Genomic DNA, 239,297 nt, shown 5'->3' with positions numbered 1-239,297 from the left:
GGGGTCGCCGTCCCTGGAGTCGTTTAAGGACAGACTGCACTCGGTGCCCTGGTCTGATCGACCTGGTGCTGCTCGGTCATAGGTTGGACTGGATGATCTCAGAGCTCTCCTCCAACCCAACTGATCCTCTGATTTTGGTGCGGACAGGCGGGGTTTGGGCACGTCCCCGCCGCTGTCCCCGGACAGCATCGCTGGGGGCTGTGCCTCAAGGTTGACTTTGCTGTTCGAGCTGCCCTGTGCCTGCGCATTCCCTGATTTTTAAATGGATAAAGTAACTGTTTAAGCGGTTCCTTTTAATGTCACAGGCATCCATCCCCTGGGAAATACACAGCGAAGTTAAGATTTAACTTAGTGTTCTAGAGTGCTCTCATCATATCACATCTGTTGATCTCTCCAGAACAGCCTCCCCTTTTCATGCTGCCGGCTCCGGGCACGCTCTGAGGTTGGATACCAGATTGCCAGGTTAACTGCTGGCACTGCTGTACTGGCTCCACACCTGGCCATGGGCTCCCACCTCTGTTCTGCTTCCCTGAGCGGTGCTGACAGCAGCACTAGCATAACCCTGCAGCTGAACACTGAACAGATAGAGCTGATAGATAGTGCACCCTCCTCTGCCCCACCCCACACCCAAACCCCACACAAACCAAAAAACAAACACAAAACCAAACCCAACAAAACAACAGAAAGTAAATTCTGTTCACCTGTTGGCATCACAAATCCATCTGCTGAGTCCTGAGGGTTGCACAGAGCTCAGCACATCTGCAGCACAAGTGCTACATGTTTAAGGCATAATCGTCACTGAAAATGTGTTGCTCAAGCTACACCCTCAGCCTGTATCAGAGAGGACAGAAAGGGATGTCTGTTTCCAAACTACAGCCTCATCTGGATCCCCCCTGTACTGTTCAACTCCTTCCTTGTCTCCCCACCTGTTCCATTAATTAGGACACTAGTGGCTAATGTGGTTTCCTCCTCACCGTCTCTCTAATGCAGAATAGGAAGAAAGGTAGCCATCTCGTTGCTGGTGGACTGAAAATTACCAACCTTTTTTCAGCTTTAAGTACTGGTGACAGTGCAGAGCACTGGCAGTACTCAGCATCCTACCTTTCTTCTGCTGCCCTGCAGGCTCCCTGAAGGCATGCATGCTGTGCCTTTACACAGACTGGGATGTATAAAAGAAGGGTTTTTCATATATAAGAACAAAATCTGCAAAATTCACTTTTGCAGTAATGAAATCCACCCATGAGTAGCCAGATAATGCTGGTTTTGATTGTCCCTAGGGATGAAGCAGTTCTTGCTAACACACTGGTAAAGGCAAGTCTATACAGGAACTTCTTGAGGAGTCATTTTTGGCATGCAAATTGTTGGAAGTTTGAATTTTTAAAGTCTGCTCTGCACTACTAAACAAATTTAAACAATATTCATGAAGCAATAAGAGCAACAACAGCAGCTGGCCTCTAAGAGAATAAAAAGCAAAGTGAACAGGTTGATCGGTTGCTTCAGAAGGCATTTTTCCTAGGGTATCTTTAGTCTATAGCACTTCACCACTAGGAAAGCAAGCATGGACTTTCTGCAGATGTTTTTCTGCAGGCAGGGAGTGGCTCTGCTGCTGGAGAAAACATTATCCCAAAGGTTTGTATAAGATTTTCACTAGGGCTTCCAAGGTGCTGAGACAGATTCAGAGGTCCCAGGCCACTTGTGAAGTGTAACCATCTCTGTCTGGGATTTTGCAACCTGCATTTTTATCAATCAGTCTGCACAGTCCTGGAGAGATTCCTGATGGATTCATGCACACACCAGTTACCTCAGTGACACTCACGGAACACAAATAAGAGTGTCCTCCTGCCCTACTCAGGTTTATAGCAAAGCAAAGTGGCACCTGGACTGGGATGACTTACTCTGAGGATTCTGAGGCTGTCAGAATTTCCTGCAATACATGGCAGAACAAGGATTCACCGCTTGTAATAGTTCTCACATTATAGAAATGAGGTTTCTTAAGAGAATGAAGCATACTGATATCTGTACATGAGACAGAAAGCTTCTGGCAAACTCACATGCTAACTTCACTGCAACATTGTGAAGTGAAGGTTTCAAAGATCTATTAACAATTGTTAACTGTGGACATGCTCCTCCTCAAAGGAAAAATTATTATTACTGTTATTTTCACAAAGGAATGCAGTTAAGTTTATTTCATGTTCAGTGTCCATTACCTGTTTCTTCTCCTAATGAAAGAAAAAAGCAGAGAAATTTGTGTAGTTACACAATTACAGACTGATATGTTATTACACTTCTAATAGTCATGGGAAATAGTTATTTTTGATGGGAAAGGACCCATTTTTTTCCTCTCTGGAAATACAGTAAAACATTGATTTATATTACCTCTGCCATTTTTTTTACTTTTCATGGCATTTCATTAATATTCATATGTTTTCTGTATTAAAAGCTCTTAAAATGTCCTGAAATTATTAAATTGTCCTACAGAAAATAATGCAGAAAGCTAATTCATTAATGATGTAAACAACGAAAAGGAAAACATAATAAAATCATAGGCAGAGAATAACACTAGAAAATAATTTAATGAAAGATGATTGTGTAATATTTCATAATGGAGTACCTTGCCATTAGTGACTCTAGTATTATGTCAAGGGTGTGTTGTGTGGCAGTTTGCCAAAATTCATTGTTTTCTATTGTTCTGGGTGTGATCCTAAAATGTTATCATTTTTGGGATTGCAGCTGCTGTTACAGATGTCTGCTGTTGGCAGAGGGGAGCGTCCAGCATTCAGGACTCACCCCAGCTCACTGTCTGCATCCAGGAGAAAGCAATCCCTGCCTCATTCCAGGATCCCGAAGATTGCTGCCTGATTTTTCTTCCCCCCCTGCCACTGCAGATCTCACTGACAGCAGGCAGCCAGGATGGCTGCCATGGAACAGTTTGTGACCACATCGCTCCAGCCTCACTTCCTCTGTGGGAGAATCCGCACTGGGGCATGCTTGCCCAGGTCTCCGGAGTAGCACCATATGGTGACGCCTTAAGCTGTAATATCTATTCTCCATGTTCACTTAATTCAAAATGCTTGAGGCAGCAGGAGGCCGTGTAGCAGCCCTTCTGAGTGGCATTTGAATGGCACTGTGCAGTGTGACTGTGCTCTGTGCTCGGTGGTGTGCGGATCTGTGTGGTCGCATGGTGAGCTGGCTCTGCTTTGGAGGACAGACTGGGAAGGATGATGGCATAATCTTATCTATGCTGGTCATGCAGCAGCCTCCAGAACCCCGCCCTGGCTTTTTCCTGGTGAGAAATGGTTAGTTAACTCCAAGTGAGAGCACACGAGTGGATGAGCATATTCAGATGTGAATGACAGGGAACCAGGTCCTGGGACTGAAGTGAAGAATTAAGTTATCAAACAGAACAGATGTAATCTTAGTTCCTTTTCCATGTTTAAAACCTGTATTACCAGCTTCACTCCAGATGCATCTTCCCATTATAAATATACTACACTCTGTTCCTGCTTAACAGGAACAATCCTTTTTCTCTCATTATTCTTTGAGTTTCCATTTGTTTTGTCTCCTCCCATTTTTCTTCCTGTCCTCCCCACTCTCATTTGATCTTCTTGCCCAAACATTTTTTTTATCAGTGTTCCTCTCTTCCTTTTCTCAGGTCCACATTGCTTCTCTACCCTTTTCACAGAAAATATCTCTGTTTTGCTGTTTTGTCTCCCATCCCTTCTGACTAATTCCCATTCTGTTCTACATTTCCTAGTAGTTCCTGCTTTAGACAGCAACATAGATGGGAGAATTATAACAATTAATTATACTGTCAAAATCTTTCAGATGATTTCTTTCCTTTGGAGTCATTGGACTTTGGAAGAGAAGCAGTTTTCTAGGATCTTCCAGATGTTTTGCTTCTAGAAGTGATAGAAAAATGGATTAAGGAAGTATAATTTTTGTTCATCATTCTGATTGCTTTTCTGCATTATTATTTGGAAAATACCAACATCTTGAAGGGGCAAGATGCCAACAAAATTATAATGTAATTTTTCATTCTTGAATTACTTATCCTTTTATGCTTCTGTGCTTCTCATTATGTTAACTTTCTTATTTTTTTTAGTCCCAGGAGCAATTAGTATTACAACATACAGAGAAACACTGCTGTATAAAACGTTCTACCATTTGCATAGTAAAGTCCTATAGGAAAAGAGATATTACTTTACTCTTCTGGGTAAGTCCAACTATGGTAGAGTTATGTGAATTGATCAGCTTGAAAACTGTGAAGAAAAGAAAACAGATGTATTTTCTGTTGTTGCTGTATCTCACTGGAAAATTATGGTTGGGGCTCAGTTCAGTCCTTCTACATTTTTAAATCATATATGTCTTTTAGGTATATACAAAGGAATAGTTTTATTCAAAATCAAGATCTTAGACTTTGTGTCTGTGAGGCTCAGGCAAATGCTCTAAACAAATATTTTGTGAAATGAATTCATGGAAAGCTTTGTAAAGAAACTATTTGTACTCCTTCTTCTTCTGTATTCTATTTCTCAGCACCTTACAGATAACATTCCTATTGACAAAGCTCTGTGTAACACCTACCTTTTTCACAGTGGTAGAATATTTTTGAACAACACTCACTTGTGAGCCACTACAACGCCAAATTCTTTCCTGCGGGATTGTTGCCAACCTCAGTGCTCCCTGCCTGCCTTTTCTTTGATGGCTCCTGCTCTCTGCTTCTAGGTGTAAACCACTGATTTACATCCTGACTTTCACACCACTCTTCCACTTTTACAAATAACTCTGAGTTCTGATCCTTTGCTCCTCTCCAGCTTATGGCTCTCCAGAACTAAACGGGAGATTCTGTTCTTCCTTATCCCTTCTAATAATGCAATTGAATTAGTATAGGCACAAGGAAAGACTTTTTCAGAATTGTGTTACCAGCAGAATCATAGATAACTATGCTTTGGTTATGGACTTTTTGGAATTTTAGAGGGAAAAAACGAGAGCTGTGCAGCAGAAGTGCCGTGAGGCGGCAGCGTAGCCCAGGGATAGAAGCGCCTCTGCACTTTCCCCTGTAGCCGGTAGTGAACTGTTTCGGCAGCGGGGCGCTAGAGGTTGCCTAGTTACTTGGGAAAGTCATGTTAGGATAACATTAAGAGAACAAACTGAAAATAAACTGGTTACACTAGAAAGGGTGTGACCACTTGGTATTGCTTGCCCAGTTGTGTCTGTAGTATTTATTTCCTTTCCCTGAGAACAAGAAGGGGATGTTTCAGTACCCAATCTGTTGCCATTGCCCCAGTCCCCCACCTCCCTCAGGGGAAGGAGTGCCTAGTCTAGGTCTGTCCTTCACTAATTTTGATGTTTATCTGGTTTGTATGAAGCTCGTACATTTGAGTGGAGTCAAATTCATACAGCCCTCCTCCCCACACCAGAGAAACAAAACTGTACTCATTCCGAAGTTTTTTGAACCTCTGCAAAGTCTAAGACAGTCCTATGGTATACAGAAGGGGTCATGTATCACAAAGAAAACAATCCTGAGGGATGTGTCATGACCATTTGATACCAAACTCTTATGATATGAAGCCATTTTGTACTAAGTCACATTGTTTCTGACAACCCTTAGTGGATTGTGATTCATCCCTTCCTTGCTCTGGTTTGGGATGATATGATGCCACTTGCTTTAGCATGTATGCATCTGGATCCATGTGCAGAAATTTTGCAAATAATTATAGGAGAGAAATTACAGAATTAAGGATGTTCTTTAATTTGGCTTCCTGAGCTTTGATACTTACCCCTTTGTGGAGGACTCTGGAATAAAACTTGCCTCTCTAATCTCATGCTTTCAGAAATACTTTTCTTCTGCCCATGATTAAGGGCATTAAAAATTGTCTTGAATTATGGCACTAAGACTGCTCTAAATGCATTCAAATAGAATGGGGAGTGGGAGTGAATTAAGAAAGAAAACAGACTTCAGAAAGGTGAAAAGTAGTTCCCTCAGCCTGACAACCTTCCACTGAAGTTTTTTCTTTTCTTGAGGATGGTTGAAAGACATTTAAATGCAAGGTTTTGTTAAGGGAACTTGGCTAACTTTCACCAAACTGTCAAATCTCTTCTGGCAATCTGCATGTGACTTCCTGCATGAGTAGAGTGAATCCTTTTTTATTGGTACTTTGTTCCTAGGTTTCAAAATTAAGTACAGCTTTGTAGGAGCTCAATTCACTGTCACATGGTCCTGAGCATTACAAGGCAATGGCTACACAGTTTTTTTCTAAATGTTATTTTCTTGGTAAAATTAAATAGGATTTTCCATACAGTTTTGTCCTAAAACCTCATAATATTTTGACTGTATTATTGCTTTACATTTGGATACTAGATTTTCTTGTTTTGCTATAGATCAGGCAAGTCCTGAACAAGTGGCCAAAGGCAGTGCTAGCCCAGGGCTGCTAAGCAGTTTAGGGGAGGCTGAGCTGGCTAAGCAAAATTTTGAGCTGAGTCCTGGGCCAGGGGCAGAAAGGAGTGAGGAGAGCTATAAAACTGTAAGGAGAGCTGTGTGGAGCGGGGTTCGTGCTTCCTGAGGCATGAGTGGAGGTGGGGAGCACAGACACCATGACCTGCCTGAGCAGTGCTGCTGTCCCGGGGACTTTTCTGCCAGCAGCAGCAGCCAGCATGACTGTCCAGGGCCCTGGCACAAGCAAAATAAACAACACTGCCATCATAATTTAGTTGCCTCAGTCAGCTGCTCTAGGCAAATCCCAGCTTTGCCCATGGTTCTAGTTGACCCTGCACAAAAATGTCCTTTTATTCTCAGCTGCAAACATAGACTTGATTGCAAAAATATTTGCTAAAGCCACAGGAAAGGGAGGAAGAGGAGAATGTCTCTTCAGAAGGTAGCTGGTGAAGGCTAGGAAGAGTTATCTGTGTATCTATCATCTTGATGAGAACAAGATTTATCATATTGGTTTTCAGATTATGTGTCTTCTCCAGACTCAATAAAAATCAGTGAGAAGCTTCCTATTGATTTCTGTATGTTTGGAGTTTGGAAGCACATGATTAACTTCAGCTGCACTTAATGAATGCGTAAACATGAGTAAGAGTTCACGTTTGGAACTATTTTTGTTTGTTAATTTTACAGTCTCTGCCAAATAAGGCACAATGTGTTCCTTTTTGTCTGACTAACTTCAACTGCTTTAAAGTCCCATAAACTTCATACAACAATTATGCCTTGGATCTTTTTGCTGTATGGTACCACATCCCTTTGCTCTATTTTTTCTTGGAGCATCTGTCTCCTATTTCATATGACAAGCAGTGTTCTCCCAGATCCTTTGCCAGCTAGACTCCAGTATTCTCTTTGTTGAAAGCAAATTTTCTTTTCCGTTTGAAACCTCAACAGTCACTCATTTGTTTTGAATTATGTTTGTTGGAATATTTTCCATTTTTTTTACAGGTGGCTATTTTTTTCCCCTGAAACAAAGCTGATATTTCAAGTGTTTTAACTTGAATTTTGAATTACATATTAGCCAAATAAAATAAACTTGTAAAATTCTGCTTGCTCATTTGCCTAAAGCCAAGTACATTGTGGTGAGGAAAGGAACTGTGTGAGTTAGATGGAGTTGGTACAGACAAAGAAAATTCATGTATTATATTTTTATACAGCACCCAGACAGTAATTTTCAGCAAGATTCATGGCAACTTGTTTTAGTCTCCTGTGAGATTAGTTAATATTTTTTTATTAATTTGTCATCAATTTTTCAGTGAGAGTAGACAAGCAGACTGAGTATTTGATTTCCACAAAGACTGGAAGAGATGTTTTTAAGATTGCAATGTGGCTGGATAGATACATCTTGCTTGTTTTTTATGTACACTTTATATAGGTTTTTTTCTTCTTCAGAATTTAACTCCTAAAAAGATTTTAAGCCATTCTAATTGCAACATATAGTCAGATATTTATATATTCAACTTGATCAATGCTTTAAAGAATCTGAAGATCTGTATTGGAAAAAAGAATTGGGTAAGCCCTTTTCAGAACCATTATGAGTGCACATCAATTTTCAGTATCAATGTTTGTCCAGAGAGAGTTCTAATAAGGAAAACTCAGTGATGGTAGTCATGTCTGTCTATAAGGAATTGGCAGCAATGAAAACAAGGGATGCACAATATTAGAACATTGGTTTTATCTGTTTTTCACTTGGACAGGAGAAAACAAGACTACTGAACAAGTTTGGTATATGAGGCCATGATAGCATGACAACCAACCACTTAAAAATCTAGTAAGGAAAGATGGAGAAACAGAACTTGTAAGAGAACATTTCTCAGCAGCTGGAAAAGTGTTTGAGGCAAGTGACCCAGCTGGCTGACCCAAGATGGTATGAATGTTGTAGATTTCCAGTGTGGATTTTTTTATAGCTCTTCTAGGAGAAGTTTAGCCGAAAGAGCACATCAGAAAACAGAAGCGAAGGAAATCTGAACCAGTGCGAATTTTCCAGCTATTTTTCCAAACTTTTCGAGTGCGTACATTCGGTCAGCTAAAGAGCTCCCTCATTTGTCCTGCATACTTCTTTCCACGTGTACAGCAGAAAAAAGGCCAGAGTCTGAAATATAAAATGGTGGTGCTTCAGGGTTCTGTGTTCAACTGGTTTTCTTTCTGGTTTGCCTTAATATGGTGCTGATTTTAGTAAACAGATTCTGCACTTGGTCTACCCATAACTGAAATATTTACAAAGATTTACGTAGTCTGAAGCTTCTTGTTAGGTATACATTAAAGAATGTTCAAGAGCATAAATTATTCCAGGAAGGGAATGGAAGAAAATACTTAACAAATTGCTTCTGGATTGACTTTTCTTGGACAGTAGAGAGGAATAACTTCTTCATTTCTCCCAGCACATGTAGTTTTGATTCAGCTGTGCCTCTGCTGCAGGTTGCCTGTGCCAGCAAAAGACATATCACTAGGAAGAACAAAACATTGCAGAAAACAGTATGCCTTGGATCAGATGAAATGTTTGACACTAAAGGTGCCGTCCTGCCCTCATAAGTGTAATTAATTTTCTTGTTAATAAATTAGAATTAATGTGAACCCCACAATGACACTGAAATGAGCAGTTAAGCTATTAGTGTGGCATTTTATATTAAAGGTCTGATTTTATTTTTTTTAAATAAAATATCAAACCCATGAATGTGAGAGTGAGACACTGGCTCTGAGACTCATTACTGCGTAGATTAGGACTAAACAGTTTAGTGAGATAGATGCCAATTTGGGGAATATGTGCTGTCCATTTTTGTACTGCTCTCTCAACTCACTTAGATGGAATTATTACTTATCAAGGAAAGGGCCCAAGCATTTGCAACCACAGTAGGAGAAGTCTGAACTGTTAGAGGCTGAGTAAAATCATCCCACCAGCTGTCAGCTGCTCTCTCTGATCTGGACTGTTACTCTCTGCTATTACTTCTTACCAGACCTCATTTTTGCAAGGCTATTCTTTCTTCCATAGCTGGAAGACTGCTGTAACTGAACAAATGAGGAGAGATTTCTGTTAACTGGACTCTTTCAGCATTAGGGAAGTTGCAGTTAATTGCAACTCTTCGTAATACCAGATCACCAGTCTTAGAATATAATGAGTCTCAAAGAACTCAGAATGAAAGTTTCTGACAGTACTTTTTTGCAAATCATTATTACAAGGACATTAATTCTGAAAACAAAGGCTTGCATCCTCTTTTTGCATGTACAAAACTCCATTGTTATCAGTGGGATGTTTACATGCAAGAAAACCTGTGGATCTGTCTGCCTGCCCTGAAGGCTTCTTGAATAATTTCTAGGCAGCCAATTGATTAGGTTCATAATGCATTTGAACATTTGATGTTGTCAAACTGAAATTTGACATCATCAAAAGAAATATATAAGTGGCCATGCATGTTTCAGAAAGCCATAATTGCGTAGTAATCTGAGTGCAAACAGCCCCTTTGCAATTAAGGTGATAATGATACTAATTTGACTATTTCTAGAAGAAAGGAGCACTTGGGTAAGTAAAAGAAGCATACCTGAAACCATGTATTTCAGAGAGTAGGGGGAAACTCAGATCTTAATGAAAATTGATTTTGAGATTACTGCCTTTTTTAAATGTTCTTTCTCTTAGCAGTTTCACATCTGTCAAATATTACTCATGTCAGAAAAATGCTTTTGGACTTTTTCTGGTGGGAATAAGTCTTATGAAATTGTATTCAGGTAATGCTGGCATGTCTTGATTTATATTGCTCCCTCAAATGGAAATCCATTAAGAATAATTCAGAAAAATCTATATTTTGGATAGATTTTTTTAGAAGATCAGTCATGGAAAAGCAGCCCATGTAGTGATAAAATGGTTCCCTATTTTGCCAACTTGAGCTAGCTCAAGTATTTTTGTGTATCAGCTGTACTTTATTTGTGTGTGCATGCATGCATACATAAAATGGTGTACAAACAGTATAGATCTCCCCCGAGAAATGAAGTTTGAAGGTGTCATTATGTTAGTAATTAAACAATGGGGTCTTTCCGCCTTCTGTGGGCCACCTTGCTCAAACAAGAATCTAATGCACACAAAAGGAGGCAAGAACAGGTCACCATCCACACAGAGCATAAAAGAGCAAAGGCACAGAGAGAATAGGTCTCCAATATGTGTCAGTCATGCAAAACAGAAAGAATGCCAGTATTAGAAACATATAAAATGTGCCTCAAAAAAAACAAGTGCATGAGATGCTACTGCATTGCCAGACAGTAGAGCACAGGGTGTACAGTGCATGGAACTGGAGAAGGCCTCAAAGAACAAAAGATAACAGTGATGATATGTTTTTTTCTTGACGGTCATTCTGTGACTATAGCAATCTTCTATGGACAATAAAAGCCTGTGATTTTATGCAAAAGTTCATACTAGAAATAAGATTTAAATGAGACTAAAATATAAAATAAATTCAAAATTACTTATGGACAATAATTTGAGATTAGAAACAAAAAGCATGCAAATGAGAAATCAGAGTCCTAAGGCCAAATGAAAGGATTCAGAAGTTTCCCTGAAAAACGGTAGGGTCATCTTACATTGTTTCATATATAGGAAGTGAGGCACTGAAGTGAGTCATGCTGTCTGAGCTCATTATTTAGACTTCATGGTCACTGAAGAGAGGTAAACAGTCCTGCAGAATTGTCATCCGTAAAATAAATGGATCTCTGGGAAAGACTCTCTCAGAATATGTACCTAATCTGGAATGGCCATATGTAGGTGAGAAGAACCACATGTAACATGATCATGATAGGAAAAAAAGGCAGGAGTTAAATGTTAGTTTCTACTAAGTAGAATAAACCACAAAATGTTAAAGGGACCTTCTTAACCAGGAAAACAAATATCTGTAGCGTCACAACTTCAAAACAATGCATGCCTGCTATGCATCTAGGATTAGATGCAAGTTCAGAGCAAAGAAAGGTTAGTAGGGGGAATTGCACAGTCACAAAATGGTTTGGATTAGAAGAGACCTTGGAGATCTTCTAGTTTCAACCTTCCTTGCCATGGGCAGGGAACCTTCCACTAGACCAGGTTGCTCAAAGCCCCATCCAACCCGGCCTTGAACACTTTCAGGGATGGGGCTTTCACAACTTCTCTGGACAATCTGTTCCTGTGCTTCACCACCCTCAGTTCATTGGTGCATTTGTACCCATTAAAATATCAGAAGATATTACACATTTTTTTCTGTAATTTTTTTTTTCATTTAAGGAGAAACAGAAGAACAAAACGAATCCAGAAATTCAGTGATATCCATCTTTTGCTTCCTCAAAAAGCTTCTGAAATCTCATTTTCATTTCCTTTTTCATAGTTCCTATTAAACAAGCAAAACCCACAATGACTTTTTAACTGCACTCCCAATGGATTTCTGAGATTTTTGTTCTTTGGTGTGGCCACTGCTGAAATAGTGCTGATACCTCTAGTGCATACTAAAAGGAAGGGGAATTTTGTGATCTCTTTCTGCTCTGACCCTGCCAAATGCTATATAGCCTGAACTTTGCACAGGAGTTATGTTTAGTTTTTAGACTTTTGGAAATCTTGTTCATCTTTATTATGATTAAAAATATCACTGCAATTATCCTCCATATCCAACCAGCAATGGAAAATAGATCTATGGGAAGGCTGAGCTAAGGTAATCTTGGTTCCTTGGGCTTAGGTGCCTTGCTTTTGAAACAGTCTCTTGCATCTATCCAAGGGCAACAGTCTATATTTATCTCTGACTTGTTGCTTTTATTTTGCACGTCGCAGTAGAGATATTCTTGAAGTACATTTTACGACATGCGGGTTTCCCTCTCCAAAATAAACACATGGAATCACTGTTATTGTAGTAACTCTCCTTTTTGGAATCTGGACTGGTTCCTTCGGCTGGTACTTCGTGAAATAAAGTCATTCCAGTTATGGAGGGCCAGTAAGCAAGAGAGAAGGATATGTCTGACTCATAGCTTTCCAATTTGATGATTCTATGTTACCAGCATTTTTTTACTGAGGATTACACCATTTCTAAAAATCTTTACCTTCCCAGCCTCTGGTAGATAATAAGTATAATGGAAATTGGAGTGAAGTTCTGTAGCTTGCCAGCCAAATTGGCCTCAATCCTGCAAATACTTTTGGAGTGGCTGAACTTTACACGTAGCAAAGCAGACCCCATCACAGGCCTGCTCATTTTAGTAAAACCAAGTGTATGTCCAGTGATTGCACAGTTTTGGGAAAGCAGAAAGGCAGGATGAAAGAAAATCCTAAATTGGTTCAGTCTTCTCCATTGTGTAATTTACAAATTGGCTTGGAGGGAGCTTTTCATGTGTCATATGGTCTAATTTGCAACAGGATTAATTTCTTCAACACCTATAAGGAGTCCTGTTTCTTCTACGTATGTGAATTGGCACAAGATAACATTCTATAAGAAACTCCTGATTTTTGGTGTTCTTATATGAAAAAAAAGTGATGTACAACCGGAGACCTCACAACTAGTTATGGTTTAGTGTTCTCTTTCAGGAGACAGCTGATACACAGAAGAGCCACCTGTCCTTTTGAACATGGAACATCCTGCCTTTTGTAAGAGAAAATGAAGAAATTAGTACAGAATGGACTTGAGAATCATCTTGGGTTGCTTTGAGCTGAACGGTGGGAATATCTAGTATTTTGTAGTTCATCAAAAAGTTTATGTCCAGATTTTGTAATCCCTTCCTAGAAGCAAAGAAGTGTGCAAAACTGATGTCAAACTTCAGAAGTACTGTTACCGTAATGAGAGAAATTTGTTACTCTTGCAAATTTTATACTTTAGGGCAGTGACCTTGAAGGCTTGAGATAGGTTTCTTTCATTAATGTGGAAATACATGTAAGTATTAAAAAATACTTATGATAATTCATGCCTGTATAAAATGGGAAGTGGTGTGAAGAATCAGGAAAATTATTTTATCTTTGTTTATAGTGTTGATACTGGAATACTATGTACTGTTCTGAAACCCTTTTACAGGAAGAGTAAAGTGAAAAAAACAAGTATCTCAAAATGGTTATAATGCTTTAAGTCATAAATTTAAAGAGTACAACCTGTTTATATACACAAAATAAGCTTTTCATACATAAAATATCACCATTGATACTTTCACCACAGGCAAGTTCGTAGGGAAAAACCTAACAAGAAACAATGACCAGAAAATCTGAGCTTCTAGAAAAAAACATCAGCTGTGTTTAATGTTGGTGATAATGGCACCCAAATAATTTGCCAAGACAAGTGTGGGGCTCTCCATCTTCAAACTGAAATTGTCTGAAATGATTTCCAGAGCTGAGGACAAGTTGTTAGACTCATTATATGAGTCGTTGGATGCCATTCCACACTATGCAGGAAATCAGTCTGGTGATGTAATAACTTTATTAATCTATGAATGTACAAGATTTTATTGGCCAAACTTTGCTGTTCCTGTGGACTTTATTGTAGATTTTGATATCATTATTAATATTTACCAAAGTGACAGAAATAAATTACAGATTATTTTCTACTCCTTAGCAATATAGTATTGTCTGTTGCAAGAGAGAAGGCAGTCACTACTGCATTTCATTTTCTGAGCAAGCATTCTACCTGAGAGTGCTGATGAATCACAGTTTGCCAGGGTGGCCCCTGCAAGCCTGTTTGAAAATATTAATGAGATTACTGTATTTGCAATTTGGCCATTAGTAGTAGGCTAAAAATAAGCTTCACAGCTATTAAGATTTATAGTTATATGTGAAAATATAATTTGGGGGAGTCAGAAAATGAGATCAGTTACTTTACACTGAGAACAAAAATAATATGTTTCCTGACCAATTTATTTCTAACTCTGATATCTCATGTAAGCCTTGAATAAGTTTGACTGTTAAAAGAACAAATGTATTTTGTCATCTGGATTTATTTTAAGGAAGCAACATGAAATCATATTACAAACAGGAATTCCAAGACAAAAAAAAATATTAAAATTCTGATTAATAATTTGTTGTAGTTAATAAGACAAACGTGACAGGTTACATTTGAGGTTACCAGCCTGTGGATGTCATAACACCTATGATGCAAAGTGAATTCTCATTTGCTACTCAAAAAGAAAAAATGTCCAAAGCAGCTTTGGTTGCACAGAGAATATGCCAGTGCAAAAATAATATAAGATTCCCTCTAGTTGCTGATTTATGAACTTAGAAAATGCAATGTTGCTTTAAAATAGAAATCTAAAATTCATGCAGCTCCTTTCACAGACTGGTAACCTCAAATGCATCTTATTAAATGCACTGTGTTAATAATTTACTAAATTTTAATCATTACAGTGACTTGCTGCTTGGGATATAATTTGATTTTACTTTTCATCAAATTTGCCCATGTAATTAATGATTTTGAAATGAACCATAACTCCCCCATGAAAATGATGACAAATTATACTTGATTCTTTACTAATCAATGTCTAATGTTTTTCATACAACATGAACCCAAGCAGTTTGTCCAGTGAAAAGTTTTGTCTTTCTGCATCTGCACGAGTATAATTTCCAGTGCAATCAGAATTTCTCCAGACTGATGCTGGTTTTATGAAGGCAGAATGAAGCTCACTTCACACAGTAGGTATTATTCCATTATGCATATCCATGAATTTCAACTTTTTATGAGCTCTTGACCTTTCATAATTTTCCAAGGAAATACAGATACTGGGATAGTGAATTTAAATTATAATGCCTGTAGTCTTATAGTCTCATGTTGAAGACCTTTCAGAAGCAGTCAACAAATCCCCAGGTGTCTGTGGGTCACAGTGTGAAAACCACTGAACCAAAGGAAATATTTGCCAGCCTACATTGTGACTGATAGAGATCTCTCTCTGTGTTCTGCAGGGCACAAAGCAACCTCAGCTTCAGCTCCCTCCCCTCCATTGCTGCAGTCACACTGGAAGACCAGAATTCCCTACTCAGCACAAAGCATAAATAAAGTACTTTTAATTAAAAATGCATGGAAGAGGGAGAAATCTGTTTTCCTATTTCCGGTCTGACGAGAACACACCATTTTAGAGCCCATTTCCAAAACAGTGTGCTTTCTCTTCTGTGCAGGCGTTGACTAACGCTAAGGAATGTATTCCATTACAGCCTTGCTGGCTTGCACTGTAACTTCATGTAGAACTAGTTCGTTGCTATGGTGACAGCAACCAACAAATAGAAAAAAATTATGCACTCTTTCAGGACTCTTTCAGAGCGGTTTAATGACAGCATCCACACTTAAAATTTCTTTCACACTCAAAGTTTCTTGTTTTGCTCTCTTTTAGAAGGAGACTCAAGGTGTAATATCATCCTAAGGCCATTTATATCTCCTCCCGAGATAGTGTTTCACATATCTTGTAAATTTTTGAAGCCACAGAGACTGTAATTTGTAGCTGTTATTTCAAGCAAATCTGGAGTTTATCTCCCTAATAACAAACTGAGCCACAGTTAAAACTTGGTGAAACCCCACTGTCTTTTGGAGAGGTAGGTGAAGACAGAGCTTGTGGGTGGGGATAATGTTCATCTAGTGCTAAAATCCGTGCAATACCTTTATAAACTGAAATCTACTATGATGTTCAATAGTAGTGTTTGAAAAATAAGGTAGAATAAATATAAAATTGCATTATTTTACAAAAGAGGTACAAACTCCCTGAAAACTCACAAAAAATAAAAGTCGTAACTATCTTCATTATTCCTTTAATATTCAGTCTTATTAACAATTTCAAGAAAGGCATAGTGTGGGATGCAGTCTATGAAGAGGTGGAGATTTCTCATTTTAAAGAGGATAAAATGTTTTAGAAGTCCATTATTCAGTTTTGAGCTTGGTAATGTTTAAGTCTGCAGATGCAATCCAGTGACAATGGGATGGGTGTGAAGTGTGGTTCAGGTTACTGCAAGGATGCTGAGTTATCTGCTCTGTGTTAAAGGAGATGGAGCATGGGGGAAAAGGTCATTAGGGTTCCTACAGAAAAGGTGGAGATTTGTGCATCAGGAGGACGTTATTGTGTTCTCTTCCCTCACATTTTTTTTGTTCAGTTTGATCAATAAAGAACCAAGAGAAAGATTTCACAACAGGCCTTTTTGTTCAATCCTTTCACCAATTTTAGTGACTGCTAAAATCTGTGATTGCAGTTTTGTCCATTGCACAGCTGTGAAAGAACTGAGTTTCTCTTCTTCTCCTAATGCATTCTGTTTTAGAAGAGTGTCATAGTTAAAGTTGTTCATAAAAAAACTCTTTCTGGCTGTGGAACTCCCAGACTTCCTGAAAGTGTCAGGAGAACTCAAGTAGATTTCCCATCGAATTACACAACCACAGCACAGCCCAGGCTGGAAGGGATCTTGAAAGATCATCTGGCCCAATCTTTCATAGGAGAAGGAGCCCAGATGATATTATCTAGCACCCTGTCCAATTGCATTTTAAAAGCATCCATTGATGGGTACTTCCCCATGTCCCTGTGGATGCTGTTACAGTGATTGATTGTTCTTACTGTAAAAAATTTCCTAATGGAAGATGGAACCTCTCCTGGAACAACTTGTGTGTCCCGTCCCATCCCCCAACCCCCATCTTCTCCAGGAAGCTCCCTGTGAAGTGAGAGAATCTGTCCCCTTTCTATCAGGAAAAATCTCAGTCTAAAATGATGCAATTCCCTCATTGCATCCACCTGGCACTGAAGGATTCAGAGAGAATCTTTGATTGCTGCCTGCTTGTGGGGGCACCTGTGGAGGGGGTTCTGGGTAACCCCACCAGAGCTGCCAGCATCCTGTGGTCACAGAATGCTCAGGGCCCCATCAGAATGTCCCACTGTGTCATTGGCAGCCCTGTAGAGAAGATGTCAAAGGGCTCTTCCTGTGTGGGCTCAGCATCTGGGATTAGTGAGGCACCTACTGACAGATGTCTGACAGAGGTCAGACAACATGCAAAAATATGGACATGAGGTACCACCACGCAAGTACCCACTGGGAATTAGGAGGTGCCTGGGCTCACTCACCTCAGAGTAGTGTAGCTGTGGCAGTGTGTGCAGGCACTTTTATGGATGTCCATAGATCTGGCACTATACATCAATGTTGTTATTCTCATACATAGGCATTTTAATGGCCACATCCATCTGCTGTGGAAAACTGTGCATGTAAAAATGAATATGGAAAAAACAGGCTTGCTGTGGTGTGATATGAGTTGGAGAATTTGGCTCAGAAGTAATACATCTGCATACATGTGCCTGTAAGGACATACATTTGTATGCATGTGTGTGTCTGTACCTGTCATTAATGTATGCTATATTATTGCTATAGTTAGGTAATTCTCAGCCTATTAGTTTTATTGCTAAATTTGTTAATTTACCATGTATCCTCAAGAGACTGTATTAACATTGGCAGGATAAGCCTAAGGACTGTTGTGATGTCTAGACAAAAGGAATTAAAAACACACAGAAATACTTACTCAATATTTCCCCTCTGTGGGAAGTTTCTGTCTCACTTACAAGCCTTTTAATGTAACTTTATTAACGGTTTAATGTAATAACAAGTGTGTGTTGTAATGGAATAAGTGTAAGCATTTTACATGTATTTACAGTTGGCTGGGCAGTCTCTCTGCCTAACATCAAAGCCAATTTAATATTGTGTGTTTGAAATTAAACTAGGAATGTTAAGTCTCTAGGACTGTCATTGTAAATGAAAAAAAATCACATCAGTTAGACTGGTACCATGGAAACCCTGTACTATTTTGAAGAGAAGTAAATCCACTCTTTGAACAGCAACAGACAAGAAAAGGACAATGCAAAAACTTGGGGTATCTCTGTGCAGGTAACATAATTCAGGGAAGATCCAAGGATGCTTAGATTCTAGGTCAGAGAGGACCATTATAATAAAAATCTTGTGTGAGTTCCTACGAAACCATCAGACAAAACATCCTGCTGCATCCTCCTATTATAATTGCTGCAACAAGAAAATTAATGAGAGGAGTGCAGACAGCTGTCTTTTCAAACTTGTGTCTTGATTTTTCTTCTCAAACAAATTATTTACATTAAGGTGTCTCTATGAAGAGGATCTTAGATTTATGAATGAAGGCTGGATAAGTCAGATTGTCATGAAAAAAAGTCAGGATAAAAGAGGAACAGAAGATTAAAGGGCAGTTCAGAGAGAAGAGGAGGGATATGATAGAGTGAAGCAGTCCAGAAGAGACTGAGATGGAAAAGGGATATGTCAGAATATAAAGAGGTTTTGAAAATTTTCTGTACTTGTGAAGATTGAGCTGAGTGGAGCTGGCCTGAGTAGCCAACAAATAACTTTGTCAAAATATTCACTGTTGGTTCAGACTAATTAGTCTGCCTTCTCTGGGACTGTGCAGGAAGTGTGTTGCAGAAAAGCTGACAGAAAAGTCCCCCAAATTTCCAGCAAGATCTGTTCCCTGCTACTGCGATCCCTTCCCTTCTTTCTGGAGTAAAGCCACATGCTTCATCTCCTTCCTTTCACTGTCCATCCCAGCTTGGAAGATCCCACATTGCATTGTGAGAGGCTTCAATCTCTGCTGTGTTACAGCCTGGCTCTGTGCCTACATGCTGACAGGTTTTATGGCATCATCCTGTTGTTTCCACTCCATACCTTCCTCTACTACCAAATGGGCAGATGGGCCTCACCTGTTATTCCAACTGCTACACCTTCCTCCATGACTGATTACATCTTAAAATGTAAGGACAATGAAGGAAAATAAATGTTTCTTGGCTTTGGAGATTTGCTCATCTCTATCTTTTCCAGCAGAGAAAAAAATGTAGACAAAACCGAAAGGAGGAGGAATTTAGAAGACTGAATACCATAGTTTTATTGCCCAGATCTTTTTATAACACTAATTAAAACATAAAATAATGGAGTGATATATAACTACTGAAAAGAAACACGGAAGAAAAGGATGTAACCAAAGTGGAGAGCTTGGAGAAAGATATCTGGTTTACATATGATATTCTTAGAAAGTTTAAAGATACATTTTGTTTTGGAAACTAGGAATACTTTTCCCAAAACCATAAAACTCCATCATGACCCAGATTATGAAAAGGCTTTTCCCTGGCCTTACTAGAAAGGAGAGTCCATAGTGTTTTGGAGGCTGTTTGACAGCCTGGAGCATGGGGCTTAAAATGATCTATTTTTTCTGGACTTGATTTTGAAGTTTGAGAATATACTGTCAGTCAACAAACCGCAGAACACATGTCATCCAAAACAAAGCTACTAACAAATTTACAAATGCAACTAGATACAGGATTTTTCATAATACCTATTCACATTGGGCTAAACTGTATCCAAAAGCTATCAAAGACACTAAGTTCTCCAAGATTTCAACACAAATTCTCAAAACACATGCACGTGTCGATATATATTTTTACACACACATTTTTAAATGCATTAAAAAAGGAAAAGATTACAAAAGTAAACAGAGATGACTGAATGGTTTCGTATCCAATTAATTTAAATTTAATTATTATATTTCCTGCCTGATTCTTGCACCAATGCTGACAACTGATGTAATGGAAATGTTGCTGTAAATTTTGAGAGCCTGATATAGTAACACAGATAAAAACTTCCACTGTTTCTCATGTGGTCATCTTAATTTTTCAGGCACATTTTTTCAGAGGAATTGTTTCAAGATGTCACAAACTCAAGCAGGCAAAATTTAATCTAGCTGATTAGAGGTATTATATTCATAATGGCAAACAATAACTACACCTACCATTGTAGAAGTGTCTACTTGGGTCCTTACAAGACCAACTACCTCCATGGAGCACTTTTTGTGTAATATCAACTGTGAAAATAAAGAGGGACTAGAAAGAAAAGTATTGATTCTTAAGATGAATTTTGAGTGAGTATTTTTATTCCTGACTTATGAAACAGCAGGTCTCTCCCTCTACCCTATGAAAAGGTTAAATTCAGCAAAAAATACATTACATTATTCATAACTAGAACAAGTTCACTGTGTTCTTATTCAGTATTTTCCTCTTCTGGTAAGTGCTCTAGAAAAGTAATATGGTCTTTGCATCATTCTTGTATGGTGCCCAAATGAAAAAAGGAGTAAACCTGAAAACTGAAAATAGCCATTGTAATCTTCAAAGACTGGCCAGAGGCAGCTGTGTACAGCTGTCATTTGCCCTGCTCTCTGAGAAAATCAATCCAACCTTCCCTAGCACCCGAACACTTCAGCTCTTGCCTCTTAACACAATTCTGCTTTACAGATTGTTTTTCTTCTTGGCTTTCTTAGCTAAAGTGAATTCTGGGATTTCCCGGGCTGCTCCAGTCCTGAAAAAGTGGTAATAAAAGATTTAATACAGTTAAGGGACAAGTGAGTTAGTGTTAAATACATAGTGAAGTCAGCTGAAACTCTGCTAACATTTCCTGCAGGTCTGAAGTAACATTTAAGAATCTCTACTTTTAAACTGAAGTTTCCAAGGCAACTCCCTGCTATAATACTGCAGGTATCCGAAAGATGAGTCTTCCAACAGTCTAGTTTACTAGAACTTCACAAGAAATAAGCTTGATATGAAAATTTCCAGGGGTATTCTGAAAAATCAGAAGTGTTCGTGTAGGATTGAAATAAATATTTCTATTTAGATTCTGCACAAAGCACTCTTAATACCTGAAACTTAAAGAGTTTTAAAAATACTGGATTTTATCGCCTGATTCAGTTTCTTGGTAGACGTGGGGATAGGTGGCATTTTGGAAAGCTGAAGGCAAGGACCCTCTCCAATGTTACACATAACTCTACCTGGCAGAGGTTCACTTCACTCATGTCTGAGCCAGAACTGATGACCACTGTTATCAGCACTGTTTCACACAACAGTGGCCTCCTAAGAAAGCTCATTTAGCCACTTCTTCCTCTTCCAAGCCAACAATAAAGAAATTAATTAGCAATGTTTAAGCAAAATTTCAAATTCAGGTAGTCAATTTACATTCAATTAGTCTTTGTTTGAACCAGTGCTTTTACCTGGGATTCCAACTAGCACTGACTGTTCCTTCTCTGTCTGACAGGGGTCTGTGAAGACACTGTGCCAGCTTCTTGTTCTGCCAATGTGCTGCTTTACCTGCTATTGTCTCTCATCCTCAGCAGTAGCACTGGCACTCACAGTCTACATCTTCCCAGGCAAGGTTTATTTTTCATTGCTGGCTTTTTAAAACTGATTTCCAGGTGTCATATACTCAAGCTCCAAAAAGCGCTTTGTTCTGTGCATCCTTGCTGAACGGTGTCTCTGTAAACTCCAGTTTTCTAACACCAATGCTGTGCTCAGTTTACAGACATTTCTAATTGAAAAAAAAATCTGTCACTATGGGATACAGAGACTGTTTATTTGTTGGGTGAGAAAGGTGCATAAGGTTGAAGTATTCAACTCTGTGGCATGCATTTTATGCACGTGATACCCACTCTGTCCATATATATATATATATATGTAATATATAAAACATTTTATATGCATGAATCATGTTTCAAGTTGTGTGTTCTTGTATAAACCAATGAAATTCATTTTTTACAGTTTCTCTCCTATCATCTAATAATTTCAGTGAGGCCCTCACTTTTATGTTATATGTATCCTTTATTTAGTAGTCATCATTGCATACTAGTTCTTCCAAGCTGCTTGTTGAGGTAGTTTAACTAGGCAAATATTTCCCTATAAACAGTAAATTCCATTATAAAGGTCATCTATTTATCTTCTCATCAAACTGTTTTCTGATTTTATTTTAGTCTAATAATTTAAAAAAGTTCAAATAGGAGGATACCAAATGCTGGGGATTTCACATACTAAATAATTATGACAGTTGGCAATACTCTGAAATAAAAAGTTTGCAGTACATCATGCTTCTGTATTCCCTAACCTGTGATTTCAGATGTTTCTGTTCTAGTCTTTACCAAATCCTTAATTCTGTAGGGAAGTAAAATATCCCTGACAAATTTTGTTTTTCTGAAAGCAAACTGTTGCTATAGCAAAATCTGATGTTTCAAATTTGACTACAATGGAGGCTAAAGAAGAGCAAGATATTTTAGAACATAAATCATCCCTGCAAACTCACTGAACATGCTGTTTAATAAACAAAAGAGGGTGGAATTATTATTTAATTGGAAACCGTCCTGTTACTGAAAATCCTCTTTTTTTTTAGTGGAATCTACCAGCTCATGTTTTCCATTTAAAAATATTTACATCTCTCTTCCAGGTACAAAGTACGTATATTTTCTTGAACTGTATTCTTACATAGGTGTAACTTATCAGATGAGGTTGGCCTTGGAGTACTCAAGGAAACCACTGCTCTGGGTTTGTCTTCTTCTGGATACTCTGGGACAGCTGCCACACACTGAAGAAATAAAGGAAGGAAAAGAAATGTCTTAATCTGAAGGCGATACTCAGTTCCCACCTGGTGGCTGGGCTCTCCTGCTCAGACAGCAGTTCCCATTGTCCCACAACCCTGACAGGAAGTCCCCTGATGTCGGTGCAATGCTGGGTCAGACAGAGTAATTGGCCAATACACCTGAGCTGCTTGACTCTCAACAAAGACATTTGACCAGATGAAAATAAAGCAATTTACAGGAAAAAAAAAGAAAATTATTTTGTGACTGGACATAGCATTGCAAATATTTGCCTTCATCTGGTATCCCAGCCCATAGCTGCCCCTGGCCTGATGGGAGCCTCCCAACTCCATCTCCCAATCACACTGGCTAAATCACACTGGCGCTGGATTTAAATACTCACAACATTTGAAAACATCCACACACAGGTCCATACAAACTATACAATGGAGCATGCCTGTTGGACATCCTCAGACTAGCAGCAATCCAGTCAGCATTAGGACCAAAGACAGTATTGAATCAATATGGACTCAGGTTAATTAACTGTGCTAAGAAGTAAGATTAATTTAGCTCAGGAACAGTGTTGCAAGCTCCAGAGCTTTATGATGCATGTGATGCCACACCCCTTCATTAGAAATGCTGGGAGCTAGTTTAGGGGCTTTTGCTCCATACTGTGTGGCACAGCATAGACATTACCCTTCAGTCCCAAAGAGTGTGTAGTGATGCTCAGTGACACGATGAAGTAACAGGCCAAATCATTTGTACACCTTGACCTCCCTCAATCTCAGAGCTGGATTTTGTAATGATTATATTAAATGCTGCTCCACAAAAAAGCACTGTCTGTGCCAGGAGCAAGATGTTACTCAGCACGGTGGCAGACTCTACTCAAGGGTAAAAAGTTTTTTTCCTCTCTTTTTGTTTTCATCGAAGATGTCAAGAAAAGTGCAAGTGCCTTCCAAAATTGTATTTTCAGTTTTTACTAATGTATGAATGACAACAAATAAAACATTTTTCTTCAACTGGTAGCCTAACTTAAGTACAGAGCACCATCAAAAATAAGTGACTACTTCCCACATTTGCATAGCACAGGACATAATCGAAGCTGCTATAAAGGTGCCACATAGAGTCATAAGGATGACATTGTGAGGTAAGTCTTTAATTACAACAACTCTAAGTATTTATCCAACTATGAAGGACAAAGAAATGCACATCTTGACTATTTGGGAATTAAAATTTTTCTTCTTTTAAAATACAGTACTGCAAATATGACCTCTTTCTCAACTGGTAGCTGAAAATGGCTTTTATGTCATCTAAGGAGTGCCTACTTTATGTATTTAAACAAAACAAGTTATGGATAGCCTGTCAGCAACATAAAGTCACTAACCAATCCAGGAATATATTTCGTGTAATTCTTTTAATGAAATCAGTAAACATTTTAATAGAGCAAACCACATTTGAATAGAGAAGTTTAAAGACCAAGTAGAAAAAAACATTTTTTATGAAGTATTCCACTCCTTTTGGTAAGGCCTATCAATGACTGAACTCTCCCTCACTTAAACCTTGTTCTTCTGTTAGGTTGTGTGCACCATAGAGCTACCACAGTGCCAAGAAGACACCACTGTGGTCCATCCTCCTCTCCCAGGAAAGGGTCAGCTATTCTTAAACTATTTCTAAGGGACTATTTTGAATATATTTGTTAATAATGGAAATTTTTACATGTCGTGTGTGAGCTTCCTATTAGTTTACCAAGCAATTTTTTCCACTAGTTCATACTGTTCTGTGTGTTTTCCACATAAATGGAGTTAAAATAATTGCCAAGGATGCAAGAAGCGACTACAGCCCAAAGTGCTTATTAATATTCAACTCAGGTGCTGGAATGGGCAACACCTTGTTTGGGAGAATTTTACTTGCCTGACTCCCAAACGGCATTGTTTAGATGCAGCTGTTCCCGTGGCATGCCAGAAATGGTGACTGTCCTTATAGAATCTCACACCAAATTGTGTAGATCCAGATGGATAATGATAAATAGAGCTCATATGGTTAAAAGAAGTAGATAGTGTTTTAATAAAACCTGCCATTGTGACTGGTGTGCTCAAGCACAATATTGGAAAAATTAATGAATTACTTGGAAATATCTGTGGTTTCTTACAAACAGGAAAATTGTAACACATACCAATATTTTTAAGATATCTGGCAAAATACTTTACGTGTCTTTAAATCTTATGCTAAGAATTAAATTTTTAATTAATTAGATAATATTACATCTTAATTTTTAATTTTTTCTTCTAAAACTATTCTAAGGAGTACAGACATTAGCAACAGCACAACACCATTCAAATGACTTTTTCAAAACACTGAAAGTGATTCAAAATGAAGAAAAACAGCTTACAAAGAGCCTTGAGCCTCAAGATGGGTGTGCCCAGACTTTGAGGCAGCCATATTCTTGTGCAAGGGGACCAGGACGAGTTCACAAGGAATCCTTTCTGAAGATGGAGTCCAAATATAATATCCATATAGTGAGGCTGAAGTCTTACTCCCTGGCCTTGGTTAGTCCCTTACCAGTGCCTTGGAGCTGCTGTTGTGCATCTCAGGTGGTGCCACCAAGTTGAAGTGAGTCTGAGCCTCAGCACTGGCTGGGAAACTGCCTTCTTCCTCTGCAGTCTGGGTACTCAGGAGCAAGATTTTGTACTGTTCCACCAGGCATGGGGTGATTCTTTCTCCATCAGAAGACTGGAAAAGGAGACCTGAATAAAGGAGCTGCTGCTGTTGGCTGCCACCAAACCTCAGACTTTTCTGTATGATTGCTCAAAGGGGACCTTCATTTTCTTTTATAGTTGTAGGGAGAGCAGCAGTCTGCTGCCACATTCTGTCCCCTTTGCTCCAAGACTCTGTCTAGTTTACCCTTTAATGTGTTTCTGAATATTCACAGTGTTTTCAGCTATTTTGTGCTAAACTGACCTTCCAAGGTAAGTTTATTCCCATTGCCAAGTAAAGGTGGTTTCCAGGGGCTTACTTTGCAGTTGCTGCTTATCCCAAGACTCGAGACATTTGTACTCGCTTAGAGGAAGAGCAGATTATTTTTCCCATGTCCTTCTGCATTGCCTCAGTCTGGCTAACAAGAGGTAGGTGCCTGCCAGAGGCAGGACTGCAGGATGGATGCCATGCTGGATGGATGCCCAACATTTGTGCTCTGTGCCATGTCCCCATCCCTGGCAGTCGTTCCCACTCATGGGATGGCAGGGGGTGACACCCTTCACTGTCCCACTGTCCAAAAGCCACCACACCGCTCTCTTGCAGGGTGCCTTTGCATCCAAGTGTAAAATTAACTACTGTCTCTGTGTGCTCAGGGCCCTCTTCAAAGCTCTTTGAAATTGATGGGGATTTTTCTACCCACTTCAAAGGGCCTCGGCTCATGAGCGTGCAGCATAGGGTGCACCAGTTAATTTTTAAACTCCCATTACCCGAAAACTTCTTGTAAAGTGTACTGGAGCATAAGGCTGGGGACAAGCTTGCTGAAACACTTGACAAGGCACAGATGAACAACTGGGATTGAGAATTTCTTTCTTTGCTATTTATCTTTTTATGCCATGCACATGCTGTTTAATCATTCCTTGTAATCATTTACCTGTGCTTTCTGCTGTCCTGCACATTTAGTGCTGGGTCATTCCCCTTGCGACACCTCACCCGGCGATGCGCGGGACCCAGCAGGGTTGTGAAGCAAGCAAGGCTTTCCTGAGCTAATCTTACATCTCTGAGCAACCCAGAAGTTTAAAAACCCCTGATGTGCATGAGTCAAATCCGTACCACCACACAGGCAGCTCTGCAGGAACCTGCCACCGCCAGGGAAATCCGTGGGCTGTGTGCTCACTTGTCAAGGTGCTGGGTGTCCATCCCTTCCTGCCTCCTTCTCTTTGCCAGGGCATGACCCCCAAACTACCTCCCCCACTTCTGCTTGGGATGCTTACTGTCACAGGATGGTTACTGGCAGGACAAGAAGTTATTCAATGGTGTGTAAAGGCTGCTGTTATATTTGGCTCTGCTTTGTGAGGTGTATAAATATATGATGTGAGATTAAAAAAAAAAAAAGGAAACAACAACAACCCACCAAAACCAAAGAAAGCACATTCCCTTTATTGACTTTTCCAGGAGAACTTCATGTCTTTGTTTCATACAGAGTCCTCTCCATCCGTCATTTTACATTCCAGCTCCAATAGTAATCAAATAAAGTTAAAAAAAAAAACAACAAAAAAGATAATTTGAAAACATGTTTTTGAAGTAGTGAGGGTGGGCAAAGAACATTTAATTTATAGAACAAGGAATAAATAAACATACCTCTGAATTGAATTGTAGAGTAGTCTCCCAGAGAAAACAGTGGAAATAAATCACTTGAATAATTTAAAACCTGACTGAACAAAGCACTCAATAATAAATGGCAGAAAAGAAGCCTGCCTTGGCAGGAAATAGAGTGGATGACTTAATCGGTCTTTTCCCTCTCTAGCCTGTATTATTTTATGGTTTGTTACTGTAGATGACTCAATGCTAACAATGCTTGGTTTATTTTCTTACTGTTTCAAGATGCAGGACAGTGTATATCCATGTCATACTTTATTAATTATCCCCAGTTACCAGAAAAGCACTGGAGGTGCTAAGCAGTGTGTTGTGGGAGTGTCTCTGTTTTAGGGCTGCATATGTAAGAAGAATGGCCAAGCCATCTGTCAGCTCCATATATTACCCTATAAAAGCACCATATATGTCACATATTGCTATCATGCTTTTTCCAGCATCACAAGTTACAGCAAAACTTTTTGTAGAGTGTTTTCAAAAACGTTGAAATTGGGTTTGTACCACTAAAGGTAAAACTCACTTTTCTTTAATTAACCCAGTGTAGTGTTACAGAGCTCCTGTGAGAGAGGGAAAAATATAGTGTGAATTGCTTCTGAAGTGGACCTTAAATAAAATAACATATTCACTACAGAAGTGTTTATAAACACTTTTAAACGTGACTGGCACCTGTTGTTCTATCTTATTTGGCCACAAAGCAGCTTCACACTTCCTTAGATAAAACACACAGCATGTGGGCAGACATACTCATTACAGGTTTAGGAAGTGTTTATTGGACATTGGGTAAGGCAGAAAGTACATAACGAAGGAAAGACTGGATATAAATCAAGAACTTCAAAACTATTATCACACTCACTATGAAATCTTTACTGTTAAGAGAATAGACAAACACTGATCAGATAAACACAAGCAACTTAAATATGGGAGAGCCTTACTTGGTTCAGGGACTGGAGTAGATGAACTCTAAGAGACTTACAGAAGAGAAGAGAAGACGACTAAAAAGACTCAGTTTAGAGAAAAGTAGATGGGGACAAAATATAAAAACATCTAAATAAAAAGAAAAAATATATAGAATCTTCTACACATTTTTCTGTGTAAGAGCAATGGACTTGCAGAGAGGGAAGTGTAAGTTATACACATTGAGAACCTTTCTAATAGAATACCGAAAAACGGAAATATTTTGCTTGGATAGTATGAAAATCTTCAAAAGGTGCCAGACGAATATCCATTTAGAGTGATTTAGGTCTATTTGATATTATTTTGTGGTCATTTCTTCATGTTCCTTTCATCCCTGCTGTTTATGAATTTATGAATCAAAGGAGAAAGCATGTGTGGAAAGAAAAATCCTGGGAAGATAATGACAACAGGGCTTACGAGACTGGTGTGGAAAAGACTTGCATGCAATTATTTATAATATTGCCTATTTTTTACATTTTTCATGCTACTAGAAGAGACAGAAATTGGCATTTTGGAACCATTACAAAATTTTTGCAGTTGTCATATTTGGCGCCAGAAAGGTGCATTTACCACAGACTGAGAAGTCTGTGGTAGTCCTAGTCTGAGGATCCAGATGGTCTTGGGCTGTGTAATTTATTTCCATGAAGGGGTTACAAATAGGGCTGTGCTTAGCAGAGGGAGGAAGATGCCAGGAAAGAAGAACCTTGCCAGTTCTCTGTGTTTTGAAAAGACTATCACAATATTTCAAAAGCTCTCTTCTTTGCAACACCAGCAAAAGTTTTTGTCATAGTTTTTTGGCCATATTAATGCATATTGGCCTTTGGCAGAGGGCACATTCCACATACAAATGATCTGAGCCATTTTAATATCTAGGTTACCACAGAAAAAAGTCCTCTTATCTTCTTGGTTATTTCTGCTCCATAAACCTTCAATACGGCTTTGGGCTATCAGAGTTTCACATCTACAAGTGCCTGAAACAGGCTGAAAAGAATTGGTACCAGATATGTTGTGGATCTCTACCTCATTCATCCAAATTTTCAGAAGACCCAAATGAATACCACCTGCGATGGAAAAGCAAAACACTAGCTTTATCTACAGATAATATATCTGATGATGTATATCTGATTTTGTCACTACTAAAAGCTGTCTGCAGTTTCTTTTTAAAGTTTTTAACTTTAAAAGTTTTTAACTTTTTAACTGTTTTGATAATAATCAACATAAACAGCTATCTGTTTATGATAGAATATGGGCTTTTTTTACTCCTTCTTTATGCACTGAAAAATCTGTGGATTTTTTTTTTCCTTGCATGAGATTTATGTCTTCCCTTGTTTTATTGCTCTCCTTTTAGTTCCCTGTGTTCTCTCACTGGAAGGCACGGTATAAATAACTGAATACAAGCTATTCCCTCATCAGAGCTGCTATCCTTTACCAATACTAACAAGCATAACTACCATAGTGATGAACTCATAAAGCAAAGCAGAAAACACCTCCCAGAATGCCATCCATTCTCCACTGTGCCAAAAGGCTCTGGTTCGTTGTTCTCCACAGCTCTGCTAATATTTTTTCAACAGCTGCGTTTACTAGTTAAGGCTGAGCTATTTGGAGAGTTCCTTGGGCAAAATAAAATAGTGGCACAAACAACTTGGAACAGTATCACTCTTATTTTCCAGATATCTTATTTTCCCCCTATACTCAGTAAAACCATTTCAATACTAACGTCTTAAAGCTACTTCATAAAATTATTTGGCTGTCGATGTTGCAGTCCCATGGGGTTCAAAGCTCATTGATAGAAGCAAATTTAACTGGGGTTTTCTGCAGTCACATGTTCACACCCACTCTTCTGGTTTATCTTCTTTTTTTTCTTTTTCTTTCATCTTCAGAGATGATTAGAGTGGCCTCTGATGTTGCAGAAGAGAGTAGGTGATGGAAGACGTGAAATTTATCAGAAGCAACTGACCCTTTTTAGCTGTGTGTCAGAAATCCTCAAGTGAGAAGAACTACGTGTACCACAGAAACTCGAGGGGAAAGGCTTTGATCATGAGTCATAAGCAGAAGTTGCCAGTGGCTCCTGGGAACGGCAGGGACCCAGTGTGGGTGAGTGCTGAGGGCAGCATTCCACAGGGGCATGGATGGAACACCCAGGACACCACACCACAGCCACTGATGGTTTTGTCCTGGTGTTGGGGATTTAGATAACTCGGTGCTAACACAATACCTAACCTGCGGTGTGCATCTGAGCTGCTTGCAACATTTGATTTACACTGTCACAAGCCTCTGATCTCCTCTTTTAGATCGAAAGTAATAGGAGGGACCCAAATTTGTTTGTGCTGTACTTTTTCACTTACAATTTTCAACAAGTCACTTTGGCTGCTCTGATGTTGATGAAAGTAAGAAACACCTGAATATAGCCTCTTCAAACCAAACCAAACCAAAACACAACAAAAACCCCAATCCATTCTTCTAAACAAATAAATCAGAACAGAGACAAGGCAGAATTTGGATAATTCTTAAATTTGGCAGACACATGCTACTAACTGAAAAGGGTGTGCATCACTCGGCTTCAGGATGAAACACATTCAGTAACATTTAAAGTTTTAAAGTACAAATTATAAGAGGTTGAAAAATTATTTCCAGGCTTGCTGCAGAGCATGTGCTAAGGTTTCCAGCAGAGCCTAATGGAACCACACCCCTCGTTATCACACATGGTGTGGTCTGGAAGAAACTTGGAGAGACGCTATTGCAATTATTGGCCTTTGCTGAAGCAGTTAGTATGAGAGAGATAGTAATTAGAAGCAACAACTAATTTCTTATAAAGCAAAAACCTCAACAAATAGAAGAGTCCCCAGTCCTCCCTGAAATATGATGGGAGAAGAGGTGAACGCTGAAGAGATAAAACAAGAACGAAGGATTGACATAGAAAGGAAGACTTAAAAAGTTCTTTAGGATTGCAAGCCTGAGAATTTAAATTCAAACCTCTGCCGGACAGTAGAAGTTTTTAGCTCAAGAGACATACTTGCTTTAAAATTGTAATTCTGCTACATTCTACTGCAGTTAAACTTCCCATTTTGACACACAGGAAGTACTTGTCTCCAGCTGTGTCAGTGATCACCCCTGTGTGCTGGCTCAGGAATATTTTTCAGTAGTTCGTTCTGAAGGTGTCCCAGATCCACACAGAAAGTCTATGCTGCTGTGAGCTTTGGAACTCCACCTGAGCTTCACTCTTGAGGCACCTTGATGTCCACACAGAGAAATTCCAGTATGTATATTAGAGGAGAGCAATTGTTCTGTGTATTCTTCAGTATGCATAATTTGAGTCATTCGAGTGTATTGCTGTTGCTAAGGACCAGATCATCCCCTTTTTTTTTTTGCTAAATTTTCACTCCAGCTCCATAGGTACCAGCCACCTTCTTAAACAATTTAAACTGGTATCAAACATTGGAGGTTACAGTCTCAGTGATCTCTTGGCTGGAGAAGTGATAGTATGGAAGTCAAACCAATGAGATGATTGCACAGGAACAAATGGAATAAACAGGACAGGGCTGAAGATGTGTCAAGCCTAACTCTCTACAGTCCTCTGCTCTGGAAACTGCTGACAGATACACTGGTCTCTTGTCTCTTCCCAGTGATATAATATAATTTTACTGTTGTCAACTATTTTGTGTTCTGGAAATAAAGGTCTCTTCTGTAGATCAGAAGGTATGAACCTTATCAATGATGCAGTTTGGTGGCCTGCATGGCTCCATATGATGACAAAACTTCCAATTCTTCATTTTTTTTTCTCCCCCACCTCTCCCCCCCACTTATACTTCCAAATTGTAAAACCAACTTGAAAATTTCAGTCATGTATTCCTGATGCTACCATATTTCACCTTTCTCTTCAGAACAATTGCTTAATGGGAGATCTCTCTCTAGTTGCTGTGGTGAGGATTTCATACAAAACTTAAAATGAGCAAGTGCTTTGTGCTAAAACAGTCATTGGTGCTGCCTGGAGGAAGACAATCATGTTTCACAGTAAGCTCTCAAAATGTGAGTTGGTTTTGTGCACCTGAAATAAAACTAAATCCTTTCAAAACAGCAGCATCAAAATATATGGCATATCTATTGGCATATTTATTTTGAAATCGTAGAATCATACAATCATTTAGGTTGGAAAAGACCTCTGAGATTATCGAGCACTCAGCACTGCCAACACCACCACTACACCATGTCCCTAAGTGCCACATCTACACATCCTTTAAATACCTCCAGGGATGGTGACTCAACCACCTCCCTGCGCATCCTGGTCTGATGCTTGACAACCCTTTCCATGAAGAAATTTTTCCTAATATCCAATCTAAAACTGCCGTGGTACAACTTGAGGACATTTCCTCTTGCCCTATTGAATTTTACCTGGGAAAAGAGACCAACCCCCACCTGGCTACAACCTCCTTTCAGGTAGTTGTAGAGAGCAGTAAGGTCTCCCCTCAGCCTCCTTTTCTCCATGCTAAACAACCCCAGCTCCTTCAGCTGCTCCTCATCAGACTTTTGCCTGTCTTCAGACTTCCAGTCTTTTCAGTTGTCTTCAGACCTGCTCATCAGACCCTTCACCAGCTCCGTTGCCCTTCTCTGGACACAGTCTAGCACCCCAATGTGTTTCTTGAAAGACTACAAAACTGAACACAGGATTTGAGGTGTGGCCTCACCAGCGCTGAGCACAGTGGGACAATCACTGCCCTCATCCTGCTGGCCAGACTATTTCTGATACAGGGCAGGATGCCACTGGCCTTCTTGGCCACCTGGGCACACTGCCTGCTCATGTTCAACCAGCTGTGGACCAACACCCTCAGGTCCTTTTCCACCAAGCAGCTTTCCAGTCACTCTCCCCCCAGCCTGTAGAACTGCATGGGTTTTTTGTGACCCAGATGCAGGATCCAGCACTTGGCCTTGTTGAGCCTCTTACAATTGCCCATTGATCCAGCCTGTCCATATCCTTCTGCAGAGTCTTCTGTCTTCTTGCAGATCAACACACACAGTCAATTTGGTGTCATCTGCAAACTGACCGATGGTGCCCTTGATCCCCTCATCAAGACTGTTGATAAAGATATTAAACAGGACTGAGCCCTGGGGAACACCACTTGTGACCGGCCACCACCTGGATGTAATTCCATTCATCACCACTCTCTGGGCCCAGCTGTCCAGCCACTCTTTTACCCAGCAAAAGGTACAGCTGTCCAAGCCATGAGCAGCCAGTTTCTCCAGAAAAATGCATCAGGAAATGGTGTCAAAGGCTTTACTAAAGTCCAGGTAGATGTTCACAGCCTTTCCCCTCTCCACTAAGCAGGTCCCCTTGTAATAAAAGGAGAGAGATCAGGTCAGGCAAGCAGGACTACAGTCCAGAATTTTCAGTGAATAAACAGTAAAAACTTTAACAATGTTCTCCCTCTTTAGCAAGCATTTACTAATGGATTTCACAATAACAATTCATGTTTTCAGAATAAAATCACATACAAACTAAACATGTTATACTCTGTATGGGAAAACCAACAGTTTTCCAGCTTCATTAAGGGTGGGTTGGACCCAAACTTTTTTTCTATAGTTATTAAATCATATTACATGTTTCTGTGTTGACAGGTCTGGATTTCTTCCAGAGTGCTATTGATACAGAAGGCTGCGTAATTTCTGACACTGGCTAATTTTTGAACAATGATGTTTATCTGTTTTTCAGAGACACAGCTGTGTGACTGATGGCTTTATCTTATGAACAGGATGTATTAGTTTTACTAGTTTGCATGTGCAACATTTCAGGGTACCAAAATGACTATCTGAATAACCATGACAAATGTGAAAGCTGAATTGTTTGATTATTCTAAACTCTGGGAACGGTTTAAAGATATTTCTCCTGGCTTGTCCCTCCCTGATTCCATTCACTGCCTTCTTTCCTTTTGTATGGACAGCAATGGTTTGACAGGCAGGAGTTATAAAATGGCCTAGAAGACTTTTTTGCTAATTGACATCTCTCAATAGCCTACATGCAGTGAAATGAGGTCTTGGGAGTGAGTGAGGAGTTTTCCTCCTAGTGCTTTGAATACACCTGCAGTTTAAAATAATAACAATTTTACACCACCTCTTTTTGCACTTCCTTTGTGCAAAAGAGTTTCCAGCTAAGTCCACTCATTAAAATTTAGTTTTAGGAGAAAGTTCTCATGAATCCCATGCTTGAAGCAAGACTCATCACAATGTTGCTCATTGTTAAGTTTTGATTAATGTTCCCACTCAATTGCTGACTCACTCTCTTTCCAGCATGAGCAAATATTTACTTTCTTTCTTTTTCTGGAGTATGTTCTGTAGAGCCCACTGCTGTAGTATCCAAGGAAATTTTCAACATTAACCAAAATATTACCAATAGAGTAGAGCTTTTGTGACATCCTTCTTTTAACGGTGTCAGACTGCTCAACTTAACCAACTCAGCATTCACACTAAACAGCTAAGTGCTATTCTATTGTTTGTCACAGAAAAGAGTAGCATATAGCACTGAGAAATATCTTACTGCGGGTCTGTGGCTGCAAGGTAAACCAGAAGTGATATAAAACATCTAGACATACTGAAGGCAGAGCTTATGTCTGCAATGCCTACAAAGATAGCTTCACAAAACCTATTTACAGTCAAATATTTGATGCTAACAAAAGTCAACCAGCTTGGGTAAGTTTTTTAATGTTTCTGTGGTCAATCTAATACAGGTTTTCCAGCAGTTCAACCACATCCATGAATAAATCAGTCTTCCTTTTCTTGCAAGTCCTTTTTTTTTTTAATAAAGCTTCTTTAGGCTGACTGAAATCTGAAGCTCATTCTTGATGAGCATGTTGAAAGTAGAGCATCATCCTCCAGCTTGATAGTAAAGCAGACATCTTATGCTCCTTTGCTACTTTATACTTTTCAATAAACTTTCAAAGACTACAAGATATGCCTTAACACAAACTGTCCTTGTAGAAAGTCTAGAGGCAGAATCTTTCAAAGTCAAATGACCCCCTGTGTCTCTGGGTCACTAAATTCTCGTGTCATGGCCATGAAGTCACTCTTCCATCAGTTCTTTGCAGCCCTTCAGGCTGATTTTTCTTTCTTCTAGCATCTTTCCCTTCTTCTTCTGCATCTTTCCCAATTGTCTCAGCAAAAAGTGTTTTTATTATGCTTCAGGAATACTCCTGATTTTCCCAGAACAGAGCTCATCTTCTGGGAATAGCTTTGCTCTACCTGTGGGATTTTCAGAATGCTGAATGAACATAGTCTTGCATTTCTTGAAGCTCTTCCTGGAAAATCTAAGCACCCGTGCATACATTGAACTTCAAATGCAAAAAGAAACGTGCCAAAAGCCTCTCACCAGAGAAGGACTTTTTTCCCCGCCTACAGTCAGTGGTTTCTACACTGACCTTTTTCCCAGGTCCAGCCTTCAAAAACAGTTTTGCTTGAAGTGTCCTGTCCCTCGTTCCCTAATTTGTAATACACAAATTATAAAAAACAACCAACAAACCAAAAACCACTTTTAAATCCCTACCTTCCATGAAACAAAATGTCATTATAACACTGTAACTTTTATAGGTGATGTCCAGGATAAATACTGGTATCTGCTATTTAGAAGCCGGCACCAATCCTGTCTCAGCAGTGCCTCTGAAAGAGATTTCTTGATTGCTCTTTGGAATCAGCCATGGCTTCCAGTACCTCACTGCCTGCCAAAGAGCCTTCCCTGTCACCCAATGATCACTAGGCATGTCTTCCTGCCCTGACCCCCGTGAAGAACGCCCTGTTATTCTCTGATGCACAGGAGGTGCATATTACAGTGCTGTTAAGGTGCTGTGGTTTATATTTTCACTGAGTATTTGGGTGGAGAATGCTTTGTTGTTATTCAGTCATCTTGAAATCACTCTTAACGCATGTCAAGTTAACCAAAGATGCAAATAAAAGCATTCATTCACCGAAACCAAGCAGACCATGCAGCCTAAAAGTCTTACGAAAGACAAAGGTGAAGAAAACAGAAGAAGAATGCACTTCATCTGTTTGAAGTATGGGATGGTTGAACCTGCCCAGGGGCTCCTGCCTGCTGAGGGAGAGCATTGGGTAGGCAATCAGACCACATTCAGTGGGAACATTTCTGGGTTGCCACCAGCCTGATTACTAAGGTACAGACCAGGTATTGCATGTCTATATTCTAGTTGCCAAAGATCCAGAAGGCTTCTCTGTCATCTTTTTCCTTCAGGATATTCTCAGTTTGACATAGACCCCAGGCAAGAAAATAATTGCTTCTGCATGATGCTACTGCCCTTGGAGTCAAACGTGTCTCCCCATTTAGTGTTTGGGCACTTCTCTTGGTCTGTAACTCTTGTATTTCTTGGGTTACAATAGCTGCAGCTGGTCAGGCACTACCCAGAGCCTTCCACCCATTTCCCAATGGAAGTGAAACAGATGAGTGGTGACATGAAGGAGAATATGCTTTGAGGCAGGGAATTGCAGGAGGAGAAAATATGTTTCATGATGAAGGTAGCTGCCATATGGCAGCTTCCATACGAGAGGAAATATTGATTCAGTCCATGGACCATGTGGCTCAGTTTTCTCTCTCTCTCAAAAGCCAGAATAGATCCCTTTGAAGAATGAGTCAAGGCAAACTCCCTTTTCTCTCCTGCAGCAGAGCTCTCCTTGCCTTCATTTGCATCTAAAATGATTTCCTGAGCCTTGAAATCACTTGAAATAAAAGTGGTTCCCTTTGTGGCTTATTTAGTAACTCCCAGGATCTCCCTTCCAGGTACTTGGTCTGTCCCTCCTGAACCTACATAAATTGCATGCAACTATATGGAGTTCCTGTGTGGTACTGAAAGGGACAGTGACTCAAGCCCTTCTAATTCTACAATGGGTAGAATGTATATGGGGATATTATATGCCTGCATATAGCAGTTGGCCTATGATGTCATTCTGATACCTAAAAAAGTGTATATCATCACTTTTCTGATATGACTGAAGGACAAATACATCGCATTTCAATATTATCAGTTATTACACCAGGAAGCATCAGCCCTTCAAAACTGCTATGCTATGAAGTACCAGGGCAGCTCAACTTCAATTACTCTTGAGGGTATACATGAACTGATTTTGAGTACTCATTTATATAAACCAAAAGTGTCTACAGTAGTACCTATTTACCACAAAGGGACACTTTAAAAACAAATTCATACATGTGAGGCACTCACAGTGATAAATGCTATAAAATTTTACATGTGGGAGACCTATTTTTAGAAAGCTGAGAACATCTAGTTAAATATCAGGCAAAGGCTGTACAGATTACCATAACCTGTTGCACTCAGGGCAACCTTAATACTTGCTTTTCCAGTGTTCCTCTGAGGACTTTATAAATAACAGAGATTGATTCAAGATACATGATTCTTATCTGGATTCAAATGTAGCTGCAATCTGAGGTAGCTCAGATGCATAGTTCCCTAATAAGAATTGTCAGAAATACTGTGCTCCTCTCCCCCGGCAAGTCTGGAATTAAAGACAACTTCTATAGAGTCAGCATAAAACTCCACTGGCACCATCAGAGGGGTGGGTGCTAGCGTTGAAATAGAAGAGCTAAAGATATAAAGTCGATTTTACTGCCATGTTGTAATTAAGAGCGTTAACATTTCTCTCCTTGGCCTCTTTCTTAGGACTGACCCATACTTGGAACGAGGCGTCCCAGGAGCACGAGGCGATTCCGTAATAGAAATAACATGTCCTTTCTGCTTCTCGCTGCGCCGTTTCTGGGAAATTGAGTTACGTTCTGAGAAGATGAACCCAACCGACCTGTGCTCTTCAGCAGCGCATGGAGAGGCTGAGTTGCCATTTGGATGCGTTAGCCTGGTTTCTGTGTGGTTCTTAGTTGGAGTTGTGGGAGTTGCTTTTGCTCCAGTCCCCTCACTATACAGGTGGCTTGCAGTGCTGTCTGACTGAGTGCTCAGCCCTGTCCCAGTCCCTTGTTCACATATAGTGTGGGATACAAGGGAATTGCTGTGCTTGTGCACTTCTAAAACTGCCTGATGTGGGTGTCTTGTGACAGTTTCTGAAGACACTGAGGCATGAGAAGCACATTTGCTGTGTTATTGGCATTCCTTCAGTGTGAATCTGATGCCACTCTCTGTAAAGGTTTGTGTATACAAAACTAATAAACGGCCTAAGTAGAGATTTATAACATGATAATGTTAAGTGTTCAACACATAATTGTGTTATTTTCATGGTATATAAAACTCTGATTTATATATCCTCCAGTGAAGTACTCGTAACAATCTAGAACATACGACTAATAAATCTATTACTTGTTTTGTCTTCATTATAAAATGAATGTTAATATAAAATAAAACCAAAATGTCTAATTATCTGAACATGGAAGTCCTAGATTAAAATCATCCATGAAAGGTGAATACCTCATTCCAGGACAGAATAATGTATATAATTCTAAGTATAGAGATGAATGTACCTATCTAAGTACAGCTCCAATTTTTCAGACTTGGCTCAGTGTCAGCTTTTTTGAGAATTGCTAAGCAATTGTAGCACCAGCAGCAAGTCTTACAAATACATTTGCTCCTTTATTCATTATTAGTGTGCCAATGGCCTGAAGAAATTGAGCCTTCAGCATACATTTTGCCCATTTCAACAGTAAATAAATTTAACCTTAAAACTCCTTGCACTTAACTGAGCCAAAGATCAGCCAATGTTTTCAAGGCTGAGTTATAATTTTTAAGACTTTATTTTGAGAATGAGACATCTGAACGAAGCCTGATGTCCAAGAAATGCTGAGCATACAATAATCAGGCCCTTCCTTTGCCTGCATTGGGAATTTGAGTCATAAAATAACCCCCTGACATTTCTTAGCATTTTTAATACAATGGTAGTGATGTTCCCTGCCAGATTGTGGTGGTACAGAGCATGATTCATGCTTCAAAAATATTGACTATTTTATTTGTTTAAGGTTAACTCACAGGATTTGTTAGACAGCACCTGTGGCGTATCATTGATTTTAAAGTGCATCTTTAAAATGGGCAAGTTTTTCAGAAATTCTTTTATAGCATAGGCTTCATAATGAAGGAAGTTCCTTTTTGCAGGAGGAGATAAAAATGTAGACTCTTGGGGGCACAAAAATAATCTTCTTGTTAAAGGACGGTTTTATACAATTTTTTTCCAGGTATTTTCTTGCATAAGTAACTTCAATAAAGCTATACTTGTTAGTGTTGATCAGTGTGAAAATGGGGTATGCATATTCCTGAAAAAGAAGCAAAAATGGAAGATAGAAATAAATGGCATTCAGTTTGCAGTAAGGATTCCTTAAAAGGTAATTTCAACATAATTTTGCTTAGGTCTACCACTCACCTTGTCACTTGTGGGAAGCCACTATTTTGCATTTAATTTTCACAATTGCCTACAGATAAAGAAAATATTTATCCATGTGTGGAAACAGATCTTGAGATCTCTGTGTGAAAGTGATGGTTCAGATGCATATAACATTTTTATTCTAGTATGTATGATGGCATTTGTCCCACAATTACTTCCTTGTAAAAAATTTTAGTAACTTTTGTGGGTGGCTTTGTCTTTGGTCTGTAAGAAGTGTTGCTAATGATGCTTCTTTATGTCTTTGGGCAATGAGTACACCTCTCCCAGTGGAGTCACATATGTAAGGCTGGCTGATAAAAACACAGGCTTGCAAGACAAAGTCATGACCTTGGTGTTCAAATTCCATGCTTGTCAGACGCCTTCTCGCAGAATATGTGCAGTTCTGCTCTAAGCAAACAGCACCTACATTTCCGTCTGCTTTGTTCAGTGTCTTGCTAAAGCACTGCATAACACTAGGAAATCTGCCAAGTTTGCCTCCAGCCAAGCCTGCTTTGAAAGACCCCTCTGGACTTCATTTGCACAGGTGCAGCCCTGAGCACAGAGGAAGATTAACAACACGGGTATCTGAGCTCTCAGCTCAGCTCCCTGTAGGGATCTGATCACCTTCAGAGAGAGACACACACTAAAGACCTGCAGGACTTAATGCAGACAGGAGAAATTACAGAAGGAGAGCATAACACTGGTTTTTAATACTATGCATGTATGTAAGAGAACAATTGCAGTTAGTGGAAAGATTAAATGACTTCAACAAGCTTTGGATTAGATTTTACTTTTTTTGGTAACTTTTAGTACAAAGCTTTTGCCAGTACAAAGTAAACTGGTTAAATATTTCCTGTGACTCATTGAAAAGTAAATGAGCTATTTCATACAACTGCTGTGTTCATTTCAATGGATATAATCTAACACCAGTCTAACTACACAGGCAGAATTATGTAAATCACTACTGAGCTAGTAGCAACTGATAAGATAATTGCTAAAATACCATTTACAGGAAAGTAATCTGTGTGAAAAAGCAGTGTTGGATTGATGCTTATTTAATTGCTGTGTGATTTCAGTTCTGGACCCTTGTTCCTTAACCTTACCTGTCTAATTTAAATAATGAGATTCTCACAGAGAGCATTATCATATGCTGTTCTCAATATACAAGGAAATGCTTGAGATGCAGTTAACGAAGCAGTAACTCTATTACTAAAAGTATGAATTTTTAAGCTTTAATACTTAAAAAGTATACATACTTTATACATACTTTAAGTATGTTCCCCATTTAATGAAACACAGAAAAACTTATCATTGAATCTGTATATCTTCCACCACAGCTACACAATAATCATGAAGTAAGAAAATATTCCAAATACCTTTTCAAGCAAACTGCAAACCTAAGCTGAGAACCCAAAGTGGCTTCTCTGGATTATTACAATGGAAGATTAAAATTACGTTTTGGTATCCTGCAGTCATAACACAAAAATAGATACATATATAAGAATTCATTTTGTTTCATTTTGGCTACTATATACAACAAAACAGAAAAGTCCAAAGCATTTTAATTTAGGCCTCATATTTCATACAAAAATTATAGAATTGCTTGCTGGTGAAATAAAAAAATGGAACCAAAGTTCTTAAAATGTAGGTGAATTGTAAATCAACCAAAGCTGTTCTTGTGCTTACTAATTTAAGTGAAACCTGAGCCACTAAAAACCTAGAAAAATGTCAAGGTCATTGACAATAGCTTTCATTAGCAATAGAAAAGGGACACAAAAACAGGTTGATGATATGAAGGCATCAAATATTAAAAAGGAGTTATTGATTTAAGTGTGCTATTGCTAAAACTAAGTGGCAGTAGCTATTGACCAAATGGTTGCAATAAAAAGCAGTAGCTTTTTATTGACCAAATGTACATTTCTTACATTGTATACCCCAAATCATTACTATTTATCAGATATCCCCAGTTTTCTTGTAAATGTTGCTTAATCTGTTTTGTTTGGTTTTTTTGTTGGTTTTTTTTTTAATCTAGATTTGAAAACTGAATAAAATATGAGAATGAGCATACCATCCTGTTCACAAATCATTGCACCCAGTAATTTATGTCTCTGCGTTCAGGAATATGTAGAAAACGGAGAAAATAATATACATAATTCTAGGGACACCTTTTTTATATTCAAGTTTCCAAGAAGAGGCATCTATGCGTAAATATATCCTAGGCTGCAAGGATGTGCATCTGTGAACTGCAAGCATACATACCTCTGCCAAACATTGGAGATTTCTCCAGGAAGACAAGCCACAGGAGATGGGAAGTCCTTCCAAGTCAATGAGACATTCCTTTCATTGTTCACAGGGCTTGGGCTGCAGAAACAGGGAATAAGTAAATTTTCCTTTGACAGTTTTTCTCCCTGGAATCTTACTAATGAAATGTGGTTACAAACTGAGTCATCTTTAAAGCCTAACATTTAAGTAGGTTCTAAGTAATTTATAAACTGTTTTAGGAATCATCCAATGCAAACATTAGAAACAACACATAGAGTGCATATCTTTATTCTTGGTAATTAAACTAGAAATGTCATGGAAGAATGTTACTGATCAGAGAAATTCAGTTTTTAGAGTTGGAGCTTACTAGTAAATTCATGGCAGCAATTTCATACTATGAAAATACAGATATTTCGCAGAGACTGACTGCTTTTAACCCTATTAGATTCACATACTGTCCGAATTTCCATTTAAAAGAGGGAGGAAAAAAAAAACAAAAAAAGAAAAAAAAAAGAAAACTAAACAAAGAAACAAAAAAAAAGGAAGAAAGGAAAAAAAGAGGAATGTCTGATTGGCAGAAGGGGGGATGTTTCATGTGATTTCAGAATCAAAGAAATAAATCAGTGTTTTAAACACCAACACTTTCTAGAACCAAGATGAGTATTCTCATTATATTCAGGTGGAATATTCACACACATAAAGTTATCAGGTGCCTTAATTCATTAACAACTGTGACTCAGTGAATCTCTCAGATAAGTATCTAGAATTGTCTGACATTTTGTGTCTTTATTTTGTAACCTCTAAACTTGGGACTATGAGGATTTTTTTGCATGCTTAGTTTATACCCTAATGATGATAGGGGTCTTTGTGGTGTGCTAAAATGCAAAAATCAATGTAATGTACTTCAGGAAAATAAGTATAAATAGAAAATACTAACACAGGAGTGGATTTAAACACTGGAGAAAGTAGTATAAGAAATAATTTCCCATTGACAGTGACACAAAAATGATGAGCTATCTTGTAAATCCATTAACTCTGTGACTCAGTGAATCTCTGACGTTAATATCAAGGGCTCTACATAACAGTCTTTGACTTCCTGCTTTCATCCTGTACCCTCTAAAATAATTTTTCTTTAACTCCAGGTGGTTGTAGCCCACTTTATCTCCTGGGAGTGATATGACAAATATATAATGTAAAAATCACTGAGGAAGCAAAATACTCACTTCAGATTCACCTTTGCCATTTCTAGGTGATTCAAAGTTGTGGCACAGAGACTGCTGTGATGAAAGCAGACATAGAGCAGATTAGACATGATTTAGTGTGCTATATTAAAATGTGTGTGCATGTACAGAAGTAGATGAAAGGTGTTTTATTTTCACACCATAAAAGTCTGCAAATATTCTCCTGCCACTGTATGTTTTGCCTTGACTTTTAAGTGGTGCCAAAATTAAGAAAATAAGGGGTTAGCTTGGTTACAGAAGAAATGTTCTGTGGTATTCACGGTACAGTATAGCATTATGAAGAGATATCCAGGCGTCAGTGAGTGAAGCATGCACACAGACCAGGAGATGAAGCAAATGGAAATTTCAGCTTTCCCGCAGATCACTCCATGAGAAAGATGATGATGATGATTTATTCCTAGATTCACCAAGGGAAAGTGGTCCACAAATCATGAAGTATGGCATGCTCAGGTAGGTGGGGGATTCACAGTGACAACTCTTTGGCCTGCCCATCCTTAAAGTCTAATGAAGTCCCTGAGAGGATGTGCTTCAGGGCAGGATGTGTCAAGCTTCTTGAGAAGGCCTGCATGGCTGATATTTTTTGGTGAGACTAAGTCTGTATATTCAGACACATGGTGTGATTTCTGGTGTCGTCCTGTGCAGAGCCAGGAGCTGGACTCGATGAACCTTATGGGTCTCTTCCAGCTCAGGATGTTCTATGATACCATTCTTTTCCCTTCTGGCTCAGCAGAGACCCTCTCCCTGCCTGATGATGCAGAGCACATTCAGTTTGCCCCCCAAACTGAGTGGCAGAGTGAAGCCAGCTGGCATATGATGCAGAGGACTAAATTCTGGCTCTGTTCTGCGCAACACTGTCACCTGCACTGCCTGTGCTGGACTCCCATTTCTCTCCAAGTTACTTTAAGACATGTTTCTGTCATTCCCCATTTGCCCTCACCCCCGCCATGCCTCCCAGTGACACAGTTTGTGGCGGAACAGTCCTTGCATGCAGAAACTCAATCCAGGTGACCACTGCCTGGCACACAGGAGTCCCTGCAAGGTGAGTCATGCTGCAGAGGCACACCTTTTTCTTTATCAGCTGTTCTTATCCTCTAGGGCATGAAATATGAATTAAAATTGTTGTTTGTTTGTTTGTTTATTTTCCATAGAAAATAGTACAGATGAGCAAAGTATCTTGTGGTAAACATTTGCCACCCTCAAGAAAATCAGAAATTTTTCAGGACACTGCAAGCCAAAACAATTAATTGTTTTGACTGAAAATACCTGGGGTTAATGATAAAGTATTTCTACTTTTTAGAAGATTTTCTGAATGTTTTTGATATTCTGACACACGGACTACCAATTTTCTTTTCCAGTATCTACTACATTCTGTAGAACGAAAAAAATATAGAAAAAAACCCAGTATGTTGGACACAGAATGAATTCACCTAAAAAAGAGGGCATAATCTTTGTGTGTGTACCTACCTCTAACAAACAGTAGCCTTTTTGTAGAAATAGGGTTGTCCAGGGAATTTGTTGTAACCTGTGGTTAATCATTGATCATCTTCCTATGTAAACCTGCAAGTCGCATGACTTGGTGAACAGCATATAGGAGGAGAATGTAATAAGTAAATATTTAGCCACTAGCTTATTATTTCCATTTGTATCATGTAGAGTAAACAGTACTGTGTACAAATAGCCACTTCCTTACTAAGAGAAAAAAAGGTAGTAATGCCAACAAAAAGTGATTTTTATTACAGAATAGATAAGAGGTTACATATTTTTCATGCTTTAGCTTCACTTATTATATAAAGACTCTTCTACTAGTGCATAGTTTAGGTATTGCCTTTGTTTGCAGTACAGTTTGTGTATTTTCTTTGAAAAGTGTTGGAAAAAATCTGTGAAGGACTTGCCTTAAAAAAAGAGGTGAAGACATTAAAACTACCTCCAAATATATAAAAATAAGTACCTCAGAAATGTTCAGGGCACTTTACCTTGGGATGTTTTCTGTTACATGCTTTTCCAGTATATAATGTGTGCTTTAAAATGTTACATGCTGTTATTATGAAAACAAAGAGATTTACCATGATCTCATTGCATGATTTACAATTATAAATGTAACCACAGATGCCTTATTTTCTGAAGATCCTCCTGAGAATCAAAACAGCAAGAAGTTGACCTTAGCACCTGCACCCAACCACAGCCTTGGAAATATGTGTCATTATATAATCAACATGAGCAAACCATTGAGTCGAAATTGGGAACACCCAAATAGGCTGTGCACACTCAGATGGAAAGACAAAGAGCACGGATGTTGGTGTGTTATAAAACATACACAGTCCAATTTTTATGTATAGTAAAATGCTGAAAATATTCATCTAAGTAACTTCAGCTGTAACTGAAACTTGTAACTTTACTTATATTCTGATTCACAATGTCCTGTTTTACAGAGTATCTGCTCTAATATATTCTGACATACAGGAACAAGAAACTCGAGAATGTACTTACGTTGATTATTCAGTATTTGATAATTATCCTTTTTTTTTCTCCTGTTTTAAAGCTGTCAGGCATCTGGGCAGTCGACTGGAAAATGTTGTTAGATGTATGTGACTAATCATTAATCACTACTAATAGTGAAGAGCCAATAGTTGAATGAGATACTCTTTGAAAAAAAACTCTGAAATTTATTTCCTGAGCTTTCTGGCACAAGCTTAAGGACAGCAAAATCTGTTCACAGCGATCATGGTGAACCTGTGAATTACACACAGGTAATTCCTACTTGAGTGAATTATTCACATGTAGAAAGAAGATCTTTTTGCAAGAAACCTGCCCTCATATGTGTCATAAGAACAAAAAACTCCCAGGTGGACCCAACAGTAGCAGCAATATCCTGGGTGTTCAGCAGTTATCTCAATTCACTTGAATTAGTTCACTGGGAGTGTGAGCCATCCCAGCTGAGGAGGGAGTTGCCTCCTGATCTGAGTTCCTTAAAATCTGCTGGACTAAGCATCATCCCAGTTCAAGCATCAGCTCAAGTATCAACTGATGACCACCTACCTTCAGTTTAAGTAGTACCTAATAAGAGTTAGAGGTGCTGTCTGGTGAATGAGAGCTGCACCAGGGAAACACTTCAGCTGTAACTTAAGAAAAGAAAGCATTAAAGGTAAGCAAAACTGGCAAAGAAAGACCACAAAGACATAGGTTAAGGCCATATGATAAGACCAATGGTAGCACAAAGCCAGTTATTGGGTGGCCTGACCAAGGTGAAAAGATTTCCCACCCCCTTTCCAGAGAGATGTTTAAAATAAATCTGCCAGTACTGAAGAGTACATAAGCCTGAATGATGTTTGGTTTCTCTTGGAACCAGACTGGTATTTAATTTCACATATCCCCAACTCCATTACAATGTATTAGCTTTTCATTCCCTTGTGTTGGCCTAAAAAAACATAGAGGTGATTATTTTCTTTCAAATTTTTAGCTGAATGCATGTCTTAATGGAATAGAGATATTGTAGGCTTGGGGTATTTTTAGGCTTGAGTATTGGGTTTCTTACGATATTTCTTCCTGAACTGTCACATTTATGTATGCTCTTGAAGAAACACTGTAAGAACTTGTTTATACAACATTTTTGAGGGCCATCCTGTTCCATTTTTGGTTGACTGGGAAAAGAGAAAAATTAAATCTGTAGAAAATACTGTCCCTCAGCTGTCTTGGTATGAACTGTTTATTTTTTAACAGTTTTCTCAATACTGATTTTCTGATCCATAATGCATTTGAAACTCCTTGGACCATGGTGAGTTTGGGCTCTATTAGTGACTTTTTTATTACACGTAATTTTTTATTACAGTAATCTACTGTTGCTGTCTACTTAGCTACAGGATATCTCATTGTTTATATGCTCATGCCAAGCTACTAACCATGCTATGTCACGTAATAATTTGGCATAACAATTTGAACAGTTTAAAAGCAAAAAATCTAGTCTTTGGATTTCTTCAACCAGAAAAATACTGCTGATGCTTTCTACATACTCATTTCAGTGGAATTTTTTCTGCAGTTAATGCAGACAAAAGTACACTGAATTTCTTTCCTGAGGCTGTCTAAGGCTAGGAAAGCTCAGATGAGAAAGCCCCTGGTTAAGTTTCCCCTTTCAGCCAGCTGCCCTGTGGCCACGCTGTGGATGATGGGGATGGGTCCTTCCTTCCTCTTTGTCCTGGCAATGGTTTCCTACCATAACACTGGTGTTGGCACTAGCAATCATGAAGCCCATGGTCGACTGGCCTCAAGCCATTCCTCTGACAGCTATATAGTGTTTTCTGGGCTCATTTTCAGCTCCGTTCATGAGCTGGTCCGTCTCGCGCTGGGGCTGGACACCGGATGGTGCATCTTTGCAAACTATCTCGGAGCAGAAGCCAAGCCCAGGCCCAGCAGTGAGTGCACGGGATTCTGGCTATAAGGCCACCAGGGAGGGCTCTGGCTGATGCTAAGTAGGTGTTGAAAAGGCCTCATTTGTTTGGAGGAGTGCATGGGCTGGCCACAGTTTCCAAGGTCTGGGACACCACACCCTTGGGTCTGCTTTTGCGAAGGCAGCAGCTGTGCAGTCCAAGGAAAATGGAATAAGATGCAGCTGCTGGGTCCAGAGGCAAGCTCTGCTCTGCCACTCCCTAATGCATCCCAGAGGCTGCTGCAGCTCCCGAGGCTTTGGAAAACATGTTCTTAACTCAGATGTGATACACTGACTCTCGACCCTTATCAGATGTTGATTCACTTTGAATCATGGATACATGTTGAAAAAATTAATTCATTTAATTAATTTAATACAGAAAATCACTGCTCATTACAAACACAAGTAACTGTTAGTCTTGTCGTTTATCCATTTTTGGTGTCTAAAGCTCTTAAATATCTTAGCCCACATTACAGGCTAGAGAGATTTATAACATATTCAAACCAGAGCTCTTTTTCAGGCAATCAGCTTGGGAGACAGAAACCACAGACTGATTTTACTGTGTCCTGTAACATAGAACAGTCATATTAGTTTTAGATTTATTTAGTAAACAACAAATCTTCCCAGCTCGAAAAGCTTCTCTACCAAATGTTACAGCATTCTAAAAAACATTTCAAAGTAAGGATTTAGAATGGAAAGACTGATACACTAACACTAAAATTTCCAGGGGCTCTGCTCTTCTACTACTTCTCTTTCCAAATAAAATGGACTTGTCAAGATTATTGAAGTTGAACTTCGACTATTTATTTAATTTCCAAAGTTCTGGAGTAAAATATCCGGTTTACCAGACCAGCTGAAATCTCACTCCCCTGAAATCCATGAAGGGTTGGAGTTTTGCAGCTGTGCTTGTGACGTAGAAATTTTAATAGCTTTGGAGAAACAAGAACTGAAGTTGACACATTCAAGTTGTAAATACAATTTGATAATTATAGTGTCTGTGATCTCATGTAATAGTTTCTCCTTCGTATTGCAACATTTCTGTATCAATATTTTTATGTTGTCTCACAGCTTTTATTTACATATTCTGATGTAACCAGAAAACACTACAAAATCTCTGAAAATATTTTCCTTTAGTAATTATGGGATGCTCTACTTTAACCTAATCAGATTGCAAACCCCTTAGTTTTAGAAACAGAAAGTTCTTTTTATAAGATTTTTATTGGACATAGTGGATGCTACTAATAACTTTTTAGGAAATAAATAGCATTTTAGCAGCTACAATTTTATTTAGGAGAAAGCTGCAGCCCTTAGAATTCCAGCATTCTGGCTTGCCAAGCTCTAGGTTAAATTACATAGGTTTTTAAATTTCCAAATATGATAATCACTTTCTTTATACTTCACTTATCCTTCACCAATGTGATCATAATAATCTGTGAAACACTTTTTCTCCTTCTATGTTCTTGGGAACCTTTGCAGAGATCAAGAAAGAAGCTGTGCATGTAATATTTCTAAAAGGAATCATACAATCTGCTTATTTTACCAAAATGTCAATAACAGAAAATGATGAATATTATCTCTAAATTAGAGAAAGCAAAGACATAATTTAAGCTCTGTAAAATAAGCCCCTGTTTTGTACCACCCCCATCCTTAGAAGCCCCTTCTACAGTTGGAACTGCTGGTGGCTCTCAGAAGGAAAACTACCACAAATCTTCTGTGATGTGTTTCTTCTGCTATTTTCATTAATGTTGAATTATGTCAAGGTGCATTTAGATAGGAATTGAAATACAACTAACATGTCTAAAATAAATTTCAAATATTATGATTATTGAGTGACTTTTTTTAAATAGTGAACCAAAGTAAGATTATAAAAATATTATTTGAATTTTAAGATGATTGGTTTCTTAAACAATGTGTATCTGTAGTTAGGTAACTGAAACACTTATTTCAGAGCACCACATCTTACAGAAACCTTAGGTCCAATCTTAACATCCTTTTTTATTGATTAAAGAGGAAAAAAAAGTTCCTTCTTTTTTTTCTAAAGCTTTTTTTATAATGCCCACATTAAATAGAGGCCTTTAAAAATATCTAATGGTTTCACCATTATTTATTGTTAGCTTTAAATAACATCCAGCTAGCTCACATGACTTGTTATCTCCCTTTTACGTGTACCTGATGAGCTGATGGAACTGAAATGTCTTTCTATTGGCTGGATAGTTTAAATCCTCTCAGTCCTAAAATCCCGAAAATCCTAAAATTAAAAAAAAAAAAATTTACAGAATTTTCAAGTCATATTCCTATAACAGAATAGACTTAAGCATTCACATCTGGATTTAGATGTCGAAGTCAAACAACCTCTTTTTTTTTTTTGCACAGGAGAAGGGCAATGGCGAGAGTGAGTATTTGCCATTTCGAAGATCCACCTTTGTTTAGACGCCTAATACCAGACACACATTGCTGAAAAGCCAGATCAGTGTTCAGCAGAGTATGTTGTCTGACCCTGCAAAAATTGCCATGGTGCTTACCTCGTGCATTTTATTTTAGAAGATAGAGTGTCTGGTCTACCAGGTGAAAATGCCAAAAGAACTTCACTCGTTTAACATCCTTGCAGCTCTTACACTGAAAATCAGTTCTGCTTCATCTTTGGATCAGGTTAATGGTGCTTTTCCTTGACTAATATGCATGAGTGATCATAGAAATACCCAGGGACCTATCATTGCTGGAGAAATGAGTTCTACTAAGGGAGGAAGTGGAACTTATCCTTTTTGTAACACAATTTCCCCAGTCTACTAAAACCTCCATAACTGATTCAGGATGGTGGGTTTTAGTTAGGTTTTGAATACAGTCTCTAAGCAGGCAACATACATTTCATCTACAGTTAGGTCATCATTCTGTCACTTGAAAACTCTTGGGCCATTGTCCAAGAAAAATCAGATGACTTTAGATACTACCGTGAAATCATCCAATTATTCAAAAAATGTTAGCAGTTACCTTGGCACCATTAGATATCACTAAGCCAAGAAGATGTCATTATTGGAATACACTGGAACTAAACTGACTCGTATTTTGTGCAGACCGCAGGTTAGTCTCACGACACCTCTTGGAATAGTCATCAGTTAGTGAGAAAAAAGCTGGTAAATTTCACTTCTTAAAAACACTAATTTAGAAGGCAAGGAAGTCATCAAAACATACAGATCCTGTTATTTAAGGAAAAAACAGCCTAGTTTATACTCCATTTAGATCTTCTGTGCAGGAATTCTAGGTATTTACACAGCCTTATGCTGAAGTTTGATTGGAGTTTTGTGAAATTTTGGCAACTGTTCCAGTCCCACAGTAAAGCTTCCCTGATTGGGTACTCGTTGGACTACTGTGTTCAGGCCTGACACCCTAGACTATGGTCTTAAGCTTTGTGAGCATGAGTAGGATGTTGTTGCTTTTGGAATTTGACATCAATCTGTATGCTGACAAACTCATCTGGGAAGCATACCTCTTCTCAGAGGGGACTGACTGGCTTCCCAGTGCTGTGTTTCTGCTTAAACAGCCAGCTAATGACTGTGGAAAAAACAGTAGGTTGCAGCAGCTTCTCTCCACTCACAACATTCAGTACTTTGTGGACTACAAACATGGGAGTAAAGGGGAAGTTTCTTCCAGAAACACCTTATCTCAGGTAGCCTCCTTGCCTCTGATTTTACCTAACCTGTTTTTCTTATCCCAGTGACTCCTTGTCTTTAATCCTTTCTGCTTTTGATTTCTTGTGTACATACTGCATGGGCAGGGCTCTGCATGAGAAAATACATTACTAACATTGCTCTTTACCTTCCCAGAAACATGTGATGATTCAGATATATAAAAATAGGCTTCACGGAAGTTTCCCAACGAATCACATCTCACTTTAGCAAGAAGTAGATCCACACAGAATTACAGTCTACCCAAATACAGTGGGGTAGAGTTCTGTCAGTACAGATCAGAATTACCAGGGTTTAGGTCATCATCACACACCATGAGTTCCTGGAAACAGTCTCTATCTGGTAAAGTATGAGAAATGCATTATGATGCTTAAAGAAGTGAGAAGCCTCGGACATGTATAGCCTATATACAGCGAAGTGATTTTACTGTGAATTAATTAAAACATTTTCAGTAGCTCCCTAAGCAACTATTGTCTGAAAGACAGGCTCGGATTATCTTCCCATGCTTTTATCACAAATATTTTAATGTAAAAATCTATCTGTTCTACCTATTAACCTAGCAATATATATTTTCCAGCCTCTTATTATGCCATGTTAAGTCTTCACTGATTTTTAACCTCATTCCGGGAACCACTGACTTAAGCAATCAAATAAAGACCCAGATGTCTTCAGACAGGAAGCCTGAATAAATGCATTTTTCTACTTCCACTTCTGTTTTACTGAAGTCAAACGAATGAAAACCCTCTCAAATGCCACCCTTTCACAGAAGAAAAAGTATGTTAACCAGAAAAAGATGTGGTAAAAACTCTGACATTGTAAGCACTTTTTTTTCGCTACCACCTGTGATCTAGACCACAATGCCTTACAGAAAAAAAATACGCTTTTGTTCTGTTTTTTTGGATGTCCAGATATTAGTAAACTTGTTCTTCTCAGGCATCAGGTCCTCCCCAACTTCTCCTCCAAAGTTTCTCAGTACCCAATAGTGTTGTACAGGGTTTGCAAGTGAGGCAGTTTCTTTGGGATGTATGTGCCATACAAATGAGACTGGGAATTTTGTCACCTTTTAATCACTCATGTACACAATGACTGAATTTTGGTTTTATATTTGTATATCTTTTGCTACGAGATGTCTTATGCCTTCTAAACTGAATCTGTACACAAAAAGTCCATATTCTAAATATTTGGACTTAAGCAGTAGGTCTCCTGAGAAAGACATAACACAGTTTCATCCCCAAAAGTGAAATGAAAATAAATGCCATTGGCTTGTTAAGAACACGTCTGCTTCTATGACTGAGCCCTCAACAAAATTTGAATATATTAACAACAAACATTTAACTGGACATTTGGTGTGCATTATTTCAAAAGGGAGGAATTTGCTAGCAGTTACCATACAGTGACATCTGGCATCACCGCTTCACTAAATTTAGAACAGGAAATGATTCCATTAACTGACACAGCAGACCCATGAGCACTTGAGGTCGGGGCTGCCACTGAAAAGAGTGGCCCTGCCTCACCCCCATCCCTGCTGCTCCCTGCTCCTACCCCAGAGCCATCCTCCATTCTCCATGCTGGAGCATCCTGCGTGGTCCCTCATCCCCTGGGCTGAGATACAAATGCAGGTGAAAGCTACCCTTGCACCCAACCCCAGTCCACTGGCTGGGCACATGAGTAGCTGTGCTGGTACAAAGCAGGACATGATGTGAAAAGGGAAGAAGGAACCACGGAAATGGGCAACTGGAGAAAAGTGGAGGATGTGGTACACTGGATTCAGCCTAAGGCGTCACATGAAGCTGCAGCAGCAAACATTGACTTCTGCTTCACACATGCACAGGGACTGAATTGCTTTATATTTGCCCTCTTGATAATCAGATATTTTTATTCCTTGCTGAGGAAGCTCAGGTATATTTGGCAATTTCACAGTTACTTATTATGGAGCAATAACATTAGTACAAATCAAAATACAACTTCTTATCTGAAAATACTGTAGTTTTTGGTTGGTATCCTTTCACAAAGGACTCTGCAGCAAGTATGATCAGCCTGAAAATCCATTAATACTGAGTGGCCATGTCTGGGGAATTTACACTTGCCCTTGCTAATGAATTGACCCCCAGAGACTTTCTATGCAGTCCTTAATGGTAAAGGTTTCTCATTGCTTATTTTTCCACTGTAGAAATCTTTTTGAGGAATTCCTCACCCTTTAGGCTTACCAACTATTCCTGTGGGAGACTGCAGTATCTAAGTTGGATATATGGAACAACTCATAATTATTTAATATCTCTGAAGCTAAATATCAAACATATTACTAAGGTAAACCTCGATTAATTTTCAGGTTTTGTAGTTAAAAACATTCATCTTTGAGCATCATTATTCAGAATGCTTATTACATTTTACTAGCACATTTTATGAGAGTTTTATACATCCATTTGAGATTCTAGATTATTTAATCCTCACAGTTATGTCTCTATTAATCCTCATTTATTCATTCATCTGTAAAAATGTCATTATCTCTCATTCTCAATCAAAGCAGTAGTTGAAAACAGCAGTATTAGCTCCCTGGTCTCTATTTCATTACTGTTTAAATGATTTGACAATGGGGAGAATATTCAGAGTGACATATCAGAGAGAGCTGCCAAGCTTCTGACTCAATATCTGACAAATTTTGGCATAGGATAGCAGCAGATTTTTAATCAACAAAAAGCAAATAAGTACTTTTTTTTGATTAAGAAAACAGTTTGTTCACTCAAAAACACATAAATGGAGAAGAATTCTCTTGCACCCAAACATAGGGCTGGGAGATAGGAGGGACAAATGATCCCTTTGTTTGTCTCACATATTTTCTATAAATCATTGTCTGCAGAGTGAGAATCATCCTTTCCCTGTTTGATCTGATGATTTGACATGAGAACGTATTTTACTTCCTTTTCTTCTCCCAGATGAAATAAGCTCACAGCAATCACACCTGTAGATACTGCATTGCCCCCATCTCTTCAGTGCATGTTCAGAGGGTAGCTTGGGTAGCTTCTCATTCAGCTTTTTGCTCTCTTGTGCTCTCTGTTATAAGATCTTGTCTGAACCTGCCAGAACCATAAAGAAATTTCCTCTCCTGCTCTTTGAATGATGCCAAGACACATTCATCTACCATTAGCAAGTCACTAGAAAGAAACCAGGTCATCTTTATTCCTATCCCAGCTCCACCCATTTGCTTGCAATTACACTGCTGTAATTCAATCTCCAACAAAATTTCTGACAACCATGTGCGTCAGAGATATTTATGCACCTCAGGAAACGCTCCCTCCTCTTCTCCAAACTGCAGTCAGTCAAAAAATGTGGGCCCTGACTAAAGTGCAGAGCAGATGAAACTCAAATAGCAGTTGGTTATTCATGTGTGTGCCAGCAGCAAAGGAAAACCTTTCATGTTCCAAGCAATAGAGTAAAATACCCTGGGGTTGGAAGTTTTAAGGAAACGTGAGCATCTTTCACATTAAAATTGTTTGAGCGGGATAGTTCCTGATGATGAGATAAAATCACTTACTGTACCTGTGCTGTAATCTGTACCTGTGCTGTAATCTGTGTTATGGACAACCTAGAGTAGCCTCTAGGTTGCCTCTTCCTGCAGGAAAACACTACCGGAAAATATCTAGACCCTGCAGGAAACCAGCCGTGAAAAAGTTTTCATTCAGTCAGGTCTGATAGCAAATTCCAAACCTTTAGCTTGTTTTTCAGCTGAAGAGTATGAAGAGGGGTGAGCATAACATCTAGCCAAGTGTCATGCCAGATTTGCCTCAATATTTGAAAAGAACCAGGCCCTGATTTGCTCAGCAAAGGGTTGAGTGTCATATACCTGTTTTACCTGCAAACAAAATGAACCATGAACAGTTAAATGTTTTTCTGAGATCCCTAAGACAAGCTTTAATTTTCACTTCCCTGCTCTGTCCCTTAATCCATCTGCAAATAGTCTACCTGATACTATCAACACATATAAGTATTTGGAAAGATAATCCAGTTTACACTGACAATGGACTCAGTGGAGATATGTGAGTTCAGTGGATCTAAGACAGCAAAGACTTGGGTGTTTAGCCCATGCAATGGTAACACACAGATGAACTTGCTCCCTCCTTTCACCAGCAATACTTAAGATTGCTGCAAGGGCAGTGGATTTGTCCAAACAAACTGAATACCATTACTCAACAATCAGACACTCTCTTTTTCTTCTTGTGAATCATAGTGACTTAACAATTGAAAATAATTCAAATGCAAATTAAAAAGTACTTTTCAGACAAAAGTAAATATTTTCAGATAAACTACTTGCTGAAAAGAGTCACTCAAGTGTACTTCTCAATTCAAGTTTGGTGAATACACATGGTTGCTATATATGTAATCAAATTCACTTCGTTTTTACATTTCAGAAAAAGTTGATGAATTTCTGCATTTATGCTGCTAAATAATTAAAGCCAAACCAGATTTTTTAAATTACATGGATGATTATAATTTATTATTCACGTATACACATGGCTGAAAGAGAAGCATATATTCACAAAGATACTAAATATTGTATATACCTCACACAAGGAGTGATACAGGTTTCATGGTTGCAGCTCAGGATAAATTTATGTTTTTACAAAAGCAAACTGAGAAGAGAATCAGGCATTAGGAGTGCATAGTGCAAGCTGAGAGAGACATATATTATCATATTGTCATACATTAATTATATATTATATCCTATATATTACATAAATTATACATTACACGTGGAGAGATATTTACAAATCAAGAGCTACAATGTCACAAAACAAGTCAGAAGAAGAATCCAGGTAGTAATTTCCATTATTCCCAGCCAATTACTTTTCTGTTCCTAGGTTTGTTGTGTTTTAAGACAAGCACTTTTGAGATTTTTGGTTTCCAGCTATTAACAGTGACAATAAATTCCAATCATACAGGACTGCTTGAAGTCTCCTTTTGTCCCCCTAGTCTCATCACAATAACTCGAAGACAGTGCTGAAACATCTGTTACCAGGATTAGATAAGTTACCAGGGCCTAAAGGATCTACATTTTCTGTATTCTTACATCTTTATATTTCAATAGCTGCATATTTTAAACCATAATTATGTTTTTAATGGAATGTTGGAGAACCAGTGCATGTAAAAGAAATCTGAAGGGTCAACAAATTTAAAGTAAATGGAATTAGAGATAGTCAACTAAATTGAGAGAAATACATTTTTATCAGCTTTGCAGCAAAATGGCCATTTTTTTCTGGCTTCATGTAAAACAGAGTCATTTTCTTTCATGCAAAAAGTAATGACTGGACTTTAACATGTTTTCTTGGCAAAACAATCAAGTGCAAATCATGCTTTTTAACTTAAGTAATTTGTGAAAATACTTTATGAGTCTATGATAGAACTTTATTGCCATTGTGGTGTGCAACTGCCACATGAACCATAATAAATCTGTTGTCTCAGCAACATCTTGTGGCATTAGGGCAACAGTTTGTACTCCAAAGTGTCAGTCTCTCATTAGAGGACTTCTGAGGGTCCATGCTCATCTCACTCAAAGCTGTTCTCAAACTGATGCAATTTAACTCCACTGAGCTCTGAAAACTGACTCAGATTTACTGCTGTCTGAAAAGCAATACTGAGCTTTAGCACAGTATCTTGGTGCTGGTGGTGAGGTTTTAGTGGCAAAAGGGGTGTGGCTGTCCCACATCAGACACAGACAGTTCCAGGTGGCTCCAACAGACCCACTGCAGGGCACGGCTGAGCCCGGCAGCCAACGAGGTGGCACCACTGGGAAAAAGCGTTTAAGAAAGGGTGAAATGCCACACAGCAGTGTGAGGAAAGAGGAGAACAGTCAGACAAACAGCAGACAGCAAGGCCAATGAAAAAGGAGGAGAGGAGGTGCTCCAGGGGCTGAAGCTGAGATTCCCCTGCAACCTGTGGTGAAGATCATGGTGAGGCAGGCCGTCCCCCTGCAGTCCAGGGAGAGGGTCATGGTAGAGCAGATATCCACACCGTTGCCTTTAGAGACAGGTATATCCTGAAGGCATGGCAGTCTATGGAAAGCCCACACTGGAGTGGGTCCTACTGACAGGAATTGCGTCCTGTGGTGTACCCATGTTGGAGTGTGTTTACCCTGAGAGACTGTAGCCCACAGAGAAGACCCATGTTGAAGCAAGGAATAGTGTGAGGAGAATGCAGCAGCAAAGAAGAACTATCCTGATTTGACTATGAGCCTCATGCCCCATCCCCCAGCACCACTTGGGGAGAGAATGGAAAGGAGCTGGGAATGAAGAAGTAAATTTGAGCCTGGGAAAAACAGGGGGCGGGAGGAAGGTGTTTCAGTTTTTTCCTTTGTTTCTCACCATCCAACTTTATGTTACTTGGCAATAAACTGAATTTTCCCAACTCGAGTTTTGTCTGTTTTGCCTGTGACAGTAATTGGTAACTGATGTCTTTGCCTTTATCTCAGCCACGAGCTTTTTCATGGTATTTTCTCCTCCTGTCCTGTTAAGGAGGGGGAATAAGAGAGCAGCTGGGTGGATGCTTGGCAATTGGAGAAGGTCAACCCACCACATGCTCTATGACAGTTTATCAGCAAACAAAGAAGCCACAGCTAGTGGGTGGCTAAATAAAAACTTAGTAGATAAAAAAGATGCGAGGTACCCAAGACTGTATTGTGAGAAGACTTTGCAAATACATTCTTCCTGAAGTTACCAGGAGGTATCAGGTTAGCCCTTATATAACTGGTGGAAAACTTCTACCAAAAACAGACCTCATGAAATGTCCTACATGGTCCCCAAAGTTCGTATATGAATCCCAGTATGCAATGAATTTAAGAATAATTGGGAATATAAGGCCAAACACAACTACTGAGAAAAAAATTAGATCCAACTGTGTCAGAACAGACATCCATATTCTTGCTTATTTTTTCATTATACTATCCTTTTATTCCACAGTATCTTTGGAGAACCAAAGACCGTTGTTACAGCCATCCTGCTCTCCTTCAAGCAACTCTCCTTATGCAAAGCTAAGCAAAATGTATCTTACTGAAGCAAGTTCCATGTTTCCACGTCCATTTCCATTTGAATGGACCTTTCTGAATAAAGAGGACTGAATAAAATTCCTCTTAAGACCTCAGTGATGCTTTGGCAAACCAAAGAGAGTAATACACAGTGGCATAAAGAAGTTTTTGCTCAATATTTGCTGGAGGTACAAGGGACCACCATTGGGCCTTTACTGAAATGCAGAAAAAAATTATGTCAAAAATTAGTGCTGGGTATTTTGCATCTTTGCAAAAATTAACCTATAAACAGTACAGTAACCAAAGAATGAGATAATTTAGAGAAAATAATTTATCACACAGAGAAGATCCTAAAAATAAAGTCATGTTCTTTCCAAAACACAGGAGTAGGTCCAATTCTATTTCCAAAAGATAAATACAAAGAATTAATTTCATCTATGTTCAGAAGATTTGTACGAGACCTATTAATCACTCAAATAAGTCCTCAAAACAAACATTTATCAAGGACCTTGATAAATTTTAATTTAATCTTGGAGGTAACATATTTCAGAAAATTATGTAACATCCAAACTTGTGGCAGAGCCAGCCTAAGTTTGAAGTTGATAAAAGATAATTCACAAGAAAAAAAATCACCATGGAAACATCCCACCCTCGGCCACAAAAAGCCTCCCAGACAAGTTTAGGGACTACAAAAAGGTAAGCCTGGCAAAACAAGATTATCCAACAACACAAAACGTAATGGATTCTATGATAAAAACTTGTTTAATTCAGTTGAGTAATTCCAGTTAGAAAACCTATTTTTAAAAAAAAATAAAATCAAGTTTTGTGAAAGACCTAAAACTTTTAAAAATACATTCCAAACTATTTGAGGAGACAGGAAGAGAAGGGTAAAAGAAACATAAATTTCCTGGCACTTGAGGCTTTATGCACTTCTTTTTTTATCTCAGCCATCCAGTATTATAGGTTGTTTAATATTTAATATTGAGAACTATTTGACCTAGGTAGAAACAAGAAGTTGATTTTCTGCACAGAGAATTCAGAATGTCAGTCAAATTACAAGTAATGGCAGTTCTGAGGTTTATTAAAACTCCTGTGGTTCACTTAGACAAAGAGGTTTCTGGCTCCACTGAGAATGACGTATTAGCGGTAAAGTGGGCAGAGTTCAACACTGCAGAACAGGGGAGTAAGTTATAGAATTAAACTGGGGAAGAAAATCTCCTTTGATACACCAAAAGCAGGTTGCTTTATTCAAAACATGATGGTATCTCATATTTTCCTCTGCCTTTACACCATCCATCTCTTATTTTGCAGCTGAGATGCACATACTTTCTTTAAAAGATACAGCAAAGCCAAGAACAGAGTTAAGAAAGGACAACTATGAACACAAGTTTTCCTCTCAGGAAAAGAAGAAAAAAAGTGTTGTTGGGGGTGAAAGGACTTGGCATAAAAGATAAAATCTTTTTAGCTTTCACAGTACGTACTTTTCCTAGTACGAGAGAGATACACATTGCAAACCATACACTGGAAAAGTGTTCCCTGATAAAAAAAGATTCTTGTCTGTTGCCTTACCAGTTACACAGACCTAGGAATCAACAGGGGTATAGTAACCTCCTTGGCTTATTTTAACAGTTCATGTTGTGCTAAAAGTCTTGCCACACATTTAATGGGGAACCACTAGAGTCAGTGTCAACTTTCAGAGGTTAACGCAGCTTTTTTTGCAAATTAAGTTTTAAAAAAAGAAAAGCAAAAATGTGAAATGTTCCCAGAATGAGAATTTGCCTGCCAAGATCCACACAGACTTAATTTTTTATGGACAAGTTACAACCCCTTTAAAATGTTTATTTAATGAAAATACAAATGTCATTAGAATTTAGAGACTGAGTGCCATAAATAGAGAATTGAAAGGTTTAATTGTCCTTTCCAGGTGTTCTCTTCAGATTGCTTTCCTTGGCAACACTTCCTTGTAGTTTCCTGTAATGTTGATTAGCACCTGGGTCTGGGCTTTTGGGTATGTGAGCCTTTCACCACTCTCAAGTTTTTTACAATTCAAGGATCATTGTCCTTTGCTCGGCCAAAAGAATGTTTTATTCTAAGGGAAAGCAGAGTGTTAGCAGCATTTACTTCTCACAGTGTCACAGTCAGGCTGAGGCTGGAGGACATCTCTGGAGATAGTCCAGTCCAAACTCCTGCTCAGAGCAGGGGCTGCTGCAGCAGGTTGCCCAGGACTGTATCCTGCCGTCTTCTGAACATCTTCAAGGGTAGAGACTCCACAAGCTCTCTGGGCAACCTGCTCAATGTTTGATGACTCTCACCATAAAAAAAAAAATCTTTTTCTTATGTTTCAATTGAATTTCTTGCATTTCAGTTTGTGCTCCATTCACTTTTTACTCCAACAGGTAATAATGAAGGCTCTTAACTCCACAGAATGGAGTGTTGCATGAACACATACGCAGAGGGTATTGATGGGCTGATCATCCAACAGAACAGAATGTTCATCCTGCTGCTACATATAATCATTCACTCTTCCTGTGAGAAACATGAAATTTCATTTAAGAAAACTGTATCAAAGATTTCTTATTTCTTTTGGCCTGAGTACTTAACAAATTGCCTTCCACCTTTATCCCACTGTGGAATGTAAATGCAATAGGGACATTGAGGTGGAACACAGTCTGACATGACATAGCTATGTGTTTGCAAGCAGGACCCCGCAACATTCAGCAGGGCCAAATAACATGGTGAACATAAATATCACTTGTCATCAGTAATGATACAAGAAGTGAAATGCATATTTCACTAGTGAGGTGAGGCTTAGAAGTTAACCACAGGAATACAGATTTTTTTTTTGTTATTACTATTTTAATATCCTTCCTGTAGGGAAGATTTTTCTTTTCTTTTCTTTTTCTTTTTTTTTTTTTTTTTTAATGAAGAAACTACTACAATCAAAAGGAAATCTTACCCTGGGTGTTGTACTTAGTATTTGACAACATGTGTAAAAATCACAGCTGGATAGACTAAACCTCCTTATTTAATGATTCCATATCTAAGAGATTTCTTTTACATATTAGTTCAGTCAACATTCAGCAAACACTGTGCTCATGGTACCCACACCTATATGCCACTTTCTGACAAGAGAATATTAATAAGTATTTATTCTATTAGAATGTTAGATAGATGTATCTACTCCAAGGACTCTTTGCAAGATACAGATTTATTGGTCAGGCACAAATTTTTAACAAGACAGCTTCTTTTTCACAAATTAAGCTCTCAACTTTGTGCCTAATATGTGCAGTTTTAAGATGAGACTTTGGATCCTCCTCCCTTGATATGTTCAAATCCTTTCAGCATCACAGCTAGTCCATATCATTTCCATGTCCTAAAACTGCTCACTCGTTTAGGTCTTTGTAATGCTGAAAGCAGAAGATAGGCTGAAGGACTCATTTAATCTTCAGTGTAATCATCAGTTAAAAACCACCTAATCTACTTTTTACCTAGTTATCTGTCATTTACACGACTCATAACTACTACATGATATTATAGAATAGAACATGAGTGATTTTTGGGAAGGACTATATTTATATATGAAGCAGAGAATTGTAACCATTTTAACTGCTTTTTGTACCTCCAATCAGTTTCTGGTGTTCATAGAAACCTGTAGCATGGCAATGAAGAAGACAGAACCCTACAAAATTCAGAGTCATGGAAATTATCATAAAGTCTTTTTTGCTTTGATTTTAGATCAATTAGGTTTGATATAAAAGGTGTTAAGTTAATGTGATTCATTGAAACAGCCATTCTCCTAACTATATGCTCCCTGGGCTTGACCATATACACATCATAGGGCAAAGCAACCTCCAATCCTGCCCACTAGAGATAGTGAAGGAATAGGGAGGAGCAAGAACAGGACAAGTCCGTCCTGACAAACATCTTTGTGAAACAACATCAAACCTTTACAGCATAAATGAAAAGGCAAACAGACCTTACTTCTCCCACTATCTCCCCTCTCCCCTTTCCCTTGGTGGTTACATATGTTTTTTTCCTACTGAGACATGAATTACATCATCAGAACAAATTCCATTTAGATACATAAATTATAAACATGAAATGAATACCGCAAAATGACACAGAAATGTCTAATCTCCCTAGGAAACACGTATACACATACACACAAAAATAAAGAGAGGAAGAGTTTAAATCAAAAATAATAATAAATTCCAAACCACTTAGAAAGCATAATATGAAATTCTGGTTAAGATGAAGTTAATGTGAATTTAGACCCTGACTTTGTTGGAGTCACTGGGGTTTCTATATTCAATCTGGTTGAACACAGGTGAAAATAAAATGCTTTAATTGTTAAAACCTTGAAATACAGTATTTCTCCACTAGGAGGATGCATGGCCAAACTTTATATCAACACCAGTTTATGGTATCCATGGTCCTATTTTCTGGAGAATTCCAGATCCAGAAACTATTAAACTATTAATTTTACTTAAGATGTTTTAATATGATCATTTTTTCTGGAGACAGAAGATTTGCCTCCTTCTCTTCAAGGAATGATCATTCTCTTAAACCTGCATTTATCACCTGCTATTCCTACTAAACCAGTGTTCAGTATTGCACGAGCACACAATAAAGGAGGCATTGAGCAACCTGAATTAGTACAACCCTTTTTCTCAAAAACATAACAAGCTAGTGGGATTGAAAAGTTCTCTATTATTCAGTTATTCATGCTTGTTCTTCAGACCTGCTCAATTCTGTGTTTTCTTGGTAAGTGCATACGAGTTTGCCTTTGGCTTCCATGGAACACTGCCCAGATCTTGTGTAGTCCTAGAACTGTATAGATGCCATACTTGTATCTGAGTGATTATACACAGATTTCAGGGACTTTTCCCGCTAAGCACAACTATACAGGTACACTGGGAATGAAGTTTTTAACTTAGTCTGGGTTTTTAGGTCATTGCAAATCAATTCTGTTTAGTTTCTCTGTATGTTATGGGACACTACCCAGTTGTATGTAATACACAGTTTAAATAAACAATTAGAGATATAAATTAGGTAGAGTGTTTTCCTTTTGTAAATTACACAGTATTTTCTCATAGTAAATGAATTTGGTCTAAGAGGAAAGAGAATAGGTATTTTGAGGTAACTCCTCTGCCCACGATTACATTTCAGTGCTTGAAAATTCAGCAACCAGCTGATTTTTATCCCAAAGAATATATCATTTGTCAGAGCTGTTGGGTAGACAAACTTCTGTACACTGGTAACTATTCACACAACAAACAACAGAGAAAGCTTCCTAACTCTGCACTACCGTCAGGTAAGGTGCCCATGGGTAAGTGGGACTTCAGTTTCCAACATCATTCAACTTTTTAGCCTTTCTGAGGAGACACCACTAAGCCACATTATTGACCTCCAGACATCCAGATCAAAAGTGAAGGAGAAGGAGATATAATTCTCACAGGTGGTATAAGCTAGGTCCTTAAACCTTTAGGGAAGTGAAATATATTCCACTAAGCAAGGCAGAGGAAGAAAAATACCTCCTGTTTTTTCTTATGTGAGGAATTACAAAAACACCGGCCTTGTGTTCCACTAGATGCCAGCTCCAAAGCATCCAAAGTCACCACTGATCTAAGCAAAATGAAACAAATCTCTTCATCTAGCTCCAGCTCTTCTTTACAAGTACTTCTCTAAAATTATGTTCATCATGTGGACTCATCACACTCTGCATCCTCAGGAAGACCTACTGACTCTGGAGTTTGTAGAATTTGCCCCGTCTTATCTTTTCAGTTAACACGGAGAAGAGTTGTTGCCTAAAGCTCCTAAAGCACATCCCTATGGATGTGCTTTCCCCAGCTATGCCCTGAAGCCAAGCTCTTCTCAACAGTGTCTAATGACCAAAGCTCCTCCTCACATGCAGGGAGTAGTTCCTAAAAATTTTGGTATTAAATAAGTCACTGAAAATGCTGCATTTTCAGAATATGTTTCATTCCAAGCAATTAAAAAGGGGAAGAGGAGGGCCACAGCTTCAGCTTACTGCTGACCTGGTAGCTAAGTCGATTTACAAAGTTCATTTACACTACCAACTGAAAGTATCAATCTTACTGAAATTAAATGAAGGCTGCTAATTCTGAAAAATTACGTTTACGTTAGGGCTTAAGGTGAACCATACAAGAAAAAAGGCTATTTTAACACCGAACAAGTTGCCCACCAAAGAATTTGAAACAGTTTATTCGGAGCGGTAGTTCCCTCCGCTGTGCCCGGGCATAGTGTCCCCACGCTTACTGCTCGCTGCCTCCAGCCTGCCGCGGGCCAGCCACTCTCCTCCTGCGCTGCCCACAGCTCCCGGGACACCGCCCGCACCCGCGGGGCCGCCGGGCGGGGCCGAGCCCGCCAGGCCGAGGGGGCGCGGGGGCCGCTCCCGGGCAGCTCCGCCGCCGCGCCGGGTTCCCTCGGCTTCCCGCAGCACCTCCCTCGCCTGCCTCCGCCCCCTGTCCAGCGGCTGCCACAGCTGCCGGGGCCGCCGCCGCCTCTGCTGTGCCCAGTGCTGAGCGAGCGGGGCGGGACGGGACGGGACACAGGGACAGCACAGACGGGACAGGTCAGGACGGGCGGCACGGACAGGACGGGCGGTCGCCCGGCGCCAGGTGAGCGGCTGCTCGGCTCGCGGGGCTCCCGAGGGCGAGGAGGGACCGGCAGCCCGGCGGGCTGCGGGGATGGGAGTCGCCCTGAGCCGGGCGGAGGTGAGCGGCTCTCCGGAGCCGGGCGCCAGAGGTTCCTCGGGGCTGGGCTTTCCCGCCGACCGTGCCCGGAGGGACGAGCGGGGTGATGGCGGAGGGGTCCCGCGGCGGTGGCGGGCGGAGGGAGGGAGGGAGACCGAGCAGGTCGGATGGCTCCGACCTCCGCAGCGCAGTCCCGCGGCTACCGCTTAGTCACAGATCCGTCTCCCGGAGTGGCACTTGCGGGTGTCGCCGGGCCGAGGGAAGCGCGGCCCGGGGGGGTCAGTGGAGGGAGGGCGGGGGCCGAGCGCTGCGGGGCCGTTGTGACTCGCGCGGGGCCGGTGCGGGGCCGAGAGAGCCCGTCCGGGGTCCGTGCTGAGGGCACCACGCAGGTAACATTTCTCCGTGCTGCCGGGGGGGAGGTTTCCATCATCTTTCCAGTCGTCTTTTAAGCGCTTAATCAACCGCGGGAAATTTTCAGTAGCGTGTTTAAATTGGCCTAGAAAGTAAATGATTTTGGCGGACGCGTCAGTAGGGTTTGAATGTGGTTTACGAAAGAACCGGGGCAGCGTCCCGTTGGGGACTGTTTTGCTCGGCTGGGTCGGGGTTTGCTCTCACACGCGTTGTCTGTGGGAACGAGTGCAGAGAATATACTCAGCTTAAAAGTTTTTTCTGCTTCTTTCACATGCTTTCTGCAAGGAAACCTACATCATTGAAAGTAAGATGTCTTCAGAGTCACCTTTTGTGCACAATAATTATTCCGAGGAGTTTATTTGTCTGGGGTTTTGTCACCTCTGCTGGCTAAGTGTATCAGAAGCATCCTTTTTCGACTGAGTTTATGTTTGCTTTGCAAGTGTATACATTTTGTCATTCGTGGGTAGTACTTATAACAGCACTGAACTCTTGCTTTTACTGTGTTACTGTCTTGCATTGATTTATGTGGAAATGTGGAAGAAATGCTTGTAAACTAGTTCAAGGTATGCTTATCCAGCAAATTAAACGTGTGATTGTACAGGCCCAGGCTGGGTTTGACTTGTATGAAATCACAGAATCAGTAAGGTTGGAAGGAACCATTGTGGGTCATCTGGTCCAATCCCCCTGCTTAAGTCAGTTATAGTAATGCTGAAAGTGTGATAGAATGAGCTTCAACATGAGCCAAAATAGAGTTTATAACCTCTAACATGCAGATCCAAGTGTTATTCAATCCCAAAGCAAATCAGTTGGGTCTTCAGCTCTGTCACATGTGCTGAAAAAGTAAAGCTGGTATTATGTGTCTCTACTCAGGACACGTTTTCCTTTTTGCTTGCATAGGCTAACAGTGAACACCATCACTAGATGAGAGCTGTGCAAGTTGCTATTCCTGCTCTTAAGCTTTAAAGTTTAAGGTTATGCCTGAGCTGGAAAGCATACTCCTGTAACTGTTTCCATGGGGGAAACAAGTGGGATTTGTTCCTCTGATGGGTGACCAGTGATGTGTTTGTGGGATTAAAGAACAGAAAACATGTCTTTACTTAGGAGGATCTGCAAGTACTTGTCTTCACCATGGAAGCACACTTACAACTTAATGATGAAAGCAACCTCCAAAGCTAAATGCTTTGAAAGAGGGTGCAGGAAAGAAAGTGCATGTAAACAAACTTGCTTAGATACAAATTGGAGCCACAAAATTTTCTACTTTACTCTGTAAGATAGTATTATGTTATGTCTGCTGTGGCAGTCAGACACCAAGTGAACTAATGTTATTGATATCTTTATTAATATTACTTTAGCAGCTTAAGGTAATTCTGTAGATCAAGTGGAAGTTGCGAGCATGTTTTTTTTCTTCAGTGCCTTCCAAATTTAATGTTAAACTCTCTTTCTAATCCATCAGAATAATACAGAAACTGGATCAAATTACGGCCAGCTGGAGAGAGATAAAGGACTAAATTCCCATTCTCAAGTTAATTACTCAATTTATATGGGTTTTGTGCTGTGAATGCTTTTAGTCAGGTGTTCCACTGATAACTGCAGAGAGTTGGCAGATTGTGAAAGTTTTGGACTTCGTGAGAGAATAACTCTTCTTACATTTGGACAATTTTTAGTTCTTATTACGTAACGTGATCAGTGGCCTTGGCAAACAGAGTATAGGTTTAAAACTGATCACTACACTTGAGAATTTTATGTTTTCAGTGGAACACTAGATTAGATTATTTGAAGGCCAAAATAAGGGTAGCTCATACAATTAATCTTGTAGACTTCAGCATGAATAAGGTATTTGGCCTGAACTGTTAGCTTTCTGATAAATGGCAAGTTTAGTAGTGCTTTTGTATCTAGGTTCAGTTAAAAGCTTTGCTCTTTTCCAGATGCATGGATTTAGAGAATATTCATTTATTGGTGGGTGCTACTCATCTTATGAACATAAAAAGAGTGAACCATTTCATTAGATAGGTTCTCAGAATTATGAGGATCTTATTCTTTCCAGTCATGAATTGCTGGAGTTACAATTTGGAAAGGATCTATAATTGTTCTATGAAAAGGATAGGCTTGTGTAACTATATGTTAATTAATAGGACTCAATTATTTGGGAGTCTTGCATTCCTTTTGTGTTCAAATTTCAAATACCTTTGAAATTTATTGTTGTTCAGGATGGAAAAACGATCCTTTGTAGCTGACATTATATCAAAGACAAAAAAAATGGATCTCAAGCTCCTCCCTGCGTGATTTATCTTCAGCTATGAGCTGAACATTTTGTATACCACAGGTGAGTGTTACTTACATCAGCTTCAGGACAGTTTTATTGCAGGTATTACATAGTGGAACTGATACAAGATTTTAGAAGTGTGTCTGGCAGTCCAAGTCCCAGACTCGGCATTTTCTGGTTTTATCTATTTTTATTCTCTGCACTTTTGTCAATGAGCACTGTATTGTTTGACACAACAGCTGCTTTTCAGCTAGTGCCTTATAAAAACAGTGACTTTTTTCTTCCCTTCTAGGTCTTCTTCTGCTGGCTTATCATCTCATAAGTGTTCTTATCATCTCATAGAAAAAACACAGTTTGTAACATGATTAACTTATTTTTGTTTAAAAGAAAACCGTACAATGTCAGTTATACTAGGTGGAACAGTATACAGAAAAGAAATAGTTTATAAGGTTCCCCAGTCTACTTAAAATACTTTTTCACTCTTTAGAATTTAGAGAAAATTACTAGAATTTATCACATTTTTGTTTTCTGAAATTTGCATGAGTACCTCAAGTGATGCCTTAGTTACCAAAAAAGAACAGCCACTCACAAATTAAACACTGAGTATGTTCTCATTTATACTGTTCCTTAAAGGAATCTTTGAGGAGTTAAGATCTCAGAGATCCATCAGTAGCTTTGCCAGAAGTTGTCATGTTTGACAAGATGTGACACATTTAGAAATGGTAGAAATAGTAAGACAATGAGTAATGTGAGTATGCTCATTATGGAGATGTTATTGTGCACACACAGCAAAACTCAACGTCTTTTTACTGATGCTTTTAGTGTTTTAATTCTTCTCATAGTAAGTCCCTTTCTTTAGAGAAAAAATTACTGTGTCCCTCTGCCTGGATTTATTAGATATCTGGGCATACTTGACTGTTAATGTTGCCAAATTCCACGTTTAATTTCCAAGTTCCCAACCAGACTTTGAGTATCTTTCTTTCTTTTGCACCAAATTAATTATGGACATAAGCTGATTGAATGGTTTTCTGATGGACTTCATGTTTTGAAGTGACTTTTTTCCATCATTACTTATTCATAGCATAGGCCAAGTATTCATATAACTTGAATTAAAAATGCTTTCCCTTTTTCATCCTTATCTGTGTTTCAGCAAGTCAGCATGTGGTTTATTTCTAAGAAGGCTAATCAGTTTTTTTTGTAGAGGTGGTGATGATGAAAAAAGCCATGTGGAGTGTAGTCGTACAAAGTAAATTTTTTGAGCTGATGTGATTGTGGGGGCTACACACAGAAATGGTTCTAGTTTAAATAAATTTTTCTGAAATTGGTTTGGAGTCATCTACTCACCTGTGTGTTGACTTTCAAGTGTTTGAGAATGTTTATTGACTAACTTGTTTCATTTGTAGTAGTCTAATGTGGGCTCCAGTCAGAAATCTGACCTCCTTTCTTTCCCTAACAATTGATTATGGGGTTTGTCCTGGCAGTGGTACCATCTCCTGTTCCCTTACATAGACTTAGATTGACCCTAAGAAGGAGGAGTGCTAAAGGAGGATCAGAATGCTGTTCTGGCACAACCCTGTTTACTAGAATGTCTTAATAGATATCCCCTAGATATTTACTCCATGTGAAGACTGAAGTGCCAAAGTGACTATATTTCCTTAGGCTGTGTAGGGTAGCAATGCCATATCCCAAAACAGAGTTGTTGCAGGACTTTGGAAGGTGCTTGCTTCAGTGCATACATCTTTCCAAACTGATGGGTTTTATTTCTTCAGTACAAACTATTTGTTTTGGTCAGTGGGCTGTTGTCTGAAAGAGTCTGTGAGGTTGTTTAAAAGAAAAAAAAAAACTAACCAGAAACCTCCACTAAATATTGTGCTTCTCAGCTTCAAGAGAAATTTTAACAGCTCCAAGTGCAAGATCCAAGAGATCTGTTAAGTCCATAAAGTGAGGCCTAGGATGAAATCACAATATAATTTCTTTTTTAGGGTGTTGCTGTTCAAGCCAAGGGAGCATGGAAAGGAGAGTGGAGATGAGTGAGCAGAAACCACTATTTACTTTTTCTTTTCCCCCACTTACAGTAAGATGAAACTTTCAGAATTCATTTTTGAAAAGTAGGAAAATTGAAAGCATGAGCTGGACAGTCTTCTTTCTGGCATGCCTGGCCCTGCTTGATTTTCACAACCTGCTTACATTACTCACCTATTTGAATATTTGAGCTTTAGGAAAGTCTTTGTCCTTCCCTCTTTATCTCTGCAGCAAATTCAAGTCCTGTAACTGAATATAAAGGCTTTCCAGAACTTTTTGTCTGCTTTTTTTTTTTATGCTTATACCTTTGTACACCCTTTCTCATGGCTTTACATGGCTCAAGGTGCATGTCTAGTGTTCCTTTAATCTTATTTGATGCACCTGTAATGTGGTCTTTGTTGTATTTGCAGTCTTCTACACTGCAGAACACGTTTTGTTGTTTCCTCCTCCATTAAACCAATATACCTTTAAACCCTAAGTATTATTAATGAAAATGTAAACAACCTGAAGTTGAAATAACCAGACGTGACAAACATAACTACTTTTATTACATCTCTGCTTCTCACACATCACCTTGTAAACTCTTTGAAGTGGAAACCTGCTGAGGTGTTGTCACTGAAGGGCTTTTTAGTTTGCTCTGGAAGATTTAATGGAGTGTGGGCTCTCGAGGGAATATACAGCACAGACAAGGATTTCCTGGATAGTGTAAAACTTTTGTAAGAGCTAGAGAGAGGCCTCTTGTTCATCTCCCAGGTGGCAATTGCATATGAAGAGGTGAGACGTTTCCAATGTGGATGAGAGGGAACAAAAACTTGCTTGTTATTGTCCCCTGTTCCATTTTTGCACTACATATGACACAAGTTGCTGTACAACAGAATTAAGTACCAAAAGTGCTTTGTTTTGGCACTGATGTCCATGATGGAGAGCCATCCAATAGCATACCACAGTCCTGAATTCACTTACGCAGTCCTTAGTGATTAAATTTGCACTTTTACGTGAATCTAAGGGGAGATCTATGAGTTGGACTGAAGGCAGACCTTGGCTTGCACAGCTTGATAGTTGCAAAATAAAATATATTAAAAGGTCTTTCTGATGCCACTATCCTGCAGCATTGAAAGACTAAACAAAAGAAAGGATTTCTCAGAGGATTCTTCCTCCTGTTTAGTTCTATTAAGAAATGGACCAGCGAGCCATGAGTTTTGCAGGTGACTGATATCTGTAGCTAAGTGGCTTGTTGCTCTCTGTAAGCCAACTTATTAAAAAGTAAAATATTTAATATCTTTGAAAACAGTAAAGATTTATGTCAGGAGGACATCTTTGGAAGGTCCTTGAGCACATTACCATTACAGTCTTAGAAAAAACTGATGTTCTACGTAAAGTGACTATATGTAGAACACATATGTATGCCTGCTTTTACAGCCGTGATTAACACTGGAGAAAATTAATGAAAATCAAGCTATTATCAGACAGTAATAATCCTAATAATACTGTCTTCTGGAAAAACACATAACCCCCCCTATGGAACAACATTTTAAAATCAATGGTGCTACTTCTGGTGTTAAGTCAGTGAATACTGTGTGTGCCAAGATTCACAGTGACATAAGACTTTCCAACATAAGCGTCCTCCCTATTACATCTCAGTTGCTTCAGCCAAAATTTAAAAATAACATACGAACTTTACTGCATTTTGGTTCCAGTCTGGAAAATATAAAGGGCTGATGGAAGAAGTCTACAGTCTTACATTTTTGAAAGTAATTAAAGACATCAAAAAGTTCTCATACATGGGCAGTATGATTTGTTTCTCTTACTCTTTTTAGCCTTCTGTCACCTGGTATAGGTTTGAATAAGGCAGACTGTTACAGAACAGTGGTCAGAAGCTTACCATTCATTATTACCCTCCTCCTCAGCAGTAGCTTCTATACATTTGGGAAATATTTTTATTAAAATCCAAAATTTTTATAGGGGATAACTACAGAAGACAGAATGAAGCACAGACACTATGATTGAAATAAGTGTGACCTGAACAAAAGAGTTTGAAGTGCAGCAGCAGACAGCACAATTAGAAGTAAATTAATGATTCCTTTGGGTCATAAGTTTCTGTAACCAACAATTTATGCATTGGCAGTGAGAACCTGCTCTGGCTAAAACTTGGCATAACAGCTTATTAAATGTTAAAGACTGCCAGTAATTAGATATTTTCAACAGGAATTGTGAAATTTACATGTATTTTTCAAAAAGTGGTTTAACAAAATACACTACGGAACACAACAGCTGTATTTATGTTTTGCACTTTCTTTGGCTTCAATCATATAGAAAATATATCTGATGTAATACAAGGCAAGCAGTTGCTGAAGGTAAGACCTATATGTCTTGATATGTCACCTATAGGTACACACTTGGAAAGCAGTAAAGTAAAATAGCATGGCATAAGCTAGTTAATATTAATAATAAGAATACAGACTCCTTCTTATACCATCTTCCTGTCTTTGCTTCCACTAAATTCTTTAATTTCTAGAGAATGTGATATTAATGGAGAACTGCATCATGTGTAACACAACATACAAAATAACCATCTAATTTTTAAAACTATATGTGTTCATTTGTTTTAAGAAAAGTTCTGTCAATTCTAGTTTGACTTTCAACTTAATAAGATGGTATGAAACGTTGTGAAACCCGGGTGCTAATACTATAAGATTGTGATTGGTCAAAATAGAGCACTCTTCATGGAGAACAAACAAGAGAGAGCAGATTTATGCTTGAGCCTTTATTTTCTCAATTTCCATCTTTTCTACTGCCCATAAAGAAATGTTTTATATTCTCGTCTACTTCGGACACTTAGCTCTTTGTAAATAAAAGTGACTTGTTGTAAGTGAGAAAGTAAAGACAGCCTGTTGCATCTTTACCTGTAGTCTGTGCATAGAATTCTTTCCCACTCTTGGGTGGCTCAGTAACTGTTGTACTCGATTAGATTTGCTTGATTTACAAGTGAAAATTTTTCATCCAACTGCAAAAACTATGCATATTCATGCTCTCTGAGTCATCTGTTATAAAGAACAATAAAAGTGTTCATTTGAACAAATGAGCAAAATGAATAACAAATGCAAAGAATCACTTATGCCCAATTCTCAACTATATATTTGCAGTTACATTACTGTTTAGGATCATCAAGAGTAAAGCTTTAGGATTCTAATACAGAGAAAGACTTAAGTTTAAGAGGAACATAGTGGCTATGGTGAAGTCATATTTTATATCTTGGTGTATTTTTCCTTTAAAAAAATCTATCAAAGCATCTTTTTCTTTAGTAATGGCTAAACAGCATTGTTGCAAAAAGAAAAGAATACCAATGTTTTTTTCCCAACTCTTTTAATTGTATATTTTATCCAGACTTGGAACAATCTTGAGCTAGTGTAAATGTACAAAGTCTTGCAAAAAGTCAATTGAGCTGTGACCATGTCAGTATTTCACTTTATACATTTACTCAGTTTCCTGCTATCTGGATTTTATTGCTTTCCCTGTGATATTAATCTTCATTCATAGCTTCAAATAGTTTCAAAGTTCTTAATGTGACTGTGTTCAGTCAACAAGAAGCTCGCATCTGTCCCCACTTGTCTTTGCTTGGGCCCATCTCAGGAAGTGAGAACAAAAAAAATGGTCAAAAAACCCAGATGAAATAAAACCCTAAATGTACAGAAAGTATTTATTACAGCCTTTCATTTAAACACTGGACAAATATTAGCAAAGCTCACTCCGGAAGAGTTAGAGTAAGGTCCATTCAAACTCCTAAGGGCTACATAGTGCTCAGGCAGAGCTGGAGTCAGAACAAGGAATTGCTTGGCTCCTGTCCTCAAATTTAGACTGCTGTAATGCAGTTGTTATTTCTGGTGGATGGGACACTAACATTATTGCCCAATGAGATCTACCAGACCAAATAGAAGGCATGCTTGGTGGTTCAGGAATAAACCTTTGTCTTGTCAGCTCATTTCATGTGTATGTGTTTGCAGAACTGAGGCTTAAGGAGAAAACTAAATGCAGGGAATATAGGAGCATTCCAAATCAGTATCATATGTGACACAAAGCAAGCAGTTCACCTCAGTACTTGCTGGCATCAGTGGCTAAACTCGTGGAACTCCATCCCATTCACATTTCAACTCTTGATGTCAACATAGTAGAGACAAGGTATGCTGGAATTTTTGTTTGTTTTCGTTTCTAAATACATTACTGTGGATAGATGGTTTAGTGTACAAAGGAAGAGATTTCCCCATAGCATGGAAGAATAGATGCGCAGCTTGGTTTTGCTTGGAAGTGACCTAATTTGAGACTAGAATGGGAAGCGTGAGTAAGCAGAGAAAGGAAACATGGCTTTTGGATGGGTATCTCTTTTAACCCTAGAAAATTATATTGTAGATGCACAATCCGTGAAGTTGACAGATGTATTTAAGCATGACAGTCATCATTATCAGGCTCTTAGAATAATTAATGTAATTGTGCTACTTCGTTTGCTGACCGATCAACTTTATTAATATATGATTCTTAGGCATTCAGAGAAACAAGCTGAAGACAGATTTGAACATGTTTCCTGTGGATCTTTAGAAAGCTAACCTGCCTTTGACATTTCATGCTTTTTTTTACTTGTTTTTGTTTCATTTTGATCTGTTCCTGCATGGGATTGTGTGTATTAGCTATGACCACTGTTTTAGCATACGACTTATTTTCTGTCAGTTTTAGTATGTTTGATTTTTGTGGAAGCAGTATTGTAATCATCCAGATCAGTGTTTTTTAATGCAATCTGTTTTACCTTTTTTTTTTGCTATGTAATACAATGTAATTATTTGAAACACTGGCAACAATGTTGTAGTGCTCTTAATTTTTGAGAAGCCTTTGCTTTATGCATCCTATGCTACGTTGTTACATGTGTATAATTTATTGCATGTACATTTAATCAGTTTCCAAAATATCTATCAACTAGCAACTTCACTGTTTTTCAGTTTATTCCTCTAGCAATTCTCTTGCAGACTTCAGCCCATAACAACCATTTTATATCAACAAATATTTAAATTTGTGTGAATACTTGCAAAAAAACCCCCAAAACATTTTAGCCCTAACCTTAACACAAATTTACAGCTCCTGAAAGAGTTCACCATTTACAGTGCCTGAACCTACTGCAGCCTGATACAACATGTACGGAAGCACAGTGCAGTTTGGGAGCAGGAGGATTGCTAACCAGTATATTCATACATGCACCAGACTTGTGATTGCAAAATTAAACTTCTGGTGTCGTGCAGAATGCTCTGTTCTACCATAAAGCTGATATATTAAAGATAGTCAATATGTAAAGGTTACTGCTGTGCCTTTGTTTCAAGAATCAATTACAGAGGCACTTGCAACTATGTATCTCTAAACCTTTTTATGTAAAAATTAATGCATGCAGAGAGCACCAGAATGTTTACTTAATGTTTCTTTCGGTGTGCAAAATATTCAGATATACCTTTTTTTGAAAAGATCTTTAAAAAATTGTGTCATTTCATAGAGCATTATCTCTCATAATAGGAGGCACATTCTTTTTCCAACGCCATGTCCTGTTGCTCCCATTAGACAACCATCACCAGGAAGAAATGTGGGTAAACCAGATGTTCATGGTACTCTCCATGATCTTGCTGCCCACAGTGACTTGTGGCATTTTTTTTTTTTCAGTAGCTTCTTGTCTTGAGAAAGACATGAGGATTGGGAATCAAAGTCTTGCTTCTTCCTTAGGAGTTCACAGTGCTTCTGTTAAAATGTCACATGGGAGTCCCCTACATGTGGGTAGGGGACTGAAGAGATGTTTTCTTACATTCTTGATGAGATTAACACAGCTTTTGGATAAGCTCTCCATGCTTGCTCTGCCGGGTTTTGGTTGGGTTTGTTTGTTCTGGGGTTTGTGTGTTTGTTTTGTTTGTGTGTATATCTTCCTTCTGCTGCACCTTTTGCAACCAGATGTGTCTATCTCATATTGGCCTTTTTAGCCACCAGTGCACTCGTAACAAATGTGGGTAGAGCCCTCCACAAATCTTCATTCACAAAGCCCAGCCATGATATCTTTTGGAGGTTTTGTTTGTTTGTTTTTCAAATGTTGAAAGTCTTATTTGTGCAAGGAATCACACTCTGATGTATTTGTGAGTCTTTGGAGAATTAGAGCTCAAATGAGGTTTTTTGGTTTTATTTTTGTTTTTCCTTTCAGCAAACAGCTCTTTCTTTCTTAGTGTCTTGGCAATATACAGAGTATTTGTGCATCTCTGTACAATATATGACCAATAGTATAACGGGGTTGAAAAGATTGGCCAGCAGGAGCAGGGAAGTGATCCTTCCCCTGTACTCTGCATTGGTGAGGCCACACCTTGAGTATTGTGTTCAGTTCTGGGCCCCTCAGTTCAGAAAGGGTATTGAGGTGCTGGAGCGGGTCCAGAGAAGAGCAACAAGGCTGGTGAAGGGACTGGAGCATAAGTCCTATGGGGAGAGGCTGAGGGAGCTGGGGTTGTTTAGCCTGGAGAAGAGGAGGCTCAGAGGTGACCTCATCACCGTCTATAACTACCTGAACGGAAGTTCTAGCCAGGTGGGGGTTGGTCTCTTCTCTCAGGCACTCAGCAATAGGACAAGGGGACATGGGCTTAAGCTCCGCCAGGGGAAATTTAAGTTGGATATCAGGACAAAATTCTTTACAGAGAGAGTGATCAGGCATTGGAATGGGCTGCCCAGAGAGGTGGTGGATTCACCATCCCTGGAGATTTTTAAACGCAGATTGGACGTGGCACTGAGTGCCATGATCTAGTAAATGGACTGGATTTGGACCAAGGGTTGGACTCGATGATCTTGGAGTTCTTTTCCAACCCAATCGATTCTATGATTCTATGATTCTATGATTATGTTGGAAACATAATTTTTCATAATGTCCACATACCTACACTTTTTCTAGTAATTTTGGTTTAATTATTTATTTATTTTCTTCTAGAATGGTTGTCTGGGGAAAACAGCACTGCTGTGTTGGCAGAATACAGGACATTTTCTTGAGATTCAGGATTTTTCAAGCAGTCCTTTTACTTCAGTTGTTCCTGGCTACAGCAGGCAAAGGTAAGAGAATTTTTTCCTGATTTGTCTAGTGTTGGTATTCCAAATAAATCACATTCATCTTGATGAATAGGACTTTTGAATGTATTTAGAACAGGAAAGTTTTTGCCCTCTTGAAATGATGAGGAAAACCCGTCACTAACAAGAAATGAACCAATTGATGCTTAGCATTTTGGATGCTTTTTGTGTTTTCATAAAAACTCATTGGTAGTAACTTCTTTTAGGTTATGGATGAGGAGATAACTAAAACACAATATGTCATAACAAGACAAATTATCTTCTTGCCATTTTTTTAAACTGCAAGTATTCCTATTTTCCGAACATATTGTTAAATCTTTTACATCGTTCTTACGAAAACACCACAAAATTCTTTGAGCTTCAGTCTATTTAGGGTGTGTATGAGCATAGAACATCTGCATTCTCTTGATCTGAATATGGCTAAGGAGAAGGCAGTAAGGTCCAAAACATGTAACAGAAATGACACATTTAAACTTGGCAATTTATGCTCTTTCTATAACAGTAAATGAAAAATAATTTTATAAGGTTCTTGTACAAATTGGATAACTTTTGTAATGCTTTTGTGTGAGGTAAAGTAATTTCTCATGGCTATTCTGTAAACTGATGGTTAGTGTGTCACTACTCTGGACCTCAACTGATAAAGATAACAGTGCTTGTCATTCATAAAGTTTCTGTATATCAATAGTGTGTAATACATTTATCATGTTAGTAATGTGCTTGAGGTATTAAAAAATTGGAAGTGTTTTTTGCTATGTACTTAATGCTAGTTTCAGAAGCTGCTTTCTGTGTCATGGCATGTTTTTACTTTAGAAGGTCAGAACTTCTTTCAGTTCAAATTTACTGCTATTTTTTTTTAATTTAGATGTGCCTGCTTAACAACATTGTACAAGCAATGAGATTTCATAGGTTTAGTGACTAGACAAATTCTGATTCTAATTCTCCAAATATAGTAATTTTCATAAAATGATTTTATTGAGAGAGAATCTGACATTCAGGTGATAAAACTGCTACTAAGATGTAGAGGTTTTAACATCCTGTGCTTCAAATAGTGAAAAGGACAGAGCTGCTCAGCAGGTGGACAGATGTCGTAGAAGAGTTCTGAGGAAGCAAGCAAAGAGGGACTTTGTTTTTCGCATCTGTATCACTTGCAAATGTCAGAAATCCTTCAAGAAAAGCTAGACAGACACAAGGGCATATTTATGGTTTCATCCTATTTTATTGGGGTTTTTCTGTTTTAGGCTGTTAGCACTGTCAGCAGCATCTCTACTCAGTTCTGACATCTGAGGTGCCAAAGTATGTGTGCTCTCCAAAAAATATGAAAAGAGAAGAACTGCTTGTGTTTTTTCTGATGCCTAGGACACTGGAAAACATGGCATAGTTTATCCTCAGATAAACAAATACAACTGTGAATAAAAAGAAGGGATGAAATTAATTTTGAGGAAACAGTTCTTAGCTTCAGAGTTCCAAATGTTAAGCAGAATCAAGTGACCCCCATGTAGAAAGTTTAGAGTTTTAAACTTTTTATAAAGAACATTTCTGAGCTCTAGATGGAATATATTAGTATACAAGATTCTTTTGACGTCATTTTAATGGACTGTGGCAAGCCAAATGTGTTACAGGTGGCAAACACTTGCAAGGAAGTTAATGACTGTTGTTACTGGTTAAAAGCCAGATTGTGCAGACACATAAACTTGTTACTATACTTTTTCATTAGAATACTTGACTGTATTAATGCTCAACTATACTGACACAGTGGTTATTAGTAATATAAGGAAAATAACACTGGTGCTCATGCACTGAGAGGATTTGCTCCTGTATGTGTAATTCTTCCTATCTATGATTGGCTATCTCTTGTAAAGACATCAATTATCACCATCTAAAAATGTTTGAAAAAAAGAAAGATATTGCATTTTTTGTTTGTTTTCATTCTCAGAAAGTTTATTTTAAACATTTGAAAGTATGCGCATGTGTTTTAGGATTTCTTTTAGGGCTTAAGAGAATATACTTATTAAGTGGATGCTTTTATTTCTAGTGAGGTTAAAAACCCCAACTTTTGCATCTGTTAGAGTTAAATACAGGAATAAGGAAAAATTTGCATGTCTAAAAGGGCTTATGTGCCCAAATGCAGCAAATGACATTGAAAAATCAGCCCACAATTGCTATCACATGGAGTTTCTTTCACTCCAAATTGTCATTTCCCCCCCACACACAGTAATTTTACTTACTCTAGAGATGTTTGGAGCGTTCTTCCTACTATGCTACCTTTTTTGTGCTGTGGTGATAAGGGTGTGTTCATGGATACTTTTCTGTATTGTCTGGACCCAAGGAAACTAATTATAAGTCAGGAATGCCACAGTATGAGCACAGCCAGTTCCAGCTCCTCAGTTCCGCGGTCAAGGGTGGGACACAGCCCACAAGTACCATTACTAGAGAAAATAAGTGATGATTAACAGAACTTCCAAAGGCTTTAATGTGAAGTTGTCTCCTACTTACATGGCATGCACCCACATATCAGAGACTTAGCCAAGATAATACTGATAATAAATTTCTAGCATAATGCTGTACTGCCCATATTCCACTTGGAACAGCAAAGTGCATTTTCTGACTATGGTTATGATTTCCTTTGTGCTTTTTCGGCATTCTTTGAGTAGATAAAGCATGTGAAATTTTCCAAGCCTTTCTTATAACATTTCATATAGTATTGGTATTTATTGTCTTAACTTTGGCACCACTTTTTGGCACTTTTTTTTATAACTGTTTAGAGCAAAGTGGGCCAGCCTTTCCAGTTTCCAGAAGGTTAGACCTCTCTATGTAAATGCTTTTGCTACTTTAAATTAATTCTTCAGTCCTTGCATATTGATCAACAGCAGTCTTTTTTAATTATATAAAGCAGACCAGAAGAATCGTCACCAGATTGTTGTCATTTTGCATAATTTCTGTTGGCTACCTGCCTTAAGACTGTTTTCATCTGCAAGTGTATGCCCACTCTGCCTCCCTTGACAACTTTGATGTGTCAGTTCCCCTAAATAATGTAATAGGATTTAGCAGCCCTTTAATTCACTATTGGCACATCAACACTAATTTAACATTTAACATGAAATCAAGCCTCTCTCACCATTTTCTCACTTCCAAAGTAAAGTCTGATGATGATACTTCAAGTTTTCATTAATATTTTTGCTCAGAAATAGTTTTCCAGTCTGTCAGTTTGGATAGTTAACAGTGACTTCAGGTTTTGAAGCTGTGTCAGGAAACCAGTCACTTTGGCCATGTCTGCATGCTCAAGATTTCTTACAGGAATTTTGGAAGCTATGTGAGTCATGCAAGTATATTTCTGACATATACTCTGAGGAACAGCAGCTGCATCAAATTTTTCAAAACATTCAGCAGAATTCCCACTTAATAATGAAAGACTTGAGCAATTATTTTTATTTGGAGAGACTGTGTCACAAGTGTTGGCATATAACTAGCTAACTGTTTCCTTTATAAAATCGGTTTCCTCATGATCTGTCCGTGCTGTAAATTGGCAGATCTATTTTAATTGTAGTAATCCTTTTACTAAAAATGGAAGGTACATTTGAGCCTGTATCTAAAAATCTTATCTTCTGGGACAATTTCCTCTCCCATCCAGTCTTTGTCACCCCAGCTTTTAAGCTGTTTTAAAAATTAGTTTTCCATGCTGAACTTCTGCTTTTAGACTCTGACAGGAGGCTGAACTGAATGAGTGAATTCATGCTGTGGGGTTGGACAGAGGGGAAATAATTCTGCTGCTTGCTGTTGGGCCAAGTGTGTTTTTCTTTTCCATTGCCACTTAGAACCAAACTAAGAATTATCTCACCATTCAAAATCCACTGTCTGCTCATTAGGATTTTCACCTAATTCAGTTTGTACTCAGAGAGTTTTTTGTTTGGTCTATAGCCTTGGATGGCACCTACATGATGTATGTTGAACTTCAGGAATGATTCGGGGTTGTGAAAGGTTTTTGCTAATTAGTGTCACAGAGGAAGTCTTGAAGCAATAGTATGCAACAAGAATAGATATCAATGTAACTGGATTGATATATTTTGTGTTTAGAATGTTTTCTGGTAGCTTGTACCTATAAAGCTGCACTTGGAAGTTAGGAACTTTCTTCATGTTTTCATTTGTTGCTATTGAAAAAGAAATTTGAGAGCTCTGAGCTAAAGAGACAGAAAAGTTGTCAGAATTGGCCTGATGAAAGATGGTGCTCTTTTTGCTTGAAATTACAGAAGACCTGGCTGTGATCTTGACAGCTAACTAGGACTATGAATGTAACTTGCCCTGGAAAAAAAACCCTGATCCAAATTGCCTGGAAGTTTGTCTTTTTGCAGCAGAGCTAATGGAAAAGCTTTTTTTTTCCTATGTTGACCAATCTTGTTCTGCTTTCCAACCCTGACCAATCATGATTAATCCCAAACCTCCTCTGGAGCATTCATAAAAAGTCTGCTTATATTGATAAATAATGGACTCCTTAAAGGTGTCAGTAACATATTCTCTTGCACTGACTGAGCATCTACCAGACTGTTTTATTTTTTTGTAGTTCCGCTTCACCTTCCAAAGGACTTTTTTCTTATTTTGTTGCTGATGTGTGCACCCTAAAAGCAAGCAATCATGATAATGATTATGTGATTGGAATGTGTATATTCCCACAAAATGAGAGTCAACTCCAAAGAGCTTACATCTACAGCTACGAAAGTTTGTCCTTTCCTGTGTTGGGACAGTGGAGGAAATGAGGCACCTATAAGCACTGAACAGTTATGATCAAGTTTCAGTTTTTGGGGCATTATCTGGAACTACTTGTTTTACCAGCATTGACAGAGCCAGGCACATTGTTTTTTACCAGTAAATTTACTGTTGACACCACAAATTCCATTTACTATCCAAGTTGAACTCCAGGTTGCCACTGTCTTAATGACACAGTATATTTGAGATTCACAGACCAGATGTCTCTGCAACTAAGTTCTCTGATAGAGAACAGGGAATGAGGGCTGAATTTAAAATAAACCAGTGGCTCCAAAACAAATTTTCTAAAAGTTACCTAAACTCATTCTCTACTAGAATATGGCTGTTTTCTACCTTTCTTGCTGTAACTGTCAGTATTCAGCTGAGGATTTAAGAATCTCAGGGTTGGGGAAGAAATCATATAGTCGTAGAATGGGTTGCATTAGAAGGGACCATAAAGATCATCTCATTCCAACCACCCTACCATGGGCAGGGGCACCTTCCACTGGGTCAGACTGATCAGAGCCCCATCCAACCTGACCTTGAACACTTCCAGGGATGGGGCATCCACAACTTCTCTTGTCCCCAGAGCTCGATGCAGCACTTCAGGTGGGGTCTCACAAGGGCAGAGTAGAGGGGCAGAATCCCCTCCCTTGACCTGCTGGCCATGCTGCTTTTGGTGAAGCCCAGGATATGGGTGGCTTTCTGGGCTGCAAATGCATGTTGCTGGGTCATGTTGAGCTTCTCATCAACCAACACCCCGAAGTGCTTCTCCTCAGGGCTTATCTCAATCCATTCTCTGCCCAGTCTGTATCTGTGCTTGGGATTGCCCTGACCCAGGTATGGAGCCTTGCACTTGGCTTTTTGAACTTCATGATGTTTGCACAGGCCCATCTTAAAGCCTGCTAAGGTCCTTCTGGATGGCATCCCTTCCCTGCAGTGTGTCGACCGCACCACACAGCTGGGTGTTGTTGGCGAACTTGGTGAGGGTGCACTCAATCCCACTGTCCATGTCAGATGTTAAACAGTTCTGGTCCCAATACCAGCCCCCGAGGAACACCACTAGTCACTGGTCTCTCCACGGACGTTGAGCTGTTGACCACAACATTTTGAGTGCGACTATCCAGCCAATTCTTAATTCACTGAGGGGTCCATCCATCAAATCCCTGTTTTTCCAGTTTAGAGACAAGGATGTCATGTAGCACAGTGTCAAATGCTTTGTAAAAGTCCAAATAGATGACATCAGTTGCTCTTCCCTCATCCATTAATTCTTTAACCCTGTCCTAGAAGGGCACCAAATTTGTCAGGCATGATTTGCCCTTAGTGAAGCCGCGTTGGTCACTAATCACCTCCTTCTTTTCCATGTGCCTTAGCACAGTTTCCAGGAGGATCAGCTCCATGGCCTTGCTGGCCACAGAGGGGGCCTGTAGTTCCCTGAGTCTTTCTGTGTTACTTTTTTAAAAATGGCTTGGAGAAATATGATTTTGTTCAGAGGAGGAGGATGCAAGACTGAGACGTAAGAATGCAGTAAGGGCTATAGTGCTGCCTTCTATCTCTGTTTCTGTATTTTATCCAGTATCTATTAAATGCAAAATATATGTGCAGTCCTGGATATAGGACACACAACCTGTGTGGTGGACAACAAACAGGAGAAGCTGGAAGCCATTGTGCAGCAGAAAAACAATGACTCAGCTACTATCACAGAAACATGGTGAGATGACTCACACCCAGAATGCTGCAATGGATGAGAATAAACCCTTCAGAAGGGATAGGCAAGGAGAGGCAGTGGGGTAGCTGTGTTGCATTAGGAGTGTTTCGATTGTCTGGAGCTTAATGATGGTGACAATAGGGTTGAGTGTTTGTGGATAAGAGTCAAGGGGAAGGCCAACAAGGCACATATCCTGGTGGGAGTCTGTTACAGGCCATGCAACCAGGATGAAGAGGCAAATGAAATATTCCATCAGTACCTAGGAGAAGTCTCATGATCACTGGCCCTTGTTCTCATGGGGGACTTCAGCTTACCAGGACGCCTGTTGGAAATACAGCAGAGAGGAAAGAGTCGAGGAGGTTTCCAGAGTGTTTGGAAGGTGACCTGACACAGTTGGTGAGGGAGCCAACTAGGGAAGGTACCCTGCTGGACATGCTGGACCTCTGTTGTTTGTGAACAGAGAAGGACTAGTGCATGATGTGGTGGTTGAAGGGTGTCTTGGGCAGAGTGATCTCAAAAAGGAAAGAGTTTTTGGTTTTTGAAGAAGTCGGCCCTTGGGAGACAGTCCTGAAGGGCAAAGGAGCCCAGGAAGGCTGGACATTCTTCTTCAAGAAGGAAATCTTAATGGTGCAGGAGCAGGCTAAAAGATGAGCCAGAGGGGGAGGCAACCAGCCTGGCTGAACAGAGACCTTTGGCTGGAACTCAGGAAAAAAAGGAGAGTTTACGACCTTTGGAAAATGGGGCAGGAAACTCGGGAGGACTGCAAGGATGTCATGAGATTATGCAGGGAGAAAATCAGAAGAGCCAAAACTCAGCTAGAACTTAATCTGGCCACTGCTGTAAAAGACAATTAAAAAATGTTTCTATAAATACATTAGCAACCAAAGGGCTAAGGAGAATCACCAGCCTTTATTGGATGAAGGGGGAACATAATGTCATAGTATGAGGAAAAGGCTGGTGCCTTCATGCCTTTTTTGCCTCTATCATTATTAGAAAGACCAGTTGCTCTCTGGATGACCAGCACCCTGAGCTGGAAGAGAGGGATGGGGAGCAGAATGAAGCCTCAGTTGTATGAGGTTCAGCAAAGCCAAGTGCCAGGCCCTGCACTTTGGTCAGAACAACCCCAGGCAATGCTACATACAGGCTTGGGGAAGAGTGTCTAGAAGACTGCCTGAGAGAAAAGGACCTTGGGGTGTTGATCAACAGCTGGCTGGACATGAGCCAGCAGTGTGCCCAGGTGGTCAAGAAGGCCAACGGCATCCTGGCCAGTATCAGCAAAAGTGTGACCAGCAGGACCAGGACAGTGATTGTTCCCTGGTACTCAGAGCTGGTGAGACCACACCTCAAATCTTGTGTTCAGTTTTGGGCCCCTCATGATAAGAAAGACACTGAGTTGCTGGAGTGTGTGCAGAGAAGGGCAGTGGAGCTGGTGAAGGGTATGGAGCACAAGTCTTATGAGGAGCATCTGAGGGAGCTGGGGTTGTTTCACCTGGAGAAAAGAAGGCTGAGGGGAGACCTAATCACTCACAACCTGAAAGGAGGTTGTAGCGAGGTGGGAGTTATTTCTTCTCCCAGGTCACAAATAATAGGACAAGAGCAAACAGCCTCAAGTTGCACCAGGGGAGGTTTAGGTTGGATATTAGGAAAAATTTCTTCATGGAAAGGGTTGTTAAGCATTGTACCAGGCTGTGCAGGAAAGTTTTTGAGTTACCATCCCTGAAGGTGTTCAAAAGACATGTAGATATGGCATTTAGGGACATGGTTTAGTGGTGGACTTGGCAGTACTGGACTTGCAGTTGGACTTGATGATCTTAGAGGTCTTCTCCAACCTAAACAATTTGGTGGTTCTACATGGTCATCCTTGGTCTTGTGCATGAGTTTTACTTCAAAGCTTTCATGAGCAGCTAGGATTTATTGACTGCCTCCAAAATTGTCTCTTCCCTACCACAAAAAAACCCAAACTACACCAAAAGAGTAGATTACAAGGTTATTTCTTAATGTGTTGTTTTAAAAACTCCTACGTAAATGCCTAGGAACAGTACTATATGGAAGAATAACATTGGTATAAAAGATACTTTTAAAAATTAAATAATTTTACAAATCACCTTTTCTTTATTTAGATCAGGAAGATTTCCTGGGGCGATATAAAGCTGTCTTTAAGACTGCATGTCAAGATCCTTGGATTATGTCATCAAGAATTTCTCTGCATCCCTTGAAAGAATTCCTTGTCTGTGTGGACCTCAAACTGTATTCATCACACAGTCCATGGACAGCATATGTATACACTCAAGAAACACCTCACATCAATGTCTCTGCAAATAAGTATGATCTTGGACTTATGGGAGATCATGGCAAATTGAGCATATGGTTGTTTGGAAATCAAATCAATAAAACAGCAAGACTTCATGAAAACACTTGGAACCAAATATGTATCCAGTGGAAAAGTGACAATGAGGAGATGAAGGTGTTCATAGATGGAAAAAAAAGATTAAACAAAAAACTAAGGGGGAAAGTTAATTTGCCTGGAAAAGGCCAGTTCTTACTTGGCTGTTCAAAGCTGCGAGGTGCAACTGCATCACCTAACCAGGGTATGACTGGGGAACTGTACATGTTCAGAATGTGGGACAAGGCAAATATAACACAGTCTGAGGACTGCCAGGATAGTGGTGTTATAGGCTGGAGAAAGGAGGATTGGACCTATACCAACACAGTAGAAGAGGATAACTCTTTGCCATGTGGTAAGTACCTTTGCATTGGTTTTGAAATAATGATTTACTCAAAAGTTTCTCTTCCAGATTTTACAAAGCCTCAGTCTACTAATCATTCCTAGCTAAATTCTTAATGAGAACAAGTGAGGACCTGCAGCTTTTGCTAGCTTTTATCCAAATGAAAAAGCATAGCAGCAGTTCTTTACAAACTTTCAACTTGCTTCAACTTTTGTGTCCATGTAATATGAGAGCAGGATGCATGCAACCAAAACTCCTTGGAGTGTTTGGGCATGTATCAATGTCATCTTAATTAATTTACACACCTTCTGTACAGGGAATAAATACAGAGGAAAGCATTGGTGGTCCTCACTGTGCACATTTGCTGGGCCAGAATTTCAATGAGTGTAACTTTTTGCTGCTTCATTAGCACATTACACCATCTTCAGCTGGTATGGTCTACATCTGTAAAAATTACTGGAGGCTTCTTCTTTATGAGTAATGACTCCTTTATTAAAATGGCCAAATGATTTCTCACACATTTCTTAAAATTCCCCTCTGCCCTGAAAAAGAACCATAAAAAATCTTTAAATCAAACCAAACCAAGATTTTTTTTTTTCAGAGAAATTGAGTTCAAGCAAGAGAATAATCCTGTGTTTAGCTCTTGCTAGCCTATCTGTTGGCAAGCAAGACAAACTTGAATCAAGTTTCGGTGGGATCCAATTTATCAATTGTAGTAAATGATGTTATCTCCTAAGAGATTTTAAGGTGACTGGCTCAATTATATAAAAATCCTAAGATTTTTGTATAGCATCAATGATTCAGTTAAACTGTGGCACTGGTCTTAGTCTTCATCACCTTGATCCTTAAAAACTGTACTTATCTATTTTGTACAGATTCAAAAATATCTTTTAGCCATGTAATCTTATAACCACTGCCTGACTGGGTAGATTCAAAGTGTCTTAGTAAGGGCGTTAAAATGAGATCATCAGATTTCTTTTTCTGGGAGAGAAAGAAATCTGTCCAACCAACCAGGACTCATGGAGAATGCCCCTATCACTGATTTGTAAGGAATGAAATGCCTCTGCTGACCCTGACGCTGTAGTTGGGAGCACATCTTTGTTGGGTTGTGTGATTTGAAAAAGGAGCTGAAGAAAGGATATCTTTATTCATGTGTGACCATGTTTGAAGGAATACAGTCTGAAAGGGGGAACGTTCTGGCTACCAGACAAAAGTTCTCTACAAAGAAAGCTTGAGAGAGATATGTCTGGGTAGTGTGGAGTGAAGTGGAGTGGAGCGGAGCAGAGTGGAGCACCTGATTCTCTTTCACTGGTACACAGAAAGGACAACCTCCTTGTTTTCAGTTCCAGCCCCTTCTGCCCTGAATATAGAGCTCCCTTGAGCATCACAGGGCAGCTTGGTTAGCCAATGCCCAACTTCAGCCCCAACGGATTAATGATTTTAGAATTTGTGATTTAGTGGCTTGTGGAATCTTTTGTCTGTCTGCAAGAGCTCTCTAGTGAGTGCGTAAGATGCATGGTTTCCAAAGCTCTGCTTCTTAGTGAAACTGCTGACAGGGGTTTGTTTCAGTGCAGAGGCCATCTCTACTGCCAAATATAAATTATCTCCTCTAGATAACTTGGGAGATTAAATACTTTTCAAAGAGAAGCTCGCTGGGGTTTTTTTTTACAGTTTATTTGCCTTTCTTCAGTAATAGATGCATTTTAGCTGATTGTCCCTCCCCAAGTCATCCTGTGAAAAGCATGTATTTAGCAAATACTAGTCCAATAGATAACAAAGCATTTACAGTAGGAATATCTAACAGTCAGTGTCAGGCGATTTTAATTGATAATGCTACTAGTCTTATAATATGATTTCTTTCAATAAATTCCTCTGAACACCGGTGTAAAAATAACGTGATTTCGGAGGCTTCTCTGTTTTTTTGTTAAAACAGAAAGACTTTGAGTAGTAAGTCTGCAGAAAGATCTGATTTTGCATCTGCAAAGAATGTAACTGGCAAAGGGATAAAGCTTGGGAAAGGACTGTGCCTCTTGTATAGGCACAAAAGGTGAAAAGGAAGTGGTTCATTACAGTCCTAATTGTGCCGGAGGACAAGTTTCAGAATTTTTTTTGTGACCGGGTTGGCATTTTGTGCCTACATAAAACAAAATATCAGTCAATATCGGTCAAAGGCTACCATAATTTAACTTAACATCACATAGTTATTTCATGTTTCCTTACCTCCTTTTCCTGCCTTTCTTTTTCTTGTCTCTTTTGATTATTTTTCTTTAGGTTTTATAATTTATTTTAATGGTAGTTTTTCAGATTACCAAAAATTAATTTAATATTTTCTTAACCATGTGAGGTCTAATACAGACCAAAATCCTGATTCTGGTAAGATTTCCACACCTACTTAGCACTTGGAGGCATGCTCAGCTTTAACCAAGTAGTTCACTCCCAAGTAGATGGGATTGCCTTTGCAGTAGCTACGTATCTTATACATCTGAAGATTTGCAAGAAAGGTCATATCTGGCTGCTTCCCAGCTTGTGATGAGGGCTGATCACATTTCTTGGACTAATGGTACTTAGTAACAGCAAACTTTTAGATCTGAGTTAAAGATGAAATTCTTTCTTCTTCCGATCACAGTCTTCTGGTTCTCCTCTGCTTGGTGTGGCCATTGCAGGCCGGGCAGGTGTGAGAACTGCGGGTAGGGCCAAAGAGGGCAGGAGGCCACGCACATTGTGCGTCACTGGCCTTCCACTTACATTCCTCAGGTTCCTTTGATAATTCCCCTCTTGCTGAGAATGACAAGTAGCATAATAGCTGTGATACGGAGAAAAGAGTGCCACAGGTGGAATGTATCTCACTTTACAGGTCATCTCCTGTTATTTAAAAATAAATAAGTGAAGAAAGATGCGCTTACTATTCTAAATTCTAACTTTGGGAAATTTCCGTATCTTGTTCCTTGATGAATGATTCCTCTGTAGCTACATACTTTAATGTGGAGAATATGAATGGTATCACTAATGTCTCTGTATAATCCAACAAAAAAGCCTACTAAGTAATCTAAAGTTCGGGGTGATTCAAGAGAACAGACCCACAAGAAAATGAGTGAGTTTAAAATGCTAAATCCTTGAAAAGAAATTTTAGTCACCTGTGAGCACCAGCTCTTCAGTTGTCATTTTCACATGGGATATTTGCAAGTTGCCCTTAATAATAACTTCACAGTGGGAAGAAATGTACTGTTTAAACATTAATCATTTCAGTTACACATTAAACAGTAACTTTCTTAATCCAAATATAAATATCCAAACTATTAAGCTGTGCATTTATACAAGGAGCACAGAGGTGATGGAATATCTTTAACTAATTTCAATTAATAAATAGATTATTTTTGGCATAACTGTAAATAGTATCACTGGCAGTAAAGCCCTGTCATCTCATTTGTGATATTGGTGCTCTAGGTTTTAGCAGGAGTCCAGTGCCTGTTGCTTTTGGTTGCCTTTGTTTTTTTTAATAACTAAAATTCAGACTATGCTGTGGCATTTTAGGTTTTTGTAAATTATCTTGTCCAACCTTCAAGATTAAGATATTGCCCCCTCTTTTTCATGTACCCATTTCACTCTCAGTATTGCTGAGCCTGCTACTGGTGTTTCTGGAAGAGGTTTCCAGGCTTCTGAACAAAGCATTTAATGTGGACGGGAGAAATGGGAAGTGACCAGTGTCCTGTGGGACTGTTTTGCCTTTGCATTCTCAAGGAAGAGGAACACTTCAGTTTGGGCTGTTGTTCTAGTCTGCAGGTGTGAGCAGTAGGAGGTATGTTTTAGGTTCATATAATTCCCTTTAAAGATTTCCCAGTCTGTGTGCCCATCTGATGGCAGGATCACCCTTCCTGGATGGGAGGGTGGAGTCCCAAGGCTTTATGTCCTCAGACAGAAAGTGGAAATGAAGCTGTCACTCATCCAGTCTGTATCCCAGCCTGTTGGTTACCAAATTTTATTTTGTATTATGTATTATTATGTTTACTTAGTGGATCATGAATGCAGAAGATGAAAAAGTAGATTATTTGCCCCAATACAATTTTCTTTCTAAAACTGTAAGGACAGAATACCACAGAAACCTCTAGAAACTCTTGAAGGAAGTAAATGTGATGGGAAAAAAGTACCTACCTCTGGAGTGCCTTTTTGATGAGTCATGTACCACTCTACTTTGTACCTATTAACAGAATGCATATTTAACCTGCTCTTTCTTTGCTCTTGTTCCCTTCCCCTTCTGTGATATCAAAGGAAATGGCTTTTTGGAAATCAGCTTGCTGGAGAATAGGTGATTTGATCCACCTCAGTATCTAATGTACAGCTTTCTACAAACAGATAAAAACTATATTTATAATCTGATTTCTTAAAAACCATGTAACATGAAAGTTGAGTTAAAAGTACTTGTGCCTAAATATTCTGTTAAGGATACTAAAACTGGCCAAAGTGACAGACCTTGATGTGAAAAAGCACTGTCATTGTTTTCTTACATATTTTTCTGTCCAATGGTCACTGATAATTCCTCCTTTCCACCACAGGGAGTCAGAGCAGATATGAGGTGTCATGAGGGGCACCAAAACATAAAACAAAGATTGTACATAAGTTTTGTCCTAGAAATTTATATACAGTGTGCCTCAAAATCTAACTTACATAGAAAATCAAGGTAGGCTATCCTACTGTGTACAACTAACTAACAACTGTTAGTTGGGGAGGATTTTTATGTGTTATTATTATTAATGCCTTGTGTGACAGGATGGCTCACTTTGGCAGAATGTTTATTCATTAAAGGTTTCAAATGTTAAAGGGACCTAATATCTTAATAGAAAATATGGATTTATTTTGAATATGACAATTGAATGTCATATTTTTGGTGCCTGTTTCTGTAAATAGCTGGACTTTAGAGCAGCACCATTTTGAAGTTTTGCTATTTGAGCTTCTCAGGTTCTTTTGTGACAAGTCCTGTGAAACGTATTAATGCCAGGCATTTTCATTTCACTGAATGCAAACAGACAGTAGTTGCTGCACAGTACTGGTGATTGCTGTAATAAATACCAATAACTATTGCCTGTAAGAATTTGTAGAAGAGGATTTGTATAGAATTAAAAAATGTAGTGTGGAATTGACATTTCAATGTAAAATGGTTTTATTTACTTTTTTTTTTTTTTTAAAACCAGAAGGTGATAATAAAAACTGGAATAAAAACTTCCACTTTGGCATTTTTGGTGGGAGTCAATTCCCCTGCCTGAATCAGGTGAAGTTTTGGTGAAAAAACTTTAGGCACTCAAGGTTTTGCTGTAACTTCTTATTTAGAAAATCTAATTTTTAAGTATTTCCTTGTATTTTTATGTGCACCTGTAAGTCAAAACTGATCTTATTAGCAACATACAGTCATGGTTATCTAACAGCCAAGTCCATGTAGAGCTCTAGTTCACTACAGCTCAGACTCTTTTTCTCCTCCTAAGAAAGCCATATAGTTGTTGTCTCAGCTTGCTCAAAGGGTCCTTTCTGTAGAAGTTTAAAAGAGATCAAGAAGTGTTAGGTAAAACAGGATTAGTCAGCAGCAACACTGTTCCCCTGAGACAGGGGGACAAAAACAGCTGCCAGTAATTTACTTCTTGCATGAAGTGTTATCGGCAGCCAGGTTCCAGCTGCTTCTCACTTCTCCGCCCTGGAAAAACTGAACTGCTGCTGGCAGAGCCGGTTGCCTGAAGACAGGTGAATCAGAAAGGGTGTTGGCCTTTCCAAAACATTAAGAAAGAGCTTACTGCTCATAAGTTAGATTGGAGGTAGGGATAAGGAAAGGATTTTTTAAATTCTTCCAGTTGGAGGTAGAACAGTGGACACCCTTCGTGCCTTAAGGGATTTTTTCTGTATGTTGTGTCTGAGTTTCCGAAAAAATAGCATATTATGAGTGATAGTGCCTTTGGTGCAGGGTCCAGAACCATCTGTCTCATCTTGACCATTGTGTTACAAAGCCTCCTTCTGCCTTTCTTTCCCTTTGGCTGAATTGATTTTTCAGTTCTGTGTTGCTTGGTGGAACAGCTTTAGCAGGACATGTAGAGACCATCACATCCTAAAAGAGCCAGTTGCTTAAGAATTAAGAGCTGTCATGCTAAGGAATGCTGTAATCACAAGGCTGTTTTTTAGTTAGGGTCAGACACTGGTCTCTCTCAGAGCTACATCAGTTTGTGCACCAAGCCTTAAGTACTTTTACTAGTGGGTTTAATCAACCAGATGGAAGATGCTAAAGTCACAGTGGTTCCCACTGTCATACAAAGTCATTGTGAAAAATGAAAGGGAAATGAAGCTTGTGACAATTTTTGCAGCTGTGATATGGAGTTATGGTAGGCTAAACAGGTTTCATACCAGTGGAACAGTTTCCTCTGCCTACACAAAGGGGTTTCTCAAGTCTTGACTTAGCCTGTAGCTGTTTGTGTCGGAACAGTACAAAGTGATATGAAGACAGTAAGGGACTTGCTACTTCTACTTCTAATGATGCATATTAGTAACAGAAACTGGTGCTTATCTCATGTAATGGGGTTGCCTTTTCCCTCAGAAAAGAAAGCAAACAGTTCTTGTGGGGTTCTGTTCTATGTCCTTTGCATCAAAAGCAAAGAATAATACTGAAATTTTTTTGCCTATTTATTTGCTGTTTGAATCCTCAGGAATATTTTCTATTAGAGAAAATGTAGCAAAGTATTACTAGAATATATGATGTCATGTTTTGGCATAGGATATGTTAGGTATATTGATTTGATGATCCTGAACTAACAATGTTGCAAATAAAAATCCACAGAGCAAATAAATGGATGTTTCATATATGTGTGGATTTTCTTGCTCTTATCAACAGTAAACAACATAAGGGAAATATATTTTCTGTTGGCTTGTAACTAGCACACCTTGAGTTATTTTACTTCCCTTTTTTCATGTCAACTTTAGAGTTATTTTGGATTGAACTTTAATTCTTCTCCAAATAAACCTTATTAATTTTCTTTTCTAGTTCTTAAACACAGCAAAGGAGGAGGGTTAACAAATGTAAGTGATATTTAGTAATATATGATAAGGTGATTCTGATGAAAGACTTGGTTAGTGAACTTAATTCTGCACCTTGATCAAGGACAAGTGTCATGAATAATTTCTATCAACTCTAGGCATGTGAATATTGTGCTGTAAGAGAAGTAATGGTTAGGTTTTTGTCCAGAAAAAAAGTGCCCCTCAGATTATGTGTGCCATCATCACTGGCTGTATTTGTCAGCTCCATGTTCATGGTTTGTGTTTAGCTTATTTTACTCCCTGTACTGCTAGATCTGTTATTAAAAGCATTTGGCATTTTTAGAGTTCACTGTCTTCTTACTAACCTACAATACTAAATATGTTAGTGGGCAATTTTCTTACCTGCCTCAGGGTACTACTTGTGTTCTCAAAAATTCACAAAGCAAATTGAAGGGATATGGAGGATGTGAAATACAGTTTGCATACAGCAAGACTATGTCTACACCGAATCCACAAGGTTATGTGAGAAAGATCTTAAGGTCAGATTTCCTGGGCAAAAACTTATTTTTTTGGTGGGCAGAAGAAACAGTGTGGTGGTGTTTGCTGTGAAATGCTGGGCATTTGAGAGATGGGTTCCTTTTGAGAACTGAATTTCCTCAAGAGCCTTTTTGTTGGAGATAAGGGCTTTTACACAAGGTGCTAACCACTAGTGAGACAGGACCAGTAACAGGTAAAGTTTTGGAGATGGAATTCACTTTCTGTAGTAGGAAGATCAATTTGCCCACCTGTGGAAGGATACTTTCTCCTCTAGCCAGAAATTCACTTCTTCATGTAGAATTGACTCAATTATTTTTATTCACCCCATTCTACCTTAAAAAAACTATTTACCTATTTAAACAATACACAAGAGTTTTATCTGACTACTGCTTCAGTTCTACATATTATTTAAGGTCAGTATTGTATCTTAAGGGTCTTCCTGTATGGGATGGTGTGTTGCCACATGTTTTTCAAGGCCCAGGGTGATGTTTTGAGTGGTGACACAGGCTGCAGTGTACATTTGTAGCCATGTGCTAGTTTTCTCTACCACAGGAAGCACGTGGCACTTGCCTTGTGGCAGGCTTGCAGCAGTGGTGGGATTTAATTGATCTGCTAGGCCTCATCATTGATAGCCCAGACACCATCTTCTATTCCAGGGAGATTTTACTCATTTGGCTTACTTGATTACAGCACGTTTCACATTCATGAGTAGTTGTGTCATAGCTTTGATTGTCAAATCTGCCCCTTTATCAGGAGCCCATCTCTGTATGGCATCTCTCTCTGGGAATCCCTAGCGATGCCTAAAGGAGCTGAGGAAAAAAATCTCCAGAGCAATTTAATTAGAGGTGAGATAAGAAAAGGATTTAATCGTGCCTCCAAGGCACAGAAGTTATGAAATGCGCACGCCCCTCTGCCTCAGGTGCTTACAATTTATAATATTGTTTGTCCAATCCCAGGTTTTTCCACCCTCTGGCTTTTGCCCTGGTCCACCCCCAGCCTGCTCCTAGGGAATTGGGGCTGGGGTCTTTTCAAGACCACCTACTTCATCACTTGGTCTTCTTCAGAGCACAAAGAGCACACGGTTACCCAGTTCTTGACTGTACTCTGCGGCTTAGGCCAGAGTACAAGTGTTCTTTAAACAGAATAGGCCTATCTTGACAAGAGACCAAACATTTTAATGGAATTCGGGGGTATTGACATGGGGAACTGGGGTAAAAGGGTTGAAGAATGTGTGTAGTTACTATGCTAAGGGAAAGGGTAAAGGAATAAATGCTGCTGTTTCTAAAATCTACTTCTGCCATATAGCTACTTATAAAACTTAAAAAAATTAGAAAAATCAAAAATCTAAAAGTACCTTAAGGCATCACTTAGGGACATGTTTCCTGGGCCCGTTGAGCTAGAAACAGCTCACCTTTTCATTCCCAGTCCACGTTCACTTGAACCACTTCCTTTCTGGCAGCCTGATCTGTCTGCTCATTGTTTAGATGTTCTTTGGTGGTGCAGCTCTTGGACACGTGAGTGTCTTCGTGATGTATATGCGCATCATGATGTTAGTACATTCATTCTTGAAGTACACCTCATGCAATTTGTCAAGATGTACAGAATAAGGCAACCCTTCTTACCCAAATCTGGTGCCTCCTGCTTTCTTTTGTTGCTGTTTAATTTCTCCAATTCTCTTTGTATTAATAAAATTTCATTTTTTGAATAATTCATCAGCATTAATTTTCCCCATTTTTACGAAAATAACCATGTGAAAGCACAGTTGTCTGTACTTGTTACATTTTGGTTGCTGCTATTTCAGTCTGCTTCATCTTCGCTCAAGCAAATGTGCTGAACAGTTTTCTAAAAACACTGGCAATGGAAGGGTAGTGGGAAAGCTCATGGCCTAATCTGTATTTTTATAAGTATAAAAGTGATAAACTGAGTAAAAAAAAACAGTTCAATTTACAACTTCAGAAAGACTTGACACATATTTCTCAATGGATGCAAAGTAGTTTTGCAAACCAGCTTGAACTGAGGTGAGTAGCACATCTAAAATGGTTGTGTTTAAAAAACTATGTGTATATATATATGTGTGTGTACAAATACATATAAAAGCTTCTGCTCCTAAAAGATCTTCTTCCTTTGCAGTTGAAACTACTGCTACGTTGCCTGGCAGAAAACAGATAACAGGTATATTTGGGTTCTGTGGGTTTTTTCCCCATTGTTCTGTTTTAGAAAGTGTGTAGGAAGATTGCTGCTGCTGTTACTTTTTAATTCATGGAGATAGCTATGCATATGCAAATATTTTAAATTGATTATCCATATAATCCTGGTGACTTATTAGCCAATTTCATGGTGCAAATGGCAGCAGTAATTTTCCAGAGAAAATGCAGTCTGAGCAAGGAATCATGAATGATTAGCATTTCAGAAACTCCTTGTTTACCATTTTTAATCAAAAAACCAATCTGGTTTTCCTCAGAAACTTTTGGTATCTGTGATTTAAGTCTTCTACAGAAGAAGGAAAGGCTTTACACTATAATCAGTGTGTTGTAAGCAACATTATAGGATGATTTTTGAACTTTGAGAGAAGATGTTGAAATACCTTGGGTATATAGTCCTTCATATTTGCATCCAGCTGTTCTTTAGATTATATTTCTGTGATACCTGTGACTTGACTTGTCTGTGACACTATCAAAAACCACTCAGTGACTGAAAGGGCTAACTTTCAAGTGGCTATGTCAGTCAGATATCAAATTTCCTAATTCATTTTTCATCAAAACACTGACTGTAACAATATCAAAAATCTAGTGGCCAGTGTTTGCTATATAAATAGTTGACTGGTTCCTATTAAGACCAGAGGTTCGAACTTGAAATCAGGGGTTTTTTAATGCTCCTTTTTTGTAGGATAGAAAAGAGAACAGATATGTATGGGTTAAATTTGAGGTGGCAAGTCTCACTGTTATTATACAAAGTCTGAGAGGAGTTCTTCATACCCAGCTGCAGCCATCTTCTTGTGTATGCTTGATTCCCATTCCCAGAATCAGCAAGACAGGACAGGCATGTGGCTTTCAGGCTAGTGTGGCATATATCTTGGGTCAATGATCTTTAGTTTCTTAATATTATACAATGCAAACTGTCCAGTATTTCTTGAAAAGAAATAATTTTGCATCCAAGTCTATTTTAATTAATAAAAATTGTAATTTTTTAATAATCAGAGATTGTTACATCTGCCTTTTTGACAACCTGGAAGTGTTATTCTGAAAAAGCAGGTGTTGGCCCTCTTCTGGTGAATGCAGTAAACTTTTGATAACATAAAAGGCTGCTGAGGATGATCATGTGTGTTATAATGGTCTTTTTTTTTCCCCCTCTTTTTTTTTTAAAATCTGAAACAAAATCTGTAGATTCAGGAGAATCAGCTGCAACAACCACTTCTGGTAAGAAAATCAGGACTTCACTAATTTCTGCAATGTTTTTTATTTCCTGTTAGATAAATCTTCTGCTTTTATCTGAGGTAATACAGAAAAGTTTTAATATGAGTTCCAACATTCAGTGTTTTCATTGTTTATTTTTTGAAGAGAAAATTAATTGTTTCATTCTATTTTGTAATGAAATAGCTTACCTTGTACGTGAAAGCCAGTTGCTTTCTTGGTTAATGTATAGTACATATAGTACTCTGGACAGAAAAAATACTAGGCAGAAACACATATTATTTTGTTCTTTTACAGATACAGTCTTTCTTTGGCTATGCTTCATCTTTAGCAACTGCAACTAATTCAATATTTGTTGTAGTATATACCAAGCCAAATAATACAGATGAAAGCAGCACTTAGTTTTCACTCCGATTCCTCATACTTTGACTAAGAACCAAATAGGCTTAGCATTTACACTGCCTATGGAATTGAGGGCACTATTGAAAATGCTCAGAATAGCTAGCCTAGTTGAAGTAAATGTATCAGAAAGAAAAGTTACTTTTCTCTTTCGTATAGAAATGCAGTAGATTGCTTTTTTTTTCCCTTGATATGCAACTATCTATGCAGAGGCACCCACTTGTCTTTATTTACTTCTTCTGATGACAGTGATGCTTTTAGTAACCAAGTTTGGATAGTATAAAGTTCTTCTGTTGTGAAGCTGCTCTGGCCCATGTAAAAAAAGTCACTGTCATATTGGAGTGATACAAAGTGGTCCTCTAACCATTTTGTGTTTCTATGCTGACACTTAAGGTATGCTCACTAAGCACATCCTTCTGTAGATTTTTTCTATTGTCTTAATTTTTTTTCCCTTTCTTTTGATGTAGCTGAAAAAAACTTTGCATCATTATTTTATTTATGTATGGTAACTGACAAAAATAGTGTTATCGGAGAAACGGTTTGCCAAAACCAATGTGTCATCTCTGCTTATGAATGTTGTGAGTTCATGCAGGAAAAGGCCTTTGAAATTAAGCAGTTGTTGCAATTGGCTATGCAAAATTCATCTGCATCTTCTAAAGGAATAAAACCAATAAAAGGAACTTTTCGATTATCAACTGTTTTCTGTTCAGGTTTTTTAAATAATATGGTCATTATTTCAATTATAGTATTGAAATAATGTGAACATTCTTAACAAGCTTTGTTTTTTTCTTAAAATGGAACTTAGATAAATAATATTCAGTTTGTGTTCAACATTATGCATACTTGATCTTTTTTTCTCAAAAATTCATAGACCTGAAATACTTTATTAATACAGTTTTTTACTTCTTTATCTTTTTTTCCCCCAGAATCCTCTATTGTTACTTTTGTCACCTATCCTATTAATCCTTCAGGCAAGATGTTATTAATGATTCTTTTATTTAGATTTTGTTAGATTTAGCATTTTTGGCTTTTTTACATTTTTATTGATTTTACTGTTTTACATTTTTCTACTTCAGATATGTCTTCAGAGGAGACTACACAAAGTGCAGGTGAGAATTTGCATGAAGAGAGTAAGGGTTCAAGGGAGATGTTTGTTGCATGCATGTTTTTGGTTTTTGTTTTTTTAAATAACTGGGATTTGTTTAGTCTGAATTATTTTCTTACACGATCTTTAAATCTGTCTTTATCTGCAATCTGTATTTTAAGTCCACATGGGTAGGGCTCTGAGGTGCATTTAACTGACACTGAACTGTTGACCTTTCTTTTTTGTTCAAGATGGCTTCCCAAAGCCCAAATTGGACGTATTTATTTTTTAGCAAGCATATAGTTTTTTGATATATCTACAGATAGAGTGTTTTCTATGCTTTCTGACTATTTAAAGTATTTTTCAGAAGTAAAATGTGCACTCCATTCCTTAGAGGCACTTATATATGTTCTTACAATGAGTTGCCAAATAGGATCAGTAAAGACTCAGTCAGAAGAACTTGCTACCCCTTTCTTTCCTGATTTTTGCATTTGAAAACAAGGAGCAGGTTCATCCCATGTCAATACAGGTTCCTCCATGCCTGTGATGTGAGCTAGAGATCCTGCTACTCTTCATTGCTGATGAAAAGATGCATTTTTAGAACATCATTCAATTTAGGCTGAAGAGCCCATGTAAAATGGGAGAAATGGGAATCACTGTCAAAACACTGCTTTCTCCTCTGAATAATAGGGAATCTGGAGTCACTTTTTTTTATGGGAATATAAACAAGTGATTGGATGGATCTTACTCTGATTGCTGCTTTTGTATTTCTCATGCTGCAAGTAATTTAATCCCCTTATGATTCGTCATATATTTACACTTCTCCTAGGAAGATGGAGTCCAAAGTAAAAATAAGAAAGGTTATTTTTGTGACATGTGTTTCATAGGCTTTTGCAGTTAAAATGTGAAAACTTTAAACCTTTTTTCTTTTTTTTTTTTAACAGAAACCCTTCGAATCACTGATTATTACTCCACCACAACACCAGGTAGGATTCATGTATCACCACTGCTCTTCTTTTGTGCTTCTCAAAATTTCGGTTTCTCTTGAGTTCAGTAAGTCTGCTCCCAAATATTTTTAATAGGATCTTTTTTCTTGGTATTGTGGTGTGTCATATTACCGATCTGCCTTACTTCACACTGAACTCCAGTCTGGCAGAAGGACTAATTCTAGAATACTTGTCTAGATGGCTGCATATAGAAGAGTTTGGTTATTTTGTAAGTCAAATCAGCAGGTTACCATGAAGATGTAAGAACCACAATCTCGGGGACCACATTTGCTTGAAAAAAAAATCCTCATGCTTTTTAGTAGAAAGAAGCAAACTGAATAAAGTCATGATGTTTGACCTCAGGGCAGGAAAAGTAGGACCAGGAGTAGACTGAATTTAATTTTTTGATTATTCATGTAGGAGCCAAGTAGACCCACTAGAATGTATTTACCCTGAATTAGTGCAAGTGAAAGAGGAACTGGCTTGGAGCTGATACAAGTTTTGTAACTATTTCATTGCCAACTGCCAACACAAGGAACAGTAAATTTAGGATCATAGAATCATTAGGGTTGGAAAAGACCTCTAAGATCATCAGGTCCAACCATCAAATTTATTGGACTCTACACTGCTGTCTGAAAAACTATTTTTTTCTAATAATTTGAATATTACCACCAGCTTACAATTCATATCCTCTGATGGCTGTTTATTGATGGTGACAAAATTGATGAAGCATCAAATTTTAACAGTTAGATGTTTGTACAACAGAAGAAGTGTCAAAAAAATTCCCATCTCATTTGGTATTAACTAATGATAACAGCAGAGAAAATAGCATTTGTTTTCCCATTAGTGGGGGCCAATCTATCTGCTTAAGTAAGGAAAGTTTGCTGCCACGTTGCTTTTATAAAAATGTGTGGGAGTTTTATCTTGGATGCAAATAACTTTCTGGTCCTTTATTTTGATATTATACAACAGAGTCATCTGTTTACAGTACCCTTGATTTAGGATCAGTGTTATTTCTTAGCAGTCTAGGTAGTATTAAAAATATGGAAATTATGGAGCAGTCAAAAGGTTGCTGTAACTAAACAAAGACACATTCTACTAGATGAGAGCATACATGTTTGTTGCCATCATAGTTGAATTCTATCAGGTAAACAGTTTTAGCTTCATGCTATCATAAGTAGCCATAGCAGGATCCTCACAATCAGAAAATGTGCTGCCTAGTGATTGAATTCTCTGATATTTGAAGAGCTTATTAATATGTTGATTTCTGTTTCTATTTGGATTTAAAAAATAAAAAAAAAATGAAAAAAAAAATGAGACCACTTGCATGTAAGTCCTTTGTGGAAACTGTTACAGAAAATTATTCAAAATTAATTAGTCAAAGCCAGCATGTTTCTGAATACCAAGTCTTGAAAAATGTCTTGATAAGTGCTCTAAAGGAATGAAACCTAGTATGTCAAATATTTCTAAAAGGTAAAGACATTTACATTTAAAACATTAAATGATTGTAAATGCGTGTGTCAATATTGGATTTATGTTCAACTTTTTTACTCATTAGTTGTTTTTTTCCTCTCCCAAAAAAAACTACAGCAGGTGAAACCATTGTATGCAACATAACACATGTCTGTAATTATTCAGGTTAGTGGTTTTCTTTTTCCTTTTATTTTTATGGAGAATATGTCCAATTATTTTATATTCTGAATAATGAAGCAACTTTTAGTTCCCATGTAAAAGCTAGGTATGTAATAAATTTTCTTGTGAATTTAGAGAGATTTTGTATAATTTCTAAAAATACCAAATGTGGGGTTTTTTTCTTTTACAGGAACATGTAGTCTATTATTTCTGATTCTTGTTTTCTTATCACACACAATTGCAGATAAGAATTACAAACCTGAGAAAAAAAGAAACTAGTATGCTATGGTAGATGCTAATGTCTGCCACACTGAGTCTAACTCTGTCAGAATAGAAGTTGAAATACTGTTTAGGAGAATTATTTTAAGAGCCTACTTTTATTTTAAAAGTGTCATGTGACAGAACAGACAAAGACAAATGGAAATGGCAGTCGTATTCCCTTTGTGTGTACTAAAAAAAATAGTAAAAGATGAACAGCTTCTATGAGACATACTTAAGAAAATGAAGTCACTTCTGCCAAGTAGCCACATGCTGAGTGCTTTATAGATTAGATTATCTGCCCCCCCCTTCCTGTAAATTTTCCATAGTGTTTGACACAGTAAACTCCTACATGATTTGGGTGATGTCATATATGCATTCCTGTTTACTACTTTTTCTATAGTCTGCACTTAATGTGTGGATGCAGGAAGAAAGTGTTGTAGGAGTTCCTCTTTGTCTCCAAAATTGGCCTATGAGCTCTCAAGGACTGTTGAGTGATGGTTTGAATTATGGTATCCTGAAAGTTCTTTAATTCCCAAGGGAGTGATTTTTAAAGTATCACTTTGCCTTTATCCACACTTTTTATTCTCACTGTGGGAGTTGGAGTCGCATTAATAGTGATGTACACTGCAGTTTTTCTGTTTTGGGGAAAAGAATTGCTAGAAGGAATTTAGGGACAGCCAGCAAAATTAAATATACAGAAAATAAATAGCTATTGGACTAGTTAATTTGTTGAAATAGTAAGTGAAGAGATGGAAGAACAGCTGCAAAAATATAGAAGCTAGTTCTTATTTCCCTTATATCGTAACACAAGACAGTAAATTTTTAAATTCTCAAGTTTACATCATGTGTTTTAGCATTGATTTTCTTAACTCTTTTTGCTTTTGGTTTTAGTGTTCTATGTGGGCAAGGTAGAACTTAAGGCAAGTGAAGAAAGTAATACGTCACTAAGTGTAGAAATTGTAAGTATTCTTTCTTTTGAAACTTTATTGTACAGAAGGTTGAAATTAAATTCTTTGTCTACACTTAAGATACTCTTACCTTTACATGATTCTTATTGTGTTTGCAGTACAAGGTACTATTTGCAGTGGATGGATCTATTCTCTCTTAAACAGCTGCTTTGCAACTAAATTTTAGAATTCCATCTAAGTAAACTTCCTACAGTAAGGAATTTCCTGTATTCTTTGTGTAGCCACTGAAAGAGGGGGAAGCCATGGGAAATCTGGAGAGAGGAACTGTCTGATTAAGAATCTACACTTTGGCATACAGGATCTTCCTTTGGAGATTAATTTAGGCACCTGCCTTTAGAAGGCAAACATCATTAGATGGCAACAGTGTGGGCATAATTAAAATTAGATTGCGTCCTGGAAATAATGCATGTTGAGACTCTCATAAATAGTTTTATGCTTTTTTGCATATTTTTGATTATGCTTTTGCATAATCTTTCTATGCTTTTTCGCACATGGTTAATCAGTTGTTAATTTTGCAATAGGCCTGTGTGACATGAGTGTGTCCACTTACACAAGACAACAGAGGTTTAAGAAGACAGTATCATGGAAAGCAAGGACCATGTAGATGGAGCACTGAGTTTGAGCAGGGATATACCCCTGGCAAAGGCCACCCCTACATTGCGTTGTGTTTCAACAGTGATAGTGCCCTGAAACTGTCCTAGGGTATTAACATGATGCCTACAGCTACTAGAAAAACTGGTGTACATATTTTGAAACTCTTTTATTTTTTAGGATACTATTTCTTAGGTAAAGCCAATAGCATGTATGTTAGATGATGCTTTTCCTCATGGTGTTTGCTGCTTGTATGAAATGTTAAAATAACTAGTAATGGTGGTAAGCAGAAGAGCATAGGAAGCAGATCTGTAAAGGGTCTTTAGATAAACCTTAGTGTATCCCCAGGCCCTAATGCTATTCAATATATATTTAGCTCAGTTCTATCATGTCTTTCACCTCAGTTCATGACTTCTTACTCCCAGTATTCTGCCCTCTGTTACTTATGTCTGTTATGGAGCTTGTCACATTGTTGCACTTATAGTTACAAAGTTAATTCAGTGTCTGGTCTAAACTGTCTTTGTTGCAAACTAAGCCAAATTCCTCTTTTTCCAATATGAGATATGGTGGAGTCACTATTGTATTGCCCATATCTTTCAAAAATCAGATCTTATTTTTTGCTCTATACTAGATCAATTCCTTTCATAAGTTGTGACAACAATGCTATGATAAATATTTGTTGCAGTGTACTCATGAGGAAACACACTTCTTATATTTGTAATTTCAGCCTATTAAAATGTGTGAAATGCACATTTTTCTTTTAAGGTTAAAAGTTACTGGTTGTACTTACCATTGGAATCTTTCTTTCTAACAGATTAATAACATAACCACCAGCAGTCAAGTTAGAAAATTAATTGCAATTCCAGCATCTGCCCCCCAAGAATTGAGGTAAGTAATTTTGAATAAAGATTGAAATCTTTGTTATATTTGAAAAAGATGAAGTGAGACCTACCATGTGTTGAGCAGACTGTGTTATTCCTGCACTTTAAAAATTTCAGGAGTTGTAAGTTACTGCTCTTTAACACAAAGCTCATATTGGTTAGAATAGTCTTAGTTTATGTACCACTGGAGTTCTTTTAAAAAAATGGTATACTTACTGATTTCCTTTTAGATTCTTCTGGTTCCTTGGGGCTCAACAAGGCCTGAAGTCCTTCTTGTTTATATGCTGCTGATCTTAGTAATAGTAGTAGTAGTAATAATAATAGTAATAATAACAATAATAATAATACCACCTGAGAACATGAGTTGTGGATTGTTGAGAATGACAGTCTGGCTGCTGCTCTCCATGAATAAATGGTTTATATAATTTCAGGATAGGTCTGTCTGGTAGGAAGTTATGAAGAGAACTTTCACAGCTGCATGTTCTCTTATAAATATTCTTGAAGTCATATCTATGTTTTTATTTTGGTGTAGCTTTTTCTTTCACAGCCTTTGTAAGGAGGGGTTTGAATGAATGAATATTTACTACTAATTCCAAAACTTGCCCCAAAAATCAGAAAGATGTAATTGGCCAACAGATCTTGTTTGTAGAATAAATCCATATTTCTTACTCATTCTATTTCTATGGCTTTGAGCATAGATTTAGAATTCTGTTCCAAATGCTTGCTTGCCGAAAGGCAACATTAAGATCTATCTTTTTCTCTTTTAAATAACTTTTACAATGGGTTCATGTTAAAATATGATGACAGAGGTTTGTGTAGTCGACTTTTAAAATGTTTAATGCTTTGAAAAGTGGTTTTACAGTATTAGAACTGGCATGACTTTAAAAAATCACTGATCAACTGCAAAAATATCTTATTTCTGTGTAATTTATTTTTTTATTATAATGTTGTAATTGTTTTTAGAAACATAACTAAAAATCCTCCATAATAATAACATTTTATTTTAAAGCATTTCAGAGTTCAACAAAACCTTGCAAGCAGTAAGTGAGGTAAGACTACTGATTTTTGTTACTGTTCGGAAAACTTTTTTCCAACTTACTTCTGACAAAGTATTACTCCTGCTTTCTCCTGATAAAACAACTTTTGTCTGTTATCATTTGTCGTTACAGTCCTCTGTTATGGAATGCAGTGCAGAAAACCAGAGGTTTGTTATTAAATTTTTAAAGATTAAATATTTAAAAGCTCGTATATTGTCTTGTGATATATGCAGTATGAATAGCTCTGTAACAGAAGAAAAAACAATCTTTCTAGGAATTTAAGCTTAAGAAACAGGCTGAAGAAATATTTGTAGGTTAACAAATTCTGATTTCATTATTCTCCTAGCAATAGTGATTTTTAAAAAATTTTTTAGAGTTTGTTGGGTTTTTTTAACCAAACTGTGTTGCTTTCATTAATCTTCTGCTGAAGCACAGGCTTGCATGCCATATTCTTCTGCATCTCAGTGTTAGCTGAGCCCTGTAGCACCTGGGAGCACCAGATTTCCAGAACTTGTGAATACAATGCAATCTTTATGACTACATTATTATCTTTACAAAATTATCAACTCTTTAACAGCTAACATTGATTAGGGAGGATCCCATTTTTAAGAATCAACAGTGTCTGTAGAGATAAGGGATAATAAGCTGACAGAAACTGATGTATTACTCTTCTAATTAGCCTGCCATAGTGATTTATTGCATTACAAATATGCCCAAATCTGACAGAGCCTAGGAAAAATGTGCTTTCACCTTTAGCATTTGGGCTAATGTGCTTTCACTTATTATTTGATGTTAGTTTCACGTGTTTTAAAGATGAGCCAGCTCTGTTTCTTGAGTCTGAAGCTTTTTCTTCTCATTATAGTATACACTGCAATTTCATAATGAAGCTGGCAGAGAGAGAGAATATAAGCAGTTTAACAAACAAAGCAAAAATAAGCCAACTTGGTAAGTCATGTTTTAAACACAGTCTCATCACAATTTTATGTCTTTACATGTGACTTCCAGGTAGCTAAAAGAAAATATTGTTACTTATTTTTAGATAAAAATATTTTTATTGTTGAACAATATAAATACATAAAAATGCAACCTTCTGATTTTTGGGTGGGTGGGTGATAGAAATAACTTTTTAAAAAATTTGGTATGAAATTACTGGCTACTTTAATAAAGCACATTTTTGAAAGGATTAGGTGTAAAATTAGCTGAGAACATGAATGTGTTGCCAAAGTGATGATTAAAAGATTTGTTAAGTAGCCAAGTTTTCTTAGTGATATTGTGATAGTAGGGAGTAGTATGGAGTAGCGGTTCGTACCATTTGTCTCTGTTTCAAAAGCTGTATCTTTGTATTTTTGTTTGTTTACAATAACAAAAAGAGAAATCTGAACTTGTCAGGCTTTGAGCAAAAATCTGGGGGTATGGCAATATTCTGACTGTCAAGATTTCTTTTGTTTTGCAAAAGTAATTTCAGAAAAAATCAAAATAAATTATGCAGTAAATACTGTTGTTTACATACATAATACAAAGGGTTAAATATTTTACTTAACAATATTAGTAAGTGTTATGCTTCAGGATAAACTAGATTAATGTTTCTTTGTCACATCAGATCGGTGCTGCTGTTCATCACCAAAGTATTGTTCCTTGACTGCTGAAGAATTACAAATGTAGTAAGTATAAACACAAAATTTGACTTTCTTATTTCCTAAATTTCCTAATACATTACTACAGTCAAATTCCATGCTGCAGTGTAATAGCCAGGAAGGACTCCTCAAGAAAAAGCTGACAGTCATTTTCCTGTATAGCTCCTTCTCCATTCCTCCCTCTTTCCCTCCTTTCCCTTCCTTTCCATTTGTGTTCAACATCAGGTTACCTTCAGAACAGGCAGGAAGGGCAGTGGTAGTATTTATGAACTTGCTAGTTAACAACTACAGCAAAATAGAATGTCAGAACCCTCAAAATATTAGAGCATGAAACATCCAAGCTGATTGTTTTTTAAATATACCTTATTAGTATGTCCACATAATTCATATATATAACTTATTTTCTTTAAAATAGAAACAATGTTAAAATTAACATGCATTTTTGTGCTTTTTTTTTTTTACAGTACTATACAAGTACCACCTCATTCTATATGGGTTCCTTTCCCTCATTCTCCTTCTCTCTCTAAAAAGACTTCCCCCAAATCTAATACTTTCATTTCCTCCACAATGCTTTCTGCTAAACAAAACCCCACAATTAGACCACTGATCACACCATTCACAGAAACTCCTTTTTCTGGACCTCTCTCCACATCTCCCAATACAAACCCTCTTGCTGAAACTTCTATGTCTTCCACCATTGTTACCACTACACATTCCTTTTCTGAGTCTGTTGCTCAACCTACTACGCCAACTTTTTCTTCTGTAGCTTCTAATAAATCCGCCACTAGTTCCACACCTGCAACAAAATCTGTCACTAATGCTGCTTTCTCAGTTAAACCTAATACTGCACACCTTAGCAAGCCTTTTACAATACTTTCTCCTTCTGTAGGTTTCACTAAACATTCTGCACTTTCCTCTTCTGAGCTTCCCCACAAACTTCCAATTGTAACTCGCCACTTTGAGACTATCACCAAATCTGTTGCACAAATTCCTCCTGCTACAACTCAGCTTATATCTGGTAACAAAAATATTAGTACAGTACCTATTCTTCCCTTTACTCCTTTCACAATGTCTTTGACCCCTACTGTTAGTCCTGTCAACCATTCTGTCTCAGCTTCTCGTCCTCATTCTACTGTTGATGGCCATGGGAGCACAGGTAAATATGACAAGTAAATTATTTTTTTTTAATTTTAATGCCATGTACTGGATTTGCTTTTAAACTTTATTAAACAAGGTTATATATATGCGGGGTGACCTGGCAGTTACTGTGAGTACTTTGGATGTGAGTGTTGATCTGCTGGAGTGTAGGAAGGCTATGCTGAGGGATCTAGACATGATGGATTGACGGATCAAAGCCGATTTTATGAAGTTCAACAAGGCCATGTGCTGAGTCCTGCACGTGGTTCACAACAACTCCATGCAACACTCCAGACTTAGAGAAGAGTGTCTGGAATGCTGCCCAGCAGAAGAAGACCTGGCAGTGTTGGTCGACAGTGACTCAGCATGAGCCAGCGTGTGCCCAGGTGGCCAAGAAGGCCAGTGGCATCATGGCTTATGTCAAAAATAGCATGGCAGGCAGGGAAGTGATTTTCCCTCTGTACTCAGCACTGGTGAGGCTGCACCTCGAATCCTGTGTTCAGTTTTGGGCCCCTCACTTCAAGAAAGACATTGAGGTGCTTGAGTGTGTTCAGAGAAGGGCAACAAAACCGGTGAAGTGTCTGGAGCAAAAGTCTTATGAGAAGCAGCTGAAGGAGCTGGGGATATTTAACCTGGAGAAGAGGAGACTCAGGGGAGACCTTATTGCTCTCAACAACTACCTGAAAGAGGGTGTAGCCAGGTGGGGGTCTGTCTCTTCTCCCAGGCAACCAGCAACAGGATGAGAGGACATAGCCTCAAGGTGCACCAGGGGATGTTCGGCTTGGACATCAGGAAGAATTTCTTCACGGGAAGGGTTGTTAAGCATTGGAATGGGCTGCCAAGGGATGTAGTGCAGTCACCATCCCTCGAAATGTTCAAGAAATGAGTGGACATGGCACTTGGTGCTACAGTTTAGTTGACAGGGTGTGACTGTTGGTAAAATGCTGGACTTGATGGTCTTCGAGTCTTTTCCAACCTGAATGATTCTATGATTCCGTTCCATGTGAAAAACCTGAGACAACTCTCATGAGGTGTACACTTACCTTATATTTTTATGAGATTTAAATTATTGCTGTCTGCAAAGTATCTGACAGGGAGAAAAAGGGATTCTGTCTCACATAACTCGTTGAGAGATCTTACAAGCTGTGATAGGTTTGTTAATCACAGAATATGCTGAGTTAGAAGGGACCCACAAGGATCATTAAGTCCAACTTCTGACCCTGCACAGGACACCCCAAGAATCACATCATGTGTCTGAGAGTATTGTCCAAATGTTTCTTGAACTCTGTCAGGCTTGGTGCTGTGATCACTTCCCTGGGGAGCCTGTTCCAGTGCCCAACCACCCTCTGGGTGAAGAACCTTTCTCTAATACCAACCTAAATGTCCCCTGACACAACTTCAGGCCATTCCTTCTAGTTCTGTCACTGGTCACCATAGAGGAGAAAGAGAGCACTGTCTGCCCCTCCTCTTTCCCTCACGAGGAATTTGTAGACTGCAATGAGGTCTCCCCTCACTCCCCTCTTCTCCAGGCTGAGAACTTAACTTTTCTGCTTCTCAAAGCTTACTTCATTTGCTGAACATAGTGTTTAACTAAATGCACACCTTTTCTTTTGTCACAGGAAAAACACCTACCACAAATACAACTTCTGTATCCACCACCATTAGTATCACCACAGCTGAGCAAATCGTGTCCAAAATAGAAAATGATTTAGCAGCTGGAAAAGTAGAGCCAAAAGATGTAGAAAGGATGGTTAATGAGGTTAGCAGTGTCCTGACTGCTTCTCAGCCGTTACCACCCCGAATTTCTAAAAGGTATGTCACTTTGGCAGTAGATTAAAGATGTGTTGTATTAACTGTCTTGATAAATTAGCTTCAGCAAGTTTCATTTTTTTAATAATCATAATCCAAAAGAATATTTCTTGTTCTTTAATGTACTTACAAAATAGAAGGACTGTCATTCTAAGTTTATCAGCTCTGCTATAATGTATTGCCATGGAAAACTATTTCTTTTTGTGTTGTTTTTGTATTATCACTCCATAATAAGTGAGCAGAGTCAGCTGTATTTTACACTACACTTGGATTGTTGCTCCATAACCACAACTTGCCTGAGAATTTTCGGTGTATGTGCTTGGTAATACTAAGTGTACTTTTTCTTAACAGAATTATAAAACTGGTGGATTATATTGGCTTAAAATTGAAGCTTTCAACATCATCTGCTGAATTTGTCTCCCCTTCCTTGGCGCTGGCAGTTGTCAAAACCCACAGCATCCGCTCCAACGAAATGTCTTTTGCTGTCCAGGACTCAGCTGATCTCCAGGTTAAACACTGATAATTCTAAATATTTACAAATTGTCAAAGATTTATTTTTATGTATTTATGGTTTTATATTTATATGAAAGCGAGTTTGTTCTGTGTTTATGTCACAGTTTCAGGATCTTTTATTTGTGTTCATTTCAGAGAAAAAATATTTTATTTTTTAAGCCCTCCATAGTTTTTCCTTTCTGTTGTGTAAATAGATGTAGGAGAGCAACCGACTTAGCAGAAATTGGCATAACTAATAAGCTGTTAGAAAGGGTGCAGCCAGAATGGACAGAGTGCTTGGTGGAATAACTTTACCTCAAAAACCTGGAATCCTGAGTCATTCATTCAGCCACCATGACAGTGCTGACATTTGTCAAGGAGTGTTGCCAGATGGCTTCATCTAGTAGAAGGAGATGAATTGTGGAGAGTTCCAGGAAAGAACTATTATGTATGTTGTTTGGATGATGAATGATACTGGGACATTTGTCACTTATGACTAGTTGGTCTCACTAAGAAAGAAGTGCTTAGAAAGTTTGAATCCACTTTGTCTCATTCAAAACCTTCTTCCTGGTTGAGGAATTAATAGTTTGGACAATACCAGCCTTGGAGGCTTAAGCAAGAAGAGATGGAAAGTTTTGCACAAATTCTGGCACATCTTGCCTCCTCAGAGATGGAAATAGCTTAATGTAGTGTGAGCCATAATTAGTACTGGACCTTTTCTGTGATACTGGAAGTGGTATAAAATGTTAACATTAGAGTTCTTTTCTATTTCTTGGCAATATGTAGTGCACGAATGTGAGATGACTAGGAGGTGGTAGTGCTGAAATATAGCAACAAATAGTTGCTAAGTAATGATTTTTTTAAAATTTCATGGCACTGGCAGTGACAGAAAATATTTGCAATAAGTATCATCTACTTCAAACTAGGAATGTTTTTGTAGAATTGATTTAGGATTTCTTTGGTGGGTGTCTAAACCAGTGATCTCTGAAGTGGGGTTTGAGTACCCCAGGGTGTGCACACGACAGTCCATTGCAGTGTGGGAAGAAAATGTTACTTATATGAATAATAAAAAATGTATTTTTAAAAATAATGTTTAATCTCATTTTAAATTTTTTTAATATATTTTATAACTTGTGTAATATATTAGTGCAGTAGTACATACATATAACTTATAGGTAGTTATATACTGGGGCTCATGCTCAAAAAATTTTAGGGGATGCATGATCACAAGCATTTGAAGTCCACTTCTCTGAACAGAAGAGTTAAATAACACTGTTAGGGCACTGTGGGGAGTTCACACTGTTACTCCTATTACAGCCATTCTTTAAATACTCAGATAATTTCTTTCTTCACTTCTACTGATGTTTCATATCTCTCAGGAACTCTGAGGTTGATGATATTTGTGACTAATGTGCAGCAAGAGAATGCTGAGAGATTTTATACTAAACAAAGCTCTCTGGCCTCGACGTACAGCATGCAAAACTGGGTGAAAGTTCAGATCTTTTTTGTATAATGTTAGATCACTAAGCAATTCAGAAATCTGAATTATAGCTTTTTTTGTCATTTTTGCCAGATGATCAAAAAGTTAGGTTTTACATCCTTAGATTCTGCTTAATCTGCTGCACTTAAAAACTTACTGACAAACAATAGCTATTTACACTTTTTCTGAATTCTTACATACTTCCTATGGGGTATAAAAATTCTTTGCCTTTGCAGGCTTCCATGCTGTGAAATGTTGATCTCCCTACACAATTACATAGGCCTACCTGGGTTGTTGCTCTTTACTTTTTTCAAATTAATACTATCCACTACAGTGGTGTGTTCTGTCCCTGTAAGCAAGTGGGTAAAGCCAGATTATTTTCAATGGTAGGCAGACCTGAAATGGGATGCATTCTTTTCAGTCCTGTAGATGCTATTTATGCCTTGGAGCAGGAGAGGAATGAGAGCAGCAGTGAGTCTGTGACAATGATTAGAGAGATACATATTTGGAAATTTTAAACTGAAAATAAGTCATAATTTATTTATTTGGAGACTGAAATGAAGCATAATCCTGGCATTTATTTTTCAGATCTCTCTAGGAGCTCAGGCCGTTAATGATTTAAATAATCTCGGATCAATTACACTTCCTTCATCATTGCTGACAAATTTACCCACTGAAGAATTGGACTTGGCTTCTAGAATTATATTCAACTTCTTTAAAAAGACCACTGTGTTCCAGGTATTTTTTTGGTCCTCTGTAACTAAGGGTTTCAAACTCAAGCCTAGTGCAAAATAAAATATGAATAGATTTTTTCCACACAAGACACATTTTAAAAGTTCTGATTTAAAAAGTAATTGTTTTTTGTCCAGAGCTTACTCTGCATAGTAACCGAACTTGTGGGTGCTGTACTCTAGTATTGCTTCCTTTAAGATTTTAAAACTGGATATTTTTTTGTTGTTCCAGGATCTCTCCTTGAAGAATGCATCTTTAATCAGCAATGTTATATCATCAAGTGTTGCCAATCTCACAATTCGCAACTCAAAGGCAAATGTTACTGTCACTTTACAGAATATCAAGCCTAATCAGGTATGATTTACATTGTGGCAGACTTAAAGTACAATTTCGTTGCCTCCACTGAAGCTGTTGTAGAGGAAGTAGGGTACTAAGAATACATATCAGTAGGTTTTTCTTTATTAGTGTGGACATTTCATCTTCATCCGGACAGTTAAAATCATTCATCTTTGCTTATTTACTACTGGTATAAATTTTGGTTCTCAAATTATTTCAGGTAATTTTGTTCTATCACCCAACCATTCAGCTTTTATCCTTTTTGCTTACCCTTCTGTTTTATTCTACAAAGAATAAAAACTCTTAGATGGAAAACCCTGGGTTTCTTTGGAAGATGCTGCAGTCATGACAACTGTAGGTTCTGCATGGCCAGAAAATAATATAAATTGTTTTCTTAGGGGAACTGAAACACAAGATTGTGTCATCTGGAAGTATTAGGACTCATACACACCGTCTCTTTCTTAAATGAGCATCAAGGATTAAAGTCTGCTATCCCAAATCTTAACAGAGTTTAAAATACTAAGTTATTATAAACTGAAAAATGTAGGGATTCCACTAATGCACTTGATGCTTTTTTCAGGAGCTGGCTTAGTGTAGTGTTTACTCGTGTTGACATAATAGTGAGTTTTGAGACATAACCATAGAAGTATTAGTATTTATAGCAGAATGGTAAATTGCTTCTACTATTTTTAGAATTCCCATGAGTGGAGGGAAATCTATATGTAAACATTTAACAACACAGTAATAGAACGTGATCAAATTTTTGCAAATGAAAAGGTTTTTCCTTTTATGTGTGGTCATGCCCTCAATACTTACAAAATCAAGAAGGATGAGAAATTCCAAGAATTTGTGTAGTGTGGGAAGACAATGAAAGAGCATTCAGAATGTTCTACCAGGAACAGAATCTTTCCATAAGCATGAGAGCTAGTTCCCATATGGTGACTTCAGATTTGCTCAACATATTTTTGCATGCACTTTGCAATATTAATCCATTCTATGCACCTACATTAATTTTATGTTCATGTAAAACAGGCATATCCTGTATACAGTATTTATTCTTGCCTGCATTTTGTAGATAATTCATAAATCATTTGATCCTAAACTCATAGTTTGTAATTTTTTTTCCTTTTTACCTCCTGAACAGGATAATTCAACAGTTAGATGTGTTTTTTGGGACTTTAATAAAAATGGTAAGTACTGTAGATCACCCAAGATACTGTGTTGTTTTAGCTATGTTAACCCATGTTAATATAAATAAAGCCTTTTATGAATAACAAAGCTGCTTTCTTTAACAGGTGGACACGGAGGCTGGTCACATGAAGGTTGCATAGTTAAAGAAAGCAGAGTAAATGAAACAGTCTGTTCATGCAACCACCTCACAAGTTTTGCCGTTTTGATGGTAATTATTTTCAAAAATTATACAATTTTACCCTGGTTCAAGAACACATTTAAGCGGGTGTTGTCTTAAGCAAATGAGGACCAAATAAGCACATTCTACCTATGAAATAATACTCGGGTTCTATTCACTTCAGTGTCAGTACATATTTGGTTAGACACTTGCTTAAGCTACTGGTTGAATAGGAATCCGTGAGTTCCACTGGAGTAAAAAAATTCCTAAGTGCTGCAGCTTTTACATTTAGGCAGTTTTTTTATGTTCTAGGAAATAAAATTTAGGAGAAATTAAATTTAAACCAAGCTTTTAATCAAATGGGTTTTCACAATTAGAATCACAGAATCATAGAGTAATATCTTGAGTTGGAAGGGACTCATAAAGATCATGGAGTCCAACACTCTTCTCTTTACAGGACTAGATTGGCTTTTTTGTTTTTCAGTTAATCTTTTATAAAATCCATGATGAAAAGAATGTTTTACTTTTTTTTTTTTCAATTGCAGAGGGAAATATGCATTTGGGATTTTTTTGACCTTTTTCCATTTAATAAACATGTTCTCTGAAATTAACTTCTGTTTCTGTTTTAGAACTTGTATGGAAATACTCCTTTGAATCCCACACAAGAATTGGTACTGACTTTTATATCCTACATAGGCTGTGGCCTCTCTGCAATTTTTCTTTCTGTTACTCTTGTGACCTACATAGCTTTTGAGTAAGTATCTGTTCAACTAAGCTCCCATTATTCTTCAGTTATGATTGATTGTACTCTTCATTGCAAAGTCCTTTCCAACAGTTATGGATTCTGTCTCCATTAATAATGCACAAATTTGGCCAGTTTACCAAGAAGGTGTTGATTCAGTCTTCAGGAATGTTAATCTTATAAACAAGTGAATTATCATGAAGCTCTATGCAGTCAGAAGTGAAGAAGTAGCACTCTGACATATTTTATAATGGATTATCATAATAGAAGTGTGAAGGAATGTGTTTAACATACAACATAGAGAAAGCAGTGCAGAATCATAGCATTTTAAATGCATTTGTATTCTTTGTTTATTCTCTCATTATTCTGTCACTAAAGACTTGTCTCTATCAAAGCTTTAGAAGCCCAGTCAAAAGCCTAATCTAGTATAATGATAAAGAACAGTCACATTTTGGGTTTTGGAAGCACTGTAACAAGAAGTCCAACATACCATGTAAAAAAAAATAACCATGATACTAAACTCAAAGACTCCTAGTTATTGTTTGTATTTATGTAACTTTTTCTAAAAAACTTTATCCGTACAGGCCTCTAATTTGGAAATATTTTGTGAATTATTCTCTCCATTTATAAATCCAATATATGAAGCATTATATATGAATGAAAACATATATTTTTTTTCTAGGCATTTGTGCACTAAGGACTGCAAAAGAGGAAGTAAACCAGGGATCCATGGACAATTGATGTCATGACACTGATTTGCTTTTTTTTTAGGAAAATCCGGAGAGACTACCCCTCCAAAATACTTATTCAGCTCTGTGCTGCATTACTTCTGCTCAACTTAGTTTTCCTCCTTGACTCATGGATTGCACTGTATGATACACGAGGCCTATGCATTGCAGTTGCAGTATTTCTTCACTATTTCCTCCTGGTTTCCTTCACCTGGATGGGCCTGGAAGCTTTCCACATGTATCTGGCCCTTGTGAAAGTCTTTAATACCTATGTACGGAAATACATTCTTAAATTCTGTGTTGTTGGCTGGGGTATGTAATTTTTTTCCCTTTTGTATGCTAAGTAGATAATTCCTCTTACCAAGGATATTAGTGAATGTGACACAGTTCAGAAATGAAAATTAAGCAATCATTAAATGTTATGACCTTGTAGTGAGCAGGTATTCATTATCAGTGAACCTGATCCTGTATGTTCCACCTTACTGAGGTATGGACAGCCTCCCAGCTGCAGAACTGAGGCTTCTGCAATGCAAATTGATAATGAATTTTCTTTGTGCTAATACGATAGAAACAATTTTTAATGGGCATACTTCCATTTCCATTTACCAGACAGATGGTGTGAGTTGTATTGGAAGAATAAATGCCAATAAGTATATATATTGCATTTCTGGGATAGCACTGTCGCTAACAAAAAGCAACAAAACAGATCTAACTGGATAGAGGATGAAAAGATCCTGGGCCTGATTGTTGTCTCTGGCCATTTGAGTAAACCCGAGTCAAGGCACTAAAATGAATGGAATTGTTTTCTTAGAACATACGTAAGAAAGAAAATCAAGTATCTGGTAATCAATATTTTAAATCAGTTTAATGGCATTTGTTGGCTTATTCAGAAAGTTTCGGAGCTAGATGTGGAGAACTCCTCTTGTTTCTTTGCAAGTTGTTCTCCTGAGCAGTTTGAAAGCTGCAGTTTTTAGATTCTTTCAGACAGCTAGTAGTTGACAGAATTCAACTGATGAATTTCATAAACAAGTTGTAGATTTCATAGAAAAATATAATTTGAAGTCCTCATAATACTGTCTTTGTCAGGATTTTCACTTTTATGTTTGCTCATAATATTTCAGGGTTACCAGCATTGGTTGTGTCCATTGTGTTGGCAATATCACCGGATAATTATGGACTTATAACCACTGGAAAGGTTTCAATAAATGGACCTGATGAATTGTGAGTTAAAGGGAGGTGCTTTGGGGTGGGGGGAGGGAGGTCCTACAGAACTGGGTTTTCTTTAAAATAAAGGTGGGGAAGGGAAGCAAGCAGTGGTAGTGCTTTGAAATGATACAGCTCTACAGTATATCATGTGTTTTATGGTTATTTCCTGTAGGAGGGCCCATACCCTTTGACTAGAAGAGCTTTTCTAAAACAGCAAAAGTGATTTGCACGTGCAACAAATTACATGTTTATGTCCTGTTTATTTTACTTAATTTCCCTTTCTGATAATGGTTGACAGACTGTTCTTTTGTTCTAGCTGCTGGATTAAAAATAGAATTGTCTTCTATATTACTGCTGTGGGATATTTTTGCCTGATATTCCTGATCAATATCAGCATGTTCATTGTTGTGCTGATCCAGCTCTGTCGTATCAAAAAGAAAAAACAACTCGGTGCTCAAAGGAAAACAAGTATTCAAGACCTTAGGAGTGTTGCTGGCCTTACATTCTTGTTGGGAATTACTTGGGGATTTGCTTTCTTCACAGTGAATGAGGTATTTACTTACCTCTTTACCATTTTCAACACTTTGCAAGGTGAGTTTTATCCTTCAGGTGACAGCCACTTGCATATGATATAACAAACAAAATATTTGGAAATGTCATTTTCTTGATTCAACAATAAAAATTTGACTTTAATATGTGCTTGAACATGATAATTATATTAGAGATTATACTGCTTTACTGTAATATTGCAGTTTTGTTATGGTAAGGTGCAGGAAAGCTAGATAACATTTATAGGTATAGTATATTTATATTTATAAATATTGTAATTTAAAAAGTGTATGCAAACCAGACATCACTAGAAGTGACTGTGCCTCTCTAGTCAACAGACCAATTGTGAATACTCAGTTACTGTAAGTGTTCACATTATAATGCAATAAATCTAGTGAAAACTGTATCATTTCTCCACTTCTCCTGAGGCTTAGAGGGACTGTGTGACATTCAGCCAAGGGCCATTGAGACAGGCAAGGCTGCAACATCTAAATGGTAGCGGCTTAACTCTTAAGCATGGCCTATAGTACTTAAGAACTGTAGGTGCCTACAGTTATCTAAGTGTACCTGAATTACTCTGGTGAAGTTTGGATCTGAACTTATGCTTAAATGGCACTTAGATGACTGGCTGGGTGATTTCCCAGAGAGACTAAAGCAATGAAAGTTGTGGTTCAGTGTATATACCTCTACTCTATTTATTGTGTTGATTTTTGAGTAGCTTACCCTTGGTAACGTGAGGGGCTGGACCCACATTTTCCCAGGTCTTGCACAGGATTGCGTTGAACTAACACAAGACTAGATTCTGTGTGGTCAGAATAATCTGTTACATGAAACTAAGTTCCCTGTTTACCCAGTTTCAAGTTAGGTGGTAGGCAAATTTTGATATTGGAAGTGCATAAATAAAGGTGCATACATTGTATTAATTGAATTAAGCTTATACTGGTGTTTCAAAACTGTTTCAAAATATTTGAAAGTGGCATAGAACCGTTTGGTATAGAGCAACACTTAGTTACGTTCAAAAACTAATCCTAAAACCCAAAGTTAAGAAAGATACTTTAGCAAAAAAAGATGTGAGTAATCTTTTCCAGTGGAATTTTATATGCTTAATTTGCCCGAAAAGCAGTGTAAACATAACGTACATGCGTGTCTACACCAGTCTGATCATTGAGTTTTATCTCAAGCTATTTTCTATTCACTGTAAACCTAACCGGTCTGTTCTCAGGGAAATATTGCAGATGAACAATGATGATGGGCTTTTAAGCAGGGGAAGTTAGATGCTACCCTGTGTCACTTAGTAGAATCAGTTAGAGAAGCAGACAAAGAATCTGTAATATGGCACTAGCAAGAGACAGCATGAGCACCATCCCTTCTAGAAAATATTTGACTTTGGAATTGTGGTAGGGGGGATCTCATTGATGAGCATTTTAGATGCAAGTTATTTTTCTGGTAACAGGTTAACTTCTAATAGAAGATATGACAGTGTCACACCATGTGCTGAAAGCTTCACAGCCTGACAGTGTCGTATCACACCCTCTGTTTGACATTGCTTTGAATTCTTTTCCAAAAGCGTTAAGTAAATTTCAGGATCAACAGAATTTCCCCCCTTTTATTTGATAGAAGGAAACTTTAAGTACCTTGTGGATTTGATTGTATTCATTGTTTTTGCATTTGTGTGTATGATTCCTCTAAGCTATGTATGGAATAAGTATACTGCAGTGTTCAGAGTTGTAAACTTTTTCACCGAAGATGTCATTACTTTTGATTAGAAATTTAAAAGAAATGAAAGAAAACCAAAACACAGTTCATTAAGAAGTAGCGAAAGCAAATTTTGCAATATTCTCTAATGTTATTGCTTTGCAGGGTTCTTCATTTTCATCTTCTATTGTGTAACAAAGGAGAATGTCCGTAAACAGTGGAGAAGATATCTCTGTTGTGGGAAATTCAGGCTAGCTGAAAACTCTGGTAAATATGTTTGGGGTTTTTTTGTGGGTTTTTTTTGTTGTTTGTTTGTTTGTTTGTTTGTTTTGTTTTGTTTGTTTGTTTTTTTACTTCTGAATACTTACACTCAGTGTTAATTCCTAGTATTTTGTAATACTTAAAAAAAATCAATCATGTTGCTGCAGTTGCAGTTCTAATTTATTAGCCAAGGTATAATAAACCTCCCAAATTATAGTTTTTAAGAGTGGTAGGTGATACAGTTCTTACATGCTTCCATATGTTAGATGCCAGATCAGTTATTATTGGGTTGGAATCACCTTTTGGGGGGTATGTGTGTGTGTGTGTGTGTGTGTGTGTGTGTGTGTGGAGCAGGGAAGGGATGGGTGAGGTGAGGTGGCATGACAAGACTCTGGAACCCACATGGGGAAGCCCCAGAGTAGCTGTCAGTCACAAACAGCCTGGGAAAACTATAACACACCACACCTCCTGGAGCCCCTAAGCCAGGCTCAGATTGGCAGGGACAGTGAGAACACTGCCCCTCACCCTGGCCTGGGCCCCACAGTGCCTGTGGGTCAGAGACCCCACCTGGAGGGGGTGGCCGTAGGGACTAGAGCAGATAAAATCAAAGGCATATGTTTGCCACGTGTGACGGCCCTGCCATCTGGACATGAGAGCTGGTCTTCCACAAGGTTCCAATGGTAGCTATACCATCTGTCTCTCCCTCTTTCTTCTTCTCTCTTCTTGCTCCCTCTGCTTCTCTTTCTTTGCTACTTTCTTGATGCTTTGGGTGGCTTGGAGCTCAAGGGATTGGATTTTGACTTAGATGTGGAGACATTGGATTTTGACTTAAATGGTGTGGAATAGTATGTGCTGGAATATTTTCACTTAGCTTGTGTGGTGCCCTTTTGAATGTTTGCAAAGTTCCCTTATTTTCTCCCCTAAATTATTAATAAAAAATACCTCTTGGGAACAAGTCTGTAGCTTATTCTCTTGATGCTATCTCGAGGTATTAAAGAACCTTATATATATATATATATATATATATATATATATATATATATATATGTTAAAGTAAAACTCCTAGCTGAACCTGTGAGCTTGCAGCTCCTTGGGGTGGAGTGTTACATCTTTGGCGCTTCGAGCAGGGTTTACCTTTAGATGAAAAGAGGGGTTTTTTGTTTGGGAATAATTGCAAATTGCAAACAAAGAGACAAAGCATGTCAGTCGACAGCAGCCACGTGGAAGGTGAAAAGAACCTAAACTGTTCCCCCCTTGCTGAGCAATTAAGAGATTATGAGGCACACCTAGTCCCAAAGAAAGAAAGAAAGATGGGCTGAGGAAAACTGGCATGATCCCAAGTTAGTCTCTAAGAAAATAAAAGAACTGGCAAGACAGAAGAAAAAGATATGTGGTAAAAGAAAGACTTTAGTCTGTTCTTTGCTGAGACTTGTGCTGATGGCTGCTCAGAGAGAGAGATTTGTTACTAATCAGCGCAATCAAAAACAGAATGAGTCCTTAGCTGAGTTAAGAGTGGCTGTGAAAGCTGAGAGCTTAGCTCATCAAAAGGCGAAGTTGAATGCCTTTTGGTTGAATGCTGAAAAGAGATTGGTTGAAAATGTGACAAGTTGAACGAGTCCTGTGAGAGAGAAAAAGAGTTGTAGTTGCAACTCAGTGGAGGGATGGAAAGTGACTCAAGCCTGGCTAAGGAGGCAAGATATGTTAACCATAATGCCACTTCCCACCTGGGTAGGGGAATGGGGTATGAAATGAAATCCCCTAGCCTGGCTAAAGAAGCAGAGTATTGTAACTGTGACGTTAAATCTCTTGACTCTTGGGAGGCAAAATCCATTTCTTTGAAGCAGAATTTTGATACAGTAAAGCAAAAGCTCCCCCTCCTACCCAAACTATGCCCGCTTGTGAAGGTCAGATTTGTGTATGAAGGTGAAGATGGGTAGGCAGAGCCCATGGTAACAACTAAAAAGATACCTTATTCCCCAACAGAGTTGTTAAAATTGCAAAAGAAATACAGTAAGCATACAAGAGACAGTGAAACAGAGTACATTTGGAGAGTTTCGCTCACAGGTGGAAATAAGATAAAACTTTCAGATGAGGAAACATACAGATTCTGGGGCCTGGAGGTGTTTCTAACAATGCCTGATGGCAAAAAACCTTGATTCCTTACCCAGAGAGCAGCTTATTGAGTAGAAAGACTGGACCCCTTTGAGAGCGGAGAACCTGTCACTATGCCCACCTCAACACTGAGTAAACTCACTAAAAGAATACAATTGCTTACCTCCAATTAATACACGAAAGGTGGCTTGTCCCTCACCAACCCCCTCCTATGTTGTTGCTTGCCAATCTGGACAGATTTAATCTCCTGATAGAAGGACTATCTAATTCATCAAAGCTTTATGCCACACAATTGCAAGATCGGCTTAGAGCTGCTTGTGCAGGAGGGCTGCAGGCAGGACCTGGTCTTTCTTACATGGGGGGAAATAGCTGAGGACTTAATAAATTATAGTAGACAGATAATTAGTGCTGCAAATGAAGTGAAAACTCAAACAACCATCCGTAGGATGGAGTGAAGGGCAAAGCCTCCACGATTTAGAGGCTGAAACTGGGAAGGCAAAGTCTCGAAGAGCCTATTGTAGAATGAGGGATTGAAAAAGACGGTATCCCTTGAGAACTGATGGGCAGACAGTCAAGACCATTTTACAAATGCTTGTAAAAATGTGGAGACAGTCAAATGATAGTCCCAAAAAAGGAAACAATGTTACTTCGGTGACTGGCAAGTTTGAACTATCTACAACCTCTTTAGCGGAAAAGTTGGGAAACTCCCTGGTAAATGAGCTGGGGGCGACAGATGGAAACATAACAGAAAGCTCACTGAAAACAAAGAGGGAGATATGGTAATAACCTTTCACCTTGGTCCTTTATGGTCCCCCTGCCACACTGTCAGTCGATACAGGGGCCCAAATTTCTGCCTTGAATGAAGAAACTGCAAAAAGATGTGGGGTAGTCCCTGATAAAAAAACATTTATGTTGCTGATGCGGTTGGCTGCAGCAGATGGCTTGAGTGAAATGCTGGTTACGGGGTGATGATTACCCCACTAAGGCGATAATGATATTGGGTCCTTTCCCTAGGAATATTATGGTATTAGACCTCCTTAAAAGAAAAGCCTGGCTAGATTCTAGGAGGAATGATTGGAAATTTGGTTCCTCAGCTTTCTATCCCTTGCCTCTAGGAGCCAGAAAAAGAATTGCAAGCCAAATAGCAATTGTTGCATAGGTAACCACCAACGCCCATGGCAGAAAATACAGAATTGACACCAAATGGATTGTTCCCTCTTTTTAAGATCGGTCTCAGAAAGACCAAGTTTTCTTTTCTCTCCTGTCATACAAATGTCCAAAGAGGAAAGGAAGTGCCAACAAGACTTTTTCTGATTTCTGTATTTACCCACACTTGAGAGATGTACAAGCAGGAAATCCTAGAATAATAAAGTCAACTCTAGAAACAGAAAATAGCTGCAACAGAATTAGAGACTGTAAAGTAAAAAGACTAAACGTGTCACCTTTTTGTGTTAGCAAAAAGCAGTCTCTAGCATAAGACCATAATCATTTTGTGCTTTTAAGTTTTGTTTTGCTGTAATGTTTGTGTTTCTTTTCTGAAACAGCAAGTGCAATAGCTCAGAATAACCAAAGTATTGTATACCTGTTCCTACCTCCTCAGAGTGGATAGCCCCTGGAGGGAGGGAGAAAAGGGGATAATAAAGACTGTTGGTGGCAGCAAAAAGTTTTCTCCAGCTGCAAACAGGTGAAGATTTTGAGTTTAGTAACCACTGAAGTTTTTTTGTAAGTTAGACTGAGTTGGTAAGAACAGTTTCCCCTGTGGCAACCAGATTTTTGTGTATTACTGAATATCTCTTTCCCATGATACACCTTGACATTGCCCCTGAAGCCTGCTTGGTGGGAAGGATGAGGGTGGTAAAGTAGTAGTCTAGGATATAGGTATTTGGTTTGAGCTAATGCCTAATGTGTTGTTATTAAGTAAGCAAAGATTCTTTAAAGTGCTGTACCTCACCAAAGAAGGATGCTGTCCACAGATACAAGTGGAGGAAGTTCTCTGGCCACTGCAATAACCAGATTCTGAACTCTTTCCCTGGATCCTGATTTGCTGCAGTTCGGGACCCACTGGGTGAGAGATAGTGATTTGCATAGAGCAGAGTTTCTATATTGATAGAACTCCTAGTTTATAGTTATTGATATAACAACTGCCCACTGTGTGCTTTCTTGCATACTTTCCTCTTTCTCCCGTCCTTTTTCTCCCTCTGTCCACTAGCTTGCACCACGGCTGCCTCTACAAGAATATGACAAATGGTTAAACCTGGTCCTAGCGGTTGTTCCAACCCAATGGAGTGGAATGTTAGACATCAGATCAGTAACTATTGAGTTGGAAGCACCTTGTGGTGGGGTACCTGTGTGTGTGTCTGGAGAGGAAAGGGATGGGTCAAACCTCACAGAGGTGGGGTGGTGTCGTATCCCTCATGGCAGGCCCCTGGAACCCACATGGGGAAGTCCTGGAATAGCTGTCAGTTACAAACAGCCTGGGAAAACTACTTTTATTAACAAAAGGGACAGGAGAAAAAGGAACTATATTTAAATAATTTTAAACATCAAGAATCATTGAATTCTTAGGAGAATATAATTCTGTCTAGAATACTGTGAGACGAGTGGATAAAGCCTTGCTTTTATTTTAATTCAGTTGCATTATTAACTATATTTTTATATATTGCTTGTATGAGTTGTGCTATTTTCTGTGTCATGTATCTGTTGTAGACTGGAGTAGAACTGCTACTAACGGTTTAAAGAAGCAGACTGTAAATCAAGGAGTATCCAGTTCTTCCAATTCCTTACAATCAAACAGTAACTCCACTAACTCTACAACACTGCTAATGAATAATGATTATTCAGTGCATGCGAATGGAAATGGTAAGTATAATGCCAAGTAATATTTCTCAAGCTATTTTTTCCTTGTCTTGAAACAAAAGTGCTATTCTCTTTAATGGTGATGTAAAAGGAAGTGCTGGCAAAATGTTACTCATAAGTACAAGGTCAGAATATTTCAGGATTTCCTCACAAATAATATCACACCTCCATTTTAGGGAACTACAGGCAAAGTTGTAAAATATCCATTTCTCCTAGTCACTGGGAACTCTTGATTTATATATCATTTAGTGGGTAATATTTGTTATTATAGCAATTACTTACCAGAAGCTGCTGATAACACTGTTCTTGTCAGATGAATACATGACAAAAAACTTCAAGCACATTTTGAAACAGTTCACATTTTAAACCATGTTAGAACAAATATTGCCGAAAGAAGAAATAAATATAGGATAATAATATAGCTTGAAAGTCTGAAAGAAATCAAGTAGGAGGTAATATGAGGAAGAAAATTAATGGAGTGCTCATATGGAAGCTGCTTATAAGAGAAGTAAGGGAAAATGGAGACTATAACTTATCACCTCAGTGAAGAGAGCACTGCTGAGAGGGCTTCCTCACCGTTTGCTACAGAAAAAACATCAAAACTGAATTTCTCTATAGCCCTTTATTTCCCTTGTGGGGTTTTTAAGGATGTTTTTGCCTAACAGAAACATATTTGTTGCAAGAAACAATTCTTCAGAAGTAAAATTACCTATCCTTCCTGTTCTGACATAATACTGTCCTCTGAACTGCTACCCTCTGCTCTGTTCCTGATAAGTTGAAACTCAGGTGTATATAGCACTCCACTCAATTTCATTTGCAATTTGGTGTGGCTTATTTGTCTATTGAGAAAACTAAATATGAATCACCACTGAAGGTACTTATTAAAAAGTGATCTTTTTTCAGTGGACATAATCTAGTTTTTCACACTCTTGCTGGGCACATGTCATGCTGCTGATTTGAGCTCTCAGAAAAGACCATCAGTTTTTCAAAGAGAAAAATAACTTAAAAATCTGTAATGGATAAAAACTTGAGCAAATCTCAGAGGACATTACTCCTGTGTGCCTGACATATCTTTCCCAATTGATTAAGAGTTGAGGCTAAGAAGTCATGTCATCAGCTGGAATGTTTATTATGAATTTGTTGGACATACTTGGAGAGGTGGGGTTGCCCTCATTTCCTGGTCTATGCTGTCAGAAGACAGCAGATAATCAATGGGATAATCTCAGCAGATAACCTCTCAGATGTACAGAGTAAAAGCTATGGAATTCATATGTGCTGCCCCCTAATAGATTACTGTCCCTTTGAATGTACTAACTGCACAGTGAAAAGAAATCGCAATACTTCAGGAAATGGCACTTGGACATGCCCTGAACAGTTTTCCAAACTGAGCTTGTAAAACTAGTTCCTTTTTTTTTTCATAATCGTTTATAAAATCTCTTAATTTGGATACCACACAATGCAATAATTAACATACTTTGTATCTAACAGGTCAGTTAAGAACCAGAATCCAGTAACTCTCACCAGTAAAGTCAGGTAACATTCTAGGTAGAGGTATTACTTCTCAAAGAGAGAAATTTTCAGGCACAAAAGCTTGCATGTCTTGATGGGTGTGTGTTTTTCCCCAGCTATATTAATTACTCTGATGAAAGATGCCATCTCTCCCTATATGTGTATAAGCATTTTACATGCTTATACACAGCTGTATATAAGCATTTGACCGCTTTTCTCAACAGAAAGAAAGATAACAGAGATGTTCTATTAAACTATTTTGTTGTAGCAACTGAGTGAATAGTCCTGTTGTGGCTTTCTGGAAAATGTTTTTGTTGTTTTGGATAGCATTTTAGAATGAGATGCTAAACTGATGATCTAAACCATTGAATGATGCCAATTCTGTGGGACACTCTCCAATTCTGTCCCAGTTTATTCAGATAATTAGATCTTTCCAGTGTGACAGTCTGTGTGTCCAGTGCCAAAGGCTTCTCAGACAAAGCAGCTAAAGAACGTTGTTCCAGTGCACTCACAAACACAGATGTCTCAGATGATCCACTTCATTTTCTCCTGTATTTTATTGTATATTTTGAATATATTGTCAACCTTGTACCACAGCATCCACTCATGTCAAGAGGGTTGTATGATACCTTCCTTGCATAGTTCGACTAAATAATTCTTCTGGGTCTTTAGGACTTCCATGAGAAGATAGCTAAACCTATGTTTGGACAGCAAAACTCTTTGAGGCAATTCCTTACCCTTAATCTTCCAAATATGGGACAGTTGTATCTCAGAAGAGCTGGGCAAATGCCTCCAAAAGGCAATTGACTGGTGTTAGGAACATGGGACCTTCTAATTTGCTGTACCTGATTGTCCTGCTCTCACAACCAGAACTTAAAAATAACATTGTAATGCTTCACTTTAAAAAGTGAGCTCCAAAAAGAAAACACTCTAGAAATTAAGACCTATGTCATAAATACACTGAGCTGTAAACACTTTATGATTTTGACCTCACTGCTTCCACTGAAATGCTATTCCAGATTGAGGACTGAATGGTTTACCATGATAAATTTGGGATGTGGCTTTGCTTGCCTACTGGACAGTGTAACTTCATCTTTTCATGGCATTCTAATACTTCCTTGGTTTCAGTTTTTCTGTTACCGATTTGCATGCTTGGGAAACTGCCATTCGGTATCACATGGCATACCTGATATCATCAGGTTTCTCACTGAGGAAGAGAAACTACTTCTCTGAATTTGTTCAGACAATAGCCTTATTTTCTTCCCAGATTTTACCCTAACATTAGGGCACAGCTATTTTGAACATTCCTAAAATAAAACAGTTGTAGTCAGGCAGGGGGTTAAACAACAATTACAGTGTCAGCAAGTATGTTAATTTTCTGTCATTTCAGTTTTTTTACTATTTGAATTGATGAACAAAGCTCTCCTGCTCATCTTACCCTTTTTACATTTGTGCCTGCTTAAGTGCTTGATGGCTGCTTAAATTAATAACTAAATAAAAAAAAAATCCAAACAGAAGCATTTACACAAATACTTAGAATAAAAAAATCCAATTTCTCATTAAAAAATATTTAGAATGTGATGCATAGAGGTAGGAGATTCTATCCAGTGAACTGAGCATTTGTGGAGCATTTCATTAAAAGGCTTCAGTCACCAGTGGTATTATACATGTTCATTGTAGGTTCACCTAAATGTGTAAGATTCTCTCCAGTCTAAATGACTTTGACCCATGATTGGACCTAGGCCATATTCTGATTGTCCTCCAGAAATAGATACTGCAAATCGAATGCCTTTCAAAGGAAAAAAAAATATCCCTGGTTTCTCAAACACTTTATTCTTTCAGATGCATGGCATACCTGAGAAACCTTTTAAACTTAAATTGATAAAGCAAACTAAAATAAGAAGTATTTTGCATCTTATCTAGTGATATTTATTCCAAGTCAAGGTTTATATTTTGAGAATCGTGCCCCTGACTGTTTAAAACTATGGAATCCTATTTGTCTCAGTTTAACTAGAAAGGAGTGTTTGCTAAGGAGGGCGGGATACGAGAAAAACCAACTTCCACCCTCTAAGTAATTATAACTTCAAAATTAAGAGGCTCCAGTTGAAAAGGTGTGGAAAAGAAAAATAACATCTCTTTACCAAAGAATATACATGTATAGGTAACACAACAAAAGAAAACAAGCAACAGTCCCGCACCCAAACTCCCTCCGAATACAATTAAGTACTTTTCGGCGCAGTTCTAACCAGGGCCAGCAGGGAGCCCGGCTGGGCTCCGGTGGGACCGCACGGAAGGGGAGGGAGGAGCGGGAGAGTGATTCCTCCTGTGGACTCACGCTGTCAAAGGCTCCGGCTGGAACTCCCCTTCCTCGGCAATGGGTGTAAACTGCACCAGCACGGAGAAGGAGGAGTGGGGGGGGGGGGGGGGGAAGAACATCTTTTCCCCTCAAAAGTTCCTCTGCGGATGCTACCGGCTTCTCCCATGAAATCCGAGGCAAATCTGGGCCGTGGCAGAACAGGGCGTGAGGGAACGAAGGCGAACCGGGTCCAAAGGCAGCTAGATGACTTGGCCGAAAACAAAATGAATCCCGGAGCTCTTTCTTTTCACACACACCCCCTCCCTGAGGCCGGGCAAAAGTGAGGTGCTGTACCCAGAAGAAAAAAACCAAAACCTCACCTTCCCCTACAGTCTGCTGAAGACATTAGCTTGGAATATGGGGGTATTAGCCAGTCCTTTTATGTGTGTGCTCACTCTGGCCATCTCCTCTCCCTCCCTCACTCAACACCTTTCTTCCACGGTGGTAAAGGGAACAAAAATTCCAAGCAGGTTTTGTTTTTTTTCTTTAAAACAAGAAAACCTATGACACTATTGTGCATCTCTCAAATCTCATGGTTTCACACAGAGAACTATATACAAAATAAGTACAGAAAAATCCACATTTTTTTTAATTGTTGCAGGGATAAAATGAGAGTCTAGGAACTCCCTTCAGTGACTGAAAAAGCATGGGAGACTTAATTCTGAACCTTTCTCATGCCGGATGCACTTTTTTGTTTCAACAGGCCACCTTTCCAGTGAGAAGAATGGTGTTCTTTTCAGTGTACAGAATGGTGATGTGTGTCTCCATGACTTTTCAGGCAAACAACTTGTATTTCAAGACAAGGATGATACTGGCAGCCAAGAAAGCCACATCTCACTCAGAAGGACTTCAAAAAGAGGAAGCCTAAATTCTATGGAGAAAATGTGATTTCCTTTTAAACAGCACATTGTTTTACAGTGTGAAGTAGAGTTTTACTTTAACAGTTTTACATAATGTGAGCACACCAAGAACTGATTTTATTTAATATATGGTACTGGAACTTCAAGGCAGCCATGCAATGGATTGACAAGGACAATTATTAAAGGAAAAAAAAAGGAAGCTACTATTTTTACAAGGTCTTGGATGTCAGATTACAGCTGGCACATTTCCATTTTGATTCTTCATCAGAATGGGTTTTTTGAGGGTTTTTTTTACATCTGAACAAAAGTTTTGTTTAGACTTTTTTCATTACAATTAAGTTTATCTGGTTATAATGCTTAGTAGTATTGTATAGATGTAGAAAGTTACAACTTGTCCATACAAACGATGTTAACTTTCAAAATGTTAGCTACACTGTCCTCAACTTTTTGTACGTTGTAGTAGTAAACTCTGTAGTGATGTACATAAACAGAAAAATATCAACTCTTAAGCATCTCAATGATAATTTTATATTTATTTCTTGTAATATAAATATTCCTATGTATAGAAAAATAACTGGTATTTTGTTTTTAACTTTTATTGTAAGTTCATATTTTTCTTTAGTTAATTAACTTTAACAGAATGATATAGAAGTTACTTTGTTGAGTAAGTGGAATCACTTACAGTGGTTTGAATATATTCACTAGATGGAGAACTGTAAATAACAAACACGATCAGTCTTGAACCTCTAGCAACTTTTTAGTACACCACAGAAGGATAAAAACTGAATATAATCCAACTAGAGTGCCACGAATGAGGGAGTGATAAGTAAAGTAGTCAGAGGGTTATTAAATACAACTAAGTTATGTTGTGGCTTGAGTAAGTCCATCAGAATTTTTGCCACTGATTTCAGCAGAGTCAGTTTTTGTCTTGAGTGGTGGTTCCAGAGATTATACACACTGCCATCTCTCATTTGCAATGATGAAAGTAGAGACGTTTGTGGTTTTTTGGGAAAAAAAATAGAAATAATAAGTACCAACTGCTATGTTTAGTAGCTGAGAAATTGTTTGCTTCATTGTGTGGCTGTTTTTTAAGGGGCAGCTCTTGGGCTATTCTGATGAGTATTTCTGCTTGTGCTTTGGCCCTTGGTTGGCAAACCAAATCCCGAAGCCCTTGCTCAGTAAGTGCTGAAGCAAAATTTCATTCCTCTTGTGATATTTGCCTGATAAAGGCTGGATTTTTGCTCTTCATGCAAAACAACTGAAAGCCCATACAACGTTGTGAAGATTCTTCCTGAACAGAAATTAGCCTGAGCCCTGGCTGTACCTCTTCTTCCTCACACAGGTGTGTGGCTGTGACCACTGCTTTTTTAATCTGTGTTCTTGGTCAAAGGCTGGATGCTCCTGGAGCAAGAACTAGAACAAACTGGCACCTGACTGCAGAGTAACAGACCCTGTAAAGGGGGATGTGTGAAGCAGATGCATGTTGAAGGAGTGCAAGGGCTTTGCTTTCCCAGAGGACTCAGCAGGGAGCTCTGGAAACACTCTTCTCAACAAAAAGCATCAGCTAAATGCCTCCTATCTGGGGCTCTGTTGTAGTTCAGCAACTGAACCTCTTCAGTACTCAAACCCTCTTGTGGTTCTGTGGATAACACATGGGTTCTTTCGGTCACCTATATCTAAGATTACTCTGAATATGTTTTTAATGTGAGAATTTAAAGTATTCGTTGTGTTTATCCGCAAGGTTTTAGCTGCATGTTAATAAAGCCCATCCTGGAATGCTAGTAGCTGGAATGCATTTCTGTGAACGCCTTAACTATTTGGCTAATTGCCTTTGCAGTGTTTCTTGTAAATTTATTTAATGTTCTTATATTTATATTTTCAACTGTAAAAAAAAAGTAATAAATTTGCAGCAAATACAACACATAAAATATATAAACTTTGTCTTTTAGATGAATGTGTCATTAATACTGGCCTGTATTACAATTCTTCAGATTACATGAACTGCAGTAACCTCTTGGAGAAAATGCTGACCTAGCTGTTACATTAATTGTCTCTCACGTATTTTACCTTTCACAGTTCTAGAAGATTTGGATTTTAGCAGAGAAAACCGTGGTAAGTCTGTCCAGCCAATGCCTGTCCAAGTCTGCTGAAGCTCTCCCACAAGTATGCTATAAGCAAAAGCACACAGCTGCATTTGGCTTCAGTAGTTGAATTCCCTATGAAAATACATATTCTGCTGTCACTGACCTGCTTGGAATCTTCGTTTTGTTTCTATTTTTTGCACACTAAGATATATTAGGCTTCTTTAAATAATTTTTATTTTATATATTCCTAGGGGTGGGGAGCCCTTTCTGACTTTGCCACTTAAAAGCACGCACATATTGTCGCTCACACCAGCATATTATTTTAGCTCTGTAAATAATCATCATCATTAAACTAGCTGAAAATGTGTTTTCACATTAGGTGTTATGGTATCCTTTTGGTACTTGGTCTGTTGGGCGCTGCTAGGAGTTTAGCCATGGCACCCAGAGCTTGGGGAAAGATGCAACCCCTTCCCAGAGCACAGAGTTAAACTCTGTGCATCAACTCGTGGGTGCAAAGCTAACTTGGGGACATCTGTAAGGAGGTTTTAAACTTAGTCATAGATAAACAGCAACCTACCATGTACAGCTGACATCACCTTGCTCAGCAAACCTGTTCCCTCAGTGTAGGCAGTGTCTGTAAAAAGCAGTGCCCTGAAGCAAGGAGCTGGTGTGGAGTTTAGGGGAGTGAACTGGTCCAGGTCTTGGGACAGCACAGCTCTGGCAGATGGAGATGGTGAACCTTCAAGTAGTGCCCTGTCCCTTCCTGGTGAAACCTACAGGGTGTAGGTGTCTGATATTCGCTGAAGGAAAGTGTCTCCTTTGAATGCTGTTCTCTCAACCATGGTTGTCAGTTACATAGTCAGTGAAGGAAGCACAGCAAGAAAAAGTTACAATATTAAATCTGTTAATGCTGCAATTTCACGTGAGAAAAAAAAAATGGAAAAAAATCCTTTCTGAAATGAGTGAATCCCGCACCTTCAGCTACTCTGCAACATCTGTTCAGCGCTTCCGCACCCATCCACACTTCACACTCTTTTACTTCCTATTGCCAGGAGCACAGAGGGAAGGTGCTGAAGATTTTGCAACTGAACGTAACACGTTGTGGTTTGTGTTTGTAAACTTCTTGGTTCTATTTGCCTGACATCCCTTATTCCTGCTCCTTGCTCCTGTTGGGGAACAGCAGACTGCGGTAAGGCACGGGCAAATCAAGTCAGAAGCCCAGCTGCTCAGTGCCCCTCGGGAATGCCTGTGGGAATAGCAGGTTCGTTTCCTTCAGAAATCTCTCAAGTCTTGTTTCTTTGTTGAGCGGGAAAGCCAAGGCTGGGACTGAGGTGTGAAAACACCTGATAAAGCCTTGGATTTTTTAGGGTTTTTTGTTAGTTTGTGGGGTTTTTTGTGTGGGGGTTGTTTTAGGGTTTTTTTGTCCTTCATTGGATCAGATCTCGGAACTGTGGGGTTTCTTAAGGCTGGGGGGGGGGGAAAGAAAAAAGGAAAAAAGCTTCCAGTAAGTATTCTGATCTTTTCAGTTTTATTTTACGAACTTAGAAGAGGATGGATAAAATCGACTTTGTTTTTAACAGATGCCGCATTTTTACAAATGTTTTTGTCCTTTCTCGCGTTACGGCCTCTCCCCTGCTGGGTCCTCGGTCCCCATCACCCCGCGGCGCCCGATGCTGCCGGGGGCAGGAGGCCGGTCCCGCCCCGCCCCGCCGTGAGGGCGGGCTGGCGCTCCCGCCACCGCCCAGGGAAGGAGGGGAAGAGGCCGCCGCCGCCATCTCCGGCTGTCCCCGCCCCGATCGCGGCCGGGAGGGGAGCGGGCGGGCCGGGCAGCCGGGCCAGGCAGCCGGGCTGGCCGTGGGACGATGAGGAGCCGGAGCAACTCGGGGGTGCGCCTGGACGGCTACGCCCGCCTGGTCCAGCGGACCATCCTCTGCCACCAGGTGAGCGCGGCCGCCGCTCCGGGGCGCCTGGTCGGGGCGGGGGCGCCCGGTGCGATGAGGCTGTGATGGGGGGCGCGGGGGAGCTGCCGGGGCCGGTGGCGGCGGGCTGGGTGCAGGAGGGCCACGACGGGGCCGGTGGGAGAACATCCCCCCTCCAGCCGGCTCACGGCCTCCTCCCCTCCGCATCTCCTGTGCCCGCCGGGGGAGGAGCGCGGGGAATGCTGAGGCGCTGCGGATCCGGGCGGTGCTCGCTGTCGCTTGTGTACATGCACGCTGGAAAGCGTGTGGAAAATACAGCGAGCCTGAGCCTGCAAATTGTTGTACTTTATAATGATAGTAATGTGTTCGTGGCCATCCCCTCCCATTGAGGGGATATATCTCATTGTGGTCTTCAGCATCCTCACGAGGAGAATCGGAGGGACAGGTTCCGATCTCTTCACGCTTGTGAACAGTGACAGGACTTGAGGAAACGATATGAAGCTGAGTCAGGGGAGGTTTAGGCTGGATATCAGGAAAAGGTTTTTCACCCAAAGGGTGGTTGGGCGTTGGAACAGGCTCCCTGGGGAAGTGGCCACAGCACCGAGCCTGACAGAGTTCAAGAAGCATTTTGACAATGCTTTCAGGCATATAGTGTGATGATGTGATTCTTGTGTGTCCTGCACAGGGCCAGGAGTCGGACTCGATGAGCAAGATGATCCCCTTCCAACTCAGTATATTATTTGATTTTGTGTTATGATAGACACCCACCCGCTGCACAGTATACACACTATATATATATGAATATATATATACATGCCCACAACACCATTAAGGCCCAGTAACATAAGAGCTCTGAGCAGGGCCTTTGGGCCGTGTCTGTCAGCACAACTCAGTGTGGATCCGGGACAGCGCAGGGCTCCCTGTGTGCTCCCTGTGGCACGTGTGTGCGGCGGGGCACGTCCCAGAGATTCCAGTCTCTTCTCCCGCTGTTAACACTGCTGGGGCTCTGGCTCGTCGGACGGGGCTGCCTGCACATGTGAGCGGTGAAAGAATGAAGATAGCGGAGATGGTTGGGGAAGGCTGTTAACCTGTGCTTTTTGGTCAGTGCAGTGCTCTCTGTGTGCTCGCTTCACCCAGGCTGGCTCTGAGGACTCACAGTGTGCTGAGCAGTGTCATGCTTCGGTTATAACAGTCTTGTACATAAAGATGAGAGCAACAGAGTTACTTGCTCAAATCAGTTACCAAATATACTTTGTTGCTGAGAGTTTCAAGAAACTGAAAAGCAGTGAAAGAAGACCCAAATCTTCCTAGGTCAATAAGATTTTTGTCACTGATTGCTGTTGTGGGCACAGTGTCCAGACACCTGTGAATTGGTGTTTGTGTACTTGTTATTGTGAAATCTTGTATTTGTAAAAAAATACAAGAACATCTGGAACATAAGTGGTGTGAAGAGATAATTTTGCTCTCTCGCTGTGCAGGGGTGCAGGAGATGCTTAGAGTTGTGCTCCTGTCTCTGCCTTTTGTCTGCAGGATGACATTGGGCAAATCACTTTGGCTTCCAGTACCTGCCTTGCTTTCCATTTTTATGAGATGAAGATACTGATAACAGCCTTCATTTAGAAGAGAGATGGAGCCTCTGAGATCAAAGCTCAAACATGCCCCATAAAAACTGTGCCTTAATGATACTAATATTTAACAATAGTAAAAAGGATAACTAAATGGTAATACAGGAGTTTATATCGGTGACCTAGAATTTTCTAATTGCTACTTACAGTGCCAGGATGAGTGTTTGTGACTGTGTATTGCCTTTTCCACTAAGGGCTTAATGTCTGGGATACTTCAGAGGCAGAGAAAGGAAAGAAAAGTTTTCTTCTGTATGTGGAAAGCAAGCCACAGGCTAGAAGCAAGGCAGAGGGACAGCAATATCACAAAGGGGCCCAGAGAGATGCTCAAGGCATGTGTCTAGATTTTTTTCCTATATCTATACCCTTTATGGTTTTTCACTGCAGTAGATTGAAAATGTGCTCAGCTGGGTGGAGAGATGCAATGCTTACTTGGGCAAGTTAGGATGGTTGTCTTGGGCCACATGCAATCCTGACTTCCTTGGTAGCAGAATTATCTGTGGCTGGATGGGCTGGGCTGCTGCATTGCTGCCGCTGGTGCCTTCTTGGTGCCAGGGAGGGGGATTTTAGCCATCAGTTTGACCCAGAGCAGCCTGGCAGAAGAGCCAGAAGGCATTTAAAATGCTTGTGAGGTGTCGCCGCTCAGCACAGGGGTGATGTGTGGCTGTGCCCATGTACCTCACACCCACAAGCTGCTGGAGTGCAGACCTGGCACACCAGCTGTGCTGTGATGGAGGGCGGTGACACACTCACCTTTGTAGGGGTGCAGCAAGGACAACACGTAGTGTGCTAAGAACATTTTGCTTTGATAAGGTGTTTAATACATCAGGAGTCAGGTTTCTCAGAAGCAGCAATTGATCTTGTGTTCATTCCACTCACTCTAAATTGATGTGATTTTAGAGGTAATTTTTAATTTTTTAATGCATATGTGCTACCAGGCAGACGTGTCCAAAGCACAGGTCCAGACCCTGCACCAGGGTTGACAGTTTTCCTTGTGTGGAACCTTGCAGGATGGGGTCAGTAGCAAACTTGTTCTCACTTTGCAGATGTTGCATTCTGCTGGTCACCATGCACAGTGATAGGTCCTGTTAAAGGTTGTTCAAGGAGGCTGAGACCAGACAGCTGGCTCCTGTCTGTGTGGGATCTGCCAGCAGTTCCATGTACCCCCAGGGGCAGGGGACAGAGGGATGATTCAGTGCTGTAGCAGAGCAGACACTGAAGAGCACCACCAGAAGGATGTTCTCAGCTGCTTATTACAGCTCTTAAATTGAAGGAGATAAGAAAAAATGTGAATCTTAAGATATGCCCATAAAATAGTAAAACTTAACATCTGTGTACATTTTAAATATTGGTACAGTACTATAAGTGGAAGGCATATGGAACTGATAAGGAAAGCACATCTGTCATACTTTTATGATTAAGCCCAACTGTGTTACATCTGGTTTCACACAAGCAAGCTATCTGCAGGCTTTGCTAGAGCTTACATCAGTTTTCATCTGATAGATCAATGAGACAGGTGCAAATTAAATAGATTTTCAGCAAGATGCCAAATGTGGGTTTATTTGTTTTGCTAGTCTGGTTAGAACCCCGTTGTTTTTGTGCCTGTACTGCTGAAGTTCTTATTAGTGCCTGCTGCCCTGTAGGAACTGGTATGTTTTGTGGTTTGGGTTGCTGGGGGTTTTTTTGTCTCCAGATTAAGAGACAGATTTAAAAATAAGATTGGGCATGATACAACAGTTTAAAGTCTTAGTCCAGCAATCAGCTTTCTGTTGCAGCACTCTCAGCTGAGAGCCCATGGGTGCTGGTAAAATTCTTTGCTCTGTGGATCTGTATGTGCAATGTGATTTGCAGGATGAGACCTGCTAGTCCAATTAGCAATCACTGCATAGATGTAATGCTTTGAAGTACTAATTGAGCTAAAATCCCTTTGACATCTGTGGGATTAAGTGCACTCAGTGTTTCTCTTGAGTTCTTTAGCACCTTGTAAGTGCTGTAGTTTTCGTATGGTGTCAGCAGGTAACAGAAACAAATAATTGTAGTTTTTAAGAGTAAACACTTTCTAAAAAATTCAGAGCAAAACCACTTAAAATATTAATTCATATATTATGTTGTTCTGCTAACAGTCCCAATGTGCATGAGGAAAGACATTAATGTGTTGTCAGTCCATGAGAAGCAGCCCCAGTGTGCCCCAAAGCCGAGACCATCTTGTAGAGGAACCAAAGGTTCTGAAATGGTGATAGCTGCCCTTGGATGTGTTTAATAGAGCCTCTTGAAGGTAGGCAGGTCCCTTCCTGGGAGCTGAAAAGTCTTTTAAAGTCTTGCATGGGCCATTTTTCTGGGATTTCCATTTTGGTACCCAGAGACATTTTTATTTTTCAACTGGCAGCCAGCCCAGCATTGAGTGGGGAAAAATAAACTAAAAGGATCATTTCTCAGACAGCAAGGTGATCTCTATTAAGCCAGAGCTGCAGGTGCATAGACATTTGTTGTCCTGCATGGGAGGGAGAGAGAGAACTAAAGTGCTAAAAATGCTGGGAATACGCTGTCTGCCTCTTCAGATCCTGGGTTTTGTCCTGTGGGCACAGTGCCGAACTGGGACCGAGGTTTCCTCTTTTGCTTGCATACTTGTTCTTCTGTTACTCCTTGCTTGACTTTTCAAGATCAAAATGACGATTTTTAAGCTGTTTGCATTCATATGTGCTACTTTCCCCATCAAACAGGTGAGTAAGGGATCCTTCAGTTGTTACTTGGTTTGTGGAGACCGCGCTGAGGAGGGACTGTTTCAGCAGAGCCACATCTCTACTGTCAGGGAACCACTAAACACTGCTGTATTTAAACCATAACAATAGGGCAGACTGTGCCCAGTCACTTCTGTCAGGCTGTCACCCCTGTGGTGTTCAATGATCACATGCAAAGCCCAGGAAATTGTAACTGAAGCTCCTCCCCCTCAAAGCGGCTTCTTAAAAATGACTGTGGAAGGAGTTGAGTAAACAGTGTGTGGGAGAAATGACAAATTGGTGTATGTATTCTTTTAAATTTTACTCATCTTTATTATTGTAATCTTTGCCCCTTGTCACGTCAGCCCTGGCAACTGGTCTTCATTCACTGAAATTTTCTGTAAAGGCTTAATTTGACTGAAACTTCTATCGACCTTTTCCTTCTTTGCCTCATTTTTTTATTACTGCAGAACATACAGCCGAGAAAGACAGTCTTAAAAATTATGGATAGTGAAGTGATGGGAATCAATGATGCAATGAAAAACTTAATGGAGTATTTGGAGTGCAGGAGGCTACTCACTGTGCTGCTTTTCAACACCTTCAGAATTTGTCTTTCTGTACTTTTTCCAAAGGAGAATATAAAAAGGCTTTGCATGCATTCATTTAACTGTCATAAACCCAGCAGGCAGATATACAGAAATACTTTTTTAATCTCCTAGAAGATAAGTAGTGGTTTTTACTTCCTTGAGATTATGTCAGAGACCAGATGCATAGAAAAGAATATATTCCAGACTGAATTTCTAATGTTGACTGGTACTCTCTTTTCCTCACAAATATCTAAAATTTAAATTCCTATTTCCTCAATGTATTTAGAATTTCACTCAGTTACTTAGCTAACAATCCTGTGTGGATGAGAATGCCCAGCTGGATACTCTAAGTTTTACATCCTGAAGTGTTCAAATGAATTTTACATATCACTTACATGAGTTTGGGAAAGAAAGATGGGACCTCACTTCTGTTGTGAAATTGTGAGCAGCCACAGTGTGCAATCAGCGTGAAATCATGTTTATTTTGTTACCCTTTAATACAGAAAGAAGTGGTGCTTCCTAATGGATGGGACTTCAGGTAGTAATATTTGTTCTTTATTCCTTCTGCCGTGGTTAGAATCCAGTTACAGGGCTGCTTTCAGCTGGTGCAGACCACAAAGATGCCTGGGTTCGGGACAACGTCTACAGCATCCTGGCCGTGTGGGGGCTGGGAATGGCTTATCGGAAGAATGCGGACCGGGACGAGGATAAGGCCAAAGCCTACGAGCTCGAGCAGGTTTGTCAAAGTTTGGCATAAACCAGTTATACTGTTTGGTTTTTTTCATACAGTGGTGTTTTTGAAGAGTGCATTCATGCTGCTGCTGTGTCTGGGGTCTGGCAGGGTTTTCCCAGTTTGGAGTACGTGTCTTGTTCCAATGACAGCAACATCCATGCAGTGTGTGGTGTGCAGTATCCCTGGCAGCCTTCTGGCAAGCAGGATTTGGAGAACTGCATGGCAGAGAGGCTAACATCTCAATTAAAATGCAAACAGAACAAAAACGTGTAGGAGTCAAACTTCCATCCGTTGGCCAATTGTTGAAAATTAAGCTTCTGAGAGATTTTGTGCCCAGATTTACAAGCCTGTCCCTCATGAGCTGTATTGTAGAGCAGAAAATCAGGCCTAGGTTGCTTGGATCCTGTGGTAGCAATCTATCTGCTAGACCATTCTTCCCTGTAAGGATGAGCACGCCATTTAAAGTAGCTGTCTTCAGAATGTGCACTTGTGTCATCTCACGGAGGTCGTACATGGTGTACAGATGTGTTTGATCAATCCAGAGAAGGTAACTCTCCAAACTGGTAAGACTCATGCTGGAGAATTGGAAGGGGAGGTAACTCCCACAGTTAATTTCTTTACTTGCGGCTGGGAAAGTGGATATTAAAAGTGAGAGTGCAGAGATGGGTTGAATGGCAAGTGAGGGATTATGGTGCCAGTGTCCTGCTGTCATTTTGAAGTCACTGGGTAAATTTTTTGCTGACATGTCCTGCTCAAACCAAGGAGATCTGTGGTGACAGAATAACCTTGGTTCTGCATGATCATATTTTGAGGCTATAGCTTTTGAGTAAAAAGATGAGGTTGATTTCTTTATTTAAGGCAAAATCTTGTACTTCTCTACATTCAGATGTATGGCCCTTTCTTTACACCAGTCACCTGCTTTCTGTTGTACTGTATAAGGAGTGGAAGAAGCTTTACAGGTCTTCCAGTCGTGTCAATGTCTTACAGTCACCTACCAGTGATCTGTCACTAAAAATAATAATAATAATAATAATAATAATAATAATAATAATAATAATAATAGTAATAGTAATAGTAATAATGATAATTAGAGGACATAGAATTCCTCTTATTTCCTTAGCTGGATAGAAGGACCACAGTTCCACTGTTTAGAGAGGGCCTTTGGGAAAAGATTTGTTCTTCTAGGTAGGGATGTAGGACTAAAAATTGATGAGTGTACTTAAAAAAAAAAAAGCATGTAGAGCATTTGGGGCAAATACACACTTTTTTTACCTTTGGCAGGACGTTAGTAGAGTGTGTGAGCTTTATCACTTTTGAATGTTGTTTGTAACAGCTGATGAGGCTGACCAGTGAGGGTGTCACTGTTGTGTTTTGTTCCTGCAGAATGTTGTGAAGCTGATGCGGGGACTCTTGCAGTGCATGATGAGACAGGTAATGTCATAGGTATAGGTTGAATTAGTATGTGTTGTATTTACAAAGCATTTCATTGAAGCATATATTTGCTATGTCTTCTGTGGAGTGACTATTTTTGCATGTGTGTAGATGGTGGTGTGGGGAATCTTTTTAAAACTGTTGAGCAAAACTCTGATCTTGCTTGCACTTTTTTGAGATTGTGCTTGTAGCAAATCAGAGTTTTGCCTTTGCAAACTGATTTTCACCAAGATGCACACTTGTAGTTTAGATCTGAACTCAACAAGGTGATTTCATCTTATTCTTTTCTGTAGAAATGTGGATTTAACTGGAGTCTAAAGTCAGAGTTGTGTTTAAGCACTCTGATCAATCAAAATACATTGAAGTGAGGTAACAGGAATTAGAACCTCAAGTTTCTCCTCATCTAAGAAAAGTTGTTAATTTTGAAATAGTTCTTCTGAAATGTTTCAACTTTGAGCTTTGTGGTATTTTTTAGGTAGATAAGGTAGAGAGGTTCAAACGCACACAGAGTACCAAAGACTGCCTCCATGCCAAGTATAACTCTGCAACTTGTGCCACAGTGGTTGGGGACGACCAGTGGGGGCATCTGCAAGTGGATGCAACTTCCCTTTACCTGCTCTTCTTGGCACAGATGACTGCATCAGGTAAGCAGAAGATATTTTTGACTTTTGTTGCAGTCTTTTTCTATTCTAGCATTCATTTAAAAAGGAAAAATAAAGTAGTAACAAGCTTTAAAGACCTTTAAATAATTATAACTTGGAAGTAATGTTTCTCTGGAAATGAGATAGGACTTACTTAGGATTTCATGTTTATAGTAACTGGCAGTGTCTATTCCTTTAATGATTACTGGCATACAAATACATGAGATATTGAGAGTCATGTCAGAGAAATCTCATGTTTAAAGATAGTGTCCTGATGGACAACCAAGTTTCTTCAGAGAGTGGCGACATCAAATCAGGTGCCACTTTGTGCCATCTGTTCCTTTTACTGGTGCAGTTTTATCTTGTGTTCCTCTCTACTGCACTCCTCATGTGAGGATAAGGATTTGTTTCCTTACATATTTTTCTGCCCTTGGAGACCCTTGAAGTTGACCCCTTCCTAGTGGGCGCCTGGTCGTCCTGGAGTTCCTCGACAGAGCACTAAGCAGGCAGAGGGGTGGGGAGCTGTGGGTATTGGTATGCACTGCTCTGAAGAGCCAGAGCTGACTCAGATGTCTCTGCTTTGTACCCACTGTCTGAATGCCACCCCTACAGGAGTTCTTTGAAACCGTATGTATTAGTGGCATTTGAAGTATTTTGTCAGTAGCAAGTATTGAGGTTTGCTGCCTGACCTACTGAAATCAGTATGAGTTTTTCCTTTGATTTCAGTGGGCAGTAGTTGGTAGCAAATAAACAAAAGCATGAAACTTATTGAAGAGTAAATATTTCAGTTCTGATACAGTATAATTAATCCCTTCCCTTCTTTTAATCAGGCTTACGTATCATCTTCACCCTCGACGAAGTTACCTTTATTCAGAATCTTGTCTTCTACATAGAAGCTGCCTACAAAGTTGCTGTAAGTAGTTATTTATATGTAAATCATCTGAATGCTGCTCAGGTTTATGTGGAAAATTATTTATTGATGGAGAAAGAAAACAGGGACTTGCTTTTTTCATGAGAAGGTATCAGAGCCTGTCAGTACTTTACACTGTGAGCAGCATCTTTGGAGATGTTGGGAGGGCTGTGGAGGATTTGCTGCTGTGTGGGTGAGGTACACCTGTTCTGTCATAATAACAGAGGGGTTTTTAATTGATAAGTAGTCTTTCTGCTGTGCCTTTTGCAACCAGACATGTCTATCTCGTATTGGCCTTTTTAGCCACCAGCGCGCTTGTAACAAATGTGGGTAGAGCCCTTCCCAAATCTTTGTCTGTGAAGCCTAGCCATGATGATGATGATGAATAATATTTCCTGATGTCTAATTAAAATCTTTTGGGCCTTTATAAAAGAGCAGGATGGTAACAAGCATTCTGGAAAGTGATAAGTTGAGGGGACACAGGGAGAAACATGTACAGGGGGAGGGATAAAGGGCTTTGTGTGTTTTGTGAAGGCAGTGATTCATGATTGTATACCTGATCCTGCTGGAATATACTTTTATGTGCTGCTCTTTAAACATGAGCAGGGTCTCTTTGGAGACTTAAAGCCCCTTTTCTTTCCTTCTTTTTTTCTTTTTTTTTTTGAAGGCCAATTATAATTGTTTATAATAATGCCATTTTTTTCTTGATGATGTTGTTGCAGGATTATGGAATTTGGGAACGTGGTGATAAGACAAACCAGGGCATCCCTGAACTGAACGCAAGCTCCGTAGGGATGGCCAAAGTGAGAATGTCTTCCTGACACCTCCTTCGTGGCTGTTGTGTTGTGCTGAAGGGCTCTGTCAAACCCGATCACTCCCTTTGCATAGTCTTCTTGGCCACTGCAATAGTTGACTGATTGTGTAAGAATTCTTGTTTGGGTGTGAGTGAGTATTTTTTAGCATAAAATCTTTGGGATAATGGCTCTCATTGAAGGACCTCAGCACAGTTGTTCCAGGGATTGCAAGTAGGGTACCAGATTCATTGAACTGTGAATCTAATAGATTCAGTAAGGTGCAGTCTCATAAAGTGGCCTCTGGTTTTCTTTCCCTCTTTCTTAATTCTCCAGCCCCAGTATCATATGTGATGTTTTCATGGTAAGATTAAATCTGATGTAAATTCTGGAAAACAGCAGACTATCAGTCTAAGAAATTCTTCACAAGTAATTCAGAAAGAAAAATAAATGAAGATGTACTTTAAAAAAAAGTGGATATTTCTCGTTCCCCCATAGCACAAGGTCACAGAGATACTAAAAGAAGTTCAGAAAGCCATAAATGTAAATGTGTAATCAACAACTACCTTTTCACTTGGTGTCTGGAGGACTGGCAGAAGATAAAGATCATTAAGGTCAAAGGTGTATTTGCATTTCAGCAGGGTTTGTTAGTTACCAAGATCTTGTGTGCATTGCAAGAGGGAGAAACTGCTGGTCTTGGCCCCACAGTTCAGTTGAACAGCGATAGGGCAGTGTCTGTCAGGGCAGTTGTTCCTTAGATGTCCACTGTGAGATTTTTTTACCCTGAACATTCTGGTGTGGTCTCTGTGTGACATCCAGACCTGTTGATGTTGAGATGATCTGCAGAACTTGCTGCACAACTTCTCTGGGGATCTGAGTTCAATAGAAGTGCTGTTTCAAATGGGAACTGGTGGTGGGCACAGTGAAGGGCCTGCTGCAGAAGCTGAGGTAGATGCTCTTTGTTTTAAATGTGCTTCAGGAATTCTGTCCCATACCTGCTTTGTGTGGCTACCCATGGCAACAGCACAGCACAGAGCATATGCCTTTGAGTGGTTCTCAGAACCTTTTCTGCACCATTAAAACTGTCCCTGGTCCCAGCTATCAGTTCCTAAACAGGACTTTCTGCCACTGTCAGGAACATCTGCTGCTGTAGTGCTGGTCTAGAGAGAGGGGCTCTGCAGAGGCAGTAAACCCATCTTTGTGTTGGAATAAGAAAAATATCCTTGCTCCTCTGCAGAGAGATAAGGAAAGCTGTCCTGTGTGATCCTTCCTTTGTCAGAGAAGCTGCATGTCCATGAAGCTGCAGGACAAAAACAGGCAACAATTCAGTGTTACCACAACCCTATGAATTTGCATTTCGGAGGAGGGCTCTGCTAGCCTGGCCCTGGCTATTCAGTCCTTTCTCTTTTCCTGCCACACTCCCTATGTGGTGCTGGACACCCCAATTCTTCAAAGTCAGGTTTTGTAGCCTGCTAGGTTAAAGTAGGAGTGTCCAAATTGAGTCAGTGTTTGGGCTGATAGTGTCTTCACCAGGCAAATGCACTATGGCCAAGAGGTATGAGATGTAGTGATTCACCTGTTGGCATGGAGCACTGTGTGCCTCAGTTGGCTGTGGGGAGATCAGACATCTCATTTCTCTTCTGCTCGGGAAGTGACGGTATCAGAGAGGTGCTGAAGGTCTCTTCTTAAGGGGTCAGCCTTTGCTGATTCTGGGTTGCCTTGAACAAGTCTTCCTCTTTGAGCAGTTCCTCAGGCAGGAGGAGGGAAAGGACACTGAATGGGAGTTATTTTGGAATGTAGGACAGGACATGACATTTATAACTAAGTACTTCACTGTTTAGGTGATGTCTCAGTGGAAGCCCAGCTCTCCATTGTTTTGCATTGCCTTTAAATTCTAAGAAGGATCGCCAGCACATCAATCATGTATCCAGCTAGTGGAAAGACAGAAATATTTACTTTTTCTAAAGTACTGCCAAGCTTCCCTTTAAATAAAAAATGTCTGTGGAGCAAACTTATGTCTTATATAAACTCCTTCAGAGGATAAGCACAGGTGCTATGGTGTATACTTGGTTTAAAAGGTATCTAATGATTTTAGTTTGTGGTTTGCTTTTCTTTGAAGGCTGCTTTGGAAGCAATTGATGAACTAGATCTTTTTGGAGCTCATGGAGGACACAAATCAGTGATTCATGTTCTTCCTGATGAAGTAGAACACTGTCAGGTAAAATTAGTCTTCTCTTTCATTTGCTAGGGGAAAAGCTAACCCTTCCCCTTTTGTTTTTAAATGAAATGTTGTTAACTGAACCAAGAACTCAACATAATACAAATGGCTGCAGGCTATGCTGTTCACCCTGTTCTAGTAGATTATGAGAAAATGAGTGGTGTGAAGCATTCACATTCTAACTTGTTTAAAAATAACTATGCAGAGAGTTCTCTGTCAGTTTGCAAATAATATAGTCTGTTCCATTTACACTTGACATAGTCTTTTGAAGTACATAAATTGTTTCACATCCGTTTCTTCTATTCTTGTTTTGCTCAGTCTATTCTATACTCCATGTTGCCAAGGGCATCCACGTCAAAGGAGATAGATGCTGGCCTTCTCTCTATTATTTCTTACCCAGCTTTTGCAGTGGAGGATCTAAACCTTGTTAATGTAACCAAGAGTGAAATCATATCCAAATTGCAGGTAAGAATTTCCATTATTTTTGTTTTACAGAAAGAAAAAGAAACAGAACCTCTCTTTCCTAACCAAAAATTCTGATTAAACAAGGGTTGCCAAACTTGGTTCATCTGTGCCTGGAAGAGAGGAAGGAAAATCTCGAAGTGACCCTTAAATCTCAGCACTTGTTATGTTAGTCTGTGAGGAAGAACAGTATGTGTAATTTTCTGTAATTTTGTGTGTTTTTACAGGGCCGCTATGGCTGCTGTCGCTTTCTCCGAGATGGTTACAAGACACCTAGAGAGGTACTTCTGGATGTGTATTTTCAGTAGGCATTAGGAAGAGTTTTATCTCTTCTTTATAGACATACTTTGTCTTATTTACATGAAGGAGTAAAGTTCTCCATCACTGCTAAGACATCTTAGTGGACTTGGAGGTAATCCAGGTATCCACCCTAGAAATGACACATATGTGAAGGAGGCTAAGGGTTTGAAAACCATTTATTAAGGACAAAATGTAATTAATAATTCTGTAAGAAATTGATCCTTAGATATGCTTATGGTGTCTAAGCAGAAACAGTGTCCCTGAAGCATTTCAAAGTATCTTTGAACTGAGGCAAAGCCAAGATTACTTGGGTGACACATTCTGAGACTAGGAAGGGTCAGTTTGTCTAGGGAAACATTAAATGAGTTTGAGGCTGAATGTAAAAAAGTGAGGAGATTGCATGGAAACTATTTCTGGTGGGTTTATTGGTTTCTAGGTTTTAATTACTTGTATAAAACAGGCTACCATTATGATTGCAATATGGGTGACTAAATTAGCACTGTGACTAAACAAGTGTGTTTGAATTTTTTAGGATCCAAGTAGGCTACACTATGATCCTGCTGAGCTCAAGCTCTTTGAGAATATTGAATGTGAGTGGCCAGTATTCTGGACATACTTCCTAATTGATGGAATATTTAATGAGGACAAAATTCAGGTGAGAAAAGAGAAATTGCTTTCAAATTGCAAAGCCATTTACCGACGGCATTTTGGAACTTTGCTCCGTGTTTATTTTGGGTATCAGTTGGATAGGGTGGAAATAGTCTTCAGCCATTCTCACCTTCCTGGGGAGTTCATGACATGATAGAGGAGAAGGGTTGTGCACACTGGGGCCTTGTTGCCCTATCCCTGCCAGGCTGAGTGGCTCTGTTAGCTGGTGTGGTAAAACTGGACTGAACAGGGTTTATATGCCTAGTTTTGTCTCGTCACCAACCTTGATGCCCCTTTCACAATTACTTCAGGATGAGAGAAGCTTCTTTTCCCCAGCCTCTGTGGCTTGGGTGCTGAGAACAAGATTTATGCTACTTTAAGTCCTGTTGTATATTCCAAGAGATTTGGTTGCCTTATGAGGAACCATTTCATTTTTACTAGTTCCATAATTCACTTCATGCCATTACTGTGTCAAGCACCCAGTGGTCAGGGCAGCTAAATTGGTTGTAGCCCTCCAAATGTTATGGTGGCACGTGGGGAGTGTTGGTGAGTTAAAGAGCAGCAAGTAGCCAGGACTAAATATATTCAGATCGGACCTTCTGTGGATTGGTGGCTTGAAAGAAGTAAAAAATAAATGTGATTTAAAATCGCCTAGTATGCAGAGGGACAGGAGATTGCTAAACTCCTTAAAAAATAAAATGACATCAGAAACAAAACAGAGAATTTCAGACCAAAAAGCCTTCTTTCTGTACTGGATGTTGCAAATCAAGTGAAATACTTACTGACACTAGAAATGTAAAATGTTTCCTGAATACAGTAAAAATGTGTTTTTACTGTGAAATGGTGAAGAGAGAAATGACATTATTTCAGAAGGGGGGAAATCAGAAAGTTTACTGAAACTTCAGTCCTGTCAATAAAATAGCTCTTCATGAAGCAGTTTCTAGAACTTAGGTGGATTATCTGGGACAGTATGTACCTGTGTTTGCTTTTATGTTGTGCAGACAGGCTGTGCTAGGGCATGGTCAGGGCAATTACTCCTGGTTTCCACTGTTTAAACATAGCTGAATGAGTCACTGAGACACTGAGATGAGTGTCTAGTCTTCCCCAGTTACTGCTGCAATTCTTAGAAAAACAAGCACCCTGAGGACTCAAAAAGAGTGGAGAAGGACAGGATACTGAAAATGTGAGTGTACCATAATGTGAAACTGTGGGTTCCTTACTTTGTGTGGTCCCCTGTACTCAAGAATAGCAGAAATAGGATCTCAGAGTCAGGTACTGTTAGTGCTTGAAAACAGATTCCCTCTAAGTAAAAAAATTGGAATGGGATAATTGAGAAATGGAACAAATAAGGAATCTGGTAAAAAGAAAATATATTACCTGTTCTTTATTTTGTATCAATCTGCTGCTCGTGTTCGTAATTTGTTGTCTAACCATACAAGAAGATGATTTTCTGTTCAGTGAACTTAGATATTTTTAAACAGTTTAAATCAATTTTAAGCTTTCCATGGGACAAATTTTTAAGCAAATCAGTTAAGAGAAACTGATTTCCCAATCCTGCAAAGCAGAATTCAGTAAGTCATAGGCAATATGCATGGTAGAAAGCTGACAATTTATACACCTTGCACTCTTATGGATATTGGCAATCTGATAGCCATGTCCTGCATTGTCATCCATTGCAAATTTCATGTAGGATTTGTTCCAATGACTTCTTTATAGGGATGTGTTAGACATTTTGTGCTGCAGAGGTAAATTACAGATTAAAGACGAGTGTTCATATTTCTAAGGCTGATAATATTGAGATGCTGGAACAGTCTCTGATAATTTGAACCCTGTTCTTCCATCAGTAAGTCATGATCCCCCCCTTTTTTTTAATATATATGAATATTCATCAGAAAAGTATGGTTGGAAAGTGGTAAAACTTTAACTTTATTGTTTCGGTTTTGCTGACTGTAAAGTGAATTCTTACTTTTATTTAAAAATATTTCCAGGTACAAGAGTACAGAGAGGCTCTGGAAGGAATACTTATTAGAGAGAAGAATGGATTAGTGCTAATGCCTGAACTGTATGCAGTCCCTCCAGACAAGGTATTGTGAAAATGCAGCATCCAATTCGGGGTGCAAAGTAGAGATAACAAGAGGAATGGTTTTATAGTTTTTCCTGTATCTGAAAATGAAAAAAGACTACTGCACATTATTTGAAAAAGTAAGAGACCTCTCACAACTCCTGCTGAGAAATGATAAATTTTAGGCTTCCACATTGCCCCATTTCTTCCTTGGAAATTTGAGTGTCTGTGAAAATATTAGAGCATGTCTAAAATTTTACATGCTTGTAGCAAGATACACATTTAAGTATTGATACTGACTTAGGAACTCAAGCTCAATGAAGAAATAAAGCATAGACTGTCTTTTCTGTCTAATCTATTGATTGATTGTGCTGCTCTTTTCCAGGGCTTGTATGGGAGACAGAAACAGGCTTCAGATGGATTAGGATTTGGGCTGGAAATTTTGTTTGTTTTCTATGGGTATTTTCTTTTCCCCCATCTTTGCTGTTACTGTTTATCCGATTCGCCCATTGTGACAGAGAAATTCAGATGAGCTTGTGTGCTCTTCCATGCTATTTGCCTTTGTATCCCTCCCTGCCAACTTCTCCCACTCCAGGCTTCTCAGCCCTCACTCACTAAGGGTATGGAGCCTCCTGGGTTGGTCTGAGCTGGTCAGCCGACAGCTGATGTGTTGCTCGCAGGTGGAAACTCTGAATTGCCTTCCTAGTGGGAACAAGCGTGTAAGAGTTCAGAGCCTTCTTGTGAATTTTGATATGATGATAATAATCTGACAAACATGCCAAATAAACAGGGTAGGTTTTGTCTATGTAAAGATGTAATGTAGGAGGGTTTTCCCCCTGCCCTCAGTAGGTCTGTATACTGCAAAACCAAGGCAGTTGTTCTTTTTCTAAATTATAAGTCTGCTCTTAATTTTTGCATTGGCCATCCTTGCTAACACAGGAAAGGTGGAATAGCCTTAATTTTTGGAAAACAGCTTTATTTTAGAAAGCTAGGTAGACATCAGTTAAGTTAAAGTGTCATCTTGGAAGGGATTGGAAAGCAGACATCCAGTTACCTATGAGCAGCTCAGAGGGAAGGCAGCAAAGGCATATGAGAAGAAAGTGGAAGAGCTAACACCGAAGCTATAATTGCATGCAGAGTCCCTATTCATCCTCCAGCTTTGAAGGGTTGGGCGGAGTACAAAAAAGAAGCGTAGTTCCAGTCCCAAAAAATGTGCAGCCTTAAAAGTAAAATCAAGAGATGTTTAAGTCAGTAATAATGGCAGGTTAACAAGGGTAGATGATAGACCATATGTTTTCAAGTACTTACATGTTACCAATTGTTCTTCACAACTTCAGGGCAATTTTTCTTGCTTATGTATTTGTTTTCAGGTGGATGAGGAGTATGAAAATCCTCACTCAGTGGATCGTGTCCCAGTGGGAAAGTTGCCACATCTTTGGGGCCAATCATTGTATGTCCTGAGCTGCCTGTTAGCAGAGGTAATTGTTTCTTGTCTAGTAGGTAAGCATGTATTTAATTTTGTTTGAGATGGCTTGAGCTTTAAGTACAATTTGGTTGTCAGATAGGGGACAATGTGTTTTCCAGTAGAAACAAGTACAAGAGCCATGAAAGGGTGACTGAGATTTCAGGAGCTTTTTTTTTTTTTTTTTTTTTGTATATATATAGACATTCAACTGTCTGTTTCTAATCAAGCTGAATAAGTTGTCAGATGGACTGGATTTAGGGTTAGGATAGAGGACTATACCAAGGCAAGGCTGATTTGGCTGTTCCAGAGCCAGGATTTTGTGCTGTTTCAGCTCCACTAGGCTATGCCTTACTCTGTGGCATAATGTGTCTACTGAGTTGTCCTGTATTAGGCAGACTAGTTGGAGGAACCACAGAATATCTCTGTGGAGCTACAAAGAAAATCACTGGCCTGGCTAAATTATGTTGTCAGTTGCTGCAACTCTAAAACAGGCAATCTGAATATGCAGATTGTGTCAGAACCATTTTCTTGTTGTTCCAAAAAATAGTGCATCCCTTGTTCTTATTGAATGTACTACTTGGTGGCCAGGGTAGATAAACCAGGCCTTAAGTCCTGCTGTACTGAAAAAATACTTCAAAAATTGGTTAAGATTTATTCTAGATATCAGAAGCCTTTTATTTAAAATCTGTTTGTTTCCTTTCTTTTATCTTTCTTTTGCAATTATTCTAGGGATTTCTTGCTGCAGGTGAAATTGATCCCTTAAACAGGAGATTTTCCACTGGATTTAAACCTGATGTTGTGGTACAAGGTGAAGGAGTTTTTTCAGCATTCTGGGTGAATTGAATTGTGTGGTGACAAAGTCCCTAAATACAGGAGAGAAGAAAGATATGTTAAAAATAAGTGGATTTTTGCTTGGGACACAGATACTTTAATGAAACTGTAGACAGAGAAAGGGGTTTAACACACTTCTTTAAAAAAAAAACTTGCTAAAATTTTAAGTCGTCAGGGACTGGAGAGTGGAAAACTTAATCTTATAGAGAAAAGGAGAAGCTTGATGCATTCTAGAAAAGAAAAAGCAGGACTGACTGGACATGGATCAGTTTAATTAGGTTTCTGTGCAGCCCCTTTCCCAGAGCAACTGGAGAGCACTGGGTGGGGAGAATCCCTGTCCACAGGGGTGAGGCAGCCAGACTTAGGGCTGGCTTTTGGCTGCTGCAGGAAGTGGCTTCTTCAGTTAGTGCAGGAACAGACAAAACCAGAAAATTAAGATGAGGGCAAACACCAGCTGATCAGGTCTTTAAAACTTTTCAAGGGCTTGTACTGCTCTGAAAGAGCAACCAGCTTGTTTATCAGGAGCAGCATTTATCAATGATACTGTGACCTGGGCTGGTGCTTGTTTATCCCCTGTTGGTATCTCATGGCGGTAGCATTTTGTTATTTTGAAGTGCTCAATTTCCAGTAGAAATAGAAGTGCTGGATTATTTTTAGCATTCTTTGACAATTATTTACAATACAAGGAACAATACTGAATTATTAGTCCCAAACCAATAAGCCACCTATCATGGGTGAAATGTCAAGCGGGACAAGAGATGGATTCAGGGATTGTAAGTTCCACTGATTTGGGGAATTTTTTTTCTCCTTACCTCTGCCATTTTATGTCCTTTGTAACATTTATTGCTATACAAGTAACAGCACCTGTTCCCCAGGGATTTGGCTGTATTGTTACATTGTGCTGTGTTAAAACCACAAAGATTTTCAAGTTGTGTTTCCTCTTGTTCTATGGGGTAAAAGCCTTATCTGCTAAAAGCTACTGCATGATCCAAACTGGTGGAACTAAAAGAAATAAGAAGAAACTGATAAAGTCTCAAAGAATCTGCTGTAACCTCAGCAGGTCTGATCCTGCTTTGAGCAGGAGGTTTGAGTAGAGACCTCACGAGGACCCTTCCAACTTGAATTACCATGTGGTCCAAAGTGGACAGGAGTAGCAAGAAATACTGAGAAGCAGAAAATCAAAATCTGTCTGACGCCCTCTTGCAATCCCTTTTGTTCTCACAGGCTCATAAATTAAGAAAGACGTGAGGTCTTTGGGCCTTTTTAGTTAATGAAATGCATTAGTTGAGAGGTGACAGTAGAGATAGTCAACTAAAAAGGGTAGAACATTGTTTCTTAGTAGTGTTTTTGTTTTCTGTTATGCAGTAACTGTTTTAGCAGAATCTAATCATATTAAGAACCTCTTGCAAGACCGTGGAATCAATGTCCAGAGCATTGCTGATATCCATCCTCTCAGAGTGCAGCCAGCTCGCATCCTGAGTAACCTCTACACCATGCTGGGTTAGTATTGGAACATGGGAGCTTCTCTACTGCTGTGCAAAGTCTTATTTTAAGGGTCATGTTTTGTTTTTTGTTTTTCTTGCTTCACACTGTCTCAATTTCTTTAATTTAATTTCTTTTATTTAAATCAATTTCTCTGATCTAAAAAAAAACGTGTTTGTGCAAAGAAGCTTAACAAACTTAGAACTTCTGTCTTAAATAAGGGACTCAAACAGGAGAAAAAATTGCCTCATTAGAAACAGTGGTGAAAGTACCAGTTTCCCCGTGCCCTCGGAGTTAGGCAAGAACTGACTCTTCTTTTGCCTTCCAGAAACTATTTCAACAGAGAAACTGGCTTTATTAAAAATGCCTGGAAAAATACAGAAAAAAAAATCAAGTGTTTCTCCTTTCAGAAGTCAGAGTATTTCTGTTTTAAGTCTGGAAAATGGGCAGTGTTATTGCCGTAACTCCCAGCAGGCAGCCTGGGAAGTTTTCTGCTCCAAATCAGGGAAGCCATGCTGCTGCTATCAGAGCATCTTTGGGCTGTCAAGTTCTTGCTAAAGCTTCTTCCAACCCTGAGCTGAGTTGAGCTGCTGAAGCTCTCTGTCTCAGTTGCAAACCCAGAAGCCTTTGTAGTTTTTCTAAGCTTGGGACTGAAAGTACAGTTCCTCAGCAGTGGTCCTCAAGTCCTGTTTTCCTCAGAGCCTGAGAGCCGAATTAAATAAAAGCCCCAAAACTCCAACTGGGTCTAGTTGTTGAAAATATTTTGATAGGTGTTACTTGATAATCCTTACTGGAATTATTTGGGTCATGCTGGAAAACCTGTTACATGTATTCCTAATTGAATTTAGTTTTACTTCTTCAGGCATGCCAGAACTCATGACTCAAAACTGTGGATGTTACTACAAAGTAAAACTGAGGTGGAGTGAATCAGCACTGGTAGATTCCTTTACAGTGTGGACAAGGGGAGCACTATCGTGCTTCTTTATCAGCCTGAAGCATGTTTCCATGGCAATTTGGTTACAGATAATGCTGAGGGAGAAGTAAGAAGCTGCTCATTAGATTAACATCTTTTTGTTGTTGTGGTAGTTTTTGGTTTGTGGGTGTTGGTTTTTTTCATTTAATATGAAGCTTATTTTGGAAGCATCCAAAGTAACGGGGCCTTCAAATAAGTTTCAAAAAGTATGCCCTTTACACAGAGAAAGGAAATTGTATATGCTGCTTTTGGGAAAGAATCTCTTTTATCACAAAGTTCTTTAAAAAAATGAAACATTAGCAGGGCTTTGCTGAAGCTTATATTTATTTCATTATGATTCATAATAACTTTCTTTCACTAATGGGGGATTGTGAGTAGGATGATGTGGCACACTGATACATTGTTTTTAACACTGACTTCTCTGAGAATGTTCACAGTGGTATTTTTTCAGGCACAGGATTGTTTGGCTCATATTCTTTGTCAGACAGATTCAAGTCAGCTCCTGGCTGCTGGTGCAAAGGTTGTAGTGCAGATCATTTGCTAATAAGATCTACTGGGAAAAGTGGAGCTTATTAGCCTGATGAAAATCTGTGTTTGTATTTGGATGTACTTTGCATGTTGATTTAGCCTTCTTCGGGCAAGAATTTTTAAGGTTCTATAGTGAAAGCACTGCAATTTCTGTGGTGTGTTGATGGCCTGGTTTTTGTAATGTCACACCTCCTGTCCTTGATGGGGAAGCTTTGGGTAATGACTGTAATTATAAGACCCAATTCCATGGTCATTGGAACCAAAATTTAAATTTTTAATCAGGCCTTTGAAGGCCTCTGGCTGTTTTATTGGTGGTTGCTACAAAACCGACCAGTGTGTAGCATCTCACTCTGTTACCTTTCTTCTGCCTTGCTGATATTAGTGAAGTAGATTTTGCTGTCTGAAATGGTTATTTTGGAAAACCACACAGCAAAGAGCTGAGACCTTTTTTCTTTCTCTTTTCTTCACAGGCCGGAATAAGAAGATGAAATTAAGTGGACGGCCACACCGACACATTGGAGTGTTAGGCACCTCCAAGCTGTATGTGATAAGAAATCAAATATTTGCTTTTACCCCACAGGTAAGCATGTAAAGCTGGCAGGAAAATCACTCCTTATTTGATGGCAAATCATTAGTGAAGCACTTCGCTTTTGTGTGCTGTCACTGTACTTTAGGTAGAATAGGGCTGATGCAGCAGATGTGCTTTGCTTTGCAGGGTTTTTAAGAGTGATGGATAATCAGCATGGTAGAACTGCTGATAAATCTCTCTTCTGTCCTACAGAGTTTGGCTTCTTTGGCTTCTGAGAACACAGAAAATCAATAGTACAAAGTTGTTACTGATCTCTGCCGAAACCAATGTTCTAGGTAATGAAATAGTTTCTGCAGAAATACTTCCCTTAATATTTCTTTAATGAAAAATTTAGCACCACATAAGGGTGCCAAGTACTGTAACCCCCAAGTGATGAAGATGTAATCTTTTCATTATATTTTTGAAAGGGTCAATAGTGCTGAGAAAGGGATGTTCTGTCTTTGTTTTCACTTTAGTGCATTTTTTCAGTGTAGCTGGAAGTTTGGATCCTCACAGAATCAGTGGCTCTTATTTTTACATTTAATGAAATACAATACACTTATTCCAGTAGAATTATTCTAGCAGTAGGTACTAGGAGGCCAGTCACCTGCTCCAAGCATGTACAACTGGAGCAGGATAAGGAATGTTTCCAGCCTTCTGAGTAGATGTTTGACTCCATCATCATCATCATGGCTGGGCTTCGCGAACGAAGATTTAGGAAGGCACTATCCACGTTTGTTACAGGCACGCTGGTGACTTATGAGGCCAATACGAGATAGACATGTCCGATTGCAAAAGGCACAGCAGAAAGACTCCTTAGGTGGTGTATTCAGCAGGATATGATTCTTTCTGCGCTGTCTTTTCTCCTCAAGAGTGATCCTGCGTGCATTTTCAAAGGAAATGGCAGTGTTGTAGATGGTGTGTCTCCAGGCCTCCCAGTTTGCGGCCAGAGTAGACCAGTTATGGTGATCAATATGGCCAAGGCTGAGATGTTGTTTCAGGGAGTCCTTGTATCTTCTCTTCGGGGCTCCTCTCTTGCAGCAGCCGGAGGCAAGTTCACCATAAAGCAAGATCTTAGGGAGGCGGTGGTCCTTCATCCTTGAGACGTGTCCTGCCCAGCACAGCTGAATTCTCAGCAACATGGCCTCAATGCTAGTGACTGCTGCTTGTTCTAAAACAGATTTGACTAATGTATTCTTTAAACTCTAGTGGAAGACAGTCAGTGGACTCTGTAGAATGCTTCTGTAGTGCTTCATAATGCCCAAACAACATCAGATTTACTGCAAAAAAATGTAGCTCCCTTCTCATTCTTCCCCACATCACTTGATCACAAGCAGCTTTATAGCATGTTATTTGCTGTGTTACTCCCCTAAATCAGTTTCCACTTTTGCAGTTAAGGGAAAAATTCCTTAGAGACATGTTTTTTTTCAAAATACCTCTTCATTGACATCTTACTTTGTAAGTAGGACCCAATATTCCAGCTGAAGTCTTGCCATGTATCAAGTATGGACGTACTTATTAGTATATTCCAAAATTGCATTTATCTTTACATTAGCAACACAGTGACAATTCCTGCTTATTCTGTGTTTGACTAAAACCTCCATAACATTTTCCACTGTACTTTGTAGCCAGACATTCCCCCTGAGATTTTTTTTTGAGGTGGATGGAGTTAATGTTTAATGTCACTTTCCTATGGCCAGCAGTTAAATCCTCTTATTGATCTTGACAAGTGTCCACAAATTATGTGGTTTTGTCGTTTGTATTTCATTCTCTTTTCTAGGGAAAATATTGATTAGGTGTGGGGCAAAGGCTGACTCCATTCAGATACACTGTCATTCTGAAAAAACAGTTAAGAAATATCTTCTGAGAACAATTTTAAAAGTAGTTCTGCCTTCTTGGACGTTTTTTCTTCAGCTCAGTAGTGTGAAAATTTGCAAAAGTTGAGAGATGTCAGCCATTTTCTTATAGCTACCATCTGATTGCTCCAGAGAAGGAAATTGGACTAATTTGCTGAGATTGGTTTTTGGCTACATTGCTTTATCATTTTGTAATTATCTTGGCTGTCTCAAATTGGCTTTGCTTTCCTATGCTTTCAGGCACTGGAATTGGCCTGACTTTTAAAATGGCTCTTCGTTTTTAAAGACAGGCCGTATGTATTCTTCTCTCTGGATTTCTTGTTCTTCCTGAATTACCTGAATTACCAAAGCTAATTGCGAGTGGCTCAAGGATTGTTTTGGCTAGTTCTTAATTCTTTCTATGAAGTAATTTCTCTGGACTTTGCCAGCCTGAATTTACATGCTCTTTACGTGTTTGCCCCTCCTCGAGGCTTATGGGCTTCCTTAACTTTTGTTGTGGCTGCTTTGACATACTTGCCATTATTTGTCCAGCTTTTTGTTTCCAGCTCCTGAAGAAGCCATATTAGTCTCTTACTGTGGTTCTTGGCTTTCTGCTGTAAGTGGCAACAGCATACTTTGCCACTGTACATTTAATGTACCTTTTTCCCACAGTAACTGCCAGCTTTTCTGTATTCTGCTTGACTTTCAGATTGTTCCCAAGAGACATCCAGTTATTGGCTCCCAGTCCCCAGTGTGCCCTTAAGCCTGTTTATTGTTTTTGTTGCTATTGTTAACTTTTTCTTCCGTGTTTAGAGTACTCCCATCTTCCAGATCATAGCATAGTATAATTCAGCATTGGGAAGATTCTGCTTCATGGGTGTGATTGCCTACTTTTTGTTTGTATGGCTCACTTTGATGATCAGTCTACAAGTGTAGAAAAATGGACCCTTGCACAAGCATGGATTTCTTTTTCCACAGTCTCATGCCATTTGTGTTGTGGTCAGGAGTAGCTCGTATGGCTTTTGTGACTGATTTAAAGGGGAAGTAGAAAAAAATAAGAAAAGCACTGACAACTGCTCCTATGTCATGTTTTTCTCTTCTTTAGTTTGCTGACCAGCATCACTTCTATCTGGCTCTAGACAATCAGATGATTGTGGAGATGCTCAAGACAGAGCTGGCTTACCTCACTTCTTGTTGGAGGATGACAGGGAGACCAACCCTGACGTTTCCCATCACTCACACAATGCTTGGTAAAAATTTTCTCTGTCTCAGGCAGAGTATATTACTGCAGGGGAATAGGATGGCCATCAGTTTGAGAGGAGACAGGTGGCATGACTTCTAACTTCAGAAGTACCGTTTCATTTTTTCCATGCTGAATTTGGATGACATGGTAGTATTTAATTTTAGTTTTAACCCCCTTTATATCCTTGCATCTCCATAGTATTTCTGTCTAAAGAAGTTTCATAGAAATCCCTTTGGAACTTGTCTTGAGTGGGTTGATTTTTGTCTTTAGAACTTGTCTAAGGGTTGTGTTTTGTTTGCATGTTTGTTTGGGATTTTTGAATAAGCTAGTATTGATATCAGTTTTGGATTCTGTTTTAAATTTGTCTGATTTGGGTTTTAGAGAACACCCAGTAATTCACTTTGTTTGGACATGGTAGTTTAAGAATGTGTTGGTTAGCTTCAACTCTTCCATTATTCTTTTTTAGTTGATGATGGTACTGACATTCATCCAGCAGTTCTTGCCACAATAAGAAAATTAGAGGATGGTTATTTTGGAGGTGCAAGGTAATGTCAGAACCCCCAAATTATTATCTCCATGATTTTTTAAATTAAATCCTATATAAAAGTGTCAGTTTTGAACTTGTCATAGTGCACAGACCTTGTACTAGAACTCTGCAGAGAAGGAGGTTTCAGCTTTAATTGTTATATGGCAATCAGATGGTAGCTGGACCTCAGATGCAGTGGAAAAGAATTGTCTCCCAAAGGGTGTACCATCTCTCAAAGCCATCAGTGGATAAGGAAAATAAATGCCAAACCTGTGGAAATAAAAGGTCTTGGTCTTGACTGGGCTTCTGTTATTAAGACGTAAATTATTTTCACGGTTATTGGACATGATTTAAACATAAATTGCTGTAGTAGTAGTAAGCTTATGTGTTCTATTCATCTATATATAACATATAATGCCACAGTACCTCCCTATTCTCTTCTTACATGCCCTCTCTCAATCAGTATCTTCCTTTGACAATCAAATGTTGTCATGGTTTAACTCCAGTCAACAACTGTGCCCCACACGGCTGTTCACCCATTCTCCCCTTAGTGGGATCGGGGAGAGAATTGGAGGAGTAAAAGTGAGAAAACTTGGGTTGAGATAAAGACAGTTTAATGGGTAAAGCAAGAGCCACACATGCAAGCAAAGCAAACCAGGAAATTTATTCGCCACTTCCCATGGGCAGGCAGGTGTTCAGCCATCTCCAGGAAAGCCAGGCTCCATCAAATGTAGCTGTGACTTGGGAAGACACACCCCGTATCACCAATCATTCTCCCCTTTCTCCATCTTCCCTTGGCTCTGTATGCTGAGCATGACACCCTATGGTATGGAATGTTCCTTTGGTCAGCAGGGGTCAGCTGTCCCAACTGTGTCCCCTCCCATCTCCTTGAGCACCCTGTGCTGGTGGGGTGAGGTGAGAAGGAGAAAAGACTGTGATGCTGTGTAAGCACTGCTGGGCAGTAACTGATACATCCCAGTGTTCACAACACTGTTTCCAGCACAAATCCAAAGCATAGCCCCATACTAATAAGTCTGAAGATAATTAACTCTACCCCAGCCCAAACCAGCACAGATGTGATTTGTGTTTTAGCAGCACTGCAGTTCTGTGAAAAGATAATGCCGTTTGTGGGACTTCCCAGCCCCAGTTTCTCATGGATTATCCTTAGAGTTTAGGTCTTTGTTTAGGGTCTCTCTGTAGAAATATAGAGCACCCTGTAAATTAGCTTCGAGTTAGGCCAGTAGGTGTCACCGTAACGGAGTTAAAGTTCAATTAGTAGCTAGAGCAGTAAGTACCCAGCTGGATCTGCAACTCTTGTTTTGCCTTTTTTTTTTTCAGTATCAGTATCTGCTGCTTTGTAGTTACCAAAGGTGGATTCAACAGTAGGTCTGATAAATTTTGGAGGAGTTGCTGAAAGCTCAGTGAACATTAATTGGTATTAAAATGGTGGATGTTTATGCTCCTTGGCATGTGTTCCTGTTTGCAGGGTGAAGATAGGCAAACTATCAGAATTTCTCACCACATCTTTTCATACATATCTGAGCTTCCTGGATCCAGACTGTGATGTAAAATTGTTTGATGACCGTAATGAAGACTGTAATAGTCCTGACAGTGAATATGGGGACTATCCAGCAGATTTCTGTGAAAAAGGTAGTAGCGTTTTTTCACTTCATGTATTTTCTCTGTCAAGTTCTATCAGCAGACTCTGGGTTTACCTACAGTGCAGAATCTATTCTGTGCACAGCTGATAGTGATTTGGGTTTCTCATGCACTCTTCTGAGGACAGTTAGGACCTGCATGACTTATTTGGGGGATGAATTCCTGTGTGTTCTCCCTACGTTCGTAGTATGGTATTGACTGGTAACTGCTACAGTAAACCTAAGCCTGAAGAGCTGGCAGATGGGGAGGTGTGGAAGAGGCTGGAGGGAGGAAGAGACTGTGAGGAGTCATAGACAAGAGCTTATGTGGAAGAGATGATAGAGTCTTAGAATCATACAGGCTGGAAAAGACATTTAAGATCAAAAAGTCCAACTGTGCCAACTAGACTTCCAGCAAGAAAATTGATTCTTCCAAAGGAAAACCAGCTTCTTAATCTAATTGTTTTCAAAGTGCCAAAAACTGATTATTTTTTCTTTTCGTTCCAATTTATTTGGCTTAAAAAGCTCTTGCTTATGATATTCTTGCATTTTTTGAGTGCCTTTCTATATAAGCAAAAATAGTGGTGTGTTTGAATAAGAAAATGCTGATAAATTAGGATTTTACCTTTAATAAACCTTTTCTTTTATGTCTGTTACACTAGATAGCCAGGATGAGCTGGATCAGTATATAAATGATGTCCTGCAGAGTACGGCACTGAAGTCATACCTGCCTCCAACTTCAAAGACAGCCAATCAACCACCAGTGTTCAGTGCAAACCATTCCACCGAAGAGATACTGTCAATAATGGCCAAGACAAAGGGCTTGGAGGTTCCAGGTATTTCTCCCTATTATAATACTAGAAAAACTGTTTTGGGTGCTACAAGGGGTAAGTTCAAGCATTTAAAAATTATGCCTTTTAACATACTCATACAACTAGTTCTTTTTGCATAGAGAACAAACAATGACTTTGAGCTGTTGCTCTTGTGTTCCCACAGTATCCCAGGTCATGCTGTATACGTAGAAAACCTGCTATGAAATAAAACATTTAATCAAAGTTGATGTTATGGAAACTGCTCCAACTTCTCAGTTGAATAGAATTTCAGTCAGTTTTTGTCTTTATTTATACAAAGACAGACAAAATGTATTTTTTTATTTTAATAAAGCTGTGGTGAAATGGAATGTTTCAATGCAAGAAAAACATAAATATGTGCATGTGCTTTCTGAATTTGTAAGAACAAATGGAGTAGAGAGGGAGTACAGTATTTCTAATTATGCTACATTTCTTCTAGAGTGATTGGGGAATATACACCAAAATAATGCTTTGCCGAATTTGCAAAAAGACTCCAACCTATGCATTGTTTTGTAGGTAGATATGTAGTATTCAATGCCCTGATCAAGGGAAGGCTCCCCTTAACTTTATTGTAAATTAATAACTTTCAAGCTTTTTTGTTAGTCTTTTCTCCCATCTTTCATGTGCTACAACACCATATCCTCTATTGAATTCAGCATATGAAGTTAACAGAGCATTAGCATGCATTTAGCATTATAATTTTAATTCTGATATCTTACCAGTTGGCCCATCTTTTCTACTTTATTCCTGTTAAAATGTTTAAAACACTTAGCAGGGTCAGGCCAGGATTTCTGAGTTGAGCATGTAGCACCTGAGCCTTTGACATGCTGATCTTGGAACAAGCTCGCAAGGAGATACAGGAAGAGCTTTTCTCAGAGCTCCATGCACAGCATCTCAGAAGCATTGCCTCTGTATATTTCAGGTTTTTTCACATATATTTTTACCTGGTATAGCTGCTTCATGTAGGTGTTTTTGATTTTTGTGTTATTGAAACAGACTTTTTTTTTTCTTTTTGTTCTGGTGGCTTCACTTTCCAGCTGTGCCAATGTCTCTTCCCACTAAAGTTCTGAACACACACCGAAAATCTCTGAATCTTGTTGATAATCCCCATTTCTTTCAGACAAAGGTAAGCTGTGGGAATTTTTATGCTGTTTGAGGTTTTAGGACTCAATGCTATAGCCTTTCCCTGTGTTTTCCATCCAAACCCTATGCCAGTTCTCGTTTTCCTTTACAAGCCATTCTGTCTAAGGCACTCCCTTATTTTGAAATTTATTTTTTTGGCTGGATGAAGGTTTTTTAGTCCAATAGACTTTATCAAGTGGGAAGTTTTTAACTGCATGTGCAGAACAGAAATAATGTAATAGCTGCTTATTTTTAGAAGCCCAAGGTTAAGTAATCATCTTTAGTTCTAGCTGAACACAAAGGGAAGGACAGGATGTTCAAAGCCTTTAGAGATGTTCTCCAAGAAATGCTACTTACAGTAATGTCCTTAAGGCACCAGCCAAATCCCACCTCAAGGCATGAAGATGCAGTTGTGCTTGGCTCTTTTTTTATCTTGGTATATGGTAACCAGCTGCTGAGAATGGCTAAAGGAGATTGTATCCAGCCTCCTAAAGGATTCTGCTCTGCAAAAAGCTCTGTTTGTCTAATGGTTTTTTAGGACCATATAAATTGCTGAATAGCTTGTTAAACAAAACTTTTCATCAGAGAACTGCCCACAGGGTTGCATCATCTGATTAGTTAACATTTTAGTTTCATCACGACAGCAATATCTGCATCCGTAAAGCACCACGTATATACAGGTTCAAGATGGAACTCAAAAAGGTCTAAATTATTTCAACTGAAAAAAAAGATAGTATCTCTCTGCTTTTCTCTTTACAAGTAACATAAAATGAGATTAAAAGCATGCAAATAATTTGGTTTCTTTGTTTTGTCAAAAAAAGAGGCAAGGTTCCATTCTGGGTGTTGTGTTTCTTGGGATTAGTCTCCCAATTAGTAGCCCCGCAAGACTTATGTAACATGTCTGTATTTCAAGTGCAGAGTTTTGTTTCAAGTCTGTTGTAATTTTTTAATGGGAAGTTACTGTTTGAATTTGATTGACTATGTTTTTCAAGATCACGTGTTTGATTTTTCATCCTTCTTTGTTATCAGGACCGTGAAAATGTCTTGCACTTACCTAAAGATGCTCATGGTGATTTGGATTGCAGGAAGCTTGTTGATCAGCTGAAGGAATGTCCAACACTCCATGACCAAGCAGACATCTTATATATCTTGCATATACTAAAGTGAGTTGTCTGAGTATGAACTTAAGCATCTTTAAATTTGGTTGCAACTATGATTATTCTTGTGCAAAAGCTTTTCACTGTTCAGAGTTGTGTTTTGAGGGGAGAATTAAAATATTTTGTGCTTTAACAAGCATATTTTCAGTTAGCTTGATTACATAAATTATCTGGATACAAAAGAATACTTGTGTAAATTTTAGAGTTGATTAGCATATGGTTACAGGCCCCAGGGCTCACAAATGAAATGCACAAGTTCTTTCCATGAATGAAAACCCACCCTGCTATATTTGTGGCATTCTATTTAAAGTCCACAAAGATTTGGTGTGATTTTCATACATAAGAAGGGAAGCAGAGGAAAACTTCATCATGTCATTTTCTAACTAAAAGCAGAATGCAATTTTAATGAGTGGTCTCTATTTTTCCTCTAATCCCTCTGCATTTTAAGTGCACCACTGACTAAAACTTGGTACTTTTCAAAATGTTCTTGGTCCAGTCTAGACCCATCTGCTGGGTTTAGTAAACACCTCCTATTTAAATAGTTTTGATGGGAACAAAATGCAAATACAAACCAATAGAATCATCTTCTGGAGTGCATTTATTGGGCATTTTTTCCTGTGCAGGAGAATACTGCTGGAACCTGACAGGCAGTTAGCTTTGGGTGCAAAGACAAGCATGTGTTAATCACAGATGGTCTTCCCTACTGCTACAAAGATTGTATTTTTGTTTATTTTAGTCTCTCTCCTGTGAGGACCTCTTCTTTAATCTTCTTGATCTCCCAAGCAAAATGTTTAGCAGCCTCTCCTAAAGAGTAAAGGAAATCCTGAAAAAATATCATTTTGTTGTTTAACTGCATCTAACACTGTTAATTCCATATTCTGGACTTGTTTCACCATGGGAGTCTCTATTGGACAGGCCGGTGAACTTCTGGTGGACTCTGTGTCTCAGCAGGAATTGAAAAGTCATTCTGTGACACTTCAAAACATTACCAAAGAGAAGCCATAATGCAGTGAATTTCAAAAACAGGAGAGGAGCAGAAATCTTCTTTGCTTTTCAGTAATGGCATAAGCAGCATTGAAGTTTAGTTAATAGCTAAGGAAGAGGCAGGGCAAAAAAGTTCCCCTGAGGCATCTGAAAAATGGGTGTAGTCTTCAGCAGAATTTGTTGCTGAATTCTGCTCTGAAAAAGCACTACGTGGAGTGTTCCTGCAGCAAACTGTCTGCGTGAATGCTCAGTTTAAAGTCTGGTGAGAAATCCTTTGGATGGTTCCTTTTAAGTCACTGGCTCACAGCTAAGTGAGTGCTCAAATTAGTGTGAAAGTTCTGGTATCAAGAGGGTTTTGTCCGCACATAACAGATCTCTGGTGAACGCCCAGATGTCCCATGTAGTATTTCATCTTGTCACCAATGTGAGCAAGGTGATCAAAATCCGGCTGCGTTTGTGTGGTAATGTTAAGCAGTGTAGCACCTTACCTGGTGACAGTTACCTTCTGTGTCTTTTGTGGCAGAGGTGCTGACTGGGACACAGAGCTGGATGGACAGTATGGTGTCACTGTTCATTGCCTACTCAACGAGCTCTACAGAAAGGCAGGCCTCAATCAAGAATGGGGCTTAATCCGCTATATTTCTGGTATACTCAAAAAGAGAGTGGAAGTCCTGGCTGAGGTATGAAATATAAATAATCCTGGCTCAGTTTCTTTCCTGGAAACAGAGATAAAACTACCAGTTTGCCAGAGGGGCTTGTGCTTTCCCTTCTTCTGGTCTTACTTCACGCCATAGATAGTGAAACACTTTTAAGTAAACGTTGGTTACTTTTCTGATCTAAATCTTATTACGACATCTTTACCTTTTGTCTGTACTGCGAACAGTGATAATTTTGGCATGGACTGAGAATGTCCCACTATCCCTGTAAATGGTTGTGAAGGCTTTATTTCATCTCTTTTAATTGGAGGAGCCTAATTACGTGTTTTGAAAGCTGCAATTGTCACTGGTAATAGTCCGCTGCTTTTGTGATGGCACGAACACTTTTGGAGCAGCGCTATGTTAAGGTGTGAGTGATGACACAATAACGCGTTCTGCCAATTTCCATCCCATTGGGTGGACAGTCTGCCAAATACATGGATGTTTGGAGGCATTAAAATATCTGGGATTGTTAACTGGTAACAAGAAAAATCCGTTGTAAGAGTACAGATTCAATTTTGAACATTAAAAAAAAGTTTCCTCTCAAGTACTCTAAACTATTTGTTTAATTTCCTAGTTATCCTACGCACAGAATTTTTTCCCTTCTCCAGACACAGTGGATGAGCAGTGCAGACACACTCACAGAAAGCCATGTATATTAACTGACAAAAAATTGGGGAGGAAGAGACTGGAGATGATCGGTTTTCTTCCACATTAAGGGAGGGAAAATAGGCTCTTCAAAGTCAGAGGAACGTTGCCATGTGAGCTTTTCAATTCAGGATGCTAAAACAAGTAAACTGAACACCCACTTTTAAAGGAGGTCAATACAAAAGAGTAAGCACTGTGATATTGGTGGAAGTACCTATTTCAGAATGTCAGGATAGCTAATTCAGGAATGTGATGCAGTATATTGGGTGTTTGCTTGTTTTAAGAGATATATTAATATGCAGGATTTTTTAAGCTAATATTGCCAAACTTTTCATTGATTTAAAATATTTTTGTCTTAAATAAAAACAAAAGTTTATCATATGATAAAGAATGAAAGCCTTTATCATCTGCCAGCCCCACTGAAGTCCTTAATCATTATGCTGCTGATTTCACTGAAAGGGGGAAGCAGCTTTCAAACTGGTCATACCCTCATAGCCCTGTTGACCTCAGGAGATCCTTGGCATCTAGTTAATAGCATTCTGCTGGATCTGCATGTATGGTAATTAATAGAAATGCACTTAAAATTGCTAAAGAAATGCTTCATTTTTGGGAATTAAAAGCTGTGTCACTTCCACACGATTCAGAGAAAGGTCTCTTGCTTTCTGTCCCCTTACGATAGGCATGCACAGACCTTCTGTCGCACCACAAGCAACTGACAGTGGGCCTGCCACCAGAACCCCGAGAGAAAATCATTACCACGTAAGTTGGAGCTCTGCCTCAAGTTACAGAGGCAGCCTGCTCTTCATCTTCCTGCCAGCACCATTCTGCTGCTGTTATCTTCTTTTAAAACTTACTCCTCATCTTCAAAAGGATTTGCAGCCACCCAGGCAGAACTGTAGGCACCTTTGTGGTGCAGAGATGTTTCTGGGTGATGATTCCAGTGCTTGCTCAAGAGTTTTAACAGCTGGTTGTGCCAGGTCACTGCTTGCTGTGGTTTGTCTTCTTGCAGCCCACTGCCACCTGAGGAGCTCACAGATCTCATTTATGAAGCCAGTGGCCAAGACATCAGTATTGCAGTCCTGACACAGGTAAGCAGCATGTGTCAAAGGCTTCCTTGGCTGTGCCCAGTGTGGCGCCAGTATTTGCTCTGAGACTGGGAAAGGCATGAAGGCCCACTTTGAATGGCTGCCCTTTTCCTTGCAGGAAATAATTATGTACTTGGCAATGTACGTCCGGTCCCAGCCTAGTCTTTTTGTGGAGATGCTCAGGCTCCGCATTGGTCTGATAATCCAGGTGATGGCCACTGAGCTGGCTCGGAGTCTGAAATGCTCAGGTAAGAGGCACTTCTATCATAAGGGTACTGACGGCATCATTTTTGCCTCACCCTTAGTTGTTGATCTTTTCATTAATATAGGTTAAATCCTTTTATTAACCTCTCAGTTCATATGTGCAGTTACAAACTTTGAAAATCACTTTTTTTTTAACTTAATGGAAGATTCCTCTCCCCCATCATCCAGTTATTCAAACTGAAGTGGATATTCTTTATGGAATAACTCTGACTTTGTAATTTAGATCTGCAGGTCATCTGCTGTTGGTAAATGGCTGTAATGCTTTTCCAAGTGATCTTGTTTTCTCATCATGAGCTTGAAAGAAATTTTGCACAAGCTACAACATAATATTCATTAATGCAGATAGTGTTATTTCTATGCAGTGTTTGTTGTTTAGTCCTGAAATGTATTTTCTTTGAAATGTGACTATGCGTATTAGTTTTTTTAAAGGAGGTACGAGCCAAAAGGTTAGATGTGATTGGACTTCATTCATCAGCAGTTTTCTGAGTTGGCTTGTTGCTTTCCCACAGTAATGCTTGTCTTTTGTTTTGTTTTACTAGGTGAAGAAGCTTCAGAGAGTTTGATGAATCTAAGCCCCTTTGATATGAAAAGTCTCCTACATCATATTCTCAGTGGGAAAGAGTTTGGAGTGGAAAGAAGCTGTAAGTTGTCCACTTGGCTACTTGTATATGTTAAGTGAGAACTATAAATATAAAGTTAGATTGTCTTATAAGTGAGGATCTATTCTCTCAATTTGTAAAACAGATGTATAGGTAATGTATTAATCATTGATGACCAGTACATGTGTATGCCTGCTGTGGAATAAACAAAACAAATATGATGGAAGCTATCCTGCACTGAAATAAGATTGTATCAAGTTTTCAATAATATGAAGGCAAACTTTTAAACTGAAGAAATTTGATGTGACCAGAACAAAAGCCATTAAAAAGGGCATATCTAACCCGCCTTCAATAAGCACATCTGTGATGCCCACATATTCCTGACTGGTGCATCAGCTGTCTCCTGGGTTCATATGTAGGCTCTCACAGACTCATTGCAACTCCTGACATCTTTTACAGCTACAATTGCTCAGTGTCTTGGAAAATCAGTCTCCAATATCCAAGTATGGATGTAGGCCCCTTACTTGATGCAATCGGGTTTGAACTCTTGACATGACTTGAAAGGATGCTGTCAACCAAGAGCATTGCACACTTCTGAAAGGATATGTGCTTAACATCTAGATACAATTTCATCTGTTTTTCTACCCCTACAATGTTAAAAATGTCCATTTGCTTCTTTTAGTGCGACCTGTAGATTCCTCTTCATCTAGCCCTGCGATTTCTATTCGTGAAATGGGGCATTCTGGAGCAACCAAAACAGAAAGAAGTGGTATTACTAAATTGAAGAGTGAGATGAAGCAGGTGAGGGTTTTCTGTCAGTGCTCATCAGAAAGTGCAGCTGTTCTGGAACTGTGTTATGTTAGGTTCTATTCTTGCTACATGACAGAAGTTGCCAAAGCTTTGATTTTAAAGCTCATCACTAACTAGAAGGCAGTTAGGGGATGTTTCCTCCAAAAATGTGCTGCCTTTTTTGTTCTTGTTTCACATGCTGAAAATAGAACAACTTGAACAAACTCTAATGCATTCACGGCATCCACTGTAAAAACAGCTCTTTTATCAGCTTCAGCCAAGGAAAGGTCAGATACACAAAGTGAAGCTTTCATGCAGTGTTCATTCTTGTACTTGACCCAAGTTGCAAAAATGGACCACATGCCTTTTAGAAAAGATACATGTGGAAAAGGAATCTTGGTTTGTTTTCTTCCAGTTCTGTTTCTTCAGAATAGAGGATGATTATTGGTGGCAATAAAGATCAGTTAGTGATTCTTCACAGGACCTGATCAGGCAGGACAGCAGAGGCCCCTGTGAAACACATGGTGTCTGTCTCACGAGACCTGTTTGCTGTGTTTGAGCCGAGCTGGTCCCTGAGTGTCATCGTGGCTGAGCTGATACAGCTGTGGTTGTGAAGGTGCTGACTGCTCTGCACCAGCTCTGACTGACTGTGCAGGGCTCACAGTCCTGCAGTGTCTGTCTGTCTTGGGGCCTGTCCAGGGAGGAGAAGGGACAAGGCACTAGGTGGCAGCATTATTTTGATTTAAATACAGTGGTGGGCCTGAGCTGAAATACTTGGGCCTTAGTTGACGTTACAAGTGTAGTTCCTGCGTTGCTTTTGCATTAGATGGAAACTTGATATTTTGCACAGAGGGGGAGTTGCCTGGTTTTATTTTTGTTCCCCCGACTTTGCCTTTCATGCTGCATCCTGGTACATCTCACTGCATTCTCTGAATAATTTACTAGATACTAATGTAATGTCATTTTGGCAGGGGGGTTGGGTGGGGTGGTGCAGGATCAACTTTGTTGTTACAGGGAACGTTTCAAGTACTTGTACTCACATCTCTGTACGTGTTGAGCAGCTGCAGCTCTCTCATTTGCTGCTGTTCTTTCTTGCGTCAGAACATCAAACCTTTGCCTGGGTGTGAACCATTAACACTGAACGTGGAGGCATGGCTTGGGGTGGGCAGTTAGAGAAAAGTGCTGTAAGTTTGAGGTGCTGCATCCACATTTCAGCAAAAATTTTGCCTTGCAGCCGTTTGTTTAGCACTGCCCACCCAGCTGGCAGCCTGCAGCAAGTTGACCTTCTTGTGCAAAGAGAAGCTGCTGGCATTGCAACAAATGGAGAATGGAAGCAGGGAGCTTGGTTTTCACCCCAGCCCTGAGTCACATGGAAGCTTTTGCATGCACCTCAAACTGTGGTGGTTTGTGTTGGCCATGGTCCCTTCCACTGGGACCTCAGTGGATGGCGTGGGCAGCCAAATGGATGGCTTGTGGCTGCCAAACAGGCTCCTGGCAAGGCAGGATCTCATGGTGACCCTGGGAATCAGCAGCAGCTGCCCTGAGATCAGCTGAAGTGCAACACTGAAAGAGGACAGGGGTTGTTGCAGTTTTCCCCAGAATACCTGAGCTTATTCCATATTTCTTGTCTTTGCATGGATGGGTTACTTAACCCTGTTTGTGTTCTGTTCTGTCATGATTGTCTGTCTGATGTGTTGGTGTCTGGTTTTGTTTTGTAGTTCTTTCATGAGGGGCACTCCGTGTCCAGCAGCATGTTCACTTCCACGGTAAAACACTGTTGCTCTGCTCCTGCTCTTCCCCCGTGTGTGTGTGTGTGTGTGTGTGTGTGTGTGTGTGTGTGTGTGTGTGTGCGTGTGTGTGCGTGTGTGTGCATGCAAGGTCTTGGCTTTAGAGACCTCCTGTGACTTCTGCTTAAAACCTTGTTTTCAAACCCTACCTCTTTGTCTTGTTCGTCTTCACTGGGAACCAATTCTTGTTAGTAATCTTTTAATAGAAGTTGAGTCTTGCATTTGGATCCACTTAGGTCCTCTGAAGCTTAAGCAGTTGTAGCAGATAAAGTACTATAACAGATTTAGCTGCTTGATAGTGGATTATGTTACAGGCGTCTTCAGTATTTAGAAGTAATGTAGCGTTGATAAATGCTGGCAGTGTCTGGACAGTGAGGAACCCAGAATAGCTTCAAGTTGCTGAGACAGGGGTTTTATGGGCATGGCTATCTCCTCAAGCAGTCATCTTCTTTCAAGGCAGAGAACTGTCGCTCTTCTTAAGCTCTCACTCTTAAGAAGGAATATAATTGCTTAACTATTTTACCAACAGAGACCTCAACAATTTAAAGTTAGTCTGAAGCTCCAAATGTGTCATGGAGAGACGGGAAGTTTGCAGCTATGCATGTCCTTTGAACTGGCTCTTGTGATTTGTGATTCTCTGCATCTTCAGACTTATTGTCAATGGCACACCTCCCAAATGTCATAAGTACACAGCTGCAGAGCACCACTAGCCCTGTGGCCTGGCCTGACAATTGTCAGGTTGCTGTTGCCTCTCTCTTCCTGCATACCAGTGCAGAAAGGCAGGCTTCAAGTGTGTGTTTGATTGAAGTGCACATATTTAGCTGTTCAGGAAGATCTTTACTTCTCTGAACCACCTGAGTAGTCAGATTAATTATTGTATACAGATGGATTTCTCTGCTTTGGCACTGATGCTCCCGCTGAGCTCCTGCATCCCCAAGCTCTGCTCAGTGGGATGGAGGAAGTTCTGTCTGTCATGGTCAGTGTGCAGTGGAAAGGAGAAACAAGCACTGAAACATCAGGAGAAGACCACCTGTGGCTCATGAACACCAGCAGCAGTGGAAATGGATTGTTCTCATTTGCTGTGGATTTTTTGCAGAGCTTGACTATGCAAAATCCGTGAGCCTGCACCTTCCAACCATGCAGTTTTCAGTCTTAGTGTCCTCCTTCCCCAGTGCCTTGCTCAGGTGGTTTCTTACCCAGAGATGATGGGATTTCAGATGGGGCTATCAGTGAAGTCCTTTCTGGGCTGAAAGTAACAGGTGTGCAAAAAGGAATGAGAAAACAGAAGAGCTCAGTCTGGGAGTGCAAGGAATAGGCAGACTGTATGTGAGGAAATCAGAACAACAATTTGGTGGTAGTGCCATAACTTTGAACACGATTTGCTGTCTAATTTAGTGTCCAAGTCTAGTAGGGTAAAAATACAGCAATAAGGGTAATAAAGGAGAACAAGACTGACACTTACAGAGAGGCAAGCATGATGATTTCATGGCCACATGAAGTCAATTTTTAATCTACTTATTTTAATGGAGCTTTTGCATGGCGGACCTCTCTTGCTGGACTCATAGACCCTTTGGTTCTTTTACAACACCAAGCCCAATGTCCAAGTGAACCAGACTTACCTGATCCCCCCATCTTGAACACCAGTGACACGGCCCTGGAAGCCAGCTTGGGCTTGTTAAAGTAGTCAGACCTTGTGTTAAACCAAGCACTGAAGTTTACTGTGTTATGCCATGTTGAACTGCTTGCCTGTTTTGTTGAGAAATTATTGAAGTACTGAAGAAGTGAAGCTTGTTTTTAAGGGGAGAGATACAGATCAATCCTGCTTCATCATCCTGTCTGACACCATGGCCTGTATTTTTCCCCTGGTTCTGAGGTAGCATTATAACAAAAATGTATTGACCAGGTGTGGTCAATACACCCACTTGGGGTGGTAGAAGGCAATTAACCAAGGCTTTAATGTCCTTACAGAGGAGCAGCACTCCATCATCTCCCACCAGTACTTCTCCTACTGGCTCCAGTGCAGACATGAGCTGGGGTGACCGAAAGGGGCAGTGGCTGCGCAGAAGGAGGCTTGATGGTGCTATTAACAGAGTTCCTGTTGGCTTTTATGAGAAAGTGTGGAAAATCCTTCAGAAGGTAAGTTGGCTGCTATGGAGGGCAGGAAGCAAGAAGGCTGCACAGTAACTTGGGGAAGTGGTAGTCCAGAGGTAGCATCTTGCCAGGAGTTGGTCTTCAGCTGGAAGACTTGTGGAAATGAGAGTCATTAGTGGAAGTGTGTCTCTTGAACATAAAAGGGCTCCATTAAGACAAGTTCACATGTTTTTTTGAAAGTTTGTGTTTTTTCTGAAACCACCAACGCTGAATTTTGGCTGAACTTGCATCCCACAGCCTAATGCACGTTGTCAGTGCAGCTGATGGGCACTGCAGTGCAATGCAGTTCTGTGCTCCAGTTCAGAAGGGCTGTGAGGAATGAAGTAGGAAACTGCACTGACTCTTCCAGAATGTCTTGAGATCTCTTGCTGGCTCTTCTGAGCTGTATGGCATTCTTGACATTTTTTTGTTTATTTTCAAGTGAAAAGTAAGTCCTTGCCAGCACCTCAGAGATCAGGGGTTTGGAAAGGTGTTGAAGCAACTCTCCAGGAAGGAGGAGAGGGAAATTATGAATTTTTACCTATTTCATAGCGATTATGCACCTGTTTTTTTCTTTGCTGAATGTGAGCCAGTGTTCAGGACCTTGCAGTACTGAGTTGTTCATGCCTGCTTAGTTGGGAAAAGACTGCATCACTAGTTTAGGCTGGTTTTGGTTGTCCTTCTAAAATCAGTTACACTGAAACTCCTAGTGTTGATGTCAGCCAAGATGAGTCATATGTGACCTCTTGGCTATTTACTAATGGGATCTTTCAGTAGATGAGCATCACTTCTGACCTATCTTAATAGCTAGGAGCATCTGTATGGTTTTTTTCTGTCTCCTCTTCTTGGTGTGTGTTTCTGTACCTCAGGTACTCAGATATGTCACTCCTTAGCCTGCCTTCTCACCACTTAGGTTTTGTCACTCTTTCCTTTTGTCACTTGGTACTTCTAACACCACCTCTGCCCCACTGGTTGACACCCTTGAGGTGTGGTGCCCTGGATCTGAAACATGTAACTAAGGGTTGTTCTAGGGAAAATGAGAAAGGTACTCGCTTTTGTGGTCTGTTGTCCATAATGCTTTCATGTTACCTTATTTCTACTTCCTTTCGAGCAGAATGTTCTCATTAATTTGTTTCCCTCCTTTGTGTGCCTCTTGCTGTAGTGGCTCTCTTTAAGTACTGGAACACAGCACTCTCTTGTGTGTCATGTCAGGCTATTTCTTATGTTTGCCAGGTTACATAATAACTTCTTTAGCATAGATGAAATATAATATTTTGGAACAGGGTTTTTTTGGTCTCATTTGGGGGTTTTTGCTTTGTTTTTTTCTGTCTGAAAGTTGTTACATATTGGCTCAAAAAAAGAGAAACTCTCAGAAGATTTACTTGCAAGAACTGTAATTTCTGTTCATTGTTGAAATGTTGTTTCAGTGCCATGGTCTGTCCATTGATGGGTATGTCCTTCCTTCTTCAACCACCAGAGAGGTACAGTAAAATGCCAACAATTTGCAGTGATTTTCTCCCCATGTGTTGAATGCTGGGTGTGACAGTGTAACATGCAGCAGGGATGCTGTTGCAGATCCTTGGTTTCAAGGTTAGAACATCCGGACTTTCCCCAGCACCTCTGCTGGCTTCCCCAGGTCTGTGCAGATGTGTTCCTCCCAGGCAGGCCTGGGAGAGTGTTTCTGGCAGGTTTTCCCCTTTGCTGAGCCTGCCTTCTGGATACCTTTACTCTCCCCGTGTGCCCACAGAGCAGAGCCTGAGAGAGGGTGGCTGATGGCAGTCCTCGTTGGGGGGAGGTGAGGAGACAGTGCAGACCTGTTGGAGTAAAACAGACATGTTCCTTGCCACTTACTTTTTTTTAATATGCTGCAACACCAGCCAGTGTATTTTGGCTTCACAGTCTCAAAAGTAAATACCAGTTAAGAATGATTGTTCCTAACCAAAGCTTTGACTTTTTAATTCCATAACCTTTCCTTACATTTTTTTCCTTAGTTCAATTGCCTTTAGGTGCTCTGGCAAGTTTTGAATTCATATCTATAAAACAAACTCTTGTGAACAGTAATCCATCAGAACAAGAGAGGTGCTTGTGTGCTTGAGACTGTTTTCCTGTCTGGTTCCCTTGGATTTGTCTCTGGCTTCCTTCTCTTCTGAGGGATGATGGCAACAGCTGAAGAGAGGAGCTGGAATTTTCTGCCAAATTTAAATGTTGCTTTTTGGGTTTTTTATTCAGAAAGGAGAGCTTTATTTATCCCTATTGTGTAGGTAAATAGGCTTATATTTTTAGCCTGTCAGACCTAGACAGTATCTAATTTTGCTGTTTAAAGGATTCGAAAAAATAAGCACAAACCTCCTAAGGCAACATAACATCACAGAGATATGCCAGTGCAAATTAAGATGCTCTACAAACAGTATAGTGATACCTCTGCATGGCAAAGCTTTAGGGACTTATTTAAAAATCACCCCTCTAAGCAGGTGGTTATTTTTAAAACTTAACAGTAAGTTTGGCTTTGCAACTAACCTGTGATGCCAGAGAGACACTTACAAGGCAGAGTGTGTGAGATCACAGCCTGAGGAGCAAAGAGTTAATTTGCCAGCTAAGCATCAGCAGCCCTGTATGTAAGTGAGATGTGTATGTGATGGGTTGCAGGGCTGGAGCAGCTTCTGGAAGTTGTGTAACTGTTTGCAGAATCAAGGTCTAGCAACACGAAAACTTTCTGTAAGTGCTAAAGCGGCACAAACATTTCGTTCGCTTCAGTCAGTCTGCCCCCATGTGCAGAGAGGAGCATATGTTTCAGAGCTTGCAGGATGTGGGGAACTAGTCTTTTGGATTTGTCAGTTTTTCTCTCTATTTCCACTCAAACTTGCCAGATGACCCCGTGCGAAATCAAGTTTGCTGTGCACGTGGAGTCGGTGCTGAACCACGTCCCCCAGCCTGAGTACAGGCAGCTCCTGGTGGAAGCTATTCTGGTCCTCACGTTCCTCTCTGACATCGAGGTGAACAGCATCGGGGGCATCATCCACGTGGACCGAATCGTGCACATGGCCAATGACCTGTTTCTGCAGGAGCTGGTGAGTTTAAAGGGCAATGGTGGGAAGTCTCCTCCTTTGAAAATTATCCCCTGCTCCTTTTTAAATATGTGTGATGGCCTGGTTCCTTCCCCTACAAAGACAGACAGAATCACTTAAGTATCTTCTGGAAATACATTCGGAAAGCTAATTTAAGAATTGTGGGAGATTTAAATGGAATAAAATTATAGTGGCTAACAAGCTCTGAAGGATATTGTTAGATTGAAGTGAGGGTTTGCTTTGTCAAGGCATTAGAATTACTAATATTTGAGTAATCCCACCCTTTCCCCCCAAAGGACAAAAATCTGTGAAGTTTTATGTTCTTCATTTACTTACACTGATCCAACTAAGTCATGTGGGCCCTATAATAATCCTGATTAAGGTTTTCATGAGGGAAAGGAGAATTGCTTTCAGTATTCAGCACAAATGGAAAATCATAACGTGGTGGGTTTTTTCTAATAAATAAACATGCATGCCTGACTTGCCCTTCTTCTTTGCTTGTGTCTTTTCAGAAATCATTTGGAGCTACTGGCAGTATCTTGGAGAAGGACATAGCCACAGGAATTTGCCACTTTTTTTATGATAGTGCTCCAAGCGGGGCCTATGGCACCATGACATACCTAACAAAAGCCATAATTATTTATTTACATGATTTCCTGCCTAGCACAGGCTGTGCCATGCAGTAAGTGCGGGAGGGAAGGCTCAGAAGCTCTTTCTCCCCATTTCCCTGTTGTGAACCTCGTGGTTACTTGCTACCTGTGTGTGTGCCGTGCACTACCTCAGCATTGGACACTGGTGCATGCTCTGTGCTTGCCCTACCTATGGAGGACAGGGAGCTGGAATTTGGCCCAGTTTTAGGAGAGTGTGAAAGAAATAACAAATAATGAGGCTTATTCTGCCCAAAGTGCATAAATGTAATTCATAGTAAATTAGAAAGAATTATACAGTTCTGCCAAGGGGAAAACAAATTATTCTGTGGAGATCAAAAGGCATAATAAAACAAGGGAGCTGTATCTCGGGCATAGAGTCTCCCAAATAAGGGAAGTGATGGAATTCATTAATTTTTCTCCTGCTGTGTGTAAATGTACATCATTGTGAATCACTAATGGACAATGTGAAACATCCAGGGAAATGTAAATTAGAGGCATAGGAATAACTTGAAATAACCCAGTGATATTTCTCATACACGTTTATCCTGGATCTCTTCTCAATTGCAATATCCACTAATTTGAGAGGATAGCCTCTGTCAGGAAACTGCATCTGTCTTTAATCTGAACAAGACAGCTTCCTTCCCTGCCTCCCTGAGGCTTTGGAGGCAAAATCTGAAGATTCCAGCTTCTCCAAGGTGACAGACACTTTTATGCCTGTAATCCTTTCCTCTGAATGGAGCAAGATAAACCACTTCCACTCAAGCACCCTTTCCAAGTCTCCCAATTGTTTCCCTTGCAAACAGCCTCAGAGTTAAGAATGGCATAATTGTGGCCCTTCCAGCACAGTGTGAGTTTATGGAAGGCTTTGATGTTTCTCTTTTTTTTCCTTTCCCATTTTTTTTTTTAATTTTTCTTTTTAGTTTGAAGCTGCACTGGTCACATATAGTAAGAGTTTGGGCTGCCTGGAAGTCTCCCTTCAGACAGTTCCCACGTTAGTGCTGGCACCTTGAATCCGTCCACTGGAAACTCTGAGCTGCTGCAGGGAGAACAGGTGTGTCCTGCAGGGCAATGGTCCCATGGCCACTGAAACTGAAAACAGCAGTAGGCAGCCTCTGGAGAGGAAAACCCTGCTGTACCCCAGGCAGGATTTTCCTTGTGCTGACACTGTTGGCTTTGTCAATAGCCACGTGCCAGCATCTGGCTGACAGCTTAGGAATATGGCAGTAGCTTTAGCCTCTCCATGGCCACAGGCTCCCCCAGCAGTGTGGAGGTGTGCCAGCACTGCTGCCACGTGAGCAGGAGGGATCAGAGCAATTCTGTCTTGCCTGATAGAGGGGAAAAGAGCAGACAGGCCTGTAAAATTTTCTGAGCTAATAAGCCTGATTAAGTATATTTCTGTGAGCCTCCCCTCCACTCTTTGAAAAATACCGTTTGTATAGGATTTGAAAACTTTTTTTTTTGGTAACAGTGGTAGTGGTGCTTTTGAGAGTGAGCTTTTTGTTTCCAGTTTTATACAGGTATCTGAAAGACCTTGACAAAATGACAACACCCTGTCTCACTTGCCAGTTGTCAGCACTCATGGTCCCAAGGAGGCTGAGCCCCTGATGGCCGTGCCACCCTGCCTGCTGTCCCTCTACACACTCGGTGCTGCTGTAGCAATGTCTGGGCACTGCCTCAAGACAGCGAAGGCATGGGAGGCCTTAGGAGGTGATTTATTGTTTTTGCAGAGACCAGAGGAGTTTGGCAGTCCAGAGGCCCAGGAACCCTTGGATTGGGTGCTCCAGAGACACCCTGTGTTAACCACCATGAGAACTATGGGCCTGTGGAGTGGCCAGCATAAAGTGACAGTTCAGGTGCAATTACCACTTGGATGTGGAAGTCATTTTATTGGCATGGTGCCTGTTTTGTAGGGGTTTGCCTTCATTATGGTTTGGTTTGGATTTTTTTCCTTTTCATATGTATTGTGAGAGCTTACTTGGCTTGTTTCCCAGTAAATGAAAGTAAAATCCTTTGTCTAGTTTAAGCAGATGTGACAGCGCAGAGCGTGAGCACACAAGAGCTGGTGTGATGGTTTCTTGTTCTACCCAGTATCACATGAAAATTTACTACTAGCTGTTATTTTTGCTTTTGTTTTTGAATCCTAGATTGTGAGAGATGCAAGATGATTTTCATTCAGACTCTTAATTTTATTTTATTTTTTAACCTACAGCGTGATCTTGTTTTCAGAAACAAGAAGGGTGATGTAGTTGGTTTTACATTAAGCTGCCTTGAAGTCTAAAACAATGAAACGTATGGCCTAACATACCTGGTCACCTCTTAACACTTCTTTTTTTAATGGCAGTGTCATTGGTGTCTTTAGCATGAAATTCACAGTATGAACCAGGTTATGGTATATTTATGATTATCATGAGTTACCACATGAAATGCAGGCACTTGGAAAGTATTTATGTGGTAATTTGAAGAGTTTAGGTAGCTGATGGTGAAAGCTGGGACTCTGAAACACACAGCTAAGGGAAGGGAAACTCGTGTTATTTCCAGATCAGGCACAGCTTCAGCGTGCAGCTCATTCCACTTGGAGAGCTGCATTGTAGTGCAAACCTAATTAAGCAAATAAGGTTTTACACAGACCCCCTGCTTTGCTGAGGATTCCTGGTGTGTGTTAGGCTGCTGCAAAGCAGAGCTGGCACTGGCAGTGATGAGGGTGTGCTCACAGATAAAATACATGACGACTTTGCAATTTGTGTAGGGCTGAGCTAATTGGCAGAGGCTCAACTTGGCCGTGTGGCTTCCCTGGGGAGCCAGCAAAGGGTGACACTGCCAGCTTGCAGTCCCTGGAAACGCATTTATGGAAAGAAAGCAAAGGTGAACAGACACATCCTGTGCCTCAGAAACAAGGGCATTAGTGAATTAAAATAGACCACCTGAGAGCTGCTTGTCCCAGCCTGACAGGCACTGCTGCCCTAAGAACTTTGCAGCTGTGGGGTCAGAAGCACCTATGCAGTGCTGGAGGCAGCCAGATGTGCCTGGAGAGAGGAATGGGGCTGGGTGGGCCCATTGGCCAGAACGATGATGAGTGTCCAGCTCAGAGCTCATACCACATGCTGGCTCCAAACCAGCTCCTCCAGGCCAGTGCCCTCCCTGCTCCCTGATCATGGCTGTTTCCTTCTCCCTGCTGCCGAGTGAAGGACACGGGTTTGCCTAACTAGACAGATCAAAAGCACCTTTGATCTCCCTCAGCTGCTGGTCCCACAGGTAAATGTGAAAACTTAATGGGTGGAGTACAAAGTTTGCCTGGCTTCTCTCCTGCTAATTGTAGTTTCCTTCCTTAGGGAAAGAGCCCTGCTTGTTTCTGGAAGGTGCAGGTGAGCTGCACAGTCCCTAGCTGCCCTATAAAGGTGTGGCCACTTTCTGTGGTGAGTGGTGAAACACCTGGGCTGCCCCCTGCGGGCACGGGGCACTGCAGGACTGTGTCACCCCTCCAGCAGCAGCCAGGGGCTTGAGTGAAGCCAGAGCCTGGGTCAGTCCAGGTGCAACCTTGGGCACTTTGTTATTGTCCACAGTTAGGAGCAGAGTTGCCCATTAAGCAGGAGAGAGATGCCACCAGTAGTGGCATCTGTAGCTGTAGGGTGAGAGTTTGGGCACTCATCTGCAGATTGATTCAGTCCCTGCTCAAAGAACCAGTCACATCTGCAATATTAAGTGGCCACTGCATAGAATTGTGATTAAAAGGGATTGGGAGTGGGGTTATAGAAGAGCTTCAGCTCAAATGGTTTTGATTTAAGTACAAGCAGCAGGGCTTTTTCCCACTCCCAGTTTCAGTCTCGAGTGGAATTTATTCCTGGCGTTAGATGTTTCACAGTTACTCCTCTGCCACCCCCCCTTCTTCTGTCAGGGGTAAGGGGGCTCTTGTGTGCTGCCAGCAGCTGACAGGACAGGGGCTTTCTTTTTTGGCTCAGTAATTCAGCTCCTCTCATACTTCAGTGCTGCATCCCCAAAAGCCTCTTACTGCCTGCCAAGTGCAGCACTGCACTGTGTCTGTACCATGGCATCCCCTCTCATGAAGTGATCCCTCAAGGCAAGTCCCCTTCAACTTTATGTCATCTTCAGGAATGTGTCATTAGAGGGGGACATCTAAACTGACGCTGTCAGTCATGTTTCAGAGCTCCTGTGCCTTGCTGCACACCCTGGCTTTGTCCTCCTTACTGGGATGGGTGGCAAAGGAGGACTCCAGAGCTGCACCATCCCATTCCACCTTGTCACTTTGCACCTACAGCATGGAAACCAACAGTGGGAAGCAAGAGCCCACAACACACTGTGGTGTTTGTCCATCTTAAGTGGAGCCTTTTTGTCACTCCACTGGAATAAGGTGGGACTGATCATCACAGTGCATAGACCAGCATAACTGCATGCCAGAAACAGACATTAAGTATTACCAATGCCATTAACATTTTATTGTAAATTTTGTTGGCACTATTAAAGATTTTTCTTTTCCCCTCCCCCAAGGCAATAGAAGTAAGTGTGTGCATGTTTATTCATTTGTCTGTCAAGTTACAAAATACTTCTGGAAAAGTATTCTGGATTTAATTGTAAAAAATAAGATCTAAGAGAGAGAGCAGTGCCTTAAGCTCTGGCTGCTGTTACATTCTGTGATGATAAACTGGGAAGGATGCTTTTTCTTGTACTTTCAACATAGTTATTAAATAAAACCAAGCTGATTTACTTAGCTCATCTTTAGCTAATACAATTTAAAGGCGGACTAGACTGAAACCTTTTCCTTCCCAAAAAGCACATTATGTGCATTGTATTTACTAAGGTTGAATGAGGTGATACTTTTACCAAAAAGCTCCTGACCCAGTGTTGCTTTTGGAGTGTTATATGCAAAAGAATTAAGTCCAGATCTCCCGACTCTCCCCCTGGGAACTGACAGGGTGGTACTGGCAGGAATGGGAATATTAGTTTGCAGTAGGGGAAAGGAGATGGGCAGGTGGGGGCATTGGACTTTTCCATCTTGCTGCATTTGAAAAACTCTAATTCAGAATTTCTCGGTTCCCTTTTCTTGGTAAAGAATTTATGTTTATCTATATGCAAGAATATTTAGGTTCATAATACCAAAGTATGTTTACTTTGTGTTTATACTCATTTCTTTGTTTTTAAGAAACCCAGTTCATCTTCAGGAAAAGTGTTCTACGCTGATAGGGGCAGGGTACCCAAATACAGGCAAAAAGACACCCCACTTAACTACTTAGACGTTACTCAGAAAGCTAAAGCTTTATTTTGTGATCTTTCGTATGTTACATTAACATGCTGTGGATTTAGTCGCCATTAAGGTGATGAGTTATGACTGTTTCTTAGCTCCAAATTCCAACAAATGTGACAAAAAGTTACCAGTCGTAAGAGGAAACTTAGCACAAGTGTAAACACCTTTCAACCAAGATCCTGTAAGTTGTGTCTGTAAAGCTGGGATAGACAGTGACCTGGAATGATTTAGTTCCACTCTGTCACCCAAAGAGCAAATTTAAATGCAGAACAACCTATTTTAACTAGATGGTTCTTCCTTGGTTTCCTTTCCTGCACTGGACACTCCATAGTCAGTGTCTCTTGTGCCTGTTTCATAACCAAGGAGGGTCTGATATGTTCCTTGTGGTCACCAGTGCTCTCAGGTGTCGCCAAGGACCACTGAGAGAAATAAACCCAAGTCTCTTCCTACACTATTGAAGGTGTGACCTTGGCAGTGTTCACGGATTAGATTAATGGGGGACATGGGGGAGGGTAAGTTGTAAGGTACTGGCAGTGTGTGGCAGTGACACAGGAATGCTGTTAGTGGGTTTTCATCTCTTCTGTCTCATTAATTGCAGGTACATATCATCCAGGAGGGACTACATAAAGGCTTACACAGTGACCCCAGTGCATATCGTATCATACTGTATCGAGCAGCCCTTTTATGACTAAGGACAGGAAGGTGAGCTTCCAAGACAGCTCTCACAAGTTCTGCCTTTTCATGAGTTTGCCCTTTCCTCGACTCTGTGAACAAAGTGAAAGGCCTCTAAAAATTCATTGAAGTCAATGTGGCCATCTTTGTTGTGGTCTATACTCAGGACTAATTTGTCAAGGGAGTCATCCTGTACATCAATTCCCAGGTGAGAGGTGAAGAGTCTCCATGTCTGGCTGAACTCCTCAAGAGAAATCAGACCTAAAGGAGACAGACAGCAGGTTGCTTTTTCTAGTATGAAAATGTTTCCCATTCCTGCAAATACACATACATGCACACTCCCTCCCTCGCAAGAAAGTTACCTGCCTACCTTGGCTTTGGTGTGTTTTGTGCTTTCCTGACTCAAGTACATTTTTACTTTAGATAATGGTCAAATGCTTTTGCCAGAGGAATTGAAAAAGCAGTAAATAGTGAGAGTGAGAGTGGAAAGGAGAAAGAGCCCCCAGAAGAGTGAAGCCAGTACTGGAGATGTGATATGTGAGAATTTTTTGTCAAGTTAGGCTCTGTGCACTGTCCCTTATATGGTTGCAGCTTGACTGCTCAAATTAGCCTTCACTAAACTGGAAAAATGACATCACCTCTGCTTCCTCTATATTTAGAAGCCTTAAGGAGGAAACACAGTGGGGAAAAAATAACTAGTATAGGCTTCCTAGAGCCAGTACAGTGAAGTTACCTAGACTTACCCGAGTTATCTTTGTTAATGATGTTAAAGATGATCTCCAAATCCTTTCTGTATCTGCACAGTGTTTCCACCAAAGCTGGCTGAGCCTGGTTTTGAAATTGCATACAGGAAGACAGTCAGACCTTGGTTTGAGTTAGTTTAACCAACAGAATATGTACAGTCCAATTCCATTTTCCTAATTTAACTTGTCGAATGTTAAAAAAAAAATCCTTATGCTTAAATTCCCTGGAATAACACTTTGTGCCTTGCCCTGAGGAATAATCAGATAAACCCTGTCACTTTCAGATTGGCAGAGCAAGGGGGAAAGGAGCCCTTCACACCTCCTACCTTCAGTAATTATTTGTGGAAATACGGATAATCTAGGGAAGATGGTATAGGGGATTGGCTCTGGAGCATGTTTAAAAAGCTCATTTCAAGGAGGGTTGAGTTCTCTGGGCAAGATTTGTCGTATCTCCTCAGCTACATTATCTAGATGCCCTTGAAAGTCAACGGAAAGTAAGAAGCAGTTCTAGCATGTGATTCATCCAACCTATTTTAAGCATCTACCTTAGCAGGGAATGATGATTCGTACCCAAGCAGTGCTCATTTTCTTCCAGTGACTATAAAAGGAAGTTCAACAACTAGTTCAGATGTAGATGTCTACCTCATTGGCCAAACCGCTGTCTTGTGCTTCAAGTTGCACCAAAAGCTGTTCCTCCAAGATTTGTGAGGAGGTGTTTTCGTCCTTACCTCTTTTATAGGTTGATCCATTTTCAAATCATAAAAACATGACATGAAGTCAACTTGTCCATCCGGGTTCATCTGTGCTAACCGAGGCCGCAGCATCCTCCAGGGCAGTTCCAGCTTTAGGACAGACTCCATTGCTGCAGCCCAGTCAGGGACAGAAATGCAGCCTGCCAGAAGGGGTCAGCTCGTGGTTACAAGCGGAACATGGCACAGCATATGTCAGTCACCAGCACACCTTCACAGCCGCTCTTAAGAACGGTTGCAAAGCACAAATATTTTCTCTTAACCCCAGGATAAAAGCCCTCATAGCAATGAGCAGAGCACCCAGAGATGCCTCCCAACCTCAACAACTTTGCGATGCTATTAGGATGTTCAGCATATTTTAACACCTTTTGAGAAAAACAGATTATGCCATAAAGAGTACTTCAGATCTCAGCTGAGCTGCAGTTAGAACGGCATGTGGCTGAAAAACTCAGCAAGACAGAATGTCAAACAACTGTTCAGTGGCCAAAGACACAGTACCATCATGTTACTGAGTGCCCTTGTAGGGGCATGGTCAAGTGAGGAGCCATCACAAGGAAAAGCTGTATTTGTGGTAGAAATCAACTTCTTACTCCTACATAAAAGCTTCATCTATTAACTTACCACTGAATTTTCTGTAGCTGATAGGTGAATTTGTGTCTGCTGAAGGTACAGGCAGTCAGCTTTCCTCATGTACCCCCCACACTCAGAAGGACACCAGTTACCCCTCGTCTGAGACCCTAGTTCCCTATCTGACATCTGAAGACACCACCTAAGAGGAGGTGGTGACCTTTGAGATTCTGGAACTGGATTTGCCTGCCCATACTCTCCACCCAACAGCAAACAGCATTTCTTTATTTGCCCATGTGTTTCAGTTTTCTTCTTCCTACTTAAAAGCTTCATCCTCTCAAGTTCTTTTCCAGGGCTAAACACCTGCCAACACCTATTGTCCTCCGTGGTCAGGAAGAACAAGGTCAACCAGCCTCTGCTGCCCTCCAGCCTTACACTGGCAGGCAGGCAGGATCCCTCTCCATTGGGTTTGTCCCTTCTGCCCCACACACACATGGAAGTGTTTTCCCCATAGCAGCAACTGGACATAGAGGGAGTGGTACCTGTGCCATTGAGGTCGTATTGTGCAAAAGCACTAATGAGCTCAGACCTATGAGCATAAATCAGCTCCTGTAAGGACTTTAAGGCAGATGATTCAATTGTACCCACCCTAGGAGGAAAAAAATCAGAGCAGATAATTATTTAAATCCTCTGGCATTTTATACTTTTTAACAATCATTATCATATTCTTTTATCCTTTAACATGTAGTATGGTTAAGTAGGATGACCCAAAGCATACTAGAGAACACTGGAGGGAAGGGGGAAAAGCCCCAAACCAAACAAAACCAAAAGTGCTCCATAAGAATTATCTGAGTTTATGAGATAACTGAGTTTATACAGGTAATTCTAAGGTGCTTTCCTTTGGTAATGTGACCACAGTGCTAGGCATGGCAAAGCTATGATGAACTTTTTGGACTCAATTCATAACAGGATTTGTCCAGATTAACACTGCGGTCTTCAAGCAAACCTGACAGACAGGTGGAGACCCTTTACAAGTCCCTGACAGTTGTCTGTTCTAACCTCTTACCTTATCTAATTACCATTGGGAGTTTCTCAGGAAACCACGTTAGAGCATTTAGAACAGGTTTGGTCAACTGTATTAATTTTTAAATGGTAAAACAGAAAACCAGGGAAAATGAAGAAAAATAGATGCCTATTCAATTATTCAGTCAAGCTCTAGATTTGTGGCAGGTGCTCACAAGCGAGTACACACTCACTGCATGCAACACACAGCTTTACCTCTCCAGAATATTCAGACTGCGTGTGTGCTTGCTGGATTGAAACTGTACAAACCGAGGAACTAGTTCAGGGTCCAGTTTGACGTATGCTCCCCGGTTACTCCCCTCTTCGTAATAGTTAGAGGCAGAAAAGATAGTGATAACCTGAATATAGGAAACAAAGAAACTGAATTGGCTAGAACAGCTCTTCTTGACACTGAGTTCTGAAACGGACCTTAGAAAAAAAAGCAGGTTACAAAATCAAGTGGCTACATGTAAAACCATGTCATTCACCAAATTGCTCTTGTCTTTTGAGTCAGAGCTCTGGGCCTGTATTTTTGACCTGTCATAGGAAGACTTGAGTTCAGAGGCCAGTGAGATATAACATGCTGTTTAACAGAAATCTCTTTCTAAGACAGATCTGGTTTTCAGGATTCTTGCTGGCTTCCCAATACATCACATCAGAAAGCAGGGCCAGAAGAGAAGTCATTAAGTTAAAAGGCTTCTAGAGCCTTAGAGCATCTCTTGCACTGTATTTACACACAACTCTTCTCAGGGATTTTGTTGATGTCCATTTCTTTTCATGTGAGTAATAAACTGGTCCCCACTCCCTGAAGTTGTAAAGATTTTTGGTCATCACAGCTTGGTAATTTGTTATAACATCTATCTAGCACAAAGTTCCCCCAAACCCAATTTAAAGAAGTCACTCTCTTTTTTAATTTTTTAAATAATTTTGCAGACAAATCTACTGTGGATGTGCCTGTGAAATTCATAGGAGAATTATGCTTTACACAGAAGCATCTTACCTTCCCACCATGACTGATGTCATAACCTTCCCGCTTAAATTCATGAGACCTGATGAGAATCTTCAGATTATACCTTTGAAAGATCTTGGCAGTGACATCGGGACCAAAGTAACAGCCTGCTCCTCGACTCTTGTTTGGTTTACAACCATTTTGGCTTCTTGGGTCACTCCAGAGAACATCAAGCATCTACAAATAGTAAACTCAAGCAAGTGAGGACCGATAGTAGGTGAAGACTGACAGGCTGTGATGGTCTTAAGTACTGGCCATAGCAAAAGCCCCACAGTACAGGGAGAAAACACTTGAGCTAATATATAGGTCTTCTGTTTTCTTCCTTCCTCTCAGAGAACATTTTTTTGGGCTGAAACGTTTGTTCTACTTTTCTTAAGAAATATGATCTAGATTTCAGGTGAACTTTTTTTCAGATGTAATACCATTTCAGCAAAGTACCTCCTTTCACAGCTGAGTTTTTCAGACTTGGACAGGTGCATCAGGAAGAGTACCTGGGCTATTTTGAAGAGAGCAAAAGTTGCCTTCTTTGCATGTAGGTGGTTGGTTTTACCTAACCTAAGCTTGGGAGTGCCTGCTCTAAACATGACAAGAGTTGCCTTTGGCTTTATTGTCTTCAGTTATCTCATGTTTCAAAACAAGATTTTACATATTAGCATTTTAGCAGGATTCAGACATGACAATGAATTATCATTATTTAATTGTAGTCAGTAGCAAATATTAGTCAAAATGTTTTTGTTTAAATCTTGCTGGACAAGGTTTGCACTAACGCATTCCACTTCATGTTTGTGAGCATGGCTCAGTGGATGATTGATTAGCTGGGGCAGTGTCAGCTTTGGGAGTGTGTGTGGGTGTTGCTTGTGCCCATTATGCTACTTTGTAGGTCAGATAGGTATCACATTTTCAGAGACAGATTTGCTGAGCAAATTACGCTTTCCAAATTGCCACAATTTATTAAATTACAGTACAAAAAAGCTCCATATTGGTTCCAGCATCAAGAGGAAATGAACAGCCAGAGGACAAAAACTTCCCACTTCTAAGTAATTAGCCCATAGGTCTCAGGAGTTGGTGTTTTTGGGGCTGTATCAGCATTCAGTGGCCAAAACCACAGCCAAAAAATGGAGCTCACTCTCGCCAACAATTGCAAAGTTTGACCTGCTTAAACTGATAACCATGTATGTATCAAAAGATTCAACCACATGAGGGCATACAAACACATTTCATACTTAGCAGTTTCCTCCTCTTAATGGCTAAGAAAGGAAAACACTGGGCAAATTGTACTTGTAAGTTATAAAGTCCCAAGCCTTTATTACCAGGTCTACAAAAAACATCCAAAAAACTAATAGCTGTCTAGTGTATGACTGGTTTCTTATTAAGAGACAGTTCCCTATAACTCAAACATACTGCCTGAACAGAACACCTGCTGGTTTTGTGCGGGAGGGTTTTGGTATCCGTCTGTGTTTGGTTTCACCTACTTGTTTCCATTCCTCCTGGGTGGGGCCTGCAGGTAAAGTTGAGCCTGAAGGCTCAGTGGAGCTCAATGAAGAGTCATGCTGTGTCTTCCCAGCATCATGCTGATTGGCAGTGTGTTTACTGAGGCCAGTTGTGGAAATTCCCTCCTTCTGGTCGTGTCTGCCTCCCACTGACTTGGGCGGCTGTAGCAAAGATTTCAACTGTAAAAAAACCACAACAAACTGAAAGGGTTACCAGCACATAAAGTTGACGCAGAGATTTTAGCTGAAAGGCACATCAGTTCATGTTTCTTCTACTGAGGAAAACTCAATGGGAGTTCAACTCAGTGTTGAACTCTTATAATGTCCTGAACTCACAGGTTTGGAGGAAGCTGAAGGTGTTGGCACTTGCAGAAATTTTGCTTTATACGTATCAGCAACCAGCCTCTTCAGAGCTGCTCTCATATTCTTATCCAGACACACAGACTTGTTCCAACCACAATAAATCTTAATGTCTCACTGTACAGCAAGTATGACCTAGGCTTAGGATGACACTTAAGTGCCCAGTTTTTCTGGAAACAAAATACATAGTCATACTGTACTGAAGATGAAACTGCATTCACTACTGTTCTGATGCAGTAGCATGCTGTTAGGTTAATTTGGCTAAAATAAATGGTATATGAGGAAGATAACAGTGAAATTGATGAAGTATTACATCAGGCCTTTTATTGTTAAATCAACCTCTTGCAACTCGCATGGGCATTTGCTTTTCTGGAGTGGTGTGCTAGAGCTCCATGAATGACCATTAACAGAGACTTTTCACCAGGGAGTGTCTTCTCATTTGAAAGTTTCTCTTACTAGCTTATTTCCAGAATAAAAGCAAAAAAACCCAAAAAATAACCACAACGAAAACACACATACTCCACAGCCCCCCAAATTTTACTCTTTAACAAAGAAAACAACTGATTCAAAACAAAATGCAACCACTGGATTATTCCCCAGTGCACTGGCCAGTATTTGAGATCTGTCAGATGCCAGCTGTACCAATTAAAATACACCACTTTGCCTTGAGTGATACCGCCCTGGGTTGTGGCCCACATATGTCTCATTAGCAATGCTCTCCTGTGGCAGCAACTTTGACCTGTTAATTCTGCATTTCACAGACACTACATCAGAAACACACAGAGCCCAGCCCTGGTGAAAGCGTGTGCAGAACTCAGCTCAGAGTTAAGACACCTACATCTGTAGTTAGGTACCCAGTTTTAGTGTACAATGGTACAGCCACAGAGCCCAGATTCTGATGGTCAGAAGTACTCACTGCCCTTTTTCACACCTTTGAAAGACAGAGACACACCTGATGGTCCTGTAAAGCATTTATTTCTGCATTAGAAAACATGAGTGTGACAGAAATAGCTCTGGATTCCACAGACATTAAGGACAGGGTACACTATGTTGCTTAAATATAGGTCTCCTGTGCTATCTGAGATGCTTCACTATGTCTGTGAATCAGCATGAGGGGGGCAGATACAAACCCGACCTAAAGGAGACTGGTGGAGGAAACCTACAAAGAAGACTTTCTTCAGAGGCAAGCAAAAGCCATAGAGAACATCCCTAGCCTATGGGGTGCTTCCATGAACAGCACTGGAGACATGTGCCTAAGAAATTATAAGAACTGGGCCTCCACCAAATCTCCTGAACCTCCACTGATTATAAGGAGCCTCAGCACCCCAATCACAAGCAGACATCTTGATTTAGTTGTCCAAATTGAGACCAAACCCACACCATTTTCCACTGATTTGAAAGAGCTGTGTTTGCTCACCATTTCAGAAAAAACCATGAACATTTCTGGCTTTTAAATCCCTGAAAAGCAGTAGTTTCTGTTTTCTCAAGGCCAGGTCTTAAGTTTGGTCCTTCTGGAAAGGCTCTCCCACGTGTACAACACTCAGCTGCTGCCAAGGGAACACCTCACAGGTGGAGAACCTCCCCCACAGAGCAGATGGCAGAAGCAGAGCCCCAGGACAAAAGCCAGCACTAGAAATATGTGGCTAGATTGGTTTCCAAAGTGTTTTTGAATCAAGTACTTTTTATACTTTCTGGCTAATGCGTCATCACTGCAGGAAGGGGGTATCTAAAGTGTTTTTAGCTATTTTAAAGTCAAAAGACCCGTGCTATTTTACAGCAGCCAAACAATTGGCTCACAACACCTACTGAAACTTCCCTTCCTAAATGCTGATTTTGAAGAAAAATAGGACTTTTCCTTACAGCAACCATTTAATTTCCTAATGCAAAAATCAGCATTTGTACCCCCATGTGGATATATGATCTCTTACCTTATTTCTTTCAAGTGCCTTCAGGAAATCCAAATTTGTGGTGTCTGAAATCCCTCCATGTAGGATGAGAACTTTGTTATCAATTATAGTGGCAAGGGGTAGCCAGCTGAAGACATCTTGCAGAAGATACAAAATCTGTGTACTGTGTTCCTGTAAAATACTCTCTTACATTAGATCCGATTTCCGGCAGATTCTGTTGCTTCCACATTCAAGATTTTATTGAAGCATCTGCTACAGTCTATATGAACAGTTTCGTCCAGGTGACAACCTGAATTGCAACACTGACAAACATGTTCTGACATTCACTTTAGGGCCATTTGATTGTGTAATTTAGCTTTTCTTTCACGGTCACCTCCTTTTGTGTTCTTGAGTGGCCTTATGGATGTTATTTATTTCATCCCATAGATCTCTGAGAATAAGAGGCTAGCACTTAAAATTGTTTTATCCACTGATATGCCAAAATAATTTCAACTACATCACTAAAGTAATTCTGTGTAACACCTACATAAACTGCTTGGAAGTCTCCTTGTTTTCACAGACCTCATTTTACATCTGCAAGACTACAAAGAAAATATAGGGGAAGGAAGAGGAATCTTACCTTGTACTTACTCGAAACTTCTTTTGTGAAGCCATATCTGAAAATAGGACAGCATCATGAACTGTTTTTCAGTATGCCCCTTCTGCATGGTTTCCTGTGCTATAGTGTTTGCCAGGAGTTTTCTAGCCCCATTTTTCTGCTGCCATTCCATCTCACCTCAGTTTAAATGTGCTTTCTTCCACTCCGTCTCAAGAATGGAGTTAAACTGATTTCTTGTACATACAGAGATCAGGAACAGAATTCATCCTAATAATCATTAAGTGGCCATTTTACCAACTTTACCTTTTAAATACCAGATAGAAATTTCAAAGGAACCTAAATGATGATAAGCAAAAATTCCCACAAAGCCTCCCCAGTTTTTGTCCTAAATATCATATCATATCATATCAATCATATCATATCATATCGTATCATATATCATCAGAGAATCATATCATGGAATGGTTTGGATTGGAAGTGACCTTACAGATTGTCTGGTTCCAACCCCGTTGCCATGGGCGGGGACACCTTTCACTAAAACAGGTGGCTCAGAGCTCCATCCAACCTGGCCTTGAACATGTAACTTTCTTAGACAATGTCATCTATTACATCTTTTCCCTCACAAGGGTCAAAGATTTTGATACCTCATTCTTGTAACACCAAGATATCCTTGGTCGAGGGGCATTTCATAACACTCAGCTTTCAAATTTATGTATGTGCAGCACTGATAATCAAAATGCCCAGCAAAGAGCAATACACAGGAATGCATCTGTGCACTCCATACCATCACAGCTTTCATTAATGCTATGGGTGGGAATTTTCCTACCTCATAAATTAAGTATCTGATCTTGGTTTATGTTTGTTGGTTTTGGGTTTTTTTATTTATTTTTTAAATTAAGTGCTGAAAAATAAGTATGTGAAACCGATTCTCTTATATGGATCATTAATAGGACTTGACTATGGGCCTCTAACCCAGGTCTGTGCCTGTGTTAAAACAGCACTGTATTCTGTATGGACTCATGAAATGACAGAAGGGGGTCAACAGGTTACCCACCAGTTTAGTCAACCAAAGATTTAACTGGGATGGCTTAGAATTGTAAGGACTAAGACTGAGGAGTTCTTCCCACATCTGTGAGATGATTTTTTCTACAAGTCACATTTTCACTACAGCCAGAGCCACTGGCTGTGCTCACGGCCTTGGCAGTGCTGTACAGCTGAGTACAAATGTCTGTATTAGAAAACAGGGTCTTAGCTGTTTCTGCAATGGGACAGATGACACCTCCCAACCAGTGAACCTCCCCTGGGTGGAAGCTAGAATATTTACCTGCCCCTTGTGTTTGAGAAGTGACATCTTAGTCTAAAGTTAACTGAAATATCAGCTTTAACTAAATATATGCTTTAACTCAAATATCCTTCCATCTGTCCTCCTTTCCCAATTTTGATACTCTGGAAGCTGCTCTAAGGCCTCTGACTTCAATGGATTGTGACTAGGTCAGAGACAAGATATGGTTCTCATGTGTGTAATGAGGATGTCCCTCCTCCCCACACACATCTTGAAGACGCAAAGCTACACCTGAATACTTAATAAAATATTATTTGTATTTTAGAGTGTCACAGTGGTTAAGTAGCATTCAAAAGCTCAAACATTTCTAGTGAAAGGCCAGATACTACCCACCCTGCCCTCCAAAATCTACCTCAGGTTCATCAGGTAGTCTTCATGGTTTCCTCTATTCAAGGATATATTATTGGGGTAGATAAGAAAAAATGCAAATAAGATTATAAGTATTTCCAAAGAATTTTTCCCTCTGTCAACATAATCACCATTAAAGACATAACGGTTTTGTTCTGAAGGCACACCATTCTGCAGGAAGAAACAAAAAAAAAGGATGTTTAGAGATGCTGCTATGGTACTATAATAAAGGAAATAGTATTTAAATGAGATCACATTGTTAGAAAATCTGAAATACTCTTGCATAATAGAGAAATCTAAAATGTAGCATTTCTTTATTTGCGCTGCTTAGAATAAAAACCTCCATATCAGACAACCTGTATGAGCCATCAGAAAAGAGATGACCTCTCTAGCTGTTCTTGTGATGCCATCTCTAATCCTTTCCTCTATCTAACAAATTAAATGGGACCAAAAGGGACATCAGTCTCGTAATAAAATATACTTTTCCATTAATGCAACTGTCTCCAGGAAATTGTGCACTTGCAAACAGAAGGGGGTAATTCACTTTGAATGGAAGGTAAGAAATCCATGAAAAATTGTCTTCTGACACAAGTTTCAAGGTCCTTATGTTTCCTTACGTGGTTAGAAAATGGATTTAATATATTTACATTGTTTGCAGTGTATGCTTCCAAAACTCCTGAGAAAGACTATAGTCCAGAGGATATAAAATCTTAATACAGAACTCTGAAGAGTTTGATTTCAGTTGCTTTAATCCTGAAAACACTACTTGAATTTTACTCAGATGGCACTTTGTCTCCATCAGGGCAAGAATATACTTGAAAGCTCACAAGCCTGAGAGGTTGTACATACAGGTATTTCTTACTTTATTTTTTCTCTGAAGATATACAGCAATGCTTTATTATGAATGGTTACTCATCAAAAGCTACTAGTTTGAATTGATGGTATGTTTCATTAGATTAATTACCAGTACATCGATGGGTGCCATCAGCTTACAGAAAACACAGCATCAACTATATGTAGCTTCCTCATTTCCAATCATGAGTATCAGAAATATTATTTCAACCTTTAATTTGCCAGAAAAAGGAAACCTCTGTTCTCACAACTGATATGCGCAAGAATTATCAATAGAACATCTATAAAATCACATCATAACTGTGGAAGCCACTCTTAACAGGTTTGGCAGCATTGCAAGACATCCCACTTTTGAAGATAGCTACTGTGTCAGTGTCAAGCATTTCTTGTGTTCCTATGGCATTCCCAGGTATACTGCCTTAGCAGGTTTATTGCAGGATGCATGAGTTGGCCAGGGCTCAATTAAATGTTTAATTTGAATTCATAAGGAATATATTTTTTTTTGTCCCAGTCAGTGTCCCGTGCTGTTATGTCAGGATGCAGTAGTGAATCCTGGTCTCTTGATCCTGACTGCTGTAAATATGGCTTCCTTGGATTTTGCTTGTCCTGAGCCCTTTCCAGGTTTACTTAGAAGAGGCCTGTGATTGTTCTGTGCTCACAGGAGTGGCAATGTATGAGACTCCGCTAATGAAGTGGGTTGTAGTGGCTTTAAAAAAGAGAGAGGATGGATTTCAGGACTGGAACAGACAGGAGAAATTCAGAAGCAGCTTCTGGAAAGATGAATTAATAAAAGCTTTGCCTTAAAACCAATAGGCATGTGAATCACCAGTAGATTGTGAGTATACATGCAACCACTCTGTAGCTGCAATCCTCTCGGAAAGACAGATCTACTGAAGTAGTCTCCAGACTCTATCATCCTTTCGGAAAAGCTTACACACCATTTTAGTTTTTAACAAGTTTGTTTTGGATTTTCAACTTCAGTGCGACATTTTAGTTTTGTTCCACACTCATGCAAAGTTTTTATTTCCTTTTCTGTGGTTTTGACCAATAAGAGCAAAACTAAATTAAAGGCTGTTGCAGCCTCTGACATGTCAGAGAGGCAAACAAGGCCTTCTAATGATTAGCAACTTGCTGCTGGGCATCATTACTGTATCTCCTGGGTTAGTGATTAATTAACTCCTGTTTGCTGTTGGCACTTTTTACAGCTTCAGGCTATTTCTATCCATAGCATCCATTTAACAATCTGACTTAGCAATACATAATTTAAAATTCAAGTGTTTCGAGGAATTTCAGAAAATGCTGTAATTTAATGGAGATTAATGCAGGGACTGAACAAACCTGACAAATTGGCTATTGAGGAAAAAAAGTAATTATCTTAGCCTCACCCAAACCAGGTATAATAATTATACACAATCTACAGCACTGTATGTATAAGCCATATATTGCCAGCTCTGTGTGTTTGCTGTTGGTGGTTTGTAGAATTGCTGTGACAAGCCCTGGACAGAGCCCCATGGTCAAGGTGCCTGGTCTGCATGCAGCCCTCCAAAACCCATTTCAGCTCTGCGTGGCTTTGTTCAGACTGAGATCACTACACTCCTCATGGCACTGTTTAGGATCGCACCCTCTTGTTTAAAGTTATGGGTGGTTCATGCCAACTTGGAGGATGACATCCCTTCCAACTGCAACAGAGTCAGTGATGATGAAAAAAAAGGGATCCCAGAAGCTGGCTGGGTTCGCTGCTCATCTGAGTAACCGCTCAGAGGGGACAGAAAATACCGTGTCATCTAATTTGCTTCTAAATAACTAAGGAGCTCTAATATGTGCTCTCTATATCCTCAACCACTTTGAAATGACAAAATATTTGTCCATTTTATTCTGTTTGGTGGAAGGACTTCCCTAGAAGTTTAACAGAGAATGACTGGGTGTTATCTCTAGTCCCTGAAATCAGTGGGAGTTTTGGCTCTGAATTTACTGAAGTCAGGATTAGAGTTGTGTAGAGGCTTTTTTTCCTCTTTATAGCATCCATTAGAGAGGGGAAAAAGAATCGTTGTCTGTTTACTCCAAAAGAGTAAAATGCAGGCTGACTGCAGTTATAAATATAACTATTTAACTGTCCAAACATTTATCTTCAAAATAGTTATTTTTCCCATTCCAGGTTCTGTGTATGAAACCGATGTGCATCATACTCTTATTCCAGTTTCAAAAAGAGAGATTATCTAATTAAAAGAACATCTAAAATACTGCAAGCCTAAGACCAGTTAAACATAGTTGATTAATGAGGAAAGCAGAACACTGTAAAAAGGTCTGATTCTACTTCAACTAAACTTCAACAGGCTTCAGGTATGCACTTGGGCAAAACAACCACATTTCCATTCAACAAGTGTCAGATAAAGTGTAACAAAGTTGGAAGCAGCAGGAGAATTACATTATTTAAACACATGGTTTAGCTCACTTCAGTCTCGATTCAGTGCAGATGAATGTATAAGGATCAGACACAAACCTTTTCCCCCGGAAAGCTCAAATCAAAGAGAGTATCTGCTAAATGAAAGGTGGTGATTCATGCTGAAGATAAATGTGAAACTAAATACACAGCATTTCCTGCATCTTCAGTTAAATATATAATTGTTGAAAAGATAGCCTGGAGCTTAATTTTTTTTCACATCAGTAAAACAGAGCTATGCTTTTTTAACATGAAAAGAAGGATATGTAAAGGGTGCCAAAAGAATTTCTATTTTGTGAAGACTATGTGATTGCTTTCAAGGCTTAAAAAGCTTTTAAACAGCACTCTTTTTTGTTTCCTGTTAAAAAAAAAAAAGTAAGAAAACCCCTGCAGATGTCAGTGGAGGGCCTAAATGAAAGCTTCTGCATTTTTTCTGGAGAGTCAAAATTATCCATGGTGTAGTGGTACATCAGGAACTAAGGTTCTATTTTAGCAGACTTTAGTCAATATGGAATTTAAAATAGAGGCAGAACTTCGAAGACACTGCAAGGAGCAGTTTAAGTTTTGGCTCATGCTCCATCAAGCTCCGTCTCAGCTTTTAGGAAAATAACTGTCTCCTAGATCTCCTCCTTCACAGTTAGCAGGAGGATACAGAGAAGGAAAAGCTATGACAAAGACAACAAATTGTTCCAGGATTTCTGTGTGTGGTATATAAAGACCTCATGTACAGTTTTAACTGTGATAAATCTGTCAGACATAAATATGTTTTCCTAACATCAAGTCATAAAGTAAAAATGCTACATCTCAGAGAACCTACTTACCTTATAGAATATCAGCAAAAGATCATCCAGGTTTCCATGTAAATCTCCTACAGGAAACAAAAACATGTATTTTTTTTTCATTTTCTCACAGAGGAGGAAGAAACTGGAATTATAAAACTGGAATTAGTTAGTACTAACAAGTTTTCCCCCATGTGTTCCTTATGTATATAAAAGCAAAAAATGTCACTAAAAGACATTTTGAAGTATGATAGACCTCTACATACTAATGGATTTAAGTTTACTAAGTAGCCCTCTATGTACTGCACAACTGAACGTCAGATTTAGGGACAGATTTTGATTGCTGCCAGCAGGATTTGATGGAGAGTGTCAAGAACTGGCCATGTTATTATGCCTCAGTGCTAAGGCCACAGGAACAACAGATTTGGCCCTTTCTGAGAGGTTTGTTTGGAACAGGCAGGGGGATTTCACCCCAGCACAAAGGATCACTGCAGAATAGATCCCCTCTGCATGTAACTGAATTTCATGCTCACAGAGCCAGCCTTCTCATGTCTGACTCACCATCACAAAGCCAGAGAACAGTTTCAAAACCTATCTTGTGATAATTTGCTTTCCTGACCAATGATTAGGAAAAGTGACATTTTTGCCCTGTCTACATGTTGTCTTTGCAACTTTTTATTAATTGTGAGCCTGCTGAATTAATTCTAAGGGATTATTCAAGCTATGACAGATATTCATCACATTTCAGACATATATTTAATCTGCATTATTCATTTAAAATTAAAAGAAAATGGAGAGAGGGATACCTTATTTTAAGGAAATGAACATTTTGGACCAATTAGGCTTAAAAATTGGTCATTCATCTTCTGCAGAAGTTCTTTCTGGTTACAAAAGCTTTTAGTTTCAATACAGGAAAAGAGTCCCTTTAGATACTGCTTACACAGTGCAAATGCAATACAAACATGAAGAGGTACGTTTTCTTAACAAGAACATATGAACAAGTATAAATCTGTGTTTCCTTGGTTTGGAGAGGGGTCTTGTTGGTTTGGTTAACAAATTATTGTTTATACAAGACCTCACTTAAACAAACCCTTTCCTGGCAATCAGAGTAGGTCTATAATCACATCTTAAATAACATTTGTTCTGCATGTGTCACAGTACCCTTCCTTATACTACTTTACTATTACACACAGCACACGCTGATAGCTGTCAAGAGTTATGTCACCATTACTGTTCTGTTTTGGAGCTACTGCCTTCTGTGGTGAGTCAGGATACTGCATCCCATTATTCATAATTTACAAAAGTATAGCAAAATAGATGGGCAATGAGCTCTTAGTTCTTTACTGTGTACACATCACATCACATCATTCTGTGAGGCTAATTTGTTGGTTGTATAAAGGCTGATCCGTCCTCTTGGGTCTCCTCAGAGATCAGGGTTTATTATAATTTCAATTTATTTGAGATAGTCATGCTGTCAATTAAAGGTCCTTTTTGCCACCCATATTAAGCCCTTATTAAAATCATTACACAGTAAATTATAATGGCAAGATCAGAAATGAGTGAGGGGAGAGAGAGGTGAGACTTGCAGCAATCAAAATACTTGGTGGCATTTTAGAGGTGGAAGTGCAGGAGTATTTAAGCTACACTGCAGTGTTAGCTGAATGAATACTGACTCAGAAATGTTAAACAAGAAAAGGAAAGAGGAGGTGAGGGACTTTCTTAAAATATACTTAATATGACTCAGGAACTTTATTTTTGTTTGTTCCAATTCATGCATTTGTGGGGAAAACAATCAAATAAATAAAAGCATCAAGAACTTTCTTGTAATGGCAAAATTTGGAAATGTCTGTATCATTCTCTGACCACTTAGAATATCAACCCATAGCCCAAAGCATTTATCTTCTCTGGCACCTTACCACAGATAGTTATATCCTTGGAGTAGGAAGTTGAAAGATGGGTGATATTTGGCATCAACTTGAGAACTCTCCTGGTTTCACACAGTAGCTGCAGTACATAGTGGGGATGAAGCCTCTGGGAAAAAAAAAAAAAAAGCAGGTAGAAAAGGAAAACTTCTTAGATTTAGCAATAGATCTCTCTGCTTTATTAATATCAGACATGTATCACCAAAATTATTTATACTACAGACCTCCAGACACGATTACAGGCTGTATGGCTTAGTGCTGGGAATTAGGAACATTCATAGCTTTGCATTTACTTCCCCATGAATGGATATAGGGCCCTTAACAAACTTGCTTTACATATTTTCCCATTTTATTTATAGTGTACTGTTTCCACAGAGATCTGAGGGATTTTGGTAGAGGAGATAGATGAGTGACAGACTGGCTTTTCAAGATTCATGTTTTTAAAGCAAACAGAGAAGGCCAGTCACATATAATCATTTCCCTAATAAAATGCCAACCATAGTAAAAAAAGGGAGAGCAGACAGTAAGGTGAAGTCTGGGTGAGCTCATTTATCATGCGCTTTATATTTGATACTTTTACAATCAGCCTCCACAGAAAATTACAGGAAAAAAGTAGTATTATTTAGCAAATTGAAAGGCAAGATAGACCTTTATCCCTTACATACAACATATTGTAATGCACAAATAATCATAAGTTCAAACAAAGCTGTGCCATGCATTTAATGCCTCCCTGCTCCACCCTCATGTTGGGAGTGGGCAGCAAAAGGGCTTGCTCAGGAATATAGAGAATCAGGGACAGCCTTCTCAGTGCCCTGGAAGCTGCAGACAGGAAGCTCTGGAGATTTGTGGTATCACTCTGTTCTGCTACATTAGCAATGCTTTATAGTCACTCTACTGTTACAGTGGAGTCTTGCACACTGGAATGAGGTGATTAACCCTTACACCTCAATGTCTCTAAAAAGAATGAGGTGGGGGACAAAAGAAAGAGGACCAAACAGGGAGCATTTTTAACCCAGAAAAAGATGATAGTTTCTATGTTAGCTTAGGACTCCTTCCCCAATCCTCCACTCTCACTGCTAACCCCTGCCTTGCAGCTGCTAAGGGTTCCCATTCCATTTCACTAGTCCCTGCTTCCTCCCCAGTGCTGGACCTAGTGGTCATGCAGGAAAGCAGTGAATCGAATCTAGGAAATGGTCTGGCTGAGAACTGACACATTTTATTGTGTTAGCTTCCAGCCAGATCAGTTTCCCAAGACAGCTCACCATGCACCTGTATGATCACATGGGCCTAGCAGGAAAGGGTAATGTGGTATAAAGGAAGGGTGAAATATCTCTACACCTTGACAGAGATGTAAAATAAGTAAAAAGAAATCAAGCTAGTTGCAATTTACCTGTTTATTCCTGAAAGCATGAATAAGAGCATTGGCATCTCCAACAGTAAGGGGGAATGAGAGTCGTGGCCCATAATATGAGTCTGGAACATCAATTTTCTCTTCAAATTCTGTTATACGTAAGCATTCACCCACCACCTGAGGATCAGTAGGGCTGGTGGAAATGGGAGAAACTGGAACAAGAGGGAAAAAAACCAAAACTGTAGAAACTGTACTAGTCCCCATAGAGCTGTAACAGAAGTGACTGAATGTAACTGCTTTAATTGGTGCCTAATTCCTGCCCTGTGTAGCGGAAGAGCTCCAGGTCTCCCCAGATTGTTTTGCAATACTAAAACCAACCGACCAAACACCCCAAAACCAAGACAAAAAACCCCAAACCCAACCAAATGAAAAAACAGGAAAAAAACTCTGTTCCAACAGCCAGTAGCTGTGATCAGGGTGCAAAACATTCTGCACTGAAGTTCTGGAGCAGTCTGCTCCCATAGGTAGTGAGAACCATCAGCTGGTACAGACTTCCTTCTCCCCCTGAAGCAAGGAGATACAAAAGTCATAGCTGATCATTCCATGACCATCATATGTTTAAAGTTCAACATTACACTTTTAATACAGGTTGTGAAGATTTATTTTCTAAGTAAAATTTTTAGGCTAAATAGCAGCATGTCAGGGATTATTTTAAAAGTCACCAAAAAAATCCTATTTATTCACACTGGATTGCAAAGCACTCCTTGCTGATACAACTAGGAAACAATTCCAGCTTTTGGTTGGCTGCCATGAAACCACTGGATGAAATAAAGTAAACAAAAGTTGAGCAGTGAAAGTAGAGCATAGCTTCTAATTTTCCTGGAACATGGAGAAATCAGGAACATTGCTAATTGCTTCAATCCAGTTTTTTCTTGACATACCCTTGAAATGTATCTGAGTGAACAGCAGATTTCAGTGTTTTCTTCTTGCAGATTGTCTTTATCATATATTATTCTTAAAGAGAAAACCAGACCCTAGAGGAAAGTGTTCTAACAGCTACTGTTGCAGAGCTGCTCTTGTGAGATGATTGTTGTAAACACCTTTTCTGGGCTACAGGTGAGTTTTCTGCAACCTTGATTTCAACTGGAAATAAATATGTATTATTTATTGCTAGAGGGATACCTGTAGCTATGACTCAAAACTCACAGCAGCCAAAACCAGCATGTGGCCTCCTAAATTATGAGATTCATAAAGGCCAACTTGTCTTGCAACTGGATAAAATCCATATTAAATAAATAAATTAATTCATAAAAATACACCCTGGATTAAAAAGACCCACCTTTTTATCAGCACTTCTGCTGTGAGCTGATTAGCACATTTAGTGCTAATGTAATGTTACACTCATCCATGTAAATGGATTAAGGCATCAGGTGACAGCAGGGTGCTCAGGGCTCACCGTTTCCACCAAGTACAGTTTGATTTGCAGTTTTCCACCACAGTTACAGCTTTGTCTGGCCAGACAACTGAACACCCCCTATGGATTGAAATTGCTGGTTCACACACAGTGATCAGCCAGGCACACCTGCACCAGTTCTTGTTCTCGCTCTGGCAGCAGTCTCTGGATGGCATCTCCCTCTGCACCCAATCTCTCAGAAGTGTGTGGCTGCAGACCATGAAGTCAACTTCTCAGACCACCCAAATTCCTCATTTCTTGCCTGTTTTAGCCAGAGGTTCTCCTCATCTGACATGACTACTTCAGATTCAGTGGTCTTCTCAGTATTTCAAGCCTGGAAGATACTTGCCCATGCCTGATTCTACTCCTGCCTTCCCCTCCTGCATGAAGCAGTCTTATCCATCACTTCCCCTCTGAACATGAACTTGCCTTCCTTGAAGTCTCCCTTCCATTTTGGCAAATGCCTAAGCTGGGAAACCCAATCTCCTTCCCTGTAGAGCATATCTCTGCAAAGTACACCCCATTTTCCACTTTTGGATGAGTTGTCAAAAGCCAGTCATGGTCATTACCCTTAGAGTGCACTTACATCTCCTCAGGCAGTCTTTCACCTATTTTAAGGCTTCTTCCTGCACAGGATGACTGTCTCATCTCAGAGTGGTTGGTAATGGATGACCTAATGCAGCCTGGGGATTTGTACACTGGTCAATGAGTACCCCAGCTCATCACACGCTCTGTGCAGGACTAAATCTGAAGGATTCACAGAATCACAGAATACGCTGAGTTGGAAGGGACCCACGAGGATCATCAAGTCCAACCCTTAGCCCTGCACGGGACCATCCCCAAGAGTCACACCGTGTGCCTGACAGCGTTGCCCGAATGCTTCTGGAACTCTGTCAGGCTTGGAGCTGTGACCACTTCCCCGGGGAGCCTGTTCCATTGCCCAGCCAGCCTCTGGGTGAAGAACCTTTTTCTAATATCCAACCTAAAGCTCCCCTGACACAAATTCAGGCAGCACCCATATCATTTTAGTATTGTAGTCAAAGCTGTCAAAGCTCTTTCAGTTTGTATTGAAACACAAGGATGAAAAGTCTTGGCATGTCTAGTTCAGGTACATGCGTCAAGACAGAAGGAAACACCCTCTGCCAGCATCTTCATCTCTCCACTGGCTACCAGGAGCACAGGCAATGACCCGCTTTGTACTCTGACATCAGAGGTCTAGCCCAAGCTCAGTGAGTTGAGCCTTCACTATTAACAGACCCCTTACAACTACCCTACAGCCATATTCCATGTTAAACATGAAAGCCCAGAGCTAAGTGGAGTCAGTTTGGCCACAGAAAGCCCAAGGACCTGGTTCTCCGGACAAGACACCTCACCAGGGAAGTTGTTTGAGGCAAGTCAGAACCACCACTGCCAAGGGTAACACTGTTACCTTCACTAGACACTCACTATTGGGGTAACAGGGAATCGGCTACTTCTGCAGTTCTGAAATCAGTTCTCTGTTCTGCCACCATCTGTGTGCCTTCAGATTAACCATCGGGGTACTGAGAGCACCTCTGACTCCTGAGAAGTGCTCTTACCTATGACAGACACTGATCCACAGCCATCAGGCCAAAGTCAAATGGTCCTTGAGACTACAAAGATGAAGATTTCTATAACACTTTAAACATTTGTTCCTTCACTCCATTATCACTATAAGCTGCAGGCAGCTGTAACTTATTCCCTACTGCAAGAATCACTCTATGTAAAAAATCTTGGCAGGGTGTTAAAGCTGTAAAGAAGGCATCATGGGGAGTGAAACTGCAGAAAACAACACCGTTTTTTTTTGTTTCCCTTTGAAGAAAGGCTCCAGGAAGTGTGGTTCTTGTCCTGATGACCTTGAGAGGTACAGTCAGTAATGTCTTAGATTCCCAGTCCTACCATTTTTTCCAGGATGTGTTTGCAGCCTTCTCACCCTCAATGTGCCCACAAAAGAGTGAGTAAATGGGTAAAGACAGTTTCCAGCTTTCTCTGACCAGAGAACTTTCCATTGAAAGTCTGAGTAGGTATGAACATTTTTGGGGGGAAAGGAGGGAGAAAAGCATAAGTAGAAAAGATTTTTATTCTTACTTCCCACAAATCCTTGCGAAATAGCCTTTAATAAGAAACAGAACAAGAGCAAGACACTCAGCTATATAATATCCCAATCACGAACTGTACTGACATCTTAAGGAGAATGAGAGGATGAAAAAAGCTGTACGGTATAACAGATAAACAATCACATCAAAAGCACTACTGTGTTAATGAGACAGTGACTGCTTTCCCTCTTTGAAAAACATAATCTGAAAAAAGATTAAAAAGAGGAAAGTGACAAGATGAATACTGGAGATTGAGTGGTTTATATTGTAAGGAAAACCACAGATCACAAAATTTTCAGGTAGCTTTCTCGTCACATACTGGGAAGAACAGGCAACCTATTCCCTGGTAAAAAGATTATATACTATCTTCTTGGAGATGGTTTTGGAACCACATGCTATCACTCTAATTTAAATGAGCACACACCGATTAAAAAAAAAAGGCCAGAGAACTGTGGGGTTTAGAAATGCTTGGGAATAACAAAGTCAATTTGAAGCCTCTCTGCTTGTTATGTTTACGTTCACTGTGGTTCACATCTTAAGACGGTGATTCAGCAGAAGTGGAAGCAGTTCCTTAAGAACAGTCTATTCAGCACTGGTTTTGCTTATATCAGTGGGGCTGGCTTGGGTGCTGCAAAGGTCACTTTCAGAGGCAAGCAATCAAGAGCTTAAAGTAAAGAATGCACACAGCCAGTAGCTGGACAACATAACCACAACTCACACAAAACACATTTTATATGCAATTTCTCAAAAAAAATCTAAGTCAGCTCCCTTGCATAGGCAGCCTTGGCCATCTCTCTATTAAATATGCACCTTACAGAATTTTTCTGTTTCATTTTGGGATCTATAACACGGAGTGTTGGAAAGGGGAAATGACAAACCAAGATAAAAATAAAGTCTTTGGAGCAGTTATCAAGTCTTAACAATGTCAGTCCTAACAGATGAAAGTTTTAAGCAAGTAAGACAAAGAGACACTTTACTATAAACCCTTAACCACATCCACAGTTCCCAATATTTACATGACCAGTTCACCAGTGCAGTGGCGACAAGGGGCAGCCCACAGTACCCTCCACCTCCACCCCTGTGAAGGTGAGGCTTGGATATCCACCTGCCCAGAAACAGCCTATGCACGTAGCAGTGTGCCCTGCACCAGCCACGTCCTGAGCCCTAGCAAGTCACCTGGCACCTCACCTTTGTTCCTTCTGTCAGTAGACAGAGTTAATAAAGATGGATAAATCATATCTACAACAAGCAGCTGTAAAATTTTATTTGGATATTATAATAAAAATAGAGATTAACACTATTTTTCCAAATCTCAGACCTAGCACTACTATTTTCTTTCCCACTCAGGTGGAAAAGCTGAACAGAGGTGCACTATCAACACAAATAAATAGATAAAGTGAGCAGTGTCTGATTTTCTTTAAGTTTCCCAACTCTTTCCCAGGAAATTAAATGACTAAAGCAGATTTTTTTTGTTTTAAGAATACAGCAGTAATGGGAAAAAAAAATCAAAGAAAGGACTATTGTGTCATCTGCCTTGACTTTGGAGCAAGGCTCAAAGTAATTTATTTTTCTGCAGAGCACAGAGAGCATTAGGGACTCTAAAGTATTTAAGAAAGAAGAATTGCCATTTCTACTGCTTATCATTGGAACACTGAACCACTTATGGTTTTGATGGTGGTTTTATCCTGCTATCAAAGTATCTTGTGCAAATTTTAATTGGAATAACCCGTGGCTGGACCAGATGAAAGAGAAAGGGCATTCTCTTGTAATGCAATAAGAAGGAGACAGCCTCATTTTTAACTCCTCTGAGATTAGATCTATTCTGAATTTATCCAGGGAAGTCATGTTTGTTTTCTGGACTTAGGAATCACTTTCAGTCTGCAGTTTAAATTTATTTCATTTTTAATAATTCACATACTGATACATGTTTTGCAGTGATACCTAGAACAAATTAAATTAAAAAGTGGTCCAGAACTGCTGAAACAATAACAAAAAACAAAACAAACAAAAAGATGAAAAAGGAGAAGAGCAGCCTCTTTGAAGGCAACCTCTTTGATTACATCTGCCCTTTACCAACTGAAGACAGCCTTTCTGAATAATCACATTTCATAGTTTAAGAAAACATTAATAGAAAGCTGTGAAAATTGGAGTCCATAGAACTAGCATGAGAAAAGCTGAAGGGCAGTAACATATAAGAAAGCACTCTGAGCATCTCTGACTATTCTCATAAGGACAACAGGTACCTGTTCTGACTTACATCTTGACTCACTGAGTAGATATTGAGCAGTGTCAACACTTACACGATCAAAATTACACTACAGTACTTGGCAAGTCAAACCTCAATCCCAGCACGTGCCATAGGCTGGAAACATCACATTCAAAATTAATTTTCCTCACATCAGGTTTTTCAAACATATTACTTTTATGTTTATCCTTACCTGAATCAAGATTAGTATAGTGATCCAGCATGAATGAAAAAAACTTGGATAGCTGAGTAAGAAAAAGAAAAGAACAAAAACTGATCAGTTTAGGGGATCCAACAAGCATTAACATTCTCTTTACTTACTCAATTACTAGCAATTTCCTATTTTGGGGGATCTAAGACACTACTGTATGTTTCTATAGCATCAGCCTGCAATAATGACACAACTGGTGTCCTACTACAGAAATAGCAGTCTCTCTTTCCTTCTTTGCTATGAATTCACAGATTGACACTATACGAATACATAAAATGTTCCAGGGCTGTATTGGTGCTGCTGACACTTTTGGGTGTAATTCAACTTGCCCATCACTGAGACTATTTGCTTAGACTTGCTTCGTAGTCAGTAGAAAGCAACTGCTACAGTGCAGTGAACTGACTTTAGACACAGATGCTACGATGAACACAAAGGCCTAGAAGTTCCTAATTTCCTGTGTTGACCCTAAAGGAAGCCTGGACTCACATGCTGAGACACTGTTGCACATATATTGCCTCACAGACACGGTTAAGATCACTCACAGTATGGTGACCTGCTATCCCTGGCTACCAGAGCTGCTCTATAGGAACCTCCAACCTATGGTTGTATGGGCAGAATGGTGTCCTGATGCCTATGTAGTTATACACATATACATATATGTATGTATGTGTACACACAACTTAATTCACATGTGAGGAAGGGAAGTGGTTTTATTAATCAGGATCCAGCTTTGTAGGCAAAAAATAACCACACCCCCATTTTATTTGTGCAACCTCAGTGCTTTGGGGATAACATAACTGCTTGTACAGGAAGAATGGAAGATTACAAACCTGTAGTTGATCTTGTTCATCAGCATATTCGATTGACCGGAAGATACTCAGAGAATAGCGGCGCCTCATCTCTATCCGGGCCATTGTTGCGCGGTACCACTTCTGGATGAGGATGGCGGCTTTAATGACTGTCAAAACAGAGGGCAATGCACTATACATGGATGCAGTGTCATCCACAATGGAAATACACATGCTGCCTTGGCAGAATTTTGCAGACAGACGACAAATTCAGTCCACTGTGCACAGTCAACAAACAGTAAGATGAAACCCTGTAAAAGTTAAGACTGAAAAGCTGTTTCCTGGTAATACATGATGCCTTTACTGTTTCTGTCTTCAGACACAGATCCCAAACTAGCTGACTTGCTCAGGCCTAAAATGTCACTAAGCTTCCCCATTTCATTGTCCTGAAGACAGTACCCATGTAAGAAGTCGGTTGTCCATGACAGCAGATGGGCAGCATGTGTGTTACGGGAAGGTGAGGAAGGGAAGAAGAGCAGTTTGGCCTACCAACAGAATGTATTTCTCTGTCAAAGATGCAGTAAAAAACTTTAGATTTTGCAAGCTGTAACATGAACCATGCAATGACAGCATTTGCAACAGCCTCTTCTACCAGGAAGTTTTTTCCTGCCCAGCTGCATCAGCAAGCCATCAAAATTCAAACACTAGGATAAAATGTTAACAAATTATATTGAAGGACAGAATATGTTGCTTAAACAGACAAGCCAAAAGGTATGCAGGTGTATCTTTGGCTAGCTTGGTGAACAAAGGAACTACTTCCCAAGAATTCAATGGAACATGTCAGAAGAGCATTTTTGACTATGTGCTGAATACACGTTCCACTCAGCACTTTAAGAAGTCGTGTCTACTGTTGTCTCAGTCTAGAAAACTTCTGTTAACTTCACTGAAGAACAATCACCAGGACTGCAGCATGGAGGAAAGAGCCTGCTGCCTACAGGCCCCATTCATGCCACAGAGAGATCACATTCCTTTAGCTGCTCAGATAGAAGTTTATTAACAAATAACAATTCATGCTAATACTTTTTCCTCTGCAAAACACTAAAGAAAAGCTCTGTACTAGAGGGACAACAGTTTACACTAATCAATTATTTTAAGTGATCACCAGGAATTTTGAGACTAGGATGAATGGAACCCCTGAGTGAGAATGATTTCTTTTCTTAAACTGATAGCTATGCAGTTAAAGAAAAACCTCAGTGGAAAAGTGATTCTATTAATAAATGTATAACATTAAGGAAGTCTTTTTATAAAAATGCTTATATATGCTATAACAACACATCGTTTGCGTATTTTACCATTAATGAGTATACAGTATAGTTAAAGTGGTAAAGTTTTCTAGTCCAGACAAGACCAAAATCAGTAAAGACTCCCATCCTGTAGATACCACACTCATCCTAGAAAAATCCTCTTGCCCGAAGGAAATGTGATCCTTATATGGCTAAGAACATCCTTCATACCCTACATAAACTCTAAGATTTCTTTTATTTTCTGTTCTTTCTGGAATACCCCACCACTAGAGACCTGAAAGCTTGACACATCACAGCAAGGCTGTCACGAAGGTTTCTGTTTAGAAGAAAAAGGGGCAAAGCACAGTCACCAGCACAGAAACTGATTTCCAGCATCAGAGCCATTAAACTTCCCATTAAACCCCTCTGCGTTGCTTAATGGTCCTGAGCACTTAACATGGCACAATTCCACAGGCATCACATAAGAAAGAGACATATCAGTCACTGTGGTTAATGTTGCAAATCTAACAGAATATTTCCTGTCTTTTTTTTTTTTTTTTAATTGTACTTATTACAGTGCTATTATTCTCAGGACTGAATCAGAACATGATTTTCACACATGGCTAAACTGCATCTGTAAAAAAAATTGTTGTCAGTTGCAGAAGGTCTCTACACCAGCAAGTACTTGTTAAATTCATGTTATTAATGCATTAGAGGGTTGTACAGCCTCAGGTTGCAGACAGAATGATGGTTCAGCATTACTTGACTAATGCTGAAGTATAGAAGGAAAACTACCCAGCAAGAAGACAAAACACTGCCCAACAAGCACACAAAATTATAAGCCAGCATTGGGCTAATCAAGTCTGCCCCACGTCCATGTGTGTTGATGGTTGTAGACTGAGAAAGAGAACAGCTTCTCATGCCCACTCCAAGCTTATATGCTCTCAGAAATATTCCCAAGTATCTCATCCCCACAGCCTTGCAAGGCACAAATATGCACAGCATGCAAACCAAAAGAGGAAGGGCTGCCTCCCAGTTACAGGTAGGTCTGTGACTCCAGATGTTTCCAGCTGCTACAAATGCCAAGTAGCATCCACAAAGCTGAGGTCTACTCTTAAACCAGTCAGCTTGGATCCCTGCAGCCATGAGTGAGAGCTTCCTACTTTGTAGGCACCAGTTTACTGGGACTTGTGTCCTGGTTTGGTAGCCAAAAAGAGCCTTCCTTTTGAACCATCTCTGCTCAGCATAATAATGTCCTAAGACACTACACAGTGCCATGTAACATGGCTCTCTGCAGACCTGTAAATTGTGCTTTAATGACAAATTTTGACAGAGAACACGAAGGGTCTGAAAAAAGGTTTGAGTCAATCCTGCCTGTGCAGAGCCTTGTGTGTTCATTCCAGAGTGGGGTATCATTAAAAGCAGGAGGAGGATGCATAGTTTAATTAAACATTTAACCAGGTACTGTGGAGACTTTCAACTGACAGCCTCAGTAATTGTCAGTGAGAATGACAGGCCAGGCACTTGGTAGGCCAGAAAACCGATTCTGATAGTCATTGCAATAGCTCTGCTTCATCACACTTCTTTCATAATCAGTCACCCACCAGCAGAGAAATTGGGGCAGTTTGCCCAGGAATCCTGTAGTGTGAAAGGCCATAACAGGTCCCCCTCTTACCTTATCCTCTAAGCTTTGCCAGTGACACAGTGAGCACAGACACATCTGAAATTTAGCTTCTGTCCCAGATGCTGTGAATCTTTTACAACCCAATCTGTTGATGTTAGAGGTGGTCTGAAGTTGTCTTCCAACCTCAGCCAGCATCTAAAATCTGTGCACTCTTTTAAAAAGAAAATAATTTTCTCTGAATGAGTATTTTGACAACACAATTGTGGGGAAATGTTACCTTGCAATCCTCTTCTAGTGTTACAGAGATTACAACCACTTGCCCTGAAGACAAAGGCAACACTCACCTCTCTCTGACCTTCTGTCAGGTACAGATCTGTTGCACCCCATGGTTCCAATGCTGCTGCCTATCCGTTTTAATTGCTGCTGATATGGAGCATGTTCCTCTCAGCTGTTAGCATTACACACATTTCCTGTGCTGTTCCTTCAGTGATGAGGACTACACCCCTCCGGGCTCCTCAGCTCTTCCCTAGCACTCCTGCCAGGGAGGAGATTGGGAGGGAGGGAGAAGGAGAAAAAACCAAAAGTGTTTGACAACACAGAATCTGAAATACCTACAGCACAACTGTACAGCACATCCTACACAAACTGGACCTGATGAACCATACTAGGTTTCTTTTTCACATCTGATTACTATCGGCTTCCATTGAAAAGAATTTGACTCAGTAATTAATACAGTTTACTTCTTACATGTTAGCTTAAGGTTCACAGGTTAGCTAAAAGTGCACCAGTCATTTCTTAATCAGAAAAATTGCTATTTAAAGCCTTACTACTAGGGACAAGGGACTACAGAGTCATGTTACTCTTCATTATTGTGATTTGAAAATTGGAACTGCAGAATTTTAAAGACTTTAAATTACATCTGATACTACTGCTAAAGAAACCCCAACCCTCAGCCCTCCTTACACTCTATGGATTTTAAAAGGTGCCCTACCACACCATTTATCACTTTATCCCTCAGTGTCATCACCACCAAATTTACCAGAAGAAATAGTGCCATAGCAAATCACTTCATTATCAGATTTCATTTAAATAAAACATTCAATTTTCTGTTGCTTTTCTACTGAAATAATTCAAAGAAAAGATTTTGTTTCATTAAATAAATGAACAAAGTCCATTTTGAAGTGAAGTCTTTTGGGTTTTCGTCCTGGCACTTGCTCAGCTCTTCACTAAGTAATATCATTCACTAATGCAATACATTCCCTAATCAACAAGTTCAAAGGAATACAATTCCCCTGAGATACAAAATGGATCAATTTCTAAGTAATAAGAAAGTCACTGATGCTCTGAGATACTGAACTTTGTTTTAGCTAAAGATTTCTTATGTGATCACACTGCCCCCTCTCTCTCCTTGTCTCCAGGGTTACATGTCTTACATCTAAATTATTCCATTTGTTGTTTTGTTTCATTGATATTCCTTTTAACTTGGGGTTTAAAACAAAGAAGAAATTCACCAGCATAAAATGAATGCTTAACTACTATTTTCCTTTGGCTTTACTAGCAGAAATAAAATGAACAGGAGGATACAAGACAAAAAAACCCACAAATGCATAACTAGCTGACCTTCAATTTCAATAATTAGAAAACATTTATAGTTGTGGGACTATATGTGTAGTTTTCTACATTCATTGTTATGTATGATATCCTGTGACGTCATGTCACTTCACGTTAATATCACACAAGTCTTTACAGGTCTGGGGCTATTTTTCAGGGTCCCACAACACAAGTGTATCCTACACTTGAGCTGGGTCTCACACCTTATGAGTCAGTAATTATTTCAAAAAAAGAAGGATTTTAATTTTTTTCTCTACAATGAACTGCTTTACTTCCCTCTGAAGGAGCTATCATGAAATACAAAGAAGTGCTGTTATATTAATTTTGAGCCAAAGTCTTTGACAGCATCAAATATGGCAGTTTGATAAAAGCTCAAATTTGTTTTCTCTCCAAACAATTATTGCTCTCCTGTACACCATCTCCTCACTTGTCCTCTTAGGAGAATCTCATCTTCATTAGTCCATCAAACAAGCCAGCCATACTTGAATTGTGATCAGAAGAACAGAACTTACAGTCTAAGTCCTACTGCAGCGAGACTGTCTTGATTAAAGGGCAATGCAACTGGCAATGGGAGCCCCAAACAGAACCATCATTCCTCTCAGGGTTCCATCCAAACCACAGCAAACAATGGGCTGACCCAAGGAATGGGGGTCTGAATCACCTTCATACCCTGCTTTCAATGACTTAAGCTTTTCTCCCAGTCATCCCCACTCTTTCCTTCACATACCTCTAAACTCATGGACTTGTAGCACTTCCTTGAGCAAAGAAATAAAAAGATAAATGTGGAAGCCCAGGAAAGGTTTGACTACGAGCAGTGGAAAAAAGACATTGAAATATGCGAAGAGATCTGCGGAACCCCGGATGAAAACACCCTCTCCACGTTCATATAAAGAAACGAGACTGTTGATACACCCTGCATTCATGTTCAAGTTTAATGTTCATTGTACTTCTACCCTTTATTGTACCCTAAGTCCCCAGTTGTAAGAAAAATCCCTCAGCATTGTGTACCCCAGTTCATGTCCTTCTCCCTGACTGGGCTAGAAGTGTCACATTGCAGTCACTAATTAATTAGTAATCCCTTGTTTGAATATTTCCTCCCCTTTTTCCTTCTTATTGGCCTGTATTAGCATGCTCCTCCCCAGTTCCTCCCCTCCTTCCAGCACTTTCAGTCCTTACCCTATATAAGCCGAGTTACCCCTTCAATAAAGGACCATTTTATCGTCCATGTCCAAAGTGGTCGAACCCCTTTTTCCTCTGGGCTGCGTCAGACAGAGACAGAGAGACAGAAATTTTATTGTGACAGCAGAAAATGAAGACTGAAACATATTCCTCAGAGCTTGGAGGAAAACTTGCACAAACATATCCTATCATTAAACCTCTTAAAAAGGCCAAATCTGACCATCAGTGAGCTTGTCCGGGGGAGTAATCATCACCTTCAGTCCCAAATATCTGCATTCTAAAACGGACATAGCAAACAGTCAACTACCTTTTCCTGATGGCTTTTCAGCTGGCTACAGAGACATCCTGGCTGTCAACCCGCATGCCCAGACTCCAGACCATGAGAGTAATTTCTGTGAGCTACTTACTATGCAGTGTAACACTGTCTGGCAAAGAATCATTTGCCATCCCAAAATTCCCCCCAAATGTTGGCTGATGAAACAAAAAGCTGGGATTTTACCAAGATATTGAAAGAGATACAAGGTAGCTGGATGAGAATTTGGGACACAGCGCTGCGTTAACATTCTGGATACTATACCACTGATTTACGTTAAGAAAGAATCTGGCATGTTGACTAAAAAGCAGGCAGTAATTCAATTTCTACAAGCCAGTGATCTCTCCCAGTTTTAGACATAAGTTCAAGAAATTGCTACATTTCTCTCAGTTCAGCAAAAAGGCAATTTTATCATGGACAGGCTCTGAAGACACAGCCCATCCACTGAAGCAAAATAAAGTGTCTCTGCAATCATGCCAATAGACATGCACAAAGCTAAGCCAGTGGCACATGCTGCTCTTTTCTGGATAGGAGTTGCTGAAGGTATACTCTGAAATTTGGGGTTCAGAACCAAAGCTGTCAAGAGCCTGATTTACAGAGATAATGAACCAGCATAATTTGATCTAGATGTAACAGGTGCAGCCTAAAATCAATCATGCCTCCAGTTTGTCAGTCACATAAAGACCAGGCTGCATCAAGAATAATAGGAATCTTGTAAAGATTTATAGCTGACTTTTAATGAAATCAGACAGCAGGTCCTTTGGGCAGAGAGCCATCCTTTCAAGCACACTTCATCTTTTAAATTAGATGAGCTGTGCTACGGGCAGACAAGTATAAGCTAGGTCAAGCCTAAGGATATGGGAGACACATGAGTAAGAGCCACTAGGTTTTAAGTTCTTATTCCTGCATATTTCCATTTGTTTCTTACCTTTGATAAACAAAAATGAAAGACTTCTCCTTTTATTTTGGTTGGGATGGAGTTTCTGTAAGTATGCTACTTCCCCTACAGATTGCTTCAATGGCTATCTCCAGCAATGTGCCTCCTTGCACTACTCACCCCTTTCTCAACCATATTTGTGAACAGGTAGCTATGATCTCTTCCCATAACATGTCTTAGAAGGTACATGGAGTTGTAGAGGTGCTGAGACAGGAACAGTTTCCTGCATAAAGATCAGATGGATGGATGGGTGGATGCTTCCAATGACAGAGGCTTTCCTTTGATGCCATCTTATCCATTGTTTAGTTTACTGTGACTCACAGATTTCCTTTAGAATTGTTTTCTTTTGGAAATGAGGACTGCAGAGAACTGAGAGATGCTATAACATGGTTTTGTGATGGATTTGCTTCTGTGTATTGCTGAGGGAATGAAGCTGGAAAGAGCAATATACCCTAGAGAGAAGAACGTAGACATTAAATGACAACATCCAGGTCAGGACCTGCACAAGGACAACTCTTCCAAACTGTCTTGTTACAATTGTCAAGGATGGGAATCTAGAGATGAGTTAAAGATTTCATTAGCTAAAAGACCCATCCTGTGGAAAGTGGGATGAAGCTGCCACTGTAAACCAGTAGAATGAAATGGAATCTGGCTATGGCACAAGAGCTGTAATTTTGACACCAACACTGAATTTGGTCTGCCAAAGGGCTGATATGAGAACATCAAACACAGGCAAATCAAATATGTGTTTAGGTTTCCATTATTTTACATCCATGGGACAAACTAAGAGGGACTTCCAGTGATTATATATATCTGAAATAAAGAAGCAAGGAAGCCCTTTTGTTAACAGTTAATTTCTTTAGCCTGCTCAGAGAAGCAAGGCTAGTCTCAATATAGAACTGATGGAATAATTTCTATCAAGTGGCCATGTTGATAGACCTCAGTGTTGGGGCCAGGAATCAATAGGGAATGGATGTAGTAACATACAGGAGAGCCAGCAAAGCTTGGAAGTGAATAGGATGGAGGCAGACCAGTTTTTAAGGTGGACTTATATTCCTGAGCCAAAAAATGCACTGCAAAAAGAAATAAAAGCAAGAGCAGCAAAGGTGTGAACATGCAGAGATTGTTCAGGCAATTGTTCAGTTCAGGAACTGCATGCAAATCCAAAGAGAATATGTAGAAAAATGATGGAAGAATGCCAGTTCATGTTATTTATAATCAAAAAAGGATACGCTTACACAAAACATTTTCACTTTTTTGTGCAGAAAATAACCAAACAAAGCAAGCAGCCTCTTTTTTTTTTTTTGTGCAAGACTTTGATCAGAATGTTTTTTTAAAAGAGGCAGAGTATCAAATACAAGTGTACAAATGGGGTGCAGATCACCTTGAAGAATAAGCAAAGCCATCATATCACTTTCCAGAAATTTTAAATGCCTCTAGGGGGGATATTCCTCTAGGACACAAGGAGAAAATTGAAAATCCTGAAGCAAAGTTGGTTCTAGTAAACTGGATCCAACTGGAGCATGAAAGTTAACACACTTTAAGCAAAAAAGCTGGATCACACACTGTCCTGCAGTTAATGAGCAGGCTCTTAATGACATGCTGAAAAAGCAAAGCTTCAGAATAAATATGTGTTGAAATATGAGCCACTTTAAAAATTAAATTCATGCTTTAGTATGGTTTTAATAAAATTTAAGTTAGGCATCAGAACAAGGTTAAAAAATATCATCATAAAAATTATTTTTCCTAAAACAGAATACATGGAATACAGTAGTCTCAAAACTATTTGATCTCACCTGTACTTAGAAGTTCTGGATAACTGATTCAGTCCAGGTCAGACTTTAGTGTTTGAAGGACACTGATTTTTTCAGGGTAAAATCATAAAAAGTGCCACATTCAACTGTCATTTTGTAAATATACTATTTAAAAGTGAGTTAAAAATATATATATATCCCACCCAAACATATTACTTTTTATTCTTTCTGCGTCAGCAATACCGAGATTTTTTCTACAAGAGTACCTTTAGAAGATTCTTTTTTTTAAGAGAAAGCAACTCCTGAGGGGTCAGCTCTGCAGAACAGGTGCTCCAATTTTCTCTGGGGCTCTGGAGCTCAGGAGCTGCAATGCACTTGCTCTTCACCTACTTATACAGCTTCCCGAGAGGAAATTTCTTGAACGCTGCTCTTCAGAAACAGCCAGGGGAAAATGCTGTTTTCATCGTCCAAGCTGGTGTGAAAGCTCATGGCTGCAGCCCTCCAGCTGTGCTGTACGTGTGCTGTAGCAGAGCTGTTTTGTCACCATGCCTCCTGAATCTCAGGCAGAGAGAAAGGGATGGGCTGAAGTTGCCTGTTTCACATCTGAAGTCACATGGTCTCTTTTGGCCTTTCTGCTGTGTTGAGGCAATGATTTGCATTTTAGCAGATCCAGCACACCAGAAAAAAAACATAAGGCTGTCCAGGTATTTGGTCATCTGATGTGACTGGCATGCTTATGAAAGCCCTTAAGGAAAGAAATACTGCATTTACCACAAGGCATTGTATCTGCATGCTAGTGATATAGGTGTTCTCCAAAACAGTCATACAGAATCACAGAATATGCTGAGTTGGAAGAGACCCACAAGGGTCATCAAGTCCAGATCCTGGCCCCAGCCAGGACCATCCCCAAGGGTCTCACCATGTGCCTGAGAGTGTTGTCCAAATGCTTCTTGAACTCTGTCAGGCTTGGTGCTGTGACCACTTCCCTGGGGAGCCTGTTCCATTGCCCAATTACCCTCTGGGTGAAGAACCTTTCTCTAATATCCAACCTAAATCTCCCCTGACACAACTTCAGGCCATTCCCTCGGGTCCTGTCACTGGTCACCAGAGAAGAGATCAGTGTCTGCCCCTTCTCTTCCCCTCACAAGGGAGTTGTAACTGCAATGAGGTCTCCCCTCGGTCTCTTCCAGGCAGAACAGACCAAGTGCCCTCATCTGCTCCTTATACGGCTTCCCCTCAAGGCCCTTCACCATCTTCACTGCTCTCCTTTGGACGCCCTCTAATGGATTCATATCTTTCTTATATTGTGGTGCCTAAAACTGCACACAATATTCAAGGTGAGGCCTCACCAGTGCAGAGCAGAGCAGGACAATCCTTTCCCTTGACCAGCTGGCGATACTTTGCGATGTCCCCCAGGACACAGTTGGCCCTCCTGGCTGCCAGGGCACTGCTGACTCATATTCAACTTGCCATCGACCAGAACCCCCAGGTTCCTTTCCACAGCACTGTTTTCCAGCATCTCGTTCCCCAGGCTGTACATATATCCAGAGTTGTCCCAATCCAGATAATGGGACAAGTATGAAGCACTCAAATCTTACGTTCAGAAGCACTGCACTAATGCTTGTACACTTCATTTCTTCATGTGCATGCACATGTTCTCACCATAAATGCATGACTGGAACTCTGTGGACTCAGTTCATGTTTTGGCTCATCTGCTCCTTGTGTGATTACCAGGAAGGGATCGGGCAAGCCAAGAACGCTGCAGACTTGCTTCCCTGTGTGGTCAGGAAGACGTGGTTTTGCGTGCTCTGACATTAAACCCTGACCCCTGGCAGCCGGGCCCAAATCTCTGACCCAGCTCATCTCCATGCTGACCCCTGACTCCGTCACTACAGAGGTGCCCAGGGAGGGGCAGAGCCATCACGTCCAGGGTGATTTGTTACTGCCCACTGCTAACACAACAGCCCCTGAGCAGTCTGCTCCACCTGGCACTGTATCCATAGCATGGGCACACTGCGATTGGCCCAAGAAACCACTCAAAACTAGGAGGTGCCAGTAGAATTATGATATTGTAATATCACCAGTACAGTCTTGGGCCCAGTCCTCAGCATCACTCACCCTCACCAGGCCACCTTTCCCCCAGGCTTTCCTGCCACCCCACTCCAAAAGCCAGGGAGGGGCTGCTTTCTGCAGTACAGTGATGGAACAGAGCACAGCAGCCCCTCCTGTGGGGCCAGGGAGGGGGCCTGCAGATTCAAAGAGGACCAAAAATTATAAAGCATGCTGTGGTGGGAGAAAGCTCCACGTGAATGGGCACAAGACGGAAATCACTGTGCCTCTTGCTCTGAAACCTCTCCAGGTGATGGAGTCCCATCAGGACTGGATAGGGAGCAAAAGACTTATGAGAACAGAGGCAAACAAAGAAAGCTCTTCACACTCCTACCCCTGCCCCAAAGGTCTAATAATACCATAATATGGTATTTTCAGGAAACTTTTACCATCAATCTGGTGACAGTTCTGTTTTGGCATCAACAACCACTGTAAAGGACAGAATGATCAATTTTTTTTGAGACGGACCTTTATTAAGATGCAAAAGATATCTAAAATGCCAAACCAGCAAAGCAGAAGGCATATGATTGACTGAGCTAGTCCTTTAAGGTCCTGGACTCCCAGACACAACCTTCCACTTTCAAAGCTGTTCTTCTCCTTTGAGATGAGACAGTAAATGGAAAGCACACCAAGCGCAATAATTCTGCACGGCCCAGAAGAGTTTTGATATTTGTTTTTCTGGCAGGATGCATTTTCCCTGATCAGAGTTACAGTAGCTAATCATTTATGTATGATCAGGCTGTTCTGCCAAAATGCATGCAAGCAAAAATACATCACAACCTCTTTCCACTGCACTCTTGGGATAGACATTATTTATAAACATTTACTGTACCTGATAAATTCATCTCTATTGCCATTTACCAAGATCTCTGCATAAGGAGAGGCTACAACGTTTGCTCCAATGGCCAAAAAATCCATCAGAAACATTTCATCCAAGATCAGCGGGAGAGAGATCAAACCCTTAGCAGTTAGGTTCTTCAGGACATAAAATCTCCACTGCATATTTTCTTTTGTTACTCATGGAAGTCCTCCATCCTCTGTCTCAGTGATCTGACGTGACCAAGCAACCTGATAAAGAGTCAGTCTTGCTGGACTGAGCCACCTCTCCAGTTACCTATGGGGATCACAATAACATGCAAATTGAGGAAACAGAAATGTGCTTTCCAAATTAACCTTTCCTGTTCAAGTCCAAGGAGATAGGCCGTACCAAACAATGCCATTTTCCTTTCTACAAAGGCAAAGAGAATGTGCCATTCCCACCAACAAGGTCACACATACTGCTGCTTTTTTGCTCAGCAGTCATGTATCACATGCACATTTAATATGCTGAAAAGAGTTTTAGCATCAACAGCTGTAACAGAGAGTAGGCCAACAAATTCTGACAATATGTGGTTAATCAGTCTAGAATGACAAGGAAAAACCCGGTGATGTTGCTAGTGTAGAAACTGGGACATCCTTTTACAGGCAGCCCTTGTGATGTAATGGCATACATTCCGTTTTCCAAATACTTCAGAAACATTAACCTCCTGAGCAAGCCTTCATGCAGGCATTCCGCATACATAATTCAAATTCTGCTTTAGGCTTATTTCTCAGAAGCACCCACTGCAAAGTGATGTAACTGATATTTTTCAAAAAGACTGAAGATAATCATAGTTGAAGTGAATGTGCTCCTTCTAAGCTCTAACCGTGATTTCTCCTCCTCTTGCTCTACCAAGGTCAAAGAAGTATTTTTATGTGACTCAACAAAGTGTTTTAAAGTACTAGCCAGGGGACAAGTTCCTGACTAAGAGACTTTGATGTCCAGTCCCAACCAAAAAGCAAAAAAAAGAATAGAGAAAATGAAGAAAGAAATAAATATACAGAACAATTTTAAATTCAGTCAGTAAGATGACAGAAATCTGTGTTCACACATTAGAAGGAGTAGGTTAATTTGTGTGAACAGAAAAAGAAGTGTCCCCCCACTGACAATTCTGGGTGAGAAGGTGAAAAAAAGGCATCAAAATTAGCATCCTTGGCAAAAAGCACACAAAATCAGAAATGTGAAAGAAAGGCAGTGGTAGGGCCTCAAAGCTCCTGAAGGCCAAGAAACCAGACCAGAACACTATGAAAGCATCAGGATACCTGCTGTAAAAAAATTAAAAAATTTTTTTTCAAAAAAGGAAATTTTCCTGAATTATCAGATGAATGCTGATTATTTTGGGAAGCAGTGACTAATGATCTAATTTGCACAAGTCTACCTCCGTCACGTTAGCTTCAACCTTCACTTGGAGCTTATAGAAATGATAGCTATCTACAGCACTCAGGTTTTGACAGATCTTAGTAAAGAAACATAAGGAAAAAGAAATGGGCATAAGAATTGCCTAACAACAGCTTGATCTGCATTTTGTTGGTCTGGTGAACCATAAGCTGCACAGACAATGCATTCCTGATGTCTCAAGCCAACCAGATTGTCTCTTCCCAAAAGGCACCTTCTGGGTTAAATCAGGCTCTCCAGGTCAGGAGGGTAAAGAAATCTGCTGTTTCAGCAAAATGGTATTAATTTTGGTAGTCAAGCCAACCATGATATTTAGCCACAAACACCATAGTCTTTTGCTTACAGGCCCCACGTTTCTGAAAATTCACAAGCTTATCTTTTATATTCCAAACTCTGTTTGTAACTTTTAACCACAGTCCTGTAAACATTGTGCAGGTAACTTAATTTGTGCTCCTACAAGCCACTCACTCCCTGTGGCATGTGAGGCGAGGTTCAGTGTGCTGAGGACCGCGGTAATGCAAATAGTGCAAAACTCCAGGTAAAACGTAACAGATGTGAAAGAAGGCAATTACTGTGGGGTGTAACAGATGGCATAAGGTTCCTGGGTGAATGGATACCTGATGCAGATGGGCAGCGAACAGGAAGGGTCCAGTCCCAGAGTTGTTCCCAGCACAGCCCGACCCGGCCCTGGCCCTGAGGGCGCTGGGTGAGCGCGGGCGCGGGGCGCCCCCTGCCGGCGGCGGGGCCATACGGGGGGAAATCCCTCCGTCCTCTCCAGGGCGGATTGTGAAAGCCAAATCCTCCCGCTTTCACGCCTCCTTTTAGAAACACGAACGAGCGTGTCCCGTGCTGTGCCCCAAGGGATCGAACGTCTCTCTTTTAGATCCATTAAGGCACCGCGCAACAGCTTCCTCCAGGGCGTCACTGACACAAATGCCAGGCTCTGCCTTTTCTCTCAGTGCGTTATTCTTTTTAAAAGGCCTCCTGTACCGAGAAAATCACCCACACCTTCTTCCCCCGCTGAAAAGAGCTGGAACACCTCGCAGAAAGCAGCGAGGCGCTTTCCCACGACTGGTGTACACGAAATCCACGCAGCCGGGCTCCCCCGGAGCAGCGGGGGCTCTGCCGCACCTCTCACGGAGCTCGGCCCGCCTCTCCCGCGCTTGGGCCAACCTGATGTGACACGCTAGGCCAGCGACCTTTGTGCTCCACTTCTCCGGGAGAACGGCTCAGCCGGGCGAATCCTGGGAGCAGCAGGATGCGCAGGAAGGATTGCCAGCCCTTTCCGAAGCGGGGCCGGAGGCAATGACGTGAGGAGCACACGGTCTGAAGGCAAAGAATGGATTCGGTACAGCATGTATCGAATACATGCAAGGGAAAGGAGCGCCCACAGCACCCGCCTAAGGCTGTAACGCATCCCTCGTTCCCCGGGCTTGTTACCTGCCCCTGCAGGCCGTGTTCGGTGGGGCGGAGCGGGGCCCGCGGCTGCCCCAGCACGCAGGGGCACAGAAGCCTTACCTGGAGCTACTGAGGTGATTTATGCCCTTCACTGCTCCTCTGTAGCTATGTGAGGGGCAGGAAACGCATTAGGGTAATTTTTGATTACTAGAACTGTTTTTAATCAACTAGTGATTAAGAAGAATACAAGAACCTTCCCTGCTCACCAAAGGAGGGAAGCACGGCCGGCGTTTCGTCGATAGGGGCAGTGCCGCGGCCGTTAACGCGTGTGGCGGTTCCATAGTGTAGTGGTTATCACGTCTGCTTTACACGCAGAAGGTCCTGGGTTCGAGCCCCAGTGGAACCAGCGCCAAGTTGTTCTTTTTCTTTTTTGGCTCACCGTGAGTTTTCATAATTTCCTTCGAAGCGAGGAGGATCGGTTTAGCTGCTTCCTCCTGGAGACGAGCAACTTCATAAGCACTTAAAGAAAACCCGAGTCCTGCTTGCGGCAGAAGGCGGAGCAGTGCGTTTCGAGGGGAGCAGAAAAGCCCCTTAAGTGGGAAACCCTGCTCCTCAGGACCCTTTCCACACGCTTTAACCTCGCGAGAGGAGCGCTTCCCTGCCAGCGCGGGAGAGGCATCACCACTTCACCATCGTCCCCTGGATGGGTAACCAAGGAGACCACAGGCACCAGCGGCAGCCACAGCGGAGCCGGGGAGAAGTAGCAGCCTGTGCCTCCTCCCGAGCAGGGACAAAGGCAATGGTGGAGACTGCAGCCCGATGCATCCCCAAGGAGATGCTCACCGGGACAGACTGGAGCACAGGTCCTTTCACCTCTGTGCTTGGAGAAGAGCTTGAGTGCTGGGGAAAGGCGGGCGTTTTTCACAGCACACAGCTAGCAAGGACAGTTAACTCCATCCTGATTTTTCCCCAGTACTGTGTGTACCGTTTTTATTAATTAGGAAACAAAGAGCCATCTCAGCTTGCCTCGCAGCAGTTTAACTTTTAAATTATAACATGTTGTCTCATTTTGCACGTGCAAGTCTGTAGAAAAGGGTAACCTCTGGGCATGGATACTGGTACAGCGTCTGTCTGTGTGTGTAAGCCCCAATGAGTGCTGGGGCTCAGACAGCTCTGCAGCAGGAGGACAAGGAGAGCCCCTGAGCTCTGCTGACCTGGAGTTAGCTCTTGAGTATCTTTGCAGGATCAGAGTGGGAGGGTGTGATTTACCTATCTTAAAGATTAAAGAGAAAAATTACCTTGATCAGTCTTAAGAAACTTTCTTTAATCATTATATATTAAGAAAACTATTAACCTTTGTCAGTGCTTGCTCTTACTAAAGAAACACTCTGAGGCATGGGCAAGCTACAGTTAGAGATTGCAGAGCAATGCAGGGATACCTGGGCCAGGAAACAAAAGCTCCTTTGGGTAGAAATCGCCCATACTTCACATAGTGAGACCTAGCATACTAAGATCATAACATTAAACACCATAACAATACTTAAGGGCCTGTGTATGCCACAATCTGAAAGTGCAGATGTACTGAAGTCTGGCTTTCCTCTGCTCGTTTTGCTTAGCAGTGTGTATGCAGCTCACAGGAGGTGAAGCCAAAGCAATGTGTCCCACCGCTTGGGTAAACTGTTTTCCACTGACTGCCTGCTTCCATGATACAAGCTCAAAGGTGTGTCAGGCTTAGTTAGACTTCTCCTAATGTAGGATATGCAAGCTTCTGGTGTAGGTACTTCCCATCTAATAGGGATGGTGATCCCATGGTGCCTACCCTGCCATTGACAGCCAGAGCACCCCCAAGTGGGTGTTACAGAGAGTGGGCCTAATCCTGGTGATCAGCACAGGGTAACTATCTGCATCATGTTTTCTTACATTTAGGAAAAGAGACCCTTTTCAGAAAAGGACTTAAGCTCACACTTCAGACTTGTAGAAAGAATATTTTATTCTAAGAGCCAGATCTTAAGTGTGTGTAGATCAGAGTAGCTCCATCCATTTTGAGAGGATCCAGCTCCTGATGGTTTGACTCAAGCTCTAAAAGTGCTGACAGTCTTGCTCTCTCCACACATCAATATCCTGCTTCTGAGAGATGTCCATGGTTCACACGTACATGTATAAATGTGTATTTTGTGCGTTCCCTAACTGTGATAAAACAAAAGTGTGCCAGTCACACATTCCTGCTGAGACATTGCGTGCCATGTGTGTTCAGCTTCCAGACGCACGAATCGATGCGTGGCACTCTGATTTAGCTGTCTGGCACTCTGACTTTGGGAGAAATATGAAATTGCTATGTGGAGTTGCACTTCTCTCACGCACCAGTACTTTTGCCTCCTTCTTCTCCTCTGAGGCCACACACACACAGTGCCAGTCAGACTAAAAGCATCTCAGTGGTGCAGGGTGATCTTTGTGTTATTTCCCACAATCTGGAGGAATAAAACACACCAAGATTTCTGAGGGCTATGAAAACATATCAGAATGTCTTAAGGCCAATGGGACATGAGCTACAGCTGGAGATGATGTATGGCCAAAAGAGCAAACCCGCCCAGTCAGTTCCTGCCCCTGTTTTACACAGCAGTGGGGATGTCACCAAACTGTCATAATTTGGGTCATTTGTACTAGTCTCAGTTTTGTTCTGTAATCAATGTCAGACTAATTTTTTTCCTTTTTAAAATTTTATTTTTATTTTTTAATAAGGGCAACTGAAGCCTTTTCTGGTGCTGTATTGTGTACTGGCTTTTAAATGTTTTCTGTCTTCTGTACCTGAAAATATTTCCCTGTTTTCTAGGAATTAACTACATTATTAATTTAGCAATGTTGTCTGCAGTGACAGTGTGGTTTTGCTCTTTACAGTTATTAAAATGAAGGACCATCAACACCATTAGACACAAAGGGCCTGAATTGCATACTATTTATACAAGGACTTTAATTTTAAGGCTCTTCTAATCTTCATGTGAGCCAGTTTAATTTTTTGAATGCTACAGACACTTTTTAAACAAAGTCTGCCTTTCTTTCTTTGTGGAGGGAATTTTATAATTGGGCAGCCACCAGTCTTAAGAGTGTCCCTTTGGATGAAATGCCCTTTGATAAGAGCTGTGCTATTGTGCACTTCTTACAAAAAATCAAAACCTATTTGGAGCGTGAGGTTGACCATAAACCAAACTGATTTTAAACTGCTCGGGGTCATGGAAGAGAATTTGGCTTTTTTTTTAAAAACATGGTAGGTGATTTCTCTCTGTGTGGGCAGCTCTGCTTCCCCGTGACCTGTGCTTACAAGACCATAAGGTGAGAGGCTGAAGCCCTGGTCTGGTTTTCCAAGAGATATGTGGATGAAGGTATTTAGGGATTTTTAAGCTGGGATTTTCGGACCCATGGGATTTAGATACCAGCTGCTCATCATGGTAGAGAGAGAGTAGATATCTGAGTGTCTTCAGCAGCTCTGGAAATCTGTGTCTCTGTGGCAGACCATTTCAGACTGGACAACAAAAAGAAGGAGAGACACTCTTGTCTGGATACTGTGTAGAGCCTGGAGTAAGATGCTGCACTGCAGCAGATGCCCAGAGGCTGCCCTGGTACCCTCAATGAGGCTCATGTTTTTTACCTCCTGTCTGGACCTTCTGGTGGGTCTCGCTGCCCTGAGAAGGGTGTTGCGTATGAACATAAGACAAGAGGGCATGGTCTTAAGCTCTGCCAGGGGAGGTTTAGGGTGGATATTAGGAAGAAATTCTTTACAGAGAGGGTAATCAGGCATTGGAATGGACTGCCCAGGGAGGTGGTGGATTCTCCATCCCTGGAGGTTTTTAAGATAAGACTGCATGTGGCACTTAGTGCCATGGTCTAGCAACCACAGCGGTAGAGGATCAAGGGTTGGACTTGATGATTTCGGAGGTCCCTTCCAACCCAGCTGATTCTATGATTCTATGATTCTGTGTAGATCGATTGAAGTGGGGAAGGTGTTGGGTTGAGAAGGTTAAACTCCTTGAACTGAGCAAAGCAGTGAGGCCTCTTGGCAGGAGACTCATTCCATCCATGTCACATGCTCTGGGGAGGCTGGGATGTATTGGTGCTGGAAGTGTAACTGCAGTGGGATGTTGTACCTGACAACCCCTTTACAGGGCATGCCAAATTTGTGACTATCCAAAGACAGGTGAGATAAATCCTGCCCAGGGGACTATTTTTGAAAAGTCAGCATCCTTGTTTGCACAGCATTTTTTGAATGGATGTAGACTAGAAGACTAGAGACACGATTAGCTTAACTCCACAGCAACCTACATGATCTATGCAGCGCATTAATCTATTCCCAGTGCATACGGTCTGTGATCTTTTGAAACAAACCAAGCTGCTTCTGAAGCAATTGCTTTCAAAAGCCTCCATTAAAAATTCACTGCTAATTGCACATAATTAGCAGAGATTGGAGGAATGGGTGCAAGATCCACTGGAATCACTAGCAGTCTGTTATCTTGAACCTTTCAATCATTTTAAAATCAAATTTATTACTCTCTTGAACTTAAGCCTATCGAGAGGATACTATAGGTAGAACTGTTAGCAAAGGCAGGTGTACATTTTTGGGTTGAGTTTTTTACAGCCTAGCAAGTAAACAACTGAAAAGTGCTATTTTTGTTTGATCTACTGATTGCCATTTTCAGCCCCACACAATTAGATGACTGGAAGAGCAATAAGGCCAGAGCAGATTTCAACATGCAACTATTATTAGGAAAGGCATTGATAGTGTAGAGGTAAAGAATTGGGGTGGAAGTCAGTGAATACCTATTATATACAATAGACAATATATACTACATACCTTTTATAAGCTTTAGTCATCTGCTTTTCTGTAGGGGGTATATGTGGTTTCTACATAGGTATATCCTTGTTTATTTGGACATATGTCTACATACTCATTCAGATTCATGCTTAGAGTGTCAGTACCTCAATACTTGTTACCTTTCAAAAACTGTTGCAGATGACACATCCTCTAGGATGGAGCTTGACAGTAATAATTATGTGTTTGGCTTGATGGTGCTTGAGAAAATCATGAGAATGAAGGAGAGTAAGGTGCTTAGGCAATGCTTAAGTTAATCTCATGCCTTCCCATCAAGCCAAGCAGTACACTAAGGAGCTATTCACAACAGAGGAAGGAAAAGATGCAGTTCAAGATGGGAAGAGTCCTGCTGTCTCTTCTTTTCTGGTACAAAGGTACGCACTTTGCCTCCTGAGAGGCACTTTCAGATATGTCTCTTTGTGTTTCTTGTTTCATCCATGCTTTCGTCTTCCAGGGGCTACGGGGTACAGAGCAAGCTCTCTTTACATTCTCATGGAAGCATAATAATTTTGGGAAAGGCAAAATGTGAAGGAGATGTGTAATTTATGTACATGAGCGTGCAGTGTTCTTACAGCTTTATGAATATTCAATAGCAAAACTCTGTTTCACAAAATAATTGCAGTATAAAAAAATTGCCATATAATTTGTCAAAATATGAATTTGCAAAGAAAATTGTAGTGCAGCTGAGCCAGTGTGTAAATAATAACGCTGATTTGAAAAATGAGGTACAGCAAAACATGAAAGACTGGTCCTTCGTTAATCAAAACTCTTGATTAATCAAAAGCTGATCATTTTCTCTAGCAGCAAGAGATTGCTGATGAAGATTGGCTTTTTTTTTAAAGGCCATTTCAGGTATTTTGGCCTGGGAGAGACTTCCAAAGGCACTTTCAGAACAAAATGCAATCATAAGTCAAGAAAATGGGAAAGGTATTTATCAATTTTGAGGCTTTCTCAAATTTACTGTGCAGAAAGGCAGCAACGAAAGCAGGTAAGCAGGAGCTAGAAGAAGCCAGAAAATTCAGGGTCACAATCTCCTTCCATTTTAATTAACCCAGCAGTATAGAACAGGGACATAATTTTCTGGGTTGTGTTTAAATTTCTGGCTTCATCCAAGCCAATGGCAAAGCTGCTATTATCTTAAACAAGGCTGAGGGTTGCACTTGGTAAGTGCTCAGCAGTATCTACCAACATTAACATGTGAATCAAGTGTGATCTGTCAGAGTGAGGAGAAGATTAATCAGACAGTCCAGCTTTTCCCCCATGTATGTTGGATTCTCATTGTTTTGATTTGTCTAGTTCTTTTCTATCTTTCTGTGTTTCCACTTAATACTTTGATCTACAAATTTTCATGGGTAGGAAAGTAAATGTTACTCAACTAGCCATGCCTTCATTTCATCCTGTTATGTTTGGCTGTACCCCACTCTGTCTAATTAATAGGTCTTCCTTTTAATCTTACAGCAAATATTTGTATGTTCTCCTCATACTTTATCTCTCCTCTCTCCTTTGTTTTACTTGGGAAAGTTACTGATGCCTAAGCCTCTTGGAAGACTGTTTTTATCCAGACTCCAGCATTTTTTTCCCTTTGGGTGGCATAACTGCAATTAGTCCTTGGAATGAGTTCATACCTTACTCTGAATCCCAGACACAGCTTGCTTTTAATAGACACCTACACATCAGGATATTTTTGGAGAGCCTGCAGTGAAAAATAACTTGCAGGATCACTTTCAAGGCATCACTCCTTTGATATTTATTTTCTTAATTTACTATGTTACTTAATTTACTGTTTTTCTTTGCTTCATGGCCTAAGTGTCCTCCTCTGGATAAAAAGAGAGCAGTGACCCTTTTCCTAGGTCCCCCTCACAGTCCTGCCTTTCCCTCTCACCACGAAGGTGCTGCTAGGTCAGTCCTCCGAGCTACGTGCACTGATGTCACGATAAGCTGCTTAGCTTATTTTCTCTGGCAGAGCAAGTGGCTTAGAGGAGCACCCCCAGCTCCTGCGCCTCGGCTGGGCTTGTGTTTGCCGGGGACACCGCAGCAGCAGCAGCAGCAGCAGCAGCAGCAGCATATGGTGCAGCAGGCGGGCTCCTGCCACGAGAGCCGCAGCAGCTGCTGAGCCCCCTCCATATGGTGAGGGAGAGCACCCCGAGCCCCGGATTGACATGAATGTGCTTTTAGCACATTGAATGTGACATGCCTGCACCGCATTACTCTGTCCGTGCTCCCTACACGTTGAGGAATAAGCACATCTCAGCAGCTTGAGTGGATTTCTTTTTTCCCGGTTTTTTTGTAGCTTTGAAAAAAACCCAACAAACCAGCCCAAAACCAAAATTAAAGGCTCAAACCCGCCTTTGGATGATGGTAAATAACATCTTTAGTGCTGCCCTTTGGCATAATCAATGCATCTAGTGAAATTACTATGCAGGCAATGTTCTGCGTAGCTCTAAGCAGGAAGGAGCAAACATGACAGTAAGATCATAAATTGGCAAAAGTTTTCAAAGGAACACTTTGGGAAAAAAAGATAATTGTGCATCTCTTAAGAAGAAAAGGGGGAGAGGTTGATTTTTTTCCAACTTATTTAATCTTTTTCCAGATATTTTCACAACATAAAAGACCAGCAGGTGTTAAAGAGAAATTAATATTAATTAAATACGAATAATTGTCATTATTTAAATATGGTTTTTATCGTGTTCAAATAACTAGTAAATATTAAATGTCATGTCATGACCAGGCTTTGCGAATGAAGATTTAGGAAGGCTCTATCCACATTTGTTACAGGCACGCTGGTGGCTTATGAGGCCAATACGAGATAGAAATATTAAATGACACACAATACAAATGAATAAAAATGGAAACCAAATAAAAATAACTCAAGTAAATGGAAATTAAAATAATAAAACCATGAAAAATCCTCACAAAATGAAGGAGGAAAAGAACAGCTGAGTTAAAGCCTGAGAGAAAAGCTTAACACAAAGTATGAGACCTTCTCCCCTCTGCAGGCTGACACTGATGCTGCTCCTCTTGCCCTCATTTTCTGGCTCTGACCGTGCCTGCCAGTGATCAGCAGAGGTCAGTCCTCGCAGGCTGATGTGTGCCGGGGCGTTGGTGCCCTCTTGGGTGGTGCTGAGGCCAGAATATCATCTACGGGGGAAAAAGCCTGAGCATTTTGGCCACTGTGGCTTTAGGTGGTCGGCATCCCTGGACGGGCGCCCAGCCTGACTCCCAGTGTCTTTTGGTGGACACAGATCTGCATATGCCCTAGGGGTCTCTGCCTGCTAGCACAGCTCCCAAGGACCGTTTAAACCCCAGGCTTTTTAGAAATAGAGATACTGTTTGCTCAACACGAGGTCCCATTGAGGCTGCTTAGCATAACCATGGAAAAAGCCCTGGGGGAAATCAACAAAAGCAATCACCAAGCGACTGGACAGGGGGGCTACTCTTGCCAAGGGGACCTGGGACGGCCACAGCTGCAGCAGGGGTCCCTGGGGCCCTTGCCTGTGGCGCATTTGGGAAAACACCACAGATATGGCAGCTTCCCTAAATGCACCTTGTTACCAAGGCTCTGCAACCTGATGTGAGTCACCTCACTTGCCTGGCACGATTTTCAGGGCTGGTATGTAAAAATAGCCTAGGTTAATAATATAGCAACCCACAAACTAGCACCCAATGAGCACAGACCACTGAATGCTTTTTTCAGTGTCTCAACCCTCTGTGTTGCTTTACAGACTGTGTTACCTAACTCTGCTTCCTGATGATGTCTAATGTGGTGCTCAGGGAAAAGAGGGCTTTGCAATGGTGTGCTTTTCAGAAAGCATGGATAAAAACAGTGCCATTCAGTCCAGCTATATCTTTCGTTTCTGTGACATCTTTGTTGGGGCTCCAGTCATATTTTTCTGAGTTTTGAGCTGTTTTCCCTTGCCCTGCCCCATGACCCACAGGTGCAGAAGGGAAGCAGGTGACTATGCAGCAGGAACCACAGTGCCCAGAAAGCACTGCTGCACCATGGAGGGGACTGCTCTCCACTGGGAGGAGAGTAAGTCATTTTACTCATCTCTCCGAGACTTTAAACTGAGATGTTGCTTGCAGAGATGAGAGACAACATTAACTATTTTCCAGCTGAAGCTTCTAGGACACCTAAATTATAAAATAAATAAATAATTAAACTTTTCCACATACTTTTCCTACAATGATCAAGTTTATGTGAACTTATTCCAGTAAGTTGAGTGACTGACATTTATTCTGTGTTATAGTTTATTCCTCTGTTTTTATATTTTTTATGTGCTTTCTCATGCTTGTACATTTGTCATTAATTCTAGACACACTAAAAGAGGACTTGGTATTGTGGCATTATGGTCAGGATAGTGAATATGATTTCTCAGAGTTACCATATCAAAATGTGCTTAGCCTTTGGCAGTGTTACTTCTGTCCACACTTATCTTCCTCCTTTCTTACTCTTGTTTAGCCACATGATTACAAATTTTCTGAGACACACAGTTACCTTTTCCTGTCCTTAAAATGCCAGCAGCTGAGTTTCCTTGCTATTTATTGCCCCTTCGTTTTCCCAGCTAGCCTTAAGTTGTGGCTGCTGGTTTATCCCACTTCCACCTCAGGAAACCTGTGTCCTCCCCATCTTGGCATCCCAGGACTACCTCTGCTATCTCTTTTCTTTCTCCCGCAAACCTGGACCACCCCCTAGAATATCTCTCCCCTCCATCCTGCTCCCTGAGTGGGGCCATCCCAGGGCCTGGGCTACAGCCCAACCTCACTAAGGTGCTCTGACACAAAATCATCCTCTGGTTCTTGCCTAAGCCCTGGTCCCTAAATCCTGACCTGTCGGGTGGCATTTGTGCATGATAGTGTGCTGGACAAACAGCACTGCAGGGTAGGATGAAGGGATGGGAAAGGTGCATGCCTTTCCTCCCTGCCTCCCACAAACATAGATAACAGTTTATTTCACTGAACTGATGGTTTGCTGAATGTCCTGGGGGGTAGGCTGTAAATAGTACTTTTTGCTTTTTAATGTTTGGGGGTTTTTTTCAGTCTTGTGCTTTTAAAACAACAGCCCCTGGCGGCCGTGCAGGACTTATGACTCTCCCATGAATTGCAGCAATTCGTTCTGTCTGACCTACAATTACCAATTATCTTTGTAACCTTCCTTGAAGGCAAACACGCTCACTATAAAAGCATGCTGGCCATCACTTTTTTTTTGGGCTATTGGCAGCCAGCTTTCCTCTTCATTTCCTTTGTAGGACAGTGCCCGTCACAGCTGTAAACACACCAATATATCAATTACTGTGTTTTCTGGCCAACTGCAGGCAAGGGCATTTTCCTTTTCCTTTTCTCTCCCAGCACCAGGGGTTATCAGGCCACGCTGCCCAGGCAGGATGTTTGGCCATCTGCTGCTGCACTTACCCCAAGCCAAGCCAAGCTTGCTACTCCCCTGTGCCATGGTTGGATGGCTGCGCCACTTGTGGGAGCAAGCCCTTAGCAATTAACCTCTTCTGACTCAAAAAGACAAAGCTGAACTCCTGTTTGAGATAATTAAATCAGTGAGTTATGCAGTGAGGGGTGGTGATCCCCAGCCCAATGGGGACAACCAGAGGGGCAGCACACCAGCACCCGTGCCCTGGCACTGGCTTTGCACCCTGTGTGTTGTGGGACTGACCCAATACAACATTGCCTTGAAAGAAGGCCTTTTGTGCTTGAAATTTACACCCTTGCTTGATTTGCAGTGCTGTCCCCTGGCAGATGAGGCTAAAAACCCTAGAAGCCACTCTTGTAACTCAGGAGCAGGCATCTCAGCCATCACTGGCTGAGTGCAGCCACCCAAGTGATGCTGGGGTGACCTGTGAGGAGGATTCATTTCTGGTGGTTGAATTGGTGCTATCGTACACCCACCCACCTGAAAACTGTTCCTTTTTTCCCTGTTGTTTCACTCATAGATATTGAATTTTGAGTTCCATGTGTCAATGACATATCAAATTTTGATCTTGGCTCTCAAAGGGAGGTACTCAGGAGACCTATGGAAGGGCTCAGCATGGTCCCACAGCAATACCCTACATCAGTCCTGGTAATCGACATCCCCTTTTCCCACATAGTGCACAAGAGTAGGCTTCACCACAATACAGTCATCTTCATGGAACATAGTTTTCTTAGGTTAGTGGCTGGACTTGATGATTTTAGAGGTCTTTTCCAACCCCTTTGCCAGGCCAAAGTGCATTAAACCACCATAAGGAAAACCCAAACCAACACACAGAAGTTTTTGCACAAAAATCAGTCTTCTAAAGATGAAAATGAAGTTAAGAAACACATAGCAAGCACACATCTCTAAATGAAACTTAAGTGCCTGCAGATGGAAGAAGTCAAGCCTGGAGCCCTGTGAGCTCAGACAGTTGCTGGGCAGTGGGGACACATGAGGGCTATGCTGGCTGGGGAATCAGGCTCCCAGATTTCAGGGTAAGGAAGCTGCCCTTGCAGGTGGTGCTCCTGGAGCAGGAGCACTGGCTGGAGGGGCAGGAGACACACCTGCTCTCCTGGTTGTCATGGCCCTGGTGCCAGTGCCACTGCAGAATTGGCATCAAACAGAGCACCACGCAGGCAGGAGAGGCACTACATTTCTTTTATTGGCAAAGATGGTACAGTTTTGATAAGTGATAAAGTCCTGGTTTGTATTGTATTGGCAAACAGCGTTAACCACCTTTATGCTGGTTTAAGTCAAATTCCTTTGCCCTGTGTGGCACAGCACAGAGGTGGCCTTGGGCTTACACCTCTGCCTTGGTTTTCTCATTGCACAGTGAAGTGACAGGGTTTGACTGGGTAACATCTGTGCTGGGAAAGGTGTAGTGCAGTGTTGTGAGTGGCCCTCAGCCTACGCTTTACGAGAGGCCAGATCCGGAGATGTGCAGCCTTGTTTTTCTGCTGAGCTTGTTGGGGTCTGGGTGCCCCCTGCCTCCCTCTTGGGTCTGACTATAAGCCATATCTTTTTATTGCAGACCAATGTTTACTTCTTCTGCCAGGGCCAGTGCCTTGGGTTAATGTTGCAAGTTCCTGATGCCAGAAATGCTGCCCTGGGACGCTGAAGCACAGGAAACCATCTCTGTTGTTAGAGAAAGGAATTTTTTAAAACTTCTTTATCATTTTGTTCTTGGCTGTCTTTCTTTCAGACTCTTGATACATTTAGGCTCAGTGTCACACCCAAGGAGCAGTTGCATTTCAGTAATAAACAGAGCTTTGTATATAGTTTATATTTCAGCTGATTATAATTGCTCTGTGTTTGTGAGTATTTTGAGAGGAAACTTGCTATAGAAACGTGAGATGTAAATTCCCAGCATTAGCTGGAGCTTCCTAGACTCAGCAAAGTGACAGTGTATGAATGAATAAATCATAACTAGAATTCAGTGAATAATTCAGAGTCTAATTCATTTGGTGAAAAGACCTCTTTCTGTATTCACAAAACCTCTGTGGCAGGTTTCTCATGGCTTCTGTATGCAAGTTTTTACCTGCTCAACAGCTTGTTCCTTGGTGGCTTGTAGATGCCCTACTGGCTTTGAAAAAGTGATGTTCGACATTTGACTTGTGTTGATGAGTTATCAGCAGTCATGGGACTATTTTTTTTTTTAATTATTTTCATAGATGTCTGGGAATTATCCTGCCAGTCCAAATGCTGTTAACACAGTCTGCTTTGGACTTCACTGTGAAGCAAGGAGAGCCTTTTCAGTAAGGAAAGTGCTCATAAAAAAGCCATTGCTCAGTAAGAGGCAAGAGATAAAACAGGTCAGATGTTACAAAAATAATGTCTCTTCCTCTACAGCCACAACGACTGGTTTTCCCTAAGAAAGAAAAAAACCAGTGTCCTGTCTGTAAAATGGATTAGGAAGACCCGTTTACATTACATTTTTCTCCATCCCATCCAAAGTGAGTGGTCTCAGACCAAGCACCTTGTAGAGTGTCCCATCTCCTCCAAAGGCACTTATCACTTGCAGTAGTGCCAGGATGGGATTTCACCCTTGGAGTTCATCAGCTTACACATTTTAAGGAGAAAATGTGACAGGGAAACTAGAGCAGGAAGGCATAAAAAATGGATGTGGGCAAAATCAGCTATAAAGCAGAGACCAAGTGGGCTGGCATGAGTTTCTCCTCAGGGTGATTCAGGTGTGTCTGATCAGAAAGAGGAGATGCCAAAGACATCAGAAAGAAAACCCAGTGGAGGAGTAGCACAGACATGGACACAGGCAGTGCCCTGCTCCTGCCCATATTCTCTTACCTTCCCCTGGCAATCAGCTTGGGGAAAACTTGGTAGATTCGTCAGTCCTTCATTTATTTATTTGTCCCTAGCTCAGGAGAAAATTGTATTTTGTAAAGTTTGCTTGCAGCATCTTTGTTTCTAATCTGTCTCTCTCTTCTTCTCTCCACGCCCACTGCCCAGCTGCAATGGCCCTCTCCCCAGGAGAGGTAAGTGTCTCTGGCTTGTTTGGCTGCCAGGTAAATGCTGGGGCTCTGACACGGCCTAGCTTTGGTGCCTTGGGCCAGAAGTAGGGGTGGCACCTGGCCCAGGCACATGCTCTGACTTCTGAATCCAAGGGATCCAAGTCACCCCATGTTTCATGCTAGGCTGGCTCAGAGAAGGTGCAGCAGGCTGGGCAGGCATGAGCATCTGTCTCAGGTTCAGAACTCAGATTTAGCCTCATGTTGCTGTTGTTGATGACTATGTTGATTTATTGCTGGTTTTTTACCTTCCCTTTAGGATGAGAGACTGGAGCTGTGGCACAGCAAGGCTTGCAAATGCGATTGCCAAGGAGGACCTAACTCAGTGTGGTCCAGTGGGACTAACAGCTTGGAGTGCATGCCAGGTAATGGACCAGTGTGCTTTTAGCCATATTTGCCTGGTTATCTCCAGCAGGTTCCCCTCCTGCACTCACCATTGCAGAGGAGGCATGTTTTGGTGGTACTTGTTCCAAATCCAGCTGCTGTGAGGCTGGGGGAGCTGCACTGGTGTGAGGTGAGGGGGTGACCCTGCACTGTCAGGCAGAGGCAGCCACCATTCCTGGGCCTTGGGAGGTCACTGAGGGTGGCCCATGCTGGCCAGTGCTCCCTACTGGCACCTATGCCTGGCATGCCAGCCTGGTCTTACTGCGTATTTTCTTACCATTTAACCTTAGCAGTGTACAATTCTCCATTTGAAGTCTTGCTACAGCCTGGTACCACCCTGCTGTCATTTGCACCAAGCAATCACGGAATCACAACATGGTTTGGATTGGAAGGGACCATTGAAGATCATCTACTTCCAATACCTCCCCTCTCCCATCCCCTTTATTGATAGCGACATCTTCCACTAGACTAGGTTGCTCAAAGCCCCATCCAACCTGGACTTGAACACTTTCAGGGATGGGGCATCCACAGCTTCTCTGGACAACCTGTCCCAGTGGATCATCATCTGCACAGTAAAAAAGTTCTGCTTTATGTCCAATCTAAACCCATACTCTTCCTGTTTAAAACCCTTGCCTTTTGAGAGGCAAGGTAGGGGAAGGAGACATGACAGGTTTGGTTGATCTGTCCATGGCAGATATGTGAGGAGCAGGGCTAGGTTTCCCGGCAAGGCCAGGTGTGATGGGTGCTCTCACACATTAGCATTATGCAGCTGAGTAATGAAGGCTTCCTTGACTGATAAAGGCTGTTCTCCTGAATGATGAATATTGCCACTGTAACTCTGCTCTCCCTAGGTAGGGGCTTTGCACTCCCTGATTTGGCCAGGCAGGCATCAGGCATCTGTTTTGGTGGGTCCCTGTGCGTGGGACTCACCAGAAGGTGACCTGCTAATTGCATTATGGTTGTGTGGTCTGAGGATTAGTGTTGCTAAAAGTGAAGTTGGGTGGTGTTTGAGATAAGCCTAACGAATAGTAAACACAAGGGGCCACCCCAGCCCAGCCACCTCTTGCACAAGGGGAGCAAGGCTTTTAACGTGGTGAAAAAGCATGATGTTTCCATGCCTCGAGGAAGGCGGGAGGGTGGCTATATGTTTTCATGGGAAAAAACATGTTAATGAGGTACCGACTGAGCAAGATATGTTAATGAGATATTGATGCATACAGTATTGACCTAGTGGAGCTTGCTAATGAGACATCGACCACAGGGCTGCAGTGCTGGGGAGTTGCACTGGGGAGGCCACGGTCATACCGGGTTCTAGGCCCCCACTGAGGCACCCCATGTGTAGGTCATTTTTAACACGAGGCACCACGCTGGTTGGTCAGGCACAGCTAAGGCAAGGAAACGTCCTACCCACAAGGGAAGCTGCGCAGAGCTTTGCTTGCTCCTTTACTGCTGAGACCCATGAAACAAACTATGCTGAACTGGAGAAAGGTACAGAGTAACCTTTGGGGGCTCCACAGGCTGCAAAATTAGAAAATACTGCCTGTGATATAGATGTTTGCCTAGGCAATCCCCATGTGACCCTTGTGAGCACCTTCATTCTGTGTATCTTGATACGCAGTGATAACCTGATTGTATAAAAAATGATCATAACAAAAATCCCCACAACTAGGTCCAGTTAGCATGTAGGTGCTCAGCATCACCAAAGTCCTGCATTTCAGAGCCCTGTGTGGTGACCCACACAGAAAGTTTTAATGACGAATGAGTATTTCTTTCTCCAGTATTTTTGCAGCCAGCAGGAGTCATGTTGAATTTGTCACTGTTGCCAAAGACAGCTGTGGGGGCATGACTGGTAGCCTAGAGACCTGAAGTCAAAAACTCAGATGGAGATCCCTGAGCCTTCAGTGGAGTCATGCATTACACCTCACTGGCACCAGAACATCTGCAGGTTTTCCACAAGGCAAGACCATCTCCAGACACAAAGATGGTCCCCATAGCAGAGAATGCAGAAGACCCAAGGGTGCTTGTGAAGCAAGCTTGATGATCAGAGCTTGCTCAGAAATTTTGCCATTCAAGTAAATCAAGACAGTGAGTGGAGGGGCAGAAGGGGGTAAAGCCCAGCAAGTAAAGCAGTGCCTGACATTTCTCAAGGACCAGGCAGAGGCAGACAGCCTGGAGGCTGGATCCAGGTTGATGGATCCAGTCTGGTTTTTCTTCCACATGCCTTTCAAGAAGGAGATTCATACTACAACATCTGAATAAAACCTTTCCCCCAAAATGTTTCAGGTAGAACAAGTTTAGTAAGTTTGAGAGAGAAAGAAGAGTTAGAAATTAAAACTAGTTAGGAATGAAGATACTATGGCCCCTGTGCAGGTTGTGGTCTGGGATTAAGAGCATCCTAGTCAGGGAGGAGACGGAGTAGTGAAACCACAGGAGGTGTTGACAATGTGTGTGCAAACACACCCAGGAAACAGCCAGTCATGTCACTTAAGGTGTTTTTTTCCCCTTTTCTGCAGAGTGTCCCTACCACAAGCCCCTGGGTTTTGAGTCTGGTTCTGTCACCCCAGACCAGATAAGTTGCTCCAACCCTGAGCAGTACACGGGTTGGTACTCCTCCTGGACAGCCAACAAGGCCCGCCTCAATGGCCAAGGCTTTGGGTGAGTTCCAAAATGCCTCTCTGAGGGGCTCCAGGGGCAGAGGGTGTGGGGTGCTGGGGGAACCCTGGCAGTGTGGGGCAGGAGGGTCTGCCTGGAAGGGCAGCGGTAGAGGACATAGCAGAGCTGGTGCTGTCCCCCAGGTGTGCGTGGCTCTCCAAGTACCAGGACACTGCACAGTGGCTGCAGATCGATCTGAAGGAGGTGAAGGTGATTTCAGGGATCCTCACACAAGGTCGCTGTGATGCCGATGAGTGGATGACCAAGTACAGCATTCAGTACCGCACCGACGAAAACCTCAACTGGGTTTACTACAAGGACCAGACCGGGAACAATCGGGTCAGTGCAATTTGCTCTTTGGCCACTGGTGGAGAGGTGGCATGTTTGGTGACATGAAGGCATCATTTCTCAGTGGGAGGTGCCCCAAAATGGGGGTCCTGTGTCAGCAGCAGGGTGGATGGGTCTCAGTGCTCACTCCATGTCTGGGGGCAGCACAGAGAGGGGCCATTTCCTCTGTGGTGAAAGTGAGTGCCATCCTGACCAGGGCAAAATAAATTTGTTGTGATTTCTAATGATGATAGTGGAGTCCAGATTAAGCTCAAGGGTATTAGTTGGCATTGCAGAGGAGGGAGCACCTCCATGATAAACCCACTTTCTCAGCTGTGGCTATACAACCCCAGCCCTGCTTGGGCACTGAGAAATGGGGGCCCCTTTTGGCGTAAGTCTAGAGCTAGTGCACAATGACAATGCAGAAAAAACCCTGAGACAAGATCTGTAACTACTTATGTCACAGCCCACTGAACTGTTCTCACACTGCACTTCTTACTGGCTGGTTTGAAGCGAAAAATTGCACTGAGGAAACCTTACAATGATGCCTGTGCAGCCCAGCTGGGCTGGGGGATGCCACAGCTGCTGCCTCCTAGGCATCCTCAGTGTCCATCTGTGGGGATGGCCCTGTCCTAGCATGGGAGGCTCTGGTGGCTTTGCTGAAGTATCAGTTCCTGCAGCCTTGGGGAGATGCTGTGCTGAGCTTTCCCCAAAAAACAGGTCGTGGCAGCAGGTGATGCGACATGCTGGCCAAGCAATGAGGAAAGGACGCTCAGATACATTTTTTGTCTGTATTGGCATATGAGACAACCCAGCTCATGAACTGCAAAGAGCCAAATTTTACCATGCTCACTCCAAACATGTGGTGCCTTGCTGCAGGAAGGCAAGTGAGAGAGGATGGGGTGAGATTAAGTCTGGCCTAACCACAAAAAGTGCAGAAACAATGGGAGAAAGTGACTTACTCAGAAAACCGAATCAGCATGACAAAAATGGTCTGGCTATTTTTGATGTCTTTTGTTTTGAGGGTGGAGGGGAGGGAACCTCCTCTTCATCTATTCTGCACAGGCACCCCAGACTCATGGGACAGAACTTCCAGCCCCCTAACCACCTCCCCACACCTCCCTTCACAGGTTTTCTATGGCAACTCAGACCGCTCCTCTTCAGTGCAGAACCTGCTGCGGCCGCCCATCGTGGCCCGCTACATCCGCCTCATCCCGCTGGGCTGGCACGTGCGCATCGCCATCCGCATGGAGCTCCTGGAGTGCCTGGGCAAGTGTGGCTGACTGCTGTCTCCTGAGGTGGACGTGGAGGTGTCTGCCCATGCAGCTGCCCTGCCTCACCACTGCCACAGCTGCAGCCACAGTCCTGCGGAGTAAATGCCCAGCCTGCAAAGGGAAGAGCTATCTTGAATAAAACATGGCTCCATACCATGCCTGGTCATTCAGCTGATGGGTGTTTCTGGGCACACGCTGGGAAAGGTGGGAGGGATCAGGGCTTTGATCCCATGATATATGGTGCTTCTGGCCCTGGCTGTTAGGTTGGGGAAATCATCATCACAGTGTGCTGTGAAGGCCAGAGTAAATGCAGATGGGGTCCAAAGGCAGGGCTTGGGTTCTTTTCAGGACGGCAGGTCTATGCCTGATTATTTGTCCTGGAGCCCAGCCCTCCCCCACTGACCCACCAGGACCAGGGAGGGTTCTCATAGGACAGACATGTCACCCTGCTTTTCCTCATGCCAATCTCTGCCATCCCTGAGACAGGATTGGGGCCAGATCTGGCCTGTCCCCGGTATGAGGGCCCCCACCTGGATCTCACACTCTCAAACCACCTCATGTCTTCTTATATCAGCAACCTCCTGGCCTGAGCTGCTGTGGCTGGCTTTGGAGCAGGCATCAGTGCCTTGAGAATGAGATGGCCAAACCCTCTGTGTATCCTGTCTGGTTTTGCACTAACACATCTCAGGGGCCCCAGGGCACTTTGCTCCCTGTGGATGTTTGGGCACAGACATAGGGACTGCCTCTTATTAACTGTTTGATCTCCATGGCCTGATCGCCAGTGGTGTTTAGCATCTGAGGAATCCGGAGGCTCTGATGATCGACCCATGTCCCTGGGGCGACAACTTGGTTACTATGGCTCATGTCCCTGCCCAGCACAGGAACTCAACACAGCTTAGATATGAACTACAGCCCCCCAGCTCCCATGTGGGAGGGTTCTAGGGAGCTCTGGAGTGACAGCTTTGGTTTGCCTTCCCACGCACCTGTAACACTAACCTGGCAGGCACCAGAGGCCTTTTTCCTGTTTTCTAACAACCTGGACTGTCTCAGCAAAGAGAGAAGAGTCATGAAGACAACTGCACTGTGGCAGGCCATCTGCCTCTCCTCTCCTTATCCCTGTGGGCAGAGAGGTGAATGTGTGCAGGGCAGGAGTTGAGATGTGACTAAAACCAAATGAGATGTGACTAAAAACATGAGAAAAGCCTTTGGATGGCTGTGCAATTCATCACATTCATTTGTGAGAGCAGATGTTTCTGCCTTGTTTTTTCCTGTATATAGACACAAATAATATCTGTCAGGAAAATAAGGTCTTCTGGTGAGTCTGAAAGCTGCTCCATTAAATAGGAAGAAGTCTACAGAGATGTAGAAAAGACAAATTCCCATCTGCTGAAGATGATTGCTATTATACACCATTACTCCATAGCTTCACCCCAACCCCCCATTTGTGGATAGGAATTTTGCTTATCCACAAATTGGTCTAGGGATACTTTTTCCTAGTAAGAAATCACTGTGTGGTTTTCTAATGCTAAACAGTCAAGGCAAGCTCTACTGAGAAGGTCCATTGAGCTTGAGGCACGTCCTTCATGCAGCCAAGCTGTGGGACCACCATGGTGTAACAGCCTCCCCAGGGACAATGACGAACAGCAACAGGGAGACAAGGGCTCTCCACCAGCTGTCATAGCTCTTGTGTTAACAACATCAACACTGAGAGCTGAAGTGTTTCCGGGCCCTGGACATAGTTGCCATCATGTTAATACACAGCTGTGTCTGCCCTAAAAGCAGCACAGGCAGCTCTGCTCCATGTCCTGGTGGATGGTGATAGGGAAGAGGAGGCTTGGTGCTGCTGTTCCACAGCACAACTGAGGTGCAGGGGGTGGGGATGGAAGGGCGAAAGGATGGACTGGGCACCAGCCAGTGAATATTTATATCACCCAAAGCAGTTAAGCTTGAGTGTAGCTAGTCAAAGCCTTGCTGTGACTGGACTCTGAAGAGCTACACACAGTCCAGGGTTTTTCAAGTTGTCTGATTTAGGAAATGCACCCTATGGCAAGGTGCAGGAGGTCCTGTGAAATTTGGAAGAGCTCGCAGGCTTAATGCACAGCCTGAATGGATGGACCACACACCATTATACACCAAGGAA

The 239,297-nt window shown here is 40.3% G+C and overlaps 4 protein-coding genes and 1 non-coding gene across 15 annotated transcripts; 4 read left to right on the top strand and 1 right to left on the bottom strand.

Annotated features, from left to right (window-relative positions):
• The first annotated feature begins 64,596 nt into the window (after positions 1-64,596).
• On the top strand, positions 64,597-130,364 carry ADGRG2 (adhesion G protein-coupled receptor G2). 10 transcript variants are annotated; one of them, XM_064646723.1, is made up of 30 exons: positions 64,659-64,724; positions 65,496-65,514; positions 67,418-67,533; positions 76,481-76,599; positions 85,180-85,797; positions 95,458-95,499; positions 96,711-96,743; positions 98,213-98,245; positions 99,165-99,206; positions 100,797-100,844; positions 101,991-102,058; positions 103,473-103,546; positions 104,549-104,588; positions 104,709-104,743; positions 105,439-105,521; positions 106,177-106,237; positions 106,675-107,366; positions 108,967-109,159; positions 109,508-109,664; positions 111,717-111,866; positions 112,092-112,214; positions 113,341-113,386; positions 113,492-113,595; positions 114,174-114,298; positions 115,058-115,326; positions 116,136-116,235; positions 116,537-116,811; positions 118,630-118,731; positions 123,544-123,696; positions 128,337-130,364. In XM_064646723.1, exons 4-30 carry the CDS (start codon positions 76,482-76,484, stop codon positions 128,444-128,446), a joined length of 3,894 nt encoding a protein of 1,297 aa, XP_064502793.1. In that variant the 5' UTR covers positions 64,659-64,724; positions 65,496-65,514; positions 67,418-67,533; position 76,481; the 3' UTR covers positions 128,447-130,364. The 10 variants fall into 10 exon arrangements, with proteins under 10 accessions (XP_064502788.1, XP_064502790.1, XP_064502793.1 ...); XM_064646716.1 differs by having other exon boundaries at positions 128,262-130,364; XM_064646724.1 differs by lacking the exon at positions 128,337-130,364 and adding an exon at positions 122,811-122,902 and having other exon boundaries at positions 123,544-123,679.
• Positions 130,365-132,260: 1,896 nt separating this feature from the next.
• PHKA2 (phosphorylase kinase regulatory subunit alpha 2) lies at positions 132,261-178,969 on the top strand. 2 transcript variants are annotated; one of them, XM_064646706.1, is made up of 32 exons: positions 132,261-132,442; positions 137,925-138,083; positions 139,464-139,511; positions 139,987-140,155; positions 140,983-141,065; positions 141,785-141,865; positions 143,973-144,071; positions 144,390-144,536; positions 144,761-144,814; positions 145,366-145,488; positions 147,470-147,565; positions 148,914-149,021; positions 149,738-149,816; positions 151,205-151,339; positions 153,293-153,402; positions 156,331-156,475; positions 156,935-157,013; positions 158,481-158,644; positions 159,294-159,467; positions 160,520-160,608; positions 161,634-161,767; positions 163,269-163,425; positions 164,768-164,847; positions 165,098-165,176; positions 165,292-165,421; positions 165,977-166,078; positions 166,719-166,837; positions 168,544-168,591; positions 170,581-170,748; positions 172,170-172,223; positions 173,610-173,810; positions 174,320-178,969. In XM_064646706.1, the coding sequence occupies exons 1-32, from the start codon at positions 132,365-132,367 to the stop codon at positions 174,491-174,493; spliced, it is 3,666 nt and encodes a 1,221-aa protein (XP_064502776.1). In that variant the 5' UTR covers positions 132,261-132,364; the 3' UTR covers positions 174,494-178,969. The 2 variants fall into 2 exon arrangements, with proteins under 2 accessions (XP_064502776.1, XP_064502777.1); XM_064646707.1 differs by lacking the exon at positions 168,544-168,591 and having other exon boundaries at positions 132,262-132,442.
• A 737-nt stretch (positions 178,970-179,706) lies between these two features.
• PPEF1 (protein phosphatase with EF-hand domain 1) lies at positions 179,707-214,370 on the bottom strand. Its single transcript, XM_064646714.1, has 19 exons — positions 213,634-214,370; positions 211,784-212,115; positions 210,411-210,493; positions 207,968-208,158; positions 204,759-204,886; positions 203,911-203,962; positions 197,945-198,117; positions 196,549-196,663; positions 194,675-194,721; positions 190,566-190,732; positions 188,893-188,929; positions 188,295-188,444; positions 185,989-186,186; positions 184,508-184,693; positions 183,724-183,866; positions 182,988-183,094; positions 181,858-182,021; positions 181,130-181,214; positions 179,707-180,647 (listed from the first exon to the last, which is right to left on the bottom strand). Exons 4-19 carry the CDS (start codon positions 208,008-208,010, stop codon positions 180,454-180,456), a joined length of 1,989 nt encoding a protein of 662 aa, XP_064502784.1. The 5' UTR covers positions 208,011-208,158; positions 210,411-210,493; positions 211,784-212,115; positions 213,634-214,370; the 3' UTR covers positions 179,707-180,453.
• A 5,141-nt stretch (positions 214,371-219,511) lies between these two features.
• Positions 219,512-219,584, top strand: TRNAV-UAC (transfer RNA valine (anticodon UAC)). Its single transcript has one exon. It is a non-coding gene; the product is annotated as a tRNA-Val (tRNA).
• Positions 219,585-224,316: 4,732 nt separating this feature from the next.
• On the top strand, positions 224,317-237,310 carry RS1 (retinoschisin 1). Its single transcript, XM_064646715.1, has 6 exons — positions 224,317-224,413; positions 232,462-232,487; positions 232,780-232,885; positions 235,418-235,559; positions 235,700-235,895; positions 237,014-237,310. Exons 1-6 carry the CDS (start codon positions 224,362-224,364, stop codon positions 237,164-237,166), a joined length of 675 nt encoding a protein of 224 aa, XP_064502785.1. The 5' UTR covers positions 224,317-224,361; the 3' UTR covers positions 237,167-237,310.
• Positions 237,311-239,297: the final 1,987 nt, after the last annotated feature.

This window comes from Pseudopipra pipra, chromosome 2 (assembly GCF_036250125.1).
Source record: "Pseudopipra pipra isolate bDixPip1 chromosome 2, bDixPip1.hap1, whole genome shotgun sequence".
Lineage (NCBI taxonomy): Eukaryota > Metazoa > Chordata > Aves > Passeriformes > Pipridae > Pseudopipra > Pseudopipra pipra.
The sequence above is the reverse complement of the archived record's forward strand: the minus strand, read 5'-3'. Positions and strand labels throughout refer to the sequence as shown.

Coding starts and splice junctions, on each gene's coding strand:
- ADGRG2 (XM_064646718.1), top strand. CDS start 76,482: ATGGTTGTCTGGGGAAAACAGCACTGCTGTGTTGGCAGAATACAGGAC. Junction 96,744..98,212: donor AGCTGCAACAACCACTTCTG/GTAAGAAAATCA, acceptor TTTCTACTTCAG/ATATGTCTTCAGAGGAGACT. Junction 109,160..109,507: donor CCACCCCGAATTTCTAAAAG/GTATGTCACTTT, acceptor TTTTCTTAACAG/AATTATAAAACTGGTGGATT.
- PHKA2 (XM_064646706.1), top strand. CDS start 132,365: ATGAGGAGCCGGAGCAACTCGGGGGTGCGCCTGGACGGCTACGCCCGC. Junction 165,422..165,976: donor TCGGAGTCTGAAATGCTCAG/GTAAGAGGCACT, acceptor TTGTTTTACTAG/GTGAAGAAGCTTCAGAGAGT. Junction 172,224..173,609: donor CTTCTTCAACCACCAGAGAG/GTACAGTAAAAT, acceptor CAAACTTGCCAG/ATGACCCCGTGCGAAATCAA.
- PPEF1 (XM_064646714.1), bottom strand. CDS start 208,010: ATGGGGTGCAACAGATCTGTACCTGACAGAAGGTCAGAGAGAG. Junction 194,722..196,548: donor CAAGGATATAACTATCTGTG/GTAAGGTGCCAG, acceptor TGTTTCCTGTAG/GAGATTTACATGGAAACCTG. Junction 188,930..190,565: donor GACTACCTGATGAACCTGAG/GTAGATTTTGGA, acceptor TCCTATTTTCAG/ATATGGCTTCACAAAAGAAG.
- RS1 (XM_064646715.1), top strand. CDS start 224,362: ATGCAGTTCAAGATGGGAAGAGTCCTGCTGTCTCTTCTTTTCTGGTAC. Junction 232,886..235,417: donor CAGCTTGGAGTGCATGCCAG/GTAATGGACCAG, acceptor CCTTTTCTGCAG/AGTGTCCCTACCACAAGCCC. Junction 235,896..237,013: donor ACCAGACCGGGAACAATCGG/GTCAGTGCAATT, acceptor CTCCCTTCACAG/GTTTTCTATGGCAACTCAGA.